The 288,358-nt window shown below is 45.5% G+C and overlaps 1 protein-coding gene across 1 annotated transcript; it reads right to left on the reverse strand.

Moving 5' to 3' along the window:
* Window positions 1-6,077: 6,077 nt before the first annotated feature.
* Window positions 6,078-237,229, reverse strand: LOC147668826 (protein mab-21-like 3). The gene is made up of 4 exons (XM_086948425.1): window positions 236,610-237,229; window positions 139,394-139,622; window positions 91,062-91,212; window positions 6,078-6,324 (listed from the first exon to the last, which is right to left on the reverse strand). Exons 1-4 carry the CDS (start codon window positions 237,130-237,132, stop codon window positions 6,085-6,087), a joined length of 1,143 nt encoding a protein of 380 aa, XP_086804551.1. The 5' UTR covers window positions 237,133-237,229; the 3' UTR covers window positions 6,078-6,084.
* Window positions 237,230-288,358: the final 51,129 nt, after the last annotated feature.

The following is a 288,358-nucleotide window of genomic DNA, read 5'->3' on the forward strand; positions in this document are numbered from 1 at the left end:
TACAGCGTTGTCTGTCCTCACTCAAGATCAAGCAGGATCACATAAGCCTTGCGCTTATTTTTCAAGCACATTGGATTCAGTAGCACAGGCACTCCCTGCATGCTTAAAGTCAGTAGCAGCAACAGCGTTAGCAATCAGACAAAGCGATTCAATTGTTTTAGGTCATCAGTTAACAGTACAAGTTCCACATTCTGTAGAGGTTCTTTTAAACAGAACCCAGACTCAACACTTAACTATAGCACGACTGACAGGTTACGAATTGACATTATTCCAGCCACACATAGAAATCAGACGCTGCAGTATCTTGAATCCAGCAACATTGTTACCTACAGTTATGGCAGATCCAGCTCCACATGATTGTATAGAGATTATTAATGCAGTAACAAAGCCCAGACGAGATTTAACAGATGTTCCATTGACAAATCCAGACCTGACACTTTATGTGGATGGTTCATGCATGAGAACAAGTACAGGAGAGTTAGTGGCCGCGTATGCCGTGACCACTGAAACTGAAGTTAAAGAGACACATCGTATTGATACACTGTCTGCTCAAGCGGCAGAGCTCATCGCTCTGACCCAAGCCTGTATTCTAGCAAAGAACAGAAATGTTAACATATACACAGATTCCCGTTATGCGTTCGGAGTCGTACACGACTTCGGCATGCTCTGGCAGGAACGAGGTTTCCTGACCTCTCATGGTACAAAAATACAGCATGGTCCACTCATTCAAGCACTGTTAGAAGCAATACATCTGCCTTCAGCCATTTCAGTTATGAAGTGTAAGGCACATACTAAAGCCACAGATTCTGTTTCCCAGGGTAATGACCTGGCAGATCAGACAGCAAAACATACAGCACTGACTCACACTCAGACAACTGACACGATAAAGACAACAGATCCGACAAATTGCATGACAGTCAGAGATCCCACACTAGATGTTATTGACATTCAGACACATGCTACTGCAGACGAAATAAAGAAATGGACCGAACTAGGAGGGATCCAGACAGATCAAGGTTGGATGACGGGAAAATCTACATGGTTTCTCCCTGACTCTATGGTTCAAGTCATGATAAATACAGCACATAGTCCTGCCCACCTGGGAGAGAAAGCCATGTTAGACAGTTTGCAAAATCTCTGGTACAATAAACACCTACGAGCAGCCGCAAAACAGAAAGTGCGTACTTGCATGATCTGTTGTCAGTTCAATCCAGGTAAAAGCGTCCCTGTAGAGCAAGGTGGATTTCATCCTCCCGATCACCCTTTTGAAGTCCTCCAGATGGATTATATCCAGATGGACCGTTGTCGAGGATTTAAATATGTTCTCGTAGTTGTCTGTGCTCTGTCCCGCTGGACCGAAGCATACCCAGTCCCCGATTACACTGCTCCGACCACTGCCAAACAGTTGGTTCGTGAATTTTTCCCACGGTACGGCTTGCCTCGTGTCGTGTACTCAGATAACGGTCAGCCATTCTCGTCTGCCCTAATGAAAGAAGTTTCCTTGTTATTGGGATACCAGTGGAAGTTCCATTGTGTCCGACATCCAGAAGCCGCAGGCCTTGTTGAAAGGCATAATCAGACATTAAAGATTCGCCTTGCCAAAATATGTCAGGAAAAGGGGGTCGACTGGATAGTCGCCCTGCCGGTGGCACTATTCTATATGAGAATGGTCGCCCATTCGAGATCAGGGCTATCTCCGTACGAAGTGGTCTTTGGCAGACCACCGAATATGTGGGGGACGCCCATTCCTAAAAAGATAACCGATGTTGATTCTAATATGTTGACAGATTACCTTGCCTCCTTGATGTCTGCACTCCAATCATGTCGTTCACAGGTTGCCGCAGCCTTCCCTGACAACACCGATGTGAAGGAGCATGACGTCCGCCCCGGAGATGTTGTGCTAGTCCGAAACTTCGACAGGAAAAGTCCGTTGGAGCCCCGCTGGAAGTCTCCGAAGACCGTTCTACTTACGACAAGGACCGCCGTCAAGTTGGAAGGCAGAAAGGGGTGGGTTCACCTAAGCCATATCAAAACATTCCCAGGACTGAAACCGGAACAAGACACACCCACCCCCACCAAAGACTGTGATCCCAAAGACTTTTCCGAACCCAAACGAGAAAAAACTCCTCAAGAACAATTTCGTATGAAGTTACGATCTAGCAAGTCAGACAGTTTAATTGTTTAAGTCCTCCCCTAGGTGAATCGGTTAAATAGTTTCTGACATGTATCCCCTAGATCGAGTTAGAGAGAGAGAGGAAAAGAAAAGAACATATTGCAAATCACTTCGTAGTCACTGCATAGTGACACTAATAATTATGTTTATTCTAAGTATATTAATAATTGTTGCTAGCGTCTTGTTACCCATATATTATCCTATTTTCAAGCGTGAACAATCTGCTTACAATGTCTCTGCTGAACACACTTTTAGTGAATTACCTCCTCATGAGCTTTCCTACAGACTTGCACTGCGCAACAATACATTCATTAGTATGTTACATCATTCTCATCAAACTAACAATGCTACAAATTGCTGGATATGTGGCCGACTCCCTCCCTACCAGAATTACAAGGGAGCTCTGCCTCTCTTTCCGTATCCGTTCTCTCACAATGGCTCCTGCGGAGCATGGTTTAAGATAATTAATTCTTTAGATCCCGACATTGCTGTTTTCGATGGGGGTTGGGTTTGGGGAAACCTGAACTTGGTCCTACTAGACGTCTGTTACCCGGATAAGGAGGGACTCCCCATTAGAATAGGAACTGACCTAGAAAATGAAGTATATGGATTAGGTAATTACACAATTAGCCTTATGATTCTTACTGTCGAATCCGAAGCCGCACCAGTTCTACCTATTATGTCAGTACTACCAGTCACTGGTGAATTATGTATCAAGAAGAAAGGTTCAGTACACTTAGGTCATAGTAAATGCACTACTGTAGTCGAATTCAGTGATGATGGAAAATCATCCTTCAAAGCTACCAGTCATTCTTACTTTGTTTGTGGTCATACCGCATACATTCGTCTACCTCCAGATTGGGATGGTACCTGTTACATTGCATTCCTTCTGCCACCTGTTTTCCTAGCTCCTTCTGATTACCATAGAAATAGCAATATAGTAAAGAATAGACCCAGAAGAGATGCCCCCCTTGTCGACTACACAGAAACGGCATGGGAACAGTACACTGATTTTAATAAAGGATTCTTTTTCTTCTTAGGTCCTGTCCAGAATAGTAAATTAATACGCAGATTAACTAGAACACTTGAAGCCGTAGTCAATGAAACTACCTCCGCCTTAGGTAACTTAACAGAAGAGCAGTCCGCTATGCGGGTTGTTGTCCTTCAGAATCGTCTTGTAATTGACGTCATCTTGGCAGATAGAGGTGGAGCCTGTAAGGTCATCGGGTCAAGCTGCTGTGTTTTCATTCCACAAAATGCACCCTCTGTATATCAAGCTATCACCCGTCTTCATAAAATTGCAAATCAGATACATCAGAATCCAGGCACCTGGACTTGGTCCGGTTGGTTCTGGACAACGTTAACAGCTTGGGGATGGAAGATCCTATCCTTCCTAGGCATTGGCCTAGTCCTAGTATTCAGTTGCTGCCTGTGCCTACAGTGTGGGCCAGCGATCTGTGGACTGTGTGCCACTTCTTGTATTGAACATTCCAGTTTACACTCAAAACGTAACCGAAAGAAAGAAGAACAAATGATGTTACAAGAACAGACTGATCGATTCATGAGGATCGATATTTCATGAAGGGTCCGTAGGGAACAAGGAGGGAATGAGGAAAATTAAATTTTGGCCATGATGTGTTCCCTAGCGCGTACCCCACCGACTCCATGTACCAGTTTAAAGTGCATGTAACTTCCCTCCTGTGCCAGCTATGAAGACGCAAATACATTTGCGTCCACCGTTAACTTGTCCTCTTTCAGATGCACCATGAATGAATTATATGGTCCGTTCCTAAGTATGCTATGCCAACGTCTTTTTGTAGTACACTTTTCACTTTTTCCTGCTCTAGCCAGAGTAGGCCCTGAATTCCTGCCATCTGAACCTCTTTTGTGGCTCCTGGCTCTGCCCAGGCTACCTCTGTACTCGTGAACTGTGTCCTACATTCAGCGCGGCCCCCCGCGCTCAGCTCAAGCCTGCTTTCTGCCAAGACTGACTATAACCTTCGAGTTATCTGTTCCGCTCCCCGAGAATACATTCCTGCCTACTAGATTCTGTAAACATCCTCTCCAGCTGCAGAGCCAAAAGGGCCGACCTGTCTTAATGCAAGTAATTCATAGCCTCCGTTGCCATGCTTCCATGGAAGGCCCCGTGCCCCCACGCTTCACATGTAGACATTCAGGCGCTTATACACGCATCCACGGTTAGCATAGAACAGCCTCTACCCTAGAGACCTTTCCGCCCAGATAGTATAGTTCCTAAACATCAGATATTAGATATGACAGAAGTACAAGTTGATCTGACATGCCAGACTTCTGTCTCTCTCCGTCAGTGTAAATGTCAAGACCCCTGCACCCCGTCAATCACACGTCATGCAGCTGCGTGCGCATCCAAGCTTCCGATTTCTGCTGACATTGCAACATTCTGTTAGCACCACCCCTTGGTGCCACCCACTTGCGTCACCTATCAGTGACGTTTCTAGCACACACCTCTAGTTCACGCCTAGTTTACGCCTCTTGATGATGTATTGGTACCACGTGTATACTGTTATCTTGTCTTCTCTCAGCTGTTACGCCTCTTACATTGAACATTATGATGTAAATCAAGTATATAAGCTATGTATTATCAATAAACGGCAGCGCGCTCATCTATCCCTTCTGACACCCTTGTGGTGGTCAGAACATGATATCCTGATTCCTTTATGAGGAATAAAACCCTTAGAAACTCTAACACCACGGACTCTGTTTTCTTTCCTTCTGATTGAGTTATTATTGATTAAGTACTTACCTGCATAGAAATTAAGAGAGTAAATTAATTATTTACGTCATTCTGACATCAGTTTTTCCACTGGATTGTGGTCAATGTTCTCTGAGCGCCAAAACATCTCCAGGTAATCACACACTTTATAAATAAATTAAATTAAAATAACATACCATATAAGGTTCCCAAAATTGAGTCTAAGATAAGACTACACATATGGGTGGGCGCCTAAAGAGAAGAGAGAATTAGGGCTGAACTTATATCTTGGATGTATGTATACCCCATTGCAACAGCGACGGGGTATACATAGCGCAAAGGTAATGATCTGTCAGCCAAATTCAAAAGCAGGCGGACCTTCGATTTAATTACGGCAGAGACTACTCCGTCTCTACTATGGTTAAACCCCTCCGATCGCCCTGCAGACCTCCACCCACCAAATTTAGTTGGACGGAATCAAAGGTCAGTTTTCAGTGTCCGTCACCACCAGGAAAAAACTAGCGGTGAGGGGCAGTGAAAACTGATAAATGCTCCTCTTGAAATGGGAGCGCTCCTATGGTGAAAGGCGCATTTTCTTTTTTATTTCCAAAAAGAAAACCTTGCTTCAGGATTTTCTTTTTGAATGTAAAAAAGAAAATAGTGTGGTGCAGGGCTCCGTAATGTTGACGGAGCCTTGCACCCAAGTGTAACAGCATTGACGGAAACTGCCATGATGACCATTCCTGCCCGTGCTTTAGAAATGATCACCAGCTTAGTGGTCACCTCCATCAGGGAGACAGAGTAATTTACTCTGTCTCCCTGGTCTTCCTAAAAGAGAGATGGGCTCCTGCTATAATATTAGTTAGTCCCTTAGTGTCAGAATTTGCGTTAACATTAATACAGAAATTGAGATTCCTAAATTCACATTGTTTACATGCCACATAATGTTAATAGAAATAAAATCACACAGTACATAGCTACATTTCCTCTGCTTTTCAATAACAATAAACACCTTTCACCAGCACCAGGATAATGCTTGGGGCATGCGCAGTATAAAATAAATTCACCGGGTGCTCGACTTAGGGGTCCACGATCCCGCTTCTGAAAATGTGCAAAAGAGGCGTGGGCGCATGTGGGATAGACAAATCTCGGATCAAAATGTGGTGGGGTTACCTGGGAATTATAATCTGAAATACTTCCTTGGAGAAGCTTTGAACTTGTTGACGTCATCCAGGAGCTCCCGAAGGCGGGGGCGGTGCTCCAGTTTGAACAGGTTGACATCTGAACCCAGGAAGTAATGGGGTAGATTTCCTTGCTGGAGGTAAAACACAAGATAATCCACCAGCCTTAAAAAGCCTTCCGTCAGATCCTCCCAATCATTTTCTGAGGGGTGCTGCTCACAAGCCCAGAACAACACGGTCTGTAGAAACAAGCACATGTACTGGTTAGTCACACAAAAGATGCTCTCAACAGCTTCACGATGAAGCGCTTATCACTGCATTCAATGGGCTTCGTGGCATTTGATCATGGTAATTGTTTAAGACGTCCCTATCTGTCAGTTGTGGCTGATGACAGTGGTGAGGTGTAAAAATTTAGGATGAGTGCCCTGTAGCGAGTGAACATAATGAGCGAGCCTGACTGCCTCTGCCCTAGAAAAACTTTGAAACAAGCATTTGCAATGCAATATGTCTTGCATTAGCGAGAGTTTAAGCTATTGGCATTGTAAATTACAATTCCTTTTATTTATCTGTTTTGATAATTAACACATAAATAAAAGGCATTGTCATTTACAATGCCAATAGCTCAAACTCTTGTAAATGCGAGACCTATTGCATTTCACAGAAGCAGCCGCCATTGTCCCCGGCTGCTTGGAAAGTTGAAGCGTGATGGAGCGAGACTGTAACACAACTTTTTGTATATCCCTCGTGGAATCAGTTTCCCATAACTATAATATGTATTAATTGAGTGAATTTGAACTAACCAATAAAGAAAAAAAACACACACAGAAAAGTACACATGGGATACTAATTTGTTGCAAATCGTAATACATTAATTATGTGAAATCGTCATACTAATATAGTGCAATAACGCTCTAATTTAACAAAGCTATGCATGTATGCTTATTATAAGTATTCATTGTGGCAAAAAACGAGGGAGAACGGTAATAAAACAACGCCTATTTGTAGCTTAAAGACTAGGTAACCACTAACAGGGTGAACTTAGAATGGGGGAGGTAAACAGAAGGGCTTTACTTCGAAATCATGTAATTGTGTTTGTTTCTATAATAGTTCCCGTTATGGCCCATGCAGCCTAAATAAAAATGGAGGTTTTGCGAGACCCTGAGAGAGTGTACTTCTACGCATGCGCGACTGTGCTCGAGAGATGTGTGAGTGGCCTTTGCCTGGGCTGCTGATGTCAAAGTCAGCGTGGCCTGAAGAGCAGAATGGTTACAAATTGGAATGTCCGAGTTGAGAGCCTGGGAAAGTTGACCGAAGTGTCGATATAAGGACAGAAATAAATATTGTAACATGAACAATTATGACCGTAGGAGACTTATGGAAGTGACTTAGCAAAAATCAGACAATGAGGAGAGGAGGTGATCTTCATCCACCCCTCGAATGGACCAATGAGAAATGAGTGTGGACCCTAAAGTTTCAAATTTTAGTTAGATAGTTAGGAAAAAAGGGTATAAAAGAGGCTGTTTGGACGAGAGAAAAACGCTTGCTTTGAATTATTTTCTCGCCTCGACATGCTGTCGGACAGATCATTTTTCTGGGTGCAAAGACTTTGAAATTTTTCCTGACTTTAACTTTTGATGGGTTGGAGTCTTGATGGGAGGTGAACATCGAGGAAGATAGAGAGGCTGTTTTTGGGAACTTTGCTGTTTAATCCTGATTTTCCTTTTGACCAAGAAGATGGGTAATATGTCTTTGAATTTTCTCATTTCTGAACTATTCTGCTAGTAAATGTAAACTAATTGAACTTATTTTATCCTTTACTTTAAGTGATTAAAAAAATGCTTAACTACATTTTCTGAATAAAGAATTACATCTTGAGTGTAGGTCATGCTAGGAGACTTAAAGAGAAATACAAATTAAATAAATGGAGGATTAAGCTGGTCGTGTGTCCATAGCTAACTTTTACTAGCTGATCCATTGACCAAAAAAGTGGGGTGCCTTAAACGCTGTTTATAATATTTAACTACCATGGTGATATCAATAAATGTATATGTATATAATGTATAGAATTTAAACTAAATAGATGATGTAGGGTACTCCGCTATCCAGCAGCTCGTCCTCTGGTTTTCGCTGATCTAGGGAGCAGTGCGATTTGTGTGAATGAGTGATTCACAGTGTTATGGGCCCCACCGACGAGTAAAGTGTGATAGCTCCTGGGGTTTCAGTGAGGGTTTGAGGGTTGTTTGCGAGCAGCGCTGGATCCAGTGCGCATGGCGTGCTGAATGTTGCTGGAAAGCATGTCGTGCCTACAGTAGGAGAAACGCATTAAAGAAAATAGTGTTTACAGACAAAATAAGACATACCATGTAACAACAGATGTAAAAGGGCCAGCCCTTATTGGAGGTTACAAATGAAGACAAGGCGGTAGGTACAAAGGAGAAACGAACAAGCCTATCAACGAATCAGAAGCCAGCATTTACGAAGGACAATGACACTAGTCCACTTAAAATATTGGTGGAGAGTTGGTGGGACTTAAAATCCATACTCGAATACAGTATGCCCAGATTCAACCTAAAAACGGCCTATGTAAACAGGCGCACTAAAATAACTATTGCGTTTTGCAGTTTAAAGGAAAACCTTGCCGCATTTTTTATTCTAAAGAAAGGAGGTAAAAAGAACAAAGGACCATTATCCCCTGCGAGTTATCAAGCTGATGTGCAAGATAACAAAGACTATTGATGTTGCTAAACTGTTTTGATCGCCTAAGAGGTAGAATTCTGAAAATATTAACTTAGGTTTTTGTTCTCGGTTGGATACCTCATTAGACGCATATACATGGAAAAGGGCAAAGTATTTACGTTAGCTGAAACATCATTTCCCATCCCAATTTTCTTTGCATTATAAATAGTGCAGATGGCACAATCAATCTTTTGATTTCCATGTCCAATGTGTGACACGTGACTCTTACAGGAACAAAAATGGCCAACCAGGAACGCCAGAGGACATTATCAGCCCCTATGCACTTGCTGCAAAATCTCGTTATAGTTTTTGAAGCAATGCAGCCCGTTTGCTAACAGTAGCTAATGCTTTAAACCACCAGCCAGATACTGACGTCAATGCTATGTTTGTGGCCCCAGCTTTGCAAGTACTTCGGTCATGCCTGTGACTAATTAGGGAGGCATATTCAGTTCAGCCACCCATGTCCCTTTGAAACAAATGTCTATTTTTATTCTTACCATTTTGACTGTATTCCACAATGTGCAGATGGTCGAGATTACTGGTTTCACTGCAACACATGGTAAATTCTGCTCCACTCGCGGAATTTGCAGAATTTTGGCAATTCCAGAATCTGCGGAGAATGCGGATTTGCCAAAAATTCTGTGATCCGCTGCATAGCAGAATTTTTTCCTTGTTCGCGCTTTCAAAATGCGTTGTCACGCGTGCGGGAGTGACTCACCATGATCCCTGCGTTGGCCAATGAGTTTTCCTATCCGTTGGTAGCCGGTCGCGCGATCTCGTCATTCTGACACGCCATCGGACATCCGCGAACAGGAAACACGCATAGTGAGAGGGCGGGACAAGTGAAACAAGATGGCCGCACCAATTGGCAACCGCATGGGCAAGTTCGCAAGATATTTCCCCCGAGCATGCAAACAGTGTCCCCGAACAGGAAAAATGCATCGCGAACTGGTGGAAAAAGCAATTTTGCATGCTCTCGGAATTCTGTGTAGCTCGTGGAGATTTTTTACAGTTTCACTGAAGTTTGCGTTACGCGACTATGCAAATTCCACCCACCCCTACAAATTGCACTCATTTTTAAACTTCTACAATTTCATAAAACATTGCAAGGAATGTGGACAAATTGTCTCCTGAAAAGACGTGGAGCTCTCCAACCCTGTCCTGCTCAAAAAGCACACGGCTGACCCTCTCCCCCATAGCGAGGAAAGAAGCGAAGATTTTCCTTTTGGTACATCAATTTGAGGTGTTTTTGGGTCTGCCATAGTACCTTGATCTCTCCCGCCAACCGCCAAGCTCCAGAAGAGACTCCAGCGGATCCAGAACGCCTCAGCCAGACTCATCCTCGACATCCCACGAAACAGCCACATCTGCGGACATCTGAGAGACCTGCATTGGCTCCCCGTCAACAAAAGAATCACCTTCCGTCTCCTCACCCACGCACACAAAGCCCTTCACGATCAAGGCCCGAGCTACCTCAACAGCCGAATCAACTTCTACGCTCCCAAACGCCACCTCCGATCAGCCAGCCACGCCCTCGCCGCCGTCCCCCGCATCCGAAGAGCGACAACAGGAGGAAGGTCCTTCTCCTACCTGGCCGCCAAGACCTGGAACTCCCTCCCGACCGACCTGCGCCTGACCCAAGACCACCTCTCCTTCAGGAAGAAGCTCAAGACCTGGCTGTTCGAGCAGTAACGGCACCCCCCCCCCCCCAAGCGCCTTGAGACCCTACGGGTAAGTAGTGCGCTCTATAAATGTCTTTGATTGATTGATTGATCTTCATCTAGGTCTAGTCGTCAAACACAGGAACACTGAATTGACCAGATCTAAGGGCATAGACAGACAGTGCCACTTTAACTGTGCAATTGTGCAGCCACAGCGTTTTGTCACATAATTATATATTTGCCGCACTTAATCCGTCACCTGATGCATAAAGTGCGAATTTTAAACAAAAAAATAATAATTTCTAGCTCAAGCGGGTCAAAAGTTACTAAAAACACACAGTGGAAGGTCCTTTGTAAAGCTTGACTTGTCACTTTTTTGTTGCTTATTACTATATGTTGGTGTTAAACTGGCACTAATGAAGTGCGACCAATGCCCAGAAAGCATTAACAAGAGTATTGCAAAATTCATAATACTATCACAAAATGGGCTGCACTATGCTGCAAAATTTGCCTTTCCTTGCCGCATAATTCACTGAATCCTGCCCCATAATTTGCCTGTTGGACTTGGCCTTTTTTGCAGGGTCATCTCTGAACTTTTTGCCTTCCTCCTGCATTTTGCCTGACCTGTTTTTTTTGGTTTTGTGACTCTGGGCACTTTACCACTGTTGATCCGTGCTAAAGTGCGTATGCTCTCCATATATGTAAATTGATGTATTAATTTGTGATTCCATGATTGGCTGATTTGGTTTACTTGTCAGACCCTAGTATAGTGCACTGAGTGTACCCAGGGCTTGTAAACCAAATGCTGCTGGTGGGCTTGCAGCACTAGTTGTGCCACCCACAGAAGCAGCCTGTAAAAGTGTGTCTAAGGCCTGTCATTATAAAGCCTGTGTGCAGTCTGGTACTGCCATGCTGACTGGGCAAGTGCACCCACATGCCAGTCTCTAAACCTTCCCTTTTCTTCATATCAGACACCCCATGGTAGGCCCAAGGTCAGGGTTTATTGTAAGTATAAGGTAGGACAAGCCCTGATGTGTGTGGCATGTCATAATAGTCAATAACAGCCCTTTTCAATTTTTCACTAATGCAAGGCTACCTGTTCTCCATAGGCCAGAATGAGCAGTTAGATTATTACATTTTATAATCCTAACTGAATCAGGGAACATGGTGAAAATTCGAGTTTAGTATCCCTGAACTCAGAAAGATAAAATACATCTTTTAGTGAAGTTGGTTTTAACATTCTGTGTTTGAAAATACCACTTTTAGAAAGTAGGTATTTTCTTGTCTAACTATCCAAGCTTGCCTCTGATAGGTTGTGTATTCCTTGTCTGGAGTTTGAGTGACAGGGCTGGGGGATTCCAGGAGACAGGGTGAGTCCGCCCAGTGGTGAATAGAGAGATCTGCATCCAGATGGGAGGGAGGAGTAGCACCTGGGTCCTGAATAGGACTGTGCCCGCCCCCCACAGTGCTGGCTCCACCCCATGTGGTGCGTCTGATGTCTCTGCCCTGCACTGTGAATGGAGAGAAAGAATAATGTCAACAAAGTGCTCCAGGGCTGTGCTTTCCCTCCACAATGCTAGCTCCACCTCATGTGGGGTGTCTGATGTTTCTGCCCTGCACTGTATAAGGAAAGAAGGAGTCATGTAAACAGAGTGCTCCAGAACTGGTTTGGACTGGGCACAGGCCGCTCTGCCCTCAGAGGACAAATGATTTTGGGGTATAAATATTGGGACCCTGATCCCAAGAAATTAGATCACTTTTGGACTACAAGAAGAAACCTTTGCTGAGGAGAGGACCCAGAAGAAACTGAGGAGAGACTATCCCTAAGCTGAAGTGCTGCTTGGGGGACTGCAAAAGAAAGGAGAAAGAACTTTATGTGGTTTACTTTCAACGTGTGAAGGATCTCCAAGGGCTTGGAAAAGAGCTTGCCTCCTGAAGTCTCAGGGACAACAAACTTCACCCCCAGCTCCCCAGTGTTCGTTGGAAGTGGCTGCTGCCATTTTGGGTCTTCTGAGGGACTCCGTGTCGCATGGAGCTAGAAGCGCAGCGCAACAAAGAGGAAGCGTGTTGCCGTCGCTGCTGCTGCCGTCGCACGTCTGAACAAGGGTGTCGCCACTGGAGCTGTCGTAATACACCGCATCGAGAGAAGCGCCTCGCAATGAAGAGGAAGCATGTCGGCGTCGCTGATGCTGCCATCGCACATCTGAACAAGGGTGTCGCCGCTGGAGCTGTCGCATTGCACTGCATCGAGAGAAGTGTCTCGCAACGAGGAAGAAGCGTGTCGCCATCACTGTGAGAAGTTGGCCCGATATGCAGCGTTCGCTATTCTAGCGACCGCTATGTATCGTTCCAACGACCCTTATGGTGATTGGTTGTAAGTCAACCTATAGACCAGCTATCCTAGTAGCGTGGATACGAGCAGTCTAAGGCTAAAGACTCGAGAGGGCGCGTTAAGCCAGCTGTTTACCACACATGTATCCCTTGAACACCCAGTGAAAGGACACCACACAAGTGTTATGAAAATAAACAGGATATTTATTAAGAATCACAACAGCCCTGTACTCTTTATGAGGACAGGGTACTAAGCACAAACCAAATCTCTTAGGCAAATACTTCAAGTGCACAATTAAAACAAGTGTCCGAGGACACGGAAAGTTTAGTGGTCTCGGGCGGACCCGATAAGGCAAGTCGGAAGCGAGGGACTCGGGACCCTAAAGTAAGGAGGCTATGCAGGCACCGAAATGCCGAAGTTACCTAGCCACGAGGGCTGCGGCTGCACAAGTCTTACAGGCGTCGGGGGTCTTCGCTGACGAGCCAGGAGCCGGAAGAAAAGGAGTTGCTGGCCGGCGACCAGTGATGAATAGTTCGTAGAGATCCAAGCCTGGATCAGAGATCGTTGACACCTGAAAGCAGAGGGGACCAAGTTCGTACTACTAGCCAGTAGTCAGAGGGTACCAGGAGGGCACCGGTTGGCCGTCACCTCGACCAGGTGAGTGGGCAACGCTGGGCTCTGCAGTCTCACGGACCAGGAGGCGTTGTCGGCGACCAGGATGGAGGTGCGAGCTGTCCCACGAAGGATGATGCTGTCGGCGTCGCTGGGCCCAGGATTGGGGCAACACGCCTTGGCAGATTTCAGGGCCACGTGGTGGGCCTAAAATGGCGTCTTGAGTGGACCAGGAGGGTCCGGGGTGCTCCTCTCAAAGATGGAAGCAAAGGCCAGTCTGGAGCAACCAGACCAGCAGCGTTGGTTGTTGGATGTCGTCACAGAAGAGCACAAGCCAGCGGCTAGTGACCGGACAACGTGCTGAGCAGCGAGCTGAAGGGCCCCACGCAGATCGTGGAGATGCTGGGAGACTGCACTTCGGTGCTGGAGCGGCTCAGGGTCGGGGCTTCTCGGACCCCAGAGCACTCACCAGAGAATTACTTCGATGGTCGTGCTGATTAAGAAAGCGTGCAGGTTTTGATGATGGCCGGTGTGAGAAGTTGGCCCGATATGCAACGTTCGCTATTCTAGCGACCGCTATGTATCGTTCCAACGACCCTTATGGTGTTTGGTTGTAAGTCAACCTATAGACCAGCTATCCTAGTAGCGTGGATACGAGCAGTCTAAGGCTAAAGACTCTAGAGGGCGTGTTAAGCCAGCTGTTTACCACACATGTACCCCTTGAACACCAAGTGAAAGGACACCACACAAGTGTTATGAAAATAAACAGGATATTTATTTAAGAATCACAACAGCCCTGTACTCTTTATGAGGACAGGGTACTAAGCACAAACCAAATCTCTTAGGAAAATACTTCAAGTGCACAATTAAAACAAGTGTCCGAGGACACGGAAAGTTTAAGGTCTCGGGCGGACCCGATAAGGCAAGTCGGAAGCGAGGGACTCGGGACCCTAGAGTAAAGAGGCTATGCAGGCACCGAAATGCCGAGTTACCTAGCCACGAGGGCTGCGGCTGCACAAGTCTTACAGGCGTCGGGGTCTTCGCTGACGAGCCAGGAGCCGGAAGAAAAGGAGTTGCTGGCCGGCGACCAGTGATGAATAGTTCGTAGAGATCCAAGCCTGGATCGGAGATTGATGATACCTGAAAGCAGAGGGGACCAAGTTCGTACTACTAGCCAGTAGTCAGAGGGTACCAGGAAGGCACCGGTTGGCCGTCACCTCGACCAGGTGAGTGGGCGACGCTAGGCTCTGCAGTCTCACGGACCAGGAGGCGTTGTCGGCGACCACGGCGGAGGTGCGAGCTGTCCCACGAAGGATGATGCTGTCAGCGTCGCTGGGCCCAGGATGGGGCAACAAGCCTTGGCAGATCTCAGGGCCACGTGGTGGGCCTAAGATGGCGTCTTGAGTGGACCAGGAGGGTCCGGGGTGCTTCTCGCAAAGATGGAAGCAAGGGCCAGTCTGGAGCAACCAGACCAGCAGCGTTGATTGTCGGATGTCGTCACAGAAGGGCACAAGCCAGCGGCTAGTGACCAGACAACGTGCTGAGCAGCGAGCAGAAGGGCCCCACGCAGATCGTGGAGATGCTGGGAGACTGCACTTCGGTGCTGGAGCGGCTCAGGGTCGGGGCTTCTCGGACCCCAGAGCACTCACCAGAGAATTACTTCGATGGTCGTGCTGGTTAAGAAAGCGTGCAGGTTTTGATGATGGCCGGTCCCTCGAGGTCTCGTCGCACCCACAGATCACAGCTGAGCTGATGACGTGGGTAGAGGTCAGAGGTGCCAGGGAAGCCGGTTCTCGTCGAGCTGGGCCGTCGGATTCCTTGAGGAAGGACTTACAGCAAACCGCAGAGTTCTTAGATGGTGCCTGCTGATGCAGGGTGACTACTCCTTAGTCACAAGGGAGAAATCTTGAGAAGAGTCTTGAGTGTCCTTTCGTAGAAAGTAGTTCTTGATTCAAAGATGATCTAATTTGGAAGGGTCCCCGCTCCGGCCTTTATTCTAAAGAAAGGGGTGGGTACATGACTAGGTCCTGCCCTAAGGGTGGGACCAGGAAGGGGGGTAGTTACACCCCTCTCCCCTGCCGGACTTTCCCCAGGCCAGGGCTGGTGCCCCTGGAACTGGTTCTAACCGGCAGATGCGTAGTGAGCACCGGGGTGCCACTCCGCAGTCACCTTCTCGCAAAAGCCCTACCTACCCAGAATACACAAACCCTGTCTGGGACGGTGTGAACACCGCCCTCGACAGGAAACCCTTTGTCCAAGCTCTCCTCGCTGGAAGGACTCCCAGCAGTAGGAGGTCAGACTCGTGTCTGTGGTGGCAGCATCCATTTTGTGGAGCTGAGGCTTTAGTTAACTTTAACTGGGGTTCACAGTTACGTACATGTCGTGTCCCTCTAGAAGGGCGGAATGCTAACCTCGTTGCCAGGGTTGGTGAGAGGGCAGCATCCCGATTTGTATGACACCTTACTCGACATGCCTTGATAACGCGATACCGGAGTTACCGATGTGGTACGCGTTATCATGGAACAGCCATTGGGTCTTGATTCCGCAAACTGCAACCGGGCTCGGCTCGGGCCAGAACACAGTTCACACGAGCCCACGCACTCTGCCTTCAGGATTGTCAAGGCCTGCCATAGGAGTGACTGATAGGAACTCGGGTGTCCATTGTATGGTTAGACATAGAGCTACTATATCTAAAGCAAAGGGTGATTACACGTCTTCGCCCCAGCTGTCATGCAGCCAGTTGTGTCAAATTTAGGAGGCCAGCCAGGGGTGGCATAATACATGCTGCAGCCCCTGGCGGCCCTGGGTACACCTATGCCCTGCGTTACGGGGTCTGATAAGGTGGCCCAGTACCAATTGGTAAATGCACCTAGGGTACATCTCGTAATTTAGAAAGAGAACAGCCAGGCTGTGGGTCTGATTGGCAGGCCCACAGCCAGAGAAAGTCGTAAACCAGTGAAACAAAAGCAAAAAATCTGGGTGATCATAGGATTGCAGACCCTACTCTCCTACATGACCCCCCCCCCAAACGTCGGAACAATAAGCTAACCTTGACCAGGTGAGTCTTCTTGTTCTAAGTGGAAATATCTGGAGAGCCCATCGGCATTGCCATGATCAGTACCAGGTCTATGTTCCACTGTAAAGTCCATCCCCTGTAGGGAAATGGACCACCTAAGCAGTTTGGGGTTTTCACCCTTCATCTGATTTAGCCACAAGAGGGGCTTATGGTCGGTCTGAATCTTGAAGTGAGTGCCAAACAAGTATGGCCTCAGCTTCTTCAGGGCCCAAACCACAGCAAAGGCCTCCCTCTCGATAGCTGACCAATTCTTCTCTCTAGGGGTCAGCCTTCTGCTTATAAAAGCAATGGGCTGGTCTTGACCATCAAAATTCAGTTGAGAAAGAACAGCTCCCACACCCAACTCAGAGGCATCTGTTTGGACAATGAATGGTTTGGAGTAGTCCGGACTCTTGAGGATAGGCGCCGTGCACATGGCCTGCTTTAGGTCATCGAATGCTTTTTGACAGCTCGCTGTCCACTGAACCTTTTTTGGCATTTTCTTACTTGTCAGTTCATTTAATGGTGTCACGATGGAACCATAGTTCCTGACAAACTTCCGGTAGTATCCAGTCAGGCCCAAGAAAGCTCGAACCTGAGTCTGGGTGGTTGGAGGAGCCCAGTCCCTGATTGACTGTATCTTGCTCTCCAGTGGCTGAACCTGGCCTCCACCTACAAGGTGGCCCAGGTATACAACCTGTGTCTGCCCTATCTGGCACTTGGTGGCCTTGATAGTGAGGCCTGCTGCTTGCAGAGCCTCTAACGCTTTCCGCAGGTGGACCAGGTGATCCTCCCAGGTGGAGCTAAAGACAGCAATATCGTCAAGATACGCCGCACAGAAGTCATCCAGCCCAGTAAGGACTTGATTCACCAACCTTTGGAAGGTGGCAGGTGCATTTTTCAGACCAAAGGGCATCACCACGAACTGATAATGCCCACCAGGGGTTGAAAATGCGGTTTTAGGCTTGGCGTCCTCAGCTAACCTGATTTGCCAATACCCAGCTGTCAGGTCAAACGTACTTAAGTAGTTGGCCGAAGCCAATCTATCGATAAGCTCGTCTGCCCTTGGTATTGGGTGGGCGTCAGTCTTAGTGACTGCATTGAGACCCCTGTAGTCTACGCAAAACCTCATCTCTCTCTTACCACCCTGGGTGTGAGGTTTCGGCACTAGAACTACGGGACTAGCCCAAGGGCTATCCGAGGGTTCAATGACTCCCAGCTCCAACATTTTCTGCACTTCACTCTTGATGCAGTCTCTAACGTGATCAGGCTGCCGGTAGATTTTACTCTTGACGGGCAAGCTGTCACCAGTGTCAACCTCATGGGTGCACCAATCGGTCTGACTGGGTGTTAGAGAGAACATATGTCTGAAAGACTGAAGAACCTGTTTACAGTCTTTCTGTTGATGTTCGGAGAGGCTGCCACAAAAGACAACACCATCGACCGATCCATTGTCAGGATTCTGAGTGAGCAGGTCGGGGAGAGGGTCACTCTCCTCTTCCTGTCCCTCATCTAGGGCCATGAGCAAACTCATGTCGTTCCTGTCGACATATGCCTTGAGCCTGTTGACATGAAGCACCCTGTGGGGGCTCTGGGGAGTTCCCAGGTCGACCAGGTAGGTGACCTCTCCCTTTTTCTCCAGGATGGTGTAGGGCCCGGACCATTTGTCCTTGAGTGCTGCTGGGGCCACTGGCTCCAACACCCACACCTTCTGTCCGGGCTGGTAAACAGTCAAGACAGCCTTTTGGTCATGACAAGCTTTTTGGAGTTCTTGGCTGGCCTTAAGGTTTTCAGATGCCTTCTCCATGTATTCAGCCATCCGCGAGCGGAGGCCAAGCACATAGTCCACTATGTTGGCTGCAGGCTTTTTGAGAGGTCTCTCCCATCCTTCCTTCACCAAACATAGGGGTCCTCTCACAGGATGCCCGTACATAAGTTCAAAAGGGCTGTAGCCAACCCCCTTCTGTGGGACCTCTCTGTAAGCGAATAAAAGGCAGGGAATCAGGACGTCCCATCTACGCCGAAGCTTTTCCGGTAGTCCATGAATCATCCCTTTCAGGGTCCTGTTGAATCTTTCAACAAGCCCATTGCATTGTGGATGATAGGGTGTAGTGAACTTGTAGTTGACACCACATTCCTTCCACATAGCAGTTAAGTAGCTCGACATAAAGTTTGCACCTCTGTCGGAGACGACCTCCTTAGGGAAGCCCACTCTGGAGAATACTCCAACTAGGGCTCTTGCCACCACAGGTGCTGTAGTGGTCCTAAGGGGAATAGCTTCAGGATACCTGGTGGCATGATCCACTACCACCAGTATAAACTTGTGCCCTGATGCTGTTGGTGGTTCCATGGGACCGACGATGTCGATCCCCACCCGTTCAAAGGGCACCCCCACCACAGGCATTGGTATAAGGGGGGCCTTTGTCGTGCCACCTGACTTACCACTGGCTTGGCAAGTGACACAGGAGCGGCAAAACTCCTTGGTATCTTCGTTCATGTGAGGCCAGTGAAAGTGCGAGACAAGCCTGTCCCACGTCTTCGTCTGGCCTAAGTGACCTGCTAAGGGAATCTCGTGGGCCAAGGTAAGTAGGAAACCACGCTGAGACAAGGGTACAACCAGCCTCCTGGTCATGCCAGGCTTGGGGTCTCTTGACTCAGTGTACAGGATTGCATCTTCCCAGTATACCTTGTGGGTACCTGTGGCGTTCCCAGCAGCCTCAGCAGCAGCCTGCTGTCTGAGGGGTTCAAGAGAAGGGCAGTCTAACTGGTCCTTCCCCAGGTCTTCCCTTGAGGGTCCCCCTGAACCCAAGAATTCAACTTGATCAAGTTCGAACTCCCTAGGCTCAGTTTCCCTCAATTCCTGTAGGTCAGCCTCCTCTGAGACTTGATCCACGACCTGGGGCAAGGGGGAAGGCGCAGCCTTAACCCTACTGCTCTTTTTCTTGGGAGGTGTCTGGTCCGTTGTTCCAGGATCCAGCACCTGTTCAGTGGGGCATTTCCTGACCTGTGACCTGGTCACAGCGAACACATGTGCTGGCAAACCTAACATTTCCATGTGAGTCCGGTGCTCCACTTCTGACCATTGTGATGACTCCAAATCATTGCCCAACAAACAATCCACTGGGAGGTCTGGACTAACTACAACCTTCTTTTGGCCAGTTACCCCTCCCCAGGAGAAAGCTACAATTGCCATACTGTGATTGGTAGTGACATTGCTTGCATTGGTCACCAGGAATTCTGTACCTGGCATGATCTGTCCAGGGTCCACAAAGTTAGGCGTCACCATGGTGACGCTGGCACAAGTGTCCCTATAGGCCTGAGCCATTTTTCCATTTATGAAAGGCGTCTGTCTGTATTTGCCCAAAGTATTGGGACTTACGTCAGGGGACATATCCACATCCCCTGTACTGACAAGGACAGCCTGAGTGAGTGTGCCAACTAAGTTGTCACGCCCCTCAGAACACAGGGTTAACCCTACTAAACCCTTGGGAGGCGCACTACCACTGCTGACTGTACTAGGGGGCACAGGTGCCTTAGGGGCTGCAGTGGCAGGAGTCTGCCCTCCTCCTTTCTTGGTGCACTCACTAAACCAGTGAGATTTACTTTTGCAGTACTGGCACCATCTTTTGGATTGGCCTTCTTTCTTCTTTTGGGGAGCCTGACCCCCACCCTCTTTGGGTTGTTGGGGACCTGTCGAAGACTTCTGGTCATTTTGTTCCCCCTTAGAATCTTTACCCTTCTGGTCTGCTTTCTTCTGACCACCTTGATTCTGGCCCTGGTTCTGTTTAACTCTCGTACGAACCCATCTGTCTGCCTTCTTTCCCAATTCTTGGGGAGAGGTCAGATCCGAGTCGACAAGATGCTGATGCAACAACTGGTTCTGACAATTGTTCAAAATTTGTTCTCTCATCATCAAATTATACAATCCTTCGTAATCAGTAACCTTACTGCCCAGCAACCAGCCCTCAAAAGCCTTAGTGGCACAATCGACAAAATCAGACCAATCTTGAGACTGCGTTTTCTGGGTATCCCTGAACAGCACCCTGTACTGCTCAGTGGTTAGGCCGAACCCTTCAACGAGTGTATTTTTCAAGACTTGGTAATTGTTCGCATCCTCTACCCTTGTGGTGAGGAGCTTGTCTCTTCCTTTTCCTTCAAAGGAGAGCCACAAGATAGCTGCCCACTGACTCTGGGGTACACCTTGCACAGTGCAGGCCCTCTCCAAAGCAGTAATCCATTTGTGGATGTCGTCCCCTTGTTTAAAGGGGGGCACTATCTTACCAAGGTGTTTCGTATCAAAACTCCTTTCCCTATTGCTAGGTATAATGCTGCCACCAGTGGGGACTGCCCCACTTAACTGTTGCTCTCTAGCAAAGGCAAGCCTCTCTTTGGCCAGGGCAAGTTCTTCCCTTTCAATCCTCAGATTAGCTGCCCTTTCTTTAGCTTCGTATACTCTCCTCTGAGGGGACGTCATCCCTCTTTGAGAAGAGTTGTGAGAGCCATTGGTTTGAAGGGATCTGCCAGAGTCTCTTGACAGAGATCTGGCTCGTCCATTCCCAATGTTAAGCTGACCTGATAGTGGCCCCAGGAGCCCCCCAGTACCACTGTCATGTTTGCTTAAGTTGGACCTGCTTAGTCTAACGACTTCTACCTGTCCCTTATCTGCCTCATCCCCAGAGGGATCCTCATCCTCATCCTCATCCTCCTCCACATCTTCGTTCTCAGTTGCGAGGTGGATGAGGTCAGGATCGTCTCTGGTTCCCTCGAGGGGAGGCATGTCTCCTTCTGGATTAGAAGGGCTAAGAAGCTTCTCAGCCTTTCTGGCATCATAAGTCTCTAGGAGACCAATCAGAAAGGAGGTGGTGGGGTTAGCCCCTTGCTTAATCTTCCTAGAGGTACATACTTGTCGTAACTCATGGAAGTTAAGCGCAGTATATCTTGAAGGGATGACCTGTGGAGGGTCAACTGACACAAGGGGAGACTCAGAGTTTCCTCCTTTGTCCGACATACTGCTTCTAGTGTGGTGTAAGTGATGCACCTACCTACACTATGGGTTTACCTACTGTTCCCTTGCTAAGAGTTGCAGCCAAGGTGTGCTAAGCCTTGAGGAGCTGCAACAGCTGGTTCAGTAGAACTCAGAGTATTCTAAGCTTTAGTTATATGTACTAACAGTACTTATGTGATCTTTCAACAAGATATTCTTAGGATACGTGTGGTAAAACAACAGCAAGCTCAAATCCCACCGCTGCCACCAATGTGAGAAGTTGGCCCGATATGCAACGTTCGCTATTCTAGCGACCGCTATGTATCGTTCCAACGACCCTTATGGTGTTTGGTTGTAAGTCAACCTATAGACCAGCTATCCTAGTAGCGTGGATACGAGCAGTCTAAGGCTAAAGACTCTAGAGGGCGTGTTAAGCCAGCTGTTTACCACACATGTACCCCTTGAACACCAAGTGAAAGGACACCACACAAGTGTTATGAAAATAAACAGGATATTTATTTAAGAATCACAACAGCCCTGTACTCTTTATGAGGACAGGGTACTAAGCACAAACCAAATCTCTTAGGAAAATACTTCAAGTGCACAATTAAAACAAGTGTCCGAGGACACGGAAAGTTTAAGGTCTCGGGCGGACCCGATAAGGCAAGTCGGAAGCGAGGGACTCGGGACCCTAGAGTAAAGAGGCTATGCAGGCACCGAAATGCCGAGTTACCTAGCCACGAGGGCTGCGGCTGCACAAGTCTTACAGGCGTCGGGGTCTTCGCTGACGAGCCAGGAGCCGGAAGAAAAGGAGTTGCTGGCCGGCGACCAGTGATGAATAGTTCGTAGAGATCCAAGCCTGGATCGGAGATTGATGATACCTGAAAGCAGAGGGGACCAAGTTCGTACTACTAGCCAGTAGTCAGAGGGTACCAGGAAGGCACCGGTTGGCCGTCACCTCGACCAGGTGAGTGGGCGACGCTAGGCTCTGCAGTCTCACGGACCAGGAGGCGTTGTCGGCGACCACGGCGGAGGTGCGAGCTGTCCCACGAAGGATGATGCTGTCGGCGTCGCTGGGCCCAGGATGGGGCAACAAGCCTTGGCAGATCTCAGGGCCACGTGGTGGGCCTAAGATGGCGTCTTGAGTGGACCAGGAGGGTCCGGGGTGCTTCTCGCAAAGATGGAAGCAAGGGCCAGTCTGGAGCAACCAGACCAGCAGCGTTGATTGTCGGATGTCGTCACAGAAGGGCACAAGCCAGCGGCTAGTGACCAGACAACGTGCTGAGCAGCGAGCAGAAGGGCCCCACGCAGATCGTGGAGATGCTGGGAGACTGCACTTCGGTGCTGGAGCGGCTCAGGGTCGGGGCTTCTCGGACCCCAGAGCACTCACCAGAGAATTACTTCGATGGTCGTGCTGGTTAAGAAAGCGTGCAGGTTTTGATGATGGCCGGTCCCTCGAGGTCTCGTCGCACCCACAGATCACAGCTGAGCTGATGACGTGGGTAGAGGTCAGAGGTGCCAGGGAAGCCGGTTCTCGTCGAGCTGGGCCGTCGGATTCCTTGAGGAAGGACTTACAGCAAACCGCAGAGTTCTTAGATGGTGCCTGCTGATGCAGGGTGACTACTCCTTAGTCACAAGGGAGAAATCTTGAGAAGAGTCTTGAGTGTCCTTTCGTAGAAAGTAGTTCTTGATTCAAAGATGATCTAATTTGGAAGGGTCCCCGCTCCGGCCTTTATTCTAAAGAAAGGGGTGGGTACATGACTAGGTCCTGCCCTAAGGGTGGGACCAGGAAGGGGGGTAGTTACACCCCTCTCCCCTGCCGGACTTTCCCCAGGCCAGGGCTGGTGCCCCTGGAACTGGTTCTAACCGGCAGATGCGTAGTGAGCACCGGGGTGCCACTCCGCAGTCACCTTCTCGCAAAAGCCCTACCTACCCAGAATACACAAACCCTGTCTGGGACGGTGTGAACACCGCCCTCGACAGGAAACCCTTTGTCCAAGCTCTCCTCGCTGGAAGGACTCCCAGCAGTAGGAGGTCAGACTCGTGTCTGTGGTGGCAGCATCCATTTTGTGGAGCTGAGGCTTTAGTTAACTTTAACAGGGGTTCACAGTTACGTACATGTCGTGTCCCTCTAGAAGGGCGGAATGCTAACCTCGTTGCCAGGGTTGGTGAGAGGGCAGCATCCCGATTTGTATGACACCTTACTCGACATGCCTTGATAACGCGATACCGGAGTTACCGATGTGGTACGCGTTATCATGGAACAGCCATTGGGTCTTGATTCCGCAAGCTGCAACCGGGCTCGGCTCGGGCCAGAACACAGTTCACACGAGCCCACGCACTCTGCCTTCAGGATTGTCAAGGCCTGCCATAGGAGTGACTGATAGGAACTCGGGTGTCCATTGTATGGTTAGACATAGAGCTACTATATCTAAAGCAAAGGGTGATTACACGTCTTCGCCCCAGCTGTCATGCAGCCAGTTGTGTCAAATTTAGGAGGCCAGCCAGGGGTGGCATAATACATGCTGCAGCCCCTGGCGGCCCTGGGTACACCTATGCCCTGCGTTACGGGGTCTGATAAGGTGGCCCAGTACCAATTGGTAAATGCACCTAGGGTACATCTCGTAATTTAGAAAGAGAACAGCCAGGCTGTGGGTCTGATTGGCAGGCCCACAGCCAGAGAAAGTCGTAAACCAGTGAAACAAAAGCAAAAAATCTGGGTGATCATAGGATTGCAGACCCTACTCTCCTACATGACCCCCCCCCCAAACGTCGGAACAATAAGCTAACCTTGACCAGGTGAGTCTTCTTGTTCTAAGTGGAAATATCTGGAGAGCCCATCGGCATTGCCATGATCAGTACCAGGTCTATGTTCCACTGTAAAGTCCATCCCCTGTAGGGAAATGGACCACCTAAGCAGTTTGGGGTTTTCACCCTTCATCTGATTTAGCCACAAGAGGGGCTTATGGTCGGTCTGAATCTTGAAGTGAGTGCCAAACAAGTATGGCCTCAGCTTCTTCAGGGCCCAAACCACAGCAAAGGCCTCCCTCTCGATAGCTGACCAATTCTTCTCTCTAGGGGTCAGCCTTCTGCTTATAAAAGCAATGGGCTGGTCTTGACCATCAAAATTCAGTTGAGAAAGAACAGCTCCCACACCCAACTCAGAGGCATCTGTTTGGACAATGAATGGTTTGGAGTAGTCCGGACTCTTGAGGATAGGCGCCGTGCACATGGCCTGCTTTAGGTCATCGAATGCTTTTTGACAGCTCGCTGTCCACTGAACCTTTTTTGGCATTTTCTTACTTGTCAGTTCATTTAATGGTGTCACGATGGAACCATAGTTCCTGACAAACTTCCGGTAGTATCCAGTCAGGCCCAAGAAAGCTCGAACCTGAGTCTGGGTGGTTGGAGGAGCCCAGTCCCTGATTGACTGTATCTTGCTCTCCAGTGGCTGAACCTGGCCTCCACCTACAAGGTGGCCCAGGTATACAACCTGTGTCTGCCCTATCTGGCACTTGGTGGCCTTGATAGTGAGGCCTGCTGCTTGCAGAGCCTCTAACGCTTTCCGCAGGTGGACCAGGTGATCCTCCCAGGTGGAGCTAAAGACAGCAATATCGTCAAGATACGCCGCACAGAAGTCATCCAGCCCAGTAAGGACTTGATTCACCAACCTTTGGAAGGTGGCAGGTGCATTTTTCAGACCAAAGGGCATCACCACAAACTGATAATGCCCACCAGGGGTTGAACTTTAACCGGGGTTCACAGTTACGTACATGTCGTGTCCCTCTAGAAGGGCGGAATGCTAACCTCGTTGCCAGGGTTGGTGAGAGGGCAGCATCCCGATTCGTATGACACCTTACTCGACATGCCTTGATAACGCGATACCGGAGTTACCGATGTGGTACGCGTTATCATGGAACAGCCATTGGGTCTTGATTCCGCAAGCTGCAACCGGGCTCGGCTCGGGCCAGAACACAGTTCACACGAGCCCACGCACTCTGCCTTCAGGATTGTCAAGGCCTGCCATAGGAGTGACTGATAGGAACTCGGGTGTCCATTGTATGGTTAGACATAGAGCTACTATATCTAAAGCAAAGGGTGATTACACGTCTTCGCCCCAGCTGTCATGCAGCCAGTTGTGTCAAATTTAGGAGGCCAGCCAGGGGTGGCATAATACATGCTGCAGCCCCTGGCGGCCCTGGGTACACCTATGCCCTGCGTTACGGGGTCTGATAAGGTGGCCCAGTACCAATTGGTAAATGCACCTAGGGTACATCTCGTAATTTAGAAAGAGAACAGCCAGGCTGTGGGTCTGATTGGCAGGCCCACAGCCAGAGAAAGTCGTAAACCAGTGAAACAAAAGCAAAAAATCTGGGTGATCATAGGATTGCAGACCCTACTCTCCTACAGCCGGTCCCTCGAGGTCTCGTCGCACCCACAGATCACAGCTGAGCTGATGTCGTGGGTAGAGGTCAGAGGTGCCAGGGAAGCCGGTTCTCGTCGAGCTGGGCCGTCGGATTCCTGAGGAAGGACTTGCAGCAAACCGCAGAGTTCTTAGATGGTGCCTGTGGATGCAGGGTGACTACTCCTTAGTCACAAGGGAGAAATCTTGGGAAGAGTCTCGAAGGTCCTTTCGTAGAAAGTAGTTCTTGATTCAAATATGATCTAATTTGGAAGGGTCCCCGCTCCGGCCTTTATCCTAAAGAAAGGGGTGGGTACATGACTAGGTCCTGCCCTAAGGGTGGGACCAGGAAGGGGGGTAGTTACACCCCTCTCCCCTGCCGGACTTTCCCCAGGCCAGGGCTGGTGCCCCTGAACTGGTTCTAACCGGCAGATGCGTAGTGAGCACCGGGGTGCCACTCCGCAGTCACCTTCTCGCAAAAGCCCTACCTACCCAGAATACACAAACCCTGTCTGGGACGGTGTGAACACCGCCCTCGACAGGAAACCCTTTGTCCAAGCGCTCCTCGCTGGAAGGACTCCCAGCAGCAGGAGGTCAGACTCGTGTCTGTGGTGGCAGCATCCATTTTGTGGAGCTGAGGCCTTAGTTAACTTTAACCGGGGTTCACAGTTACGTACATGTCGTGTCCCTCTAGAAGGGCGGAATGCTAACCTCGTCGCCAGAATTGGTGAGGGGGCAGTATCCCGATTCGTATGACACCTTACTCGACATGTCTTGATAACGCGATACCGAAGTTACCGATATGGTACGCGTTATCCTGGAACAGCCATTGGGTCTTGATTCCGCAAGCTGCAACCGGGCTCGGCTCGGGCCAGAACCCAGTTCACACGAGCCCACGCACTCTGCCTTCAGGATTGTCAAGGCCTGCCATAGGAGTGACTGATAGGAGCTCGGGTGTCCATTGTACGGTTAGATATAGGGCTACTATACCTAAAGCAAAGGGTGATTACACGACTTTGCCCCAGCTGTCATGCAGCCAGTTGTGTCAAATTTAGGAGGCCAGCCAGGGGTGGCATAATACATGCTGCAGCCCCTGGCAGCCCTGGGTACACCGATGCCCTGAGTTACAGGGTCTGATAAGGTGGCCCAGTACCAATTGGAAATGCACCTAGGGTACATGGAATCCATTTTAAAGAGAGAGCAGTAGGCCTGGGGTCCTGATTGGCAGGGTCCCAGGTCGACTATGTCCAAAACCAGCTAAAACACAGGGCAAAAAAGTTGGGGGCAACCATAGTCAGGAGGTACCTTCCTACACAACCCCCCTCCAAACGAAAGGAGATAAGGCTATCCTTGTCCAGGTAAGCCTCTATTACCTAAGTGGCCATATAAGGAAGGACCAGCTCTGGCTTGGTTTCCCCCTGTGTCATGGTCCACTAGGCAACCCCTCACCCTAAGGGTATCTGAGGGTCTCCACCATAGGGAATCTCTGTCTCTGGTGTGTCTTGGGAAAGAAGAAGGCTGATGCTGGGATGGAGTACCGAAGTGAGGCTCCTCTACCTTTGGGCTCAACTTCCTCCAATCACCATTCATCATGTGTGCCTTTCTTTCTTTAGCTGAGATGCACTGAGCTCTCAGGGTCAGCCTCTGGCTACCTAAAGCTGGAGGCTGAGTCCCTCTGTTTGGCTTACTGGAGGGACAGGTCAGGTCTGGGGTTTTTAGGCCCCATGTTTGGCTGTGCCCAACAGTGTCCAGCTGTGGGAGTTCCCTAACTACTTTTAAGGGGGATCCCTCAGGAGTCTGACTTATTTTCACTTGGCTAGGTTTACCAGCTTCAGTGATCCTAATCTGCTGATTAAGGGGTTCTTTTGGACACGGGGCCCTTTGGGGTCGACCACTGGCCTCCCTGATCTCTTCAGCCCTGGGCTGACTGAGACAGGGTAGAGAGGTGCAGGTTACCTGCTCCAGACTGGGTCCCACCTGGGAAGGTTCCACTGTCATCAGGGGCTCTGCCAGGCTAGGCCTGACTACCTCTGGGGCAGTTCCTTCAACAGGGGTAGAGTCAGTTCCCTGAGGAGGCTGGCTCTCACCTAGTGTCTGGGAGGGGGAAGACTCTACTTCCTCCTCAATGCTCTCTGTTTGAGTGGAGTGATCCATTGTTTCAGGCTTCACAACCTCACTATCTGTCTGAGTAGAGGCTGAGACCATTTCAACCTTGCCAACCTTTTCAGGAGGGCACTCAGTTTGTGTTTGGGCTGTGACTGTCACAGCCCTCCTATCCTGATCTGGAAAGTCTGTCTGAGCCTGGGCAGTGGCTACCACTGCCCTTCCAACCTTTTCAGGGAGGACTGGTGCTTGGACTGGGGCTGTAGCTATTACTGCCCCACTAACCTGTCTGGATAGGCCCTATCATTCTGGAATGAGTTTCTTGTTCCACCTCAGCCCATGCTGAGAGTTCCAGGTCATTCCCCAGTAAGCAATCTACAGGTAGGTTATCTGTCACTGCCACTCTCATGGGCCCTGTGACATTACCCCAGCTGAGCTTGACTACTGCCATGGGATGCCTTCTCTTCATTCCATGAATGTCTGTCACCTGATAAGTAAAACCAGGGGTCAGTTGAGCAGAGGGGACCAGATGGTCACTCACCATGGTGAGGCTGGCCCCTGTGTCTCTGAATGCCTCAACTTTCTGACCATTCACTAAAACTTCTTGTCTATACTTTCCCAAAATGTGGGGTCCAGTAGTGAAGTTGGCAAACCCCATGCCAGTCTCACAGACAAGAGTGTGGTCAGGGAACCTGGCTAGGCCATAGTCCTCCTGATGGCCCAAAGTAATGCCCACCACATTCTTGGGGGCACTCCCACCACCTGGGGGATTACCACTAGTGGTAACAGGAGGTTTAGGAGTATTACCTGGGGGTATTTTTCCCTTATTACCATTTTTAGGGCAACTGGCATCACTTTTGTAATGACCCACCTGTTTACAGGTATGGCAATAAGGTTTCTTCTGTTCTGAAGGAGTGTTCTGGGACCCACCACCCTTGTTGGAGTTTTGGGGCCCTTGGGAAGTCTTCTCTGTGGATTTATCCCCACCCTTCTCTTGAGGCTTGGTTGATTCCTTTTTCTGGTCACCACCCTGGTTTTTAGGCCTAACCCTGGTTCTGACCCATTTGTCTGCCCTCTTACCCAATTCCTGTGGAGAGGTCAACTCAGAGTCTACCAGGTGCTGATGTAATAGCTGGTTCTGACAATTATTTAAGATTTGCTCCCTCATAATTAGATTATACAATCCTTTAAAATCAGTAACCTTACTACCCAGTAGCCAGCCTTCAAAAGCCTTAGTGGCACAATCAACAAAGTCAGTCCAATCTTGAGACTGAGTTTTCTGGGTGTCCCTGAACAGCACCCTGTACTGCTCAGTGGTTAGGCCAAACCCTTCAACCAGTGTATTCTTCAAGACTTGGTAATTGTTAGCCTCCTCTACCCTTGTGGTGAGGAACGAACACATCTCTGATCACCTTAAAGACCTCCACTGGCTACCCGTCAATAAGAGGATCACTTTCCGACTGCTTACCCACGCACACAAATCACTCTACGACATCGGACCAGATTGCCTCAACTCTCGACTGTCCTTCTACACCCCCCCCCGCCATCTACGGTCTTCCAGCCAAGCCCTCGCCACTGTACCTCGCATCAACAAGACCACCATGGGAGGTAGATCCTTCTCATACCTGGCTGCTAAAACATGGAACTCACTTCCCGCTTACCTGCGCCTCACCCAAAACCACCTAGCGTTCAGAAAACAGCTTAAAACGTGGATATTTGACAAATAATCCTCCTCCCCTTCCTAAGCGCCTTGAAACCCTCTGGGTATGTAGTGCGCTATACAAATTTTATGACTTGACTTGACTTGACTTGACTACCTTTACCTTCAAAGGAGAGCCACAAGATAGCTGCCCACTGACTCTGGGGAACACCTTGCACAGTGCAGGCCCTCTCCAAAGCAGTAATCCATTTGTGGATGTCGTCCCCTTGTTTAAAGGGGGGCACTATCTTACCAAGGTGTTTTGTATCAAAACTCCTTTCCCTATTGCTAGGTACAATGCTGCCACCAGTGGGGACTACCCCACTTAACTGTTGCTCTCTAGCAAAGGCAAGCCTTTCTTTGGCCAGGGCAAGTTCTTCCCGTTCAATCCTCAGATTAGCTGCCCTTTCCTTAGCTTCGTACACTCTCCTCTGAGGGGACGTCATCCCTCTTTGAGAAGAGTTGTGAGAGCCATTGGTTTGAAGGGATCTGCCAGAGCCTCTTGATAGAGATCTGGCTCGTCCATTCCCAATGTTAAGCTGACCTGACAGTAGCCCTGGGGGTCCCCCAGTACCACTATCATGTTTGCTTAAGTTGGACCGGGTTAGTCTACCGACTTCTACCTGTCCCTTGTCTGCCTCATCCCAGAGGGATCCTCATCCTCATCCTCCTCCACATTCTCATTCTCGGCTGAGAGGAGGTTCAGGTCAGGGTCACCTCTGGTTCCCTCGAGGGGAGGCATGTCTCCTTCTGGATTAGAAGGGCTAAGAAGCTTCTCAGCCTTTCTGGCATCATAAGTCTCTAGGAGACCAATCAGAAAGGAGGTGGTGGGGTTAGCCCCTTGCTTAATCTTCCTAGAGGTACATACTTGTCGTAACTCATGGAAGTTAAGCGCAGTATATCTTGAAGAGATGACCTGTGGAGGGTCAACTGACACAAGGGGAGACTCAGAGTTTCCTCCTTTGTCCGACATACTGCTTCTAGTGTGGTGTAAGTGATGCACCTACCTACACTATGTGTTTACCTACTGATCCCTTGCTAAGAGTTGCAGCCAAGGTGTGCTAAGCCTTGAGGAGCTACAACAGCTGGTTCAGTAGAACTCAGAGTATTCTAAGCTTAGTTATATGTACTAACAGTACTTATGTGATCTTTCAACAAGATATTCTTAGGATACGTGTGGTAAAACAACAGCAAGCTCAAATCCCAACCGCTGCTCACCAATGTGAGAAGTTGGCCCGATATGCAGCGTTCGCTATTCTAGCGACCGCTATGTATCGTTCCAACGACCCTTATGGTGATTGGTTGTAAGTCAACCTATAGACCAGCTATCCTAGTAGCGTGGATACGAGCAGTCTAAGGCTAAAGACTCGAGAGGGCGCGTTAAGCCAGCTGTTTACCACACATGTATCCCTTGAACACCCAGTGAAAGGACACCACACAAGTGTTATGAAAATAAACAGGATATTTATTAAGAATCACAACAGCCCTGTACTCTTTATGAGGACAGGGTACTAAGCACAAACCAAATCTCTTAGGCAAATACTTCAAGTGCACAATTAAAACAAGTGTCCGAGGACACGGAAAGTTTAGTGGTCTCGGGCGGACCCGATAAGGCAAGTCGGAAGCGAGGGACTCGGGACCCTAAAGTAAGGAGGCTATGCAGGCACCGAAATGCCGAAGTTACCTAGCCACGAGGGCTGCGGCTGCACAAGTCTTACAGGCGTCGGGGGTCTTCGCTGACGAGCCAGGAGCCGGAAGAAAAGGAGTTGCTGGCCGGCGACCAGTGATGAATAGTTCGTAGAGATCCAAGCCTGGATTAGAGATCGTTGACACCTCAAAGCAGAGGGGACCAAGTTCGTACTACTAGCCAGTAGTCAGAGGGTACCAGGAGGGCACCGGTTGGCCGTCACCTCGACCAGGTGAGTGGGCGACGCTGGGCTCTGCAGTCTCACGGACCAGGAGGCGTTGTCGGCGACCAGGATGGAGGTGCGAGCTGTCCCACGAAGGATGATGCTGTCGGCGTCGCTGGGCCCAGGATTGGGGCAACACGCCTTGGCAGATTTCAGGGCCACGTGGTGGGCCTAAAATGGCGTCTTGAGTGGACCAGGAGGGTCCGGGGTGCTCCTCTCAAAGATGGAAGCAATGGCCAGTCTGGAGCAACCAGACCAGCAGTGTTGGTTGTTGGATGTCGTCACAGAAGAGCACAAGCCAGCGGCTAGTGACCGGACAACGTGCTGAGCAGCGAGCTGAAGGGCCCCACGCAGATCGTGGAGATGCTGGGAGACTGCACTTCGGTGCTGGAGCGGCTCAGGGTCGGGGCTTCTCGGACCCCAGAGCACTCACCAGAGAATTACTTCGATGGTCGTGCTGATTAAGAAAGCGTGCAGGTTTTGATGATGGCCGGTCCCTCGAGGTCTCGTCGCACCCACAGATCACAGCTGAGCTGATGTCGTGGGTAGAGGTCAGAGGTGCCAGGGAAGCCGGTTCTCGTCGAGCTGGGCCGTCGGATTCCTGAGGAAGGACTTGCAGCAAACCGCAGAGTTCTTAGATGGTGCCTGCGGATGCAGGGTGACTCCTCCTTAGTCACAAGGGAGAAATCTTGGGAAGAGTCTCGAAGGTCCTTTCGTAGAAAGTAGTTCTTGATTCAAAGATGATCTAATTTGGAAGGGTCCCCGCTCCGGCCTTTATCCTAAAGAAAGGGGTGGGTACATGACTAGGTCCTGCCCTAAGGGTGGGACCAGGAAGGGGGGTAGTTACACCCCTCTCCCCTGCCGGACTTTCCCCAGGCCAGGGCTGGCGCCCCTGGAACTGGTTCTGACCGGCAGATGCGTAGTGAGCACCGGGGTGCCACTCCGCAGTCACCTTCTCGCAAAAGCCCTACCTACCCAGAATACACAAACCCTGTCTGGGACGGTGCGAACACCGCCCTCGACAGGAAACCCTTTGTCCAAGCGCTCCTCGCTGGAAGGACTCCCAGCAGCAGGAGGTCAGACTCGTGTCTGTGGTGGCAGCATCCATTTTGTGGAGCTGAGGCCTTAGTTAACTTTAACCGGGGTTCACAGTTACGTACATGTCGTGTCCCTCTAGAAGGGCGGAATGCTAACCTCGTCGCCAGAATTGGTGAGGGGGCAGTATCCCGATTCGTATGACACCTTACTCGACATGTCTTGATAACGCGATACCGAAGTTACCGATATGGTACGCGTTATCCTGGAACAGCCATTGGGTCTTGATTCCGCAAGCTGCAACCGGGCTCGGCTCGGGCCAGAACCCAGTTCACACGAGCCCACGCACTCTGCCTTCAGGATTGTCAAGGCCTGCCATAGGAGTGACTGATAGGAGCTCGGGTGTCCATTGTACGGTTAGATATAGGGCTACTATACCTAAAGCAAAGGGTGATTACACAACTTTGCCCCAGCTGTCATGCAGCCAGTTGTGTCAAATTTAGGAGGCCAGCCAGGGGTGGCATAATACATGCTGCAGCCCCTGGCAGCCCTGGGTACACCGATGCCCTGAGTTACAGGGTCTGATAAGGTGGCCCAGTACCAATTGGAAATGCACCTAGGGTACATGGAATCCATTTTAAAGAGAGAGCAGTAGGCCTGGGGTCCTGATTGGCAGGGTCCCAGGTCGACTATGTCCAAAACCAGCTAAAACACAGGGCAAAAAAGTTGGGGGCAACCATAGTCAGGAGGTACCTTCCTACAATCACCATGGCTGCTGTCGCATCTCTGAACAAGGGCATCGCCGCTGTCACTGACGCATTGCACCGCATCGAGGAAAGAGCCTCACATCCCCGGAAAAGCACACCACCACCGGAGCAGCTGCTGTCGCATTTCTGAACAAGGATGTTGCCGGTGTAGTTGTCGCATTGTGTGGAAGCTTCTTGCAAACGTCGGAGAAAAGTGTCCCAGCTGGAGCTGTTGTCGTCTCATCGCTGTATAAGGGTGTCGCCACTGCAGTTGACGCATCAAATTGAGACTTCTCGCATTCCCGGAGAAGCGTGCCGCATCTGGAAGATCGTCACCTCTTTATTTCTTTGCACTAGAACTTTGCCGCATTTCCATCGTTGCAACATTACTTGTTGTGGGAGCGCAACGCATCGTAAGGTACATTCAAGCAAAGTGTTGCATCTTAAGAACTGAACTGAACTAAGCTAAAACTACCGTTTTTAAGTATAGTATTGTGGATTTCTGTCGTTTAATGGTCTTGTGTTACATTGCCCATCCCCTGCTGCATACATTCAGTGGCCCTGGCAAAAGATCTAGTGAAAGCTCAACAGGCACAAGGCTCATCTTTGTGTATAGAAGAGCAGATTTACCCCTTACCACGCCGTTGTGAGCGGGACGTTGCTGTTTGAACGGATACCTTCTAGAACATAGACGTCGCTATCTGGGAATGTAACCCGGTTGCCCCCTCTTTTGGGTTGACCCTGTGTTGAGATGCCTCACTGGATTTGTGACTATGCAAGCACAGACATCTAGGATGCACATATAACCCCTTGGGATTAGAAACTCCTGCCTTCTCGTTGGACAATCTCTTCTGGCGCCAAGGCCTTTTGAATGACTACATGAACAGTGGATGTGGTATATTGAACGATTCCCATCTACCTCTGTGAATAAAGGATCCTTTGCTGTTTTGTCATGAACTCCGCTTAAAGAATCCCAGCCAAGATCATCCATAAGTTTTTTTTTTGCCCACTCACATCCTCAGTTTGCCCTGATAAAGGTGTGGCTCCGTCGCGGCCAGACACCGAAACGCAAGTTGCCGTTTGAAGCTTGTCCCGTGCCTACAGCATTTGTCCTCTTGCCATCAGGAGAATCCGCGGGACTTGTGTTATCTTATCATCAGTTGGCAGTGATACCATGATGAGTGACTGTGTGCTTGTAGGGGGCAGCACAGGGCTTCAAGCCCCAGGGCGCTGCGGGGCTCGGACCGGAGGATTCGCCCCTCCCCCTTGTGACCGGGGGTTACTTCAACTGCTCGCGTCTCCCGCTCCGCGGGAGACACATCTCGCTGCTGGCTGTGGCTGTGTGCTTGTAGGGGGCAGCACAGGACTTCAAGCCCCAGTACGCTGCGGGGCTCGGACCGGAGGACTCGCCCCACCCCCTTGTAATTGGAGGAACATAAAGTCAAGCAGCCCCTCCCGCCACGTGGGACACGCGCGGGTGTGCGCCAGGCTAAGCCCGGGCAAAGGGCGGGCCATCTGTGGCCATCAGGGGCCAGCAGAGGCTGGGCTGGGCCCACCTTTGAAAAGTTCAGCTCGAACTTTGGGCAAATACGGAACCAGTCGTGGACTAGAGAAGAGGTAGCCCTTTGTACATGATTAATTGGACTGGGAGGTTATTTAAGATCTATTTTGGGGTTTTGGGTAGGGGGTGGCTCTGGTTTGTTACTTCCAGCTAGCCGGGGTGGTTTCTGATTGGCCCCTTAGTTTGACTTGTACCTCTTATATCTTGTAGAGGAAGACCAGTTGCTTCTGTTGTAAGTTACCACACTTGTAGATATTATATGCAATGGTTAGTACGGTACAAACAAGGTCATCCAAGCAGAATCTGAACACCTCACCAAATGGTCGTTTGGCAAGTAAATCAAAGGGAATCCCTCCCCCCATACTTTAAAAGCCAACCGCAATTGATAGAATGCTGCATAAAGTTATTGGTGCGGTTGCTAATGAAATTGAGCGCACTGAGAGGCGTCTCTCATTGACTCCGCAAACTGACCACATGTCTTCGTTACAAGAATCTGAGATAGAAGTTTCCCTAACCCCACCAAACACTCTGTCAGTAACTCCATCTACTGATATTCCTTGTGCCCAGTTGGTGACTATTAATGACCCAGAGATACAAATAGTGGGGGGGACGGGACAAACCATTAGGAAAAAGAAGAGCAGCAATAAGAAACCCAGTCAGAAGAGGGGAAAACCTACCCCAGTTCTGATCGAAAAGAGTAAAGTGGTCGCAGAGGAACATACAGGGCACGTACTAAGGGAATCGAGCCTACCTACACTACTGCCCAGAGCCTTTACTGTGGAGGACAGTGTGGATAAGAGCTATGCCGCCTTTTGCCAGCAAAATTTGACATCATTAGATGAACTTGCCCCCTTACGGAGGGTGAGGGATAAACCTAGGAGAGCCAATGCCTGGTTTACCAACGATCTTGGTCAGCAGAAACTCCGCTGTAAACAGGCGGAGCGTTCTGGAGGAGAGGATACAGGGAGTCGGATAGGGCAGCGTTTAAAGAGGCCTTGCAGGAATACAAAGCCCAGTTAAGGAGGGCCAAAGCACAGTTTCTGGAAGACACCTTGGCTAAGGCTTCCAATAAGTCGCAGACCCTTTTTAAGCTAGTTAATAATCTAGCTAACCCGACCTGTGCAGTACCAGCTATCCCAGCCTCTCGGGAACTGTGTGATTCCCTGGCCTCCGCGTTTGAGGAGAAAATCAAGACAATTTTGAATGGACTCCTGGTTCCCGGTCAGTCCGTGTCGACATTGCCTTGCCCCTCAGAACTCCCCCATCATCTGGGCTCTGAGCGGGACGACGACAGGGAAGAGCTTCCTCAGCTGTCCTGTTTTCCTATCCCCTCCTTGGAGGAATTCTGCGTTCTGGCCAATGGCGTCTCCTCAGGTTCACCACTTGATCCAATGCCACATAAGATCTGGAAGTCATTCCAAGCTGAGCTGTTTCCCCCGCTCCACACCATCTGCTGTCAGTCGTTGGCTACAGCGTCAGTCCCAGACAGTTGGAAGTTGGCAATAGTAACACCTTTGCTAAAAAAGGCCTCTCTGGACCCCCTATGCCCGGCCAACTATAGGCCCATTTCGCTTTTACCATTCGAGATAAAAATCACAAGAGTATTATCCAACTTCCTGGAAACCAACTCTTGTCTGGATGTAGCCCAATTTGGCTTTAGGCCGGCCCATGGCACTGAGACCGCTTTGGTCACCGTGTTGGATGATCTACGAACGCGTGTCGACAGGGGTAAGTCAGCATTTTTAGTGCTGCTCAACATGTCGGCCGCTTTCGCCACGGTGGACCATACGGTCCTACTGGGCCGCCTTCGGAGTGTGGGAGTAACTGGCCTGGCATTAAGCTGGTTAACATCTTATCTCTGCAATAGACAGCAAGCTGTGGTGTTACCACCATTTCGATCAGCCACACGTCAGGTGAACCAGGGTGTCCCCCAGGGGTCAGCGATCAGTCCGATCCTTTTTAATTTATATCTTCGACCCCTAGTAAGTCTGATAAAGTCATTCGGCATATCAGTCATCAAAAACGCAGATGACACTCAACTGATTTTTTCATTTGAGGGTAAAGAGACAGTGTCGAGGGACATCTTCCACCGTTGCATGTCGGCAACAGCAGAATGGCTGCGAGTTAACTCGCTTCAATTTAACGGGTCAAAAACTGAGGTTCTCCACTGCTCCCTAGATCGCCTCCCCCGCCCGTTGCCGGATGACTTCTGGCCAACTTCCACCTTGGGCACGGTGACTGCCGCAGAATCGGCTCGCAACTTAGGGGTTCTGTTTGAGCCTAGTCTGCAGCTTGACGTCTCTGTTAACAGGACCGCGGCCACTTGTATGGGCTTGCTTCAAGCCCTTCGAAAAATCTTGCTGTTATTTCCCTTGGGAGCCAGAGCAGAAGTGGTGCGTAGTTCCATTCTCAGTAGGTTAGACTACTGCAACGCACTGCTTCTGGGGGCTCCTAAGACTCTGATTCTTAAGTTGCAGAGGATTCAAAATATGGCAGCCAAATTGGCTCTATCTCGCCCACGTTCTGAATCTTCATCTGCAGCACTAGCTGATCTCCACTGGCCACCTGTCCAGCAGCGGATTGCCTTTAAGGCTCTATGCCTTGTTTTTAGGGCTCTGCACAGACTGGGACCAATGCTGCTCCAACACCTCTTCTCCTGGTATCAAGCTGCCAGACCTTTGAGATCCTCCTCAGCGTTCCTGGTGACGGTTCCCAGAATTAACAGAGTGAGGATGGGCGGTCGTGCCTTCAGCTACACGGCCGCCACGTTATGGAACACCCTACCTCTGGCGCTGAGGAGCAGGCAAGATCTGACTTCTTTCAAGAGGGATCTCAAGACTTACCTCTTTCCAAGAGCAATGTAGTGTATTTCATCCGATGGAATGATATGGTCTCAGCACCAGGATACCCTTTGGGTGACAGTCGCGCTTAACAAGTATCTATACATTACATTACATTACATTACGTGCCACAAATACAAGCACCCCCAACCTGGGTAGCTCAAGTTATTAGTGACATGCAGAATCCTTTTGAGCAGCACATTAATATCCAAATGAAACTAATTCTGAGCAGGTAAGGCAAGGTAGTAACCCTGGCAAAAACAAAGGGGATGGGGCGGGTAGCACATTGCCCCCACTAATAAGTGCTACAGTTGCGGAGGCTATCACCATAAATCCACCTGTTGCACTACCTAGCAATTTCTCAAAAGGGCAAACTACCACCGCTATGTGCCCTTTACTGTCCCCAAGTTCCCATTGGTTACACACTAGTCGGGCTCCTACCGGTCATACTGCGAGTTCAGGTGATGTTACTCTTAAATCCACCAAAAGGTACCTATCAATCATCCGAACTCCCACCCCCGTGCCAATCAGAAGGGCCACCCCCCAAGGTGACCATCAATCCATTACCCTGTACAAATGTACCCCCTGAAGCGGCACCATATGTAATCATACTAACAGGGGTTCCGGAGTTGAAGCCAGATCATATACAGGCCTATGATGAGCTTAAGAACAAAACCATGTTCTTGCTGAATAAGCATAGGCCGCTAACAGGGAATGAACAGGGGGAAATTCTGTTGGTCCGAAGGGTGAGCTGGTTGGGGAACAGGTCCAAAGACGTTATTGGCGACTGCGTGGTGGTAAACTTTAGGAACCACTGCGTAGTCGATCAGATATTAAGGTGGGGACTGCTTAGCCATTCCAGTAATATCAGACCTTTGCCCTTAAGTTTCTTTTATCCAAGGGGAGCCCGGTGTTCTGGCTTTGACCCTGTATTGCGTAGTAGAAGGGATAGCAACCTAGCTGGTTTCTGTCGTCCAATGCCATATGCTCCCCTTAGAAATCAGGGAATATTGAGCCTGAAGAACAGATTCGATCCCCTTATGTCTTTAGAGGAGCTGGACTGATTAAAGAGTGATAGAGCCCCCCACCCCCAAGAACTTACTTTGGGAAAAAGGTTGCTCCCTCAATACCGCCCAGACTATTATTTTACCTTATTACCCTTTACTGATTGAGTCTACATGCAAAGTCGCAAAGTCCCTGGGTGGGACTACTGTTGATTGTAGTACAGTCCCCCTGTCTTAGACCTCCTGGGTCCACCAGCTAGGCTAGCAGTGAGTGAGGAAATAACGGAGCCGGATCACATCTCCTTGCACCCCCAGCAATTAGTGAATTCACATAATCTGTCCAGGCCTAATGATGATCCGAATAGTAAAAGGATAGAAGATAATAACTCAGCCACACCATCTCCAAGAGTGACACAAATGCAGGAGGGGCTAAAATTGCTATCATGGAATATAACGGGACTATCAGCTAAATTTGATAATCAGGAGTGGAAGCAGTATATTAGCAGGTTCCAGGTAATTTGTTTGTAGGAAACCTGGGTGATAGACTGAAATCATTTTTATTTAGCGGGGTACAAGTGTTTCTCCATGCCTACTCAGAAGTCATCCTCGGGGAGAGCCATGGGAGGACTTCTCACATTTGTGGATCTGCAGCTGGAAAGAGTGTGGACCAACCTAAATTGGTCCTCACATAATATGCAGGCTCTTGGGTTACATACAAATGGGTTAAACATCATTCTGATCAATTTGTATAATGCAGTGGGAGCAAAAGGGAAGGGATCCACAATAAGCGAATTGGACACTCGTTTAAATGCCGAGACTGCCTCAAGAAAGAGATTGGTGGCCCCGCTTGTGGTCCTAGCGGGCGATTTTAACTGCCACCTGTGCCCTAACTTGAGACCTGTTAACGAGGATTGTTCTCGTTGCACGGTGGAGGATGGCCCGCACTTCCAGCACTCCTGTGAGGGGATGGAATTGGATAGGGTCCTGAAAAGCCACGCCCTAGTACACACCATTGATCTTGTGGCCATAGGAAGCGGAGGTGAGATTAACCCGACATTTAAGGGCAGAGGGTGTTACTCCTTTATTGACTATATAGTGGTCTCCAGCCTATTCAAAGACTGGATAAGAGGGGCAGATATTGAATGGAGCAAATTTAGTGATCATAATCCCCTAGCGTTGGAGTTAAAAGACCTGTCCTCTAGAAGTGTTAGAAGAGGTGTAGGGGTAGATAGTATGGAGAGGGTAACGGATCAAGGGAGATGACTTAGATAGTCTAAAGTGGACGGGGACACTTTTTATAAATATTAATGGAGAAAGGCAATGAAGAGATCAGGGTGTGCCTTGACCTTTCTGTGGAGGGCCCCACTGTTGTTAAAGCATTTGAGGAAGGGACGCACCTAATAGACGGACTATTAAAGACCACTAAGCAAGGGAGAGCAAACGCCATCCCTAGATGGTTCGATAAAGATTGCTCTCGGGCACACAAAGAGCTAAAATCCAGCCTGAAAACCATACCTTGGGACAAGTCACGTATAGCACAGTGTAGGCTCTCATACAAAAAGGCACTTAAGTGCAGGAAATACTCCCTCCAATCAGAAGTCTGGGAGGATTTAAGGGATGCAGCAGACAGAAGGGACATGACAGAGTTCTGGAAAATTATAAACAATCCATGTTTCCAGGACACTAATGCCCCAGAAATTGGCACCGCTATTTTGCCAGAACAATGGCATGACCATTATAAAAATCTATATAACTACACTGTTGAAAATAATGAGGATGATGGGACTGGCCCTCGGTGGGTTGCCACGATTGAGTTCACACTGGTTCCACAGTTGTGGGGGCCATCTAGAGCCTATCAAAAAATAAAGTGCCAGGCCCAGACAGTATCCCCCTGACCTTTTTTTAAGTAAGGTGGAGCTGTGGGCCCCCATTCTCATGAGGGTTTTAAACATGGCGGTCATATCTGGCCTTCAGCGCTCTTGGTCATCTGCAACAATAGTCCCTATTTTAAAAAAAGGGAATAGGGTCAACCCACGGTGTTACCGCCCTATATCGCTGATTGATGTAACAGCCAAAGTGTTGGGTCGAGTGGTCCTTAAACGCCTCACGGATTGGGCCGATGCACACCAAATTATTACAGATACCCAATATGGGTTCAGGGCAGGAAGATCAACAACAGATCAGTGCCTGAACCTCTATCTTTTGGTGGCAAAATATAACTTAGCAAGTAGAGAGGCTGTATACCTAGGGTTTATGGACCTCACTGCTGCTTTCGATTATGTTAATAGAGAGAAGCTGTGGGCCTTGATGACCAGATTAGGGGTTGAACAGGACTTGGTTAACATACTGAGAGCACTGCATTGGAACACCTCTGCCAGAGTGCGTTTCAACTCGGAAGGGGGTACCATGGCACCTTTTCCATGTAACAGTGGGGTTAGGCAGGGATGTATTTTAGCTCCATTTTTGTTTTCCTTATACATTAATAATTTAGACCAGGTATTAGGCAAATTAAAAGTAGATTCCCCCCGAGTAGGTTCCCGTCCTGTCCCGGTGTTGCTGTATGCAGATGATGCGGTGCTCTTAGCCCGCTCCCTAAGGGACTGCAGCGTTTGATAGACGGGTTTGTTAGTTTCATGGAAACCTTAGATTTGTCTGCAAACCTGGCTAAGTCCTATGTTATGCTGACAGGAACCAAACCCTGTAAGAAGGTTCTCTTACAAGATAGGCACTCATAAACTAGGGCAGGTACAGTCCTTTCCCTACCTAGGCTTGTTATTTGATGGGTTTTTAAATTTTAAATCTTTAGTGGAAGAGCAGTGCTCAAAACTGGTGGCCTCCACTGGAGCGATAATGAATTACGGACATAGGCTGGGAAGGTGGTCGCCCGAACAGGTTATGAACTTATATAGTTCAATCTGTTGTTCTTAAGTGGCATATGAAGTTTGGGGCTTCGTAAGCACCCAGCAGCTACAGGCAGAGGAGAACAAATACTACAGAAAGGTACTTAAAACCCCACAAAGCATTCCCGCCTATATTATACACGAAGAACTAGGAAGAGCATACATTGAGGACCTGATAAAGGTCAGACCTCTTATAGCCTGGCTGAAGATCTGGACTAACACCAAGGCAGACCGAAGTAGACAAATGATTAGAGACTGCTTAAAAAGGGACAAAGGAATGATCATTCCCTGGCTAAAATACGTAAAGTCCATAAGTATGGGCGGAAAATCCGTTCCACTCGCGGATTTTGCGGATTTTCGGTAAATTCGCAATCCGCGAGATTCGCGAATTTCCCGCAAAATCCGCAAATCCGCGAGCAGCGGATTTTATGGCTTGCTCGCACTGTTCGCGTGAGTTCGCGGCTTCCCAGTTCAACTTCTCGCCCCGCGAATAAGCGCTAAATTGCAGAAATACGATCTTAGCAAAACTGAAACTACTTACCAGGTTCAAAAGTTCAAGCTCATCATTAGTAGCCATTTCCTGTAGTGCTTCCTGAGGGGCCCCTCCAGAGTTCAGTTGCCTACTTGCAACTATTATGTGACCCTGCTCTGACCCTCAGAATAGTTACACATATGCCACAAAGATCCTGAATTACAGCTAAGGGAGACAAGCAGGAGCCAGGCTGGAAGTTCAAATCCAGTGACACATTAATCAGCCCCTAATTCATTATTGTCAGTTGGGGCAGGGCAGGCGTTGTAACTAATTTTGCAACAATGAAAGCACTTAGCAAGTGCAAAAGATCACTAATCAGGAAGCACTAAGGAAGCAGGTGCCAGCTAAAAAAATATTCTGTGAACCATTAATCAGCCCCAAATTAATTCAGGTCACTTGAGGCAGGGAAGGTGTGCTTTGCTTTGCCACAATAATGTACACTGGACAACCAGAGGGTGCTGTGATGAAACAGAGGGTGGCATGGGTGGGCCAGAGGGTGGCATGAGTAGTCAGAGAGTGGCAGTGGTGACAGAGGGTGGCAGTGATGAAGAAGAGTGTCCCAAACAGGCTGGACACGTAGAAACAACAAGTTCGCAAAACTTGCGACCCGACAGGTAAGTTTGCGTTTGCAAAATTGTACAAAAACCCTCGCGAACTGGCAGAAACCCGCGCAAACACACAAAAAAAAAAAATCCGCAAATTCGCGAACGCGAGATTCGCAAAATTCGCCCATGCTTAAAAGTCCACACTTGAGGGAATTGGTTGTAAGGATCTTTTCACCAACCCCACGGAAATTATTCCCCAAGATAAACTGAGAGTTAAAAGAATTTTCCTGGAACTGGCAGCTTCACGTAGGGCGGCTGTAGAATAATGTAAAATCACAGTTGGAGCTTATAGAATGCTGAAATCAGAGGAAGGATAGGAACCTTATCTCGCCCTCATGTATAATGCACAGGACAGATTTTTAATTACCCGGTTTAGGCTCAACCTTTTACATCATTTACTGGCTGACCCACCAGGTTTTACTTTAATGGTTGAGCAGCAGGGTACCTGCGGCTGCGACAATAGGTCACTGCAGGATACCCTTCATTTTGTACTTTTATGTCCATTTTATGTTTTGCCTAGGCGTAGTTTTTTAGTAGGAATTTTAAAAAGGGCAAAGTTCAGACAATCCAAGGAGTTCAGACTTACTGTTCTTGCAAAGGGCTAGTGATCCTTATACTCTGTTTTGTATTATGAATTTTATTAAGGTCTCTGTAAGGTTAAGGAACTCAAGAGGGCGGTGCTGAATGTATTTTGGTCAATTGTTTTTAATTATTGGCATATGAATTGTATTTTATTGATTTAACTGTTTAACATGTACTTTTATGGTATTTTTTAAATACCGAATAAAGGACTATTGATTGATTGATTGATTGAGTGAAGAGTGATGTTTTATGATTGATGAATGTTTGTATGAGTGAGATTAGTAGTATGAATGAAGTGGTGTGTAGGACATCATTGGATATTGATGATGCTTATTCATGATATACGTGTAGTATTTTTATCCTGTATTGAAATCTAGGCAGTAGCTTTTCTTACTTGGTTGTTGTACTTAAGTCCCCTGTGCTACTTGCCTAGTATTAGTTATCAGGGGTCCCCCTTTTGATTGGTTACAAGTAGAGATATGTCTGTACGATGTCAACATAATAATTTACTAGTTCATACCTTTTCAAAGGTGTCATTTTTCGAAAGTGAGAAATACAACATTGTAGTTGAACTGCTTACTATTTCCATAGATTGTTGAAAGATTACATTTTGTACTTCTTTTTAGTGCCATGCTGAGCTGATTTTTCCACTGTAAAAATGGGAGGCACTTCCTGGCAAATCATGCAGATGACTTCCCTTTTCTTGACCAATAATCCGACAAATTCGATCCTTGGCCGGGCAGTCTCCAGCAGGTGAGGGGGACCTGTTCACCACTACCTAAAATGCAAACAACTCAAAAGTAGGGTAAACACGTGAAGGGAGCATGAATGTCTGATACGGGAAATTGTCCGGTACGTGCAATGCAGCGAGCAGACAGCATGCACCTTTGATATTTCACGACAGGAAAATGTCGGCCCCCGAGGGAAGCAGGGTCTCAGACCAGTCTTACCCCGGAGATCTTTGCGCTTGCCAGAAGGACAAAGTGGGGAGTGGTCATAAGGGAGGGTCTAGGGGCGAATCGGGTGTGCCTATAAAGGTGTTAGGGAGGGAGGTTCTGGCCTCTTTCCCCAACACCTCGCACCACCCACTGGGTTAGGGAGTGTTGTTTTGAATTTAATTAGGCCCTAGTCATATTTCACTAGTGAGCAGGGTAGGAAGCAGTTAGGGATAAAATTCCCTAGCATTCCCTGGCACACAGGAGCACGATGGCCAGCACAGACAATGACGTAGTGCGCAAAGCACTACGTGTCCTGGGGCAGGCAGGCCGGGCGGATCTCCTCCGTCCCGGCGTGCTGGATGAGACGTGGGTCGGTATGGTCCGGCCTTTGAGGATCACGTCCACAGTTGTGGCAGCGGCTTGTGTTGATGAGCCTTTATCCACCAAGAAATCATCTCGGCACAGAGGGCGGGGCCAAGGTGAGGAAGCACAGTCGAAGAACAGGGGCAGGCCTGCAACTGGTAATGCTGGGAGGGAAAAGACAGGTCTGCAATGCCCAGCCATTAAGAAGGCCTAGAAGATGGTCCACAAGTCCTTGGGCATTTGGCTGGCACACGTGTCGGCAATCAGGGAGCTTTGGCTGGTATTGCGGGGGGGCCAGATTGGGGGATATTTACTCCCCATCTTTACCCCGATGGGAGGGGCTTTCTTTAGAGGAGAAGATCAGAGAGAAGAGGCAATTAATCCAGGACACAGGCCAGGTGGGCAGCCAAGTGCGAGGCCAGGAAGAGGTCAGGCCTGGGGGACACTGAGAGGGGGTAAGAGGCAGTGGGGGAGACAGGGGACTCGAACAGTTTTCAGGAGCAGGAGCCGGCAGGGGGTAGGTGGGTGTGGGTTTCTGCTGAGCAACAGCCAGGGAAGAGGGCAGGGACAGCAAGCATGGTGGTGAGGCCCGGTGGTGCTGGGGACCCCCCAGGTTGGACCAACCCGAGGCATAGGCCAGGAAGGGGGGGCGATACCGGCGGGGCACACAACAGCTCTGGGCCGCCATTCAGAAGCAGCAGGGCAGTCAGCGGCGGCCGGCCTGCCACAGAGGAAGCGCTCAAATCCTGTGGCTGGGAGAAAGTGCACCGGAAAGTGTGGGGGCATTGCGAGAGAGCAAAGAAGAATGGTGCAGGAGAAGGTGAGAGAGCCAGTGGTGACTGAGGCTGAGTTGGTGTTGGATTATCAGGAGGAGAGTGATGAGTGGGGGGAAGGCGAACTGCGTGATGAGGATGAGGGAGAGAAAGGGCCCCCTGGGGTCCCAGAGAGGGCAAACAAGAAAGTTTTTTTTCCAGCAGAGTATCATGGTCAAAGAGAAGGCAGCGCTGCAGAAAAAGCCCAGCTGCCAGTCAGTGACAAGGAGAGCCAAGGAGGACCCTCAGGTACGGGGGTGTGGTGGACATCCTGAGGGGACGGGGCTGTGGGTAACAAGGGAAAACCCTGCCGACCGGTGGGTGTTGGGGAAGGAAAAGTAAGGGATGTGGGACTAATAGGATACAGCAATAGCGCAAGTGGAGCACAAAGGATGCGGGGGCATCATGTTGGGTAGGAGCAAGTGTCCAGATGGACAAGATTGAAGGTGTGGACGAGAAGGAGGACAAGACAAGTGACAAACACCACAAAAAATCTGCCAAATCGGGTCTGGTGGCTCAGTGGACTATTGCATCCACTGCAGGGGCCTGTGTTCGACCTCATGATCATAGGTTCAAATCCTGGCGGGCATAATATAGACGCTCATAAGCCCTGTTGGGAGACCCTCATCCCGATTAGCTTGGAGGACACATATCAGGCGATATCCTCCATCAAGTCAGGGTCTCCTTTTGATCCCTGCCCCCCAATGTTGCTAAAAGCTATAATAGAGGAGGCTAATTCCGAAATAAATTCCATTATCGACTCATCCCTTCTATCAGGTGAGATTCCACCGCAATGGAAAGTTGCAGCAGTAAGACCTCTGCAGAAGAAGGCACTGCAGGATCCCACGACCCTATCTAACTTACGCCCTATTTTGCTCCTTCCAGCCCTATGTAAACTGACGGAATCCTGCGTAAACAAACAGCTAATGGCATTCCTAGAAAGAAATGATATTTTCCATCCCAACCAAGCAGGCTTTAGGGCCAATCACTCAACGGAGTCTGCTTTGCTGTCCTCGACAGAGACCATTCGAGCTGCATTGGATCAGGGCAAGAAGGCTGTCCTGATCCTGTTAGATCTTTCTGCAGCATTTGACACGGTGTCCCATACTATCCTTTTACATCGCCTGGTAAATGCTGGCATATCAGGCACCGTGTTAAAATGGTTCAGAAATTTCCTGACGCACATTCGCCAGGTCATTACGTTGGGGGAATTTTGCTCGGAGGAGAAGGCTCTGAATACAGGGGTACCGCAGGGCTCGAGTTTGAACCCCACACTTTTTAATCTGTATATGGTCCCCCTGATCAAACTGATCTCTTCTTTTGACATTAGCACGATTGTGTATGCTGATGATAGACAGCTGGTACTTGTCCTTGACAAGGACTCGACCAATGCTGAACAGACTCTGCAGGAATGCCTATCTGCGACATTGACTTGGATGACCAACAATCATCTAAAGTGTAATTCCGCTAAAACGGAAATTTTGCCATTTGGACCTAACAACTATTTCTCTCCTCAGTCCTGGTGGCCAAAGGAGGCAGAGGCCCCGCCAAACACTATAAATGCAGCACGAAATTTGGGGATCAAATTTGACGATACCCTGTCCTTCAAACAGCAAGCCAGGGAAGTGGCCGGTGCATGTTTCAACATCATTAGGGGCCTTAGAAAATTCTTTGATCTGCTCCCTCTGCAGTTGCATTGATAACTTCTAGACTGGACTACTGTAATAGCCTGTGTGCAGGATCCAATAAATCGGTCCTGCACAGACTTCAGATGGTCCAGCATGCAGCCGCCAGACTGGTACTCAGATGGCCGAGAAAATCCTCGGCCTCTGCTGCACTGGACACCCTGCACTGGCTCCCGATTCATAAGCGCATCCTGTTTAAGGTCCTAACTATTACTTATAGGGCCTTTCATCATCAGGGTCCGCTATATCTGCGCAAACACTTCACGCAATACCATCCATCTCGGGAATTCAGGTCATCCACAGCCAACCTGCTCATTGTCCCCAAATTCAAGATGGCGACAAAGGGAGGTAAATCCCTAGCAGTGATTGGCGCAAAAGCCTGGAACAAGCTACCCCACCAGCTTCGTGAGGCCACTACTCAGCAAAGCTTCAGAAAATTGCTGAAAACGTGGATTTATACACTGTCAGACACAGGATGCAAAGCACTGATATGAATTTCATCGACAGCTAAGGACAGTCCAGCTGTATTCATCTGCTGGCAGGCGGGTAGTCAAAGCGCCAAGATGCTCCCTGGAGTGGTAGTGCGCTATATAAATTTGTTCTCACTTCACTTCACTTCACTCAGCCTTTCATCCATTTGAGGTCGATAAAATAAGTACCATTGAGTTGGGTAACAATATACATCTGTTATTTCAGCTCCAAGATGCCCCGTTGCTGGGATGAATGTGCGCTTTACAAATACACCTGTTATGTTATATATGGGTTTGGCAATGCCATTAGGTTCCCATCTCTCAGATAGGACACGAAACAGGATTTGGAAGCACGAGTATGTAGATGTCTTTAAACTGTTATGCAGGGAAATGCAGGCTAAGGAGGAGTAAAAGGAGGAAGAATGGGAATTGACGAGAAGTTCGAAGGTACCCATGAACATGGAAAACTGGACCTCAGCATTCCTGATATTCACAGGTATCTACTGCGAAAAATACTTAGACAGCAATCGCTTTGTTGAAATATATGAACATAATAAGTAAGGCGCAGATGCATTTTGGGGATTTTGCATGGCTCAGCTATGATGAAGAGTTTAGGGCCCAAGTCAACCTCAACCCAGATAAGCCTTGGGGGAGGTGGATCAGGAGTTGTGGATGTGGTGGATGTCATTCACACAATCGTTGGCATCCACCCATACAGGTAGCGGTCTGCCGGTGACCTATCAGTCCTTTCAGGTGCGTCCCGCCCAACAAGGGGCGGGAGGGGTTAGTATTGGGGCAAGTACTACCAGTGGCCCGCCCAAGGCAGCAAGAGCCACAACAGGGGCCTGCTGGAATTTCAACAAAAGCTTATGTTCAAGGCACCCTTGTAATTTCAAGCACGAATGCTCCAAATGCTTGGGCAGACACCCACTCATTCAATGTATTACCCTGGTCACACCAAGCGAACAGTTGAAGTCAACAAAGGGGAGAGGACAAGCTGGACCAAAGGGCCCCTACTCCAGTTAAGATTGAGGCCATAGGCCCACGGCTCTCAGTCTACCCTGACAGGGAGGCAGCTCTGTGTTTGCAGTGAGGTTTTACAGAAGGTTTTTGAGTGGGTTATCAAGGGACTTGGGCACGTCGGTGGGCAGACAGTTTGAAATCAACCAAAGAATTACAGAGGATTAATGGCAGGCCCATTTACGGACTGGCCATTTGTGTTACCTTTGAGGGTGGTCCCTAAAAAAGACTCAGAATGATTCATCACCTATCATGGCCAGAAGGTGAATCAGTCACCGATTTCATTGCAGAGGATGACTCAAGGGTGCTGTATGCCTCAGTAGATGATGTGTTCCACTTGGTGAGGAGGTGTGGGAGGCAAGCTGAATTGGTGACGTGTGTTGTCAAGTCTACTTTCCACCTATTGCCTATCCATCGGGTGGATTTTCCGCTACTGGGAATGCAGTTTGATCTGGCCATTTACGTGGATAAGGTCTTGCCCATGGAGTGTGCAATATCCTGCGCACTTTTTGAGATGTTCAGTACATTCTTGCAGTGGGTGTCAATCAAGAAGAGTGGCCACTGTAGGTTGACATTCCTTGGCATTGAACTGGACTCTGTGCAATGGATGACACATTTGCCCAGGAAAAAGTGGATGACATGAAGGCATTCCTATCACAGGTTATGGGAGAAAAGAAGATTGAGTTGAAGGCTGTTCAGAAGTTGCAGGGCTTACTGAATGTTGCGTGCAGGGTGGTGAGAGCTGGGAGGAAATTCTGCAGGTGGCTTGGCGTGGCCATGTCAGGCGCAGTACTGCCACACCACAGGGTCAGGACCTCACTGGGGTCAGGGCAGATCTGGGAGTGTGGCAGATGTTTTTGGATGTTTTCAATGGTGTCTCATTGGATTTCGTGGAAGAGAACACAGTCTCGCAGGTGCAGATATTTTCTGATGGCACTGGCATTTCAGGCTTTGGTTTGTTCTGGGACGGGCGTTGGTGTGGGGAGAAGTGGCTGGTGTAATGGTTGAGTCAAGGGCAGAGCATTGCTTTCCTGGAGTTTTTTCCATTATTAGTGGCATTGTTGATGTGGGGCAGTGAGCTGCAAAAATGGATGGTGCTTTTCCACATAGACAATACCATGGTGGTGGAAGTGATGAACAGACAGAAGTCGAGGAAAAATGCTGGCACTCACAGTGAAGTTAGCCAATGACTGAAGTGGGCTGACCCAGTGCCCATGTTTGAAGAGGCCGGATAAAAGTCTGTATCAGAATGCATATAACATATATAAATTTACAAAAATTAAAAGGTCTTGTAAGACCTAAAAAGTGAAACAACATGTGTGCACCAGTGTAAAAAAGGAAGCAGGTGACCCCGCAGCACGTGCAGCTGAGGGGCCAGTTTTTTAGGTCGAGCCTAGCGCATGCACTGCTCTAGGAGATGACCTTTTGGAATCAGTCTGTACTTTTCAAGCACTCGTGCTTGTGGCGGAATCCACCTTGCGGGAGCAAGCAGCGGCACGCAGGGGCCATCTGTTTCCAATTTGCATGGCTGCGCTCGCTTGTTATTTCTCTACTCTCTCTCTCTCCCACCGTACTTCACTGCACCTTAGTGGGGTAGCTGCTCTCATTCTTCCGTGCCTCTTGTGTTTTCATTTTTTAAAAGGAGTACCGGCTGCTGCAAAGTGACTACTGGCCTCTCATTTCCCCTTATGCGCGATTGCACATGGTGTCTATTTTTATTTGTTTACTAATCCTGGGCTTTACAGTGCTTTGTCAAGAGTTTTCATCCTCTAGACTCCCCCGACTCCTGAATGTTCCCTGTACTATGTATTCCTGCAGCCTCTCTTTTGTGTATTATTGTATTTAGAGCGCTGTACATAGGTGAGAATTAAACCACCAAGTTCTGGCATACATGCAACTCTGACCCGATATTTTACCAGCCTCCTGCCTACTAACGGCATGCCAAAATTTGTATGTATTTGTTGTTACTGCATGAAAGTGACCACCTCCACCAAAGCAGCACAGGTTTCCATGACAGGTATACAAGAAACTAGTTGAAGATACGCACAGTAATACTTGCATAATAACAATGGGATTTATTTTGTCCGACAGATATGTTCCCACTCGTGAGTGGTAGTTTGCTAGGATATGATTTTAGGAAAAATAAAACTACAGCAGGTTTACTCCACAATGCCTCCTGTCTCTTATTACAGTCCCGTTGATGGTCTAGGATGGAGTTTGGGCCCAGAGGAATGACTGCACAGATTGGTAACGACCTGGTTATTGTTTGAAGTGCTGGTGTGCTGTCCCTGCCCCTTTAAACTGTCTGACAGTGAGACCGTCATTTTCTTTTTCCTTTCAAGGCCATGCTTTTCATGTGGGCTCTCTGGTGTTTCCCTTTCCTTTTCACAGCTACTGATATCATCAGTGGTGCAAATGTGGTGTGCAATGTCAAAACGCCCCTACGTATGGCTGCCATATTGAGCTGGGAATCGATTATCTGACCGATAACATCAGGGTTCAGCCGATCCTTTTGTGGCACCGTGTCTGGGCCAAAACGCAGTGCCACCTAACCCGCTCACTCTTAACAGACTGCCTGGCCCTAGCTAACTGGCATAATATTCCTTGGCTCCAGTATGTAAAAAAATTCCTAGGTGATCGGATCGTATTGTGTATTTCTGGCATCCACCTGCATTGATGAACATTTCTAGGAAAGATTTGAAAAAACTTTGCCTCTCTCATCTCAGGGAACTACGATTGACACAGGAAATAAGCAAACCTTCAAATGCTCATATCCTAACACTTCAGACTACCCTGGGGATCAAGCCATATTTAACTTTCTATTTAAGTACCTACAACAAATATTTATTGACTAGGTTTAGATTTAATACATTTTACCACCTAGTCACATATCCAAAGCAGCAAGGCTGGTCACACAATTTAATAAAATGTCCCTGCAATGGGATCTCGGACCAGTGAACAATTCATATAATACTGTTTTGTAGATATTACACAATCGCACTTAAGTGCTGGATTTTGCCTGTATTGCGCACTATGGGTTTGAGAACGTGTCGGCCAGCTTACTTGGCATTACAGTCCTTGGACTCTGTATATAATGCAAAATGTGTAGCTGGCTTCCTAAAACTATGTCTAAATATTCGGCGTAGTGTTTGTGTGGCTTAGCTACCTGTGTTAAAATTATACTCTTATTGTTTAGTGCTGTTCTCGGACCTCGAATACAACGCCAATTCTGTAATGAGTATACTAGAACTACGCTTAAAATATGTTGCAGAAAATCCGAGGCCCAGCTTATTGTTCTAAATGTACGTTATTTGTTAAACGAAGTTCTTTTATAATCTTTTTAAAAATGTATTTAATAAATTGTGTTTTTATTGATTAAGATGTATTTAGAAATGTAGTCTTTTTAACCAGTGTATGTACTTTTTATGGTTATGCAAAATTGTAACTGAATAAAAGTTTTTATGACTGACTGGTGTGCAATGTCAGCACACCCTGCCTTCCGCTGCCGGTGACCGGAGGCATGTGTCAGGAGGCGTCACCTGAAACAAGGGTCCCATTCTCCAGCAGCACAGGAGCAACCTCTTATCGGTTTCAACGGGCCTTCCTACCAGTTTACCTTGTTTAAAGAGAAAATGATACATTTCACCCTAGATGTAGGTGTGCTTCAAAGGCCCTTCTGGGTATGCTCCCAGCCAAAAGAATAATTTTGCCAAATGACTTTTTGTTGCTGGTCACTCGTTTTACTTACTGCAAAACAAAGTATATCAGCTTGAAATAGGCCTTTAGAAATTAAAGGGTCCATTACTTTTTAGAGGATGCAGCATAACGGCGGAGCTGCCGACTTTGGAACAAGGGAACCAGGTTCGGGTCTCTCCATCGGCTCAACATCCTGTGATACTGGGCAAATCCCTTAATCTCCCCGTGCCTATCAAAAATGAATGTAATGTAACTGGTGCTCATGTAAAGTGCTCCAATACATACGGGTCGAGTGTGCACTATATAAAAACTGCCAAAAAAAATCTCTCCTGGAAACAAATAAGGATCATTTTATAGACCTAGAAAAATGAAACAAATATGCCTCCTTATCCCGCCGTCTTATGGGGTCTGCAGGGAATCACAACGCGGTTGTTACAATGACCGCTTTGCGATTCCGCATACCATTACCCCGCAAGTCGTAACAACGACTTGCAGAGGGGTGGCGCTGCATGGTGGAATAGTATCATTTACTATTCCCACTCCAGTCTTTGCGAACAGTAGGAAAGGTGTTGAATTTTAAATCCAACACCCCCCCCCCCGCAAGTCATTGTTCCGACTTGCGGAGTAATGGTATGCGGAATCACAACGCGGTCGTTATAATGACCGCGTTGTGATTCCCTGCGGACAAAAAGGTTTGTGGTAAACATTGTTTACCAAATGAAACACATACGATTGTAACTTAAGCAGTTAAAAAAAAACATTTCATCAAAGCACTGTTTTGATTTTACATCCTTTTACTAGTCCATTCGGAGAAGAGGCCCCTCTTGTGTTACAGAATACTGCTGTATCTCAATTCAATTTCTGAGTCGGGGACGCCGCCTTTAGTTTTCCATGATTGGACTCAATATCCCAATGTGCTATAGAATTCACACACAATCATTGCCTGCCCATTTAGAACAGCCAGCCGACAAATGACATTCCGAAAATGGACTTCATTACTGACCGAGCAGGAGAAGTGTCCCTGCCAGTGCTTCGACACAATGTATAAACAAATTCTGTTATACACCTAGCACTGAGCGCACCCCTTTCCCCTCGAAGTGCATGATCTCCTTCTTCGGGTTGACCCATGAAACACAAAACAAAGGACATCCTCCTACAAGTTATGCGCGTTGTTGCTCGGGCTGGCTGAAATTTAGAGCAAGCCATTGTAGTGTAGTTCCTATTTCGTTTATAGGCTCTGCGCATTGAAATAATATACACTATAGTTGTGGCATAGGACTGAGGTCAGTGTGCCTCAATCGAGTACATTAAACTTAATTACTTGTATGTGCCAGCTAACTCAGAGGTCACTAGAAATTTCTCAAATGAACTAGAAGGGATTCATTTCTGACAGCGACATAAACATGACAACTTTGTTTCCCTTAGAATTGGAACACTTCTCAGAATCGTGGAAACAATAGATAATAGTTTCACTCAGTCAATCGCGCATGCTTAGGGGGCCATTAGGATGACGGGCGGACTTAGTCCGCCCACCATCCCATCAGATTACGGGACCGCCCACCATAAGGGCGGGGGTCCCGTGGGGTGTATTAGGAGGCACCCGCCACAGTGGCGGGCACATCATGCATTTTTAATATTGTGGCAGGCGGTGCTGAGAGCACCGCCCGCCACAATACTAACACTGCATGTGACCCATTTGCATACACAAAGGGGCAGGCACCGCGCAGTGCCTCCCGCTTTGTGTATGCAAATGCAGAGGGGTACAGGTACCCCCATGTGCACCCCCCACCTTGCCTTCACCATGGGGGCCCGCAGTGGGCCCCAAAGTGAAGACCGCCTGCCTTTCCGTGGCGGCAATCTCAAAAATCCCATACTAATATGGATGGCGGTGTCTCATAGACACTGCCACCATATTAAACCTTTTCTGCCCCGGTCGGAAGGCGAGCGGGACAGAAAAGCGGTGACAGTGTTTCCGTCCACCGCGGTCCCCCTCCATAGTAATATGGCGGGGTGGAAATGGGTGGCGTCGGGTAAGGATGTCGGGTGGATGGCCACCGCCCGCATGGCGGTGGCGTTCGCCCGACATCCTAATGGGCCCCTTAGTTTCTGTGGAGTTTCACAGAAATAGATAGACGGGCGTTTCAATAAAAATCGTTTATTGAACAGTCTTATTACTTGTGCAAGAGATATGAACTGCTACAATCGTTAGACAGAATGCGACATAGAATATGTACAGCGTTAGAAGTAAGATAAAATAATACTGCAATAGCATGGTTTGTAGCTATGACATATATTCATAAAATACATACATAAATAACACAGGCTAAAATGTGAATACTTGTCTGGTGCTTCTAGATAGTTCTGCCCCAGTGTACCTAACCTAAGTGTAGTAAGAGATATGAAGTAGGTGTTGTTTTTCTATAGTCTAGTTTAGCTATAGTTAGTATTAGTATTGCTAAGAGTCTCTCTTGGTTCTAGTCTGCTCCATACCTTAGAATGAGAGAGGTTCAAATCTCTTTCCGGGTCTCAACCTCTAACACCCCGTGAAGGAAGTCAGCTGGATTCTCTGCGAGGAGGTTGGCAGCGTCTGGTCAGTGCGTCAGTCGGGGACTCGAAGTCCTTCCGAATTTGCCATGGCAAGCCGTATCGAGCTGTGTAGCCGAGTCCTGGTTTGCCAGGGCAAGTGCAGGTACATTTATATCTTGAAGGTGTTTAGAAATGCCAGTATTGACGTAAAAGTCGGGCATAGGAACGTCATGAATGAACCCCTAATGAATAGATGTTCCTGCATAATAAATGAGTTCTTGGAGAAATCAATAATCCAAGCAGGGGAAGTCCTAAAGGTTTAAGAGTCTGGTTTTCCAAGAACTCGTTGTGGCATGGAATGGACAGATATAGGTGACCATGCCTGTATTTGGGTTGCATGGGCAATGCCTAAATAAGGGCTGGATTTCTATGCCTAAATAAGGGCATATGAGAGTTGTGCCTATATAAGGGCATGATTCAGGAAACCTATGTATGGGTATCTAAATCAACACACAACACCAGAACACATATAATAATGAAATGTGACCAGTACCATTATTGAATGGAACGTTTAAGAACATATTAATGGCATTGTTGTCACGATTAGGGTCCACAGGCAGCACTACTTCTAGCTACAGCATGGCTGTTCACCAGTAGCAGGTGAAATAACAGTAGATGGTGTAGCACCCAGGATAATGTGCTGCATGGCTAAAAACCTATAAGATCCCAAAGGCAAGACCTATTGGCTATGCCAATGCTTGTTTCTTCATGGGGTGGGAATCTGGACAGGAGGTGACAGAAACATCACACTCATCCTTCCAAGACTGCTTTCCCTAACAGAAAGTGTATTTATCAAAGTAAGCTGACACAGCGACTAAGGAAATAGGAGCAGGAGCGATACCAGCTCAAGAAATGCAAACATCTCTGCACGACTCCCTCCAGCACCCAGGCATTGGAAAAGATGTGTCTGTCCAGGGATTTGGAAAGATGGCAGGGTAAGCACGTCCCCTGGCATACGTCTCACTTATCTTTACTTGCACTGGTTCCTCTCTTCTGAGCTTGCATGAACTTTATTACAGTCAACAGTATTTATATGTCTGCCTCAGCATCATTATATGGTTGCCCACAATATGCTAGGAAATGCTTCCATTAAGCCAGGGCCAGCATTATGACAAGATGGCACCATAGTGACATGGATGGTCAGAATATGTCAAGAATTACCTGCCTGGACCACCAATATGCCATGGGTGGGCACCAACTTGACAACCACGATAAGACAAAAATGTCTTCCATTCTTTCAGGACCAGCATTGTGCCAGAGAGAGAGAGAGAGAGATGGTTATTCCATGGAAGGAGACGGTATGCCAGAAATGACCACTATTATGTAAGAGGCTGAAACCATTATAACATCGATGCCTGTAGTACCAATAATTAAGTGAATAATTAATCAGGGCATATATTGCGGTGAAATTCTACAAATATATACAGTCCCAGATTTCACCAGTGTTTAAAATCCTGCCATGGATAACATATGGTTTGCAAGAGATACTACTCTTATACAAGGGCCAGCATTTTATCAAGTATAGTCAATTGGTAGAATGTCCCAGATTGACACATGACACCAAGAACTACAAACACTGTACCAGGGCCAGCATGTTATTAGGGGGAGACATTATGCCATGGATGCTCACAATCTGTGTCATTCCATGGGTGAATGCCCATGGCTTGCACTAGTTACAAGTAAGGTTCTTGGGTAGTTGGTGCAGCATGATAGGAGGGTCTAGGAAATTCTTTATTTTAATTATTTTTTTTAATTTTAAAATTTTTATGCAAAGGACACAGAAACCAAAAAGAAAAACACATTTCATCAGCATATTACATACTTTCAATGTACATACATTCTAGTTACGGGTGGAGAAAAAGAAGCAATTAAAAAGTAAGAAATATTACAAAATAAAATGCCATATATTTTTCAAAATCAATCTGGATTCATACCGTGCCAAATAGCGTTGCATTTCCGCATTGACTTTGAGCCCCTAGCCTTAGCCAGAGCCTTTTCCTTTTCCAAAACCTCATAAGAACGCGCTACCATTCTGCTGCATTATATGGTCTTGGGGAAATCCATGCTCTAGCTATAGCCAATCTAGCAGTGACTATAACTATAGACATTAATACACACCTCGCCCGATTAAGATCAATCTTATAGCCCAACAATATCTCTTTGCTATAAAGGTCATATCTACTCTAAGACGATTTTTCGAGACCAACATGACCTCACACCAGAAAGCCACTAACTGGGGGCATGTGGCAAACGTGAACAATATTAGCCCCATGCTCTCCGCATTTAGGGCAGTTTGTCCTATTGCTGGAGTACCGAATAGTTGTTTGTCCCCATCTTACTATCTTATTGGGCATGTAGTACAGCATGCCTATTGTTGTAAATTGCTGAAGCCTCAGATTAATAGACCAGACGGCATCTTTTAATGATGATAATGCATCATCTAATATTATACCGCTTATTTCCTCCGCGAAAATTACACTCCATTTTGCAGCTAAATGTATAGATGGATCCAATTTATTTGGCTAAAAAGCCGATACACCGTACATATTAACTTCTTCTGAGGAGAGTCATGTATAAGTACCAATAATTGCGGAGTCTCTACTGATTTAAGACCTAGCGATCTCACAAAATAATCCCTAACTTGCATTTATTTATAATAATGTTGCTGTGGTATCAAAAAAGTATCCTGTAAATCTTGAAAAGTACTAAAGCCGTAACAATCATAGAGGTCTTCCAATTTATCCACTCCAAGACTAGCCCATTGTTTTGCAACCCTATCATGAAAAACATCTAGGAGAAGTGGAAACTTAGTGAAATAAATCGGTAGAGAATACATAGTAGCAATTTCTCGCCAAATAGTAGCTAACCGCCTGTGAGTCTTAAAACGTACTCTCCTCAAGTAATTTGGATCATGTATCCCATAAAGAAAACAGTGCAGAGCAGGCATATTGACATATAAATATCGAAAAACATAAATATTGCAGCAGAAATATCGTGGGGAAGAAATATCGACAACAGAAATATTGTGGACAAGAATATCGACTGACAGGTAAGTAATATCGATTACAAAAATATCGACGTATTAAATATTGTTCACAAAAATATAGTTGACAAAAATATTGAATTATTAATAATTTTATGTATTTTAGTGTTTTTAATGAGAATAGTTTGTCATTTGATTATATGTTTGAAAATGTTAGTAGTTATTCATTTATTTTAAGTTACATTTTGTGTTTTTAGTTCCGTAGTGGATTGTGGGTTTATGGGGAATAGGGTGGGAAGTAATTTAATTATATAGATTTATTTTTAATTTATAGTAGTTAATATTTTTTTTAATATGAGTTTTGCATTTTTAGTTCTGTAGCGGGTTGTGGGTTTATAGGGGAATGGGGTGAGAAGTAATTTAATTATATTAAATATATTGAATAATTAATGTAGTAATTGATTAATTAATAATAGTTTAATAATAGTTTAATAATTAGTTGTTAATTAATTTCAATTATAATTAATTAAGTTAATTGTTTAATTGTAGGTGTGTGTTGTGGTGTTTATATGTGTACATGGTGTGAATGGTGTTGAGTAATACATTTTTCTTGAATATTTATTAAATATTTATAAATTAATTTCCATTAGTTCATTAGTAATTATTAATTGTACTTGTGTAATTAATTTTAGGTGTGATTGTGGTGTTTATATGTGTAAATGGTGTGAAGGGTGGTAAATAATTAATTAATGTATTAATTAATTATTAAATATTTATAAATTAATTTCGAATTAATTAGTAATTATTTAATGTAATTGTGTAATTATTTTAGGTGTGTATTGTGGATATTGTAGTGTTAATTAATGTGTAATTAATGATTTTTTATTATCTTTCTTAATAATAATATATGTGATTTTATATATTAATTATGTTAATATTGGAAATAAACATGTTGAACTTTTTAATTTTTATTGTTGTGGGATCCAGCACTTTCCCTACTGTTGCACTCACTGGAGTGGGAATAGCAATTTTTACCCCTACGCAATTCAGCACTTTCCCTACTGTTACACACACTGGAGTGGGAATAGTAATTTTTACCCCTTCGCTATCCAACACTTCTCCTACTGTTGCACTCACTGGAGTGGGAATAGTAATTTTTACCCCCTCGCTATCCAGCGCTTTCCCTACTGTTGCACTCACTGGAGTGGGAATAGTATACCCCTATGCTATTCATCGCTTTCCCTACTGTTGCACTCACTGGAGTGGGAATAGTAATTTCTACCTCTACACTATCCAGCTTTTTCCCTACTGTTGCACCCACTAGAGTCGGAATAGTAATTTTTACCCCTACGCTATCCAACACTTTCCCTACTGTTGCACTCACTGGAGTGGGAATAGTAATTTTTACCCCCTCGCTATCCAATGTTTCACCTAATATTGTGTTTATTTTGTTTGTTAAATGTATGTTTTTTTATAGTTTAATGTGTTAATTAAATATAGAATATTGTATTTGATTCTAAAATATTTATTTATCCGTATATTTTATTTATATATAATTTAGAAAGATTATAAATTAAATAAAGATAATAGTTAATAAAATATATGTATATGTACACATTGTGTTTATATTTATTAAATTAAGATTATTAGTTATAATTAGTTAAAATATATTTTACATTTAATTTATTTTGATAATATAAATATTATTTAATTAATTTTATTTAAGTTATGTAATTTTTGTAAGTTCATATTTTTTCTTCAATATGTTTTACATTGATGTGTCGATATTATTGTACTTACCTGTTTATGTATAGGAAGTCGATATTTTTTGTTATCGATATTTTCACATCGATATTTTTTTCATCAATATTTTTAACATAGATATTTAAACATAGAACCAAAGAAACCTACAGTTGTCTTGGCTTAGCAAAAGCTTATGATTATAATCTTGGTAACTGTTAGAGAAAAGGCTACAAAGTCTGCGGTTAAAGGAGGCCCAATAGTTAAGTCTGAAATCAGGAAGTGTAAGACCAACTTGATTGAATGGATATTTAAAAAATTTGATTGCCCGACGAGCGTGCTTATAGCCCAATATGAAATTGCTCATTGCCCCATCAAGTTTCTTAAAAAACAAATTAGAAACTTTCAAAGGAATAGACCGGAATAAGTATAAAAACTTAGGAAGGATTGTCATCTTTACAATGTTACATCATCCGATTATACTAATAGGTAATTTGTGCTAATTCTTAAATATTTTAATAACATCAGCTAGTAAAACATCATAGTTTAATTTAATTATATTTTCAATCTTAGGGGTGATACAGTCACCCAAATAAATAGCTTTTAGACACGTTCCCATTATAGGACCGTCTGGCTTAAAGTTCAGTAAAACCTGGGTTTTATTAGTGTTCAATTTGTACCCCGAAAAGGAACCACATTTCTCTGCCTCTTGTATAATTAGTTCTAAGGATTGACCTGAGTCCATGGAAAAGATTAAAATACGATATGAATAAGCTTTAACTTTTAGTTCATTAGGCCCTGGAGATAATGGTGAAAGACCTTGATTCATCCATAAAACTCGGATAAAAGGTTCAAGATATAGGGCCAACAATAATGGAGAAAGGGGACATCCCTGATGTGTACCCCTGTTTATCCGGAAAGACCTAGACTGTAAACCATCACAGCTTAGTTTAGCCTGAGGCAGATGATAAAGCACTTTTACCCATATCAAAAACCAGTCAGGAGCTCCAAATGAAGTAAGAGTAGACCAAAGACATCCTGTGCAACTTGGTCGAAAGCTTTCTCTGCATCCAACAGTATCATGCCTAGGTTAACATTAAAGAAAGAATACCCTATGCACACACATCTTATATCGAAAACAACGTATACAGATAAATATACACAGAGTAGCAAATAAGGCTGCAGAAATTCAGGGATCTCCTGTACAATATTAGTTCATATGGGTTCTTTAATTCCCTCTCACAAGAAAGCAGCCAGCCGACACGTGTTTCATCGCTTCTGCGAATCCTCAGGGCTCCAATCGGCTGTGTCTAAGAAAAAAAGGTTGCTCCGCCGGTGATTCTTCCGACCCGGTAGGGCCCGTGAGCAGTTCAACAGAAAGCAAGGAAGTAGTGACGGCACCCTTTATGGTGGAAATTCCTGTATCGAATGAATAAACCCAGGAGCTATAAATGCGGAGAGAAAGTTGAGCGGATAACCCAACGGACTCACGTGCGAACTTTGTGATGTAAGATAGGAGAGGTGCTGAGCATGTGACTCAGAAGTCCCTCTTTCGTGAAAGCGCCGTGCGCTGAGTAGAAGTTGCTCCCTCCTGGGTCGCCGTGTTCCTCGTTGTGGACCAACATTAGTTTGCTCAGCCAGATCAAGTGCCATAATTGCAGTATTGATATGAAATGACGTATCTCTTCCTACTATAAAACCATGTTGTTGACCAGAAACCAGTTTCTGCATCAGTGGAGAAAGACGGTTAGCTAAAATTTTTGCAAACTATTTAGCATCAGCCTTAAAAAGTGATATCGGGCGGTAAGATCCGCAATCAGCTTGTGGCTTTTTTTTCTTTTAAAAAAAACAATGCTAATAATATCCCAGGAAGGTGGTACAGTGCCCAGTTCACCTATTTCTACAATAACCTTAATGAAGAGTGGGGTTATGGTGTTTTTAAAAGCTTTATAAAATTCAACAGGAATCAGATCTTCACCTGAAGCTTTACCCAAAGGAAGTGATGACAAGGCCATCCAGATATCATCTGCTGATATCTCTGAATCAAGTTGGGTAAAATCCTCAACTAAAAGTGAGAGAATTCATGCACTGACTAGATTTATAGAGACCTCCTCTATTACTATTTGATCTGAGGGAGAATAGAGATCTTCATAAAAAGATGCAAATTGCTCTAAAATCGTGTGAGTTTCAGTGTATAGCACATTATCCGCACCTTTTGTCAGCAATTTTATAGGTTAATACCCTACCTACTTGCTCACTGTATTCATATTGTTCCGAGCGACATTTGTTGTAAGTAGTGGCCACTCTCTCCTTAATTATCCCCAATACTGATTCTTTCACTTCTATTAGTTTAATATAAACCTGTAATATATCTTCGTCTTGTCCCTTCACAGACAATGCATGGGAAAGTTCTAAAGTAGTCGATATCATGCAGGCTGCTTTAATAGAAGCCTACTTGCTTTTGTTTTTAGCCAGTATAAATAGTTGTGTAATGCCCCTTATGAATGCCTTCATTGAGTCCCAAACCATGCGGGGTGAAGCAGTATGAATTTTAAATTGCAAAAATTCTGGCAACAATTTCCCCATATGTAAAATATACTCATCATCCGATAGCAAGTACAGTAGAAAACAAAAAGGGCGTCCTGCCTTGGAAGCGGATAACAATTGGATAGATGGCAAAATAGGATTATGATCTGAAGTAATCCGAGTGGAAAACTGCATCTTGGCTGTACAGAATACTGCATTGCTAACCCAGGCCATATCTATCCTTGAATATTGTCCATGTCGACAAGAATAATTTGTAAACCCCAGGGAGTCTGGATAAAAAACCTTCTATACATTCTAAATATCATACAGACGTGCAAGCTCCAAGATTGCAGCCCGTACTTTTGGCATTCTTAAAGTAGAACGTTGAGTAGTTAAATGCATAGTTTGATTCATAACACTTTTAACTATCAGCGCCCTCTGAAATTTCAACAAGCTTAACATCAGTGCATTAAAAGCCTCAGAATCATCTATATTGGGCCCATAAACCACAAATAAAACATATTTAATTCCATGAGTCTCCAGTTGAACAATAGCCCATCTCCCCTACGATCAGTTAAAATGCGGCCAATTTTGTATACCAGGATCTTATTAGCCAATTTAGCCACACCCCTTATTGAGACTGTCTGAGATGAATAAACAAGAGTGTTATATGCAAGTTGATTAAGCAGTGCTCGATCTTTGTACGCTGGATGAGTTTCTGTTAAAAAGATTATATGGGGATGATACATCTGTAACTCTTCTCATATGAATATACGCTTATGTGCAGCATTTAAACCTGTACATTCCAATATAAACATTTAATCATCCCCATGGTATAACAACTGGAATAGCTCACCTAGATCAACTTTCCCTAAAGTATCACCAATCAAAAACACTCCCCCAAATGGAAAAGAAATCTAATTCATGACTCCTTTGCTTTTACCCTGCACCAGCACTCCCTCCACCACCCCTCTTTTGTTACCCACCCCATCTCTAAAGAAAGGAATCACCCACCACATTGCTGTCAACATAAAGACAGCTTTGGAGGAAGGTCACATATAGTGTGCCCCCAAATTGTCTTAGCAAAAATTCACACAAAAGTCCAGAAGAAATATCTGACAACTGGGAGAAAAAGAAGAAAAATAGCAAGAAAGAAAATAAGAGTAAACAAAGACAACATACAAGGAAGATACAGGGAAGATAGAAGAATTAAGAATTATAACTTATCACTTCAAATTTTTTCTCAGTCCCCTGTCCCCAAGAGTCCAGAACTTCCTGTGCCTCCTGTTCCGTAAATACTAGTTTGGAGTGACCATCCTTGATAATTTTTAGATGACCCGGTTCCTGAAGATAAACCTATGCTCCTCCAGCTTTCAAAGGATCGATAAACTGGCATAATTTCCATCACCTGTCCATTGTAACCTTGCAAAAAATCAGACCTAACAAATATTGAAAATTAATCCAGCATATAGGGGGAAGTAGGCCAAGCCTTGATAGACACTGGTTACCTTAATAAAAAATGTCCAAAGTAAATAAGGATAAGCCTAGGAAAATGGCCAGGAGCTTTATTAGAAATCATCGGTAGCCTGTGAGCACGTTGAACTTGGCTGTCCGAATCCAAATCAGCTAAATCTGAGAACGTTTTTTGAAAAAGATTTACAATGTATGCCCGGCAGTCCGTGCCCTCCAGTCTTTCTGGAACACCAAACATTCGGAGAATATTACGTTGTTGGATGTTCTCTAGATCTTCAATCTTCTGTTGCACAGACCTAAGCCGAAAATCATGTAATATTGATTTTTGATTGTCACGGCATCTTCTTTATGGATAAATTCCTCGTTTAAACTTTTACCTTCAACCGCCACAGACACACTGATCAATTTCCGACTATTGCCTCCCTCTGATGACCTAGTCACCCAACCAAGAAACCTGGGACCTTGTCTTGAGCAACTGTAATGTAAACTGTACATATGTATCCCTCTATCCCTTATGTACCCAGCACCCAGCCCCTTCCCAATCGATTGCATACTCTTATGACTTCATGCTTTTTGTACAACGCTATGATTCTGTAAAGCACTCTGATACCCTAACGGGTCAAGTTTGCGCCCTATAAAATACAAAAATAAAATCAAATAAATGTGCCTCTGTAAGTTTGGCTGTCCTGGTTAAATAGTCTTCTGTGTCAGCTACTTTGTGCTGCAGCTCGGTAATATCAGATGTGAGAGAGGCTATCTGGCTTTTAACCTCAGAAAGAGATTGTTTGATCACCGAGCTATCAGCCCTGCCTTGAGCGTAATAATCTTGAGTCTCAGTCCCTTGTACTTGTAATGCCTACAGGATTTCTGTCAGTGATGCCTGGTCAGATATCTGGCCAGATTTTGGCTGTACATCCATTCGATCATCATCTGCTATAACTATAGTAGCAGCTGAGGGGGCCGAAAGATGAAAAGGCGGAGGTAGTATCCGAACATTAGTACCCCTGCCACTAGTACTGTGGTCACCTTGTTCGAAAGGTAAGCTTCCTTGTGCAGCAGCCAACGAGTCTTGAGAAGTGTGTTTAGATTGGAGAGCCATACCTGAGCGAGAGCCGGAAAGACTCTTGAGGGTCGATTACAATGGTGGGCGGATCGCATTGGCAAAAAGGACCACCCGCGATAGGTGCGGCGGTCCCGCTACACAAATTAGGATGCGCCCGCCACACTTGCAGGTGTATCCTGTATTTTTACATTGCGGCGGGTGGTGCAGCAAGCAGCAACTCCTGCAATGTAAAAATACATGTTATGCATTTGAATGTACAACGTGACAGGCACCGTGCAGTGCCTGCCACATTGTACATGCAAATGCAGGGGGTAACATATGTACCCCCCATGCGCTGCCCTCCACCCCTCCTCCGCCCATTCCCAATCCCACGCCATCCTAATTTGGCAGTGGGAATATTCAGGTTGATGGCGGGCAGATCGCCACCGCTGGCCCGGCTGTCCTCACCGCCGGACCAGCAGTGGCGATCCACTCGCCATCGTAATCTGCCCCAAAATTCCTGCGGACAAAACCTTTTCCTCTGCTGTCAGGCCTGCGGCTGCAGTACCTTTATTTAATTATGTAACCAGTGAGCGTGGTCTCAAGCGCCCGTCAGCTTAGTTGCTTAATGTCGTGAAATACATTTCTTTTTGGGGGGAAGTCCTTCTTTTTATGACTATTTATGACCTGCTCCAAGAGTAAGTGCTACCCTTGACATGTTGCCCTCACTCCCGCCCCTCCCGTTGTTCTTGTTTACTACCTCCTTTGTCCCTATTTTCTATTTTAATCTACTTGCTTTCAGAGTATTTATATGTGTTTAACAGCCTCCCTCCCACCCCCATCAAGCTGCTCTATTTGTCTGCCATAGTGGGTGCTACACCACAGGCTTCCGGCTGGCTCTTTCTCGCTGTAAAGTTTAAAAGCAAAAACAACAAGTGATGGACCGAATGTGGATCAATGTCACACATTCCCCCAGTCAAAAGATCTGGGCCCAAATCCATCGTTTTTTTGCACTCCACACCACCCTGGGTTAGACAATGGCGATATGCAAATCAGCTCTGACCCTGTTGCCCCATGGGAACAGTCCAGTCCGAACTACAAAAGCCATGTCCTTCCCAGAACGGAATCAAGCATCCGAGGACCGGACCGGTTTCGAGGTAACACCTCTCATCAGCCCGGCTAGCTTGACTCCAAGTGGTGTGGAGTGCCTGGGACCCACGTCTGGGCATCCCCAGCGCACTTAGGGCGGCAATTGCAAAAACAACAAGTGATGGACCGAATGTGGATCAATGTCACACATTCCCCCAGTCAAAAGATCTGGGCCCAAATCCATCGTTTTTTTGCACTCCACACCACCCTGGGTTAGACAATGGCGATATGCAAATCAGCTCTGACCCTGTTGCCCCATGGGAACAGTCCAGTCCGAACTACAAAAGCCATGTCCTTCCCAGAACGGAATCAAGCATCCGAGGACCGGACCGGTTTCGAGGTAACACCTCTCATCAGCCCGGCTAGCTTGACTCCAAGTGGTGTGGAGTGCCTGGGACCCACGTCTGGGCATCCCCAGCGCACTTAGGGCGGCAATTGCAAAAACAACAAGTGATGGACCGAATGTGGATCAATGTCACACATTCCCCCAGTCAAAAGATCTGGGCCCAAATCCATCGTTTTTTTGCACTCCACACCACCCTGGGTTAGACAATGGCGATATGCAAATCAGCTCTGACCCTGTTGCCCCATGGGAACAGTCCAGTCCGAACTACAAAAGCCATGTCCTTCCCAGAACGGAATCAAGCATCCGAGGACCGGACCGGTTTCGAGGTAACACCTCTCATCAGCCCGGCTAGCTTGACTCCAAGTGGTGTGGAGTGCCTGGGACCCACGTCTGGGCATCCCCAGCGCACTTAGGGCGGCAATTGCAAAAACAACAAGTGATGGACAGAATGTGGATCAATGTCACACATTCCCCCAGTCAAAAGATCTGGGCCCAAATCCATCGTTTTTTTGCACTCCACACCACCCTGGGTTAGACAATGGCGATATGCAAATCAGCTCTGACCCTGTTGCCCCATGGGAACAGTCCAGTCCGAACTACAAAAGTCATGTCCTTCCCAGAACGGAATCAAGCATCCGAGGACCGGACCGGTTTCGAGGTAACACCTCTCATCAGCCCGGCTAGCTTGACTCCAAGTGGTGTGGAGTGCCTGGGACCCACGTCTGGGCATCCCCAGCGCACTTAGGGTGGCAATTGCAAAAACAACAAGTGATGGACCGAATGTGGATCAATGTCACACATTCCCCCAGTCAAAAGATCTGGGCCCAAATCCATCGTTTTTTTGCACTCCACACCACCCTGGGTTAGACAATGGCGATATGCAAATCAGCTCTGACCCTGTTGCCCCATGGGAACAGTCCAGTCCGAACTACAAAAGCCATGTCCTTCCCAGAACGGAATCAAGCATCCGAGGACCGGACCGGTTTCGAGGTAACACCTCTCATCAGCCGGGCTAGCTTGACTCCAAGTGGTGTGGAGTGCCTGGGACCCACGTCTGGGCATCCCCAAGGTACACAATTGTTTTACCAGAGCACAGTTTCCCTGCTGAGACATGGATATGGAGGGACTGGAGGCTGTGATGAGGCAGGGGTGGTGGAGCCAGCTCGTTTCCTCATTCCTTCCCATGACCCTCCCCAGAAGTAAACTTTTCCATTCTCCAAACTTTTAGTGAATGCGTGGTTTAAAGTGAAGTGTTTTCTTTGTTTCGACCAGGGGCATACTTTGCATGCAGTGTTTTAAGGGACATGCTTCTGTCTATATTGCATGCATTTTTACGAACCTTTTTCATTTAAAAACACAATAAAAATCATTACTGTTAGCTGTTAGTTTATTTATTTAAAAGAAGCTCCTGGCAGTTGAACACATTGTTATACATTTAAGAACATAAAATAAATCCCCCCATCTTATCAGAAAGGTGCCCACCCTCCTCCATGAATTATCAGCAGACCCTCCTCTAACACCAGCCCCTTCTCTCCGGCCTCTGTTTCGAGCCAGGGCTCCACTGTCAAAATCTACCATTCATTTATCTATAATGGCTGCTAAGCGTTTGGGAACCTACATTTGCATTTATTTGCACAACATGTTGTCTGGTTTCGGTAACTCTTCTTTTTTTAGGTCTCGCCTATTCAGCACGCATGCGTTGCATAGGAAAGAAACCTGTAGCCATCAATTCAGGCAAAAAATGCTTTGAATGGCAATGCTTGCACGTTTGCCGATTCCCTTGTGGGAGCGAGCGACACCACATGGTAGCAATTATCATGCTCGCTTCATCAAGGGAAAAGCTGCGCGTCTCAGCTCTCGGCTGCACTCCCCCATTTGTTTTATAATCGTGATCGCTTTCGCGATCACTTCCACTGCCACTTGTTTTGCTTTTGGCAGGTTTGCACCCAGATCGGGAAAGCGCTTGTTTTTCTGTTAGTCCCAAACCAAAACTTTTTTAAGGATGTTTGTGGGGTCCAATTTCTGTTTTGGAAATGTGTAAAATTATCGCATTTTCGAACTGAACGCGCCTATTTATCGCCATATGCACGATGGGCCAGGCATTTTACAACCACAGGATCTGTCCTGGACTAAGCTGTGGGCACAGCCAGGCCATGCAGCTTGTTCTATCACTGCATTTGATAGAACAAGTTGCACAGCCGCAGTTTTCGTGATACCTCGTGGGTTTTGGATATTGGGCAATTGCCTGCAGAATTCTGAAATTTCAGATCATACACGACTACCTTTGTCTAAATTTCCAGGTATGAAGCAAGCGTGTATAAATATCCTAAAGGAAGAATGAAAGACTGTTCCAAGGAGATGGCGATAACAGTTAAACTAATTCACAAAGACATCAACAGGGCAGGTTGTGGATTAAAGACTCGTGCATCTTAATAGCAACAGAGTCGAGCTTCAATCTAGGCTGGTCACTGGGCCTGCCTAAGTCCTTGCAGTGAAGATGGCCAGCCAAGACACTTGTAACTGAATGCATCAAACACATCTGCGCCGTTAGGGCTACCCAGCTGCAAAGGGAGTCCATGAGTTAATAATGCATGTGTCCGGGATGAGGACTGAGAGGTGTACTAGAGGTAGGACGGCCCAAACTGTTGGCATCCGGGCACATGGACAGTATTTGAAGAGAGAGGTCTTACAGGGGGACAGAGGCCCCACATACTACAGTGGCGTTGATATTGCGGAATCCGGGAATTTTTACCATAAATGTAATAAGTGCAGTTCTTATACACTTTTGTTCTAAGATACATTAACACGACTAACCATTATCATTCCCACAAACGATACCTCCTTTAGCTGCAGACATGGTACATTACTTCATCATATTCTCTCACAGTGGAGGTCTGTCAGTTAGAGGTAAGCAAAATGTTAATATTGCCTCTTACCCCAGAAGAATCGCGTGAGACCCTTCTGGACCACGTGGCTTCAGGTTGAACCAATGTCAATTATTCTGTGAAATTGAGGATTCCACGAGACAGACACTGAAGGCGCTCCTTTTATGCTATAGTCAGATCCATCTTAGAAGGAAGCTTCACTGAAAGACTAACACCCACAAACTCTGGGAAAGTTTAGCAGGGTTTCATCTAGTCCGTTAAACCAGAGTGCGGAGGGAGGAGAGGCATTTCCGCATTCAGATACCTGAGTGTCGTTTTTTCTTGTCCCCACGCTCAGGAAAGCTACGAGGAGAAGTCCAAAGATGGCAAACAAATGTTGAGGGTTGGGAGGTTGCTTTTTTAATACACACACAGGTTCACTTTCCAGACTGAACTCGCAGCTGGGGCTACAAAGTATTTCTTTGTTCCTCCTAAACACAAATGTGTTAAGTATTATTTCACTGTGTGTAGCCAGTGATGACTGGAAGCCAGTCAGCTGCAACATGTTATATTATTGAAAATGTGTTCAAGAGAAACTTTCTTACAAGTCAACGGAGGTGTTTGATAACCACATGACACATTGCTGAACTTGAGAGGTGGTGAGAATTTATACTGCTTCCAATTTTATTGTAGGTCACTATAGTATTGAGTATGTGACAGAGAAATAGTTTGGTTACCTAAAACTATATGTATTGTATTGTATTGTATTGTATTGTAATTGCATTTATATAGCGCTTACTACCCCTGACGAGGCGTTGAAGCGCTTTTTCGGGCAAGTAGTACGTTACTCCAGGACCCACAGAGGATTAGTGTTGAATTAATATAGTGAAACATGCAAGTACATTTTAAGTGGTGGATAATTTAGTCAGTTATTTGGATTTGGAATGATAGCAGAAGGATAGAGGAGGAAAAAGGTTTGTATTTATATAGCACTTGTTGACGCACGCTATTCAGGAAGCCCAAAAAAGATTAGTGGTGAATTAATATGGTGACATATGAAGTAATTTCAGTGGTGGATTTTTAGTCAGTTATTTGGAGTGAGAAGGATAACAGAGGGATAAAAGGGGAAGAAAGGTTTGCATTCATATAGCACTTGTTACCCCTGATGGGTGTTGAAGCGCTTTACTGGCGAGTAGCACACCACTCTGGAACCCATAAAGGATTAGTGTTGAAAATTAGTATAGTAAAATATAAAGTAATTTGAGCAGTGGATATGTTATTCAGTTATTTGGGTAGAGAAGAGTAGGTGGCAGGATAGAAGAGGGAAAGATGTTTGTATTTATATAGCGTTTGCCACCCCTGATGGGGTTTTGAAGTGCAAGTAGCCTTGCAAAGATGAAATCCACACATAATAAATATTTGATCAAGCTAACACTAAGGTGTAGAACAAGCGCAGTACATGATAAAACTAGTACACCATTCTTTGTCATAAATTAGATTAAAAAAAACATATATTAAAAGCAATATGTGTATTATACTAGCACGTCAGGTTGGAGCCACTCATATCGGGCTCTCTATTTTTCTACCAAAGCATAAAGGCGAGATTCAAAACTTATTATTGAGTTTTATATAGCGCGTGGTTACCCTTGGGCATCCCAGCGCTCATCCAGAGTACACACCGTAGCACTTTGACAGTGTTGTCCTTGGATTTTAGTGTATGGTCGTTGAAGCAAAATAATAGCGCCTCTGACGTTGCTCTTATGCCCTCTGTGTTAACAATAGGCTTTATGTATTTTCCCCAGCATCCCGCAGGGCCGTGCACAAGGTATGTGTATTACACGGTATGATTTTTTAAACTAAATTATAGATATGATACTGTCATTAAATCCTAGAAATATGGCATTTAGATTCCGATAATAAATATATTGTATAATTTGTTACATGAATAAATAATTTCAATTTTTCATATATTGATGTTCTTATGTGTCCATTGTGAATTTTAACGTTTAGAGTTGCCGTGGTTTTCTAGTACATGCTATAAGTTTGAACCTTTGACATCCAGACACCATTGAAAGTCTTAGGAAGATTTTAAAAAAACCTAAAGTGCAAGAATGCAATCTTATCCTGAGTCTTGCATGTTAAAATCGAGATAATGCCTTAAGGGAGCATAAGTTTTGATGGGTTACTTCTTATGCTTCTATCTTGCTGCAACCTCGGTATCCCTGAGCAGGCTTGAAACGTTTGCGCCTTTTTCCACCAGTACCTTCCAAACCTTTCTAAACATGCCTGGTAATGCCACTGTGGGGAGGGAGTTTATTAAATACCAGCAACTTTGCAACTGATCTCTCTGAAAATGCAGTTAAAGCTTTGTTAATGAGTGGTCTTAAGGTGTTCTTCCTGCCTCCTTTGAATCTATGAAATAAATGATTCTGTTAATGTCAGGCAAAGCAGGCAGAGGGGTAAAGCCTTCAACAGTACAAATGGGTAAACTGACTTAAATGTTGACTTTTTCAGATACGGTTGGACACGATTGAACTTAAATTTTGGATGATTGTACAAGGTGAAGTTAAAGAACTGCTTAAAAGAATAATCATTGCTTTTATGACACCCAACTAAGGACCTACCGCTTTATCCCTCCTCCCCCAATATACTGTAGAAAACAGTTTCAGTGCTTCCATAGTTCTAGAAGATCTATTTCTTAATTTATTGACGTTTCTTTTCTTATTTAGATTTTTCTCTAGTGTAAGCCCAGATCCCCAGATATGTGTATTCCTGGACTTCTTCTACCTTAATGTTATCTATTTTCCAGATAATCTTGGATCTCTTTCGACCAAAGGACATTATCTTAGTTGTATTGATATTAATTAAAAGGTTATACTCCTCATTGTGTGATTGCATTCTATCCGGTTGCCATTGTATGCTTCTCTGAGTGGTCGCCAAATAAACAGATCATCAGCATAAGCTAACACAGACAGATGGTGGCTGCACGCATCACAAACAAGCATTGGCCACGCAGACGTAAAAGTAAAGCTGCGCGGCCGCGAAATGAAATAAAATTAAAAAAATACGAGTGGTGATGCGAGTGGTGCGCAAGCGCGTCACCACAAGTGCTACCTTGCCGGCCACCAGTTTGCTATTAAGCGCACGCACGCGCGCTATTGTGCGCGTAATAGTAAGTTGGTCGCCAGGAAAGTAGCACTACTCAAAGCAGCTACTAAATGTCTCGGCCAGACCAGCGCATGCGCTAGATCAGGCCGAGACCTTAAAAGGAGACTTTAGTCGCCCCCCCACCCACCCCCAGCTTTGAGCGTTATCTAGTCTATGCACAAATAAGTCAGCCAGGCCCGACAGGTCCAGATTTAACCGGAGCAGGTCTGAAATAAACCCTTGCTTCAGCTCATTATGAGTAATGGTTTTCTCAAGGATCACTGAAATAATATCTACTACCAAAATATCGAGTTCCCAAAATATCGATGACAAAATATCGAGGGACATAATATCGACTTTCTATCTTCACTAAGGTAAGTACAAAAATATCGACTTTAAAATATCGAGTGTTAAAAATATAGACTGTCAAAATATCGATTTTTTTATGTCTTTAAAATAAGTTAAAACTATTATAATATTACATATATTTAATATAAACATTGTTAAAATTATTAAATAAATGTAACATTATTACATAATTAATGTAAATTTAAAAATTAATAATAATAATACATATATATATAAATACATGTTATTAATAAAACATATAGAATATATTTACAGTGGCATAGTAAAAGGTTTAAATTTAATGTAACCACTCCACTGGGTGCTACATTACAGAGATCGTTGGATAGCGTAGGGGTAAAAATTACTATTCCCACTCCAGTGGGTGCTACAGTAGAGCAAGCGTACGCCTGTACCCCAAAAACCCAAAACTGACCCTGAACCCTAAAAATATCCCTGTACCCCAAAAACCCAAAACTGACCCGGAACCCTAAAAATACCCCTTTACCAAAAAACCCAAAACTGACCCTGAACCCTAAAAATACCCCTTTACCCAAAAACACAAAACTGACCCTGAACCCTAAAAATACCCCTTTACCCAAAAACTGAAAACTGACCCTGAACCCTAAAAATACCCCTTTACCCAAAAACTGAAAACTGACCCTGAACCCTAAATATACCCCTTTACCCAAAAACTGAAAACTGACCCTGTACCCTAAAAATACCCCTTTACCCAAAAACTGAAAACTGACCCTGAACCCTAAAAATACCCCTTTACCCAAAAACTGAAAACTGACCCTGAACCCTAAATATACCCCTTTACCCAAAAACTGAAAACTGACCCTGAACCCTATAAACACACAACCCGCTACAGAAAATAAATTTTTAAAAAATTAATTATTTATCAATTATTTATTTTGAATTAATTACCAATTATATTTTAAATATTTACCAATTATTATTTAATTAACAATTACATTAAATTTACATAATTAATTAATTATAATTAAATTACTTCCCACCCTATTCCCCTATAAACACACAACCCGCTACAGAAAATAAATTACTAAAAACTTAATTATTTATCAATTAATCATTTTTAATTAATTAACTATTATGTTTTAATTAATTACCAATTATTATTTAAGTAACAATTACATTAAATTTACATAATTAATTATTTATAATTAAATTACTTCCCACCCTATTCCCCTATAAACCCACAACCCGCTACAGATTTATATTACTCAAATATAATTAAATATTAATAACTTACCTTATTTTCCATATTTTTGTTGTCTATATTTTTTCTAGTCTATATTATGTCTAGTCTATATTTTTGATTCGATATTTTGGCTATTCTAGTCGATATTAGTCGATATTTTTGTTGTCTATATTTTGTCTAGTCTATATTTTGTCCAGTCTATATTTTATACTCGATATTTTGTCCAATCGATATTTTGGACTCGATATTATGTCTGTTTACCTTTCTCAGCTGTGACATTCCCATCAGCCTCTGACCCAAGTGTTACTATTGAGTTCTGTTATCTGCTTTAAGAGACCAAGGGGAATACTCCACTTGTGAAGCTTCCTGCAAAGTCGAGTTCTGATTTACTCCATTGCAAGCTTTTGAACAATCATTAAACCAAGCAAATATAGTTTTTCTGACCACAGGCTTTCTTACAGATCATTGTTAAGGCTATAAAATTGTCTGCTGTATGGGCGAAAGCATGACTGATGGAAAGTTAATCTATATGATTATTTAACCCATGCTTGCGGATGAGTTAGAGGTTTCGCAAATAGTTTCTCATTTGCATCCAATAGGGCTTTAAGGTGGTTACTCCTGGGGGAATTTCTTTCAGTCCTCTCTTGTAAATAGGGAGCAACATTTAACCTTCCCATGAAAGAAATACTAGGCTCGTCTGTATAACTGTGTTAAAGATCCAATTTAAAATGAGGCCCCAGTTGTCTGGATTGCGCTTTATTAAGATGACTGAGAGCCTGTTGGGGCCAGATGCCCATGAGGTTTCACAGATATTAATTCATTTTAAAACTGCTACTTGACTGGTCCTAACTAAGTTGTTACCTATCTTCGGTGCCAAACTCAAATGACCTCACAAGGACAAACTACCCTTGTATGTATGTATAACCATTTGCACCTAGATGGCATCAGAGAGACCACATTTATGAGGTAGCCTGGAACAGGATCCTTGAGTGACCCATTATATTTGCTACAAACTCATTTTCATTCTATCCTGTTCTTTTTTTTGTTTTTTTTGTTATTCTAGCTTAGTACATTTATTTTGAGTTGAACATTTTTATTGAATTTTATCACGAAATACATAGTAACACAGAAATAATAAACCAATTAATTATTAATAATATTAAATACATATGTTGGTGATAAATATGAACGAATAAATAACAATAAATAAGGAATCATATTTTATATAAATAGTTAAATGAATAAATAAGTGAGTAGATGAAAAAGAATTTGATATCATACATATTATAATATATAAAATATGAATACATCTAAATATAAAAAAGAGAATAACTTTGTACAAGATAAGTAGAATAATATCAGAGCACAAAAATGTATAAAAGAGGAGAAAATTGATATGAAAAGTGAAAGAAAGAAGAAAAGAAGAGAAAAAAAAGATAAACTGTAAAGAAGAGAACGAGAGAACAGTGAGAGATAGTAGAACCAGAGTAAGGAAGGGAAGATGGGAATAGGGGAAATGAAATGATGAAGGATAAAGGAGAGGGAAGAGGAAAAGAAATACACAAAATATAAAATAATGAATTAGTTAATTCAAGTGTTTGCATTAGGAGAGAGAGTGGAGTTGGCATCATTGTTAATTTCAGTTTTTAGAAAAGAAGACCAAGTCTGGAGAAATACATCAACTTGATCTTGAAGGTTATAAATTGTGCGCTCATGTAGGGCTGTTTGCGTCATCGCCACCAGCCGTTCTTCCTGAGAGGGCGAGAAGGAGACTTCCAATGAAGCAAAATACAGACTTTAGCTGTACATTTTATCCTGTTCCAATGGGATGTAAGTGACTTACCTGAAGGTTAAACATGGTCTCATGTTAGGGAGCATGCTTCTCACCTCCTTGATGGTCTTTTGGCTACAAGATGTATGTAAAGCTAGTGGCTACTTTAGGACAGGAGTAAGCTGAGATAGCTTAGAAACACACCATCTGCCTCAAGGGTTTTAAACACAGATGTTCGGATTGCTTGCTCTGCTGATAAGGTGTGGGTGATTGTTGGTACATGCATATATCCTCTATGTATCATTACTACAATACAAGTATTATAATCTATAGCATTATCTTAATTAATGTGTGATTCATTCTGCCCCCCCCCCCCCCCCTCATCATTCCTTACTGGGACCAACGTATTCATTTTGCGCTGGATTTAAAGGCATGCACAGCACACCTTGCTTCTATAAAAGCCTTTTTTAGAGTCTGCAGATAGTAACTTGGGTAGTTGTACATTCCTGTTGTTGAACGATTTCGGTGACCAAGCCTTTCTCGTGAAAGTCTCTTTATAGCTAAGCATGATAGAAGAGTGCACCTCATGTTGATTGAGCTTCAATATTTGCTAGGTTTTGCTTTTTCAGTTTTGGGTCCTCTGCCATTAACACAACAGTGTATTTTGACAGACTGCTTAGGCACCTGGGGGCAGATTTACAACTTCTGGCGCATCTCTGCAAATCAGCAGGGATGCGCCAGAACAGATGCGTCACGTAAGCCCCCCTTGCGCCACCACGGATGCGTCGCATTGACAATGCGGCGCACCATGGTGCAAGGAGGGGCAGATGCATGATGCATCTTGTGGTGTACGGGTGGCGCATTCTTGGAGTCGCGTCGCAAGCGCGATGCAACTCCTACAATGCACAGGGGCCGCCCATACTTAACGTGGCGTAAGGATTTGACACAGCAGCATCGTAAAACTGACTCAGTGAAATCTTGTAGATTTCACTGCATCAGTTTTACTGGTCTTTCCTGCGAGGGTACGACCACCCTGCGACAGAACGCACATGTGAAACCTGACCCAGGTTTCATGTGGTGCAGGGCTTTACAACGTGGCGCATCTGCCTAGATGCGTCACATTGTAAATAAGTTGCAACGTGGCGCATGGTTTACGCCACCGCTACATCACAAAAGTGACACAACACTGGTGTAAAAGTGTCGCAAGGGGCTTGTAAATCTGCCCCCTGATGTCTAGTACGCATGAATCAATCCACTATTTATATTATGATTGCGCCCAGCTGGCCAAAAGCAGAAACTGTGTCAAGTAGCCCTTCCACCATCATTCTGGAAATATCATTCATTTGCTTAATCGTGTAGTTTTGTTTTATAAGCAAAATTGACTTTTTGTTGCCATGTGGTGAGCCAGTATCTTCAGTCTTCATTTTAGTTGTTTGAACAAGCAAGAAACGTACTGTCTTCATAATTTGTTTTCTAGTCCAGTTTGATAGGGCTGCTGGGTAAAAACTAGTCCATATTCAAAAGCTCATGGCTCAACCGCTCAGCAGCCTGGAATTCGGCGTATGTTGCAAGCCTGAAAGTTTTGTTATTCTTAGGATGAAGAATCTACGGGCCATATTATCAAGAAAGGGCGATACATTATCACTGCTTTTATTGCCAGGAAATTGACGCTAAAGCGGGGATAATGGGCTTGATAATATGCGCTTGTGAATTCCCATAGCAGCCCAGGTTCTGGTGTTAACCTGGGCTTCTATGGGAATTCACTTGGGCAAATTATCAAGCCCATTATCGCCGCTTTAGCGGCAGTTTTCTGCCGATAAAAGCGGCGATAATGTATCACCCTTTCTTGATAATATGGCCCCACATTCCTGTTGAAGTCTCTTCAACCAGAGCTAGTAACCCTGAACAAACAGTGAGGTTAGGCATTGGTAATTCTGCTTGCGACAGATTTGTTGCACTCCATAGCCGGGATCTGGGGAATTGGGTCTGGGGTGTTTGATCAGTGAAAGTAATCTCTGATCATGTGTGACATCAGTCTTGAAGTGCATATTTGATATGTTTTCTGTATTTGTTTTTGGTCTTAAGCATGGAGCACCTCAAATGCTGGCACCAAGTGAAGAAGCTGAAAGAAGAGAACATAATTAAAAACAAGCATTGGCATTGCCAATAAGTCTTGCCTTTGGGACCTTCTAAGTGTTTAGTTATCCAGCACAATATCCTTGGTGCGACAACATCAACTGTTGCATGGCTAAACACTTATAAGGTCCCAAAGGCGAGACCTATTGGCTATGCCAATGCTTGTTCTTATTTGAACTTGCTGTTGGAGGTAGGGTATCTTTTAATCATTTTGCGGCGTGCCGGATGCCTCACTTCCGCCTTCCACACCACCCAGAGTCCTGGCTATAGAAAGTTGACTATATTTAACAAAGAAGGGAGGTAGAGTACAAAATAGGATTCCTACTCCACGGGCACTGATAAATAAACAAGGAGAATCCTACTACCAGTGTGTATCAAAGGGAAAAAGGGGACACTCAGTGTTGTGTAAAATACCCCTCACACACCAACAGGCCCCTTGGTGTCATGCTTCATCATCGGGGTCTTCGCACCCCGCTAAAAGGATGCGGCACGCTGCGACCTGCGACTACGCGGGAGCGTTGACGAGTTGGACTATGTGTGGTGTGTGTTGAGTGTAAGTGAAAAGGGATTGATGTGAGTGGGAGGTGTGGTGAAAAATTTAAAAAGTACCTGGCTAGTGGGTAAAGTGAAAAAAACTTTATTTCGTACCCCTGGCTGGTGCTGTTAAAAGGTGTGCAAAAGAACAAGGTTTTTTGTCTTAATTAGGGACAAAACCTCTGGTGTGCGTCGACATGTTTCGGTACTGGTGTACCTTCTTCAGGACGGGGCACAACTTCCCAACCCTACTCACGTTTTTCTAAGAAAAATTGGGGTTATCTTAATTTTTCTAAAAAGTGATAACACTCTTAAAGACGGCTACAATGTGCCTACAGCGGTTCTTTGGATCATGTAATCACATGTCCTGAAAAAAAGAAAAAACCATTAGGTTTGGTTACCATATAGGAATGGCTCAGACAGGTGCAGTCACCTGGAGCCCCAAACAGTTAATTAAACCTGTAAAGGAAAAAGACATACAACACACACAACATATAAGACACATTTAGGGTTTTTTTGTACTTATTTTCTTTGGACATACTCATGGTCTTTGTTGTCTATTGCCTCATGAGCAAATCCTGGGCATCAAGGTAGGTAGGTGGATCCACAATCTATGAGGGTAGAGAAGTGGATTCAGTGTTGTAGCTTTTACTCACTGTTTAACTCCACCATACACCTGGACAGGCTGGGGTTGCACTTTGTTTGAAAAAATACTCACGAAATCCGCCTATATTGGCCTCCTTCTACCACCCTGTGCTGCTCCGCCGTGAATGAAATACGGATGAGCTAGGCGGTATATAAAGGAGGATTGGGTGTGTTTTCATTTGTTGATTAGCGGAAATGGCAAGCGACCTTGTAAGGAAAACATCCATGTTGCCGCCTCCTCTGAACATGTGATCTAGCCACATGTAACATGTATCCCTCTGTCATTCGTTCATTGCCGGGTTTTTGGATGTCTAAATATGGACCTTCCGCTCGTCAGCCACTCACGGGCTCTTGCTGTGGCTCGCGCTGATAGAGAACCCTTCAATGCAGCTGCCGCTCGGCTGTCTCTCATGCGCGCATGCGCACAAGTAATTTCGCCGCGCCTTCTCAGCGCATGCGCGATACTGTTTGTAGGCAGCGCATGCGCGATAGTGTTTGTCGGCAGCGCTGATCACTGGGGATGCCTGGTTTTTCGGTTTCCAATATTTTATCATCATTCAGGATGCGTCAGGGTGCCGATTACCAGTCAGTTTTCTTCAAAAAACGGGGCATAGGTTAAACATGAAGTGTCCATGTCCTTTTCAATGTTTAGTTTTTTTCAAGGATTTGGTACACTATATTAGTTGTCTGGGGAGAAATGTCATTTAGATATATTCAATTTGGTGGCATCTTTTCTCTGATATCCATACTAAAGAAATTTAGTTGGTGGTACTTTTTCATATCGAGAAGGATCAAGTCAATTGGCTCCATGATTTATCGCTTTTTGGCCACTGATATGGGTTCACAGGCTCACATTTACACCGGAGATTGTTGTTGACCCTTTTATATCTCGAGGGTGATCAGGTGATTTGGCTCCATGGTATATCGTCATTTAGACCTGTGATATGGGTTCCCAGGCGGAACACCCAACGTTGTTCCTTCTGGAACAAGCCCGTTTCTGAGGGTAGTCGTTCGATGATAGTCCAGCGTAAATCATTGATGCAATGCTGGTGTGACAGAAAATGTGATGCCATCTTGGTTGTCGTTTTCTTGCAGCGTATATTGCTTTTATGTTCCCCTATCCTTATTTTGACGGGTCGGGTGGTCATGCCCACATATTCCAGTCCACATGGGCAAGTTATCATGTAGACCACGTTTTTTGTGTTGCAGTTGGAAAATTGGCGTTGTTCCCATGATGTGCCATTTCTGAAGGTAAGGGTTCTGCTTTTCTGGGTTTGGTGACAGCAACTGCAATCCCCACATGGGTAGTGACCTTGGATACCAGTCATATTTTGTCTTGCAGTCTGGTTTTCCCGTGGTCTAGTGTGTACCACAATGTCCTTTATGTTCTTGCCCCTCCGATGTGCATGCATCGGTTTCTCAAAATTCAGGTCTCCACAGTTCAATATTCCCCAGTGCTTATTGATGACCTTTGATACCTGGTTCGATATGGAAGAGTAAGTTGTCACACAAATAGGCCTCTTGTTTGTTCCTTTCTCTTGTGGGTTTTCTTCTATGAGTGCCTCCCTGTGATTGTTTTTTGCGCGTTTCATCGCTTTGTCGATGGTCCTAGTGGGATACTGCCTTTGTATAAGTTTGGTTCTTAGGTCTTTTGCTTGTCGATTGAATTCGCTCAATTCTGTGCAGTTCCTCCGTAGTCTTAAAAATTGACCATACGGCAGATTTTCCCTTAGATGTCTGGGATGAAAACTGTCGTAGCGTAACAGACAATTCCTGGAGGTGGGTTTAAAGTGGGTAGTGCTTTTTAGCCTTCCATCCTCACTGTAAATATTCAGATCCAGAAAAACCATCGATGTATTTGAAACGGTGCTGGTGAATTTCAGGTACTCGTTCTGGTTGTTCAGCCAGGTCACAAAATTCCTGGCGCTATTGACGTCACCGTTCCATATGATGAAAATGTCATCTATGTACCGTTTCCAGGTGCCAATCTGGGAACGGTAAGGGTTGCTTTCATGTAGAATTTTGTGTTCCTCCAGATGGTGGACGTATAGTCCTGCTAGGCTTGGAGCAAAAGTACTACCCATGCTCGTTCCGTGGGTTTGTAGGTATAGTGTCTCTTTGTACTTGAAGAAGTTGTCTTTCAAGGCCATGGTGATGCACTCTAAGACCAGGTTTCTCGGTGTCTGATACTTCCATGCATGACTGAAGAGTACTTCTTCAATGATCTCTAGTGTCTCTTCATGGGGCAGGCTCGTGTACAAGCTCTCCACGTCGAGGCTTACTAAGAGCTGTGTGGTTGGATCAAATATTTTATCTTCCAGGAGTTGTAGGACCGATTTGGTGTCTTTCAGGTACGTATTTGTTGCTTGTACCATTGGTCTGAGGAAAGCGTCAGAGAATTTTGACAAAGGTTCCAGAATAGACCCAATCCCAGAAACAATTGGTCTTCCTGGTGGATTGTCGATGTTCTTATGTATCTTAGGGATACAGTAGAAGTATGGTATCTTAGGGGTGGGTTGTTGTAGGAAATCCGCTTCCTTTTTGCTGAGCCAGTCATGGGCTAGGCCTTCCTCCACCATACCACCGATCCGTGTTCGAAGTGTTTCTGTTGGGTCACTCTCCAACACTCTATAGTTCCGTTCATCAGACAAAAGACGTTGGCACTCTTTGTCGTATGTCTCAAGGGTTTGTAACACTATTGCTCCCCCTTTGTCTGCTGGTTTAATGACGAGCTCGCTGTTGGCCGTCAGTTCTCGAAGGGCTTTCTGTTCCTCTCCACTTGTATTGTAGAAGACGTTTCTCCCTTGTGTGTTCAGCTTGTTGACCTCTGTGACCACTGCCTTTTCAAAGGTTAGAATTTCTACGGGGATATTAGAGTCGGGTGGGGTGAAGGTTGATTTTAACCTCAGACCCGTGTCTGTCTTCTCTTCTGGCATAGGTTTATCTTTAAAAAAAGCCTGCAGTTTTAGTTTTCTGAAGAAGTCTTGTAGCTCCACATTGAGTTTGAAAACGTCCGGTTTCTGAGTGGGTACGTACCCCAAGCCTTTGTTTAGGATATTCTTCTGCGTCACTGTTAATGTGATGGGTGTGAGGTTCACCACTAAGTCCCTCTCTTGCTGGTTGATGGCTGATTGGGAAGTGATCCCGTCATGCTCCGAGTTGTTCGGGCATTGGGCTGTTCCTGGTCCTCCCACGCCACATTGTTGCCTTTCCGGTTCTTCCCGCGTGTGTTCTGGCGTGCCCCTAAAAAAGGTTGTTGTTGCCCACCATAGGGTTGTTGTTGTCCGTAATAACCATCACTGTATTCCTGGTTCCACATTGGTCCGAACTGGAAGGGGTTGAATTGTGGTGGACCCATAAATTGTTGGAAATGGTTTGGTGGTTGGTATCCCCGCCATCCTCTTTGTCTAGGGAACTGTTGACGCCTCTGTCTCCATCCTCCTCTGCGTTGTCTGTTTCCTTTGTTTCCGCTCGAATTGGAACCTGACGAGCCAGTATCCGAAGTGTCGCTATCCGCGTCACTGTAGCTGTTTTTCGAGACATAATCCGCTTTCGTGTACGGATATGCACTTTCGGGAGTGAACTTTGCCACATCTTTAGTCAGTTTGTTGGTTTTGCTCTGTTTCAGATTGAACTCGAAGTCGGTCATCTGTTGATTCAGTTCCTCGAGTCTGGTTTTCAGCTCTTCCGGTGAGATATATGTTTGCAATTGGACCTCAATTCTATTTATTTCAATTTTGAGTTCCTGTGTGATCCTGGCAGCTGTCTTAATTATAAGGACTAACCAGTCTCTTGAGCAGTGCCATGAGATTAATGACCACTCTTTCTTGAAAATCATATCATGCTGGAAAATTAGTGGTTCGTTTTTCACAATCAGGCCAGGTGGTGCCATTTTGTTACGGAGGTACTGGGTCATAAACAGCTCATGTAAGGCTGCTTTTATTTGGTTACGTCTGAGGTTCAACAATTCATTCCAATCGTTTGTTTGTGGGCCTGTGTCCTGATTGCATAGGCCCTCAAAAAGGTTGCTGTCTGCTAGAATTTTGTCAATTTCGTCCTCTGCAAAAGTGAGACCATGTTCATCTTCCATTATGAGGGGGCCGCTGGCTTCTTTTATTATACCTAAGTGTGTGTCTTTTCAATGTGTGTGATATAGTATGTCTGTAGGGAAAAACTCCCGCAGCTGTGCGCTGCCTAGAGACTATATTTAACAAAGAAGGGAGGTAGAGTACAAAATAGGATTCCTACTCCACGGGCACTGATAAATAAACAAGAAGAATCCTACTACCAGTGTGTATCAAAGGGAAAAAGGGGACACTCAGTGTTGTGTAAAATACCCCTCACACACCAACAGGCCCCTTGGTGTCATGCTTCATCATCGGGGTCTTCGCACCCCGCTAAAGGGATGCGGCACGCTGCGACCTGCGACTACGCGGGAGCGTTGACGCGTTGGACTATGTGTGGTGTGTGTTGAGTGTAAGTGAAAAGGGATTGATGTGAGTGGGAGGTGTGGTGAAAAATTTAAAAAGTACCTGGCTAGTGGGTAAAGTGAAAAAAACTTTATTTCGTACCCCTGGCTGGTGCTGTTAAAAGGTGTGCAAAAGAACGAGGTTTTTTGTCTTAATTAGGGACAAAACCTCTGGTGTGCGTCGACATGTTTCGGTACTGGTGTACCTTCTTCAGGACGGGGCACAACTTCCCAACCCTACTCACGTTTTTCTAAGAAAAATTGGGGTTATCTTAATTTTTCTAAAAAGTGATAACACTCTTAAAGACGGCTACAATGTGCCTACAGCGGTTCTTTGGATCATGTAATCACATGACCTGAAAAAAAGAAAAAACCATTAGGTTTGGTTACCATATAGGAATGGCTCAGACAGGTGCAGTCACCTGGAGCCCCAAACAGTTAATTAAACCTGTAAAGGAAAAAGACATACAACACACACAACATATAAGACACATTTAGGGGTTTTTTGTACTTATTTTCTTTGGACATACTCATGGTCTTTGTTGTCTATTGCCTCATGAGCAAATCCTGGGCATCAAGGTAGGTAGGTGGATCCACAATCTATGAGGGTAGAGAAGTGGATTCAGTGTTGTAGCTTTTACTCACTGTTTAACTCCACCATACACCTGGACAGGCTGGGGTTGCACTTTGTTTGAAAAAATACTCACGAAATCCGCCTATATTGGCCTCCTTCTACCACCCTGTGCTGCTCCGCCGTGAATGAAATACGGATGAGCTAGGCGGTATATAAAGGAGGATTGGGTGTGTAGAAAGTTGACTTCATTCCCACACATCGGTGACCTGTTGATTCAGGGGCAAATGCAGTAAAAAAAGGGGGGTGGTGATGGACGGAGCATCCGAATCGGTATACACTTGTTACAACGCAAATTTTACAACTACCTACCATTACAACACAACTTTTACAACGCATACCATTACAACGCATTGCGCTGGGGGGCGCTCTAGGATAGGGAATAAGTATAATTTACTATCCAACACCTTCCCTAGTGTCCACGGGGACTGGAGTTGGAATAGTAAATTATACTTACCACTATCCAGCACCTCTAAGCGCTATGCGTTGTAATGGTATGCGTTGTAATGGTCGCGTTGTAATGGTAGGTAGTTGTAATGGTATGCGTTATAACGTCATACATCCATCTGAATCAATCAAACACTCTCACCCAGTCGAAAGATCTGGGTTTATTCCATCACCGTTCTTTAGCCCACTCTGCCACCCCAGTTCAGACATGGCTATATGCAAATCAGTCTGACCCTGTGCCTCATGGGAACAGTCCAGCCCGAACTGCCAAGCCATGCCTTCCCTGGACTGGAAACAAGCTTCCGAGGACCGGTTTCTGGCATTCCAGCTGCCTTCAGCCCGGCTTGCTTGAATCCAGTGGCAAAGTGAGCAAGGGACTCACGTCTGAGCATACCCTGCCACACTTATGGCGGCCAAAAGTGGTACAAAAGGGGGTGGTGATGGACGGAGCATCTGAATCAATCAAACACTCACACCCAGTCAAAAGATCTGGGTTTAATCCATCACCGTTCTTTAGCCCACTCTGCCACCCCCGTCCAAGGGGAAATGCATGCATTGTGGACAGTAGCACGTTATTTAAAGCACAACGCGTGAAGTATGACCTGCATAAAAGACAGAAAACACTGCACTTTAACCCATGGATTTCCCAAAATATTGGAGAATGTTAATACCAGATAGAATAAACTAATGCAGTGAGTGCGTTGCTAATGTAATGCATCCAATCTTTTCAACGAGGGCCAAGCGACTATAAAATAATTGAAAAAAATAATTAGCAACTACAGTTAAATATTTATTTTCTGTGAAAAAGGCTGCTTCAACCATCGAGAGGAAGGTAATCTGGATTATGAAAAATAAATGACAGGTGTTACCTTCATCAACAGCTTGGCATGTAAAACCATGAAGGTCGATATCCAAAAACAAAAAGCTTTGAATGTAACCTTACAATGTCCCAGAGGCTGCGCATAAGCAGAGGTAGTATGGTAGCTACTAATAGTAAAAAAAAGAAACATTTAAAGCATTCAAATATGCCACATTTCCTTCAGATGGTTTTTATTTATTAGAAAAAAGTTAGTATAGTAAAGTGAAAGTTGCACACATAGAAGGAATTCCTTTTCAGGACATGTACCGGACAGACTGAGTATACAAACAATGCTCCTATGTTGTTCCACATCTTGAGAAGACCTTAGTCTGAGAATTGGTGTGGCTTATTAACCTCTGTGCTATTTTAGGATGAGTCAAAATTCTTCCACTAGACAAAACTACGGGGCATATTATCAAGAACGGTGTTAAAAATGATTGCAGGTTTAGCGGCGGGAAACTGCCTCTAAAGCAGCGATAATGGGCTTGACAATACGCCGTAGAGAATTCCAATAGAAGCCCAGGTTCTGGTGTGAACCTGGGCTTCTATGGGAATTCTCAACGGCATATTATCATGCCCATTATCGCCACATTAGTGGCAGTTTTCTGTTGCTAAAGCTGCGATAATTTTATCGCCGTGCTTGATAACATGCCCCTCCCACCCTCTCCCTCTCTCCAGGAAGAACATTAATCCATGGAGTGATCTTGACATTTTTATTGCTGCCTCAAAATTGCTGGAGGCAAAGAATACAGCAGCAGTTGATTTTAAAATCATAATGTATGGCGCCCAAAGTCAGTGCCTGGTGCGGTCGCACCGGTCGCACCGCCCGAGAGCCGACCATGCATGTAACTATTATTGAAGCATTCTGCTTGTGAAGGTGTGGGTTGTCTTGCCTGAATTGTGGGCTATAGTGCATGATGTGTTATGGCAACTGTGTAATGTTTATTCTATGCCAGAGCTCTTTCAACCGGAACTTGAAATAAGAGCTACTTCAAATGCTTGTAAAGAATACGCATTTTTCTGGCTGTCTTTGCTGGAAATTTCCTACATTATTTCATGCCTTCGGGATGTTATTCAGTTGTTGATCTGCAGTTACCAAGCAGCTTGTGTGGTTGATGTGAATTCACATAACAATGAAAAACGTGGCACTTGTCAGGAGCATAAACTTAGCAATCTGAAAACACTGTGCTGCAATAGGAGAACTGATCTGGTCTTTATTATCTTCCGTACGACTAGAACCGTGTAAAATTACGTTCAATGATGCTGGCATATTTTACGCACCGTATTAGGTTTGACCAGTGACACAATGCGAACAATTTCTTACCAGCCTATCCACCATTTTGTCCACACCCGGCCACCAAAAGCTCTCTCTAATAAGACGTTTCATTGACGACATGCCAATGTGACTCTGGTGAGCGAGAAGAAGAATCTTCTCTTGTAAGGATTGGGGTGGAATTAATTTACCAGCCTTGAAAAGTAAACCAGAAAACTCTTCAATTTCCGATGAAACCTGGGAAAAGGGAGCTATATCCGGAGAAACACCCCTAAGGAGTGGCCAACCATTCCTGACAAAATCAAACAGCTGTTGGCAAATCACATCCTTGCCAAGTTCAAGGAACCATTCCTCCTCCGACAATGAAATGAACTCCTTGGACACACAATCTCCAACAGAAGCGACAACATCAATGTCATTAACCAAGTTTGAAGAGTCCTCACAAGGAAACCTTGAAAGAAAATCAGCAGTCACGTTACATTTACCAGGCACATATACAATATCAAAATCATACTCTTGAAGGCGTGAAGTCAAACGAGCTATACGCGCAGTGGAGTTCCATCCACCACCAGGGGATAAGATACCAACTAAGGGTTTATGGTCGGTGCGTAAAACAAAACGATTTCCCCAAACATAATTCCTGAAGTGCTCCACCGCCCAAATACAAGCCAGAAGTTCCTTTTCAATTACGGAGTACCTTCTCTCCGTGGGAGACAAAGTCCTTGAGGAGAAGGCAACGCACCATTCGTCCTTCCCTGATGACTGACTTAACACACTACCAATACCATAAAGGCTGGCATCAACAGTAATGATGCACTTCTTGTTGACACAAAAGGACTTTAAAGTAGGAGCATTTACTATCTCCTCTTTGATCTGTTTAAAAGCTTGTTCCTGCTTCTCCGACCAAACGAATTTGGCTGAACTTCTTGTAAGTTCTCTGAGAGGCTCCATTTTATTTGCAAAATTTTTAATAAATTTGCTATAATATTCGCAGAGACCTGCAAAAGATAGTAACTTTTCCTTGTTGTCTGGAGAAGGAGCCTTGACAATGGCATCCACGAGACTTTTTTTAGGTACAACTCCATCCCCTGAAAGTGAATGGCCCAAATAATCTACTGTCTTACAAAAAAACTTGCACTTACTAGCTTTGATGGTCAAGCCAAACTCCTCCAACCTGGAACAAACCTCCCTAAGGTGACCATCATGTTCAGAGATATTTTTTGAAAAGATGAGGATGTCATCTTGAAAGCATTTGACGTAGACACTCAAATCCCTGAATATGTGATACATTGCTCTCTGGAAAACAGAAGCGGCTGACGCTAGGCCAAAAGGCATTCTTTTAAATTGAAACAAACCATGGGGAGTGATGAAAGCGGTGAAGTGTTTTGAGTCTTCTGTGAGCTCAATCTGGTGGTATGCAGACCTAAGGTCTAATGTGGAGAACACACAGGCACCATCAAGCATACACAGCATTTCATTTATGTTAGGTAACGGGTGACAATCTGTAACCAAACATTTATTTAGCGCCCTCAGGTCTACACATAGCCTAATTGTTTTGTCAGGTTTAATCGCCAAAACAATAGGCGAAACCCATTCAGAGGATTCAACCTCCTCTATGACACCATCTTTGACCATGTTATCAAGCATGACTCTGAGCTCCTCTCTGATACTGATGGGAACCCCTCTCAATTTCTGTTTTAGGGGCACCGTATTAGGTTTGACCTTAATTCTGTGCGTAAAACCACTCAATTTCCCTAGTTTCTCAGAAAATACGTTAGGAAAGGAGATGGATAACTCTTTTGACATGGACGCTAGGTCATAGTCGCCATCAGTTATAGCCAGGACACAGACTGGATCTTTCAACCTAGGATTTAACGAGATCCCCAACTTAGCTTGATCCCGCCAACCTAGAACATTCACACCTTTAGACGCAACATACATCTTAATAATGGCTGAATTGTTTTTTACAATAATAGGAACTTCTTTAAAACCTATAAACTTGATCTTGGAAGTATCAAAATTGTATGCATCAATATCAGGTTCACATAAGGAATTCACATCAATTAGATTACCAAATGACTCTGTACAGTAATCACGAGTGATTATAGTCCACGGTGAACAGGAATCCACCATGAGCTCCAGAGTTTTTCCTAATATATTCACTGAACTCTTTGGAGAAGGCAGAGTATCTGCTAGTGTCATGTCGAACGAAGACTGTATAGAAATTACAATGCCAGACTCTCTAACCAGCTGATCATTACCCTCTCTCTCCGCAACATAAGATACATTACTATTTGTTCGTTTGTAAGTACTATAAGAAGGTTTCTTGTAATCATTAACTGGTTTAGTTGAAGTTTTGCAATATTTAGAAAAATGACCAGTGCGATTACACTTATTACATTGTCTATTCAGAGCAGGACATTGTGGAAAGGAAGCTATATGATCCGGGCTTCCACATCTAAAGCAATAAAATTGTTTGCTTTTGCCCTCGTATTTGTTAGAATTTTGGGTTTTAACATTCACAGTGCTAACATCACCAGTGGAAGTAGAGGGAGTAGGTTGAACAGAGACCTTGTCTAAGGATTTGATCCATTTGTCAGACTGTTCTAATGCTTTGGCTGTACTTATGGCAGTCTCCAAACTGGGATCTCCTAAGATCCATAACTGCTCTTGTACTTTTTTGCTTTTAACATGCACCACAATTTGATCTCTAATCATTTCGTCGGTCATCAAACCAAAATTGCAATGAAGAGAAAGTGCACGCAAAGCAGTTAAAAAGTCATCGAAACACTCACTCTCATCTTGTACCCTTGTATAAAATTTAAACCTGTTCAAGGCTACACTGGTTACTGGTTTAAACCTTCCCTCTATTCTGTGTACAGCTTCATCATAGACATTTGAATCACCACCAGATCTCACTGGAGGTAAAGTCCTAAAGACAAGTTGTCCTTCTGAGCCAAGACAATGTAAGAAAATGTTTTTTTTCCTTTCCGCCGACATCCTTTCACCATCCATAGCCTTAAGGTAAGTAAAAAATTCTTCCTTCCACCTAGTCCAAGGGATGGGCGGGTCTCCTTTGGTTTGTAAGAACTTTGAAGGTGGGTCGAATTGCATACTGGCTGTAGCAAGGTGCTCACTCTCTTTTTTTTAAAAAAAAATTGAACAGTTTCTCACAAGTAGCAATGTACATCAAAAATAACAGGTAGTATATTTCAAGTCTTTTGTTTTTTTTTAAAAAGAACGTAATTCTGGTAAAAGTATATGAAGGATAATGAAATTATGTCTAATTCAGTCTTTCCGCGTATAAATATACTTTGTTTTACCTTCCGGCGTGCAAAACTTGCCTGACATCGGCTTTTCAGCGTCTCCGGTGATCGTGTATCACGTTGTCATGGATACACAAAATGGCGCTTGAGCGCGTAACGTGATGACAACAGGAGCGAGCTAGTGGCGTGATGACGCAGCGCGTGAGCGAGACGCAACGTGTAAGAACACGTCAAGGAAAGTCTCGAGCGCTCAGCAAGATTCCCTCGCGCACAGCAGGAAAAGGAGTAAAAGAGTTTAAAATTGAATTATTGGGGTTTTATACATCACCCAAACGTCGGAGAAGAATCGCTGAAACCGTCAGGATAAGCACAAGACACGAAGGTAGATGCGGTAAGGTGCGGTAAACTTCTTGTCGTTTTCTTTACCGTTGGAAAAGCGGAAAACTTTGAAAATGTGTAGAACAGCGCCGATGGGTCGTATTTCTTCGTAGATACAACGTAGGAGAATAGTTCATATTAGTTTTAAGGATATTTTCCAGGTTGATTCTTTTTTCTTATTTTTAAAACTGGTACAAAAATAGAAATTTTCTGCTCCTGTGCTTCTGGGATGGTGGCAGAAATAGCGGTTTCCCTCGTCGCCAATAAAATGATCCAAATATGCATAAGTTGATTTTCCAAGAAAAGGGTTTATTGATCATACAGAGTTGAAGCACAGCACATCTAAACAGGTACCAATAGAGATCTAATGAATCGGTTGGTCTGGAATCTGGAACCCAGGATGTAAAATGCAGGCACGCATCATACATTCCAGGCAGCAGATTCAGACAGGGAAAACAAGGCAGAATGAATGTAAAACAAAATGCAACAGCATATTTATTTAATCAATGGCTTTTTTCAACAGCATATTATTTTTATTTCCCACTAATAATTTACCACAAACTTTGATGTCTTTAATGGCTAATGCAATGTAATGGGTAATAACACTTATAAGGTCCCAAGGGCGAGACCTAATGGCTATGCCAATGCTTGTTCTAATAGCAATTGAATGCGGCTGTCGAGCTATCAGCACATTCTCAAAGTGAGATTGTGGCAATCGTACACCAGTTCACTGGGAACATCATACGGCAAGTGGGACATGGGAGAGAGAGGGACCATGATCACGGCTGATGCTCCTGACTGAGGTTAGTGTCTTCGGATAAAAATGTACACAAAGGAGATAAGACTACAGCTGACTCACCTTCAGATGATAGGACACCAACACCTTCCCATACTTGGTCTTCCAAAGATCCTCTCGGACCTTCTTCAGGATTCGAAGACTGTCACGTCGGCGTCCTCCATCTTCATCAATATTTTCAAGCAGCACTCGTTCAATTCGAGAGAAAGAATATCTGACCAATGCAAGCAAAGCACATCAAGTTATTGAAACAAAAACAGAGCAGTCCCTGGACAGATTACTTATGCTATACAATGAGAGGGTTCAGACCTTTTAATACATCCTGAGAGGTTAAGGTCTCATTCAATTTTTTCAAACCATCAACATTTTAATATTTTAGATATAACTCTTGCCTATCCAGCAACCCATTTAGAAAGGAGAGCCGCCCCTTAGCCCACTATGACATGGTGAAGACCCCAGTAAAACTCATTTCACTTAGCCATCCCTCACTGTTGGCTTCACTATCATTCTTCCACCCATCTCCATCTAACGTTCCATCTACATCCTGCAACTGCTTAATGAATCACTTTTTAGGTCTCACCTAAGCAGTGCACATGCTCTGCCTAGGAGGGGACTTTTTGGAATCAATCAGCATTTTGGCCAAAAACGTGGCCGTTTTGCATTGCTTTCTATTACAACGCGAGCACGTTTGACGTTTCCCTTGCTGGGGTGAGCTTTGGCGACATCTGTTTGTAATTATCTTGCAAACAGATTGTGCCCCTGCCCGCTCCCAAAAGGGAAACGCTGTGTCTGTCTGGTCCCTGTTACCATGCAGAGACTGCTTTTTTTATAATCTGCAGCACGTACGGCTTCCACCACCACCACCACGTCCACCACCATGTCCACAACATGCACCGCCACTACCACGTCTACCACCACATCCACCACCATGTCCACCACCACGTCCACCTCTACCACCAGGTCGACCACCACAATGTCCACCACCACCACATTAAAAGCTGGTTCACAAAAATAATCTGTTCCCAGGGTTTGGATTTATGTGCTCTATGTTACTCAAACTTTAAAAATTGCACTGGGTAAAGCTGCTACTTAATCCGAACCCCAACATATCTTTCATCACAAATTAAGCAGTAGGAAAGCAGCATCAGCTAAAACACTATTAAAGTTTAGTGCATATGTTCTTTGTTACGTACATTTAAAAAATAAATACAGAGTGTGAAGCTGCTGCCTGATGAAAATACTCACACTATCTTTGTTGCAAATTAAGCACCAGGAAGGCAGCGGTAGGTACGTATCTCAGAAAACAACTGTAGCTTCATGTTTGCAGCTACACCCAAACAAAATTAGTAGCGTTAAATAAAGCAGAATCAATTTGTACAAATACTCTATACATTTTTCAGAAAATAGCTTGCACGTTGCTTTTGTAATGCTGTTAATATAATGTAATGGATGGCGGGAAATGATCTACGGCGGGGCAAAATGGCGGCTGTGTGAGAGACCACTGTGCTGTGTGCTCCGACCGGTGCTTTAAACTAAAGAATGCAGATTAAGTAACGCTAATGGACCACTGTGCTACTCATCGATGACTCCTAGCTATGATTCCAAGAGCTCCTATGCCCGATAATATTACAGCAATATAGACTTACTAGCAGCCCGTCCCGACGTTGTTCGGGTATGAATTGCTGCCTGCCAGTAGTATATTGTTTTGTAGGATTTCGTTTTGATAGCATTTCGTAACTGTGACAGGCCTGTGAAACGCTCCGATTTACAGTGCACTGCTGATGCACTTAAGAGTGCGCATTCAGTAGTGTGTGAACTCGAGTTTCCCTACTTTATTTTTCCTTGCAATATTATATAGCGCGAACTCGACAACATGGCATGAGCACCGTACACATTCATTTGTGGTAGGCACGGGGAAACAAAGCTATTTGCCTGGAATCACAGGATGTTGAGCTGATGCCTAGATTCGAACGTAGCTCCCCAGCTCTAAAGTTTGCAATTCTAGAACTTGTGGCGGGAGGTGTGTCTAAATGTGTATGTCGGTGCTGGCCATCAATGAGAGAGACCTTTGCATTTTTCAAATGGGTGGTGAAAAAATATGAGTATGTTGCTGGAGATGTGGGCCGCCGTGCCACCAATGTACTTACCGGGGGAGGGTAAACACCCATTATTCCGCAACGTTCTTTCCGCATACCATCACTCCGCATACTTTCATTACGAAAGTACCATGACTCCGCAATGCCATTATAACGCATGGCATTACATTTTATATGCTTTTACCACGCATACATTTACAACGATATTCGTTGTAAATGCATGAATGATAAAAGCATGTTTTTTAAAAATATTTGGATAAGGTAAGTATGGGTATAGGGGTATATGTTTTGGGGTACTGAGGTATATGTTTTGGGGTGTGTGGGTATTTTAAGGGTTCAGATATAGTATTGGGTTATGGGGTACAGGGGTAGTTTTAGGGTTTAGGGATAGGTATGGGTTTTGGGGTACAGGGGTATTTTTAGGGTTCAGGGCTAGGTTTGGGTTTTGGGGTATAGAGGTATTTTAAGGGTTCAGGGGTAGGTTTAGGTTTTGGGGACAGGGTTATTTTTAGGGTTCAGGGCTAGGTTTGGGTTTCGGGGTACAGGGGTATTTTTAGGGTTATGGGGTACAGGGGTATTTTAAGGGTTCAGGGCGAGGTTTGGGTTTTGGGGTACAGGGGTATTTTAGGGTTCAGGGGTCGGTTTGGGTTTTGGGATACAGTGGTATTTTTAGGGTTCAGGCCTAGGTTTGGGTTTTGGGGTAAAGGGGTATTTTTAGGGTTCAGGGGTAGGTTTCGGTTTTGAGGTACAGGGGTATTTATAGGGTTCAGGGCTAGGTTTGGGTTTTGGGGTATAGAGGTATTTTTAGGGTTCAGGGCTAGGTTTGGGTTTTGGGGTACAGGGGTATTTTTAGGGTTCAGGGGTAGGTTTGGGTTTTGGGGTACAGGGGTATTTTAAGGGTTCAGGGCTAGGTTTGGGTTTTGGGGTACAGGGGTATTTTAGGGTTCAAGGGTAGGTTTGGGTTTTGGGGTACAGGGTTATTTTTAGGGTTCAGGCCTAGGTTTGGGTTTTGGGGTACAGGGATATTTTAAGGGTTCAGGGGTAGGTTTCGGTTTTGAGGTACAGGGGTATTAATAGGGTTCAGGGCTAGGTTTGGGTTTTGGGGTACTGGGTTATTTTTAGGGTTTAGGGATAGGTATGGGTTTTGGGGTACAGGGTATATTTATAGGGTTAAGATGGGTTAGTGTTTAAGGGTGTTGGGGTATTTTAAGGAGTAAGGGTGGGTTATGATTATGGGGTGCAGGGGTATTTAAAGGGAGCAGGGTGGGATTAGCACACAATATGAGACATGGCATGAAGGGTGGAACGTACCACACGCCGCCAGCATTTGTCACGCCCCCAGCACACGCCCACAGCACAACACAGACACGCCCACAAGGGACTACTTTGCTGGCATAGCTTATGTCCTTCTGCTGCAACTGTCCTTTCCAACGCTGTATTGGTGTTGTGAATGGTGCTGTGGTTCCTGAGATTACCCGCCTCAAAGGTTTGGGCTCTCTCTTTATTATATTAGTATGGATAAGGATTAATTAGGAAAAACCAGTGAGGTGAAAAACGGCGGCGATGGTGACGGAGCTCCCTCTTGATGGGAAGAAGCCGGCTAGGGATCACCTAAGAATATTAACCTACTTGATCGGCCTCATTGTGCTGCGATTATTGTGGAGACTGAGATCCAAGGGCCCATCGCTACATGCTGAAACCCAAAGTGTAACAAAGGAAGAAATATACCTGACGGCGTCTTGCGAGGGGAGGATCGGCAGACTCAACATTATGGCCCCAAAAAATGCAGCAGTACTGGCCGCCAAGACCAGAGCAGCGCGGCAGGCTCAACGGGAAATCGGCGAGCTGACAGGGAAACAGGGCAGCGGCACAGGCATCATTGCAGAGGCAGAGGCAGAGGCAGCCCCAAGCTCTAAAACCCCCAAGCACGGAGGCTCTACAACAAGGAAAGGAAGCGTGGCCGGCCCGTCGGTGGTTGACCTGCTCCGGAAAGCCCCAACGAAACTCCTTCCGGATCGTGGGGGGAAGAGTCAGGTATGAGAGCCTGTTCTGCAAAGCTCTGTTCTATCGCGGACTGACGAACGATGCGCTGCTACAATTAGCGCCTTGGATGCATTAGGAATCTCCGATACCCCAGAGGGGGGTGAAGGAATCAATTCAAAGGCCAGCAATGAGAGCAATGAGATACCGGAGGTGAATCTGGACATTACCCACGAGGTACAACGAGAAGGTATGTCCCCCTCACTCTCTCTCCCAATGACTGCCATAAATGTGCTTGCTACTTTAGATGGGGTAATTGATAGTAATATTGGAGCTAGCACTGACACTGAAGATGCAGACGGGAGAGAATTTCCCCGAAAGCAATCCAATATGTTGAATGGATCTGCTCCCGGAACTGGGGGGATAAAAAGACACCAGGTGCAGGGGGACCTCATATCGCCCCAAATTGGTTCTGTTGAAGGTAATACAGTGATAGGCACTACTAAGATTATGGCTATGATAACAAACCCTAACCCGGATAGAGCGGAAGCCATAGGAGCCATAGGAGAGATGGATAAGGACCCTAGTGATTTGTATTCATTTTCTGACGAAATTGAATGGTCAGAAGAAATTGAAGCTGAATCTGACCTAACTACTGAGAGTGATGATGGTATAAAACTAAATGATCCTAAGGGGGCTGAAAAACTGTTCTGAAAAGGAAAAAAAGCCATCACGTAGAAGGAGATCTTGCTTGGGATTATACTCTAACAACTCAGTTTGTTACTACATCTGGCTCTTTGAGTGCCCCACAGAATCCAACCCACTCAACACAAGCAGCTCCAATTATACCTACACTAGATACTGTATTGGACATTGTGCTTCAAGCTATTGCTGCGCACCGCGAGGAGACTTCTCAAGATGGGCGTAAAGCCCAAGTAGCTCTGCGTAAGGTGTAGGGGGTGGTACACAAATTAACAAGAACTGGTAACATGTTAAACGACCAAATAACTGATGTTGAGTCTCAAATTGTTACCAACGAGGCAGAGGCAGAGATTGCTGCAACCCATGAAGAAGTTGAATCCCATGAGACTGAACTTGCTGATGTAAGGTGGAAGCTGGAAGATTGCGAAAACCGCCTGCGAAGAAACAACTTATGCGTCTAAGGCATTCCAGAGGCGGCAGAGGGAGATGACCCTCGCTCATATGTGATACAGCTTTTTCGTGAATCCTTGCGTGAGCTATCCAGCTGGAATTGGGACATGGAAATTCAGAGTGCACATCGTGTTCCCCTTACTCTGAAACATCCACTAAAGCCGGGGGGATATCCACGAGCTATTCTTGTTTATTTTGGAAACTTTCTTCTTAGACAAGCAATATTTGAGAAAGCCAGACCTGAAGCTAGACATACCAGAGGCCCGATCTCCTACTTCGTGCGCCCAGACTTTTGCCACGTAACTGTCGAAAGGAGGTGGAGGCTCCGTCAGCTGATCAAACCCTTTCAAGAGAAGAAGGCACAGGCCAAGGCACTGGATTTAATGCACTGATCACTTTGTTCACCAACAGTCACATTCCTCACATTTATTGAAACCTTTGGCATCACAGAATGAAGTAATTCTGATGTATCGTGTTTGCTTTTTTACAAATATAAAGACTTTCTTTCTAGGTCCTTGTTTTCAGAGAGGTTATTTCAATGTGTATTGAGCTTACCTAGCCTTTTTCAAAGTAATTCTCATTACCCAACAGAACCACCTTTGTATTTAACCCCTTCCATGCTCATGACGGAACAGTTCCGTCATGAGCGTCGGTTGGCCTGTGCTCATGACGGAACCGTTCCGTCATTGTTCCATAAGCCCAATGGAACGTTCAGCACAGCACAGGAATTTGAGCCGCGCTGAAGCGGTTAATATAGAATATATACAGCATATAGCTGCCTGGACACAGGAATTCTTGAGTGTAACCGATACAGCACTTCGAGAGGCATGGTCTGGGATTGTTTTAAAGCTGCTCTAAGGGGAGAGACTATCAGCTTTGTCATCAGGCGCAAGAAAATACAAGATAGTCTTAACCTTCAACATATGCATGAATTGGCTAAATTGGAAGAAGAACATGTCACCTTAATAATGCGAGGGGAAGATGGTGGAAACACTCATGCTAGTTCTCAAAACTGAGCTTAATAGTGGGTTCACTCAAAAAGCAGCAGGAACCTTTCAGACAAAACAGAATGAAATCTACGAAAATGGAGAGAGGGTGGGAAAACAGCTGGCACTACATACCCGCCAGAAGCAATCCTATAATGCGATTACTTCTATTGATTTTGAGGGTCAGAGATATACAACACCTGTCGGTATTGCTGAGATTTTCCGGCATTATCAAACATTATATCAAAACGAGGATGAAATTGAATCAAGTGATATTAAAGAATTTCTAAGAGCATGGTTAATTGAGACGGGCCGGGTAGGACCATGGATGACATTACTAGAGAAGACCTAGAAAAATAAATTACGATCACTGAACTGCAATTAGCTCTCTCAGGCCTGGCCTCTGGGAAGGCCGCTGGCCCAGACAAAATTTCACTAGAATTATATAAAATCCTCGAAGGGCAAATATCTCCATACTTGTTAGATCTATTTTTAGGGATTCCATGGAGCGGTATTCCACCCGAGTCATGGAAGCAAACCAACATAGTAATTTTTCGCAAAAAAGGAAAACCTTCCTTATACCACCCAATCTCATTGATTAACTCCGACTCAAAGTTGTACGCTAAGATTCTCGCCAACCAGCTCGGTAGGGTCATCGAACATCTGGTCTCCCCATGGCAGCATGGCTTTATTCCCGGAAAGGGTACTACAGATCACACTCATAGGGCCATTTCTCTTTTTGACATCATGAGTGTGACGGGGGGCCAGATGTCGATGATCCTACTCGATGCTGAGAAGACTTTCGATCGAGTTTCTTGGAAATTCTTATGGGAGGTGCTTGAACTGAATTATTTTGGACCCGGGTTTGCCAAATCAATCAAGGCAATGTATTCAGACCCTAGGGCTAGATTTTGAGTAATGGGTACAGAATCGGGGTTAATCAATATACAAAGAGGCACAAGGCAGGGCTGTCCATGCTCGCCGATATTGTTTGCCATGTATAGCAATCCACTAATCTTAAAATTAATTGCATCATGTATAATAGAACCCATCATGGTGGGTATCTATGAAACTAAGATACTGGCATACGCCGATGACGTGGCGGTTTTAACACCTAACCCTGCTGAGGCAATCGAGGAAATCGAGCGGATCACCCAGGCCTTTGGTAACTATTCGGGGTATTCACTTAACCGAGATAAAACAGTGGTTATATGTACGGAAAATATTGCCTATGAGAATCCAAAGAAAGTAGATAACGCTATTTATCTGGGAGTTTGTATCTTTCCTAGGGTAGAAATTATTAATAGACTTAATTACGAACCCCCAATGAAGGCTATAAAAAAAAAACTTATCAGGGTGAATAGACTTCCCTTATCAATTATTGGCAGGGGGAATTTAAAAAAAATGAATATTCTTCCCAGGATATTATATTTACTTCGAGCCATTCCCCTGATAGTTGAAGATAACATTATTAAAACTATAGAGTCACATATGTCTAAATTCATCTGGCAATACGGGAAAATCAGGAGGGCTTTGGCATATCTATCTTTACCTCAGCACAGGGGCGGTTTGGCGATTCCTAATATAACACTATATTTCTGGGCAGCTCTTCTCCAGCAAATTACACCGCTGATTAACCCTTTCCATGCTCATGACGAGCTGAGCTCGTCATGAGCCACGGCGCTCCGGTGCCCATGACGAGCTCAGCTCGTCATGAGCCGTGGAACGCTCGCATGCAGGGATAATTTCCCTACTGTGCTGAGCGTTCCATGGGAACGGGTGTGGTCATGACGAGCTGAGCTCGCATGAGCATGCGGGCGCCGTGTGCGCCCCCCTACCCCCCAGCACAGCGGGAAAATAACCCCCGCAGGGAAGGGGTTAATTGGAAAGTACCGACTGAAAATATACAGGATAGTGAGATACCGTCAATATATGAATTAGCAATCAGGAATAAAGCAAAAGGGCTTTTGTTAAGACAATTAGAGCCATCCTACTTTAAGAAAGTGAAATTTAAGATCATTCATAATGCATGGAAAATATGGAAAAAGTCCTCCAAACATCTAACAACCCCAAAATTTAATAAATATACCCCATTATGGCATTCTTCTGTATTACCAATACAAACTAATGATAATACTGCCAGAAAATGGGAACGTTTGGGGATCGCTACAGTGGGGGATTTTCTCTGTCACGAATCAGATACCGGGTTCTTGAAACCTTCATCTAATTTAAAGGCACAACTATATAAAACTATTTATAATTTATACTACACGCCAGCTAAGTTATACACTTGGGGTAAAAGAATAAATGATGAATGCCCAAGATGCGGAATAGGCCCTGCAAATCTAATACATATGTTCTTTGAGTGTGCTAAATTAGATCCCTTTAAAAAAATGCTATCTGATTACTGGGATGAAGTGTTTGCTCATATAGTACTGGTATCACCTACATTTTATATATTGGGCTATGATAATACTCTTAGTCACAGCAGGGATGAGGTAACATGTTTATTCCTGGACACGGCGGTTTACAGAATAATATTGGCAGCTCGGTGGAAGGAGGTTGATCCTCCCAATTTTCAAATGTGGTTAACTCGCTTTTTAGGAATCTACAATCTAGGAAAAACTATTTATGAAGCCAGAGGTAAAAAATCTAGAATACGTGGTTGCCAAATTTGGCAGCCAATCGCTGTCCCTCACCACCCCTTGTTGTAAATATTTTTGTCCACCCTAAGCCTGGAAGGGTATTCTCAGATGTGAGACCCTTGCTCATTGCACCATCAGGATTCAAGCAAACCGGGCCGAAGACGGCTGTAATGCCAGAAACCGGTCCCCGGGAGCTTGTTTTCTTCCCAGTGTAAGAATTGGCTTTTGTAGTTTGGTTTGCCCTGTTCCCATCATGCACTGGGACAGGAACAGACTAATTTGCATAAAGCCAGGTTCTGAAACTGGGATGGTGCAGTGAGCTAAAAAACGGTGTTGGATCTAGCCCTGATCTCTTGACTGGGTGAGAGCTTTCTGCTTAATTCAGAGACTCTGTCCCTCACCACCCCTTGTTGTAAATATTTTTGTCCACCCTAAGCGTGGAAGGGCATTCTCAGATGTGAGACCCTTGCTCATTGCACCATCAGGATTCAAGCAAACCGGGCCGAAGACGGCTGTAATGCCAGAAACCGGTCCCCGGGAGCTTGTTTCCTTCCCAGTGTAAGAATTGGCTTTTCTAGTTTGGTTTGCCCTGTTCCCATCATGCACTGGGACAGGAACAGACTAATTTGCATACAGCCAGGTTCTGAAACTGGGATGGTGCAGTGAGCTAAAAAACGGTGTTGGATCTAGCCCTGATCTCTTGACTGGGTGAGAGCTTTCTGCTTAATTCAGAGACTCTGTCCCTCACCACCCCTTGTTGTAAATATTTTTGTCCACCCTAAGCGTGGAAGGGTATTCTCAGATGTGAGACCCTTGCTCATTGCACCATCAGGATTCAAGCAAACCGGGCCGAAGACGGCTGTAATGCCAGAAACCGGTCCCCGGGAGCTTGTTTCCTTCCCAGTGTAAGAATTGGCTTTTGTAGTTTGGTTTGCCCTGTTCCCATCATGCACTGGGACAGGAACAGACTAATTTGCATACAGCCAGGTTCTGAAACTGGGATGGTGCAGTGAGCTAAAAAACGGTGTTGGATCTAGCCCTGATCTCTTGACTGGGTGAGAGCTTTCTGCTTAATTCAGAGACTCTGTCCCTCACCACCCCTTGTTGTAAATATTTTTGTCCACCCTAAGCGTGGAAGGGTATTCTCAGATGTGAGACCCTTGCTCATTGCACCATCAGGATTCAAGCAAACCGGGCCGAAGACGGCTGTAATGCCAGAAACCGGTCCCCGGGAGCTTGTTTCCTTCCCAGTGTAAGAATTGGCTTTTGTAGTTTGGTTTGCCCTGTTCCCATCATGCACTGGGACAGGAACAGACTAATTTGCATACAGCCAGGTTCTGAAACTGGGATGGTGCAGTGAGCTAAAAAACGGTGTTGGATCTAGCCCTGATCTCTTGACTGGGTGAGAGCTTTCTGCTTAATTCAGAGACTCTGTCCCTCACCACCCCTTGTTGTAAATATTTTTGTCCACCCTAAGCGTGGAAGGGTATTCTCAGATGTGAGACCCTTGCTCATTGCACCATCAGGATTCAAGCAAACCGGGCCGAAGACGGCTGTAATGCCAGAAACCGGTCCCCGGGAGCTTGTTTCCTTCCCAGTGTAAGAATTGGCTTTTGTAGTTTGGTTTGCCCTGTTCCCATCATGCACTGGGACAGGAACAGACTAATTTGCATACAGCCAGGTTCTGAAACTGGGATGGTGCAGTGAGCTAAAAAACGGTGTTGGATCTAGCCCTGATCTCTTGACTGGGTGAGAGCTTTCTGCTTAATTCAGAGACTCTGTCCCTCACCACCCCTTGTTGTAAATATTTTTGTCCACCCTAAGTGTGGAAGGGTATTCTCAGATGTGAGACCCTTGCTCATTGCACCATCAGGATTCAAGCAAACCGGGCCGAAGACGGCTGTAATGCCAGAAACCGGTCCCCGGGAGCTTGTTTCCTTCCCAGTGTAAGAATTGGCTTTTGTAGTTTGGTTTGCCCTGTTCCCATCATGCACTGGGACAGGAACAGACTAATTTGCATACAGCCAGGTTCTGAAACTGGGATGGTGCAGTGAGCTAAAAAACGGTGTTGGATCTAGCCCTGATCTCTTGACTGGGTGAGAGCTTTCTGCTTAATTCAGAGACTCTGTCCCTCACCACCCCTTGTTGTAAATATTTTTGTCCACCCTAAGCGTGGAAGGGTATTCTCAGATGTGAGACCCTTGCTCATTGCACCATCAGGATTCAAGCAAACCGGGCCGAAGACGGCTGTAATGCCAGAAACCGGTCCCCGGGAGCTTGTTTCCTTCCCAGTGTAAGAATTGGCTTTTCTAGTTTGGTTTGCCCTGTTCCCATCATGCACTGGGACAGGAACAGACTAATTTGCATACAGCCAGGTTCTGAAACTGGGATGGTGCAGTGAGCTAAAAAACGGTGTTGGATCTAGCCCTGATCTCTTGACTGGGTGAGAGCTTTCTGCTTAATTCAGAGACTCTGTCCCTCACCACCCCTTGTTGTAAATATTTTTGTCCACCCTAAGCGTGGAAGGGTATTCTCAGATGTGAGACCCTTGCTCATTGCACCATCAGGATTCAAGCAAACCGGGCCGAAGACGGCTGTAATGCCAGAAACCGGTCCCCGGGAGCTTGTTTCCTTCCCAGTGTAAGAATTGGCTTTTGTAGTTTGGTTTGCCCTGTTCCCATCATGCACTGGGCCAGGAACAGACTAATTTGCATACAGCCAGGTTCTGAAACTGGGATGGTGCAGTGAGCTAAAAAACGGTGTTGGATCTAGCCCTGATCTCTTGACTGGGTGAGAGTTTTCTGCTTAATTCAGAGACTCTGTCCCTCACCACCCCTTGTTGTAAATATTTTTGTCCACCCTAAGCGTGGAAGGGTATTCTCAGATGTGAGACCCTTGCTCATTGCACCATCAGGATTCAAGCAAACCGGGCCGAAGACGGCTGTAATGCCAGAAACCGGTCCCCGGGAGCTTGTTTTCTTCCCAGTGTAAGAATTGGCTTTTGTAGTTTGGTTTGCCCTGTTCCCATCATGCACTGGGACAGGAACAGACTAATTTGCATACAGCCAGGTTCTGAAACTGGGATGGTGCAGTGAGCTAAAAAACAGTGTTGGATCTAGCCCTGATCTCTTGACTGGGTGAGAGCTTTCTGCTTAATTCAGAGACTCTGTCCCTCACCACTCCTTGTTGTAAATATTTTTGTCCACCCTAAGCGTGGAAGGGTATTCTCAGATGTGAGACCCTTGCTCATTGCACCATCAGGATTCAAGCAAACCGGGCCGAAGACGGCTGTAATGCCAGAAACCGGTCCCCGGGAGCTTGTTTCCTTCCCAGTGTAAGAATTGGCTTTTGTAGTTTGGTTTGCCCTGTTCCCATCATGCACTGGGACAGGAACAGACTAATTTGCATACAGCCAGGTTCTGAAACTGGGATGGTGCAGTGAGCTAAAAAACGGTGTTGGATCTAGCCCTGATCTCTTGACTGGGTGAGAGCTTTCTGCTTAATTCAGAGACTCTGTCCCTCACCACCCCTTGTTGTAAATATTTTTGTCCACCCTAAGCGTGGAAGGGTATTCTCAGATGTGAGACCCTTGCTCATTGCACCATCAGGATTCAAGCAAACCGGGCCGAAGACGGCTGTAATGCCAGAAACCGGTCCCCGGGAGCTTGTTTCCTTCCCAGTGTAAGAATTGGCTTTTGTAGTTTGGTTTGCCCTGTTCCCATCATGCACTGGGACAGGAACAGACTAATTTGCATACAGCCAGGTTCTGAAACTGGGATGGTGCAGTGAGCTAAAAAACGGTGTTGGATCTAGCCCTAATCTCTTGACTGGGTGAGAGCTTTCTGCTTAATTCAGAGACTCTGTCCCTCACCACCCCTTGTTGTAAATACAAGATGCGGAATAGGCCCTGCAAATCTAATACATATGTTCTTTGAGTGTGCTAAATTAGATCCCTTTAAAAAAATGCTATCTGATTACTGGGATGAAGTGTTTGCTCATATAGTACTGGTATCACCTACACTTTATATATTGGGCTATGATAATACTCTTAGTCACAGCAGGGATGAGGTAACATGTTTATTCCTGGACACGGCGGTTTACAGAATAATATTGGCAGCTCGGTGGAAGGAGGTTGACCCTCCCAATTTTCAAATGTGGTTAACTCGCTTTTTAGGAATCTACAAACTAGGAAAAGCTATTTATGAAGCCAGAGGTAAAAAATCTAGAATACGTGGTTGCCAAATTTGGCAGCCAATCGCGGATTGGAGTAACGACCTAAGGAATGCTCTGTGAAGATGGTTCTGTTTTTTTTTTCTTCTCTTCTTTTCTTTTAATTCTATCTTCTCTTTTGTTTATAGATGTTACGCTTTTACAGTGTATATTGGGGAAAATTTAGGTTTTATCGTTTTAGATAAATATTATGAATGAGCTGTGATCTTTTCTATAATAATTATTCTGGATGTATCTAGATGTCTTTATGTATTTTTGTATATCTGAAATGGCTTAATAAAAAAAAAAAGAAAATAGCTTGCACGTTGCTTTTGTAATGCTGTTAATATAATGTAATGGATCAATGTATATTTTGTGAAAAAAGGCAGCCTGAAAGTCTGCTGAAGTGTTAGTTTCTGTGAAATTTCCTACACTTGAGGAAGGAAACCAGGCCAGGCTAATTAAGCGTAAACAAGCCAAGCGAGAAAGATTGTAATCTATTCATCTGCAGCATCTGTAGGGTGCAAATCAATGACGGCAGGATGCTAAAGTTGTTAAGGCAACCTATCCACATGGGCCATCCTAAAAGTGGACAAGGCGGTCACCGAGAAGCCCGCTTTCCAATCATGTGCCATTGTTTAACATAAACGATGACGCGCGCCAATTGTTAAGAGGGGCGGCCCTTTAAATGAGTTTGGACACTGTATCGAGAGCAGCGTATGCACTCTACTAATACCAGACGAGACCTAAAAAGGTTACTTATGGAGAGTACATTGAGTGCACAGAAGGGAGATACGTGTACAGTGTATAAAACACAAAACAAAAAAGAGCACACGAGGTGAAAAGAGTAAGCACAATGTAAACAATGCAAAAAGCCACATATAAAGTATAAAGGGCATGCCTCAAACGTGAAAAGCCAATATAGTGAACATTTCCTTTGGTTTTTCTTTGATATAGTGAACAGAGGCACAATTTGAGAATGAAGTGTAAAAGGCAAACATAACATTTAAAAGACTCATATGTGGGTAAAGAAGGCTGGTGTGGCCTAAAAAGGACACGCACAGAAAACACGCTGTGTCAAGCTGCTGCTTAATAACAAGCATTGGCATAGCCAATAGGTCTTGCCTTTGGGACCTTGTAAGTGTTTTGTTATCCAGCACAATATCCTTGGTGCAACTACAGCAACTGTTGCATGGCTAAACACTTATAAGGTCCCAAAGGCGAAAGCTATTGGCTATGCCAATGCTTGTTTTTTGAGTAATTGCTGTTTGAACTATTTATGAAGCACTTTAGATCATAGAGAAACACATTTTTTTCCCTGTTAGCCTTTTTCCATATGTTGGTGGTATAGCTTATAGTCTCTCCTCTTATTCCTGCTTTAAAGCTATCCCACACAACTCCCCTTGATGCACTATACCTATTAGCGTCAAAAAAGGACTGGGACCAGATTTTCATATGTGTGATATAGTCGGCATCCGCTAATAGTTTTTTATCAAACGACCAAGGTCTAGGAACCTTGTATGGTTTATTGATGGCCATATTTAAAACTAGGGGATTGTGATCAGACATAATTTTCGGAAGCTTATTTATTTGTACACTCCTAAGTAGGGTAGACGAGATCATGAAATAATCCAGTTTCGAGTATTTATTAAAAGGATGTGAAAAATAGGTAAACCCGGGATCTCCGGTCAGTAAATTTCCCCAAACATCATCTAAGCCGTGTGACTGCATCATTGACGTGATTGCTCTAAACACCCTTGGCTTCCTACCTATGTATGCGCTGCCATCCGTAAAATTTGCAGAGATGTTAAAATCGCCGCATACTACTATCGGGGTAAGCCAATCACTTAATTCATTTTCAATTTGGCTAAAGATTTCTGGCTCGTCTGTATTGGATCCGTATATTGTGCAGATAGTGAAACCTAAGTTCATTTCGCAAATTGCCCATCTTCCTAATGAATCCGCTTTGCACCTTTTGGCCCCCCCTAGCCCCACTTTACCAATTATGGCCACACCTCTTATCATAGAGGTCTGGGATGTACATGACAATAATTCATAGTTTTTAAAATTCAACCAATGTTTTTTGCTCCAGGGTAAGTGGGTCTCTTGTAAACATATTAAATCTAAGTTGATCATATTTAGATATTGTTCAAGCTTCCCCCTCTTTTTCCAATCATTTAATCCTCCTATGTTGAGGGATCCAATCCTTAGTTTAGACATACCTAATTTTTAAATATTTCCATAGCATCAACTTGTCCAGATAACTGATATATACACAATATACATAATAACAGCATGTCCTTTGTTTCAATTTTACCCTTTCATTCGGAATCACTTTAACAGTACGAACTCTCTTCAGTTTTCCATTTTCTCCCCCCACATCCGCCACCCACCCCACTTTCCCCCCCTCCCTTCCACACCCTCTAGCCCCCCCCCCTCCTGCCACCCCTTGAGGCAACCTGGGTTTTGACTCACCCAGCTGTTGGTGGCCGTGTGTTCCGCGCGCCTGGACCTGCCACCTGGCCTGATACTTTTTGGGCCTAGTGAGTGTCAACCTTCATAGCGCGAGTCAATAGTTCGTCGGCACTAGATGCCTTATTTTATTTAGTTACCATTATCTTGTTTCATTCTTGCTTCAACCTCCTTGAGATAGGCCTCTGCCTGGATTTCACTTGTGAAACTCCTTTTTGAGCCTTTGTAGATTATTTTTAACCGCGCCGGGTTTTGCAGATAGACCGTTGCTCCTAGCTTTTCGAAAGGGGAAAAAAGCTGTCGCATTCGCCATCGTCTTTCTACTGTTGCATGTGCAAAGTCTGGTCTCACAAAAAACTTAAAGCCCCTATATTCTCTTTGAGCCGTTGGTCTGGCCAAGTCATATATAGTGTCACGTACCAGAAAGTTTCCAAAGTTGACTAAAAGAGCTCTAGGATATTTTGAAGATTTCTCTAACCGTTTTGGTTGTATTAGTGGAAAGCGATGTGCTCGGCATACTTCTTTATCCATTTCCCAGGAGTTAAGTTCTGGGAAAGAAGATTTTAGTAGATTGATCATGTAGTTCCTTGGATCGCTCCCTTCCGAGCCCTCGGGAATCCCAAGAAAGCGAAGATTATTCCTCCTTGTTCTATTTTCTTGGTCCTCAGCTTTCATCATCAAGTCCTTAATTATTCCCTCGTGCTCCTTTGCTTGGAGTTGTAGTCTAGCGACATCTGATTCCAGGTTTTCTGCACGAGCTTCTACCGAGCACATTCTATCTGAGATTTCCTGGCATGTATTGCCAACTTTGTTGATAGCTCCTTCCAATTTTTGAATGGCGACATGATTTCTTTGGCTATCTTCCTTTACATCTTTATGAAAATTTTTGATTGAATCAAAGACTTCGCTAAGTGTAGGTTCTCTATGCTTCGGCTGTTCATCATCATCCAGGTTGTCGATGATATTCTTGTTTTTTCCCGAATCAGCATTTGTTTTGCGATAGGGGCTTTTGCGTGAGAGTTTGGTTCTCACTATTATTTGTTCTGGATTGCTCCCAGGATCTGTCGTTTCATCGTGAATTATATTTGGATGCCTTCTATGTTTATTTTTCTTTTTCCCCATTTTCTTTGGAGGTGTATAATCGTATAGTAGGGCATTCTTAGATCCAGTGTTTGCCGGTGAAGGTGCTTTTTTGTCCAGTTCCTCCTGTTTGTGATTGTCACCAAGGTCAGTCTCTTCACTGGATTTGCTGGATTCACTGGAGATTGATATTCCTGTCTCATAGATCTCTGATTCAGAGCTATCGGAGACTTCTGCAGAGACGTATTCCTCCGTCACACGGTTTATTTTTGAGACTTCTTCTGAAGTACTGCCTTTCACCAATAGATTAGTTTTTAAGTCTGAGTCTATGTTGGGGCGAGATCCGCTTTCTTCTCTCAAATTTTCATGTTCTAGATGTTCTACTAGGACTGCTGAGACTAAAACCTCAGATGCCGCAATGATGGTCTTATTTTGTAATCCTTGTAGATCCATTGTATATGGTGCATTTTCATTAAGTGGGCTATTCTGGTGTCTCTCTTTAATTGCTGGGCTGAATATGTTTGAGATTCTAGGTTGGGAACCTGTTGAGTGCCCAGTTATGTTGGCCGTGGCTTTTAAATTTTTGATCGTCTGTAATCTTTTGGCCTTTTTCTCCAGTAGGTCAAGATTCTCTCTGCTTGTCAATTCTTTTTCTTTTTCTGCTTCTTTTACTCTCTGTTTCTCCCTGACTTTCTTTTTTGATTTCTCGGCTTCCTTGTGCAGTTTCTGTTCAATCTGTCCGGTCTCATTGTTTCTATCTTTTCCATCAGTCTTGATAGCTCTTGTTTTGCCATCATCGTTATCCTCGTCGTTATTTTCCATCGCTTTGTAACCCCTAGTTTCGGGTCGTCTCTGTGTTTCTTTTTTCTTCTGAGATCCTTGTGAATTATAACTCTCTTTGGTATTTCCTCGGTCATCTGAGTTTTCTGCCCTTTCTTGACTTTCTTGTATTTCTTCTTTTTCATGATCTTGATCACCCTCACCCTCTACTCCTTGAGCCTGGGCCTTTGCTTTTGGTTTTGTCTCGGTTATCTTATCGTTCTTTATACCAGTTTGATTCTGTTTTAAAGTTTGATTTAGATCTTGAGTATCAAGTTCGCTGGTTTTGTCACTGGTTTTATCCTTATTTTTGTTTTTATCTTTTTCTTTGATCTTCTCGATGTCTTTCTCCATAGTTGTTTTGAAAGTCTGCATAGTAATTTCCGTGATATTTACTGCGAGCAGTACTGGGTTACCTCTAGCCTTGAATCCTCCACCTCTGAACCTTGAAGTTGGTTTGAGTAAGCTTGAGAATCCAGCACACGCTCTATTTCTCCTGAGGATCTTAATATCCAGATCTGTATTCTTCCCCAATTGCAAGTCTGAACAGATCTGCTGAAAGTTGTTTCTAGCCACCAGAGAGCCCATCCGTGGCCTACCTCCCTTTACTCCCGGTGTGCTGTTGCTGTTGTATCGTATTGTATATAAATTTGAATCTCTGTTATCCCTTTTTTTTAATTATTATTTTATTTATTTATTTTTTTCCCCGGGGGTGATTTTGGGGTGATAACTTATTATATTTGTTTCCCCCTTTAATCTCCTTGCTTTTCCGTTATATTTCCATTTTTTGACAAATATTCATCCACCTTTTGTATTATGTCGTGCTGTGCTCTTAGCTGTGCTGTACTCTTCACTCAATGCTCTCTTTTCTTTTATTATTCTCGACCCCCCCTGGGCTTTTCCGTGCATTCCGTGCTGACAACTAACAGCTAACAGCGTCAGCGTCGTCACCCTTGACAACAACGTGGTCTCTTGCCTTCTTAAGACCTGCAGTCGTGTCTGCAGATGATAGATGATGGCAGGCAATGAAGGCGATGAAGCTGTTGAGCAGCAGCGAACTTGAGGCGGTGAGCGGAGCGGAGCGGAGCGAGGGAGTGAGGGAGTGAGGGAGGGAGGTAATGGAAACAGAGATCGAGAAGCGATGAGGAGACGAGGAGGAGACAAGCACCGCTATCGATCAAGAAAGGAGAGAGCAGGTCAGCGCTGAACAGTAAGATACACTCGAGTCCAAGAGTCCTTTTCTCTTTTTTTCCTCCCAGTGTTTCACAGTGTACTTTTACACACCGCTAATTGATTCCTTTTTGATGTAGCCATGTACTCGTTTCACGCTTCCATAGTGCGCCTATTGTGAGCAGGCAGCACCACAAGCGTCTTGGCACTAAGAAGGGAAACCCGGGGATGCAGGTAGCTGAAGCCGACAGCTGAAAGCCGATAGTTGAAGAAGACCGGTAGCAAGGTTTAGCCGCTCTAGCTGCACTCCGTGTGAACGCGTGTAATTGCGTCTTCTGTCTTATTTCTTATTCTTTTTTTTCCCGCATACTTAGCAAACCTGACTTCTGGTACTCCGGAGCAAAGTTAGTTTATTCCATTTTCAAGTTCATCTAGCCTCAGTTATCCACTGCGGTTATCCACTGCAGTTACAGCCAGCGCGAAAAAGTACCGAAAAGCAAAGTTGAAATCCCCGTGCACCTAAGGCGCCTCAGCAATGGTAACTTTGCTTGCCTTGCCTTATGATGGTCCCTCGCTGGCATACACAATCACAGAGCGTGGCCATCGACAGGAGAGCTTTGAGGTCTCGGAGGTCTGAGACAGTTGAAGGCAAAAATAGATGCAAGACTGAGGCTGAAGAGTTGAAGGGTTGCAGGGCTGAAGGTGACACTCAGAGCGTTACGTTAAGCAATTTCCATGCTCAGGCTCAGGAGCAGGCTCTGCAGCGACCTCTCACACGGGCGCCATCTTCAGAAGCATTGATGGGAAAACTAAGTCAGGCAGAGACACAACATAGACAAGATATAATTACGGGTGCTCAATCTGTCGAGAGTCTACATAGAGTGAACTCCCTAAAAGCTGAGATCCAGAAACAACTAGCAAGAAAGGCGGCAGCAAATTATCAGGCACAGAGATCACGCCTTTACGAAACTGGGGAGCAAGCAGGTAGAGCTCTTGCCCTGCGAATTAGGCAGGTGGCTAGTAAGAACATTGTGACACAAATTGAATATCAGGGCCAAATACACGATAAACCTGGTGAAATTCTGGAGGGGTTTAGGAAATTTTATCAAGAATTATATCAGGAGGAAGTAGCTGGAGATGCACCAAATTTATGCTGGTTAGACATGGGTAGTAAGTTAAAACCAGGCCAGATCGAACTATTGGAACAAGATATTACAATGTCAGAGGTATTGGAGGCACTGAAAGAACTTGCAAGCGGAAAGGCGGCGGGCCCAGATGCTATACCAGTAGAGCTTTATAAAAGTCTAAGGGAGGAAACAACACCAATACTCTTAGATCTATTCAATGGTGTAATGAATACCGGAATAATACCTGAGTCCTGGCAAGAAACTAATATAGTAATCTTCCACAAAAAAGGGAAACCTAAGACTAACCCGGGCTCGTACAGACCAATATCATTGATTAACGGCGATAACAAGTTATATGCCAAAATCATATAACTTGAACATAGGAATGTGCTGTACCAACGATTACCGACGACGAGGCAAGATGGTGGCTGCCTAACTGCAGCTGAAGCAGTGCCGGGATGGAGCTGCTGACTGAATAGCGCTAACGGACCCCAGGTGGCAACAAGGCAACCAGGATCTCTCAGCAGTGCAGCCTCTCACCGTTAAGATTACCGCGGACCTGTTGAGCTGCTGTCTTTGCGTGGGAGGGGATGCTAGCCGCACTGTCGTGCCGCGGCTCGGCTTTCCAGGTGCTACGCGAGCTGACGAGCGCCCTGCTGGCTCTGTCCCTCGGCTCTCTCAGCGCAGCCGGTGCGAGACGCCGCGGCTTCCCGGGAGGGAGGAGCTCGACTCGGAGAGTCCAGTTGTGTTCCAAGCGAGGCTTGGGACGCTTGGGACGCTTCGAGCGTTTGAAGCAGTCCGTGCCTGAAGGGCTGCTTTCACATCGGAGGCTCGGTACAGTTTACACGGCAGGCTCAACAGGCTCAACAGGCATGGCCCCAAAAATCAATGCGGGCTCGAAGACAAAAAAGAAGAATCTTCCTCGTGAAGCCGGCGTAAGCAAGGTGACTGGAGACCACACGCCGGAGGGAGAATGCTTAAAGGGAAAGCACCCAGCAACACGGACCCGTCAAGCAGCTGTCTCTATAGCGGAGATGCTAAGAAAAACTGGTAAGGAAGCAGCAAGTGGGGGCCTTGATTCTCCGGGGGAAAAAACTGATGCTACATTAGAAATGCCAGAAGTATCACAAATAAATGTAACAATAAGCTGTGAGAGCACTACATCAGTAAGAGACAAAAGAGTTGTGAATGAAGCTGTGACTCCCGAGAGTATCAAGGAGAGTTTCAAGGAAGGGGGAGCCCAATGTAACACCAGCAGGGACCAAGTAATGCCTAATGAAGCCTTACTGTCTACACTACAGGAACAGCCACAGATCATAAACCTGACAGCTAATGATAAGGAGGAGGGGCCGTCAGACAGGGGGGTGCTGTTGGAGATAGGGGCAGCTGGTACGGATATGGTACGGATATGGCACAAAATGAGGCTTTTTTCTCTGCTTCTGATGGTCTGGAGTGGTCGGAGGAGGAGGAGGACGAGGAGGGTGACTGCAGTTCCCTGGGGGATTCAGACAGTGATCATGAACCAGAACACCCCGCAACAGCAAGGAAGACTGTAGTAGATTTAAATAAAGGCCAGAAAGATCCAGAAAGATCCAAGGTGCGAACTTAGCTGGGATAACTCGACTTCGGGCACTGCACAGGACAGTCCGAGCAGGGAAAGAACACAGATATCTCTATTAGAGACAATCCATCAAGAGATACTAGCTCATAGAGAGGAAACACGCCAAGAAAGTCGCAAGTCGCAGGCAGCTATGAGGAAAATGAGGGGAGTTGTCAGGAAATTATCCAAGGCCTGCTCTAATACTGGAGATAGAGTTTCGAATTTGGAGGACAGGATCGTCTCTACAGAAGCAGAGGTCGAGGTTGCTGTGGCGAAAGTTAACGCTCAGAGTTCCCAGGTCGTTGATATACAGTGGAAGCTTGAGGCGATGGAAAACAGGCTACGTAGAAACAACCTTAGGGTCCTGGGGATTCCGGAGGGATCAGAGGGGTCGGATATAAGGCTATTCATGTTAAAACTCCTCGAGAAGGCCTTCCCCGAGCTAAAGGAGTGGGACTGGTCAAGAGAACTACAGAGAGTACATCGCACCCCCTTCAGAGTAAAAAGGGGCATGAAAACAGAGGATAAACCCAGGGCAATCCTGATATTCCTGGGAAACTTTAATCTACGACAAGCGATCTCTGAGCTGGCAAAACCAAACACCAAACGTGATGGCGAGGGGTTCTCGTTCTTTGTAAGACCTGACTTCTGCCATACGACGGTAGAAAGGCGTTGGCGCTTAAGGAACATGATCAAACCTTTCCAGGACAAAAAGATGCAAGCATTTTTAATAAACCCGGCGCAACTTAAAGTTATTAATGAGGGGAAAACAGTGTTTTTTTCCTCTGAGATTAAGGCAAAGGAATACTTAGACTCTGTTAGAAACTAACAGCAGAATGTACTATGATTGAAACGATGATGGAAACATGAAATATGATACAATTTACTCCACTCCAGATCCTATATCTTCAAGACATTTGGTTGACCAGTTGGTTATCTGTGCTGTATGCTTTTTGCTGGGAGGTTTTGGATGTCACAGATAGATGCTTTGGTGTTATGTTACGTTAATAAGCACACACTTAGAGCGCTGTTGTTTTTTTTTTTTTTTTCACAATTGTCGGTAAATCATAGCAGACTTTCATCCAAGCACTGCACTCCATCACACGCTCAGCTAGCTCTGAGCGCCTCACAGAGTAGGGAAGTTGGGGGGTGGAGGGTATGGGGGGGGGTTAGGGACGGAGGAGGGGGGCGGGAGATGGGTGGGAGGCTGTTGGGAGGGAGGAGGGCAGAGGGAAGGGTGTGTGGGGGGGTGAAAACCACGGGAAAAAAAAGGAAACATTGCAATATGGAAATGAATCTAAATGAGCAAACAAGGTCAAGAGAAATTTTCGGCTTACTTTTCAATATAGGTAACTGTGTCCAAATTGATGATGAACATTAGAATTTGTACACTGAATGTGGCAGGTCTGAATGATTGGAAAAAAAGACAGCGACTACAATACTTGGTCAAATACCATAGAATAGATATCTTATGCCTCCAGGAAACCCACATTCCGTGGGCTAAGAGGAGCTTATTATTTTTAAGGGGTTTTGAGTTAGTCGCTTGTTCAAGCCAATCGTCAATGGTCAGAGGAGTCGCCATTTTAGCAAAATCCACCTTGGGTAAGACCAAAAAAGTTAGAACTGATAGTAATGGGAGATGGGCAATTGTCGAAATGGAGCTAGGCTTCTCAATTTGTACAATCTATGGGTCAAATGATGATGACCCTGAAATCTTTGACTATTTAGAAACAGAGTTGGCCGGCTGGTCCACTCCCTTGGTAGTTACAGGTGATCTCAATATTTCCATAGATTGGGGCAATCATACATCATACAAAGGTCGAAAACCTCGAGTTTTCAGGTCACTTAAAGCTCTCACTAGGTCACACGGGCTGTTAGATGTATGGCAAACAAAAGAACCCCAGAATCCAGGTTATACATATTTTTCATATCCAGTGCAGAAATATTCAAAATTGGATTATATTCTGATATCCAATTCAGAAATAGAGAAGGTTGAGATCAGCAAACTGCCAAGAGTGCTTTCTGACCACAACCCACTATTACTTACATACAATGTGGGAAGAGGCATGAGAACTAAAACCTCATGGTCTTTTGAAAGGCGATTGTTAGCAGATAATAGATTTGTTGAACACATGAATAAGTGGGCGGAAGAATATTTTGCAGCTAATAGGTATAGTGCATCACGAAATGGGGTCTGGGAGGCTTTCAAAGCTGCTCTGAGAGGCGAGACGATTAGCTGCTCCTCAAGACTCAGGAAGGAGGATAGGTTGGAGGTAGAGAAACTCATGGGTAAACTCTCCACTGCGGAAATACAACATATCACAGATATCTCCACTGGAGGAGATGGTAAGGAAAGCCATAACGTTCTATTGACTATCAAAGCTAATATACAGAGGGAAGTAACACAAAGGGCAGTAAGGGATTTTCAATCATCTAGAGTAAAGAGGTATGAAACGGGAGAGCAAGCGGGTAGAGCCCTCGCACTTCGGCTAAGACAGGAAAAATCAAAGAATCATATTGCACGTATTGTTGAAAATGGTAACACATTCACAGAAACTAAGGATGTTTTAAAAGTTTTTCATAATTTCTATAAAGCACTGTACGATGCGGAAAATGGTGGGAATAGGTTAGTCCAAGGTTACCCAGATAACGGTCCGTGTTTGAACGAGGAAACTAGAACAGACTTGGACAAAGATATATCTTATATAGAAGTGCTGTCTGCCCTGAGAGAACTAGCTTCAGGCAAAGCCGCTGGCCCCGATGGGATACCGCTGGAAATGTATAAAACCTTAGAGCATGTTATTGTCCCAATGTTAGTGGATCTATTTAATGGTATTCTGTATACTGGTGTAGTGCCCGACTCATGGAGGGAAACGAATATTGTAATCTTCCACAAAAAAGGTAAGCCAGCTGAGAAGCCAGGCTCTTATCGACCGATTTCCTTGATCAATGCCGACACTAAGCTCTATTCAAAGATCTGGGCTAGGCGACTAGGCAGGATTATTGGTGACCTCGTCTCCCCGTGGCAGCACGGGTTTGTCCCGGGTAGGGGGACAACCGATCATACCTGCAGAGCTATAGGTCTGTTTGATGCTCAGAATGCCACGGGGGGGGAGTTGGCCATGATCCTGCTGGACGCCGAGAAGGCGTTCGATCGTGTGGATTGGGGCTTTCTCTGGGGGATATTGGCTGGGAGAGGATTTGGGGAAAAAGTCATCAGGGCACTCAGAGCCATGTATATGAATCCGACTGCGAGAGTAATTGCTATGGGGGAAAAATCAGATATATTCTCTATAAAGAGAGGGACTCGACAGGGCTGTCCCTGTTCCCCCATTCTGTTCTCTCTATATATCGATCCCTTTATACAGAAAATACTAGAAAATCCAAATATTCCCCCGGTAATCTGTAATGGCTTCACAAACAAACTGTTAGCTTATGCTGATGATTTAGCCGTAATTACAACGGACCCCCAACAGACTTTACCTATTTTGGTTGAAATGGCAAAGACTTTTGGGCTGAGTTCTGGATACCTTCTAAATGAATCTAAGACTCAAATAATATGCTCAAATAATATTGTAAAGTCAGACACCCGATTTGTAGATTCCGCGGTCTATCTAGGGGTAAAAATTAATGCATCGGTAGGAAAAATAGTAGAAGAAAATTATCTCCCTTTAATTAAAACCATAGAGGCAGAACTAAGAAGAATTGACGTTTTACATCTTTCTCTGGTTGGTAGAGTAAACGCGCTAAAGATGGTAATGTTTCCAAAAGTCCTATACTTATTTAGGGCGATACCACTTTTTGTAGAAGATAAAATAATGAATAAATTGGAATCAGTTTTTATAAGATTCATATGGCAGTACGGCAAGATCAGACGTTCTACCAACCTGATGTCATTACCAAGGGAAAGAGGTGGAATGACACTTCCTAACCTCAGGCTATACCACTGGTCGTGCCTCTTAATACAAATGCATACATTACTCCAGACAAATAACATTTCTGTTGTGGGGAACTCCGGCCTTGGGACTCAAGGCCCTCCCCCACTGTATGAATTATTGTTAGGGAAGAATGCTACAGGACTTCTACTCCGCGAAGTAGAGCGTAGGTTCTATAAAAAAGTGCGTCTTAAGATTTTATTAGGGGCATGGTCTTTGTGGAAATCCATTTTGAAACATTTTAAAGTCCCTAAACTTAATTCATACCTTCTCCTGGCCAACTCTTGCCTCTTTCCACATTTAAGGTCAGACAGAAGTCTCCAGGAATGGAAGAGAATGGGGATTAAAAGAGTCGAAGACTTAATGGAGGGTGATAAGATCAGAGGGTTTGAGGACATGCAAAAACTGTTCAACATCCCAAGTACGCAGTGGCTCCTATATGAACAAATAGCCCGAAAGCTGCGTGGCCTTAGACCTAAATTAAAGCCCAAAACGGATATTACGGTACTGGAGGTTTTGGATAGAGGATGTAGAAAGATTAAAACACTTTATAATCTATTAATAAATGAGATTCAGGATGATATAGAGAAAACAGAGAGTGGCTGGGCCGTTAAGCTGAATAACCCAGATGTAGATATGGATCTATCCATAGAATTGAATTAAAAGCTCTTTCGATCTTCAAATCTAAGGGCTCAGCATTTTAAGACATTATTTAAGCTGTATCATACCCCGTCAAAACTATTTCAGTGGGGCGTCAGGCAGGACGACTGCTGCCCTAGATGCGGCTCACACCAAGCTGATATAAATCACATGTTCGTTTCTTGTGTGAGGTTAGATCCTCTTAAAGAGGAGATTTCCAAATTCTGGGAGGGGCTGCTAGGTCATAAGATCGACCTATCCCCGACATTGGTACTGATTGGTAATGACTCAAGATTGGGTCTTGGAAAAGATGAGGAAGCCTTTGTCTTCCTGTCAGTGGCGGTTATGCGAATCTTGATTACGGCAAATTGGAAAGATGAAAACGCCCCCTGCTTTCAGATGTGGCTATCAAGACTTCTCTGTATCCATAATATTGAGTCCTGTCTGTATGAGTTTAAAGGAGTTAAAAAACGAGAGATGGGAAGACGAATATGGGCGCCCTTACTGAAATGGAGGGAAGACAGAAATGCTACGTGAATAGTTGTTGGTCAAAGCCTTTTCCTTTTATTGCTATATCTATATGTAACTATCATAACTGTTTTTTTTCTAAATTATTATTATGAATGGAATGTTTATCTATTTGTAATATCTCATGTATTTTTGCAGTCTTTTGTACAGATTTGATTCTAATGCTCTATTTTGTACCATTTAAAGTATTTCTTATGTTTATTGCAATGAACCTTTAATAAAAAAAAAAAAAAAAAAAAAAAACAAGTTATATGCCAAAATCATGGCCACCCGCATGGGAAGGATCATTGCGTCCTTGGTTTCCCCCTGGCAGCATGGGTTTATCCCAGGAAGAGGAACCACAAACCATATCAGGAGAGCTATTACACTATTTGACATCGGTGCTGCTAGGGGGGAGGAGGTTGCAATGATCCTCCTCGATGCGGAGAAGGCATTTGATCGCGTCAGATGGAGTTTCCTATGGAAGGTTATGGAGGCAAGGGGATTTGGCCCTAGATTTTGTCAAGCCATCCAGGCTATGTACTCATCGCCTATCGCAAGAATTCAATTAATGGGGGAAAGATCAGATAGGATCAACATAACAAGGGGTACAAGACAGGGCTGCCCATGCTCTCCAATCCTGTTCGCGCTTTACATAGACCCTTTAATTACACAATTAATGAACAGTGCGCTTATTAAACCAGTAATATCTAATGGGTTTCATACCAAACTTCTCGCCTATGCGGATGATCTAGCAGTCATTACAAAAGATCCAGAGCTAGCTATGAGGGAGGTAGTTAACATAACCAGTCAGTTTGGAGATGTGTTGGGCTACCGACTAAATGTGGATAAAACACAGGTACTCTGTTCTAGAAAAATTGCCAAGGTGGATGGAAGGTATGTAGAATCTGTAGTTTACCTGGGTATAACAATAAATGCAGAACCAGGTAAAATAATTGACGATAATTACACCCCTCTTCTCAAATCTATGGAAACAGATCTAAAAAGAATGGACTCATTAAAGTTGTCACTGATTGGGAGGGCCAATGTCATAAAAATGAGTATGTTTCCCAAGGTGCTTTATAAATTAAGGTCAATCCCATTCAAAATTGACGAGAAAATTATTAAGAAGATTGAGTCCATTTTCATGAAATTTTTATGGCAATATGGCAAAATACGGCGGTCAAATAGATATATGGCATTACCACAAGATAGAGGTGGGTTGGGATTGCCAGATATTAAAAGCTATCATTTTGCATGCCTCCTTGTAGACACGGCTATCCTACTCTATCCGGGGGGCCCAACTCTCAGGCAGGCGGAGATACCATCAATTTATCAGCTATTGGTGGGAAGTGAAGCCGTAGGGCTTCTATTAAGGAGAACCCAGAGGAGATATTACATGGAAATTGGATATAAGACGTTGGAAGGTATATGGTCCATGTGGAAATCTGTTAAAAAAGTTCTAGATATACCCACTATGCATTATCGCACACCACTTTGGAACTCAACACTCTTTCCAAGTCTTAGTAGCGATGGAACGTGGCGACATTGGGAGAGTCATGGCATTGTGGAGCTGGGGCAAATAATGATCAGAGATCAATGCAGAACGCTAGAAGAACTCACATACCATTATTCACTACAAGGCTATCAAGAGTTCAAATACCTACAGATAGTAAATAGAATTAAAGCAATTAGGCCATACATCACTCAGCTTGGGAAATTCGAACTAATTGAGTATTTGAAGTCAGGTGGTCATAGAATTAGAGATATTTATAAAATATTTAACGACGTATCAATCGACGATATTGGGAAAATTGAAACTACATGGTCCAAAAAATTGGGAGATCCCGAAGTAGACCTTGATAAAGCGTTAGCTATGGATAAGAAGTTTCTGCGTTCCTCGATTCTCAGGGCCCAACATTTCAAAACTCTATTTAATTTATACTATACGCCCGAAAAATTATTCTCCTGGGGGAAAGCGACAGATAGCAACTGCCCCAGATGTGGTAATGGTACAGCAGATCTTATACACATGTTCTATGGCTGTGAAAAATTAAAAACTATTAAAACCGAGATAACATGCTTTTTAGAGGGGCTACTCGACGTTAAAATTAATCTATCCCCAACTCTGATAATAATTGGTTGTGATGTGAAACTAGATATGAGTATGGAGGCTGAAGCTTTAGTTTTCATTTCCGTAGCAGTCCTCAGGATTTTAATCAGCGCAGCCTGGAAGGATACAGAAGCCCCAACTTTCCAAATGTGGTTGTGCAGAATGCTGGGTATACATAATATTGAGGAAGCATTATATGAGGTAAAAGGAGTAAAGCTAAGGGATATAGGCAAGCGACTTTGGGCCCCAGTGGCCACTTGGAGGACAGCAAAACTACAAGCGAATGATTTACTGGCTGTTTAGATATTTAACATGTCAACTGACTCTCTACTGTATAGTACTCTTTACGCCTTTTTCGTTTGATTTAATAATGTAATGCTTCTAACTATGTATTTACGTATGTTTCTATGAATATGTATTTACCGGTATGAACTCTCAATAAAAATATTTAAAAAAAAAAAAGACAAAAAAAGAGAAACACATTTTTTATAGAATGTATGAGGATATATTTTTGTTTTTATAGTAGCGTTGATTTGTATAGATCGTGTAGTGTTTGAAATTATCTTGGAACTTTTTACTATTTTAGTGCTCGTTATCTTTAAATTTTAAAACTGAATTATATATTGATTTTTTTATGGTTTTAACGCAATGTGCTGGGTATACATTTATTATAATGGGTCCTTGTTATACTGCAAAATTCAAGTGTTTATGCTTTATGGGGTTTGACCCTAAACACATTTGTTTTGGCAAGGCAGACGTCATCAATATCAGCGCTTCATCAATTATGGCACTCCTACAAGGCCTAATCCCAAATTCAATTTTCCCCATAGTCGTTTAGTACAGAGAAGTAAGTGATAGTGAATCTGCGAAATAAGAAAGTCTCTGACACTGAGAATACAGCGGACAACACTAGAGACCAGAAAGGCGATAAGACGCGTACGGTCTTTTAACAAAGATGATTTAACTTCTGACAAAATGTTCCAGTGGGAAATTCATGCTAATTATTCCAGAAAGAGCAGCAACTTGATAGTAAGTAAATCATGAAACCAGGCATTAAATACCCCTGCTTGGTAACGAAGAGGAGTATAAACCACCAAATATAATTTCCAAATTTAAGGAGACGGGGAATATTGCATAACTGTAGAAAACGAGCTTGTAAAAATAAAAAGCATATCAACTTTGTGGGGTGCTCCATCTTGCAGTAAGGGAACAATACCTTCAACTGCAGAAAAGGTAATCTAAACTACAGCCAGTCTCTTCTAAAGCATAGGCAGGGTGAAGAGAGAGGGGCTAACTCAACTGGGCATTTGTTGGATCAAGACACCCGGCATGCAAGGCATCAGCTGTGCAGTTACCATGCAGTCCCCATGGGCACAGGCCACGCCCTACAAATCCGCCAATGTCAATCAGCAGATCGAAGAAGGCGCAAGGGTTGACATCCAAGATAGCGCCAACTACCAGGACTATGTGAAACCAGAGGGAGAGGCCTAGCTGTCTAAACAGAGATATTCATCAAAAGTGGTACATAGTAAAAGGGTCTACCCCAACCCAAGTATAAGCCCACCTACTTTCAGGTGGGCGACACCGTGGGACTCAGCAGCTGTCGATTCTCCACTCTAGCTCTTTTTAAAAACACCCAATCCCGCCCGAAGGCGCGTGCACTGCCTCATGCCTATGTCGTACAGATCGCCGGATGCTATGGGCACTGTCAGGTTTCGCTATAGTCGTAGCCACACCTGATGTAGACCAAGGCACTTAAATGCAGAATAATTATATCTTATAGCATTTAGTTCTCTCGAAAATGAATTGACCAGAGGTGTTTTTTTGTGGTGTATGGAAAGTGGAGGTGTGTGTGCGTCCAGCTGCCAGCAGTGAAGCTGATGCTGTGAAGGAGTACGGCGTTTGTGGAGGAGATCTAGCTTTACCTGTCCCGTGAACGCACATTTCTAATATTGAAAGAATTACCTATTGGACAGCTCTGGGTGTCCACATTCTTCCAGGAAGTGACAAGAATGATGGTAACAGTAGGGAAGCAATGCTTTTTTGTTCCGGGTCAGTAGAGGCAGAAGAGGCAGTGAAAGAGACACGCAAGAAAGCAAGTTGTCGGCTATCAGCTTGCTATAACGGGCATGCGCGCGCTCTTGTGCACATTCTAGCAAGCTGATTGCCAGCAAAAGCATTTCTCGGAGCACTACTAATGGTCTCGGCCGAGACCTGCGAATGCGCTGTAACAGGCCGAGACCTAAAAACGCATGCGCCTCTATTATTACAAATTAACAGTGGGAAAAGTGCTGGAGCTAAGCAACTAATAAAATTCATATTATATGCTCTGTGTTATGAAAACTAACAAAATAAATACACAGTGTAAAGCTATTTTGTAATTAAAGAACCCACAATTCTTTTTTTTTTTTTTTTTTTAATAATAATCTTTACTTGGATATAAAATAACATCCTTAAAAGACGCGCCAACAGCAATACATATTGTACAAGCAAAACTAACATCAAACGGTCAACTTTAAATAGATACAGAATTCCACAATTCCTTTGTTGCAAATTAACCTTTGTGAGAACGGATGTAGCAACATGTTGACAGCTAGACACAAAAAAATAAATACTAGCGTTAAATAAAAGCAGAAACTATTTGCCTAATTAGGCTCAAAACGTAGCATGTTTTTAAATTTGCTTTCACGATGCGTTTGTAGCTGTGTTAATAAAGCGTAATGAATTAACATATGTTTGGGGAAAAAGCAGAATGAAAGTCTGATGTAGTGTGCGTCTCTGTGTACATTACGACACATCAGAAAGGAAACCAGGACTGGCTAATTAAGCGTAAACAAGCCGAGCATGAAAGATTGTAAACTATTTGTCTGCAGCATCCTTGGGATGCAAATCAACCACAACAGGATGCTAAAGTTGTGCTCGCTGGTAGGCAGGAAAACAAAAAAAACATGCTGTGGTTAGACGTGCATTGTGAGGGAAGTTGCCTTTAAAACTCAAATAAACACGAGTGCTGATTGTCTCATCTTTTTTGCCTTTAAACAACATGCCCTCCACAATTGTATGGTTTTTGTGCTCTTTCTTAGACAGGGTAACACAAAACATATTTTATGGAAAGCTAACGCATATAAGAGCCCGGCACCTCTTTCGTCTCAAATTAAGCTCTGGGAAAGGGGCTATAAGCAGTACCATGAAAGCGGCTGAATCTAAGCCACAACAAGGAACTGCTGCTGGCTGGGTACACATGCATTGTGAGGGAAGTTGCATGTAAAAGTAAAATAAACGTGAGTGCTGATTGTCTCTGCGTTTTGCCTTTAAACAACATGCCCTCCCCAATTTTACAGTTCTTTGCTGTTTCTTAGGCAGGCTAACACAAAAATGGCGCCTAATAAGAGCCCCAAAACACACAAGGTGATGGACGGAATGTTGGACATTGGCAAAACATTCACCCCCAGTCACAGATCTGGGTTTAATCCATCGTTATTTTGCTCACCAAGCCACCCCAGTTCAGACATGGCCATATGCAAATCACTCTTGACCCTGTGCTTCATGGGAGCAGTCCAGTCCGAACTGCCAAGCAATGCCTTCCCTGGACCAGAATTAAGCATCCTAGGACCGGTTTCTGGCTATCAGCCGTCATCAGCCATCATACCTTGACTCCAGTGGCGTAGTGAGCACGGGACCCACGTCTGGGCATACCCTTCCCACATAGGGTGAACAGCAAATCACACAAGGTGATGGACGGAATGTTGCACATTGGCAAAACTTTCACCCCAGTCACAGATCTGGGTTTAATCCATCGTTATTTTGCTCACCAGGCCACCCCAGTTCAGACATGGCCATATGCAAATCAGTCTTGACCCTGTGCTTCATGGGAGCAGTCCAGTCCGAACTGCCAAGCAATGTCTTCCCTGGACCAGAATCAAGCATCCTAGGACCGGTTTCAGGCATTCCAGCCGTCTTCAGCCAGGATAGCTTGACTCCAGTGGCTTAGTGAGCAAGGGACCCACGTCTGAGCATACCCTTCCCACATAGGGCGGACAGCAAAACACACAAGGTGATGGACGGAATGTTGCACATTGTTTTGCTAATAAGAGCCCCAGCACCTCTTTCGTCTCAAATTAAGCACTGGGAAAGTGGCTGTCACCAGCACTGTGAAAGCGGATTAGGCTAAGCCACACCAAACAGGGAACTGCAGCTGCCTGGGCACATGTGCATTGTGAGGGAAGTTGCCTTTCAAAAGTAAAATAAACGTGAGTGCTAATTAATAATAATAATAATAAAGGGGTTTATAAAGTGCCTGGTGACGCCTCCCGGCGTATCCCTGCGCTGTGGAGAAGGGTCAGAGTACAGGAAGAGGGAGAGGGGCTAAAGGGCAAATAGGTAAGTCTTTAACAGTTTTCTGAATGTGGATTCATTGTTCGCTAGCCTAATATTGGTGGTAAGGGAGTTTCATTTGTTGGCAGCCAATGAACGGAAAGAGCGACCTCCCATTCTAGATTTTTTTATACGGGGGATCTTGAGAAGGCCCGTTCCCATGGAGCGAAGGGTTCTGTTAGGCTCGTAAGGAACGGCTAGGTCAGACAAGTAGGACGGTGCTTTATAAGAGATGATTCTATAGCACATGAGGAGTGCTTTAAATAGAATTCTCTTCCTAATAGGCAACCAGTGTAGGGTTGCCAGGGTGGGTTTAGAAGCAGCTCTTCTAAGTAGTCTCAGCACTAGCCGTGCTGCTGAGTTTTGTAACACCTGCAGTCTCCTGACGTTCTTTTCCGAAGTTCCAAGAAGAAGCACGTTGCCATAGTCCATTCGAGAGGTTACTAGGGCCTGAGTCATGGTATGCCTGGCCTCCAAGAGGAGGAGGTCCAGGGTGCGGTTGAGAGTTTTCATGACCCCAAAGCACTTCCCTACAATTTTATTTACATGGCTGTCAAATGAAAGTTTGGTATCCACCCAGATACCTAGGTTCTTCGCTTCCCTACCAGGAGTGGGTAGAGGCCCCAGACTGGGTGGCCACCAGTCTTTGGTCCAGCTAGTGTCCTTACCTCCTATTATTAACACCTCAGTTTTAGAGCCGTTAAGTTTGAGGCAGTGTTGGGTCATCCAATCTGCAAGATCGCTCATACAGGTTTTGAAGTTGTCAGCAGCCAAGGAGGGATCTTGGGACAAGGAGATCAGCAGTTGGGTATCGTCGGCGTAAGAGACTAGCTCTACGCCGTACGATTGGACCACCCCTGCCAGCGGTGCCATATAGAGGTTGAACAGGGTGGGACTCAGGGCAGAGCCCTGAGGTACCCCCTGTTCTAAGGCTATGCTGTCCGAGAGAAAATTGCCTCTCTGAACCTGAAAGCACTGGTTGGTTAGAAAGGCTTTCAGCCAACCCAATGCCTCCCTGGTGACCCCAGCTTTGTTTAGACACTGTAGCAAGATGGAGTGTGCTACAGTGTCAAACGCGGCACTGAGGTCCAGCATAATGAGTGCCATGGTCTTACCCTCATCTGCTCCTACCCGTAAAGTTTCGGTCGCTCTCAAGAGCGCTGTCTCTGTAGAGTAGCCCGACCTAAAACCAGACTGAGAGCTATGTAGAGCATTGTGAGATTCGAGGTGGGCCATGAGTTGAGTGTTGGCTATTTTCTCTGCAACTTTAGCTAGGTAGGGTAGCAGAGATATAGGCCGTAGGTTCTCTAGGGTGTCCTGGCTCACATTGGGTTTTTTCTTTATAGGAAGTACGATTGCTTTCTTCCAGTCTTCAGGTAGACAGGCTGTGGAAAAGGAAACTTGGAGCACGTGTCTAAGGTACGGCTCCAAGACAGCTAGACTAGCTACTAATACTTTGGGAGGAGCAGGATCCCGAGGGGAGCCAGATTTAATGCTTTGGCAGGTTTTCATGAAGATTTCCGAGGGAGGGACAGTAAAATTACGTAGGCATGATTCTGTGGGAGCGGCATCTTCCCTCTCAACAAAGTCGTGGCCTGATTTTATGTTACCAGAGAAGTTGGCATAGATGTCAGTGATCTTGCCGGCAAAATACTTAGCGATTTTGTTGCAAGTATCCACCGAGTCATTATGGGATGTATTGTTCGAGGTTATTACAGAGATTTCTTTGAAGATCTTAAAGAGCTCTTTCGAGGAACTCTCTGCTTCCACGATGCGATTGTTATAGTGGGATGCTTTGGAGACTCGAATCTTTTTATTATAGTCTTTTTGTGCTTTTTTGTAAAGGGTTTTGATTTTTGGGCAAAAATTAGTACGCCATACGCGCTCAAGTTTTTTGCATGCAGATTTAGCTGAACGTAGTTCCTGGGTAAACCACGGGTTAGTTTTCCTGGTCCTCTTAGTGTTGGCTAGCGTGCGAATCGAGGCAGTGCTATCTAAAGCAGTTATGATGCATTTCTGTAGCTGATTATAGGCTGTCTCACAGTTAGACCCTACTGGAGGTCCAGCATTATCAAGTGACTTTATAAAGGTGTCAAGGGAATTTTTTTTCCATTTCCTACATTGATAGCGTTGAGCACTATCAGTGTTGAGTTCGGTTTCAGCTCTCTGTATTTGCATCGGAATCACGAAGTGATCAGACCAGGGTACCGGTAGTGGAGACAGAGGGTGCACTCCAGTCCAGTTCCCAAATATGGGGTCCAACAAATGTCCTAGTTGGTGAGATGGGTCCTGGTTCTTAAGCTCTAGCTGTAAGTAGAGCAGTTCAGACTTTATGTCCGAGGCCTCATTATCAAGGGGATCATCAAAGTGGACATTCATGTCTCCCAGCACTAGCAATCTGGTTTTTCGTAGTGCCAAATGAGTTGCAGCCTCCATAAGGCTAGATGTAAAATCGTGAAGCCTTCCTGGGGGTCGATATACAAGGACACCCGAAAGGGAGTATTTCGGCCCTATTATGATGGTGAAGGAACCGGCTTCACTATGATCTATCGTGAGAGGAGATAAGGAGCATTCTAAGGGTGCTTTGGTTGCAATAGCAATTCCCCCACCTCTGCCATCCTTCCTATCGAGTCTGGAGAGGGAATATCCGGGTGGCATGGCCTCTATTATATCAGGGTCAGAGTCAACTTTTTGACTTTAAACACATGCCCTTCCCATTAATACGGTTTCTGTTCTCTTTCTTAGGCAGGCTAACACAAAAAACATTTTATAGAATGCTGCCACCCAATAAGAGACCCGGCACCGAAATGTACAAGAAGGGTCAGTATGGAGTGTAAATAGCATGCTCTGATGGAAGAGTTTGGTGTAAAATATATCAAATGCAACAAACAAAAAACAAAATTTCAAAATCACTACTATTCAAAGAATTGCAAATAATTACAAAGTTGTCCACTGTTACAACGTTTCCTATAGTTTTTTTAGACACGTGAGCAAACATTATCTCTGGCTTTTGTGAAAAATAAATCACACGCAACAAACCCCCCCAAAAAATCGTAACCACTGCTATTCCATTATATGACACTACAGGAATTATTAACTTAAACAAGGGAGCTGGTCACACATGCATTTTTCACAAAATTATCTTTTAAGCTATTATCAACACGAGCATTGAAAATTATCGTAAGCACTGCTATTCAAAGAATTGCAGCTAACTACAAACACGTGCACTGTTACAAAGTTGCCTATTGGCAAGTGTGCAAAAATTGTCTCTGGCTTTTGTGAAAAATAAATCGCACGCAACAAACAAAATAAGCACTGCTATTGCGTAAAATGACATTAGAGGTAAGATTAACTTAAAGAAGTGAGCTCGGCACACATGCTTTTGGTGCAAAGTTGCCTTTCATAATATTATCAACGCAAGTAGTGAATGTCTCTAACAACGTAATTTCTGCTAGTACCACTACACTGCATACATGATTCACGTAAGCAAGCAAACACCAAAAATAGTTCACTTCAAAAACACTTCAGCCCACTAATATCATGCATACAGTATTTAGGCGGTGCAGTCTGGGCGTTCTCCCACAAAAAGGGAGGAACAGAAACACGTATCAATCTGTCAACAGAAAGACAATATTAAAAACAAGCGGACACACCAATAAAAGATCAAGAGATGGAGTTTCACCACACAAACTAATTACTAGATATCTCGGAGAGACAGCGCATGCGCGTTGTCTAAACAAGACCATATGTGCGAAGTATTTAGCAACACCAAAAAAATAAAACATAACACAATACACATTCAATAACCAATTTCTAAAAACTAAGAAATAGTTAATAAGACAAATGAAAAAATTCCAATAAGGGGACCAGACTTAAGAATGTTTAAAGTTATGAGGCAAAACGTTCCAAGAAAAAGTATTGTTTTAATCTGAAACCACTGTCAACCTTTGGGCAGGACCTAGGCTCAAGATCAGGTCGACAGTGATGGAAAAGAAGTCAGACACCCCAAATGATTCATGCTGATCAAACCTATAAAAGTCAAAATCCACCAGAGCGGTAAGGCTAAATGCTGCATCCGGTGCAGTCCCCTCAATGTCATAAAGCTGTTGGACAAGGTCACACTGAAGTCATTGGTTTTGAAGAGAAACGCTCCAAGCAGGAAAATTCAAATTTCGCAGCTGCCAAAGTACTCTCGTCAGTCGGATACTTTTTGAATCTTTGCCAGTGAATATATCGACCTTCAAACGTAGACCTAGATTTACTAAGTACTTATGTTGCCTTTACGCCACACAAAGCTAACGCAAGCCCTTAAGCCAGATTTACTGAGCCATGCGAAGCCACATTGTGTGGCTCTACATGGCTTAGTAAATCCAGAGTAACGCAAGACACCGCAAGTCACTGTCTTGCAGTACTGTGCATTGGGAAGGTATTCAATAACATTTTTTGTTTCCTATACAGAACTTATGAAATGCTTATTAGATAGAGCATCAACATAGGTTGGCCTACGCAGGGGCGTTATCTTACCAATTTGTGTTGTAAAATAAGAGCTCTTTTTCTATTTTCTTTTCCTGAGAATGCCACGGACCCTTTGGGCCAGATAGGCGTAACCATGACAACAACACTTACCAATACGGTGATGGGGCAATAAGTTCCCCACGCTCACCGGCCTTGTATTAATATCATATAATCCCCTGTTCAGAATAAAATTAATTCTGCTGATTATCCTGATTTTTAAATTCATTCACTATATGGGCCCCCACTTAACTTTAGAAGTGCCTCCCTGTCTCCAGGTGTAGGCCCGCTCTCCATCAAACCGAAGTTTGGGAGAGCGAGGACTGCCGATGATGAAGCACGATACCTGGTGGTGTATGAGGACAGTCCTTCACTTTTTGTGAGATGCTACCACTCATTTCACTTAGTATTTTCTAGGTTTTTGTCACAAAATTTGGAGCAGCTTCTGTTGTGATTTCATGTTAGATTGGAGGCTAGCTGACTCCAAGCACCCTTTGCCTCTCTTTCCCTCCCCTGGTATTTGCTAGGGTAAGTGTGCTACATGGTTTGTACAGCTGATGGCCATGGGAATTAGTTAAGGGGCCTTCACATACATTTCTCTTAAAATAAGAGAAATAGGCAGAACAGCTAAAGTAACTAGGGTACTTTGAATACTGGTAATTAAGGAGGAAGACAAAAAGGTCAAATTTCAGAATTGGCCAGAGAAAACAATTAAGAATTGGGGCAATGCTTTCACTATATTGGCAGCAGTGGTGTCTGAAAAATTCCCAGAGCAGGCCCCCGCCATGTGGCAGTACTCTTGCGTGATACATGAAGAGGCCTTAACAACAGGGGGTATCAGGTGGTACAATTATGATCGAGATTTCAGAAAGAGAATGGCCATGTGTCCAGATTAGAACTGGGATCAAAAGGAGATCCAGCTCTAGGTGGAGCACATGGGGAAGTTCACAGCAGACGTCAAGGGAACTTCAAAATATAGGAAGGGACACGGAAGCGTCAGCGGTCAGAAACATCCTACTAGGCATCATTTCCATCAGTCCTTTCGGGGAGGCTGAGGGGGCGGCCCCCAAGGAAGGGGGGGCAAATGTTTCACCTCGAATTCTTGTAGAATGTACAACGCAGGTTTCTGCTCTTGGGGAAAGGTCTGTACGTTTGGGCACATTTGCAGCAAGTGTGGGGCAGGTCACCCAGCAGCGACCTGCGGCAATAAGGAAACAGCCAACAAGCCAGACAAGAAACAAAACGAGTAGTGCAGTCCTCCCCAGAGTCCCCCCTCCATTGCCAGTCCACCGCTGCGACACTAGCCCAGGTCACATACCACCTCCAGCAGCTTTTCCCATTCAGGTGTCACCAGGTAAGGGCCCATCACCAATTTGCATAGACACCCTTCTCCCCTTGCTCAGAGCATACCCAACACGAAAGATGGCAGAATCCTAGCAGAGGGCTTCATAGATGGCTTTAAGATCCCATACCTAGGGCCACAGATGTGCAGGGATGCAGACAACTTGAGGTCTGCCAGGGAGCTTCCGCAGGTGGTACATGAGAAGATCCTGAAGGAGAAGGTCTTGGGGAGGATAGCAGGGACTTTTGACTCCCCTCCACTAGATAATTTCCTGGTATCCCCGCTAGGGGTGGTCCCCAAAAAATAACCATCCACCACTTGTCCTACCAAGAAGGCGATTCGGTCATCCACTGGTTGGAGGAAGGAACATGCTCAGTGTCGTACTGTTCTTTTGACATGGCGGTGGCATGGTCAGGAGAGCAGGGAAGGGGGCATGGCTGACGAAGGCAGATATAGAATCAGCCTTCTGCCTGCTCCCAGTACACCCCGAGAGTCATCACCTACTGGGTTTTAAATGGCAGAACAAATTCTATTTCGACAAATGCATGCCAATGGGCTGCACAGTCTCCTGCGCGTACTTTAAGGCGTTTAGCAGTTTCTTGCAGTGGGCACTCACCTGGTCGTACAACACTGTCGGAGTTACGTACTACCTGGACGACTTTCTCTTCATAGGGAAGGCGGGGACACAGGAATGCAGCACAGCACTACTTCACTTTCAGGAACTGGCAGGATGCTTGAGGGTGCCATTGGTGCCGGGGAAAACTGTGGGTCCAGCGCAGGTACTCACTTTTCTGGGCATTGAGATGGACACGGTCAAGGGCGTGTCCAGGCTCCCGGCCAAGAAGGTACAGGCACTGCGGCTGGATATCCAGGCTCTCCTAGGCAAAGACAAAGCGCCGCTTTGTGTCATTCAGAGCCTCTTAGGGAAGCTGAACTTTGCAGCCCATGTTGTGCCAGCGGGCAGAGTCTTCGCAAGGAGACTAACAAGGGCCACAGCTAACGTGCGCAAAAAACATCACCTGGTGAGATTAACGAGGGGCTTAAAAAAGAGGACCTACTCATTTGGCATGGGTTTCTACTGCAATTTAATTGGGTGGTCATCTGGAGGGCCCCCTGGGCGAGCAGTCTGGAAATTAGCCTATTTATTCACTGATGCTTTAGGCAGGGAGGGCTTTGGCGCAATAATGGACTGCGAGTGGTGCGCGCAAAAATGGCCCAACGCTTGGCAGGAAAAGAAGGTGACTGTGAACATAACGGTGCTGGAGCTCTTCCCCATTGTCATCGCTCTTCATCTATGGCCAGAGGCGCTGCGAGACAGTAGGGTGGTGTTCTGGTCCGAGAACATGGCAGTGGTCCAGGCCATCAATGGGCAGACAGCAAGCTGCCCGCTGGTGTTGTGTCTGTTGAGGGAGTTAATCAGGGTCTGCCTACACTGTAATGTAGAATTTAGGGCTGAACACATTGAGGGGGTCAAGAATGTGGCCGCTGACGCTCTCTCTCGTTTTCAGTGGCTCCGTTTCCGGGAGGCCTGGCCGCAAGCGAGAGCGACGATGACCCCCTTCCCTGCACGACTCTGGCACCTGCTACAATGGAAAAAGAACTAAGAGCGTTGGGCGAACGGTCTCTCACACCTGGGACCAGAAAGAAATACAGGAATCAGCTTGCCACGTTCCATAGGATTACACTGACTCTAGGCCAGGCAGAGCACCCTTTGGAGCAACGGGCGCAGGGTTTTATACTCTGGGCCACGAAGCAGTCAAAGAGTATTTCATGGGTGCGGGGCCATCTGGCAGCCCTAACTCATGACGCCAGGTTACGTGGGGAACCGCTAATTCCTTTTTGATCAGGGAAGCTTTGAAGGGGTGGGCCAGAGAAGAGGTAAGAGGCCCAGATACCAGGGCGCCCATCGAATTTCACACACTACAGGCCATACTGGACGTTGTGGAGCAAGTTACCCTCTCGCAGTTTGAGTCCAGGCTTTTTGCAGCAGCTTTCTGCCGCGCATTCTTTGGGGCTTTCAGAAGCAGTGAACTGGTGGTTAGGGCTAAAACCGACGTGTCAAGGGATGCATTATGCAGTCAGGATGTGAATGTGTCCGACAGATAAGTGATTCACCTCAGAAGGTTAAAAACTGACAAAACGGTGAAGGAGAGGAACATAGTCCTAATGCCATTGGGGGATTCTAGATACTGCCCGGTGGCCAGAGTCAAAGATTACGTGGCGGTCCGCCCCGATTTCCCGGGTTAATTACTCATTCATGCGGACCAGGTCCCCCTCTCTAAATTCCAAATGGATAAGGTCATGGGCGGCTGCATCAGGCGGGCTGGCCTGACCCACTCAGACAAGAAATACTCAAGCCACTCTTTTAGGATTGGGGCGGCCACTGCGGCATTTAAGGCTGGCATGGGGCAGGAAGGCATCAAGAAAGTAGGGCACTGGGAATCCGGCTGTTTTAAGCGCTACATCCGTCCTTGAGAGGGTCACCCATCTCCTGGTGAACTGGAGCCCCGCCCCCCCATTAGGTTAAAGGGGACTTTTGTAAATAATTTGTGTGCAGTGTAATTCGTTTTCTGTTTATGCAGAGAATATATATGAGCGTGCAGTGAAGCTGATCAATATAACTTGTGGTGCAATTTTCAAGCAGAAATGATTATTAAAGTTTGTTGTGTAAAAATGGCATTCATTTATTTCACCAGGTTTCAAGGTGGGGGTGATCGGCCACTCCTTTGTCGCCAGACTGGCCCAGTGGGCCTCGCAAAGGAAGTGGATGCAAAAGTTCCCACACACCAAGTTGGGAGTGGTGGGGTTTCCCCGGCATGAGGTGGACCAGCCTATTGAACAAGTTAGAGAAGTGCTTTGGGGATTAGGGATCTTTTCCCAACATTCTGATCATCCACTTGCGAGGTAACGATCTCACCTCCATGGGCAGGGGGGCTCTCCTACAGGCACTGAAGACAGACTTGGGGGAGATCAGCAAAAGGCATGGGCCAAAGCGAGCTTTTCTGGTCAGCAATAGTACCATGCCGGTCTTGGCAAGGGGCCACGTCCAACGAAGCAGTTGAGCATTTGCGCAAAAGGGTTAACAGCGCAATGCGCAAGTTTGCAGACCAGAGAGGTTTTGGGTTCATTGGGCATGAGCTGATACATTTGAAGATGAGAGGCTATTTTGATGCCGACAAGGTGCACCTGTCACAGGTTGGTATGGACATGATGCTCTTGGACATCCAAGAGACACTGGAAGGAGCCGGTTGCAAGTGAGTTTAGGGCTGTTGGTGGTGGGGGGGGCTCAGTAGGCGACGGGGCCCACCTCCAGAGCTGTCGCAGAGTTACAGGGCGATCTGGAAGCAGTTGGGGTACTGAAGGATACCTCTGCAAGAGCACAAGAAGGGTGCCAGAGCCAAATCCCAGGAGACTCAGGGGAGGGTCCTGGAACAATGACGTTGGCGCCCCGTTAGTTCTTTGGGCGGTTGTGGGCATGAACAACCGGGGGCTTGCCTTGCTACGCCCCGCCCTGAAAGGGGCGCGAGTAATAAGGGACCAATGTGTCACATGATCCAGTAAGGGGATCACCTTACAAGGGGAGCACTGATTGGGTTTCCACAGTGCTTGGCTCATCAGGCGGGCAGGGTAGCATAGGTCAGTACGGCTACCTGCCCTTGGATTGCCCGTAAGATAACCAACCATAATTTGCATACTGTTCTATGTAATAAACCTGCAGCCATAATTTTCTCCAAACAAAAGTTGTGTGGTGTATTTATGTATGCATGCCTTTTCTTATTGTCTTACTTTGGTGCGGGTGGGGATCCTCATGCGCCGAAAATGGAACTAAAGACATGGCATAAAGTGTTCCTGTGGGAAATAGCTTTGAAGGCCCTGTGTACTTATTGTTTGCATGTTCATGGTGTATATATATCTGACCTGCTCAGAGCCTGGGGCACCAAATGATATATATTTCCTCCCGTCCCCGAGGGGCCTCCAGCATCCTGTGGACAGGAGGGCCCCCACGCCGCCGGCATTGCTCTGACTGGAAAACAACAAGGTTACAGAGGCAGTTTCTCAGTTTTACTGGCCCTCTGTTTTATAATATCAATTTTCGCTTTATAATATCATATTCGAGATGCTGGTGCTGAGCTTTGGCTCTCTCTCCCTTACTCGGTGCACCCTCCGCCGCCATTGTTCCCGCCTACTCGTGTTCCTCGGGAGCTTGAGATGACACGAGGCTACTTCACCCCGACCCTCACTCGTTTGTGATGTCACTCCTTGGATCGGGAGATCAGTGTCTGATGTGTTGTGTCGTGATGTGCAACCTTTCTTTTAAAGTACTTAGGGGCCACAACACACTTCAGCTGACGCTGCAGCAAAGGTGCAGTTCAGACACAGTTCTAACTGATCAACTGGTCACTCCAGGAAAAAAATACTTTTGCAGCTTTAACCTGTCCCAGTAACCACACAGGAGGTCAGCCAAGTGAATATTGGAGGCCACTTCTTAGTTCTGAGTGCAAGCGAAAGCAGGTCCAGCCCTTCAGGTCTCCACATAGGTTACTGACTTAGCTGTAGTGTTTTACTGTTCTGCCATAGGTCCAGAACATGATATCAGGAGCCAGGGGTGAGGTGCTAACTTTGTTTAAATCACTAGTCAGTGAGTTGGAGTGACCGATGAACGCTTCCAGACTAATTGGAAAGAAGTTCTCATGGGCATACATGCCCAGTTTTACGAGACATCCTGTTTGCCTCATTGCAAACTATCCCACAGTCTACAATTCCCAAAATCCAAGATGGAAGAAACTTTCTGACCCTGAAGAATGCTTGAGGCACTCCTAGGGGTGTGTCTAAGGTATGAGCAGTTCCCTTCCTCTCAGCCACTCTAAACTGGTTCAGGTGCCAGATCGTCTCTCCAATGAGACTAAAGGCAGGAAGCTAAAGTATATTTTGGTACCAAGAGACCCCACCTCTCCAGGCTTTCCTTATCACTAAACTATTAAGAGATAGATCTCCCCTTGGTCCCTTTCAATTGAGTAATGTTCCTGGACCCTCATTAACTATCTTCTAGTCCTTCTTGGACATACCGAAGTGATTGTATCCAGTCTGAGAGCTGTATTTCACACCCCTTCAAATACCACACTGACAGGTCTGCTGCGGAAAATCTAATGCTAATTAGTCAGCTGACACTTCAGGGGTATAAAATCATTTTTTTTAAAGTTACCCTTTCTGTATAGTTATCAAAAATCTTACTTCACCACAGAATTGGATTTTAATAAATATTAACCGTATATGATTAATTTCTGTAGCGTATCCCAAACCCAATGTAGCAAAAGTTGTATCTTGGCTGCACTTTAGTTATTCTCATAAGAACAGATACCTCCATATATGGCAAAAAATAGCTTTTGCGGCTTTGTCTCTAGAAAAATGCCAATAGGAAATTCTCATATATTCATCTTATAAGTACTAGTTCCCCATACCTTGAGGATTACACGACCTACTTAGGGGTGACTAATGTAATATTTTTAATTAATGTCCCTTTCTGTCAAAAAGGGTTATTTTGATAAGTTCACGTGCAGGTTTAAAATGTACAGTATTCAGGCTACACATGTAGATCTGAGGCAACGTGGCACAATAGGTCCTGCGGTCCCCAGGTGACATTTAACTGTCTGTGCCATTGGTGTAATTACTTGAACGTCTCCTCTGCTTCAGACATCCAATGCCTCGAATATTCTTGAATATTATACAGACCTGGATGTCCGGTGCCTACCTGGAGTTAAACGCATCCAAGACAGAATTCCCATTATTTGCCCAGAAAAACAAACAAGAAACAGTGCAAACCTGGCTCAACCGCATGAACCTTGACGGCTTTGAACCCGAGATTTCACTCAATGCCACGTCACTTGGATTCACCATTAAAAACAGAGGAGGCCTGGTACCAGCTCTCTCGTCTAAAGAACGTGACACTGTTTATTTTCATTCAGCACTTTCAGAACTGCTGCTCAATCCCTTGCGCTCTCACATCTGGATGGTAGCAAAGCCCTACTCCATGGCAGCCCAGACGGCACATTGGCTCTCCTTAAGGACATCCAACAGGACACAGCCCCTTTCATCCAAGGCCTGAAGATATATGTCATCCTCGCCTATATACTGATGGTACTTCACTGGCTATCTTTTCCGCCCACCCCGTTGGTTTTTCACTGATTGATTTTACGGATTTGTAGAGCGCTTGAATACCCTGAGGTGTCTAGGTGCTAAAAACCAGCTGCATCATTTACAGAGCTGTTACAACAAACACTCCCACCACTCTTGCAGAAAAGTCCACTTTCTATGCTGGCTCTCACCACATCTGCAGCCAGGACACCATCGGACACCATCGGACTCCAGAGTAAGAAGTGTAGAAAAGAAGAAGCAAGACAGCACACTTTATCCAGAGGCACTCATCAGAACTACCACAAGGCTGCCACAATTAAGGAAACGGTTGAAGACACACCTCTTTAAAGAACACTACAACATAATGTATTAACAATGCACAATCTGGCTACCTCTCTCATCATTGCTGACTTTATGTTTGGCTATGATCCTGTACTGCGCTCCGCTGCCTTTTGAGTAGGCCCATGCTACATAAATACCACAATCATACAAACATTTTCTAGGCTGGTGAACACCATCGTCCCTGAATACTCCATGTATGAACTGGGCTTGCCTATTTGCTATGTGAGAGTCATAAATGAGGTCTGCGCACCCATCACTCTCAAAAGTAACCAGCTGTCACTGATTAGGAGAGAGAGGTTTTAGGAAAGTGCCCTTTTATTTTGGTCACCCCCACAACTCAAGTGCTGATGGTTATGACTCTGAAAGTGCACTGGAGCCTGCTAACCAAGGCCCAGTGCCAGTGTACTCTCTCTAAAGAATGATGAATGGTAATTGGTAACCCCAATTGGTAAAGACTTTACCCCCCTTATAAGTCCCTGGTAAGTGGTACCAGTGGTACCCAGGGCATGGGATTTAAAGGAGTCATCAAAAGCGGAATCATTGATTGCGCCACCCAGAGTGCCCAGGTAATGAGATGCCAGCATCCTAAGCATTGTAGACTGCATGAGCAGTGTAAAACTGTTCAAACTTGACTTTGCGCTCACCATGAGTGGCAAGGTCACAGCATTATTTTTATTGTATGTCAGTCACCCAGCAGATAGGCCTCCTCCATTATATTAAAGGTGTAGACATATAAAGTGCAATCATATATGCCCCTGTAGTGACCTCCTTCCATTAGGGACTACTATAGAAATTCAAGGAACTATAGGATAACGTGGGCTGGCACGTTGGCATCCCAAGGTTACCAGCTCTATAATGGTCCCACTGAAATAGGTCATGCTTGGTATCAAACAGCTTGTCTCAATGAAGGGATTTGTCCCTCAAGTCAGATTTAATGCGGCATGCACCCAGGTGGCTACCTTTGAGATTGCCCAGTTGGTTTCCCCAGCTTTTCCTGTGCCTTGGCTGGCAGCCTTCAGCTGCTGCTACCCAAACAAAAATCGACCCCCCTGGCAGGAGATGTGAATACTCCCAGGAGTCAGAAACACAGGCCTGCCTGGATAGGAGGTGTCACCTCTCTGCCCAATTGGATGGCTAGTGAAGTGGCCCATCAAGGCAGTGAGATTTAAAGGTCACACCACCTCTGATATGCAAGTAGGCTATAACCCAGAGGAGGACAAAGTCAACCCCCTACCCCAGGCACACTTACAGCCGGGCAGATGGGAAATTAAGTAGTCAGGACTGGAAACGTACAGCCCTAAATGGCAAACCACGCCGCTAGGGTGGGCTCCCTGGTCTGTGCAGCCGAGGATTAGTTCTACTATTTTCAGAAGTGGCAGAATAGAAGCTTCTGGGCAGAATATGTAAACACTCCTACGGACGTGGTCACCTCAGGGGTAGATTCGCCGCTGGGGCAAGTTGACCATTGACCACTGGACTCCACATCCCTAACACCCATAAATCTAGGATTTAAGTGGCACCTTTGACACCAAAACCTCAAATCTGGTGAGCCTGTTACAAAGCTTAACCCCTTCCATGTTCATGACAAGCTCAGCTCGTCATGCAGCACAGTGCTAGTGTGGTCCAGCACAGTAGAAAAATAACTCAAGCATCCAAGAGGTTAAAGAGACATGTGACTGCTACTTCAGGACCTGCACAAAATATAGGTGCAATAACCTGCACCAGCGACAACCATCCTGCGTCCGCACCCTCAAGTCATCCTGGACCAGAGACCAGATCCAAATGAAAGGGGACCCACTCTGCAATCAAAAGGCAGCTCCAGAACTCCCTTGGACTAGAGGTACTAAACCGCTGCAGCCCACAGGCAACTCGCACTCCCGGAGCCAAAGAATCATGGGCCAGTAGGTCCACAGAGGGACTGACAAAAAGTCCAGTGCATTGTGGGACATGTAGTCCTAACACCCAGCAAGTTTGAGGTGGCTACCATTTCCCCCAGACTTCAGGATGTCAAAATAATTGACAGCTGTGTTTGCTACTACCAAGGCCTGTTGGTGGCCAGTCCAGATACTGCCTAATTTGTTCGACGCTGTGCCTCGCGGGAACTTGACAGCATCCTCAACCTGTCGCCCCAGTGGCCCCGTTGTTGAGATTTTGCATCCCCTTCCTCATTAGCACCATCAAAGAGAAAGTCCAGCACCCACTGAACTCCTCTTCCGCACAACAGGCAGCCACAACAACCTGCACACAGGCCATACAATCCAGGTAAATAATCTACAGACTGTCCAGGTCTGGTCCTAGGATCAGCCTCACCCTAATTTTCTGTGGGTTCCCATGAACTTGACCTGAAAGGCCGTTTGCCACTAATCCATTTCTCTACTGACCGCAACGGTAAAGCTTTGAAAGAGTAAAGTGCACTGATTTATTTTTCCTTTAAAAATCCATCACTTTGGTTATACTCATACAATTGTCTTTATTTTGTTATCTAAAATTATATTAAAATCTGCTTTTGTTTTATAAATTGGTGTAAGATTTCTTTTGAGTTGTGTCAATTACGTATCATCCCTGTTGGTACTCTGACATGCTTAGCACATGAGATAGGGATTTATTAGCGTGAATCCAAAGAACCTATTGGGGGTATCTGAAGGTATTACATAGCAAAGCCCCTGCAGCCTCACTGCAATAATACCCCACTTTTCTACAGCGGTGCACACTTCACACAAAGCTTCCTCCATGATAAGAAGGCTGGGGTGGTTTGGCCTGGAGCGCCTACTTCTGTAGAAGGTGTTTGAGAGAGAACACCGGGGTCAGGCGGACAACAGACATACCTGAAGTCCTACCCGACGTGCCTAAACCCCACCATTAACCTGTTATTCCCAATATTACGCAACCTGCATGTTTGAATGATGAATGTTGCTTTTCCATCCAACTGCATGTGTGTCTTGTGCATTAAGCACCAACAAAGCCAATTCACTGGTAAGTTGTTAATGTGAGGGGGTGAGTGGAGGGAGGTGGACACTAGAGACCTATCTTTCTATGCATTGGGGGACCTTGCATTCCCTTCCTCCTCATGGAACTAGAACAATGGAGAACCACAGTCACGTCACAGGCCCCCATAAAGACGAGATCCGTTTTCAAGTTTTTCTTCTTCCAGTGCATCTCTTACCTCCAGTACAGGCTGTGCTTGGCCACCAGGTCCACACCAATGTGCTGGATCCTATGTATCTTCTCTGCAGACGGCCAGGACAGTCCAGGACGCGGCCATGGGATGTTCCATGGACTGAAGGGATTCTTGATGACTGGCACCAGGTCCACGCTGATCTCCTTTCCGTAGTAGGTCACTGTGAGTCTAAGGGCGGGTGTCCCCTGCTGCAGTGGCCGGACTGTCACTGAACCTACACATCAGAAACATACGACCGGGGGGGGATACAATCGTTCAAATATTTCAGATGCCATCAAGGGTCTACAAATACACCTACGCTTCACAAACTCCTCCTGCTACCGTAGATTTATACTTATGTACATATACTTACCATCATGATATGTATATTTAACTTCAAGGTATGCAGAGGTGGAGTTATATATAGTAATTCTATGCTAACCTACGTAAACTTACTGTCATGATATGTGTCTATCTATATCCTGGCGCCCCCACCATGCACAGTTTTCTCATCAATCATTTCATTGTAAATGTTGCAGTGATATTATCAATGATGTCATAGAAGATGTCATGCGTGATGTGATATGTGCGGTAATTAGCAGTGCAGGGCGAAGGCGGGAGTTATAGTTACCTTTAGGCACAAGTTATAGTTATTTGAGATAATTATAATTGGTGAATTTCTGTCCATTTTTTTGTTTAAAACGTTACATTGTTAATGAACATTTCACCTAACTATAACGTTTCTTTAACCTTTGTTTTTTTCAAGTTAGTTTCTAGGACTGTTTAAACAAATTCCCAAATTTTGCAGGAAAATCTAAGAAGAAACAGTTTTTGCCCCAGGTGGGGACCATACCACCAGGTCTAGGGGGGTCAGAGTATCCCTACCTTGCCCCATTTTTTTTGTGTATTTATTTAGTAATCGAGACATAACCCCGAGCCCTAAGGTGGCTACTACCACTTCCTTATTTATTTTTTTTTTTTTAAGTTTTATTGTTTTCTTGCAAGGGAATACAGCAAAGCATATTAATAAGCACAAAAAACACAGTGTCTTCAAAAAAGTAGAACAAATTATATAATACATTTTTAACAGAGTACTGAATGGAAGAACAAATATAAAAAACATAAAATTAGATCCACTCGGCAATTGGTGCCCAAATTTTTTCTCCCATGATTCTTTTTTTAACCCCCTTAAGCTTATAGATAGCAGATTCCATATTATACATAAATAATAATTTTTCACGCCACATGAAAAACGTGGGGGGATCCTGACTAATCCATTCTTTAGTAATACAGGATCTGACTGCGGCCATGCATAGAAAAAGGAAATAAGAAATTGGTCTAGGCCTAGTAACAGTGTGATCTATACCAAGTAATACTAATTCATTCGTTAACTTTATGTTACATTTCAAAATAATAGATAAAAAAGTTTTGATTTGTTGAAACAGCAATGATAATTTAGAACAAAGAAAAAACATATGTAATTCATCGGCTGCATACAATCCACATCGATTGCAGTTTGTGCCTACCGTCGTGCTCCATTTAACTACTTTGCTCGGAGTATAGTAAAGATTATGGATACACATGAAATGTTGGGATTTCATCATCCCAGTTATGAGACACTGTGCAGCCATTTTAATTGACAATAAGATATCGACATCAAGTATACCTAGACTGTTAGCCCATTTAATCTGACATTGGCCTAAATCATCCCCGTATTCCTGCATTAGGCTTAAATATATAACGCCTATCCAAGGTTTTTTTTGTAAAAGCTCTAGTAAAGGATTTTTAACTGATGGAATTGAAGGATGACTCTGTAGGAAGCTACGAAGTTGTAAATATTTTTAAAAAATCATTTCTTCCCACAGAAAAATTAGTCATTAAATCCTGAAACGAAATCATTTGCCCGTTATAAAATAAATCACCCAGGTGCTTTATTCCTTTCTGCTGCCACCTATACATAATTAAATCATAAAAATTTTTTGGAAGTAGCTCCATTGATGTAAGAGGAGTGTAGAAATTTAATTTCTCTAGTTTAATAGGTTTTCGAATTTTCTGCCAGACTCCAAAAGCTGATTTCAGCGTCTTATATTTGGTTTTTTTGTGATAGCTGGGTTCTACTATTCTCAAAAAGCTACCCTTAACTTTCTCGCCCAAGATCATTTGGTAAATTGATGGGGTCTGACATTCTACAAGTTCAATTCTATCACCCAAAATTAAGGGGCCAATGTATTGTAAAACTGCAGAAAAGTAATAAACAAGAAAATAAGGTACGTTCCATCCGCCGCATTCCTTGCTAAGAATCATTTTCTTAGCAGCTTTTCTGTGACGTTTATAGCCCCAAAGAAAACGAAATGCGGTTCTTTCTAAATTTTTAAAGGAATGTAATTGAAAATCCAGAGGAATTGTGCGAAATAGGTATAGGACCTTCGGTAAAACCAACATTTTTAAAATGTTAAGTCGACCAAAGAGGGATAACCGTAAATGATCAAGACGCTGTAATGAGGTGTTGATTTGGGTTATAATAGGGTTTAAGTTGCGCTCTGGTATCTTTTCTATAGGTAGCGAAATTTTAATTCCTAAATATGTGACTTCTGAAGTGGTAGAAATATTTGCTGGTGGGTTCTCTCCTGAGCACAAAACTTGAGTCTTTTCCAAATTGAGTTTATAACCCGAAAAGAACTCGAACTGTTTAGCAATCTGGTCAATGATAGGTAAGGCTGTTTGGACATCTGCAGTAGTAATCACGATATCATCGGCATAAGCGAGGACTCGATAGTTAATATTAGCTAAATGTATGGGTTTGATATTGGCTTCCGAAAAAAAACGATTGATTAGGGGGTCAATATAAAAAGCAAAAAGTAGGGGAGAACAGGGACATCCCTGTTGGGTACCCCTGGAAATTGATAAAGGTGATGATAATTGTCCATTGATTCGAATATAAGCTTTGGGGGTGATATACAAAGTTTTCAAGGCTTTAATGATCCCCTGTCCTAAGCCCTTCCTGAGCAGAATTTCCCAGAGATAATCCCAAGCAACCCGGTCGAAAGCTTTTTCAGCGACTAAAAATACGATTCCAATATTAGACCGAGTTGCTTGGGACCAATCCAAAAAGGAAATCACACGTCAAATGTGATCGGCGGCGTCTCTAGCTGGGATAAACCCATGTTGGTACTTAGAAACTAAAGGGGAAATAATATTGGAAAGTCTAACCGCTAAGATTTTAGAACAAATTTTGCTATCAGAATTTATAAGTGAAATAGGGCGAAAAGATGAGTGTAATAACGGAGGTTTGCCTTTTTTAAGAAACACCGTAATAATAGAATCATGCCATGATTGGAGGGAGTTACCTTGCTGTGCATTTAAACATAAATCCAATAATTCTACTTTTAACACATTCCTAAAAAATGTATAAAATTCTAACGGAATGGCATCGGGTCCTGCAGCTTTTCCTGAGGCTAGCGAAATTAGAGAGAGTTCAATCTCCTCCCAGGTAAATGGTAGATCTAGTTTCTCCTTCTCTTCAGTAGATAGGGTAGTATTCAATACTGGGTCAACAAACTGATTAATCTAGTCTAAACAATCAGGGCGATCATCATCCGCATACAGTTTGGAATAAAAATCACTAAAGACTCTCAGAATATCTTCCATTTTGCTAACAGTCGTCCCTAAATGGTTGTCTATTTTGTTAATACTAGCAAAAGCTGCTTTCTGTCTCGCCCTCTTTGCCAATATTTTGCCCGAACTTTCCCCAACTTCATATAACTCTGTCCTGAATGCGGACACTTGTTGCGCAAATTTCGTAGCAAAACGTTGGTAAATCGTAGTTTTTAGAGCTGCTAGTTTCTTTATAATAGTCTCCGTAGGTAATCCTTGCTTATATGCTTGCATAAGTTGGACCTCTAAAGATCTAAGATTTTTAATTTCAGAAGTTTCCTGGACTCGGGCTTCCTTTTGTTTGCTTAATGAGTAACTAAGTGTTTCACCCCGAACCCCACATTTAAAAGCATCCCAAACTATTTCTGGTGATGCAGTGCCTTTATTATTAAGAAAGAATTCCGGAATCCAAGCGTTCATGCGGTCCACATAGGCAGAATCATACAGTAGTTTACGATCAAAAGACCATAAGCGGGTAGTATTAACGATATTCAGTGCAAACTTGAGTATTAAAGGATTATGGTCTGAAATAACTTTCGGAAGGACCTCATATTCTACTTGCGCTAAATCATTGTATAATCCCTTAAATACAAAAAAATAGTCTAACCTAAAAAATCTTTGGTGCGGTGCAGAAAAAAAAGTGTGCCCAAACATACCTCCTCTTTTCTCATGGCCTACATCAGTTAGTCTGTACTCTTCGATGATCCCCTTAAGTGCTGTAAATACCTTCTTCTTCCTGCCCTTGTATGGAGTACTACTGTGAATATCAAATGTTTCTTCCAAATGTAGGTTAAAATCTCCACAAAAAATAATATTGGGTGACCATTGTGCCAGCTCTACACTTAGAAAATCAAGTGCACTAGAGTCATCCAATATAGATCCATACATGGAGCATATAGTAACAATTAGTCCTCCAACTTTAAGTTCAGCAATCACCCATCGTCCAGATAAATCCTCTTTAACTCTTTTAACTTCCCCCATTCCACGCCTCTTAAGTATTGCGACCCCTCGTGTTGTGGAACTCTGGCGAGAGCACCCTACCACTTCCAACCCAAGATCTCTTAAAGTCCCTCTGTTAGACCAGGCAATATGGGTCTCTTGAATGCAAACTTCATCCACCCGCATAGTTATTAGCATCTGGGCCATTATACCTCTTTTTCTTTTATCGTTCAAACCACATACATCGATAGAATATATCGATAATTTAGCCATTATAAAGTATTTTTAAATGGACTTGACTAGACACAAACATATGAGCAACAACTGCCGAAATTCGATATCTACCAAAAATGAATCTTAGACAAAAAACAAATACGTCTTCCAACTGTATAACCTTGCACCACAAAAGAAGGACTTCTTCCCACCCACCAACCCCTTTGTTCCCCCCCACCCCTCCCTTCCCCCACCACCCCCCCACCAGAAGCGTAAGGGCTATAGCCCTCATTGATGGTATGTGAGTATCAGCTGTGAGTTCCAGCCGGGTCTGACCCTCCTGACAAAATAGCAAAAGAAAATAGAGTACATCTGGAACTAGATAAAACAGCAAGATAAAAGAAAAAAGGAAAGCAGTTAAATAACAAAGCACACTGCTAAGGGGTCAGCCCATTCAAACTAACTGTAGTGTTAAACATGACCTTTTTCCTATAACACTTATTACATAGTCTCTAAGTATTGTTGCGCTTTCATCTTCGAGACAAAAAATTAGGTTCTTCCCTTATGCACAACTTTGAGTTTAGCAGGGTTGAGTAAGAAGGTTTGACCCCCCTTAGCTTGCATTGGTGCCATAAGCTGTTTTAGTCTCCAACGTTGTTGAACAGTTGCAGCACAGAAATCTGGTCTAACAAAGAATTCGTGCCCCAAGCCTTTTCTGGGTTTAGAAGGTCTTGCCAAATCATATAAGATCTCACGGAGAAGATAGTTCTGCACACAAATGAGAATAGCTCTTGGATGTTTGTTCCTCCCTTCCTGATCTGATTTTTGATTAAATGGGAACCGATGAGCTCTTATAATTTCCTTATCCCAGTCCCATCCAGTGAGATCCTGAAAAGCATACGAAAACAAATCTATTACAAAACGTCGAGCGTCCTTCCCTTCTGATTTCTCCCCAACTCCCAAGATACGTAGATTATTGCGCCGAGCACGATTCTCTAAATCCGTTAGCTTCCAGTCCACATCTTGCCTAGTACTGTCCAAGTCTTTGATAGAGCTCTTTTGTAGCGTTAACTCATCCTCTACTGACGATATACGAGTCTCAGTCTCTTGCACTCTCAAGTTAGTATCCGTACTAGACTCGGCCAATCGTCGAACAACATTTTGGAGTTTACGTACTGCTCCCTGAGTCCGAAGGCCCTCTGCCTTGGCTTCTTCTCTGTGAGTTAGAATCATACGATACATTGAGGCCTGTAACTTATATATGGACTTTAAGGTGATCTCCTCAGTTTCCTCTAATAACTCAGAAGTTTCAGAATTTTCGTGATCTGATTCATTATTTACACCAGCCCCATCCCATTGAGGTTGATTCATAGCTGTTATATTCTCCTTAGATTTTTTCTCTATGACCTTGCGGACCGTATTTGAAGCTCCTTCATTAATTAGAAAGTCAGAGTCAAGCATATCTTCCTCTGTGATTTGATTGCACTCCTCCGCCCAATCTTTTACCTGAGAGTGTTCCTCATTTAGAAGCTCCTCCTCAAGATCACCTTCTGATGCAACTGATAAGTCAGACATTGAAAAAATTGACCCCCAGACTCTACAGACTCTGCATCATGTTGTTTTTGTGGTAAGTCATTCGGTCTAGGTGAAACTCTAACTCCCTCTACAGCAAGGCAAAGCTCAGATACTGCATCAGTTTTAGCTGATTGGCTTGAATTGGTTTTTTCGGGGTTAGAGTGCACTGTAGCCTTAGATGGAGTCGGTTCAATTATAGTACTTTTATTAGGGTTAATTGTAGGCTGTTTCTTAAATAACTCAGGTATTGTGGGCTCTTTAGAAACTCCATTTGTTTGTAAATTGCGATTTTCTGGGTCTACTGTTGTAATAGTATTTGCAGCATTCGCAGCATTTGTGGAGTTAACTAGATTAGTGGTATTTTTTTTTTTGTTACTCTGCCTTTGGGAGCCATGTTAAATGGATAACGATATATCCCATATAATGTATCAAAGAGTAAGAGTAGGAAAAGTTTTTTTTTTCAGTCACTTAAATCACTTCTAAGAGTTCGATACTTTCTGGCTTGCTGGCTGCTAAGCGAGAGTTTTCAAACACCACAATGTAGCATATTCAAAAAAAAAATATGTTTTCCACTCACCAAAGATGTCTTTTGTTAAGCGTTGCAGCAGAAAGAAAGAAAAAAACTGCTACAGTTGCTGACTGCAAGAGATTTTAAAATACAGCCGTTTGTTTGAGCACCGCCGATAACGCCTTTACTCGCGTCCTTCACAGTATGTCCGAAGCACCGGCAGTACCCTTCTAGATGAAACAAAAACTAAATTGCAACAGTGTAGCCAGGAGCCAGGAGCCGCAAATTCCCGGGAAGTAATCCAAGCAAAAGCACACCGCCAGCATAGACGCCCAAGCTGCGTCCTCCACACACCTCACAGCAGCTCGCCTCGCAGCAGCTGACTCGAAAATGCGATAGGTCACGGTTGGAGCGCCGCAGACGCTCTGAAGCACCTGGGCCCCGCCAACCAGCAGGCAAGAGTCAGCATGGCCCTGCAGCTCGGACCAACGGCTCCCATATAGCGCGATAAAATGGAGAACAAATCGATCTTTTCTCCACGGCGCCTGTGTAAAACCCACGTAGCCTCTAGCTCTCAGCTCGCAGATGGTGATCGGAAGCAAGCACCACGCTCACGCCAGGCTGGGTCGGATCCCCAGACAGAACACGAGCAGCTCCTCACGCGGCTGCAGTAGCGGCCGCCATCTTGCTTCCAAACTACTTTCAGATACCACTTCCTTATTGATGTGGAGGCAGCCAAACAGATCTCTGTCGGATCATAATCGATTTACACAAAATCACAAAAAGCACACTTTCTGGACCAAGATCTAGCTTCCTTCCAAATTTTATGTAAATCCGATCAGGGGTTTGGGATGTGTATGAAGTTTTAATGGAAATATGAATAGGAAAAATACATTTTCGAACCCCCATTTTTCTCTGCCCCCTCCAGAGCATGAGCTTTATTCTGATTGGCTGCCAACACTTCAAACTAGAAAGTGTTGGCAGCCATCTTGTGACTCAGTAGAACCGAGTCACAAGAAAAAGGTTAAAAAAAAGGTTAACAATGATGAAAAGGGGGCAGTGTAGAAATTGGCATCGGGAGGGGGGCCTCTCGGTCGCTTGCCCGTTTTTTTTTTAAAGAAATGTGCAGGCCCAATAAATATTGAGAGAAGGGGGCCACTCAGCCACCCTTCTAACTATAGAAAAAGTCGGTATCTCACTGGAGGCCCCGCCCCTTCCCTGCACCACTGTGCAAACGCATCTCCTGGCGTGTTCTGGGTTAGGGGAATAAGTCCCCTAGAATCGTAAGGGTCCTTAGGGGCCAACTAGCCCATCAGGTACCTCCAGTAAGCACCACACAGTGGGATTGCTGAGAGGTGGCCCGAGGCTAATCCCCTTTTACACCACTCTGCAATCGCACCTCTTAGCGTACTGCTGGTGCGACGATGAGGTCCTCTTGTGTCCTGAGGACCGCTGGAGTAAAGTGTACTTCATCCCCCGAGCATCAGTGTGCCAGGAGGTGCGTTTGCAAGGTGTTGTAAATGGGGGCCGTGGCCTCGGACCACTAACAGCAATCCAGCTGTGCTGGGCTTACTAGTGATAACAGGAGGGCTAGCTGGCCCCCAGGGACCCTCAGGAGGAAGGAAACTTCATCCTCCATCCAAGAGCGCAACAGGAGGTGCATTCACAGAGTGGTGGAGAAAGGGGGCATGGCCTGTGTCCACCTCTCAGCAATCCCACTATCTGGGGCTTACGGGAGGTGTCAGATAGAATAGTTGGAGAATAAGGACCCCAGCATCAAAGGGGACTTTAATCCCATCCAAGAGTGCACCAGGGAGCGCGTTTGCAGACTGGTGGGCAAAGGGGGCATGGCCTGAAATGAGATCTTACCAATGTTGCTGTGTGGGACTTACTGGAGGAAATAGGATGGGTAGTTGGCCCCCAAGGAAGTCCTTGGGGGCACCTATCCCTCCTGTTACATCTTGTAAGTCCCACACAGTGGGACTGCTAAGAAGTCTTCAGATGCCATGCCCCCCCTTTCTCTACCACTCTGCAAATACGCCTCCTGGTACACTATGGGCTGGGGGATGAAGTGCACTTTACTCCTGAGGGACTTTGGGGGCCAAGAAGTCATCATGGTACCTCCTGTAAGTCTTACGCAGTGGAATTCCTAAGTGCTGGTCGGAGGCCCAGTCCCCTTTCTCTACTTCTCTGCAAACGTGACTACTACGTTATAGTTAAAAGTTAGAATTTAAAAAACCTTAGAAATTCACTGAAAAAAACAGGGGTTTCCGGGATGTCATATTTAGTTGGACATTTCACTTGTAGAAAACCAAAGACATTCTGCCGTTATAGTTAGTTCAGCTATCTATAACTCACGCCCCCATAATGCACTGCTGGTGACGTCACATATTACATCCCTCATGACATGGTCAATGGCATCACTGATGACATCTCAAATGACATCACTGATGACATCATCCACATGATACTCTGATGCACCTCCTCACACCCTAATATACCCGTTGATACAGACTACCATTCACGAAGCAATAGACACACCGATACCAGTTAGTACATACCCGGTCACTGATACCTAGGTCTGAACACACATCCACTCACTTACCCATACAGTCACTCATACATGCAGTCACTCATCAATAGAGCCACTATTATATGTACTCATACACTCATACAGACACTCTGACGCCGCCACCCATGGAGTTACCCACACACCTATTCAGCCATGCACAGAATTATTCACACTCCTATTTACTCACCTATACAGTTATGCCCTCACCACCTCACTTATTCATACAGATACTAACACATACTTGGTCTTATACAATCACTGGCATAAACACACACTCATCCATACAGCCACACTCTCTCTCACATATAGTCACTTATATACCATAAAACTCACATATACTGCCTTTCACATATGTAGCTACTCACATATGTATCACTGAAACATTCATTCACTCACCAACACAGCCATACACACACTCACCCACCCATGCAGCCCCTCACAGTTGCACTCTTGAACCTATACACCCAGTAAATCACCCACACACACACACATCCATGCAGGGAGTCACACACCCCTCCCACCCACACAGACACTCAGGCACCCATGCAGGTACTCAGAAAACCAATAAATAACCCATATAGACACTCATGTAGCTACTCACCAACCAATGTAGACGCTTTCACACCAACTGACAAACTGATACAGACAGTCACACAGATTAGTCACTAACCCATGCATTCAGTAAGAGACGTTTAATCACTCACTTATACAGTCAGTCACACACTTACTAAATCATCCTTTCAGACACTCATACACCCACACATTCTTCAATACACCTGGGCACATACATATATATATATATATATATATATCTCCAAAGTTCGTCCACCAACCACACTCCAAAGTAGGAAAATTAGACGAGGCAAACCCAGATAGATGGTGCAATTATTTTATTTCGTTAAGCCCAACACTACCATCGCCACAATGCGTTTCAGCCCGCGTAGGACCTTGATCACATGACATGTGTGTGGGGTCACCTCCCTTTTAAGGTGCCAGTGCAATAAGTACTTCCCCCTTTCTCCTATGCCTCATTTATAGAAGAGCAAAAAAAGAATTGCGAGGTGCGCGCACGTTGCTCGCACCCTCGAGGCAGAAGAGAGCCCAAAACAAAAGTGGAGAACGTGAAAAGGGGGCAGGGTAGAGACTCCCTGGCCCCCTAGGCCCTCTCAGGGGTTCCTTGAAGGACCCCGAAGGGCAAAAAAAACATTTTAAAAAAAAATCACGAGGTGCGCGCACGTTGCGCGCACGCCAGAAAAAACAAAAACAAATAAAATACAGTTAAATAACAAGTTTGAGTGTTTAGATGTTGGTTGGTTCTAAAAAGAGCTGTTGTGTTCATTGAGTGTTTTTTGTGCCTACAAGTAAGTACCCATGCAAAGTCTAAAATTCAAGAGGAAGACTGTTTCTCTTATCTGTGAAATGTACACCGTCTCCTCTATAAATGCGTTGCATGTTGTAACGCAAGTTGTTGTGGTATATAGAACCCATACCATAGTCTCTGAGGAAAGCAGAAACAGACTTATAAACATGTTTCCTTGCTTTCTCAATCTGTGGACAATATTGGTTGGACCAGTTCCATTTTTGCCTTTGGCATATATTAGAATATACAAAGGCAGTTTGAGGAAAAAGTGACATCAATTGCCCAAAGGTGTTCTTTAAAAGCATTTCCAGACCTACCCCAGTCAAAGTGCCTAGGTCATTGCCACCACAGTGCACAATTATGAGGTCAGGGTGTGGGAGATGCAAAAATGATTTTACCAATGACATCAATTGGTGACATATCAATCCTCCCTGGCCAATCCACATAATGTCCACATTTGGTAAATCAAGGTTGAGAAAGCATCTATTTGCTGCATACCTTTCACTCCAGAAAATATAGCGGTATCCTACAATCTACACTATAGGCATCTTGAAGGGAGATCTGGTTGTACTCAGATGGGCTGTGGAAATGAAATGGCAGTTTTAAAAGTAGGTGTTTAGAAAAAAATGTGGATGAGATTCAGTGACCTTGAAAAAAAAATGATTGGTGGTTTCTGAAAATTCAACATTGAAAACCAGGGAGCATGCTACTGTTTTTTTTTTTTAAGGAGAAATGCTAATGGTTGAGAGAAAGTGATTGAAAGGAACATTGACTTTTCAATACAGCAGTGAATCCTGTGCAAACACCCTTGCTGGTTTGCTTTGCAGATGAACTTTTCACCTGTGTGTTCAGTTAGGTGTTCTATGGAGTGTTACCATGGTAACAGGCAGAGAGAGCAGTGGGGTAAGGTTGTATATTATGTGAGATTGAAAGTGTTTCAATGTAGAACCAATTACAATGTTAGTTTGGTTTTGAATTTGTGTGGGAAGATATTTGAATGGTTATCTACAAGAATATGAGTGTAAAATGAGAGGGAAGCTATGCCATTGTGTGGTTGCAGTGACTGGTGCACAATTAAGAGATTCTGCTTAAGAAAATCTGGTGTGTTATTGACACTGTTCTAAAACTACAAAAGCATTTTTAAAGGTGAGTTGTTAATTTGTAAGGGGATCTATGTTGTGCAGTTTAAGTTAAATTGAAAACTGTATTGTAATGTGGAAGCAGGAGTTTATTTGTATAGAGTCTGATTTTGAATTTGTCTGCTTTGGGAAAAACATTGTACATGAAGTGGTCTAGCTACTTATACACTTGTATATCAGGGTTAGAATTCTCAGATAGTCTCCTTGCAGTCTAGTAAACATTCTGAGTGTGCTGCACAAATGCCATAGAAAATCTTTCAGTAGCAGATAGTAATCGTTTTACTGAATTGCAAGGAATACTGTCACGTGTCTAAGATCACAGTGTGAGTCAGAATTCATTTCACAAAATTGTGGCAGAATAATTTGCTTAGTTGATGCGTTTAAAAATATGGCAATACATGTATTCATGGAGTGAGTCAGGCCTTAGGACATTTACTGGTATGAAGTCCAAAGCAGCATGTGTGTCAGGCCTCTTAATTCCCTAATAGTCTCCATGCTGTGTAATAAAGATCCTGGGTGTGCTGTAGATATTGCACACCAACTCTCTCTGTAGCATGTAGAAATCATTTCAGTGAATTCTCATTTCTACATTCTCAGTCCCACCTTGAGCCCCTACACTGCCTAAATACCATTGCACTGTTCTAAAATCTGAAACAGCACTCCTAGCAAGACTCTCTTTCAGTGTAGTAATCATTTTACTGAATTGCAAGGCATACTGTCATTTGTCTTATATGATGAATGTATACGTGCAGAACTATAAGGAAGTGTTGTAACATGACACTATAAGCTCTTTAGCTACAGCGTGCTCAGCTACTTCCGAAGGACACAGATGCAGCATATGAACATAAATATGTTGGAAGTCTGTCCTTCCCTCTCCACTGCTGCTTCAACTGCACGCATGTGGTGGGTGATAAAGGCACCGTTGCACCATGGTGTAAGAATATCTGTCTCATGTTGAGTTTCTTTTTGTGCAGGAAGACACACCTTCCTGCACAAAAACAATCAGTAAAGGCATTTTTCTCCTACAATGTATACTGCTCATTGTTGCGTATATATGCATGAAAAATACAAGGAGAAATGAAAATCCATAAGACCTCGCTTTTCGAATGACCAAAGCTGCACAAATCCCTCCCACAAACTCCCCAAGTGCCTGGAAACCCTCACAGGTGAGTAGTGCGCTCTATACATCCCTGATTGATTGATTGATATGCCACCACAGCGTGTGTTTGAGTGTTATCAACAGGCCCTGCCATTTGTTTGGCTGTCTGTAGCTCTTAAGGGTAGTGAAAAAAGCAGTGGTACCTTCTTTAATATACACAGAATTTCTGAGATTGGTTTGGTTTGGCTTCACCTCTAAGAGCTACTTTCAAGGCACTGGTGCACTACCAGTAGCTCCCAAGCTACTAGTTGGAGACCCCTGGTATGGATAGGGAGTGGGGAATTGTAGTCTTGAAGCACAAATGTGAAGGTCATTACACCACTACATGCATAATGCATAGCACTTTAAAGCACTCCATTCCCTAAAGCCTGCCTCACTATATGAGTACATGCTTACTGAGTGAATGATTACATTAATATAAGTAAAGACACTGGATGAATTCTTAATTGGTTCACTTTTACTTTACAGAATGAATACTACATGGTACAAAAAGAGTAATTTTCAAATTGCAACAGCAGTCACACTATGTTAGCTGGAGTATATAGATACTGACTGGGGAATTGTGGGCCTGAAGCACAAATGTGAAGATGGTTACACAACTACATGCATAATGCATAGGAGTTTAAGGCACTGCATACCCTAAAGCCTGGCCTACTGCAAGAGTATATATACTTATGTAACTGCAAACACATCAACCAACCAAATCAATCTCTCTCAATTTTCCAAATGGACACTGATTCTTTGTGTTATTCTACACAAATAACAGTATCCCTTGCAGTATATAAAGAAAGATTAAAAATATTAGATAAATAAATGTATTAAAACTCGTAGTAATGGAATTAAATAAATTAATACCCGGAAATAAATTAGAATACTCAAAGTTTAATAGAGAGTATCTCATGCACGGGATGTAGGAAAAATAGGGGTTTAGGGTAATGACGAATATTAAAAATAGTTTTTAAAAAAAAGGGAAGTTACTAGAAAAATAAGTCGAAAAAAAAGGGGAATGAATGTTAATACTCGTATTAAAAAAAAGTAACCCTTAGAAATGCTTTAATAAGAAAAACGAGCTCAAATAAAGCATTATAGAAATGATACGAAAGGTAAAAAGTATGGAAAGAGGCACGTTTACATAAACACATGACGCACTAAAACAGTGCAAATGAGAACACCTGTTAACTGAAAATTGTAACTTAAAAGTGGGAGGAGCAATAAATTGATCCCATAGACTCTTAAGTAACCAAAAAATATATAAAACACACCCGTGGGATAATTAGTTTCATTTCAGAGAATTAATACGGGCAAAGAAACTACGAGCAAGGTAATGATTCAGCACTGCAGAAGCATCTAGACAATATCTTTCATTTCCTCAGAGGGAACATATTGTTAATGTATATTTAAAAATACATAAAACATTATGTCCCCTACAGAAGAGTTAGATGAATTTCGACGGAGGAAGGAAAGAATATCGAAGAGAGGTAAATTATCTTAATGGGTATATGCTTTATATATTTAAAAAAGAAAGCAAAAATATTTAAATGATTATAGAATGTGGTATGATTACGTTTAAATGGAATATAATAACGAGTTCAGTAAAAAAACATTACAAGAAATATAGGTTATTTAAGGAATTACTACGTGCAAATTAATGATTAGGAGCGATGTCATAATCTTCAATTTATCTTTCATTTCCACAGAGGGATCATATTGTTAATGTACATTTCAATTTATATTTAACTTTATGATCCTTCAACTGGAGTTGGATGACTTACAAGCCCTCTGGGCCCTCAATAAAATTTAATAATTTTGCTCCTGGTTGTAGGAGAGTAGGGTCTGCTTCCAATGGTCACCCCCACTTTTTGCTGTGATTCTCTGGCTTTTTGACTTTAGTGTGGCTGTGGGCCTGCTAATCAGACCCACAGCCCAGCTGTTCTCTCTCTAAATTGATACCATGTACTTTAGGTACATACCTGATTGGGATTTGGGTCACCTCTGTGAACCCCTGTATAGTGTACCATAGGTACCCAGGGCATATGTGTATCCAAGGCCTACCAGGGGCTGCAGCATGTATTATGCCACCCCAGGCTGGCCATCTAAACTGACACCACAGGTTGATCACTCAGCTTGGGTAGGTGGTTTAATCACCCCTTACTGAGATGTAGTATACCTATATACCCATATATATATAGACACATAAGCACCTATAAGTCACTCCTATGGTAGTCCTCGACAATCCTGGAGGCAGAGTGCTTGGTGTTATGTGAGAGGGTGCTCTGGCATTGTGGAAAATAAATACAAACTTAGTGAACATTATCGGCGCCATCTTGCCCCTTTCCAAGCCCATTCGTGCGCGTAAGCGGCAGCCATTTTGAGCACCATGGCCTCCCTGCCCCTCGCTGATAGCCAGCGCGTCTCTCTCTCTCTCTTAACCTCGCAAGCATTCCCCCGCACGCTGACGACCCCCGCTCTCTCATGCCCTGGGTCATAAACCCCTCTTCAGCGCAGCTTCACCACGGAACCCCATCCTGTTCCCAGCGCAACACCTCCCCTCATTCCTTTCATGGCCTCAGATCCTTTTGATGCAAACCCCCTTTTTCTGTGTCCCCGTTTGTCTTCCTTGTTCCCAGGCCGCCACCTGGCTCTGCGGATACTGTTTATTACCCCGTACAGTAGGAAGCTTCCCCTCCCCATCAAAAGACCCCCGAACCGATCAAAGCCCCCACCCCATGAGATCCGATCAACCCCATGCATTCCGTGAATCGGCGGAATGCCCTGCTGTGCGACAACCATCACCTGTTGTGACCGGGGTGGGGAATCCAACTGTAAATATATGTGGGAACGGGCCTAAAGGGGAGATTCCGAGGATGTTCTTTCAACTATTAACGTATTGCGAGAATGTGTTATGTGCAATAAAGGTCATAAACCCTAGTATAAGAGGCCAGGCCTCAGAGATGTGGTTAGAGCACCTCGTGACGATACTTGCTGTCTGAATTGATGTGTTCTCCTCCGGAGAGAATAAAATCCTCGTTTCCTGCCTTCCAGTCTCCAGCGCCTGCTTCTTCATTGATTAACATTGGTGGGTCATAGAGGCGATATCGCCGGGCAACAAAAAGGGTCTTTAGTTACTGGTTGTCTTTGGAACCCTTTTTAACAATTGGCGTCCCAAGCGTGGGGCCCATCAGCGACTCGCGGATCCAGTGGGAGAGGTCCTGACGACAGAGTGAACGACTGCAACGATCGGAAGGTACCCTGTCCGATAGACCCTCGTCTGACAGCCGATCATCCGAACTTCACTGGTTCCGAACAGACCTCTCCCGAGTGATCTGCGGTCCTGACTGGGAACCATCAGGAGTGCCACGAGAAGTACGAAGAGAAGAGGACGATCGGGCGCTGGATTCGGAAGACAAGAAACTGTCCATGCGGTCCGGGTAAGGTCGTGTAAACACGACGATTTGCGAAAGTGATAGATAATTGAAAGTGATTGATAATTGTTGAGAAAATACTAGTATTACTTTTTGTTAATTTATTGGAGATTCACTGCCTACAAACGGAGAAACAACAGGCTCTCCCTTTATAAACAGTGAAGGATAGGTACGCACCCGTCGGACCTATCTTTCTCCCCCGCTGAACAATTGCCCCTTCCCCCCATTGATTAACTGTTATAGATTGTTTTCTGGAGATTCTCTGTCTGCAAACAGGGAAAGAATAGGTCCCCTCTTTGCAGATAGTGAAAAGGTAGGTGACGCGAACCTTTGCGAGCCTACTTATTCTTCCCATTGACCATATTGATTTTTTATTTTTGACCTAACGTTGATTGCTCGAGATTGGTTCATGAGGTATTCACTACGTGCAAACAACGTAGAATAGAAATATTCTATCTAGTCTTTGCACGCAGTGATAAGATAGGTAGTGCTGACTATTATCCCATTGCGATCCGTCATGCCTGTCTTCTCCCCACTGGTTAGTAGCCTGTTTTACCCGGACCGCTTATTAGAGATGAACCATCCGGCTCCGCTGGAAGGCACCCCTAATAAGGACATGTTCATGAAGCATGGATTAATCGCTATAGCCTATAGTGAGCTATGGCATAAATATACGAAAAAGGATCGAGAAAGTCAGTGGCCACTGAGAGGATCCTTTGATCTTGACAAAATAGAAACGGTAGAAATAGCCCTTCGTAGGAATGAAACAACACCTATTATGCTCGATAGTCTCGGCATGTGGCGCAAAGAAGCCACACGACGAAGGGAAGGCGACGAATTTAGAAAAGATGAAGGGACACGACGGACAACCCTCCGAACGTCTAGTAGGCAAAGGGAAGGGCCAGCGATGGCACAGTCCCGAGGAGTAGACATGAAAAGAGAACGGTGTAAAGGGGTGTGCCGACAAGTCAACCCCGGAACACAACGACCCGAAGGTAATCCCCCGGCACCATGCACAGGACGAACAGATGTAAAACAAAATCAATGTGCTTTCTGTAAATGTCTTGGACACTGGAAAGCTCAATGCCCGACTCTGCAGAGCATAGGTAAGAACGGAGGGTCGACAGAAAGAACAGGCCGACATAAAGGGAAAAGGCACGAGATAAAAACCAATCAGACTAGTGCAGACAAGACAGACAGAACCACCCCGTTTGATTATGCTCGATGGCACAGATTTCGTCAGACCAATTTTAACGACATGTTAGAGTTCTGGGACTGATTGTTCTCTGTTGCTCCCCCACTCTGAAAACCAAACACAACTGCAGGCCAGTGTGAACAACCCCCCGTTAGAGAAAAAGACTCAAGGAAGCCAAGCGTCTATTATATAACTTAGGATTTAATTACGGTAAAGAAAACACACAACCAACAGTAAATAGAATAACTAGTAGAACTCTCTCTAAAACAAAACTTTACTAATAGGAAAAATACAGAACATATTATGCTCACTCCGGAAGTCCTCGAAATGTAACAGTTCGATGGTCCCGCCCATCCGAAACACATAGCACGTGTGGGGCGGGGCCTGCCAGCAACCATGGGCCAAAAAGAGATCGCTGGCGAGAAGGTACTGGAGACTCCACAAAGCAGGCAATGAAATGGTCTTTCCATACTGCCCTTCCAGGGATGGCGTCCCCCGGGCCGCGAGTAGGGAGGGGGCGGCTGCAAATGACCCCCTCCCTCGTATCTCCTGGTCCGGCCATCACGAATTCCTCCATCGAACGGATGCAGGGTGGGCAGGGAGGGAGAGGCGACGCGGACGAGCCTCTCCCACCTCCACAGGTAGGAGGCTTCCCTGCCCTGGCCCGGCGCCGAAGTCCTCCAGCCGGGCGACGGCCATATACCTACGCTGCACAGGACATATCATACCCGCCTGGTATATTTTCGCAGCACAAGACATACAACGCCCGACTGGTATATTTGCGGAGCACCGGATGTACAGTGGTCCCCCAAGAGTCGGAATCAGGGGCGTAGGGTGGTCATCATGTGCGCCCCTGATTCAAAGGGACGGCGAAGGATGCGCCGGGAGAGGGAGGCGGCACAGACAAGCCTCCCTCACCTCCCCAGATGAAGGCTCCACTGCTGCACCCTGGCGCCCCGAACCAAAATGTCCTGCTCCAGCAGATGCTCTGTCCTTCGCCATCACAGGAAGTTTCTTCCACTCCTGATGGATACGACAAAGGGTGGCTGCCGCAGGATCTCGAAATGGCGTCTGGGCCCTCGACAGGCGGGTCTAGGCCACTGGAGAAACTTTGTCCGAAATTACAACTCGGGCGCTTGCTCACCTGGGCGCAAGCCCCCACCATCGACAAACATCCCCTCGACTTTGAAGATTCTACCAAAGTCCCAAGAGCCCTCAGCCCCTTCAGGCTCCCGGTGAGGAACAGCTGCATTGATCTCAACTGAAATAACCACGGCACAGCAACAAGATGGCGGTGCTCTCGTGTCTGCATCAGCTTCCGTCTGAACCACCCAGGAACATTATGGGCTAACGAACTCGAACAAGTTCCGGCCAAACATCAACACGACCCGGTAAGAAAGACTCTACCCCCCTCCCTCTCTTGATTGACGGTCCACACCACCAGCCTCTCTGTTAGCATAGTTTTCTTTTGAACTGCCGAAAGGAACTCTGGTCCAACCGCCAATCGTCGGGGACATTTTTTCCTCTGATGCTACTTCCGGACTAAACCGGCCTCGCCCAAAATGGCGCCGGTATCAATGGAAACTAACGGATGCCTCGTGGTGTTCCTTAACTAATGAAACTTGATGTACTAAGATATATATACGAACCGTTGTGCACTCGATGAGAAAGGGAGGAGGGTTCACTTGGCGAACATTTGAGAAGGGTTCCGTAAAAATGTTGATTTCAATGAACGATTTATTTTTGATATTTAGTGTAACTGGTACATAACGTCGCTTATGATGCACACCCACGGTTTACATCTAGGAAATGTGATTCTGATGAGCTTGACTGTGTTTCCATTTATGAACTGAAATGCCCCTGATTCCCTCGTCACGCAATGAAATGTTTTTAGTTACTTGCAAATAATTAATTAGGCCCTTTTTAATATGTTCTTGTGCCACAAAATAACCCCCTACTGCATGTGCTTCCATCGTCGACATGTCCGGCCAAAATATGATTGCACTCTTCACATTTTACGTACTGAATACTTATGCAAATAAAGGTCTTCAAAACTATGAATAGGCATCACATACTTTTGTAAATGTGGGAATCAGTGGGAGGGTTTTTCTGTGCGCAACCGTTCTGCTCTTTTTTTAAGGTTATCTGAGAAATGGTTGTTCGGCTCTGGATTGATGATCGAATCAAAGGTATGATACGTTGCCTCCAAAATATGCGACTAAGCTCAGGAACTAATGTATGAAGAAGGACCTCGACTTCTGAGAATGGGTAAAGTAAAGCGGTGTGATTGATAAAATGCTATAAAGTTATGATGGTCGAAGGTACTCGGGCACAGGGTTGAACGAAGAACTGATATGCCTTAGAACATCACAGCTTTAGGGAATGATTTAAGGACCCCGATGGCCGGATACATCTACAAAGCCGGGCACCTCACGCTAGGCACCTCTGATCTTTTTAGCGTTTCCCTACACACGATCCTTAATGCCATCCTCGAACCTCCCCATGAACCACCTATCACGTTGCCCGCCCCCTTAAACTTCAGAGACCAAGACCCTAAGGATTATATCCCGCAGAGATAAGTACGAGTATGCGGTAAGTAAAGGACTTTCGTGCCCTTACATTTGATGTGTTCGAATGTTGTCCCCCCACCTCCCCCTTTTTCCTCCTTTTTCCCTCTGCAGGTTACATTAGAATCCCGATTAGAGTATCGTAAGGGATCTGGAACCACGTCACGCCCGATGCATGAAAACGGACTAGCGCTGCAAAACGGCACAACAAGGACGCTCTACCCAATGCATGACCTTTTTACCTGATCTAATGCTCTCCCGTCCCAAAACTGCATGCTTCCTACATCCTAACACAGACCCGAAACGTCTAAACGTTAGGTAACGCACTGAATAGCCCAAACAATACACGGTCATCCTCCATGTCACACGTGTACTGTTTGGCCTATTGTCTGTCTCTCTCTCTCTCTCTCTCTCTCTCTCTCTTACTCTCTCTCTCTCTCTCTCTCCCTCTCTCTCTCTCTCGCTCACTCTTCCACCCCTCCACACTTTCCCTTTTCCTAACGACTGGCACCTAATTGACGAACCTGGGGCATCTCCTGATTGGCCCCAAATACCACGAGTATTTGCACTAAAATTTGTCCTACATAAAAATTGTATCGGTACCACGTTACTACCTCTCCTTTTCTACTAAAATATGGATGAAATTTAAATTTACCGAAAGGAAAGGGACAGGTAAGACGACTAAGGTTCCCTAAATTTGACCCACTCCCAGGGAACCATTTGTCAGTGGCTTCTATGGTAAAATATGTCTGTGGTAATGCGACCATCCCCATTCCAAATTGTCCTCATACCCCAAGCTGTAAGATATGATCGAGACACCCCCATCTTCCCAAAATGCCCCCAGTTTGGTATCAGCTGCCCTGAACGAGAACTTGAAAAACGCCCCTTGCTCCAATTCGCTATGTCCCTAATTGTTTTACATAAGATCCCACCTCCCCCGAGGATAAGTTTAATAATTATTTCAAGCCCCCCCCCCAAGTTTTTCGTAGTAACCAGGTTGCGAGAATTTATATAGAAAGTTAGAAAGATGTGTGCAAAGTTAAAATTAGATCGAAAACCGAAAGAACTTGTTGCAGTAAATCTTATTGAAAAGAGGATGTTTAGCTAAAAGATTTTTTTACGCATTTGATGTAATGAAGAGTTGTTTAGCCTATGTTCCTCCCTCAGAAGGATGCCTATCAGACTATGGTGAATAGCACGTTGCACTTTTTCGTAAAATACAAGGCCCTGAAGACCAGCCTAGCCTTGCAAGACTCGTACTAGGGAAATGGGTCTCTGCCAGAAGAACTGACATCTACTATAATAGACGTATGCAATGAATGAGTACCCGACCTCGTACCTATTACAAATGAACGTAATAATCATCAAAGCGCCAAAGAATTAGCCAACGAAAGGAGGTTGTAAGGAATCCGGCAAACCCATCATCACTTGTTTATACGTTAGCCGCAAAAAAAAAAATCTCAAATGTAGCGAGTGCTTACCCCAGTTGCTTGGTGTTGGGAGAGAAATAGATTTATGTAATTACCTTCTTCTGCAAAATCTCTAAAGACTGTCTTTTCAACACTCATTTAAGGGTATCACTGTCGGAGGAGAAAGAGACCGGATGTGGGAGCACGCGGCCTGACTGCGGATTGTGGAACATCAGCGACGGAGGCCGAGGCGAGACCACAGCAGTAAGGAGTCGCAGGATGGGGCACTGTTTCAAACAAAGCTAAGGAAAGGGCTGACCTGAAGCCCCTGCTCTATGATCAACGTGTGCCAAAAAGTCCCCGCTCTCTGAACATGGTTACGGACCCGCCTGTCGCAAACCCTCCGTCCCCCTGATCTGTTCCCGACTTGGCCTTGCTCCATCCCCTCCTCCTCCGACCTACCATAAGGACTGTTCACACCCGCACCTTTCCACCCGAACTCCCAAGTTCCTCCAAATCCTACTGAGCTACCCAGAGAAGAGTACTCCCTGCGTCAGAAGGGAGGGAGCTCCGACTAAGTAGACCACGAACTATGTTAAATCCCAGAACGGTGACCTAGAACTCCACCAAGGGTCGCCCCCGAAGAAAAGATAAACAAAGTCTGTCGTTCTTCCCGCTACCAAGCACCTCGAAGATGATGGAAGCAACAGGAAATGCCCACCACAGACTCAAGAAACGAACAGATCTCACAATTCTGGAACAATTGCATTTTCCATTGCAAATCTATGCTCTGCATTACGGAAGAAGATGCACCTGCTCCAAAACCGTAACGCATTTCTCCTACGAGGTCTGACGAAAACCAAACAAAATGCACCCCTACCCGCAGACCCCCAACGACTCAATCCACATGAACATTTCTGTTGATAGGTAATCCAGGTGCTCAACAGTGCCGACAGAAGACGACAAAAGACAACGAGAACTCTGATATTTTTACTGTATCTCCTTTCTCTCCCAATCATCATTGGACTAACTATGTTCCCGCCGAATACAAAAAGGACTTACTTATATGATAACTTACCAGCTCCTATTCCAAATGACTATAAGTATCTATGATCTGTACCCAACACCCTCGCTACGTACTTCTAGTCTGATATTGCATTACAATGACTTTTTCTGCAACCAACTTAACGATGAACCCGCCTACTAGATGATGAGATTTTTTTAATATGATGTTTATAATGTGATGTTTATGTACAGTTCTTTTGCCTAAGTCCCCTCTCCCTTACTTATGATCGCTGCATATAGGTGTAGATAGGAAATAGGCCAGCAAGATGTCTTGGAAATGTTAAAGGGAGGACTGTGGAAAATAAATACAAACTTAGTGAACATTATCGGCGCCATCTTGCCCCTTTCCAAGCCCATTCGTGCGCGTAAGCGGCAGCCATTTTGAGCACCATGGCCTCCCTGCCCCTCGCTGATAGCCAGCGCGTCTCTCTCTCTCTCTTAACCTCGCAAGCATTCCCCCGCACGCTGACGACCCCCGCTCTCTCATGCCCTGGGTCATAAACCCCTCTTCAGCGCAGCTTCACCACGGAACCCCATCCTGTTCCCAGCGCAACACCTCCCCTCATTCCTTTCATGGCCTCAGATCCTTTTGATGCAAACCCCCTTTTTCTGTGTCCCCGTTTGTCTTCCTTGTTCCCAGGCCGCCACCTGGCTCTGCGGATACTGTTTATTACCCCGTACAGTAGGAAGCTTCCCCTCCCCATCAAAAGACCCCCGAACCGATCAAAGCCCCCACCCCATGAGATCCGATCAACCCCATGCATTCCGTGAATCGGCGGAATGCCCTGCTGTGCGACAACCATCACCTGTTGTGACCGGGGTGGGGAATCCAACTGTAAATATATGTGGGAACGGGCCTAAAGGGGAGATTCCGAGGATGTTCTTTCAACTATTAACGTATTGCGAGAATGTGTTATGTGCAATAAAGGTCATAAACCCTAGTATAAGAGGCCAGGCCTCAGAGATGTGGTTAGAGCACCTTGTGACGATACTTGCTGTCTGAATTGATGTGTTCTCCTCCGGAGAGAATAAAATCCTCGTTTCCTGCCTTCCAGTCTCCAGCGCCTGCTTCTTCATTGATTAACATTGGTGGGTCATAGAGGCGATATCGCCGGGCAACAAAAAGGGTCTTTAGTTACTGGTTGTCTTTGGAACCCTTTTTAACAGCATGAGCTGAGCCCCTCTGCAGCTTTTGGAACCAACTCCTTATAGCTGTTCTATGATATAGCCATACCATATACTCTTAAGTGCATTATAATCCTTGCGGTTAATGCTAACTTTGGTTTGGCTTTATCAAAACATGTTGTGTAAGGTGTCAAATACTTTGGAATACTACCCCCCGCCAATTCTGGTGGCGGGGGTAGCATTCCACCCTTCTAGAGGGAGAAGACATGTTGGTTACTGTTTTACCCGGTTAAAGTTAAAGAGAGCCTCAGCATCACAAAATGGATGCTGCTGCCACAGACACGAGTCTGACCTCCTGCTGCTGGACGAAACTCCAGCAGGGGAGGCCTGGACAATAGGTTTCCTGCCTTGGGAGGTGCTAGCACCTCCCCAGACAGGCTTTTAGTGGATTGAGGCAGGGAGGGCTGCAAAACGAGACACTGCCTGGGGCCGGAAGGTGCTCCATGCATAGCCCAGTTCAAACCAGTTGCTGGGGCACTCCAGCCCCGCTCTGGCATGAAACTGGACAAAGGGAAAGGGGTGTAACCACCCCATTCCCAGGTCCACCCATACGAGGGACCTACCAGGTAATCCACCCCCTAAGTTTGGTATAAATATAGGAACTGTGTCTAGAGACATTAGATTATCCTGGAATGAAAGTCTGAAATTAAACTCTTGGACCTTCGACATTCTATACCGACTAGAAGACTGAAGACATCTCCCTTGTGGTCAAGGAGTGACTACCCTGTTCAAACAGGCACCACTAGTAACTTGCTTGTCTGCTTTGTCGACACTCCTGATGGATTCTGAAGACTCAGTGATGCAGGACCTGGACTCTCATACTTCTCTGACTCCGACCCACAAGCACAGTAAAGCTGAGACCCGTGGCGGACACAAGAGACGTGGGATCAGACACCCTGGACATCCTGCATTTTGCTAAATGCATCCACTCCTGAAGTAACTTGCAGTTGTGCATTGGGGTACGAGGAGCTCCAGACCCAAGTGCCATTTGCACTGAAGCTCAGCCCTCCCCACTCCACGAGTGCCACGTGGGGCCTGCTCTTGCATTTCAGCTTGACGCGTCTTTCCGGTGGCTAGCCCGTTAGCTAGTGAGCCCCCTGAAGATGAACCTTTAAAATCATCTTACTTTCCTGGTTGCTCCAGGCTTGCTCTAGCTTTTCTGCAAAGGAGAAGCTCCCCAGACCTTGCTGGTCTGACTTGAAGCCAATCTTCACTTCCTGCGTGGGTTGCGGTTACCAAGGCTTGTTGGGCCCAATCCAGAAACCGATACTGCAGTCAACTAGATCCTTCATGGAACAGCTCGAATCCAACTCCTGGTTGTCGTCGACACCTCCTGGTCCTCGTGGCTGCAGAGACAAGCTTCACCTTTTCACCTGAGATCATCGCGACATCACCTGGTTCCTTCCTGGTCACAGACTAGTGACCAAGACTCTGTCCCCTCTGCTTTCAGGTTCTTCAGTTCTGCAATCCACCCTTGGATCCACCCGGACGCTCTTCCTTCGGCCGCCTGCAGCACTTTTTTTGCAGGTCTCCATTGAAAGCATTGACGAAACCCGACATGAAAAGACACCTATGCACCCGGCTTCCCTGGGTGAGTTAACTTGAGTACTCGGGTGATCCCGTGGGTATTGACTCTTCAAGTGTCCTAGTTAAAAGGGGTTTTACCGTAGTCCACCCGGAAGTGTCCTTAATCAGAAACTTTGTGACTTCTTCGTTCTCCATTATAAGTCAATGGGAACCCGTGCCTGTGTTTAGACACTGCAGGCGCCGCCCATGGGTCTCTTCCTTCCTAACCTTTGGTTGTGTAGTGTAGCCCCAGCGATTCCCTAGGCACTATTCCTGAAGTTGTTCTTATACCACTTACTTAGTATATGGTTTGTGAGGCCCCTAGGGCAAAACTGTATGTGTGCAACTTATCGTATGCTAATTGAGTAACTTGTGATGTACTTCGATCTCTGACCTCATAAAGAGTGCAGAGGGGTTGTTTTAATAATAAATACATATTTATTTTATATATACCTTGTGTGGTGTCCTTTCATTTGGCATTCAACTGATTATAATTGGTAAAACAGCTTGCTTCACATGCTCTCTGAAGTTTTAGCCTAAGACTGCTGGTCCACACTACCACTAGGATAGCTTGTCTATAAGGTTGACTTTACAACCACCATCAATAAGGGTCGTTTAGACTGGTGCAAGGTGCCCACTAGAATAGTGGACATCATATGCCAGGCTAACTACTCACACTGGTATTTAGCCCCCCGAGGTCTAATTATAAGGGCCCCCCATAAAATTGAATAATTTTGCCCCCGGTATTTACCCCCCCAGTGTCTAATTATAAAAAAAGCTCTGTTTTATTTTATTATTTTTACAGCAGAGTCCGCGCACCCTACATGCACCTGCCGATAAACAAAAATGTGGGCACTATGGGTCCTTCTGGGACCCCCTAAGCAGGTCTAGAGGGTAAAATTATGCCTACCCTGCCCACTTTCTCTGTTTTCCACACATATTCCACTGACTTCCTCAGCCCCGCTTCTAACGAGGCACAAAATGGCTGCCAACAGTCCCTGGTTTCGAATGTTTACAACCGCTTGACAGCCAATTAGCATTGAGCGTGTCATCGGGACGGTGCGCTTATGCTACGATGACAATCTTCACATCCTCTGCGGATCCACCGCGCCCATAGATATATAAATGACTTTAACCGTACCATATAAGCAAAAGGCACAAGTCGGAACTGAGGACTACGTCTCTGCCAAATTTGGTGTAAGTCCGTTCTGCTGTTCGGGCCGTAGCCGTGGCTAAAGGTTCTATGGGAAATTGCCTCAGGAAAACACATTTTAGGACCGCCCTTATTTCTCCGCCCTGCTTGAAGAATTACCCCCAAACTTTCAGGGAAGGAGTGGAACTGAGCTGGCCAAAAGTTTGGACAATTTCGAGAAGATTCATCAATGGGCGCCAAAGTTATTGGCAATAGAATGTTGCGGATTTCCTATGGGTAATCGGTCCCAACTATAACTACCTACTGGCGACCACCAGTGGGTAATATAAAACCTACTTCAACTTTTCAGAAACACACAGTCACTGGATGATGTCATCAGTGATGTCATCAGTGATGTCATTTGAGATGTCATCCGTGATGTCATCAGTGATGTCACTCACCATGTCATGAGTGATGTAATATGTGCCGTCATCAGCAGTGCATTGCGGAGGCGTGAGTTATTGTTAGCTGAACTAACTATATCGGCTGAACTTCTCTGGATTTATAGAAGTGAAATATCCAACTAACTATAATGACCCTCAAACCTGTGTTTTTTTCAGTGAATATATTCATATTTATATATATATTCACTGAAAAAACAATAGGTTTCAGACAAGTTATAGTTAGGAATTAATATTTAAAAAACCTTAGAAATTCACTGAAAAAAACATTGGTTTTAGGGGTGTTATACTTAGTTGGACATTTCACTCGTACAAAACCATTGAAATTCCCACGTGATAGTTAGTTGTACTAACTATAAGTCGCGTACCCACAATCCACTGCTGATGATGTCACATATTACATCATTCATGACATGGTCAGTGACATCACTGATGACATCACTGATGACATCTCAAATGACATCACTGATTACATCATCCATGTGACAATCTAATACATCTCATCATACACTAGTATAACCTTTCAACACTCATTATAAAATATGGAGTACCATATTTGAAACCATTGACACACCAATACTAGTTTCTAAAAACCCACTCAGTGATTCCTCCATCTACACACACATCTAAACACTTACCTATATATTCACTCATACATGCTAACAAAGATCAATAGAACACTATTAAATATACTTATACACCTACATCGACATCGACATTACACACTAGCACACATCCTATTCACTTATGCAGTCATGGTACTCACTTATGCAAACAAATGATCATACTTACATTTACTAAGCTACACACTTTCACAAACACCACTTTAATTATTTATATAGTTAGAAAGTCATACTTAGTGTATTATAAAATCACTATTACAAGTATACAGTTATCCATATAGTCACTCATACAATCACTGAGTCTTAGGTATACTTATTTATACTTATTCATATACAACAACTGTCACATACACTGCCTTTTATATTTCTAGTTTGTTGAACATGTAACATTGAGAAATATATTTACTCATCACCACACCCATAAAGAGATTTACTCACCCAAACAACTGTTTCCACATACAGTCTTAACCCATATACCTACTAAATCAACTATTTACACATCTTTGGACAGTCACACACCTCCCACCCAACCACACACACATTCATTCACGATCCCATACAAATACTCACTTCACTAATTAATAACTAATAGAGACTTTCACATAGCTAGTAACCCACTTATGTAGTAGTTTACACAACAAGAGATAGAGTGATACAGGTATTCACACAGTTTAATCACTATCCCATATATTTAGTGAGACACTTTAAATTAGTTAATTAGACTATCGCATTGCTACTAAATCCTCCATTCAGACACTTATACTTCCACTCACTCTTCAAGGCAGATTGCTATATATATATATATATATATATATATATATATATATATATATTCACTGAAAAAACCATAGGTTTCACACCAGTTTTGGGGGTCGATTAGGATCGCGGACGGAAACGTGTTCCGTCCGCCGAGGAAGGTGGCAAGATACTCTGGACCTGTCCGCGGAAAAACCGCAATAGCGATTAGGATCAAATGTGATAGAAACGCCGATCGCGGCGGACGGAGCACAACAATCTCCGTCCGCGGCGGTCGAAGTACACCTGAGGCCGCGGCAGGCGGACGGAAACTAAAAAACACCGACCGCCGCGTACGCACATGTCCAGGAGAACAACAACCTCCCCCGCGATACCTGCGTAGTGTCCGTGTCCGCAATTAGGATAACTCCGCAAGTACCCCGGTAGCCACCGCGATCCACGTCCGCGGCGGTACCAATGCTAGGAGAAACCGTGCACCACAGCGGAAGTCCAACATCCCTACAGTCAAACCAATGGCATACATAGCGACAGAATTCATCACCAAACACAGGAAAATGAACGACCACCCACCTGACACATCTAAACCAAACACAAGACACAATGACCCACCCCCAAGAACTGCATTAACCACACCTGCCAACACACCCACCTATCACCTGACTGCCAATCAACATTCACACAGGGCCAACACTCAGACTATAAATTAACTCCCACCCACTCCAGAAATCCTCTGTATCACAGCATAGCTGCTAGCAGGAGACACCACTCAGCCAACAGCATCAAATAGATATCATACACATAACCCACACCCAAACACACCCTGTACACAAAGACCCACCACACCATACCCAAACACCACACACCAGCACCTCCTAATTCACACAAACACACACCCTGAGCACCATGGCATCCAAGAAAAATCCGAAATTCACCGACACCGAACTCAGGGTCATGGTCGATGAGATTATTCGTGTTGAACCCCACATCTTTGGATCCCTAGTGCAGCAGACCAGCATAGCTAGGAAGAACAGCCTGTGGGACCGGATCGTCACCAGGGTCAATGCCTCCGGGACCGTCCCGAGGACGAAGCAGGAAATCCAGAGGCGGTGGCACGACCTCAAGACCCGGGTGAAGTCCATCAGAGTCAAGAACTTCCTCCGGGCCAACCACACAGGCGGTGGAACCCCCCCGGAGCCCCTACCGTACACCGAGTGGGAGGAGAAGGTGCTGACCATCCTGCACCCTGAGACCCTTGATGGACTTGATGAGGGAGAAGAGGCTGGTAAGTACCAACCAAGCACCACAAACACAACAACACGGTGTGCCTCACACAACTCTGAAGACACATCTCCCAGACCCCAAGCCATGCATGCAGTCCACATACTCACCAACGTCTAAACCACTCCTACAGGCCCCCATGTCCATAGAGAGGGTGGTGGTGGTGGGTGGGGTGTGTGAGGGGACGGAACTACAACTCCCAACAGGCCCCCATGTCCTAAGAGAGGGTGGTGGTGGTGGGTGGGGTGTGTGAGGGGTCACTAGTCCAACTCCCAACAGGCCCCCATGTCCCTAGAGAGGGTGGTGGTGGTGGGTGGGGTGTGTGAGGGGACGGAACTACAACTCCCAACAGGCCCCCATGTCCTAAGAGAGGGTGGTGGTGGTGGGTGGGGTGTGTGAGGGGACGGAACTACAACTCCCAACAGGCCCCCATGTCCTAAGAGAGGGTGGTGGTGGTGGGTGGGGTGTGTGAGGGGACGGAACTACAACTCCCCACAGGCCCCCATGTCCATAGAGAGGGTGGTGGTGGTGGGTGGGGTGTGTGAGGGGTCACTAGTCCAACTCCCAACAGGCCCCCATGTCCTAAGAGAGGGTGGTGGTGGTGGGTGGGGTGTGTGAGGGGACGGAACTACAACTCCCCAGAGGCCCCCATGTCCATAGAGAGGGTGGTGGTGGTCGGTGGGGTGTGTGAGGGGACGGAACTACAACTCCCCACAGGCCCCCATGTCCATAGAGAGGGTGGTGGTGGTGGGTGGGGTGTGTGAGGGGACGGAACTGTGAGAAGTTGGCCTGGTATATAATGCTCACTAATTCTAGTGATCACTTTGTACCATGCCAAGCAACCCTTATGATGATGGTTGTAATTCAACCTTGTAGACCAGTTATCCTAGTGGTAACGTGGACAAAGCAGTCTTAGGCTAAACTCTGAAAGGCATGTGAAGCCAGCTGTTATACCATACACAACCCCCTTGAATACCAAATGAAAGGGACACCACACAGATATATATTGAAAATATATATTGATTTATTAACTATTAAAATCCCCTGGACTCTTTATGAGCACAGAAGCACAAGCGTTAAATCACAAGACAGTTTAAAATACACAAAAGTTGCACAATATGGATGAGCCCTAGGGGCCACCTAAACCATATACTAAGAAAGTGGTATAAGAGATACCTAGGGAAAGTGAAGAGGCCTAGGGCCTTGGGAATCGCTGGAGCTATTCGAGACTGGAGTTAACTAAGTCGGGAAAGGCCCACGGGACTCGGGTGCAGTGTTCAAAGTGCACGCACTTCTCAATACAAAGTCTATGGTGCGTAAAAAGCACAAAGTTAGAAAGTTAGGAACCTTCCGAGTGACCTACGGAGCTGAAACTTAAAACACAGGCCCTTGGGATGTGTACCAGTGCAGGAGCACCGGCGGAGCTGAGTTACCTCACCCACAGGAAGCGGGTGCACAGGGTCGAAGTTGTGTCGGGTTTCGTCACGCTGGTCGATGGTGCTTGGAGCTGAAGATGCTGCAGGCGGCTCGATGAGAAGAGTTCCGGTGGATCCAAGGGTGGATCTGAAGATGTGAAGACCTGAAAGCAGAGGGGACAATGTTCAAAGTCACTAGCCAGTGACTACCGTGGAACCAGATTGGAACCAGGCGATGTCGGGTGCAAACAGGCATTGTCGGGTAGCTTCTTTCTGCCGCCACGTGGATACCCGGGGTCGAGGACGTCCAGGAGTCGGTCACGAGCTGTCCCACGTAGGCTTCTCGCTGTTGGCGGTGTCGGCGACCTGATCGGAGCAAACAGGCCTTGGCAAATGCAAGCCACGCAGAAGTTGAAAGATGCTGTTCACTCGGACCAGCAAGGTCAGAGCGGGTGCTCCTTTTCACAGGAGCTTGGGTAGGTCTGGAGCAACCAGACCTGCTGTGTAAATCTTCGGGTTCGTCGCCAAGATGGCCGCTGGCCGCGTGGCTAGTGGCCGGGATGGCGCGTCGAGTGGCACAATGCAAAAGGGCCCCACGCAGATCGTGGAGATGCTGGAGGGCTGATCTTCGGTGCAAGGGCTGCTCGGTGGTGGGGGTTCTCAGTCCCCAAAGCACAACATCGAGGATGCCTCAGAAGCTGCGCAGTCAGCTTTTCGAGTGTCTTTCAAGAGGTCCGGTCCCACGTCACTCGGTGCCTCCACGGGTCCCTTCTTCGCAGGGACTGTGGATCGGGCTCTGAGAGGTCTGGGAGTCTGGTTCTTGTCGGGCTCTGGGCTCGGTCTCCGGCGGGAGGCGGCGGCAAAGCAGACGTCGAGTTGCTGGTTGGTACCTGTGTTCACAGGGTGGCCACTCCTAGGCCACAAGGGAGATTCTCTTCAGTCTTCTGTGCAGCAGAATGTCGAAGTCCAGTCTTCTTCTTGTTTAGAGTTGATTTCAGGATGATCTCCTGTGCAATGGCACTGCTCCCCCTCTTATTCCCAAACTGGGGGTGGATCACCTACTAGGTCCCTCCTCTGGGAGGAACCAGGAAGGGGGGCGGTTACACCCCCTTTCCTTTGTCCAGCTCCGCGCCAGGACGGGGCTGGAAGGCCCCAGAACCGGTTTGGACTGGCCTATGCACGGGGACACCTTGTGTGCCCCGGGCATGTCTCAATCTATTCAGCCCTGTCCTACCCAATACACAAAATCCTGTCTGGGGTGGTGCTCGCACCTCCCAAGGCAGGAAACCCTTTGTCCAGGCCACCATCTGCCGAGTTTCGGTCAGCAGCAGGAGGCCAGACTTGTGTCTGTGGTGGCAGCGTCCATTTTGTGAAGCTGAGGCTCTGTTTAACTTTAACCGGGGTTAAGGCTACACACATGTCGTGTCCCTCTAGAAGGGTGGAATGCTATCCCCGTCGCCAGAATTGGCGAGGGGATAGTATTCCAATTCGTATGACACCTTACTCGACATGTTTTGATAAAGCCAAACCAAAGATAGCATTTAACCGCGAGGATTATAATGCACTTAAGAGTATATGGTATGGCAATATCCCGGAACAGCTTAGGGAGTTGTTCCCGACAGCTGCAGACAGGCTCAGCTCATGCTAGAGCACCATCTCACATATTTCCAAGCACTCTGCCTCCAGGATTGGTGAGGCCTTCCATAGGAGTGGCTGATAGGAACATATGTGTCCAGTTTAGGGTTAGGCACAGACATACTGTACCTAAGTAAGAGGTGGTTACACCGACTTACCCCAGCTGAGTGATCAGCCAGTTGTGTCAAATATGGAGGCCAGGCCAGGGGTGGCACAATGCGTGCTGCAGCCCCTGGTAGGCCTTGGATACACCTATGCCCTGGGCACCTAGGGTGCACTATTACAGGGGCTCACAAGGAGAACCAGTTCCAATTCGTAATGCACCTAGAGTGCATTGGCAGTAATTTAGAGAGAGAACAGCAGGCTGTGGGTCTGATTAGCAGGCCCACAGCCACATTAAGTCAGAAACCAGTGAAGCAAAAAGCAAAAATTTGGGGTGACCATAGGATAGCAGACCCTACTCTCCTACATAACCCCCCCCAAACGCAGGGACATTAGACTAACCTTGACCAGTTGTGTCTTCATGTTCTAAGTGGAAGTACCTGGAGAGACCATCTGCGTTGCCATGGTCAGTCCCTGGGCGGTGCTCCACTGTAAAGTCCATCCCCTGTAGGGAAATGGACCACCTGAGTAGTTTGGGGTTTTCACCCTTCATCTGATTAAGCCATAGGAGGGGCTTATGGTCGGTCTGAATCTTGAAGTGAGTGCCAAATAAGTATGGTCTCAACTTCTTCAGGGCCCACACCACAGCAAAGGCCTCCCTCTCTATAGCTGACCAACGTTTCTCTCTGGGGGTCAGCCTTCTGCTAATGAAAGCAATGGGCTGGTCCTGGCCATCTACATTAAGCTGTGAAAGCACTGCTCCCACTCCCAACTCAGAAGCATCTGTTTGGACAATGAACTCTCTTGAGTAGTCAGGACTCTTCAGGATAGGTGCAGAGCACATGGCCTTCTTCAGGTCATCAAATGCCTTTTGACAGATTTCTGTCCACTGAACCTTTTTGGGCATCTTCTTGGATGTCAGATCATTAAGAGGAGTCACAATGGACCCATAGTTCTTAACAAACTTCCTGTAGTACCCAGTCAGGCCCAAGAAAGCTCTGACCTGAGTCTGGGTAGTTGGAGGGGACCAGTCCTTGATGGTCTGGATCTTACTCTCCAGTGGTTGAACTTGGCCTCCACCTACAAGGTGGCCCAGGTATACAACCTTGCTCTGCCCTATCTGGCACTTTGTTGCCTTGATAGTGAGGCCTGCCTTCTGCAGAGCCTCAAGCACTTCCTTCAGGTGGATCAGGTGATCCTCCCAGGTGGAGCTAAAGACAGCAATATCGTCCAGATAAGCTGCACAAAAGTCATCCAACCCAGTGAGGACTTGGTTCACCAACCTTTGGAAGGTGGCAGGTGCATTTTTCAAACCAAAGGGCATCACCACAAACTGATAATGCCCACTAGGGGTAGAAAATGCTGTCTTGGCTTTAGACTCCTCAGCTAACCTGATTTGCCAGTAGCCAGCTGTCAAGTCAAATGTGCTCAAATATTTGGCAGAAGCCAACTTGTCAATGAGCTCATCTGCCCTTGGAATAGGGTGTGCATCTGTCCTGGTGACAGCATTGAGTCCTCTGTAATCCACACAGAACCTCATCTCTCTCTTGCCATCTTTGGTGTGAGGTTTGGGGACCAGAACCACTGGGCTAGCCCAGGGGCTCTCTGAAGGCTCAATGACACCTAACTCCAGCATCTTTTGCACCTCAGTCTTTATACAGTCCCTGACGTGGTCAGGTTGCCTGTAAATTTTGCTCTTTACAGGAAGACTGTCACCAGTGTCCACCACATGTGTACACCAGTTAGTCTGACTGGGTGTCAAGGAGAACATATGCCTGTATGCCTGTAGAACTTGTCTGCAGTCATGTTGCTGATGTTCAGTGAGGCTGCCACCTAAGGCCACACCATCAACTGAGCCATCCTCAGGGTTCTGAGTGAGCAGGTCTGGGAGAGGGTCACTCTCTTCCTCCTGTCCCCCATCTGTAGCCATGAGCAAGCCCATGTCTGCCCTGCTGACATATGCCTTCAATCTGTTCACATGGAGCACCCTGTGGGGGCTCCTGGGAGTTCCTAGGTCCACCAAGTAGGTGACCTCTCCCTTCTTTTCCAGAATTGTATGGGGTCCAGACCATTTGTCTTGGAGTGCTGCTGGGGCCACTGGCTCCAACACCCATACCTTCTGTCCAGGCTGAAATTCAACAAGGACAGCCTTTTGGTCATGCCAAGCTTTTTGTAATTCTTGGCTAGCCTCAAGGTTTTTGGATGCCTTTTCCATGTACTCTGCCATCCTGGAGCGGAGACCAAGTACATAGTCCACTATGTCCTGTTTAGGCTTTTTGAGAGGTAACTCCCATCCTTCCTTCACAAGACACAGGGGTCCTCTTACAGGGTGCCCAAACAACAATTCAAAGGGGCTGAAGCCAACCCCCTTTTGAGGGACCTCTCTGTAAGCGAACAAAAGGCAGGGCAGAAGGATGTCCCATCTTCGCCTGAGCTTTTCAGGTAATCCTTTAATCATGCCCTTTAGGGTCTTGTTAAATCTCTCAACAAGCCCATTGCATTGTGGGTGATAAGGAGTGGTGAACTTGTAGTTTACACCACATTCCTTCCACATAGCTGTCAAATATCCAGACATGAAGTTGGCACCTCTATCTGATATTACCTCCTTAGGAAACCCCACTCTGGAGAAAACTCCAAGTAAGGCCCTGGCCACAACAGGAGCTGTTGTGGTCCTAAGGGGAATTGCCTCTGGGTACCTGGTGGCATGATCCACTACCACCAGTATGAATCTGTGCCCAGATGCTGTAGGGGGATCCATTGGACCAACAATATCAATCCCCACTCTCTCAAAGGGAACCCCCACCACAGGTAGTGGTATCAGGGGGGCCTTTGTTGTTCCACCTGCTTTACCACTGGCTTGGCAGGTTTCACAGGAGCGACAAAACTCCTTGGTGTCTTCAGACATGTGAGGCCAGTGAAAGTGAGGGACAAGCCTGTCCCAAGTCTTGTTCTGGCCTAGGTGTCCTGCTAAAGGAATATCATGGGCCAAGGTGAGTAGGAAGCCCCTAAATTGCAGAGGTATAACCAACCTCCTGGTAGCACCAGGCTTGGGGTCTCTAGCCTCTGAATAAAGGAGTCCATCGTCCCAATATACTTTATGGGCACCTTGAGCATTCCCAGCAGCCTCAGCAGCAGCCTGCTGTCTGAGGGGTTCAAGAGAAGGACAGGTTAACTGAGCCTGCCCCAAGTCTGCCCTAGAAGGTCCCCCTGTCCCCAGAAACTCAACCTGATCAGGCTCAAGTTCTTCAGGGACAGTTCCTTCAGGGGTCTCCAGATCAGTTTCCTGTGAAGCCTGATCCTCACTTGTAGGCAGTTGGGAAGGCGCAGCCTTAACCCTCCTGTTCTTCTTCTTGGGAGGTACTTGGTCCATTGTTCCAGGATCCAAGACCTGAGGTTCAGAGAGGCACTTTTTGGCCTGTGACCTGGTCACAGCAAGGACATGTGATGATATCCCTAACATCTCTGCATGAGTCCTGTACTCAACTTCTGACCATAGAGAGTTCTCCAGGTCATTGCCCAACAAACATTCTACTGGGAGATCAGCACTAACCACAACTTTCTTTAGGCCAGTTACCCCTCCCCAGGAAAAGTTAACAAGTGCCACACTATGTGTAGTAGTGACATTGCTGGCATTGGTCACCAGGTAATCATCGCCTGGCATGTATTGTCCAGGGTCCACAAAGTTAGGTGTCACCATAGTGACACTGGCACATGTGTCCCTGTAAGCTTGAGCCACTTTGTTGTTAATCAAAGGTGTCTGTCTGTATTTGCCCAGGTTACTGGGACTTATGTCAGGGGTCAAATCTATGTCCCCTTCACAAACCAGAACAGCCTGTGTAAGGGTTCTGACTAGGTCAGAATCTCCTTCAGTTCCCAAAGTGATTCCCACTAATCCCTTGGTTTGAGGACCAGCACTGCTAACTGTACTAGTGGGTGCAGGTGCCTTAGGGGCTGCAGTGCTGGGGGCTCCACCCTTTTTACACTCACTTGTCCAGTGAGAGGTGTTCTTACAAGTTTTACACCAGGGTTTCTTCTGACCTTCTTTCTTCTTCTTCTTGGAAGTTTGGGACCCACCCTCTGTCTCAGTTTGGGGCCCTGTTGAAGACTTCTGGTCTTTAGCTTTCTGCTCCCCACCCTTCTGGTCTGTTTTCTTCTGGTCACCACCCTGGTTCTGGTTCTGGTTCTTTTGCTTAACTCTGGTTCTTACCCATTTATCTGCCCTCTTTCCCAATTCTTGGGGAGAGGTCAAATCTGAGTCAACCAAATGTTGATGCAACTGCTGGTTCTGACAATTATTTAAAATTTGTTCTCTCATCAGCAAATTATACAATCCTTCATAGTCTGTAACCTTGCTTCCCAGCAACCATCCCTCCAGAGCCTTAGTGGCACACTCAACAAATTCAGACCAGTCCTGAGTCTGTGTCTTCTGGGTATCTCTGAACATTAACCTGTACTGTTCAGTGGTTAAGCCTAACCCATCAATCAGAGCACTCTTCAGGACCAGGTAGTTTCTAGAATCCCCATCACTAACTGTGAGGAGTCTGTCTCGGCCTCTACCTTCAAAGGAGAGCCACAAGATTGCTGCCCACTGCTCCTGAGGGATCTGCTGTACTCTGCAGGCTCTCTCCATTGCAGTAATCCATTTATGGATATCATCCCCAGCTTTGTAGGGGGGCACAATCTTACTCAGGTTTCTATTATCAAAAGACCTGTCTTTATCCTTGTGGATATTGCTGCCACCAGTGGGTTCTATTACCCCACTCTCTCTAGGCTGTCTTGCTCTAGCAAGTTTCTCCTTAGCCAGGGCAACCTCTAACTCTTGCCTCTGGATCCTAAGCTCAGCCTCTCTCATCTTGGCCTCATGTTCCCTTCTCTGAGGGCTAGTCATCTCCTTTCTGGAGTGACCATGAGAGCCTCTAGAGACATGGGAGGTATTGGATTCACCTGAGTGATGCCTCCTCCTCCTCTGGCCCTGGTTAAGTCCACCTGGGGGTCTGAATGGGTTGTTACCTGATTCATTCCCAAGTTGACTTAAGTTAGCCTGGTTCAGTCTACTGACCAGCACCTGACTATCTCTGTCATCATCTGACTCACTGCTTTCCACCTCCTCCTCCTCTTCTTCCTCTTCATCTACCTGAGGAGCTCCAGTGGTGGAGGCTTCCTCATCTACCAGGATGATAGGGGCAGGGGGGTCTACAGTGTCATCCTCTGAAGGATGGCCTCCTTCAGCATCCCCTGTGGGGTTTGCCTTAGAGGGCTTTAGAGTCTCAGACTGGTCTAAGAGCTCTCTTAGGTGGTCTGTAGTAGGGGAAGGCCCTGTCTTCAGACCCCTTAAGACACAAAGCTGTCTTAATTCCTTAAAGGAAAAAATAGCAAATTTGGATGGTGCCCTTGGAGGGTCACTCTCAACAGGAGTAAGTCCACTGGACCCCTCTGTTCCAGACATTGCTCTAGTGTGGGTGGATGTGTTGCAATCTACCTACACTGGTGTTTACCTACTAAACCTATCTAGTAGTTGTAGCTAGGGTGTGCTACTCCCTTTGCTCTACAACAACTAAGTTCAGTAGAACTTAAGTATACTAGTCTTGTTTTATATGTACCTAGCAGGTACCTGTATGATCTTTCAAATGATAATCTCAAAGATTGCAATGGTAAAACAACAGCAAGCTCAGATCCCACCGCTGCCACCAATGTGAGAAGTTGGCCTGGTATATAATGCTCACTAATTCTAGTGATCACTTTGTACCATGCCAAGCAACCCTTATGATGATGGTTGTAATTCAACCTTGTAGACCAGTTATCCTAGTGGTAACGTGGACAAAGCAGTCTTAGGCTAAACTCTGAAAGGCATGTGAAGCCAGCTGTTATACCATACACAACCCCCTTGAATACCAAATGAAAGGGACACCACACAGATATATATTGAAAATATATATTGATTTATTAACTATTAAAATCCCCTGGACTCTTTATGAGCACAGAAGCACAAGCGTTAAATCACAAGACAGTTTAAAATACACAAAAGTTGCACAATATGGATGAGCCCTAGGGGCCACCTAAACCATATACTAAGAAAGTGGTATAAGAGATACCTAGGGAAAGTGAAGAGGCCTAGGGCCTTGGGAATCGCTGGAGCTATTCGAGACTGGAGTTAACTAAGTCGGGAAAGGCCCACGGGACTCGGGTGCAGTGTTCAAAGTGCACGCACTTCTCAATACAAAGTCTATGGTGCGTAAAAAGCACAAAGTTAGAAAGTTAGGAACCTTCCGAGTGACCTACGGAGCTGAAACTTAAAACACAGGCCCTTGGGATGTGTACCAGTGCAGGAGCACCGGCGGAGCTGAGTTACCTCACCCACAGGAAGCGGGTGCACAGGGTCGAAGTTGTGTCGGGTTTCGTCACGCTGGTCGATGGTGCTTGGAGCTGAAGATGCTGCAGGCGGCTCGATGAGAAGAGTTCCGGTGGATCCAAGGGTGGATCTGAAGATGTGAAGACCTGAAAGCAGAGGGGACAATGTTCAAAGTCACTAGCCAGTGACTACCGTGGAACCAGATTGGAACCAGGCGATGTCGGGTGCAAACAGGCGTTGTCGGGTAGCTTCTTTCTGCCGCCACGTGGATACCCGGGGTCGAGGACGTCCAGGAGTCGGTCACGAGCTGTCCCACGTAGGCTTCTCGCTGTTGGCGGTGTCGGCGACCTGATCGGAGCAAACAGGCCTTGGCAAATGCAAGCCACGCAGAAGTTGAAAGATGCTGTTCACTCGGACCAGCAAGGTCAGAGCGGGTGCTCCTTTTCACAGGAGCTTGGGTAGGTCTGGAGCAACCAGACCTGCTGTGTAAATCTTTGGGTTCGTCGCCAAGATGGCCGCTGGCCACGTGGCTAGTGGCCGGGATGGCGCGTCGAGTGGCACAATGCAAAAGGGCCCCACGCAGATCGTGGAGATGCTGGAGGGCTGATCTTCGGTGCAAGGGCTGCTCGGTGGTGGGGGTTCTCAGTCCCCAAAGCACAACGTCGAGGATGCCTCAGAAGCTGCGCAGTCAGCTTTTCGAGTGTCTTTCAAGAGGTCCGGTCCCACGTCACTCGGTGCCTCCACAGGTCCCTTCTTCGCAGGGACTGTGGATCGGGCTCTGAGAGGTCTGGGAGTCTGGTTCTTGTCGGGCTCTGGGCTCGGTCTCCGGCGGGAGGCGGCGGCAAAGCAGACGTCGAGTTGCTGGTTGGTACCTGTGTTCACAGGGTGGCCACTCCTAGGCCACAAGGGAGATTCTCTTCAGTCTTCTGTGCAGCAGAATGTCGAAGTCCAGTCTTCTTCTTGTTTAGAGTTGATTTCAGGATGATCTCCTGTGCAATGGCACTGCTCCCCCTCTTATTCCCAAACTGGGGGTGGATCACCTACTAGGTCCCTCCTCTGGGAGGAACCAGGAAGGGGGGCGGTTACACCCCCTTTCCTTGGTCCAGCTCCGCGCCAGGACGGGGCTGGAAGGCCCCAGAACCGGTTTGGACTGGCCTATGCACGGGGACACCTTGTGTGCCCCGGGCATGTCTCAATCTATTCAGCCCTGTCCTACCCAATACACAAAATCCTGTCTGGGGTGGTGCTCGCACCTCCCAAGGCAGGAAACCCTTTGTCCAGGCCACCATCTGCCGAGTTTCGGTCAGCAGCAGGAGGCCAGACTTGTGTCTGTGGTGGCAGCGTCCATTTTGTGAAGCTGAGGCTCTGTTTAACTTTAACCGGGGTTAAGGCTACACACATGTCGTGTCCCTCTAGAAGGGTGGAATGCTATCCCCGTCGCCAGAATTGGCGAGGGGATAGTATTCCAATTCGTATGACACCTTACTCGACATGTTTTGATAAAGCCAAACCAAAGATAGCATTTAACCGCGAGGATTATAATGCACTTAAGAGTATATGGTATGGCAATATCCCGGAACAGCTTAGGGAGTTGTTCCCGACAGCTGCAGACAGGCTCAGCTCATGCTAGAGCACCATCTCACATATTTCCAAGCACTCTGCCTCCAGGATTGGTGAGGCCTTCCATAGGAGTGGCTGATAGGAACATATGTGTCCAGTTTAGGGTTAGGCACAGACATACTGTACCTAAGTAAGAGGTGGTTACACCGACTTACCCCAGCTGAGTGATCAGCCAGTTGTGTCAAATATGGAGGCCAGGCCAGGGGTGGCACAATGCGTGCTGCAGCCCCTGGTAGGCCTTGGATACACCTATGCCCTGGGCACCTAGGGTGCACTATTACAGGGGCTCACAAGGAGAACCAGTTCCAATTCGTAATGCACCTAGAGTGCATTGGCAGTAATTTAGAGAGAGAACAGCAGGCTGTGGGTCTGATTAGCAGGCCCACAGCCACATTAAGTCAGAAACCAGTGAAGCAAAAAGCAAAAATTTGGGGTGACCATAGGATAGCAGACCCTACTCTCCTACAGGAACTACAACTCACAACAGGCCCCCATGTCCATAGAGAGGGTGGTGGTGGTGGGTGGGGTGTGTGCCATTGCCGACTGAATGTCAAATATAAATAAATGTACACGTTTTGGCAACATGACTCATCCTCACATTTTTGTTTTGCAGGGGATCCCAATCTGACAGCTGCAATTAACACCAGGCCTCCAGCATCCCCACACTCTGAACTTTCAGGGGACGATTGGGCAGCCACCTCCGGGGCTGAGGATGGTGCCGGCTCAAGCAGCCAGCCAGGGACATCTGGCTCGCAGGTCACACCTGCACCAACAACAACTACGGCCTCTGGCATCACCACAACACCGGCTACTGTGACCTGCACAGCTACCTCCAGCACCACCTCCACCACCACTACTACCACCACTTCTGCCCCTGCCACCCTGCCCAACCCACCGGCCAACGCTGGGGCTGCGCCATCCCAGCCACGCAGGGAGAGAGTGAGGCAAACCACAAATGCAAGGCCAGATCCTGCAGGCAGGAGCACAGCAGAAAGAAGGCATGACGAAACTACACCCAATGCCGTGCAACAGTGTCTAGAAGCACTAGTCAGGGTGGAGGAGAACTATCTACGTGGCCAGGCACATGCAGACCGGGCCCACCAGGACTTTGTTGACAACACAGCGATGTTGGGGTCCATCGAGAGGCGGCTTGGCCAACTCGTGGACATTTTTAGCACAAGGATATCCGCCAACACCACCCACCACACACCCCCTCAAACAACGCCACCGCCAACAACACCGGCACCGCCACCTGCGCCCCTGGCGGCGGATGTGCCACCTGATCAGCCAGCGCCCCCAGCTGACTCCGTCCCGACACAAAGACGGAGGGGCCGTCCGAGGCTGGAAGTGGGCGAGAGCAGTGTCGAAGCTCCTGCCACACGCTCCAAGAGGAGCCGACAATGACTCATTGAGTACCTGAGCCTGCCATTCACCCTGCCAACTATCCGGTCCCACCTGGCACAGGCCTGCTGCACTAGGCACACACCACCCTATGTGGTGTCTGCACGGACATCTCATCTGCCATGACCTTGGACTCTCACTACCCCACCCCTTCACTCATTTGTAAATATGCACCTACACCTATGCACAATCTGTAAATAAATAACACTTACTCACTCAATGATGTGTTGCCTCCATGTTTATTCACATGATTGCATCAGAAACAGACGTAACCAGGTTCAGGGATCCAAGTGGTACAGAATCATGCCGCAAGGGAGTTACCTAGGGAAACATGGAAAACGCAAACACACGTTAGGAAACACCATCACACTCATCCCAACGCACTGCAGTGCAACTTTCAACAAACCACACACATCACTACAGGAATGGATGACACTACACACATCATGGAGAAGTGCATGTACTCATAAATGAAGAGACACACACACATGCATACATCACATAAATGATGCCCAACACAATGACACAAGAGCAGCAAACCTACACAGGGCATACACAAGCAGCACAAGTGTGGCACACTCACAATCAAGGGAAGTAGCGTTCAATGAGCTGGCGCCTCTGGTCCACACCTTCCTCCTCACCACTATCCTCATCAGTCGACATGGGTGGGTCGGGAGGGCGAGGAACTTGCTGTTCATCTGGGTCCAAGATCAGTTCAATGTTATTGCGCACAGCCAGGTTGTAGAGCATGCAGCAGGCAATCACAATCTTGCATACTTTGCCTGGTGCGTAAGGCAGGGCCCCTCCAGTCTTATCCAGGCACCGAAACCTAGACTTAAGCAGGCCAAATGTTCGTTCCACCACTCGACGTGTCCTACCATGGGCATCATTGTATCGCATTTCTCCTGCTGTAGTGGGATTGCGTATTGGACTTAGAAGCCAAGGCCTGTTTGGGTAAGCCGAGTCGCCTGTGTTTGTGGAAATTAGAGAGAGAGAGAGACATCACTACCTGAACATGTGGCCACACAAAGCCACACAGATATCACTCCTGTCACCACAGCATACTCACCAACAAGCCAGGCTTGTGCCGGACGCAGATTTGCCATCAGACGCCCACATCATGCTGCTCCGCATGATGTGGGCGTCATGTGCAGAGCCAGGAAATCTTGCACACACATGTGAGATTATGTTGTCGGCCTGGCACACCACCTGCACGTTTGGGGAGTGGAAGTGCTTCCGATTCCGAAACACCTGCTCACGTGCCCGTGGTGGAATGATCGCAATATGCGTGCCATCAATGGAACCCACAACGTGTGGTATGCGACCCAGTGCATAGAAGTCTGCTTTGACCGCTGCCAACTCTGCCGCCTGTGGAAAATGTATGTAGTAATTCTTGTACAGCATCATGGCTGTCAGTACATCCCGAAGTACCGTGCTGAACATGGCCTGTGACATTCCCCCGGCATGTCCAACAGTGTACTGAAATGTGCCTGTAGCAAATAAATGGAGTGCCGCCATCACCTTTTGGGTGGGTGAAATGGAGCCTGGATAGGTTCTTCGCGGCTGCAGGTGAGGAGACAATTGGTTCACAAGCTCAAGCACTCAACGTCGATCAAGCCTGAATTTCCAGATCACCTCCTCGTCCACCATATCCTCCAGCACAGTGTATGGGCGATGGACATTTTGAGCCCTCCTGTGTGGGAGTAAATGGAATGGAAGTCAAATCACATACAACGCATGTCTGTGCAACTCACTCACATGTCATCGCACTCTATCCAACATGTAATAGGCAGTGTTCAATTAGCATATGTGTGACATCTCTGATTGTCACTACAACATGGATTGACGTAGCAATGTGCACCCACTAGCTACATGATGTGTTGCGACATGTGCAATGCACTTTGTCTCACCTCAACATCACTGCCAACAAGACATGTGACATGACCCAAAAATGATGGACATTTGTGGCACAACGATGGACATGGTATGGACACACATGGGATAGAGCATGAAGTGTGGAGTCACGCAATCACGCACACAACCGTCATCATGCAGCTGCAGACAATGAAACAAGGTGCAACGTCAGCTGACATGCTATCATTGACGCCGCCATGGCGGTGCACTGCTTCCGCTGTTTACGTCTGGCCATACGCGGCCCGCGTTCAACATTCCCATTGTCTGCATGTGCACAGACCGTCACGCTCACACACCGGCAAGTGCATGTGCTAGACACCGGGACGGATGCATCATTTGCAACAAAGTTCCAACAGTGGCGCCTCCATGGCGGTTGCAAACAAAACAGGTGATGGAAAGAAAGTGGATCAATGTCACACATTCACCCCAGTCCAAAGATCTGGGCCCAAATCCATCGTTTTTTTGCACTCCACACCACCCTGGGTTAGACAATGGCGATATGCAAATCAGCTCTGACCCTGTGCCCCATGGGAACAGTCCAGTCCGAACTACAAAAGCCATGTCCTTCCCAGAACGGAATCAAGCATCCGAGGACCGGACCGGTTTCGAGGCAACACCTCTCATCAGCCCAGCTAGCTTGACTCCAGTGGTGTGGAGTACCTGGGACCCACGAAAGATATGGCTGTTGTAGTTCGGACTGGACTGTTCCCATGGGGCACAGGGTCAGAGCTGATTTGCATAAAGCCATTATCTGACCCAGGGTGGTGTGGAGTGCAAAAAACGATGGATTTAGGCCCAGATCCTTGTACTGGGGTGAATGTAAGACATTGATCTACATTCTGTCCATCAAATTGTTTTTTGTAATTTTAACCCTGAGTGTACTGGGGTAGTTCAGACGTGGGTCCCAGAGCCTCCACACCACTGGAGTCAAGCTAGCCGGGCTGATGAGAGGTGTTACCTCGAAACCGGTCCGGTCCTCGGATGCTTGATTCCGGTCTGGGAAAGATATGGCTGTTGTAGTTCGGACTGGACTGTTCCCATGGGGCACAGGGTCAGAGCTGATTTGCATAAAGCCATTATCTGACCCAGGGTGGTGTGGAGTGCAAAAAACGATGGATTTAGGCCCAGATCCTTGTACTGGGGTGAATGTAAGACATTGATCTACATTCTGTCCATCAAATTGTTTTTTGTAATTTTCTCCCTGAGTGTACTGGGGTAGCTCAGACGTGGGTCCCAGAGCCTCCACACCACTGGAGTCAAGCTAGCCGGGCTGATGAGAGGTGTTACCTCGAAACCGGTCCGGTCCTCGGATGCTTGATTCCGGTCTGGGAAAGATATGGCTGTTGTAGTTCGGACTGGACTGTTCCCATGGGGCACAGGGTCAGAGCTGATTTGCATAAAGCCATTATCTGACCCAGGGTGGTGTGGAGTGCAAAAAACGATGGATTTAGGCCCAGATCCTTGTACTGGGGTGAATGTAAGACATTGATCTACATTCTGTCCATCAAATTGTTTTTTGTAATTTTCTCCCTGAGTGTACTGGGGTAGCTCAGACGTGGGTCCCAGAGCCTCCACACCACTGGAGTCAAGCTAGCCGGGCTGATGAGAGGTGTTACCTCGAAACCGGTCCGGTCCTCGGATGCTTGATTCCGGTCTGGGAAAGATATGGCTGTTGTAGTTCGGACTGGACTGTTCCCATGGGGCACAGGGTCAGAGCTGATTTGCATAAAGCCATTATCTGACCCAGGGTGGTGTGGAGTGCAAAAAACGATGGATTTAGGCCCAGATCCTTGTACTGGGGTGAATGTAAGACATTGATCTACATTCTGTCCATCAAATTGTTTTTTGTAATTTTCTCCCTGAGTGTACTGGGGTAGCTCAGACGTGGGTCCCAGAGCCTCCACACCACTGGAGTCAAGCTAGCCGGGCTGATGAGAGGTGTTACCTCGAAACCGGTCCGGTCCTCGGATGCTTGATTCCGGTCTGGGAAAGATATGGCTGTTGTAGTTCGGACTGGACTGTTCCCATGGGGCACAGGGTCAGAGCTGATTTGCATAAAGCCATTATCTGACCCAGGGTGGTGTGGAGTGCAAAAAACGATGGGATTTAGGCCCAGATCCTTGTACTGGGGTGAATGTAAGACATTGATCTACATTCTGTCCATCAAATTGTTTTTTGTAATTTTCTCCCTGAGTGTACTGGGGTAGCTCAGACGTGGGTCCCAGAGCCTCCACACCACTGGAGTCAAGCTAGCCGGGCTGATGAGAGGTGTTACCTCGAAACCGGTCCGGTCCTCGGATGCTTGATTCCGGTCTGGGAAAGATATGGCTGTTGTAGTTCGGACTGGACTGTTCCCATGGGGCACAGGGTCAGAGCTGATTTGCATAAAGCCATTATCTGACCCAGGGTGGTGTGGAGTGCAAAAAACGATGGATTTAGGCCCAGATCCTTGTACTGGGGTGAATGTAAGACATTGATCTACATTCTGTCCATCAAATTGTTTTTTGTAATTTTCTCCCTGAGTGTACTGGGGTAGCTCAGACGTGGGTCCCAGAGCCTCCACACCACTGGAGTCAAGCTAGCCGGGCTGATGAGAGGTGTTACCTCGAAACCGGTCCGGTCCTCGGATGCTTGATTCCGGTCTGGGAAAGATATGGCTGTTGTAGTTCGGACTGGACTGTTCCCATGGGGCACAGGGTCAGAGCTGATTTGCATAAAGCCATTATCTGACCCAGGGTGGTGTGGAGTGCAAAAAACGATGGATTTAGGCCCAGATCCTTGTACTGGGGTGAATGTAAGACATTGATCTACATTCTGTCCATCAAATTGTTTTTTGTAATTGCCTCCATGGCGGGGCACGTATTCGGCGGGGGAGGTGGAGGCCAAAACATCCATAAGCTGATGTCCATGCACATGGCAGTTCATGACCCCCCTTACAGTGACATTGCATCAGCCAGCCTACACCGGCCGGCCCAGCCCTGCCCATGACCGCCGTTCCGGCCATGCCAACTACCGCCGTTTCAGGCCCCCTCCACTACCGCCGTGCCAGGCCCTGCCCATGACCGCCGTTCAGGCCATGCCAACTACCGCCGTTTCAGGCCCCCTCCACTACCGCCGTGCCAGGCCCTGCCCATGACCGCCGTTCAGGCCATGCCAACTACCGCCGTTTCAGGCCCCCTCCACTACCGCCGTGCCAGGCCCAGCCCATGACCGCCGTGCCGGCGGTAGTGGAGGGGGCCTGAAACGGCGGTAGTTGGCATGGCCGGAACGGCGGTCATGGGCAGGGCTGGGCCGGCCGGTGTAGGCTGGCTGATGCAATGTCACTGTAAGGGGGGTCATGAACTGCCATGTGCATTGACATCAGCTTATGGATGTTTTGGCCTCCACCTCCCCCGCCGAATACGTGCCCCGCCATGGTGGCGCCACTGTTACAACTTTGTTGCAAATGATGCATCCGTCCCGGTGTCTAGCACATGCACTTGCCGGTGTGTGAGCGTGACGGTTTGTGCACGTGCAGCCAATGGGAGGTGTGGACATGGGCCACGGTTGGCCAATAGCAAGTACCGTATGCTGTTCACCGCAACACCAGGGCCAATCATTGGCCCAATTCCAAACACGCTTTCACGGCTGACCAATGGCTGGCGCCGTATGCCGCTGACATGGCCACAGGGCCCTATATATGTGTGATGTGCAAAAGCATACCTTCTACGATGACCACCGACTGCTGCCTGTGACCATCACCTCCACCTGCTGCTGCGGAGCTGACCACCGACTGCTGCCTGTGACCATCACCTCCACCTGCTGCTGCGGAGCTGACCACCGACTGCCGCTCTAGTGCCATACTCCGTGACCTTGGCATGTCGAGAGTCAAAGAGATCCGGTCTCGTCCCTTCACCACCGCGGAGCTTGATGTCCTCGTGGACGCTGTGCTCCGCAACTACGGACGCCTGTACGGCGCACCCGGACAGGTGGTAAGTGCAGTGGGGGATAAGTTGTTGTGCATGAGGTGTCATATGACACCTGGGCTCTGGAAACTTGGCGGTGTGATTTGTGACCAACAAAAGAATCGATATGTGCATGGCTGCAGAGAGAAATGTGTTGCTCCTATCTGTGTCACTGGCCAACTGTCCACTGACTTCCGCCCTTTTGTCTCCCATCATGGTAGGTGAAGCTGCACCTTCGCAAGGACGTGTGGAGGAGCATTGCACGTGAAGTACGAGCAGCGGGGGTGTCCAATAGATGACATACACACTGCCACAAACGCTGGGACGACATTTCCAGACTGAGCAAGAATGTAGCGGAAGTGACACTAGGGATGATTCCAAGGACGGCACGTCTGGCCCGACGCTCAATGACCCCTCTCATGCACCGTATCATAGCTGTGACGCATCCTGACCTGTCCGAGCGGTTGCGTGTGGATGAACAGCAACGTGGCGGTAAGCATACTGTCAGTGTATGTTGCTTGTGAGTGCAATGCATGTATAGTTGCCTACACACATGATGGACTTCCGTCGATCGTGAGGCTCGTTCCAATGGCATGTTGGTGACATTGCCGCAGTAAAATATCACTTCCCAATGCGGCATGTTGAGACGCCACCCGCTAAGCGGTTCAGTTTTCATGCACATGCTGTAGTGCTCCATCACCCCTTGGCAACACTTGTGTGCAGATGTAGTTCCTCATGCCCAGTGTGCATGCTGTACATGTATTACGGCCAACGCCACTTAATTCCTGTGAGGATGACTGGTTGGGGTGGGCCGTGTGCAGGTTGGGGGATCGATGGACATTGTCATCACTGGCTTTAGGGATTCCGGAGCAGTACTGTACGTGAGTGTGCCCATGACTTACACCAATTTCCTGTGCATTTCAGCTTTGGCAGAGGGCACTCAGCCACAGACGGCGGAGATGACAGAAGGCAATGCATCCGGATCAGACGGCGCGCACACGCAGACTGACACCGAAGGGGCCAGCACCGGAGAGGGGGACAGGACCGTCCCGGAGGACTCGCATGTGGAGACAACATTGTCATCATCTTCCGACAGTGTTGGTGAGTCAGCACTGTTGTCACAGACTGGGAGTGGGCAATCAACACCTTCGGTCGGGACACAGCACACAGGGCCCACCCTGCCGCCAACTGCACCATGTACTGTTCGTGCACGCAGGAGTAGGGGGAGCTGAGTGGCGTTCGGTGTCGGCACCGCTGCCCCAGCCTCGGTGAGCCAAAATGCACTTTGTGCAGAGGCAGTTGATCTGCTGCGTCAGCTGTGTGTGGGGCAGACCAATATGATAAATGCTTTCCAAGACCACGATAGGAAGTTGGGGCAGGTGGTGGCATTCATGGAAGGTATGCATGGTGATCTGGCTGGTGTACACAGACACTGCAGTCATTGGCTAACAGTGTGTCGTCTGCCATTGTACAGTCGCATGGACTGGGTGGTACTTCTGTTCCACCATCTACAACTCTGGATGTGTCAGGGGGGAGCGAATTTTCTGAGCAGGACTCTAATACAGGTTATTGCACTAGAAGCAGCGTCAGCCAGCACGTCAAGGCACGGAGGCCTCAGACCCCATCCCCTAGGTCAGGTAAATCTGTTCACAAGGACAACATCAGATATAGTGGAGTACACACACGTGAAGCAAAAGAGGGATTGGGTGTAATGGCTACACATGCTGCACAGCCATCCCACACACAAGGTACTACCAAGCCAAGACTCACTCCCACTTCCATTGACACTACCTTGTACGAGGACATTGAGAAGACGAAAAAATCACTTGAGGGCTCGCATACTCCCAGTGCCAGGGAGACTAGAAAGGAAGGAGCCACTCCCAAGGGCAGGGAAACTAGGAAGGAAGGAGCCACTCCCAAGGGCAGGGAAACCAGGAAGGAAGGAGCCACTCCCAAGGGCAGGGACACTAGGCAGGAAGGAGCCACTCCCAAGGGCAGGGACACTAGGCAGGAAGGAGCCACTCCCAAGGGCAGGGACACTAGGCAGGAAGGAGCCACTCCCAAGGGCAGGGACACTAGGAATGAAGGAGCCACTCCCAAGGGCAGGGACACTAGGCAGGAAGGAGCCACTCCCAAGGGCAGGGAAACTAGGAAGGAAGGAGCCACTCCCAAGGGCAGGGAAACTAGGCAGGAAGGAGCCACTCCCAAGGGCAGGGAAACTAGGAAGGAAGGAGCCACTCCCAAGGGCAGGGACAAGGACAGTCACAAGAGAAACGCACCTAAGAAGAGCACGGACACTCCCAGGGGCCGGGACACACACGGGGAGAAGGTGTGTCCTGGGGATATGTACACCACACATGACAAGTCTGCTGCCTGGAACAGGGCACCATCCAGGGAACAGGGAAAGTCCGCAGACAACAGTACTCCTACGGAAATTGAACATCCAAGGCCCAAGGCATCTCCCATGGACAGTGGCGCTGTCAGGGACAGGCATATATCACCCATTGTTGCACTGAGGCAGCTGTTTTCTGGGAAACGGAATACAGATGTCTCCGCAGTGGAGTCACCCCTTACCTCCACTCCCATCAGGGCCCGTCAGGGACGGATGCAGGTGGACCCTGTAGTAGCATCCCCCATGACACATGTTGCAGAGGCCACAAGGCAGCCACACAGCAAACGACAAGCAGGCTCCAGCACGTCCCCAGAGAGCATTCCCCCCCCAGCAGATGCACCTCCCATGGTGGGTGAAATGTCTTCTCAGTCCGGCCCACTTGTAAGTCCTGTCCTGTCCAGGGTGCAGGCACATGTCCAAAAGAAATGTAGACACACAGCATTGACACATGCACAATCCGATGTCGGACAATTGCAACTATCCCCCGCTCCCAGAGCCACCCTGCCTCCTGGACCATACAGCCCTGTGGCTCATCATTTCAGTGGTCCCAGTGGCGCTGGTGCAGTTGACTCGCATGTGTCTGTTAGTGGCAGGGTATCAGTCGAGACATATCCTGTATCAGGTGCTGGCAGTGTATCTGGGTCTATGGGCCATGTGTCAGTCACTCGGTCTGTGGCTGTGTCTAACACTCCTGTATCAGGTGCTGGCAGTGTATCTGGGTCTATGGGCCATGTGTCAGTCACTCGGTCTGTGGCTGTGTCTCACACTCCTGTATCAGGTGCTGGCAGTGTATCTGGGTCTATGGGCCATGTGTCAGTCACTCGGGCTGTGGCTGTGTCTCACACTCCTGTATCAGGTGCTGGCAGTGTATCTGGGTCTATGGGCCATGTGTCAGTCACTCGGGCTGTGGCTGTGTCTCACACTCCTGTATCAGGTGCTGGCAGTGTATCTGGGTCTATGGGCCATGTGTCAGTCACTCGGGCTGTGGCTGTGTCTCACACTCATGTATCAGGTGCTGGCAGTGTATCTGGGTCTGTGGCTCACGTGTCAGTCACTACATCTGTGGCTGTGTGTCACACTCCGGTTTCTGGTGCTGGCAGTCTGTCCGATGCGGGTACTTCACGCAATCCACCTGATAGTGTGCTGTAAGTTGCTGTAGTGTGCCCTCAGATGTACTGCCTCTGATGTACCTGCTCAGGTGTCCACACTGCCCTGTTGCTGTTCTCATACTGATGTACTGCCTCTGATGTACCTGCTCTGGTGTCCATACTGCCCTGTTGCTGCCCTGTTGCTGTTCTCATACTGATGTACTGCCTCTGATGTACCTGCTCTGGTGTCCACACTGCCCTGTTGCTGCCCTGTTGCTATTCTCATACTGATGTACTGCCTCTGATGTACCTGCTCTGGTGTCCACACTGCCCTGTTGCTATTCTCATACTGATGTACTGCCTCTGATGTACCTGCTCTGGTGTCCACACTGCCCTGTTGCTGCCCTGTTGCTGTTCTCATACTGATGTACTGCCTCTGATGTACCTGCTCTGGTGTCCACACTGCCCTGTTGCTGTTCTCATACTGATGTACTGCCTCTGATGTACCTGCTCTGGTGTCCACACTGCCCTGTTGCTATTCTCATACTGATGTACTGCCTCTGATGTACCTGCTCTGGTGTCCACACTGCCCTGTTGCTATTCTCATACTGATGTACTGCCTCTGATGTACCTGCTCTGGTGTCCACACTGCCCTGTTGCTGCCCTGTTGCTATTCTCATACTGATGTACTGCCTCTGATGTACCTGCTCTGGTGTCCACACTGCCCTGTTGCTATTCTCATACTGATGTACTGCCTCTGATGTACCTGCTCTGGTGTCCACACTGCCCTGTTTCTATTCTCATACTGATGTACTGCCTCTGATGTACCTGCTCTGGTGTCCACACTGCCCTGTTGCTATTCTCATACTGATGTACTGCCTCTGATGTACCTGCTCTGGTGTCCACACTGCCCTGTTGCTGTTCTCATACTGATGTACTGCCTCTGATGTACCTGCTCTGGTGTCCACACTGCCCTGTTGCTGCCCTGTTGCTATTCTCATACTGATGTACTGCCTCTGATGTACCTGCTCTGGTGTCCACACTGCCCTGTTGCTGTTCTCATACTGATGTACTGCCTCTGATGTACCTGCTCTGGTGTCCACACTGCCCTGTTGCTATTCTCATACTGATGTACTGGCTCTGATGTACCTGCTCTGGTGTCCACACTGCCCTGTTGCTATTCTCATACTGATGTACTGCCTCTGATGTACCTGCTCTGGTGTCCACACTGCCCTGTTGCTGCCCTGTTGCTATTCTCATACTGATGTACTGTCTCTGATGTACCTGCTCTGGTGTCCACACTGCCCTGTTGCTATTCTCATACTGATGTACTGCCTCTGATGTACCTGCTCTGGTGTCCACACTGCCTTGTTGCTATTCTCATACTGATGTACTGCCTCTGATGTACCTGCTCTGGTGTCCACACTGCCCTGTTGCTGCCCTGTTGCTATTCTCATACTGATGTACTGCCTCTGATGTACCTGCTCTGGTGTCCACACTGCCCTGTTGCTATTCTCATACTGATGTACTGCCTCTGATGTACCTGCTCTGGTGTCCACACTTCCCTGTTGCTATTCTCATACTGATGTACTGCCTCTGATGTACCTGCTCTGGTGTCCACACTGCCCTGTTGCTATTCTCATACTGATGTACAGCCTCTGATGTACCTGCTCTAGTGTCCACACTGCCCTGTTGCTATTCTCATACTGATGTACTGCCTCTGATGTACCTGCTCTGGTGTCCACACTGCCCTGTTGCTGTTCTCATACTGAAGTACCGCCTCTGATGTACCTGCTCTGGTGTCCACACTGCCCTGTTGCTGCCCTGTTGCTATTCTCATACTGATGTACTGCCTCTGATGTACCTGCTCTGGTGTCCACACTGCCCTGTTGCTGTTCTGATACTGCATTGTGCCCTCTCATGTGCTGCCTCTGATGGACCTTTTCAGTGCAATGGACTGTTGGTGCACTTAGCCCCTCTCATGTACTGCCTCTGATGGACCTGTGCCTTGCCATGGACTGTTGGTGCACTTAGCCCCTCTCATGTACTGCCTCTGATGGACCTGTGCCTTGCCATGGACAGTTGGTGCACTTAGCCCCTCTCATGTACTGCCTCTGATGTACCTGCTCTGGAGTCCACTATGCCCTGTTGCTGTTCTGATACTGCATTGTGCCCTCTCATGTGCTGCCTCTGATGGACCTTTTCAGTGCAATGGACTGTTGGTGCACTTAGCCCCTCTCATGTACTGCCTCTGATGGACCTGCTCTGGAGTCCACTATGCCCTGTTGCTGTTCTGATACTGCATTGTGCCCTCTCATGTGCTGCCTCTGATGGACCTTTTCAGTGCAATGGACTGTTGGTGCACTTAGCCCCTCTCATGTACTGCCTCTGATGTACCTGCTCTGGAGTCCACTATGCCCTGTTGCTGTTCTGATACTGCATTGTGCCCTCTCATGTGCTGCCTCTGATGGACCTTTTCAGTGCAATGGACTGTTGGTGCACTTAGCCCCTCTCATGTACTGCCTCTGATGGACCTGTGCCTTGCCATGGACTGTTGGTGCACTTAGCCCCTCTCATGTACTGCCTCTGATGGACCTGTGCCTTGCCATGGACTGTTGGTGCACTTAGCCCCTCTCATGTACTGCCTCTGATGGACCTGTGCCTTGCCATGGACTGTTGGTGCACTTAGCCCCTCTCATGTACTGCCTCTGATGGACCTTTTCAGTGCAATGGACTGTTGGTGCACTTAGCCCCTCTCATGTACTGCCTCTGATGTACCTGCTCTGGTGTCCACACTGCCCTGTTGCTGCCCTGTTGCTCTTCTCATACTGATGTACTGCCTCTGATGTTACTGGTCTGGTGTCCACACTGCCCATGCTCGATCCTAGACTGTGATGTTACTCCAATTCAGCGTAAATAAAATTGTGATTCATGTGTCGTAGGTTGTCGGAGTCATTCTTGCGTGTGTGATGCTGGTGTGGATTTGTATTTTCTTGAGGGCGGTGGGTTCAGATACATGTCACTCTCCCCTACCTGGGTCACGACCCTTGGAGGCGTTGCCGTACACAAGAATATGTCGATTTCGGGACATGTCACTCCCCCCTCCCTACGTCACGGCCCTTGCAGGTACTCCTCTCCAGACAGCGAATGGTTTGTAGCCTACCTGCGTCGTCCTCGATGTTGGGCCAAGACTAGGACGTAGTGGATCGCGAAGAGTATCGGGTAAGCGTGTAGTGCAGGGTCCATGTCGGCGAGCGGCTCGTGGTGGGTATGGTCGCTGTGGAGCATCCGCTGTGTTCAGGCAGGTTGTTTTTCCGCGGCGCTTTTATGTGTATTTTCCGCCATCTTGATTTGAAGGACGGTCCTAGACGTCAGTCCGTACGGCGGAGTCTCTGGATAGGTTACGTCCGCCGCGTGGTTGGGTGTGATGGTGCGGCGGACCGTGTTCTACCGCCGCGGACGGATTTTGGCCCGTATTTCGTATCCTGATTTGGCGGCCGGAGTGTCCGCGACGGGCGCACGGAAAATAGGCATGTTCCGCATACTCTGGGTCTGCGGAGGCACTTCCGTCCGCCATCCTAATGAGCCCCATAGTTAGGTGGAAATTTTACTCGCATAAAACCATTGAAATTCCCACGTTATAGTTAGTTGGACTCACTATAACTTGCGCGTGCAATGCACTGCTGATGACGTCACATATTACATCACTCTTGACATGGTCAGTGACATCACTCATGACATCATATATATATAATACTTATTTAAATGTCGAAGCAAACCACATTCACTGGATGATGTCATCAGTGATGTCATCAGTGATGTCACTGACCATGTCATGAATGATGTAATATGTGACATCATCAGCAGTGGATTGCGGGCACGCGAGTTATAGTTAGTACAACTAATTATAACAAGGGAGTTTCAATGGTTTTGTATGAGTGAAATGTCCAACTAACTATAACACCCCTAAAACCTATGGTTATTTCATTGAATTTCCAAGGTTTTTTAAATGGTAAATCCTAACTATAACTTGTCTGAAACCTATGGTTTTTTCAGTGAATTTCAAAGGTTTTTTTAAATGATAATTCCTAACTATGACCTGCCTGAAACCTATGTTTTTTCAGTGAATTTTGAAGGTTTTTTTAAATGACAATTCCTACATATACTGTTGACCACGTTCCCATATTTTCAACAAGTAACCAAATCTGCAATGCCACCTAAAAAATCAGGCAATAGTTCCACTAACAAATTAACTTCAACATTTAAGTACTGGAAGAACGTCGAATATGTACTGCGTGAATTACATTCAAATCACACCCATGTTTAAAGAGCAATATGTGATACAGTTTCTAATTATACACTTCCCACACCCAACAAAATCAAAATACCCAGCGCCACGATCACCACAACCATCCCCACAAACCCCTCCCCCCTACTACCTCAGAGGCAGTGCAAAACAGTACTACGTACCTTTCCAAAATAATATATCAATAGTACACGAGCTCAATCTACAGAGATGTGGCAACCAAGTATGTATAAGGGAAAGAACTCAAACATCAACAATAATGTATACAACGCTAAGACTACTCGTGAAATACTATACGCAATTCACTATAGAAATCAAAAACTTTTCATTGTGAACATATACCATTGATAAGTGTAGTGTACTGAATTGTGGACGCAACCATATTATCTCAGACACTGGGGAGTATTTTGCTAATGTAGCTGTGTTCACCCCTCCCCCCTTTGAAACAGAAACGGAGTTGACTACTCCAACGTACACAACGTCAACGTTACAACAGCTATAACACTCAACTCAATGTACAACAAACATTAATAATCGCAGAAATTTGTCATGTCCACCATATTTTATGTATGCAACTATGAATGAATATAGAGTCAGTGATACCCTGTACCTTCCATGTTGGCCATGTTTTGGAACTTTACAGATATAATGACAAATTTGCTTTTAAGACCCGGTTGACATCAGAACTACAAAACGGACACCCGAATCACTTGATTTCTCATATAGCTAACAACGGAACCACACCCATAGCTCCGGAATCATGGTTCAGAGCCTCGCGCTGCACTGGCATACGTCAGGCCAGCCCACTCTACTTACGCTACCAGGAAAAAACAAAAACGCAACATTACCCATATTTCCATTGTACTGATTTCTTAGTTCCAGGTCTAGTTGTCAGAACGGCACACACACACACTCCCTCATGGCTGGTATACACCCACACCACAACCATCCAGTGCATCCGTCACTACACACGTGACCCTACCAATAAAAAAGATGGAGCGCACGTGCTCTACGCCATTTTAGAGTTGCTCCCATCCCAAGCGCTGTGATGGCCCATCCTAGTGGTTCAATTGCCTCATGTAGGCCCGATCCACCGAGTAGGGGGTCCCACCACTACGTGTGTGGCATCTTTGGTCACTGAGTTAGTGGTATCAGAAGCAGTGAGCGAGTGAAGAACCTGCAATGATGATGGGAGCACGAGTATGTTGTTAGCCATCAAGACTCGGCACCATAGATGAGACTTCTTAGTGGCAGATCGGGACTACATAATGCAGAAGGTGTCCTGTCCACGAAAAGGTGAGCAGTGAGGCCTGGGTCCGCATCGGAGGGAGTCGAAGGGCTGTAGCAGACGGAATATAAAAAAGCAACGCAGCGATTTAGACGAACCCAGTCCTATATAATGTATCAAATTACATGTAAACAATTTTTTCCAATATCAGGAACGTTTTTACAATCGCTCAAACGTCCGGAATATGAACTATACAAATAGTTCTTTTAACAATTACCAAGCATAACATCTTTCTTTTACAATCTCTTAGATGTAGAGCTTCAGGTTGCATTATGTCCAGCATGTGGTGAAAAACACACTGGTGACAGAAAGTTGAGCTGCAAATATTCTTTTCAGTCACTCTCTCACTTCCTCTCTCCCTTGATAAAAAAATTACACACTATGTTAACTTCCTTTTTATCTTACAGGTTGTGTTTCACAAATTGGCGCCCTCCCCCCAACACCTCTAAAGCTCAATGTTAGAGGATTCTGCGATGATGCGTGGCCATCGTAACAACGTTTGAGAAGGCTGCTACGCCACGTGGTGCAGCCTCTTTGAATCACACCAATGGCACAAGGTGAGCAAAAAAGCTTGTTTCCGAAACAATGACAAGTCATCTGTGAACGGAGCGAGTGGGTAGTGTGCAGCAGATTCACTGCGTAGGAATGTACAATTACCTACGAGCACTGACAATAAATAGATTACAACAGTCTGAGAGGCAAATCTACAAGGCCCTTATGCCACTTTTGTATGTACTATACTATGACTAACTCTATATACTATATTTCAGATCACTAAACTGGAGGGTGCACTATAAACCAGCACGAACTTGGACACACAACCAAGGCAAAAGGTGAGCTACGAGTATAAGAGTATTTTCTCCACTATTAACTGCTTCATCTATAACTTTCACTCTCACAGTTTTAAAGTTGTTTTCTCTCTCTTTCTCTCTCTCTCTCACATCATTTTTCTTTTAAAGTTATGGACACTGCTGTCTACTCTGACTTGTAGAACCAAAGCTGAGTTCAAGTTGTGAACTCTGTTGGTCACAGTGTTTACACAAGGTAAGCAGAGCGACCTAGATATGCAATGCCTCCGATTAAATGCTTTACAAATGAAAGTCCTTACTAAGAAGCCCCTTGCACCACTTTTGCATCACTTTCAACATAAGAAAAGTAACACAAAACTGGTGCAAGAGTCTTGTAAATACGCCCTAAAGAATATTGTCCTGCATAATGACTTGATCTCTCACCTAATTCTGTCTCATCTCTGAATCATCTCTGACCTGTTGATCTGTAATGTAAATCTGACGCAGTAGGCTCTTCCATACAGACACCGCTTGAATGCAAGCCTATAAAGACAAGTGAAATGTATCAGGCACACTGCACATGTTAAAAGAAGGAAATATTTTCAACTGTTAATTTGACTTGTAATGTGAGACCTCATTTAGTCACATCGATCTAATTTTAAACACTAATTTTCTTTTTTGTTTTGCAGATTACCTACCGTACTTCCATTGGAGTCCATATCACATTTTGTTTATTATGTTGTTTTGTTAAAGTTATGTTTCTAGTTATTTATTGTATTGTTATCTTTAAGTTACGTTTCCAGTTATTTATTTTTTAATAAAAGTTAATAAAAAAATTTAAGTATATATGTCTTTTTTTGTGGGGGTAGCGGTCCCCAATAGAAATGATATTTATAATTTGAAGTATAATTCTGAGGCTATCTCTTTACTAGATCTTTACCAGAGTCTATACCTACGACTAACAGTTCCTATGGAAAAGTTTAAAAACTCCAGCACAGTAACTTTTGTCCATTACCAACATAGTGTGGGGAACCTCTAACCTCTGTGCTCATGTAAGTGCTCCATGAACTGTTACTATTGTAACAAGCAGAAAGCCGTTTGGGGGTAGAGTTGAAAGGTACTGGCTGTATAAAAACCGTTATATTAACCCTGGATCCTCTTCAAGACCAAAAAGGAAAGCAAAGTAAAACAAAACACTGTGTACTTTTGTGTCCAAGGCCCCCCCTACAAAATTAGAAGTGTGTGCCTCAATGACCCCCCTCAAGCCCCGGGAACCACCACCCCCAGAAATTTGTGTATTGTGAGAGACAGACTGCGTGACCCTATGCCTAGAGCCCTGGAGACCGCAATGCCCGACAGCCGGCTCATGCATTGTCCCGGGGACGCTCTGTGCGTTTGGTCTGGGTCGGAGGTACGTCCCAGTCTTCAATGTTAAAGGAAAAAAAACATATATATCTGGGTGGAACCTAACGACACATCTCATCGTGAGATCTGATTGGCTGTCAGCACTTCATCCAAGAAGTCTTGGCAGCCATCTTGGGACCAATATACATGATAGCACCTCGTTAAAAAACATTGCAGTTAATAGAAGGTTTTAAGACTTTTGTTACATTATAAATCATTTGTTGATGCTACCATACTCATTTTAGGAATTGTGGTGTGTTCTAAGGTGATTTTACCATGTGAAAAAGCCTTCTGCTGGGGTATCATGAATCATGTTTGAGAAAAAACTATTTTCTCATGCTTTTCCCACAGAGGTTTGGAATGTGATCTATAAGCCAAACTGAGAGCATATTTTCTATAAATTCACATTATCTTTCTCAGTCATGTGAGATTGAAGTCTGACATTCTTAATAAAACAGTAAATCATGTATATCCAACAAGGGCAGAGACTTGATTCCTTTGTGTTCTACTGCAGCTTCCCAGAGTGTTCTGAAGAACAACTAGAGTGCTAACAGCCTTACTTATGACAAAAGTATGGCACACCTGTAGCCATCCTGATTGGAATAAAGTGGTAACTCCTAAAACATTTCATTTAAAAAGGAACAAAATGAGGGGTTCATTTTGCCATACAAAGTATGATTAGTGCTGCAGAAAGAAAAAATGTGGGCACATTTTGAGTGACATCTCAAATCCTCTTCTATTTCATTCAAAACAATTCTGACATGCAGACTGAAACATGTACTTTCAATACCAGCAGCAGACTTCCCTGGTGAGCAGTAGCTTTACTACAGTGATCTAATGAGCTACTAGAGTGCTAACATTCAGAATTTATGGCAAATGTGTGACATGTCTGAATGCCTTCCTGATGGAACCAAAGTAAAACACTGGAAGTATTTCCTACTAAGGAGACTTTAGTAAATGAGGAAATTAGGAAACTTCATAACAAATAAGTCTCCCAAGATGGCACCAGAGACAAAAGAGCCAACATGTAGCACAAATATCACCCAGATGTAGCCCAAGTGTAGCCCAATGACAGAATGTCCCAGAGTGTTCTAAAGAACAACAAGAGGGCTAACAATCTTACTTATGACAAAAGTATGGAACACCTGAAGCCATCTTGATTGGAATAAAGTGGTAACACTTAAAAAATTTAGGGGCAGATGTATCATCCGTTTTTTTTGTCGCAAATGCTGCAATTCGCAAAAAAGCAGCGTTTGCGACAAAAAATCAGCAAATACGATGTTTGAAGAAAATCCCATAGCTAAATTAAGGAATTGCAAAATATGTGATTCCTTAATTTTGCGCAAGCATTTAAGGAATCGCAAAAAGCAATTCCTTAAATGCTATGAAAGAAGCAATCAAGTTTTGCGATTTCACATTAAGAAAACGCAAATTACCACCAACTTGTAGTTGGTGGTAATTTGCGATTCCTTTTACAAATGCACTTTCATTTAAAAAGGAACAAAATGAGGGATTCATTTTGCCATGGAAAGTATGATTAGTGCTGCAGAAAGAAAAACTGTGGGCACATTATGAGTGACATCTCAAATCCTCTTCATTAAAAAATTCTAACATGAAGACTGAAATATGCCCTTTGAATACCAGCAGCAGACTTCCCTGGTGAGCAGTAGCTTTACTAGAGTGATCTAATGAGCAACTAGAGTGATAACATTCAGAATTTATGGCAAATGTGCGACACATCTGAATGCCCTCTTGATGGAACCAAAGTAAACAAGCAGTGAAAATGCGATAGGTCTCGCCATAGTTTAAGTTGAAGCAATTCTGTTTGCAATTAGGTGGCTTTTTAGCTTTGCTTTTATTAGTGTTTTTCAAACTTTCATGTACATAACATGCATATGTATGCATATATGTATATGTACATGTATGCATGTAGAGAGAGAGTAGTAGAGAGTAGTAGAGAGATAGTAGTAGAGAGTGAGCAGAGTAGTAGCAAGTGAGTAGTAGAGAGTGAATAGTAGAGAGTGAGTAGTAGAGAGAGAGTAGTAGAGAGTGAGTAGTAGAGAGTGAGTAGTAGAGAATACGCAGTCAGTGTCAGTTAGAGGCAACAGTGTCAGTCAGTCAGTGTCAGTCAGTGCAGTCAATCAGTGTCAGTCAGTGTCAGTCAGTCAGTGTCAGTCAATCAGTGTCAGTCAGTGTCAGTCAGTCAAAATGTTTTGCTTTCTCGTGTTCTCAAATGCGTTTTCGCAAGATATTTCCCCCGGAGCACTCAAACATCAATTGGGAACAGTAAAAAAGCATCGCGAGCAAGCAATTCCGCGTGTTCGTAGAATTTCTACGAGTTCGCTGAGGATTTTTACCATTTTGCGGAGATTTGCGTAACGCGATTTCGCAAATTTCGCCCACCCCTAGTCTGGAATCACACTGTGAGTCTGTGTCTACTCCTACAATCATCCTGACAGAAGTATGTCCTTATCTAATCCCTCTGCTGAAACATAAGTCCTTATAAACTTATCCTGCTGACAACTACTATCACTCTAGGAACCCAGTCACTGTCTATGCACTTACAGAATGACTCAGGCATTGAGACAAGCAGCAGTACAGTCCAATGTGCACAATGTATGCGGTCCCTAACTCCTTGCAGACTACTGAGTCAGTCCTGCAAAAGTCCAGGTAATAGTCATGCTTGTCTGGAATCAAACTTTGAGTCTGTGTCCACTCCTACAAACATCCTGACATAAGCATGTCCTTATCTAATCATTCTGATGAAACATAAGCACTTATAAACGTATCCTGCTGTCACCTACTAGCACTCTAGGAACTTAGCCACTATCTATGCACTTGCAGGATGACTCAGGCATTGAGAAAGCAGTGGTGCAAACAAATGTGCACAATGTATGCAGTACCTTAACTTCTGGAGACTACTGAGTCAGTCCTGCAAAAGTCCAGGTAATAGTCATGCTTCTATGGAATCACACTGTGAGTCCATGTCCACTCCCTCTATCATTCTGACAGAAGCATGTCCTTATCTAATCACTCTACTGAAACATACGCCCTTATAAACTCATCCTGCTGTCAACTACTAGCAGTCTAGGAACCCAGTCACTGTCTATGCACTTGCAGAATGACTCAGGCATTGAGACAAGCAGTGGTACAGTCAAATGTGCACAAAATATGCAGTCCCTTAACCCCTTTCAGACTACTCTATCAGTCCTGCAAAAGTACAGGTAATAGTCATGCTTACCTGGAATCACACTTTGAGTCTGTGTCCACTCCTACTATCATCCTGACAGAAGTATGTCCTTATCTAATCACTCTTCTGAAACCTAAGTCCTTATAAACTTATCCTGCTGTCAACAAGTAACACTCTAGGAACCTATTCACTGTCTATGCACTTGCAAAATGACTCAGGCATTGAGAGAAGCAGTGTTACAGTCAAATGTGTACAATGTATTCGGTCCCTAACCCCTTGCAGACTACTGAGTCAGTCCTGCAAAAGTACATGTAATCGTCTAGCTTGTCTGGAATCACACTTTGAGTCTGTGTCCACTCCTACAATCATCCTGACAGAAGCATGTCCTTATCTAATCATTCTGATGAAACATAAGCACTTATAAACGTATCCTGCTGTCACCTACTAGCACTCTAGGAACTCAGCCACTATCTATGCACTTGCAGAATGACTCAGGCATTGAGCAAGCAGTGGTGCAATCAAATGTGCACAATGTATGCAGTACCTTAACTTCTTGAGACTACTGAGTCAGTCCTGCAAAAGTCCAGGTAATAGTCATGCTTGTCTGGAATCACACTGTGAGTCTGTGTCCACTCCTACAATCATCCTGACAGACGTAGGTCCTTATCTAATCACTCTGCTGAAACATAAGTCCTTATAAACTTATTGTGCTGTCACCTACTAGCAATCTAGGAACCTATTCACTGTCTATGCACTTGCAGAATGACTCAGTCATTGAGAGAAGCAGTGGTACGGTGAAATGTGCACAATGTATGAAGTCTCTTAAGCCCTTGCAGACTACTGAGTCAGTCCTGCAAAGTCCAGATAATAGTAATGGTGTCTGGAGTCACACTTTGAGTCTGTGTCCACTCCTACAATCATCCTGACAGAAGCATGTCCTTATCTAATCATTCTGCTGAAACCTAAGTGCTTATAAACGTATCCTGCTGTCAATTACTAGCACTCTAGGAACCCAGGCACTGTCTATGCACTTGAAGAATGATTCAGGCATTGCGACAAGCAGTGGTACAATCAAATGTGCACAATGTATGCGGTCTCTTAACCCCTTGCAGACTACTGAGTCAGTCCTGCAAAAGTCCAGGTAATAGCCATGCTTGTCTGGAATCACACTGCGAGTCTGTGTCCACTCCTACAATCATTCTGATAGAAGCATGTCCTTATCTAATCTCTCTGCTGAAACATAAGTGCTTATAAACTTATCCTGGTGTCAATTAATAGCACTCTAGGAACCCAGTCACTGTCTATGCACTTGCAGAATGACTCAGGCATTGAGAGAAGCAGTGGTACAGTGAAATGTGCACCATGTATGTGGTATACCTGAACCCCTTGCAGACTATGAAGTCAGTCCTGCAAAAGTCCAGGTAATTGTAATGTGTGTCTAGAATCACACTGTGAGTCTGGGTCCACTCCTACAATCATCCTGACAGTAGCATGTTCTTATCTAAACACTCTGCTGAAACATAAGCGCATATAAACTTATTGTGCTGTCAACTACCAGCACTCTAGGTACCCCGTCACCATCTATGCACTTGCAGAATGACTCAGGCATTGAGATAAGCCGTGGTACAGTCAAATGTGCACAATGTGTGCGGTCCCTTAACTCCTTGGAGACTACTGAGTCAGTCCTTCAAAGGTCCTGGTAATAGTAATGCTTGTCTGGAATCACACTGTGAGTTTGTGTCCACTCCTACAATCATCTTGACAGAAGTATGTCCTTATCTAATCACTCTGCTGGAACATAAGTCCTTATAAACTTATCCTGCTGTCAACTAGTAGCACTCTAGGAACCCAGTCACTGTCTAAGCACTTGCAGAATGACTCAGGCATTGAGACAAGCAGTGGTACAATGAAATGTGCACAATGTATGCAGTACCTGAACCCCTTGCAGACTATGAGGTCAGTCCTGCAAAAGTCCAGGTAATAGTAATGTGTGTCTAGAATCACACTGTGGGTCTGTGTCCACTCCTACAATCATCCTGACAGTAGCATGTTCTTATCTAATCACTCTGCTGAACATAAGAGCTTATAAACTTATTGTGCTGGCAACTACCAGCACTCTAGGAACCCAGACACTGTCTATGCACTTGCAGAATGACTCAGGCATTGAGACAAGCAGTGGTACAGTCAAATGTGTACAATGTATGCGGTCCCTTAGCCCCTTGCAGACTACTGAGTCAGTCCTCCTGCAAAAGTCCAGGTAATAGTCATGCTTGTCTGGAATCACACTGCGAGTCTGTGTCCACTCCTACAATCATCCTGACAGGAGCATGTCCTTATATAATCACTCTGCTGAAACATAAGCGCATATAAACGTATCCTGTTGTCAACTACTACCACTCAAGGAACATAATCACTGTCTCTGCACTTGCAGAATGACTCAGGCATTGAGACAAGCAGTGGTTCAGTCAAATGTGCCCAATTTATGTGGTCCCTTAACTTCTTGCAGACTACTGAGTCAGTCCTGCAAAAGTCCAGGTAGTAGTCATGCTTGTCTGGAATCATACTGTGAGTCGGTGTCCACTCCTACAATCATCCTAACCGAAGCATGTCCTTATCCAAACACTTTGCTGAAACATAAGTGCTTATAAACGTATTCTGCTGTCAATTACTAGCACTCTAGGAACCCAGTCACTGTCTATTCACTTACAGAATGACTCTGGCATTGAGATAAGCCGTGGTACAGTCAAATGTGCACAATGTATGCGGTCCCTTAACCCCTTGGAGACTACTGAGTCAGTCCTGCAAAAGTCCTGGTAATAGTAATGCTTGTCTGGAATCACACTGTGAGTTTGTGTCCACTCCTACAATCATCTTGACAGAAGTATGTCCTTATCTAATCACTCTGCTGGAACATAAGTCCTTATTAACTTATCCTGCTGTCAACTACTAGCACTCTATGAATGTATTCACTGTCTATGCACTTGCAGAATGAATCAGGCATTGAGACAAGCAGTTTTACAGTCAAATGTGCACAATGTATGCAGTCCCTTAAACCCTTGCAGACTTCTGAGTCAGTCCTGCAAAAGTCCAGGTAATAGACATGCTTGTCTGGAATCACACTGTCTGTCTGTGTCCACTCATATAATCATCCTGACAGAAGCATGTCCTTATTTAATCACTCTGCTGAAACATAAGTGCTCATAAACTTATCCTGCAGTCAACTATTAGCACTCTAGGAACCCAGTCACTGTCTATACATTTGCAGAATGACTCAGGCATTGAGACACTACCTAAGCACTTATAAATTAACTGAGCACTCTGTTTGCAGCACTGTCATCATTCTACCTACTAGTGATGTTCTTATAGAATGACACAGGCACCAACACAGGTACTTGTACAATATTCCATGCACAATCCCTACAAACCTCTAAGTACTATTGGTAAACTCCACTAAATACTGAAGTAGTACTCATGCAGCCAAGGATACCTCCTGTCAGTCTCATGCAGTTTGTCAATCAGCCATCCAGCACTATGTTCTTATTGTATCATTCTGCCAATACCTAAGCACTTATGAAGCAGCTGTACAAGCCCCCTGCGCCACCCGTATTTCACTTTTTGTAACATAGTGATGGCGATGGGGAGTTCTCAATATTTACAAGGAGAGGAGAAGCCACCCTGCGTGGCGTTTCCTCTCTTTGAAAATGCGACCCATTCCAACGCAGCACTTTGCGTTGAAGGGGCGTTCCATGGGTGTTCCTGTGTCTATTCCCTCACAACACCAATGGCATAACACATCTCAAGACTTACGAGAAAGTGTAAATCTGTAGTTAGGTGTGAATGGTGTGCCACCCTAGAGGTGGTGTAGCGAGGAACAACAAGGAGAAATGTTTTAATTTCTCCTCGTTTTTTCCTCTTTCAATGCGGGCTGAATTCCACAGCATACATTGAATGAGTGATGGGAACAGCAGGTGATGGATTGTTCCGTAGCCTATCAGAGCAAGCTCTTGCATAATTGCGAGGATGGTAGGTTTTCAAATGGTGAAACAATGCTTGCTGTCCCAAATGAGTACTTCTTGCCTACTTCTTGCTCGGATCTCCTCTTGACAGTGTGGTGTCACAGATTTTGCAGGTACCCTTTGCCGCATTTACCTTTTTCTGTCCTTCTGGAAAGGGGAAAAATGTCCAGATTACTGCCTCTTTTCTTTTTCCCTGTGACTCCTCAGCTATAAATTCCTCCTCTGAAGAATGTTCTGAAGTGGATTCCAGAAATGCAGCCATATTAAAATTGACAGGTGCTCCCGACAAGAGATGGTTCTTCTGAGAAAGTCAAAGAAGAATGATTAAAATGGGTGGGGTCTTTCAACAGTTGGAATTGGAAGTGTTATGACCCAATCAAATCTCTTATTTTAAAGTTACATGGCGTATGCTTAGGGTGCGCTTACGGTGCGTGAATGGACGACGTTTGCCGCCATTTGCGTAATTGCTTTTAAAAGCAACATACGCTTACTAAAAGTTAATAAATATTATTTTAATAATTATCCTAGATAATGTCTTCCCTCAATATTTACATTAAATACATCTTTTTAAACATTAAGAAACTTTCGCTGTATGCGTACAGTGCGCCGTACAAACGTACATGACGTCAGTGGGAAGCGTTGATGAGACGCGGAACGTGAAAACGTATTCGTAACGTATGCGCGGTTGAGCACACAGTACAATTACCCGTACAAAGGATGGTGCAATAACTGTATGCGTAGCATACGAGTACTGAAAAAAAATACGAAAAAGAAAATATATAGAATGTAATTTTAATATATTGAAAAAAAAATAATAAAAAAAATTTAATTTTGTTTTGTATTATTTTATATTAAAAATGTGTAATGTAACTTAAAAAATAACATAACTAAAATAATTATTATAAAATGATTGGAAATTACTATAAAAATAAATAAATATAATAATACATTTAAAAATTATCATTGACAAAACCTTTGAAATTCACTGAAAAAGCCATAGGTTTCAGCCACGTTATAGTTAGGAATTAGCATTTAAAAACCTTAGAAATTCACTGAAAAAACCACAGGTTACAGCCATGTTATAGTAAGGAATTAGCATTTAAAAAACCTTAGAAATTCACTGAAAAAACCATAGGTTTCAGTCACGTTATAGTTAGGAATTAGCATTTAAACAACCTAAGAAATTCACTGAAAAAAACCATAGGTTTTACACATGTTATAGTTAGCTGGACATTTCACTCATACAAAACCTTTGAAATTCCCCCATTATAGTTAGTTCAGCTAACTATAACTCGCGCGCCCGCAATGCACTGCCGATGACGTCACATATTACATCACTCATGACATGGTCATTGACATCACTCATGACATCACTGATGACATCATCCCTGTGAAAGAGCGGCAGACCTCCTCTCAGTGTAACATAACCTTTGATACACACATTCAAAAGTAGAAACTAAAATTTTCAAAAAAATGGAGATACCAATACCAGTTACAACAACCTATTCAGTAGTTCCGCCGTCTACATACACCTCCACTCATTCAACAAAAGTTCTATATAGTCACTCATACATGTACTCACTCATTATATGTACTCATACACCTATACATCCTGATACACACCAACACTCATCCATAAAGTTACTCACACACATACTCACACATGCAAATAAACTATCAAACATCCATTTATTTGCATATACAGCTATACACACACCACTACACTTACTTTTACAAAAATGTACACATACTTACTCTCTTAAACAATCACTCATAGAAACACGAACTTATTTATACAGGAACTCTTCTAATCTCTCACTCTCACATATAATCAATTATATACATCAATACTCACATATACTAGATTAAAACATATGTAGTTACTTATATACTATTGAGACAGCCATTCACTCACTAACACACCCATACACACACTCATCCACCCACACAGTCCTGCACACATGCTGTCTTCAAAACACATACAAACAGTGAGTCAATCATTCATGCATCTATGCGCTAAATAATACCCCCACCAACCCATGCAGCCACTTATACACAAAGTGAGACACTGATACAGATATTTACATATTTAAACATTACTCACTAATAGATGTATTCACTAAGATACACTTAATAAGTCAGTTATACAATCAATTTTTCAAAAAAAACATCCACTTAGACAGTTATTTACCCATTTATTCTTCCAACGACCTTTAGATATACATATAAAAAAATATTTATTTTTCAGAAAGACACACATTCACTGGATGATGTCATCAGTGATGTCATTTGAGTTGTCATCAGTGATGTCATGAGTGATTTCACTGACCATGTCATGAGTGATGTAATATGTGACGTGATCAGCAGTGCATTGCGGGTGTGCGAGTTATAGTTAGCTGAACTAACGATAACAGGGGAATTTCAATGGTTTTGTATGAGTGAAATGTCCAGCTAACTATAACATGTGAAAAACCTATGGTTTTTTCAGTGAATTTCTAAGGTTTTTTAAATGCTAATTCCTAACTATAACGTGGCTGAAACCTATGTTTTTTTTCAGTGAATTTCTAGGGTTTTTTAAATGCTAATTCCTAACTATAACGTGGCTTTAACCTATGGTTTTTTCAGTGAATTTCTAAGGTTTTTTAAATGATAATTCCTAACTATAATGTGACTGAAACCTATGGTTTTTTCAGTGAATATATATCTTTGCTGCTTTCGAGGTTCGGATTTAACGGGCTTCTCCGTGCCCGTCCAGAGGCCGCCCTGAAGGGTTGGAGGCTCCCTCTGCGGGGACTTTTTCTTTGGATTGAATAAGGGAGCATGACCCACACGCTACAGCAATACCTACACAGGATATGCAACTTAGCGAAATTTGCCAGCAGTGTTGGAAGGGATTCTGTTGGGGCGTCACTACCCTAACGATCGTGCCTGAGGAAAGCCAAGTATTCAAGGTACCATAACAACATCACTAGTATAAGAAGAGAACATATCCGTGACTGTTCCAAATGGGATACCATGAATTTGATGCACCGCAATTTAAAAGGAAGAAAAAAGAAAAACTTTTGATTTAAACAAAGCACTGTCTTTTGGAATAAAAACGATCTCACTTACACATGATGGTGCATTGTGGTGATTGTAGGCACTGAACAGCCACGTGTCCTAAACATTTAAATGCCAGCACGGAAGCACTTTGCCATAGCTTCCTGTCCGTGAACAAGGCTGATGAAGACTCCGAAACATGTTGGGCTAGGGAAGCATGTATGCGGCATTGCCTAAGAATATAAAGCTTTCCTCAAGTAACGGGCCTCTGTCTTTGCTGCTTTCGAGGTTCGGAATTAACGGGCTTCTCCGTGCCCGTCCAGAGGCCGCCCTGAAGGGTTGGAGGCTCCCTCTGCGGGGACTTTTTCTTTGTATATATATATATATATATATATATATATATATATATATATATATATATATATATATATATATATATATATATATATATATATATATATATATATATATATATTCACTGAAAAAACCATAGGTTATAGACCATATATAGTTAGGAATTTGCATTTACAAAACCTTGAAAATTCACTGAAAAAACCATAGGTTATAGACCATATATAGTTAGGGATTAGCATTTACAAAACCTTATTTTACTCGCACAAAACCATTGAAATTCCATATATAGTTAGTTGCACTAACTATATATCGCGCACCCGCAATCCATTGCTAATGATGTCACATATTACATCATTCATGACATGGTCAGTGACATCACTGATGACATCACTGATGACATCTCAAATGACATCACTGATGACATCACTGACATCTCATTTGACATTACTGATCACATCATGATGATATCATTTATGTGATAATACAATGAACATCTTCAGACTCTAATATAACCTTAGATACAATCAGTATAAACAGACACTCACAGACTGTCACTTATCCATGGAGTTACTCACACACCTACTCAGTCATGCAAAAGATTAATCACACCTCCATTTCCTCAACTATACAGTTATACACACCTTACTTATTCAAACATATACTAACACATATTTACTCTCTTATACAATCCCTGATACAAGTTCACAATGATCGATACAGCCACTCTCACATTCACTAGCTCTTATGTTCAGTTATTTATATATGTCAACTCTCACATGGACTGTGTTTTACATATGTACTTACTTTGACATGTAGCACTGAGATATCCATTCACTCACCAATACACTCATGCAGTCAGTCGACCGCCCATACAGCTGTTTCCACATGCACTTTTGAACCCATACATTTAGTTAATCAACTGCTCACACATCTATGCACAGAGTCATACACCTCCCAGCCACCCACACACATACTCAGTCTCCCATACAAATACTTGGGCAACCATTCAATAACCCATATAGTTACTCATATAGCTACTGATTTAAACATGCAGCAGTTTACAGAACAACATATATAATGATTGCCAAATTAAGACAGTTTAGTCACTAACCCATGCACTCAGTGAGACACATTTAATCACTCACTCATACAGTCAGTCATGCACCTACTAAATCCTTCATCCAGACACTTATACATCCACTCATTCTTCAATATGTAAGACATATTTTAACTTTACAGAAACATACAGTCACTGGGTGTTGTCATCAGTGATGTCATCAGTGAAGTCATTTGAGATGTCATCAGTGATGTCATCAGTGATGTCATTTGAGATGTCATCAGTGATGTCATCAGTGATGTCACTGACCATGTCATGAATGATGTAATATGTGACATCATTAGCAATGGATTGCGGGTGCGCGATATATAGTTAGTGCAACTAACTATATATGGAATTTCAATGGTTTTGTGCGAGTAAAATAAGGTTTTGTAAATGCTAATCCCTAACTATATATGGTCTATAACCTATGGTTTTTTCAGTGAATTTTAAAGGTTTTGTAAATGCAAATTCCTAACTATATATGGTCTATAACCTATGGTTTTTTCAGTGAATTTCATTGGTTTTTTAAAAGCTAATATCTATAGCTGTAAAATATATTCTTTATTACGTGACGTATCACGTAGCCCGTGAGACGCCTCATGATGCATCGCATAACCGTGACGTATCGTCTCTGCAGCGCAAACCAAACCCGTAACGTAAGCGCGCCAGAGCACGCTTAAAGATATATATATATTTTTTTTACCTTAATTAGACAAAATCCACACGTGCACATATCACAAACGTTCCAAAAAAAAACAATATGTCGGACTCCCATTACGCTGCCAGTTAGCTGCCCGGTTAACGTACCGGAAAGCACCTCTACCGCGAAAAATCGCAATATTTTTTTCTTTTGCCCCGCGGGCAACTTTAATAGCCCCCTCATCAATCCTAGGGGTTCACCTTACCCCTTTCCTTCATTTACACCTTTTTTTTTTCCACCTCTTGTCTCTCGATCTCCAGACTGTTTACAATGTTAACAGCCAATCAGCTACTCCTCAGACTCCCGTTACGCTGCCGGTTAGCTGCCCGGTTAGCTGCCCGGTTCGCGTACCGGGACGCGTCTCTACGGCGAAAAAATTTGATTTTTTTTAAAAAAAAATTTTTGCCCCGCGTGGCTCTATAATATCCCCCTCATCAATCCTAGGGGGTCAGAAGGGGTCTACCTTGCCCCCTTTCCTTCATTTCCCCCTTTGTTTTGGCCTCCTCTTGTCTCTCGATCCTACCGAGAGACAAGATGGCGGCCGCTCCGGACTGTTTACAATGTTGACAGCCAATCAGCTACTCCTCAGACTCCCGTTACGCTGCCGGTTAGCTGCCCGGTTAGCTGCCCGGTTCGCGTACCGGGACGCGTCTCTACGGCGAAAAAATCGGAATTTTTTAAAAAAAAATGTTTTGCCCCGCGTGGCTCTATACTATCCCCCTCATCAATCCTAGGGGGTCAGAAGGGGTCTACCTTGCCCCCTTTCCTTTATTTCCCCCTTTGTTTTGGCCTCCTCTTGTCTCTCGATCCTACCGAGAGACAAGATGGCGGCCGCTCCGGACTGTTTAGAATGTTGACAGACACCAGAGAGCCAATCAGCTTCGCATCGCAAAGTTCCGATACGCGAAAAGTACGCGAACCGGAGCGCTGCCCGGAGCGCTGTTACAGATATATATCTTGTTTAAAACGTTAATTTCTCAAAATTCACTGAAGCACATATATTGAGACCTAGCAAAGGCACATCGGGCTAACAGTCCCTACAATTTTGCCAAGTTTCGTGCAAATCCATTCAGCCGTTCGGGCTAAAAGTGAGTCCAACCGCCCTATGGAAAAATGAATGGGAAAAACGTGTTTTGGGACCCCCCTTTTTTCTCGGCCCCCCCTTGAAGAACCCCCCCCAAATTTTCAGGGGCTGCTCAGAAACAAAATGTGCCATTTTCCTGAAAATTTCAGCCAATTCCGTCCACAAACGCCAAAGTTATTAGACATAGAATTTTCAGAAATCCCATAGGGAAAAAATCCTAACTATATATACCTACTGGCTATCGCCAGTAGGTAATATATATATATATATATATACAATTGAAAACACACTTATGTGGCACTGCTAAAGTTTAATTCCAATTATATGCCCAAATCTAGTTCTCTACCTATACATCTGCGCTTTATATACTGAAACTAAGTATTGTTTTTAAAAATTAATTATCACTTAACACATTGGTGTTTATATGTTAGGATTTAGTCAGTTGCGGTATTTTGTTGCAACTTTTTCCTATCACTGGGTCATTGCGGACTATAGGCCAATGTCTATAGATTATATTTCTCAGTTGTTTATGATAGGCATTGTACCATGTGATAAGGCGTGGAGTCCCTGTATTTTGTTCTGACTTGGGTTTTTCAGTTTTAGCGGAGAACAATAGGTCTTTCCTCTCCCTAAGGTCACATTTTTGTTCCGCTGTTTTTAATGTGTGTTCAGGATAGCCTCTGAGTTTTAACCTACTGAACAGATTTGCCTTAGAATTCCTGTAGCCTATGGTTGTGCTACAATTCCTTTTCATTCTAAGGCATTCTGCATAGGGGATGTTTTCAATTAAGTTTGGGGGATGGAAACTGGAAGCATGCAGGATTGTGTTTCCTGCGGTGGGTTTACGATAGGTATTGGATTGTATTCTACCATCTACCACTGATAGTTCTAGATCTAAGAAATGTATCTTATTTTTACTAGTTTCGCTGGTAAACTTCAAGTTTAAGCTGTTTTGATTAAGTTTTTCAGCGAACTCTCTTACACTTTCTTCACTTCCTTTCCAAATTACAAAGATGTCATCTATGTATCGACTATAAAGTGTTACATTTTGTGTCATTTCTTCAGTGTGTTTTACCCTGAGTACTTGCTCCTCCCACCAGCCCATATGCAAATTAGCATAGCTGGGGGCGAAGCAAGTACCCATGGCAGTCCCCTGTGTTTGTCTGTACAGCAGTTTATTGAAGGTAAAAGTATTGTTCTCCAAACACCACTCCGTCATTTGGAGCAACATCTGTGAATGTTGGTACAGATCAATGCTTCTACTTCCCAAGTAATGCTTGATGGCATTTAGACCATCTCGGTGTCTTATACTTGTATAGAGGCTTTGAACATCCAAAGTCATAAAAACAAAGTCTGATTCCCATTTTATATCGTAGATTTTTTTCAGAAAATCTCCACTGTCTCTTGTGTATGATGGTAGAGTTTTTACAAAGGGTTGTAGAAAGGAGTCCACAAATCGACTTGTATTTTCAAATAAGCCACCTATGGCGGAAATTATGGGTCTTCCAGGAGGGCAGGTTGAATTTTTGTGCACTTTAGGAATTAGGTATAGGTTTGGGATAACTGGATAGTTGTTCTTCAAAAATTCAAATTCATTCTTTGAAATAGTTCCAGCACTTTTCCAGTCATACAGACTTCTATGGTATCTCTCTTGGATGTTAAGGATATCAGTCTCACTAATCCTTTGGTAACACTCTCTGTCGGATAATTGTGATAACGCTTCTGTATTATAGATATCCAGAGGCCAAAGGACTACGTTCCCTCCTTTATCTGACCAGCGCACAACTACATCGCTCCTTCCTTTGATTTTAGTCATAACCTTTTCATATGCTGATCTTTCATTTGTATGTGTCTTGTAAAAATCATTACTGCTTGTCCACGACAAAGATTTTAGATCACTTATGACTTTTTCAGAAAAAATGTCAATGCAGTCTTTGGGCATGATGGGACAGAACGTGGATCTCGGTTTAAATTGCGTTCTTGATGTGCCTGCAATATAAACTCCAGCATATTCTGCCGCATCTTGGGTGCTCATCATGTCACTGGCTTCATCAGTGTCCAGATCCACCATTTCCCAGATAAAAGGCATATCATCAATTTGCCAGCTTGTGTCTCCCATTGGTTCTTTTTCACTGTTATTTATCTCTTTACAATTAAAGAAATGTTTTTTCAGTTTCAGTTTTCGTGTGAACTGATGCAAGTCTATCCGAGTTTGAGTGTAGTTAAAATTGGTACGTTTACAGAAGGATAATCCTAATGATAAAGTTTTTTCTTCTTCGCTTGTTAAGGCCATGTTGGTTAGATTTATGACTGTGTTTCTGTCTTTTTCTTCTGTTTGTGTGGCCGTTAGCGTTTGTAGTTCCTTCTGTAGTTCTGTTTCTTTGTATTGTCTTTTTGCTGTCTTGCATTTTCCCCATCTCCTGTTTTTTCATTTCCTGCTTTTTGTGATGATGCTTTGTCTTTGCTGGAGTTCTGTCGACCCCGCCGTGGTCTTAGGGTTCTCAGTCTCTCCTCTCGTAAAAAAACAAACTCATATGCGGGTGTGGGTACTGCTTCATCTTCGGCCATCGATCCCGATGTGCCCGGTTCTGATTCCGCTCCAGAACTTACTTCGGACTCCTCAGGTGTTCTGTTGTCCTCTACATTTGAGGTTGGTTGCTTTCTTTGTCTGATGCCATCATATTTCTTCGCAAACGTATAGATGCGCCCTTTCATGTAATCTGCGCGGTCCCTTTGGAACTTCTCAGCTTTTCTTTCTTTTATCGTTTGCTCATATTTGCTCACACGTGTTTTAATATCAGTCATCTGTTTGGATATGTACTCTTGATCTTCCTGTTTTTCAAGTTCATGTGCAACATTGGCTAATTGCGCCAAAAGTTTTTCTCTGTCCGTTGTCGCATATTTTACTAATATTTCCAACATATTTTTTGATGACTGTGCGTTGTTATTAGCCCATTCTTCCAACATTTTTGGGTCAGGGTTGTCATATGTTGGTGCAAGAAGAATTCTCAGGCCTCTCGGTACTCTATTTACTTCTAAGTACCTTCGCAATGAAGTACACTCCCACCACTTTGAGATTTCTTGTTTCCGGAGTTTTTCGTAGTCTCTCAGCAGTCTTTTGGTATCGGATTCCTTGGTTGATGGTTTATTTTTGCCACTTCCCTTTCCAGTGTTTGTATCTTCATCAATATCCTCAAAGATATCACGCGCAGCTTCTCAGCGCTCCCGTTCCCATTCCTCCGCCATCTTGCACTTGTATTTTCAGAATATTCGGTCGTTTCTGACACCCACTGTCCCCTTGGGTCTTGCTTGCAAGCTCCTCTTTGGACTACCTCTCCCAGATGCCACCTGGTCGGATACGCAATGCGCTAGCTCCCAGCACTCGCAGGCTTACCTGGATTCTCCGATGCCCTCCGGCACACAAAGGATCCCGCTCGCCATGTCCGTGCCGAGTGCCCTCGCGGTCTCTATCCGATGCGTCTGGCTTGGGGGGCACTTCTCCTTCCTCTTCCCGAAGAACATCCAAACTCTGTCTGCCCGACTGAGAAGTGCTCCAAATCGAGGTGGGTCAGCGTGCGGGATTCAGGCTCGTCCCGTAATATTCTCTCCAATCCTGTCGATCTGTGCTAGAAAACAGGCGCTGACTCCGCGGGGTCTTGTTTCAGAAACAAGTTTATTTTCTTTTAGTGCTCAGATTGACGGCTTTCGACGGTCACAACCGTCTTGCTCACAACACAGAATAACATTACGTCAGTGTTTTTAAACATGTCAAGTGCTCATTGGATCATGTGATGGTTTACCTGTAGTCATGACAACCAGTTTACCGAGGTCACTGGAAATTTACAGCGTTATATTTTGCTTTGCCACAATCATTTTGTTTTTCGCTTTGCTTATTGTTTACGCTGCACATTTTTACATCAACTTAAAATAAAAGACAATTAAATCTCATTGTCGATTACTAGCACATAATTAATTTTCACATTGCTGACATTTGCTTTTGCACAAATATATATCGTTAATATATTTTTACCCGTTTTATGTACAATTTAAGTTATTGAAAACGTAATAGGTTTAAACAATTCATTACTGCATTACATATATTGTGTCAGTAAAGATTGTACACTGGTTGTATAGGGTCTAATGCCCGTTTTAACCAGCTTAGTAGTAGTTTTACTTTGGGAACCCTTGTTTGATAGGTTCTCATGAATAAAGCCCAAGTGGGCAATGAATCATCCAAATGCAGTCTTAACCCAACTAAGTTAATTTCTCCTTTGTACATTGTGTTTCTTTATCTCTTTGCTTGCCAGCAATGATAAACCATTTTACATTCGGAAACCACCAAAAAATTGTGAACATGTATTTGTGTTTCTTATGATACATGACATGTATCTAATAAGTCACATTCATTTTTACGATTCTGTTACGGGGGAAAGGTTTGGGGAACACTTAGAAGCTTCTGTGAAAACAATTAACTTTTTATACTTATAAATGTACGCTTAGCGCTTCGTCTGCATTTAAACCTTGTGGGGCCTTACTGTCTAGGAGAATAATGTATCTCGATTCTAGTCTTCGGAGGGCTAGTTGTCTATTTCCCCCTCTAATGTTTTTCTTCACATGGTCTATGACGAAGTATTTGATATTTTCTGCTTTGCCCTCATGTTCCGAATTGATGTGCCTTGCCACTGGATACGTTGGGTCATTATTTTTTATGGCACTGAGATGCTGTAGCACTCTTACGTGGGCAGGATGTATTGTGCTTCCTACGTATCTTTTTTTGCAACTCCATTGCAAAACATAGACTGCAAAGTCTGTCTTGCATGTGTAGTTTGCTCGTATCTCTAGTGGTTTTTTCCTATATGGAACATCTACCGTAGTAACATTAGTTCCATATTGACAGGCTTTGCATTTCGTACACTTATAAAAGCCATTCTTAGTTTTTAACCATGGTGACTCTTTTTTCTTTAACATTGGGGCATTGTCTACCAGTTCTTCCCTCATACTTTTAGATTTCCTAAAAGTCAGTTGCGGTATTTTGTTGCAACTTTTTCCTATCACTGGGTCATTGCGGACTATAGGCCAATGTCTATAGATTATATTTCTCAGTTGTTTATGATAGGCATTGTACCCTGTGATAAGGCGTGGAGTCCCTGTATTTTGTTCTGACTTGGGTTTTTCAGTTTTAGCGGAGAACAATAGGTCTTTCCTCTCCCTAAGGTCACATTTTTGTTCCGCTGTTTTTAATGTGTGTTCAGGATAGCCTCTGAGTTTTAACCTACTGAACAGATTTGCCTTAGAATTCCTGTAGCCTATGGTTGTGCTACAATTCCTTTTCATTCTAAGGCATTCTGCATAGGGGATGTTTTCAATTAAGTTTGGGGGATGGAAACTGGAAGCATGCAGGATTGTGTTTCCTGCGGTGGGTTTACGATAGGTATTGGATTGTATTCTACCATCTACCACTGATAGTTCTAGATCTAAGAAATGTATCTTATTTTTACTAGTTTCGCTGGTAAACTTCAAGTTTAAGCTGTTTTGATTAAGTTTTTCAGCGAACTCTCTTGCACTTTCTTCACTTCCTTTCCAAATTACAAAGATGTCATCTATGTAACGACTATAAAGTGTTACATTGTGTGTCATTTCTTCAGTGTGTTTTACCCTGAGTACTTGCTCCTCCCACCAGCCCATATGCAAATGATATGATCTGGTTGCCTTATCTTTGAAGTGCTCGCCCACTTGGGCATTATTATATCAGCAGAAACTTGCAGACTGCATCTATACATACGCATACTGTATGGCCAGTGGTTATTTTACACAAGAATTGATGTGTTTGAATCTCCGTAAAATCATTTGAGGAGTATCATATAAACTTTATTTATTTAGAAATATATATTTTAAATAATGTATATATTTTTGTATATATGAAGGTGTACATTAATGAAATCTATTTATGATGATTTTTAACTTTGCACATACCACTGAAGATCGTTTTATATGTTTTGCAGTCTGGTTTTTGTATGGTGCATTGCATAGTCTGTTTTTTAGCTCTATGAATGTGATGACACAGCTGCTTGTAATTTACTGAATTATGAGTACTGCAATATATATAAATATATATGTATATATATATATATTACCTACTGGCGTGTCGCCAGTAGGTATATATAGTTAGGATTATTTGTCTATGGAACTTTTGAAAATTCTATGTCTAATAACTTTGGCGTTTGTGGACGGAATCGGCTGAAATTTTCAGGAAAATGGCACATTTTGTTTCTGAGCAGCCCCCGTAAATTTGGGGGGGTTTCGTCAAGGGGGGGCCGAGAAAAAAGGGGGGTCCCAAAACGCGTTTTTCCCATGTTAATTTCCATAGGGCCTTTGGCCTCACTTTTAGCTCGAACGGCTGAATGGATTTGCACGAAACTTGGCAAAATTGTAGGGACTGTTAGCCCGATGTGCCTTTGCTAGGTCTCAATATATGTGCTCCAGTGGATTTTGAGAAATTAACGTTCAAAACAAGATATATATCTGTAACAGCGCTCCGGGCTGCGCTCCGGTCCGCTTACTTTTCGCGAAACGGAACTTTGCGATGCGAAGCTGATTGGCTCCCCGGTGTCTGTCAACATTCTAAACAGTCCGGAGCGGCCGCCATCTTATCTCTCGGTAGGATCGAGAGAGAAAAAGAGGTGAAAAACGAAGGGGGAATTTAATGAAAGGGGGCAAGGTATACCCCTCTTGACCCCTTAGGAATGTTGTTGGGGTTTTTAAAGGGTCCCGTGGGGAAAATAAAAAAAAATTATTTTTCACGGTAGAAGCGCTTCCCGGGCCGCGAACTGGGCCGCAAACTGGTAGCGAAACGGGAATTCGCCATTTTGTGCTTCGTTTTAATTAAATTACTAGGTATAAGGGGGTGCGGGAGACCATTTTGTGCTTCGTTTTAATTAAATTACTAGGTATAAGGGGGTGCGGGAGACGTATCCTAATCCCTTATGTTTTCTGAGGGTGGCTGAGGAGGCTCATATATGTTGATACATGTCTTCCAGCGGCTGTGCGTGAGCTTTTTTTTTTTTTTTGCTGCGTGACGTCTGTTAACGTTCGATTCGAAGGAAATCAGGAAGTGTTGACCACCAATTTGTCAGTGCGATAAAATATTTTGTTATAAATGAATCCTTATTGATAAACATTGTTTGCGCCATCTTGCCTTTTTTCCAATGCCACAATTTTGTCGTGCACGGCAGCCATTTTAGATGCCAGGCCGGTCCCAGGCTATCACCTAGCTCTGCGGATGTAGTTTATGGCCCTAGCTGTAGAGAATCCAGACATGCCAACCCTCCCGATTCAGGCGTGAGACTACTGATTTCAGTGCTAGTCTCCCGCCTCCCGATTCCTGCAAGCAAAAACCCGGGGGCATATTACCAACAACTAGCGATAATTTATGTCTCTAACTTGTTTAGAGACAAAAATTATCGCCGCACATCGGCGATTTTTATCGCAGATAAACCTTGCTATTAGCAAGGTTTATCGCAAATGCGATAAAAAACGGCCGCAATGCATGAATATCGCTGAAAAGTCAGTGATATTCATGCATTATCCAGCAAATGTTCTTAGCCATGTTATCCACCTCCAATTGGATAACATGGCTAAGAACTGCTCGCAAATGCGATAAAAAACGGCCGCAATGCATGAATATCGCTGAAAAGACAGCGAGATTCATGCATTATCCAGCAAATGCTCTTAGCTATGTTATCTACCTCCCATTGGATAACATGGTTAAGAACTGCTCGCAAATGCGATAAAAAACGGCCGCAATGCATGAATATCGCTGAAAAGTCAGCGATATTCATGCATTATCCAGCAAATGCTCTTAGCCATGTTATCCACCTCCAATTGGATAACATGGCTAAGAACTGCTCAGGGCAGGTGTTAGCTTGTGGAGATATTCGCGCTTAGCGCGAATATCTCCAAAATTTGGTAATAGGAGATAGCGATGTAAGGGACTGTTTCCAGTCGCTAACATCTTGGCACGCCCACTTTGCATGTCATTAGTGATAGATATCACTGACATGCAAAGCGGGGCCCAAGATGGTCGCTATCTCCTTTTAGCTGTCACTAACTGGTGTTAGCGACAGCTTGGTAATAGGGAGATAATTTTATCTCCGCTTTCTTGGCTTTTAAAGCCAAAAAAGCGGAATTAAACCCCCTTGATAATATGCCCCACGATTCCTCGGGGGTTTCAGCTGACAGGGCTTGGTATTGTGTTACGTGCTAATTCTTCCAGGAAACGTCAGAGGGTCGATGCAGGGGTTCTAGAAGGGGTGATAAACCATTTAAGCCTCATGAACAAGCGCATGGTCTTTTAAAGATCTGTGAAGTACTCGGGGCGGCGGTGTGTGTGTGCCCTCTTTCAGGAGCGGGCGGGGGGGGGGGCACTGCCAGCAACTTGCCAGGCCAGGCAGTGTTCAACACTTGCATCACCCTTTCTCTGCCTGCTATTGCGCTCCATGCTTCGGAAAGGTAAGAAAAAGAACGTGCATTTGAGTTTGAAATGTCCGATCCTGTAGCAGTACACTTGCAAAGCCCACACATGACAATAACCCGATTCAAGGCCCCATTCTCCCGATTTTTTAATAATATATAGTACTCCAAAAAAGTAGGTTTATAAAACTTTATTAACTTTTAAATATAACGAACGTAACAAAAACTGTAAATATATTTAAACATTTTTTGACAAAAAAAAAACAACAATGGTCCGAAGCTGTCTTTTGTGCGAATAGTCCCAAGGCAGCACAACGTGCTGAGTTGTGGACGGCACCCAGGTGAAGAACCATCCCTTCTTTAAACCCCATGGTGACCAACTAAGTGCAGGTTTTACATAAAGTAGTGTTTACCTAGAGTGGTGCTGTGTAGGACACTCTGAATGGAAATTAACCAGAACTATAACGATAACAACAACAACAACAATAATATAACTTTTATGCTTAAATTACGCAAACATTTAGCTAATCTGCTAAAGGGGGGAGTCGCCATTTCTTTTGATAATTTATTCACCCATCCGTAGCCTCTCTATTCTCCATTACAATGTGTTTCTTGCTGAAATTAACCAGAACTATAACCATAACAACAACAACAACAATAATATAACTTTAATGTCCAAATTACGCAAAGATTTAGCTAATCTGCTAAAGGGGGGAGTAGCCATTTCTTTTGATAATTTATTTATCCATCCGTAGCCTCTCTAATCTCCATTACAATGTGTTTCTTGCTGTCGCTAGCTGATGAAAAAACTAAAGTGATAACTTCCTCATCCTTATTTTGTCTTTCTTTGTTCCTTAAGATGTTATCTGTGTCAACCTCTTCCGAGAATGCTGATGCGTTAGGGATTTTCTTGTGTTTCTTAATAGCATTGGTGTCTGCGCACTTCTTTGTCAATTCTGTTTATATGATAACTGCTTCATAAACAGACGATATCTTTGTTTAGTCATTAGTGTTAAGTGTGTCTGAAACTACAGTGCCGTTCTGTTTTTCTTTCTTCAGGCTCTACAGAGTTTTGTGTGTTGTTCTTTTGAGCGACAATTATTCCAGAGGTTTCAGGTTCACTTGTTTTGTCCTGCAGTGAGTTAACAGCTTTAGAGACTTCATGTTTATTTGCTATGTCCTGCTGTGCGTCAACTGCTTCAGAGACGTCAGCCTCATTTGTTATGTTTGACTAGATCCTGGACCTGCCCGGCCGCGCCCAAAATGGCTCCGGTGTAAATGGGACTCGTAACTGCTTGTTGTGTACTGGTTGCCCAACCTTGATATCACGAGATACGTATGCAGTTGTGAAGCACATGGCGGAGGCTCGTCTGCTGTAGTGGGGTGCCCCTTTATCGTTTCAGTTGCCATTCCGCCCGCTTTTGCTACACTGTGCCTTTTCCGCCATTCAGCTGTTTACCGCCCGCTCTTACGGCTACAGCGTCTCGCTCACCATGTAGTTGAGTTGCTCCCACTCTTGCGGTGCAGCGATAGGCGGCTGCCACAGGACTCTTAAAATGGCGGCCGGCTCTTCGGATTTGGGCCTGGTCCAGTAAAATGGCCCTGGGACACTTTGGAACTCGGACGCTTGTCTGCCAGGGCTTGGGTCCCATTCTCGAAAGCGTCCCCTCAGCCTTGAAGATTCTACAAAAGTCTTGGGGGACCTCGACTCCCGCAGGCTTCCAGTGGGGAGCGGCTGCCATGATTGCTTGCGGAATGGCCACGACGGAGCTACGAGATGGTGGTGCTCTCATGGTGACGCCAGCTTCAGTCTGAAACATCCAGAAACAAGGTGGGGCTTTCATCGTTTGGGAAAAAAATGTTTTAATCCAATGAAAAGTGTTATTTTTAGGTCACATGACCTAGTCTTACATCATTAGGAAAACAAAAGTAAAATGAACCAATGAAAAGTTTTATTAACAAGTCACATGACCTGTTATGCTTACGTTACGCGCTGCGCGGCGCGCTCTGGATCGTTTCCGGGAAGCTGCGCCTTGCGCACCGGAGCACTTCCGGGTGCGCTAACGCGGCGCGTCATATGACGCATTACGCGACAACGCAGGTCCAGAATATAGTCAAAATGTCTCCACCAACCAGCGGTCGGAATACAACCGCTTTCAGCAGTCCAAAAAGTTCGGTTAAATCTTAAGAGCGGGAGCAACTCAACTACATGGTGAGCGAGACGCTGTAGTCGCAAGAGCGGGCGGTAAACAGCTGAATGGCGGAAGAGGCACAGAGTACCAAAAGCGGGCGGAATGGCAACTAAAACGGTAAAGGGGTGCCCCACTACAGCGTGTCTTCAGGTCAAACGGATTGTGGGACAAGGTCCAGAATGGAAGAGTCATCAAAAGGCAAAAAATTCCGCCGGACCCCGGGAGCCGGCCGCCTATGTCGGGGGCGATCTCAGGCCACACCAGGGCAACACGACTTGGGGAGGGGGCAGGAGCCAAGCGCCCCCTCTCAGTCCGCGCCATCTCACCGTCCCTCGGGGGCCTCCGTCAAGCGGTTTAGGGAGGCACCGTATCACATTGTTTTCCAATGCAGTCAGGTCCACAAACGGACCCCACTTACTTTGAATAGTGAAGCTGCAGCAGGTGCAAATAAGGTTTAAACAGTGTAACAAGCGCTGCTTAGAACTCTGAAGTATGGCACTCAACATCCAGGACTTATGCCATTTGTGTAAGGCAGTGACATCGAAGCAACTCAGGGACCAAAAGCATGAACGAACACTCACGTATGAAAATCTTATTTGGGGAAGGGGCAGGATCCAAACGCCCCCTCCCAGTTCGCGCCACTACACCGTATGTAGAAAATCTGAAGCCATCGTTCTACAAACTCTCAACGCTTGCTATCAGTGCATGAGTTTCATGCTCGATCGATTGAGCTAGCCGGATCGGGCAACAAAAAGTATAAAATAGTTATGTAAATAGTTATTTAATAAAATGTTTTACCCTGTTTCTTTGCTGGTGTGTTGTCTATATTTATAATATTTGCATAGGGTTTGTCGTTATTTTGGGCGGGGTGGGTGGCGGAGTCGAGCTGTCTTGCAGCCCTCATGGTGTGGAGCTCAGTTCATTTCACTATTTTCGTATTTCTCATGAAGGGTTGTTCCTAATGTTTGTATTTTACCGAGGTCAAAAAGAGATCGAATTAGTGGTCTACTGATTTTGCTCGATTACTTTTATTTTTTTACACGATTTTTCACTATCTGCAAAGACTAAACAGAGTATTGCGACTTTGTGCTTGTTTGTAAATAGAGAATGATCCAAAGAGAACCAATTCTAAAACAGTAAATGCTTGGATAACAATCAATCAAATGGAGAGACAAGCAGGTACGACGGATTACAACGGGGGTAAAGGATCTGCGTTAACTACCGTTCACTATCTGCAAAGAGAGAGTACTACTAAGAGAAAAGAGGGGAGGGGGGGGCAGCGTTCAAAGCACATCAGCGTGCATAAACACGAAAACGTTTTTACCTATCACGTACTTGACATTTGACAGCTTTTGATATTTGCTATTAAAAAACCATTGAAATTCACAGAAAAAACCATAGGTTATAGTCCATATATAGTTAGGAATTTGCATTTACAAAACCTTGAAAATTCAATGAAAAAACCATTGGTTATAGAACATATATAGTTAGGAATTTGCATTTACAAAACCTTATTTTACTCGCATAAAACCATTGAAATTCCATATATAGTTAGATGCGCTAACTATATATCGCGCACCCGCAATCCACTGCTGATGATGTCACATATTACATCATTCATGACATGGTCAGTGACATCACTGATGACATCACTGATGACAACTCAAATGACATCACTGACAACATCACAGATGACATCATTCATGTGTTAATACGATGAACCTCTACAGACTCTGATATAACCTTAGATACACTCAGTGAAAACAGACACTCACAGATTGTCACTCATCCATGGAGTTACTCATACACCTAGACAGTCATGCAAAGAATCAATCACACCTCCATTTCCTCAACTATACAGTTATACACACCTTACGTATTGAAACATATTCTAACACATATTTACTCTCTTATACAATCACTGATACAAGTTTTCAATGATCCATGCAGCCACTCACACATTCACTGGCTCTTAAACACAGTAATTTATATATGTCAACTCTCGCATGTACTGTGTTTTACATATGTACTTACTTTGACATGTAGCATTGAGATATCCAATCACTCACCAATACACTCATGCACACAGTCAACCACCCATACAGCTGTTTCCACATGCAGTTTTGAACCCATAAATCTAGTGAATCAGCTGTTCACACATCTATGCACAGAGTCACACACCTCCCAGCCACTCACACACATACTCAGTCTCCCATACAAATACTTGGGCAACCAATCAATAACCCATATAGTTACTCATATAGCTACTGATCAACACATGCAGCAGTTTACAGAACAACAGATATAATGATGCACAAATTAATACAGTTTAATCACTAACCCATGCACTCAGTGAGACACATTTAATCACTCCCTCATACAATCAGTCATGCACCTACTAAATCCTTCATCCAGACATTTATACATCCACTCATTCTTCAATATGTAAGACATATTTTAACTTTACAGAAACATACAGTCACTGGATGTTGTCATCAGTGATGTCATTTGAGTTGTCATCAGTGATGTCATCAGTGATTTCACTGACCATGTCATGAATGATGTAATATGTGACATCATCAGCAGTGGATTGCGGGTGCGCGATATATAGTTAGCGCATCTAACTATATATGGAATTTCAATGGTTTTATGCGAGTAAAATAAGGTTTTGTAAATGCAAATTCCTAACTATATATGTTCTATAACCAATGGTTTTTTCATTGAATTTTCAAGGTTTTGTAAATGCAAATTCCTAACTATATATGGACTATAACCTATGGTTTTTTCTGTGAATATATATATATACATATATTCTCTCCAATCCTGTCGATCTGTGCTAGAAAACAGGCGCTGACTCCGTGGGGTCTTGTTTCAGAAACAAGTTTATTTTCTTTTAGTGCTCAGATTGACGCGTTTCGACGGTCACAATGGTCTTGCTCACAACACAGAATAACATTACGTCAGTGTTTTTAAACATGTCAAGTGCTCATTGGATCATGTGATGGTTTACCTGTAGTCATGACAACCAGTTTACCGAGGTCACTGGAAATTTACAGCGTTATATTTTGCTTTGCCACAATCATTTTGTTTTTCGCTTTGCTTATTGTTTACGCTGCACATTTTTACATCAACTTAAAATAAAAGACAATTAAATCTCATTGTCGATTACTAGCACATAATTAATTTTCACATTGCTGACATTTGCTTTTGCACAAATATATATCGTTAATATATTTTTACCCGTTTTATGTACAATTTAAGTTATTGAAAACGTAATAGGTTTAAACAATTCATTACCGCATTACATATATTGTGTCAGTAAAGATTGTACACTAGTTGTATAGGGTCTAGTGCCCGTTTTAACCAGCTTAGTAGTAGTTTTACTTTGGGAACCCTTGTTTGATAGGTTCTCATGAATAAAGCCCAAGTGGGCAATGAATCATCCAAATGCAGTATTAACCCAACTAAGTTAATTTCTCCTTTGTACATTGTGTTTCTTTATCTCTTTGCTTGCCAGCAATGATAAACCATTTTACTTTCGGAAACCACCAAAAAATTGTGAACATGTATTTGTGTTTCTTATGATACATGACGTGTATCTAATAAGTCACATTCATTTTTACGATTCTCTTACGGGGGAAAGGTTTGGGGAACACTTAGAAGCTTCTGTGAAAACAATTAACTTTTTATACTTATAAATGTACGCTTAGCGCTTCGTCTGCATTTAAACCTTGTGGGGCCTTACTGTCTAGCAGAATAATGTATCTCGATTCTAGTCTTCGGAGGGCTAGTTGTCTATTTCCCCCTCTAATGTTTTTCTTCACATGGTCTATGACTAAGTATTTGATATTTTCTGCTTTGCCCTCATGTTCCGAATTGATGTGCCTTGCCACTGGATACGTTGGGTCATTAATTTTTTATGGCCCTGAGATGCTGTAGCACTCTTACGTGGGCAGGATGTATTGTGCTTCCTACGTATCTTTTTTTGCAACTCCATTGCAAAACATAGACTGCAAAGTCTGTCTTGCATGTGTAGTTTGCTCGTATCTCTAGTGGTTTTTTCCTATATGGAACATCTACCGTAGTAACATTAGTTCCATATTGACAGGCTTTGCATTTCGTACACTTATAAAAGCCATTCTTAGTGTTTAACCATGGTGACTCTTTTTTCTTTAACATTGGGGCATTGTCTACCAGTTCTTCCCTCATACTTTTAGATTTCCTAAAAGTCAGTTGCGGTATTTTGTTGCAACTTTTTCCTATCACTGGGTCATTGCGGACTATAGGCCAATGTCTATAGATTATATTTCTCAGTTGTTTATGATAGGCATTGTACCCTGTGATAAGGCGTGGAGTCCCTGTATTTTGTTCTGACTTGGGTTTTTCAGTTTTAGCGGAGAACAATAGGTCTTTCCTCTCCCTAAGGTCACATTTTTGTTCCGCTGTTTTTAATGTGTGTTCAGGATAGCCTCTGAGTTTTAACCTACTGAACAGATTTGCCTTAGAATTCCTGTAGCCTATGGTTGTGCTACAATTCCTTTTCATTCTAAGGCATTCTGCATAGGGGATGTTTTCAATTAGGTTTAGGGGATGGAAACTGGAAGCATGCAGGATTGTGTTTCCTGCGGTGGGTTTACGATAGGTATTGGATTGTATTCTACCATCTACCACTGATAGTTCTAGATCTAAGAAATGTATCTTATTTTTACTAGTTTCGCTGGTAAACTTCAAGTTTAAGCTGTTTTGATTACGTTTTTCAGCGAACTCTCTTGCACTTTCTTCACTTCCTTTCCAAATTACAAAGATGTCATCTATGTAACGACTATAAAGTGTTACATTGTGTGTCATTTCTTCAGTGTGTTTTACCCTGAGTACTTGCTCCTCCCACCAGCCCATATGCAAATTAGCATAGCTGGGGGCGAAGTAAGTACCCATGGCAGTCCCCTGTGTTTGTCTGTACAGCAGTTTATTGAAGGTAAAAGTATTGTTCTCCAAACACCACTCCGTCATTTGGAGCAACATCTGTGAATGTTGGTACAGATCAATGCTTCTACTTCCCAAGTAATGCTTGATGGCATTTAGACCATCTCGGTGTCTTATACTTGTATAGAGGCTTTGAACATCCAAAGTCATAAAAACAAAGTCTGATTCCCATTTTATATCGTAGATTTTTTTCAGAAAATCTCCACTGTCTCTTGTGTATGATGGTAGAGTTTTTACAAAGGGTTGTAGAAAGGAGTCCACAAATCGACTTGTATTTTCAAATAAGCCACCTATGGCGGAAATTATGGGTCTTCCAGGAGGGCAGGTTGAATTTTTGTGCACTTTAGGAATTAGGTATAGGTTTGGGATAACTGGATAGTTGTTCTTCAAAAATTCAAATTCATTCTTTGAAATAGTTCCAGCACTTTTCCAGTCATACAGACTTCTATGGTATCTCTCTTGGATGTTAAGGATATCAGTCTCACTAATCCTTTGGTAACACTCTCTGTCGGATAATTGTGATAACGCTTCTGTATTATAGATATCCAGAGGCCAAAGGACTACGTTCCCTCCTTTATCTGACCAGCGCACAACTACATCGCTCCTTCCTTTGATTTTAGTCATAACCTTTTCATATGCTGATCTTTCATTTGTATGTGTCTTGTAAAAATCATTACTGCTTGTCCACGACAAAGATTTTAGATCACTTATGACTTTTTCAGAAAAGATGTCAATGCAGTCTTTGGGCATGATGGGACAGAACGTGGATCTCGGTTTAAATTGCGTTCTTGATGTGCCTGCAATATAAACTCCAGCATATTCTGCCGCATCTTGGGTGCTCATCATGTCACTGGCTTCATCAGTGTCCAGATCCACCATTTCCCAGATAAAAGGCATATCATCAATTTGCCAGCTTGTGTCTCCCGTTGGTTCTTTTTCACTGTTATTTATCTCTTTACAATTAAAGAAATGTTTTTTCAGTTTCAGTTTTCGTGTGAACTGATGCAAGTCTATCCGAGTTTGAGTGTAGTTAAAATTGGTACGTTTACAGAAGGATAATCCTAATGATAAAGTTTTTTCTTCTTCGCTTGTTAAGGCCATGTTGGTTAGATTTATGACTGTGTTTCTGTCTTTTTCTTCTGTTTGTGTGGCCGTTAGCGTTTGTAGTTCCTTCTGTAGTTCTGTTTCTTTGTATTGTCTTTTTGCTGTCTTGCATTTTCCCCACCTCCTGTTTTTTCATTTCCTGCTTTTTGTGATGATGCTTTGTCTTTGCTGGAGTTCTGTCGACCCCGCCGTGGTCTTAGGGTTCTCAGTCTCTCCTCTCGTAAAAAAACAAACTCATATGCGGGTGTGGGTACTGCTTCATCTTCGGCCATCGATCCCGATGTGCCCGGTTCTGATTCCGCTCCAGAACTTACTTCGGACTCCTCAGGTGTTCTGTTGTCCTCTACATTTGAGGTTGGTTGCTTTCTTTGTCTGATGCCATCATATTTCTTCGCAAACGTATAGATGCGCCCTTTCATGTAATCTGCGCGGTCCCTTTGGAACTTCTCAGCTTTTCTTTCTTTTATCGTTTGCTCATATTTGCTCACACGTGTTTTAATATCAGTCATCTGTTTGGATATGTACTCTTGATCTTCCTGTTTTTCAAGTTCATGTGCAACATTGGCTAATTGCGCCAAAAGTTTTTCTCTGTCCGTTGTCGCATATTTTACTAATATTTCCAACATATTTTTTGATGACTGTGCGTTGTTATTAGCCCATTCTTCCAACATTTTTGGGTCAGGGTTGTCATATGTTGGTGCAAGAAGAATTCTCAGGCCTCTCGGTACTCTATTTCCTTCTAAGTACCTTCGCAATGAAGTACACTCCCACCACTTTGAGATTTCTTGTTTCCGGAGTTTTTCGTAGTCTCTCAGCAGTCTTTTGGTATCGGATTCCTTGGTTGATGGTTTATTTTTGCCACTTCCTTTTCCAGTGTTTGTATCTTTATCAATATCCTCAAAGATATCACGCGCAGCTTCTAAGCGCTCCCGTTCCCATTCCTCCGCCATCTTGCACTTGTATTTTCAGAATATTCGGTCGTTTCTGACACCCACTGTCCCCTTGGGTCTTGCTTGCAAGCTCCTCTTTGGACTACCTCTCCCAGATGCCACCTGGTCGGATACGCAATGCGCTAGCTCCCAGCACTCGCAGGCTTACCTGGATTCTCCGATGCCCTCCGGCACACAAAGGATCCCGCTCGCCATGTCCGTGCCGAGTGCCCTCGCGGTCTCTATCCGATGCGTCTGGCTTGGGGGGCACTTCTCCTTCCTCTTCCCGAAGAACATCCAAACTCTGTCTGCCCGACTGAGAAGTGCTCCAAATCGAGGTGGGTCAGCGTGCGGGATTCAGGCTCGTCCCGTAATATTCTCTCCAATCCTGTCGATCTGTGCTAGAAAACAGGCGCTGACTCCGCGGGGTCTTGTTTCAGAAACAAGTTTATTTTCTTTTAGTGCTCAGATTGACGGGTTTCGACGGTCACAACCGTCTTGCTCACAACACAGAATAACATTACGTCAGTGTTTTTAAACATGTCAAGTGCTCATTGGATCATGTGATGGTTTACCTGTAGTCATGACAACCAGTTTACCGAGGTCACTGGAAATTTACAGCGTTATATTTTGCTTTGCCACAATCATTTTGTTTTTCGCTTTGCTTATTGTTTACGCTGCACATTTTTACATCAACTTAAAATAAAAGACAATTAAATCTCATTGTCGATTACTAGCACATAATTAATTTTCACATTGCTGACATTTGCTTTTGCACAAATATATATCGTTAATATATTTTTACCCGTTTTATGTACAATTTAAGTTATTGAAAACGTAATAGGTTTAAACAATTCATTACCGCATTACATATATTGTGTCAGTAAAGATTGTACACTGGTTGTATAGGGTCTAGTGCCCGTTTTAACCAGCTTAGTAGTAGTTTTACTTTGGGAACCCTTGTTTGATAGGTTCTCATGAATAAAGCCCAAGTGGGCAATGAATCATCCAAATGCAGTATTAACCCAACTAAGTTAATTTCTCCTTTGTACATTGTGTTTCTTTATCTCTTTGCTTGCCAGCAATGATAAACCATTTTACATTCGGAAACCACCAAAAAATTGTGAACATGTATTTGTGTTTCTTATGATACATGACATGTATCTAATAAGTCACATTCATTTTTACGATTCTGTTACGGGGGAAAGGTTTGGGGAACACTTAGAAGCTTCTGTGAAAACAATTACCTTTTTATACTTATAAATGTACGCTTAGCGCTTCGTCTGCATTTAAACCTTGTGGGCCCTTACTGTCTAGGAGAATAATGTATCTCGATTCTAGTCTTCGGAGGGCTAGTTGTCTATTTCCCCCTCTAATGTTTTTCTTCACATGGTCTATGACTAAGTATTTGATATTTTCTGCTTTGCCCTCATGTTCCGAATTGATGTGCCTTGCCACTGGATACGTTGGGTCATTAATTTTTTATGGCCCTGAGATGCTGTAGCACTCTTACGTGGGCAGGATGTATTGTGCTTCCTACGTATCTTTTTTTGCAACTCCATTGCAAAACATAGACTGCAAAGTCTGTCTTGCATGTGTAGTTTGCTCGTATCTCTAGTGGTTTTTTCCTATATGGAACATCTACCGTAGTAACATTAGTTCCATATTGACAGGCTTTGCATTTCGTACACTTATAAAAGCCATTCTTAGTGTTTAACCATGGTGACTCTTTTTTCTTTAACATTGGGGCATTGTCTACCAGTTCTTCCCTCATACTTTTAGATTTCCTAAAAGTCAGTTGCGGTATTTTGTTGCAATTTTTTCCTATCACTGGGTCATTGCGGACTATAGGCCAATGTCTATAGATTATATTTCTCAGTTGTTTATGATAGGCATTGTACCCTGTGATAAGGCGTGGAGTCCCTGTATTTTGTTCTGACTTGGGTTTTTCAGTTTTAGCGGAGAACAATAGGTCTTTCCTCTCCCTAAGGTCACATTTTTGTTCCGCTGTTTTTAATGTGTGTTCAGGATAGCCTCTGAGTTTTAACCTACTGAACAGATTTGCCTTAGAATTCCTGTAGCCTATGGTTGTGCTACAATTCCTTTTCATTCTAAGGCATTCTGCATAGGGGATGTTTTCAATTAGGTTTAGGGGATGGAAACTGGAAGCATGCAGGATTGTGTTTCCTGCGGTGGGTTTACGATAGGTATTGGATTGTATTCTACCATCTACCACTGATAGTTCTAGATCTAAGAAATGTATCTTATTTTTACTAGTTTCGCTGGTAAACTTCAAGTTTAAGCTGTTTTGATTACGTTTTTCAGCGAACTCTCTTGCACTTTCTTCACTTCCTTTCCAAATTACAAAGATGTCATCTATGTAACGACTATAAAGTGTTACATTGTGTGTCATTTCTTCAGTGTGTTTTACCCTGAGTACTTGCTCCTCCCACCAGCCCATATGCAAATTAGCATAGCTGGGGGCGAAGCAAGTACCCATGGCAGTCCCCTGTGTTTGTCTGTACAGCAGTTTATTGAAGGTAAAAGTATTGTTCTCCAAACACCACTCCGTCATTTGGAGCAACATCTGTGAATGTTGGTACAGATCAATGCTTCTACTTCCCAAGTAATGCTTGATGGCATTTAGACCATCTCGGTGTCTTATACTTGTATAGAGGCTTTGAACATCCAAAGTCATAAAAACAAAGTCTGATTCCCATTTTATATCGTAGATTTTTTTCAGAAAATCTCCACTGTCTCTTGTGTATGATGGTAGAGTTTTTACAAAGGGTTGTAGAAAGGAGTCCACAAATCGACTTGTATTTTCAAATAAGCCACCTATGGCGGAAATTATGGGTCTTCCAGGAGGGCAGGTTGAATTTTTGTGCACTTTAGGAATTAGGTATAGGTTTGGGATAACTGGATAGTTGTTCTTCAAAAATTCAAATTCATTCTTTGAAATAGTTCCAGCACTTTTCCAGTCATACAGACTTCTATGGTATCTCTCTTGGATGTTAAGGATATCAGTCTCACTAATCCTTTGGTAACACTCTCTGTCGGATAATTGTGATAACGCTTCTGTATTATAGATATCCAGAGGCCAAAGGACTACGTTCCCTCCTTTATCTGACCAGCGCACAACTACATCGCTCCTTCCTTTGATTTTAGTCATAACCTTTTCATATGCTGATCTTTCATTTGTATGTGTCTTGTAAAAATCATTACTGCTTTTCCACGACAAGGATTTTAGATCACTTATGACTTTTTCAGAAAAGATGTCAATGCAGTCTTTGGGCATGATGGGACAGAACGTGGATCTCGGTTTAAATTGCGTTCTTGATGTGCCTGCAATATAAACTCCAGCATATTCTGCCGCATCTTGGGTGCTCATCATGTCACTGGCTTCATCAGTGTCCAGATCCACCATTTCCCTGATAAAAGGCATATCATCAATTTGCCAGCTTGTGTCTCCCGTTGGTTCTTTTTCACTGTTATTTATCTCTTTACAATTAAAGAAATGTTTTTTCAGTTTCAGTTTTCGTGTGAACTGATGCAAGTCTATCCGAGTTTGAGTGTAGTTAAAATTGGTACGTTTACAGAAGGATAATCCTAATGATAAAGTTTTTTCTTCTTCGCTTGTTAAGGCCATGTTGGTTAGATTTATGACTGTGTTTCTGTCTTTTTCTTCTGTTTGTGTGGCCATTAGCGTTTGTAGTTCCTTCTGTAGTTCTGTTTCTTTGTATTGTCTTTTTGCTGTCTTGCATTTTCCCCATCTCCTGTTTTTTCGTTTCCTGCTTTTTGTGATGATGCTTTGTCTTTGCTGGAGTTCTGTCGACCCCGCCGTGGTCTTAGGGTTCTCAGTCTCTCCTCTCGTAAAAAAACAAACTCATATGCGGGTGTGGGTACTGCTTCATCTTCGGCCATCGATCCCGATGTGCCCGGTTCTGATTCCGCTCCAGAACTTACTTCGGACTCCTCAGGTGTTCTGTTGTCCTCTACATTTGAGGTTGGTTGCTTTCTTTGTCTGATGCCATCATATTTCTTCGCAAACGTATAGATGCGCCCTTTCATGTAATCTGCGCGGTCCCTTTGGAACTTCTCAGCTTTTCTTTCTTTTATCGTTTGCTCATATTTGCTCACACGTGTTTTAATATCAGTCATCTGTTTGGATATGTACTCTTGATCTTCCTGTTTTTCAAGTTCATGTGCAACATTGGCTAATTGCGCCAAAAGTTTTTCTCTGTCCGTTGTCGCATATTTTACTAATATTTCCAACATATTTTTTGATGACTGTGCGTTGTTATTAGCCCATTCTTCCAACATTTTTGGGTCAGGGTTGTCATATGTTGGTGCAAGAAGAATTCTCAGGCCTCTCTGTACTCTATTTACTTCTAAGTACCTTCGCAATGAAGTACACTCCCACCACTTTGAGATTTCTTGTTTCCGGAGTTTTTCGTAGTCTCTCAGCAGTGTTTTGGTATCGGATTCCTTGGTTGATGGTTTATTTTTGCCACTTCCCTTTCCAGTGTTTGTATCTTTATCAATATCCTCAAAGATATCACGCGCCGCTTCTATGCGCTCCCGTTCCCATTCCTCCGCCATCTTGCACCTGTATTTTCAGAATATTCGGTCGTTTCTGACAGTTATTTCAAGTAACTAAAACTTGCACTCGAAGGTAACAATAACTTGCGATCCCGCCGTGCATAGTTTTCTCTGCAATAATTTTCTTACAAATGTTGCAGTGATATTATCAATGATGCCATAGACGAAGTCATTAATTATGTAATGTCTGGGATAATTAGCAGTGCTTAGCAAGGGCACAAGTTATAGTTACCTTAGGGCGTGAGAGCCCCCCCTCTACAGACAAGCATCCATGGCCCCAGTGATGGGGAGAAAAGGGTGACCAGGGGGCTGGGGGATGGGTGCTGCAGGCCTAGTGAGGCTTGGGGAGGGAGGCCGCACAGCCACCCTCCCCTTTATTTAAGTAAGTGGCCCTGGGGGTGTGGGGTCCTGTGCAGCCCCCTTTCCAGTTCAATTAAAAAAGCAGCCCTGGGTATGGGGTCCGTAGGGCCAGGCGCTATGGCCAGGTTTGCGATCAGCAACATTAAGTTGCCGATCGTGAACGTGGAAAATAAACCTTCCTGCGAGATTCTCAGCACGGGAGGTCTGGTTTCTCGTTGCGAGTGGTCGCGTATGCTCACTACCGGTCACGATGAGAAACTACCAGTCCGTGTTGAGAAAGCTGCCGCTCGAGTAAAAATCTCCTCGAGCGGCAGAAAACTACAGCTCACACTGGGCAAGATGCCGTTTTCAATGATTGCACAGTGTCGGATGCTTGTCTGCACTCTGCAATCATTGAAAACGGCATCTTGCACAGTGCGAACAGGGTACTACGCAGTTTGCATAGAGCTACGCGTAGTTCCCATAGTGCGAAGTGCACTTCGCGTAGGTACGTGTAGCGCTACTTCGCGAACTACTCCCAGCCCTAATAATTACAACTGCATAATAACTCTTGTGGTTAATGAACTTGAGGGAGAGATTTTCCAGTCCTTCTAATATAGCACATAGAGCTATGCACAGGCATCAAAGTGCTACATCCAAAATGCAAGGCATAGGTTTAGTACCATATTCTTTCCCCTCAATATTTAATATTTCATTATTCTAAGCTTTCTTAAAGGTGTTTCTTTGCGTAGCAATACAATTTTATTCATATTACACCACAATCATTGTGTTACTTTTATGGTCGGATCTATTAACACGTTGTGCCTGGTTGACATCACAAAATTGAGGCAAACCTGGTGGTGGCCATCAAAGCTTAACCCTCCCCCGGTACCAGCCAGAAAGTAACACAAAGTTGCAGTATGCTCAACTTTACGTCAAGGTGGCGTACGATGCGTGGGTGGTGTATGGATGTTCGCATGCGCTCACCAATGTGTTTTGATACTAATCCCTTTCTACCAACTTTGGTAGACACACAATGGAGTTACACTTCCTTAAAGCAGGCGTAAACTTGGGGTAAAATGTATTTTCTACAAAATGTCTAACTTCGCATGTGCGCTGTGCAGTGTATCACATGTGGAAAAGTGGTAAACTTTGTCAAAACAAAGATTTTTGAGCTGGGAGGGTACCCTGCTAATCCAAGGCCTCTGCTTGAAATCACTCAAACATCTTTGCACTATGGTGCAAGGGTGCGTGTCTGGGCGCAAAGCAGTTGCACGCCAGCACTTGAGGAGAGAGCACCGTTGGCATGTCTGAGAGCGAGGCTAGGAGGCGATCCTGACAGCCCAGTGCAGAAACTGTTGTTGCTGAGCATCACAAGCACATAAGCTCACCTGCCCTCTGGTTTCTCCAGACCGAGCACTATTAACAAACCCACGGAGGTAAATTGGGTGTGGGCTGAGAGCCCTTCTGAAGGAACAGCCCCAATCCTTGTCAGGGAGAAGGAAAAAAGTCAGTAAAAGAACCTGTGTTTAAGCCGCTGGTTGCCTGGCAGAGGCCTTTAAAGTATGTGTGCAACTCTTTAACGGTAATAAAGTGAAAACACAAGAAGTTTGAAAAATAGTAAGCATGGCAATATCGCACCTATGATGATAGGTGTCTAAGAAGCCTTACACATTCCTTTAAATCTTAAGCGCCTACCTGCCCGGGAGCTGCTGACGTCACGGACCAGCGCTTTGAAGCGCTCCATCACTTCTCCGGGGATCAGCATGTTCACACGGATAAAGAAATAGCCAAGAAACCATTGTCGCTGGTGGACGGGAGTGAGCCAGTCCTGCAGGCTCGCGGCCCCCGCTCCACCCCCCGACACGTCGTTGCTGACCAGCACCGGCTGATATGAAGCATCGGGGGGCTGCTCACTCAACCCCCACAGGGAGGACGCCGAGGCCACGGAGAGGGCCGGGAGCCCGCTCAGCTCCACCATCAAGTCGAACTCGTCCGGCTTAGACACCTTCAGCGCCTCGATGTAGCTCCCGGATCTCAGGGCGCTGGAGGAGAACCTGTGATCCTGGGCATGCACCTCCTTCAAAATGGGCCCCACCGCCGCCAGCACCCCCCTCAGGGCCCGGGAGGTGTCCTCCCTGCGGATCAGGACTCGCTCCTTCAGGAAGGTCTCCAGAGCCCCGGGGGCCAGGGGGCCCCACCACCCGTGCAGCGCGCTCATGTCCAGGACGGGCACGGGTGCCAAGAGGCGCCTCTTCTCGGCACCTTCATGTGTGTGTGAGCCGAGAGCGGGCACCAGTTCATATCACCCGCGCATCGCCCGCCCACGCCCACGGACGGGCGGCAGCCAATCAGCAGAGGAAACTCGAGGACCGATGCCACGTCTGAGGCTGGCACCGTGCCCACCCACGGGGTGCGGCTCAAGAATGTCCCCCAGGCGCCCAATGCGCACAGAGCCGGGCTGCTGCAGCGCCCGGACACCCACAGCTCTCCAGCTGCTGTTGGCACCGCTGGGCAGTGTCTGGAGTCCTATCGAGCCTCACCCCCAGCATTTCACAGATCTTTAAATTACACCTCTGTATTCGAACGTCATACATTCAGCACCCATGACTTTGCAAAGTGTACGTTACAACGACCGCGTTGTTACCACGCCTGCCATTACATCGCAAGTCGTAGCAACGACTTGCTGTATACAACCTTTAGCACGCATCTTTTAGCACGCACTACCATTACCACGCATCTGTTACAACGCATACCATTACAACGCATAGCGCTTTGAGGCGATCTGACTTAGGGAATGGCTAGTGAATAGGTTAATTTACTATCCAATTACCTTCCCTAGTGTCCACGGGGACTGGTGTTGGAATAGTAAATTAAACTATTCACTATCCATCACCCAAAGCACTATGCGTTGTAAAGGTATCGCGTTGTAAAAAATGCGTGGTAATGGTATGCGTGGTAAAAGTGTGCGTGCTAACATCATACATCCACGACTTGCTGTAGGGGGCGCGCTGGACTTAGGAATGGCATTAATTACTCTTCCTATTCCAGTTTGTGAAACGGCAGGATTTAAAATCCAACACTTTCCCTGGTCTTGCACGCCCCCTACAGCAAGTCGTTGTTACGACTTGCGATGTAAAGGCATGCGTGGTAACAACACGGTCATTGTAACAACTGCGTTGTAAAGCCATGCGTTGTGGAAACAGCGCTGTGAACGCTGTTTCTCCTTTATCCATCTGCGAGTAATGCCAACTCAACATTCAAAAACAGTGTTCACTGCCAACTCGCACGACACTGCATGTATCCCCCTGTAAAATGAAAAATTGTACATTTTTACAACTATAGATATATATATACAATTCTAGTCCTTCAGTGACCCTTCTTGGCGCTTTGAAAGCTTGTCTCAATTGGGTCTTCTTGAACTGGCAATGGTCCCCAGGAGTGTCCATGACATGTGTTGTTAAGGTGGGAGCATCAACAGTGAGGGTTTCTTCACTTGGTCTTTCACCAACCGAGGAGCTATATCTTTGAAATATGAAGAGTCTCGCGTAATGGAATTCCCAGGACGTTGGGCAATCACCTTATGTCCTTTAATGGTTGTTACCAGGAATGACTCACTGTGAAATGAAGCATCAGATTTACACTTTTGCGACTAACGGACAATCCCTCAATCACCTGGAGTGAATACAAAGTCCCTGACATGCTGTCATCCTTCTGCATAGTCATTTATTTTCTTTCTACGAACCAAGCCTTTGACACGTGTGATTTCCTCCTTGTTCAAACTTTGTTGGTCCGTGATGTTTAGTCCTCATGGCTCTCCTAAACATTAAGGGGCCCATTAGGATGGCGGGCGGATTGCCTCCGCCAGGGTAGCGGTGGCCACCGCCACCCTGGCGGAGGCAATCCTCCCGCCATCCTTCCCTGCATTCCCCCCGCCATATTACGATGGCGGAGGGGACTGCAGCGGTGACAAACACCGCCCGCATCTTTTCCGCCCCGGTCGCCTTGCGGCCGGGGCGGAAAACCAGTAACATTGTGGCGGTGTCTGTTAGACACCGCCAGCCATATTACAATGGGCTGGTCTCAATGCCTTTCCGCCACGAAAAGGCATGCGGTGTTCACTCTGGGGGCCCCCTGTGGGCCCCCAGAGTGAAGTACAGGTGGGGGTGCACATGGGGGGGTACCTATGGTACCCCCCTTCATTTGCATATACAAAGCGGCAGGCACCGCGCGGTGCCTGCCGCTTTGTATATGCAAATTCTGACAAGCATTTCTAGCATTGTGGCGGGCGGTGCTGAGCGCTCCGCCCGCCACAATGCTAGAAATGCAGGATGTGCCCGCCACAGTGGCGGGCACATGCTAATGCCACCCCCGGGACCCCCGCCCTTATGGCGGGCGGTCCCATTCCCCGCTAGGATGACGGGCGGACAAAGTCCGCCCGTCATCCTAATAGGCCCCATAGGTTGCAGGGCTTTCACATGTGGTCGACTGACAGGTCGAACAGTAAGCTCGCAGAGTGGAATTTAAAACAGTCTGTAGGTTGAGCTTTTCTAAGGCAGCGCCCTGAGCAGCTTTGTTGTACTTCTGAATCGTTCAACAAGGTCATTGGCCTGGGGCAAGAAGAGGTGTGCTCTTCTGATGCTTCACATTCAAATGAATTAGAGAATCTTGCAATTCTCAGCTATTGAAAGGGGGACCATTGTCAGTTTTAAAAATCAGACAAACACCCCATGTTACAAAGAGGTTGTCCAATCTCTCATTGACTCTCTCCTGCGTGATACACAAGATCTTCAATCAACGGAAAACAGGAGTATTCATCAGCAATCACCATCAGCTGATGTCCATTCTTAAGAGGAACAAAGAAGTCAACAGCAATTCTATCCCGTACATGCTTCGACAACTCTGACATGTTCAAGGTGTGTTGAGTTGTTTTCGATGACAGTTCCTCAGATGATAGGCCTTCAATTCTTTCTGAACTCTTTCATCGAGATCAGGGAAGGAAACTCGGTTTCAGAGAGCTCGTCTGATGGCAACAATTCCACACTATCCTTCAGGGGCCACTTCAAATATCTGTTGTCTCAGACTCCCCGGAATGACGATGCCCCAACCTCTCAGAATAATGCCTTCTTGAGTTACAGACAGTTATTCTTTGACATTCTTGAATTTCTGGTGCTCACTGTCACTGTCAAGAGGTCAAGTGTACACCTATATGCAGCAGAAATCCCTAACACTTATATACAATGTATACACCTATGTATAACAGAAATCAGTGATACTAAAAAGTCAATGAATACATGTGATAACTGTAGGAAAGTAGGATCTGCTTCTTATGGTTACCCCCACTTTTTGCTGATGTTTCGGTGTTTTTCGACTTTAGTCTGGCTGAGGCCCTGCTATCCAGCACCCCAGCCTAGCTGCTTCCTCTCTAAGATGATCGCATGTACTTTAGGTGCACTCCAGTTTGGCTACTGGGGTACCCGTGACAGTCCCTAGTATATGGTATACTATGTACCCAGGGCATAGTGTTAAAGATTAGACTGCAAACGTCAACATCATCGGCGCCATCTTGCCCCTTTCGAGCCCATTCGTGCGCGTAAGCGGCAGCCATTTTGAGCACCATGGCCTCCCTGCCCCTCGCTGATAGCCAGCGCGTCTCACTCTCTCTCTCCTAACCTCGCAAGCATCCCCCGCACGCTGACAACCCCCGCTCTCTCATGCCTTGGGTCATAAATCCCTCTTCAGCGCAGCTTCACCACAGAATCCCATCCTGTTCCCAGCGCGACACTTCCCCTCATTCCTTTCATGGTCTCAGATCCTTTTGATGCAAACCCCCTTTCCCTGTGTCCCCGTTTGTCTTCCTTGTTCCCAGGCCGCCACCTGGCCCTGCGGATACTGTTTATTACCCCGTACAGTAGGAAGCTTCCCCTCCCCATCAAAAGACCCTCGAGCCGATCAAAGCCCCCACCCTATGAGATCCGATCAACTCCACGCATTCCGTGAATCGGAGGAATGCCCTGCTGCGCGACAATCATCACCTGTTGTGACCGGGGTGGGGAATTCAACTGTAAATGTATGTGGGAACGGGCCTGAAGGGGAGATTCCGAGGATGTTCTTTCAAATATCAAAGTGTTGCGAGAATGTGTTACGTGCAATAAAGGTCATAAACCCTAGTATAAGAGGCCAGGCCTCAGAGATGTGGTTAGAGCACCTCGTGACGATACTTGCTGTCTGAATTGATGTGTTCTCCTCCGGAGAGAATAAAATCCTCGTTTCCTGCCTTCCAGTCTCCAGCGCCTGCTTCTTCATTGATTAATATTGGTGGGTCATAGAGGCGACACCGCCGGGCAACATAAAGGGGTCTTTGGTTACTGGTTGTCTTTGAACCCCTTTTAACAATTGGCGTCCCAAGCGTGGGGCCCATCAGCGACTCGTGGATCCAGTGGGAGAGGTCCTGACGACAGAGTGAACGACTGCAACGATCGGAAGGTACCCTGTCCGATAGACCCTCGTCTGACAGCCGATCATCCGAACTTCACTGGTTCCGAACAGACCTCTCTCGAGTGATCTGCGGTCCTGACTGGGAACCATCAGGAGTGCCGCAAGGAGTACGAAGAGAAGAGGACGATCGGGCGCTGGATTCGGAAGACAAGAAACTGTCCATGCGGTCCGGGTAAGGTCGTGTAAACACGACGAATTGCGAAAGTGATTGATAATTGATGAGAAAATACTAGTATTACTTTTTGTTAATTTATTTGGAGATTCACTGTCTGCAAACGGAGAAACAACAGGCTCTCCCTTTATAAACAGTGAAGGATAGGTACGCATCCATCGGACCTATCTTTCTCCCCCACTGAACAATTGCCCCTCCCCCATTGATTAACTGTTATAGATTGTTTTCTGGAGATTCTCTGTCTGCAAACAGGGAAGAATAGGTCCCCTCTTTGCAGACAGTGAAAGGGTAGGTGACGCGGACCTTTGCGAGCCTACTTATTCTCCCCATTGACCATATTGATTTTTTATTTTTGACCTAACATTGATTGCTCAAGATTGGTTCATGAGGTATTCACTGCCTGCAAACAACGTAGAATAGAAATATTCTGTCTAGTCTTTGCACGCAGTGATAAGATAGGTAGTGCTGACTATTATCCCCATTGCGATCCGTCATGCCTGTCTTCTCCCCACTGGTTAGTAGCCTGTTTAGCCCGGACCGCTTATTAGAGATGAACCATCCGGCTCCGCTGGAAGGCACCCCTAATAAGGACATGTTCATGAAGCATGGATTAATCGCTATAGCCTATAGCCAGCTGTGGCATAAATATACGAAAAAGGATCGAGAAAGTCAGTGGCCACTGATAGGATCCTTCGAAGACAATAAAATAAACGCACTAGAAACAGCCCTTGGTAAAAACAAGACGACGCCCACTATGCTTGACAGCTTCGGCATGTGGCGAAAAGAAGCCGAACAACGTAAAAAGAGAACTGAGAGTAGGTTGGGAAAAGAGCTGCGGAAAGCAGCCCACCTAGCGGCCCAGAAACTAGAGAAAGAGATAAAAGAAAGAGAGGATACCAAACAGAAACTAGAAATAGAAACGTCAAGCCAGTGTCTGGTTAGAACACCCTCCACGCTCTACCCTGAATTACACTCGAAACAGCGAACCAACGATGATCTGCTGCTAGGTCCTCCGATCATCCACATGCCCCCTCCATATGCCCCTTCCCAACCCTTAGCACAGCACCCACTACCCCCAGGTACAAGCGAGAGTAGCACCACGGCTTCAGCCCCCATGGCCTCTGTGCCGGCTGAACTCCTTGTATTAGATGCTACGCAAACGACAACGTTGGGCGACCCAGAGGCCCGAAGGGTTGGTCCTGCAAGAACATACAGACTAAGCAAAAATGAGCGAGCAGGGGTCGACAAGATAGCAAAGATACTGGTAGAGAAGAGGGAAGATGAAGAGTCCGTCACGGATGTGTTTAATCCTTATACAGGGAGTCACAGACGACACTTTACTGTACAACTGTGTTACCACGTCTTAAACGCATACGAGGACCGATACCAAGAAAAAGGTCCCCAGAGCCTAACGACTCTGTACCGGAAGGTCGATATCGGGGATGAGAGTGAGAGTGATGTGACGGACCTCCTTACGCGTACGCTTGAGGTTTTCCGCCACCTCACTGAACAAAAGCCGAAAATCGAATCCACAACATCCGTAGCAACCGAACCACAAACTGAACGATCTAACACCATGATGCCGATACGAGAGGCTGCCCCTTACTGGGTTCCCCCACGAGGTGAAGGGACTCACGATGACGCAAACAACAAAGATGCAAAGGGAAGGGTAGTGTACAATTGGGTCTACCAACCGTGGGACCGGCAAGAGATTCTGACCTTCCGGAAATCTCTGCCTGACCTACGTAAAAACCCCACTGCCTTCTATACTGAGTCGGGTACAGCCCTAGGATCGACGATTATGACTCTGGCTGACATCGACTTGTTTTTCGGGTTATGTCTACCAGCTGATGTGTGGAAGCAAATCCGGAAAGTCGACCACTCTGAGCTGTTTGGACATAACTGGTCACAACTCGATGGCATAGACAGACAACGAGAACCCGGACAAAAGCCTTTGAAAGCCATTTTAGACCTCCCGGATAAAATCGTACAGAAATTAAAAACCCTGCTCCCAGAAAAGAAAGTGGACTGGTCGATAGTAACGGCCTGTCGCCAGAAACCTCAGGAGGATGTATCGGAATACTTCTCCCGGTTTGAAACGGTGTTCTCCGATTACAGCGGCCAGGACCTGACCACTGCAACCGGACACCATCTGTTTGTCCAGAATTACGTTAAGGGTTTATCACCGGAGGTCTCGCAGAAACTGCAGGCCAGCGAAAGTAGTTGGGCAGCCTCCAAACCTACGGCTATCCTCCAGATGGCCCAATATTATGAACATCAGAAAAACGAAAACGATAGAACAACAGAGAGAAAGAAGAAAGACTTAAAGGAGAGGGTGATGATGGCTCAACTGCAAGGGGTGACTATGGGACGAGACCAATACCGGGGAAACCATCAGATGAACGTCCCTAAAACTGCACCTCCCAAGGACCGTACTTCGACTCCCCACATTGGACGTACAGACATTAGAGAGGACCAGTGTGCTTTCTGTAAAGGAACGGGCCACTGGAAATCTCAGTGCCCAGTTCTTTTGGAACTCATCAGAAATAGAGATCCTAGGGATACAGCAAGTGGACCAAGAAATAGGGGACCACAGCGAGGGCCCCCAAACGACGCAACTAATGATAGATCAGGTAGGCCAAACACATTTGACCGACCCCGACAGAGCCAATGCCAGCAATCTGACTACGATGATGTTCATGACTTTGCATAGGACTGCCTAGGGCAAGGGAGGGATCCAGTCGAGCTCCATGTTGACCAGCAAGGCCCTTATGTCACTGCTAAGGTCTTGGGTACAAAGTCACCATTCCTGGTAGACACTGGCGCAACACGTAGTGCATTATCTAAACGACTGATTCCAAGGGCACCCTTGTCTGGCTCACTAATAACATCGACAGGTTTCGATGGAACGCCCTCCACTAACCCTTTGTCCGCCCCGATCCTCTTTGACTTAGAAAACAACACCACTGACACCACGTTTTTGCTTTCCTCCAATAGCCCTGACGCAATTATGGGACTCGACTTATTGAAACACTTCCGAGCAACGATTAGATGTTCCCAAGATGGAGTCCGAGTTTTCCTTTACGACAATCCCATTCTGCTTAGACATTACCCCCCCCAGACACATGTTTTCCATCACCGACGCTGACACTTCCCTGCTTGACACTCTGCCTCCGTATCTGTGGGCCAAAACGGATTCGGATGTAGGGCGCATGATGATCGACCCAGTGCACATTACTGTTCGACCAGATGCAACACTCCCAAAACTTCCACAATATCGGATATCGCCCGAGGGCGAGAAGGCATTGGTAGAAATCATCCAATCACTGATAGACGCAGGAGTGGTAGAGGAAGTGGTTAGCAACGTTTGCAACAGCCCAATCTTGCCCATCATTAAGAAACAGGGAGAAGGAAATGAGAAAGCATACCGCTTCATCATTGACCTTCGAGAGATCAACAAAGTGGTGGTACCCCAGTACCCTGTGGTCTCGGACATTACCACCATCCTGACTTTGATTCCCTCCACTGCCACCACCTTCACTGTCATTGACCTCAAAAACGCATTCTTTTCCATCCCCATCCACCCAGACAGCCGATATCTCTTCGGTTTCACCCTAAAGGCCCGCTCATATAGGTTCTGCCGAGCACCCCAGGGCTACACAGAAAGCCCTAGCATCTACAGCCAGGCCCTCAAGAGACAACTGGATCAAGTCCAGTTACCCGATGGAGTGGTGTTAGTGCAATATGTCGATGACATCCTCTTGGCAGCCGACACCACTCCACTAGCTGTCACAGCCACCATTCAACTCCTGCACTTCCTTGCAGAAAATGGCCACAAGGTCTCTAAGAAGAAGTTGCAATTCTGCCAACCCCAGGTCACTTACCTAGGCCACCTTTTGTCCAAAGACGGAAGGAAACTGACTCCTGACCGGATCCAAACCATTCTCGACACCCCCATCCCTAGGACCCAGAAACAGGTCCGCTCCCTACTAGGCCTCACCTCCTTCTGCCGACAGTGGTTACCCAACTTTAGCCTCGTAGTAAAACCACTGTTTTCACTGCTAGCTAAGGATATCCCTTTCCCACTCCCTTGGACCCCTGAGTGTCAGGCTTCCTTCATGCAACTACGAGATGCCCTTTGCTCGGCCCCTGTGTTGGGTACCCCCGATTACACAAAGCCCTTCTCCCTTTACACTCACGAAAGGGAGGGGTGCGCTTTATCTGTCCTGACCCAGTCCATCGGCTCAAAGCAACGACCATGCGCTTACTTCTCAGCCACCCTTGATCCTGTAGCCAGAGCCCTGCCTGCTTGCCTTCGAGCTGTGGCTGCTGCTGCGATCTCTATCCGACAGAGTGAGGGGATCGTGCTCTCGAATTCCCTCACAGTACTGGTACCCCAAGCAGTTGACACCCTCCTAAACCAAACCAAAACGCAACACCTGACGAGTGCACGACTGACTGGATACGAACTGACTCTGCTCGCACCCCACATCACTCTGAAGAGATGCACCACACTGAACCCAGCAACCCTGCTGCCCTTACCAGAAAACGATCCCAATGCGCACCCTGTACACGACTGTGTGACCCTCACAGACGAACAGACCAGAAGTAGGGTTGACCTCAGAGACACGGCCTTTCCCGACCCCGACGGAGAGCTGTGGGTGGACGGTTCTTGCATCAAACTCCCCGATGGCACCACTTCAGCTGCCTATGCAGTCACCACGGCTCGAACTGTAGTCGAGACAGCCCGCATAACGCAACGATCTGCCCAGGCAGCGGAACTGATTGCCCTGACACGAGCCTGTATTCTAGCAGCAGGAACCACAGCAAACATTTACACCGACAGCCAGTATGCCTTCGGGGTGGTTCACCATTTTGGGCTCCTTTGGAGGGAGAGGGGATTCTTGACCTCACACGGCACCCCCATTTTGCACGGGGATCTAGTCTCCGCCTTGATCGAAGCCGTCCTTCTCCCCAAAAAGCTTGCAGTCATCAAATGCCAGGCACACAAAAAGGTGACAGACATTATTGGACAGGGAAATGCACTAGCCGACATCACTGCCCGAACGACAGCTGAAAATAGGACGACAACACGCATGTACGTGACCAGGTCACAAGCAGAAAAATGGTCTGACGCTAGGGACACTATTAGAGACATTCAAATGGCTAGCACACAACACGAACTGACTGAATGGACACGGGTGGGATTGAAAGATGACGAAGGCTGCTGGCGGACAAAAGACACAAACAAATGGTTGCTACCTGACTCGTATCTGATTCCCATACTGACTATGGCACACTCCCCTGCCCACATAGGATCAGCCCCCATGATTGAACTTGTCTCCAGAGTTTGGCACAATGATAAGATCACAGAGTCCGCCAAGCGTCTGGTCCAACAATGCTTGATATGCCTGCAACACAACCCCGGGAAAGGAGCTGTAGTACCCCGGGGAGGGTTTGGGGTCCCAAATCACCCATTTGAAGTCCTGCAGATGGACTACATCCAACTAGACAGCTGTCAAGGCCTGAAATATGTACTTGTTGTGGTATGCGCATTTAGCAAATGGGTGGAAGCATACCCAACCCGTGACAACACTGCTATGGCCACAGCAAAAGTACTGTTAAAGGAGTTTTTCCCCCGTTACGGCCTTTGTCAAATTTTGTGGAGCGACAATGGCCCCCACTTCGTAGCCGAAGTTATCCAACTCATTTTGAAGGGGTTGGGTGTAAAACAAAAGTTCCACGCAGTCTTCCACCCCCAATCTGCTGGACTAGTTGAACGACATAACGCCACACTGAAACTAAAATTGGCCAAAATAGTGGCTACCACAGGACTGAAATGGCCAGACGCACTCCCCCTGGCATTGCTCTCAATGCGTTCCACCCCTACCAAACACCACTTGACACCATACGAGGTTGTATTCGGCCGGCCTATGAATGTCTGGTCTGCACCGAAACCAACTTCCATTCATGACGTCCCGGACGTCCTAATGTCTGATTACTTATGCCAGTTGACTAAAACACTGTCTGTTATCCATCAACAGGTGCTGCATGCCATCCCTGACACTTCCAGGGGTCCCGGACACACCATCCAGCCTGGGGATTTCGTCCTGATCCGGAACTTCCAGCGTGCCAAGAGTCTGGAACCCCGGTGGACGGGCCCCTGGCAAGTCCTCATCACCACCCGAACAGCACTTCGAGTGGAGGGAAAACGCAACTGGCTGCATGCACACCACTGTAAGAAGGTCTCCTCGACCCTGACCTCGACCGAAAACATCGACAACCAAGAAGAGCTCCTGAACAAGGACCGACCGTCACTAACCTGCTATCCTGATACCGAAACACTTGAACTTTCAAAATTCTCTGATCCCACTGTGCCATCGAGAGAAGGGTATTTCCTGCGTCGAAAGGAGGGAGCTTCGGCTAAGTAGACCACGGACTGAGTTAAATCTCAGAACGGTGACCTAAACACTACCAAGGGTTACCCGGAGAGAAGCAAAACAAAGTCTGTGGTTCTGCCCGCTACCGAGCACCTTGAAGATGATGGAAGCGCCAGATAAGAAGATGATGGAAGCGCCAAATAAGAAGATGATGGAGGCAACAGGAAATACCCACCACAGAAACCCAAAAGCAGACAGACTCCACAGCTCAAAGACAATTGCACTCTTCATCACCATCCTTTTCTGCTTTCTCCTCATGACCACACTCTGGATTGTGGAAGAAAATGCACCTGCTCACGAAACATTCCTGACCACTGCTCAGCCTACCACCATGAAGGAACATTATCTGATTTCGCTCTCTCCCCAACTCAGAGAGAGGCGAAAGGAATTTTGTAATAACTCTTTCGTACAACTACTTCACCAGCACAACCTTGCCACCAATGCCACCAACTGTTGGATCTGTGGGTTGCTACCCCACGCCACTGGACACTCGATACCATTCATCCCTTCACCTTTCTCAGTTCACGGCTCCTGTCTTGCTTGGCTGATGCTTCTGCAAGAAAGCTTTAAGGACAATGCCACCTCCAGCAAAACCGTAACGCATTTCTACCACGGGGTCTGGCGGAACAGAACAAAGACACACTTCTGCCCGCAGACCACCAACAACACAATCCACTTGGACATCCCTGCTAAAGAACAAATTGAAATGCAAGTGTTCAATAATCCAACCAGAACCACCTTCTCCTACCTGCGAAAACGAACGGCTGCCACTCTGACTGTGGCCCTGTCAGTCATCAACGTCACCGGCCACATGTGCATGGAAGGGCTTGGGACTCAGCTGGTAGGCCACAGTGCTTGCCGGTTTTCCAGAACTCTGGACTCCACCGACCCACCTTCCTTTGTGGCATCTCCAAACACGTATTTCGTCTGCGGCACGAAGGCTTACACCTGGCTCCCCAAAGGCTGGGGGGGCACTTGTTTCATTTCCTTCATCCTTCCTCCGACTTATGTGGCACCAGCAAATCATCACAGACAAAAACGAGCCAAGGACATTGAACAAACCGACTCAACAGGAGCGCAGTTCCTCGATGCTATGAAGGGACTTGTCCCCCTCTGGGGCCCGATGGCAAACAGCCGTGCCATCCGACATCTGACTCAAGCAGTTGAGACAACAATGAACATCACGGCTGGTATCCTTGCTAACAACACCGCTGAACTTCAAGCAGTCCGCTTGGTGGCCCTCCAGAACCGCCTTGTCCTAGATGTGGTTCTTGCGGATCGTGGTGGAGCATGCCGCATTATTGGGTCCAGCTGCTGTACGTACATACCGGACAACTCACCCTCAGTGTACAAAGCCATCGAACATCTTCATAGACTCTCTTCAGAAGTCCACCAAGAACAAGAAGAATGGTCGCTTGGTGGTTGGTTCTGGAGCACCGTTAAGAACTGGGGCTGGAGACTATTCACCATTATCCTGATTCCTGTAGTTGTAATATGCGGTTTATGCTTAGGAATTCAATGTCTGCCACCTCTGTGTACATTATGCGTAAATTGTATTTGCCCTAAGACTGTGGACTTTGGAAACGAACATATGAGAGCAATATATGATGCCGAGGTTAGGAATTTGATGAAGATTGACATTGAGTAAGCAAGTTGGCTAAGATATGTTGAAAAGGGAGGACTGTTAAAGATTAGACTGCAAACGTCAACATCATCGGCGCCATCTTGCCCCTTTCGAGCCCATTCGTGCGCGTAAGCGGCAGCCATTTTGAGCACCATGGCCTCCCTGCCCCTCGCTGATAGCCAGCGCGTCTCACTCTCTCTCTCCTAACCTCGCAAGCATCCCCCGCACGCTGACAACCCCCGCTCTCTCATGCCTTGGGTCATAAATCCCTCTTCAGCGCAGCTTCACCACAGAATCCCATCCTGTTCCCAGCGCGACACTTCCCCTCATTCCTTTCATGGTCTCAGATCCTTTTGATGCAAACCCCCTTTCCCTGTGTCCCCGTTTGTCTTCCTTGTTCCCAGGCCGCCACCTGGCCCTGCGGCTACTGTTTATTACCCCGTACAGTAGGAAGCTTCCCCTCCCCATCAAAAGACCCTCGAGCCGATCAAAGCCCCCACCCTATGAGATCCGATCAACTCCACGCATTCCGTGAATCGGCGGAATGCCCTGCTGCGCGACAATCATCACCTGTTGTGACCGGGGTGGGGAATTCAACTGTAAATGTATGTGGGAACGGGCCTGAAGGGGAGATTCCGAGGATGTTCTTTCAAATATCAAAGTGTTGCGAGAATGTGTTACGTGCAATAAAGGTCATAAACCCTAGTATAAGAGGCCAGGCCTCAGAGATGTGGTTAGAGCACCTCGTGACGATACTTGCTGTCTGAATTGATGTGTTCTCCTCCGGAGAGAATAAAATCCTCGTTTCCTGCCTTCCAGTCTCCAGCGCCTGCTTCTTCATTGATTAATATTGGTGGGTCATAGAGGCGACACCGCCGGGCAACATAAAGGGGTCTTTGGTTACTGGTTGTCTTTGAACCCCTTTTAACAATAGGTACCCCAGAGGCATACCAGGGTCTGCAGCATGTATTATGCCACCCCTGGGAAGCCTTCCAAAATGACACAACAGGTCTGCTACTGCAGCCTGTGTAAGGTGGTGTATGCACCCCTTACTTAGATATAGGTTTCCTACACCTGCCTAATCACTACACATATGAACCTATCAGTCACCCCTATGACAGGCCTTATCAATCCTGAAGGCAGGGTTCTGGGTTTTGTGTGAGAGGGTGCCCATGCATGAGCAGAGCCCCTCTGCAGCCTTCAGAATCTCTCTTCTGGGAAGGTTAGTAATGCAGCCTAAACCATATACTCTTAAGTGCATTATAACCTCCCGGTAAATGCTAACTTTAAAACGGCTGCATAGAACCATGTTGTGTTTGGTGTCAAACACCTTGGAACCATAACTCCACACCAGTAACTGGGGTGGGAGGTATGATTCCTCCATGGCAGAACCACTAGTGTGGGGCACCGGGCTTCCCGGTACCAGATTTCCATAACCCTGGCATCACAAAATGGATGCTGCAACCACAGACACGAGTCTGGCCTCCTGCAGCTCAACGAAGCTCTGGCAGGGGAGGTCTGGACAATAGGTTTCCTGTCACAGGGAGGTGTCACCACCTCCCAGAAAGGCTTTAGTGTATCGGGGCTGGGTGGATGCACTCCAATAGTGCTTTGAAGTCTGCACTGGGGGCACATTTGGTGTCCCTGCGCATAGCCCAGTTCAAACCGCTTGCAGGGGCTACCAGTCCCTGCTCTGGCATGAAACTGGACAAAGGAAATGGTGTAGCCACCCCTCTTTCGATTTACCTGGAGGAAACTCTGATACTGAATCCTGGAACTTCGACGATCTGCACAAAGATAGATGACTGAAGAATCTCCCTCGGGGAAAAAGAGTTACTCCCCTGCGTGGCAGGCACCAAAGATGCATCTGACCAGTTTGCATCTCCGAAGCTCGCGCTGGACTCCAAAGAAATTGCAACACAGGAGGTGGGTTCCCAGACTTCCCAGAGGCTGACCCGAGCTCCCAGTAAAGCTGAGACCTGAAGCCCTCGTGGGGACCGTGGAACCGGAACCCCTGGACATGTGCACATTTGCAAGTGCATATGCTTCTTGGCGATCCTTGAGGCTGTGCTTTGGGCTACTTGTAGCCCAGATCCTAAGCAGCATTTCCACTGAAGATTGCCGGCCTACACTCCACAAATGTTCCGTGAACCGGCCCTTTGTGTTTTCTCTCGAGGTATCTTCACAATCCCTGGTCCGTCAACCTGTGGGTCCCTGAGAAGACAACTTTAACTTTCCATGGGCTTCCCTTGTTGCTCCAGATGTGCCCTGACTCTCCATCGCTTGGTGATTCCCCTGGACCTTGGCGGTTCTCCTCGAAGCATCTTTTCTCCTTCTGCGTGGGTTGCTGTTGCCAAGGCTTGTTGTGTTTAATCCGAGCACCAACGCCGCAGCACTCGACATCCTTTGTGGGACAGATTGAATCCAGCTCCTGGTTGTCGTCAACGCCTCCTGGTCCTTGTGGTTGCAGAGTCAAGCTTCACTTCTTCGTACCTGAAGCACCCTACATCGGTAGGCATTTTCTATCGTGCCCCTGGTCACTTGCAATGACCCAGACTCTGCTCCTACTGCTTTCAGGTTCTTCACATCTTCGATCCAGGCTTGGATTACACCGGAGGTAAGGCGAGTACTCCAGTGCTCCTGTGGGTGTTGGCCCTAGAACCCCTTAAGTCTAAAGTGCTTTGATCAAAGTCCTCTCCTAAGTGTCCTTAAACTTTAAAATTCCAACAGCGTCTTTCCCCATAGAAGCTAATGGAGCTTGTGACTGTGTTCTCACACTGCACACGTCCCCTATGGGTCCCCTGTGTCACTCCTTTGGGTGGTTCCTTGGGGTCCCGGTGATTCTACAGGTTCTAGGCCTTGTGTCTAGTCAAGTCATGGTTCTTATACCACTTTCTTAATATATGATTTGGTCTCCTCATGGGGTCCATTGTATATTGTGCTATTTACTCAAGTTCTATAGTGTTTATATTGTGTACCCGGCTCTGTAATATTATAAAGAGATTACTAGAGAGTGTTCAGTAATAAATATATATATATTATACATATGCATACCTTGTGTGGTTCTCCTTTCATTTAGGCATTCAAGAGGTTATGATCTGGTAAAACAAGCTGCTTTACACTCAAGACTTAGCAGGAAGGCTGTTCCCCATAGCTACCACTAGGATAGCTTTCAATAAAGGTTGTCTTAACCTATCATCAATACGGGTTGTTTGGATTGGTGCAAGGTGCCCACCATAACTAGTGGACAGCATATGTCAGGCCAACTTCTCACATTGGTGTGCAGCGGTTGGATTCAAGCTTGCTATTGCTTGACCAGATAATCTCAATGAGTGTCTAACTGAAAACCTCTATAGGTACATAGGTACATATAAATCAAGATTAGAATACAGTAAGTTCTACTGATTTAGAGTTGGGTGTCAAAAGTCTAGCACACCCTTTCTCCAACTCAAGAGGGAGTTTAGTAGACCCACTAGAGTAGGTAGGAGCAGACACCACACCACACCCCACCACACTAGTATGTCTTCAAAGGCTGAAGCCAGTGGCTCCAGATTAACTAAGTATGACCATATCCTATTTCCAGAATTGAGGAACGTGTGCATCTAGGAAATTGAAGACAGGGAAAAACCCTAAGGCCCAATGCCTCATAGAGGTATTGGTTTTAGATGATCTCAGAAAGACCCCCTGGGTCTGATGACACAGGCAGGTTGGGTGGGGCAGCAGAAGAGGAAAGGCAAGGAGGTGAAAACCTCCAGGAGCTAGGCCTTGATGCTAACCAGGAAGAACATGATGATTCTAACCTGGACAATCCAACTCTCCCGGTGGAGGAAGGAGAGAACCCCCTGACGCCTCTATTCACCCCTCCAGGAAGTTAGCAGTGTACCCAGAAGGTCTAGATCTCCTTCTCAGGAATCTAATCATTCTGGTTCATCTGTAGGGACCTCTGTCTCTCAAAGGACCTCAGCCCCCTACAGTAGAGAGTCCTCCCATGTTAGAAATTGCAAACGGCTTGCATTTGAGGAAGAAAAACTCAGAATCAGGAAGGAGCAGTTGGCTTCAGACAGGGACTCCCTGGAGCTCCAGCGAGCTTCTATTAAGTTGGGGCAAGAGCACCATGGTGGCAGCATCAGTGTCCCTAGAGGTAGAGAACATACTCATGACCATAGGAACCTGAACAAGATTGCCCCTCCCTACCAGAGTGGGATGATATCCACAAATGAATAACTGCACTTGAGAGGGCCTGTAAAGTACAGAGGGTCCCTCAGGAGCAGTGGCTGCAATCGGGTAGCTCTCCTTTGCAGACAAAGGCAGCGACAAGGTCCTCACTGTAAGAGAAGAGGATGCTGATAATTATACTGTCTTGAAGAGTGCTCTGATTGATGGGTTTGGCTTAACCACTGAGCAATACAGGATAAAGTTCAGAGACTCCCAAAAGGCACAGATTCAAGACAGGGTTGACTTTGTAGAGTGTGCTACTAAGGCTCTGGAAGGCTGGTTACTTGGCAGTAAGGTGTGTGATTTTAAAGGATTGTACAATTTGATTATGAGGGAGCAGATCCTGAATATTTGTCAATATCAGCTGTTGCATCAGTACATGGTGGACTCTGATCTGACCTCAGAAGGCAGACAAATGGGTCAGAACCAGGGTGAGGCAGAAGGCTCAGAACCAAGGTGACTCCAAGAAGCAAGATTCTAAGAACGCTGTTAAGGGTGGGTAAAAGGGTAAAGACCAGAAGTCTTCTCAAGGTCCCCAAAAATCTGCATCTGGTGGGGAATCCCAATTTAACAAAGGAAAAGGCCAAAAGAAACTGTGGTATAAAATCTGCACACAGAAAACCCATTGGACTAGTGATTGTACTAAGCCCAAAGACTCAGCTCCAGCCACCATTGCCCCTAAGGCAACTGTTCCCCCTAGTTCAGCTCCAAGTGGTGGCACTCAGAATAAGGGTGTAGCAGGGTTAACCCTGGGTTCTGGGGGGCGCTAGAGGGCGCCGAGCAAGATGGCCGCACACATGTGAGTCTCTGCCGGGACCGTCACTTATTTGCTTTAAAATCCTGCACATCCTGCTGTTAATTCCCCCCAACTTGATGGCGACACACGGCTGCAGTGCCTGGGAAGCGGGTGCGGTGTTCTCCCTTCGCTGAGGGGGGCGCGTGAACTGCGTTGCCGGTGGTGCCGAGCTCCGCCTGCATCGAGGCCAGAGGCGCGCGACCCAGTGACTTGTGCCCAGCAAACGGATTGGAGCTTGACGGCCGCTCCCCCTGCCTGGGAGAACGGCCTGGAGGACAGAGACCCACGCTGCGGGCGGCGGCGGCGCTACAAGGACGAAAGGAGAGTGCTCGGTGCTCGTGAGGCCCGGAGCCCAGCCCTGCTGGTGGTGGTGAGTGGGGCGAGGGCCTAGGCGAGCCCGGGGCTACGGAGGCGGCGCCGGGCCGCACTGGGCCGCGCTGGGCCGCGCTGTACAAGCTGCAGCTGGCGGGGACGAGGGACGGGGATAGAGCACGGTGGAGAGGAGCTGGGGGAGCGCTGCCGCCCGCGGATGTTGGAAGGGCTTTTGCTGCTGTAGGGCCTTGAGGGGGGACCCGGTGGCAATTTGGGACGGTGCTCCTGGCCTACTTCCCTGAACACACTGCTGATCCCTGCACTGTGGCTGCTGAGGCAGGGGACGGCCAGGTGATTTGAGACATAGCGCCCACTCTTCTGAATCGTCTTGGGGATCGCCTTGGGCAGAACTGCGGGGGCGACCAGCCTGCCCCACGGACTGCTGAGACTGGGCTGTGTCAAACATCAAGAAGACGCCATGGGCAGGCCGGAGGGCAATCAGCCCAAACTCACCTTTGAGGCTAAAAAGACGGTGCTATCCTCCTCGCAGGCGCCACCGGACACAGAGACTGCGGGGGCGGTCGGAGGTACCCCGAACCTGGAGGCCACATTGGTGGCGATGCAGAAAACACTACAGTCCATTGAAGGCACCATGGAGGCGGTCAATCACAGGTTCGACCATATGGCGACGCAGTTCGACCGGCAAAACGAAAGAATGGGTGAGGTGGAACAGAGGGTGTCTGCTACGGAGGATGGGCTGGCTACGGTGACAACTAAGGTATTCAATATGGAGAGGGTTCTGGCGGTGATTCAGGCGAAGAACGAGGAGTTGGAAGGGAGGTCCAGGTGCAATAATATTCACGTCACGGGCCTGCTGGAGTCCACGAATGTAGGTCAGATGGAAGACTTCTTGGAACGCATGCTGGTGGACATTTTTGGCTCAGACCAGCTTTCGCGGGTCTTCATCGTGGAGCGGGCACACCGCACTCTGGTGAAGAGACCGGTGCCTGGGGCTCAACCGCGTCCTATCATTGCTCGCATACTTAATTATAAGGACCGAGATGTCATACTTCGTCTTGCCCGGGAGAAGGGCACTATTGAATACCAAGGGAATAAACTTGAGTTTTACCCAGACTTCACTGTGGCAGTGCAGACAGCGCGCAAGGAGTTCGCCCCGGTGAAACAACTGCTTCGCGCCGAGAACATTCCATACGCCATGTTGTATCCGGCTCGTCTTCGGATAGGGCCCCTGTCGGACAACAAAATCTTTGCCACCCCTAAGGCTGCTATGAACTATGCAAAAAAACAGAAAAGACTCAAACATGCAGCAGAAGGGGGAGGGGGACCTACTGGACGATGTGGCTTAGGCGCCTAACTCCTTGCTAGTCACCCATTGTTGGAGTGTTTTCCCTGTGAAATGTGTTGCCGCTTGGCGCTGCGTGGCTCGTTACCCCGCTGAGTTGCTTTACCCTGCCTTTACTTGCGGAACGCTGGTTAAATGGACTTGTTCTCTGTGGTCATTATTCTGGTATACTATGGTTCATCTGTTGGGCAACTTGCGGTTGGGTTGTTTATAGCATGGGGCTAGTATGCTCACGTTGACACTTTGGTTGTGCATAGTTGCGACTGAACATATGGAGGTGAGAGCATTGCATTTAGTTGTCTGACTGCACTTTGATCTTGGCGTAATGATGGTTCTATTGAGGTGCAGTTGGGGGAGCCCCTTACTTTACTGCTGAGCCTAGGCGACTTTGACTTGCAGCAATCCATGTTGCTATGGGGTTGGGGGGGAGGAGCGGGATGTTCTCATCGATTGCACGGTCCGCTCTTTCGTCAGTTACCTGGCGAGAGCTGTGCGCCACTGCGTCCCCACGAATGGGAGATCCCCACACACTTATGTATGCACTGTTGGGGTTGTTGGGGGAGGGGGATGGGGTCAGCTTTGGCAGGTTGGGGATGCTGAAGTGGGTGGAGGGGGGTTGGGGGGTTCTGGATTTCCTGGGTATGGTCGCAGTGTTTCCTTGTGTATGATGGGAGGTGTGGGAGGCTTGTACAGGGGTTGGGAGGATACTGGTCATTGTGTTGCCTGGTAAGTGCGGCACTTCTTGCTGACACTCGAGGACTGAATGGCTATGTGCGCTGTGTCTGTCGTTGGCTTTTGGGGTGGTGTTGCTGCCTTTGGGACATAGTTTGGATCTGGATGAATGGACAGGGGGGGTGAAATTACATGTATTGCTTGGAATGTGAGAGGGTTGAACCACCCACAAAAGACTAGGCAAATGCTGGCATTTCTTAATAGGCATGGTGCACACGTTGCCTTCCTTCAGGAGACACATCTTTGGGGTAGGGCGGCAGAAACTGTGGGTAGCAGATGGGCGGGAGTCAGACTGGTGTCAAACTACTCATCTTATGCACGCGGTGTGATGATTCTGATTTTAAAAAATGTACCGTTTGTTATACTGCATGAGGAAATTGATAAGGATGGTCGATATATTATAGTACATGGTAAATTATGCGGAACCCCGATCACCTCATTAATGTATATGGACCAAATGTTGATGACCCTGATTTTTATGTTGCACTCTGGAACAAGATCTACATGCTGCCACAGTCGGCCGTGCTCTGCGGTGGGGATTTTAATGTCATTCTGGATGGGGAGATGGACAGGAAACAAGACAAGCCCTGTGTGCGCTAGAAAGCGGCTGCTGAAGTCAGTGAGGGTATGAGAGGACTTGGGCTGGTGGATGCGTGGCGTCTGAGGCACCCGGATAGGAGAGAGGGTACTTGCTATACATCAGCGCATGATACGTGGTCGAGACTGGACTATTGGTTGGTGACTCGGGATGTCAGCGGATGGGTGATGGATGTTGGCCACTTGCCCCGCACGCTCTCCGATCACGCGCCGGTCTGCTTGGAAATGCGGATGCCAACGTGTGCGCCTGCTCCGTTCACTTGGCGCCTGTCGCCGGGAACCTTGACTGATCAGGTGTTGCGTGAACGGCTCAGAACTATCATTGAAGAGTTCTTTGATAAGAATGTTGGGACTGTTGACAGTATGTGTACGGTGTGGGAGGCCTTCAAAGTGACTATACGTGGGGCGTGCATCGGCCTTCAATCTGGAGTGCTAACATCGCTGAGAGACTCCATGACTAGGTTGGAAGGGGAGATATTGGCGCTTGAGCGCCGGTTGGAGGAATGCCCCGAGGAAACTTTGCTAGCAGACATTAGATCGAAGGTTACCGAGTACAACGAACTAGCTGATCAGGAGGTGAAGTTCCTGTCCAAACATGCCAGGGCGTGCTATTATGGTGAAGGGGGTAGACCGGGGAAAGGACTGGCGGATCGCATAAGGGAGCCATGGGCCAGGCACTGTACGGTGCAAGAAATAGAGGACGGGGAGGAGGTTGTGACTAACACAACTGAAATCCTAGGCTGCTTTACGAAATATTATGAAAGGATGTATGAGTATCGGGAGACGGCGACAGAGGAGGAAATAGCTCAGTACTTTGAGGACATAGCTTTGGTCTGGCTCTCAAGGGGTCACCAGGAATTCCTTATGCATCATATAACGGAGGAGGAGTTTAGGGAAGCGATAGCTGCTCTTCCTAATGGTAAAGCTGCTGGTACAGATGGTTTGCCGTCAGAATTCTATAAAGAATATGTGGATCTTTTACTTCCGCACTTGGCGATGGTGCTGGAGGAAGCGGTAGACCAGGGCCAGTTTCCGACTACAATGAGAGAGGCGCTCCTTGTTGCGTTGCCAAAACCGGGTAAACCTCCCAACAAGTGCGAATCGTATCGACCCCTGTCCCTCATGAATACTGATGTTAAGATCTTAGCCAAGGTGCTGGCAGCTAGACTGCGGCTACTCCTCCCGGTCATGGTATTGCCGGACCAGTCAGGATTTATACCGCTCCGGTCTACCACCCACAATTTGAGGGCACTCTTTGCTGTGCTACATCTGCTCAAACCGGAGTTGGCTGCAGTGGCTGTCATGCTTGACGCCGCGAAGGCCTTCGACTCAGTTGCATGGCGGTATATGATAGCAATCCTGCATCGGATGGGGGTTCCTTTCCTTTTTACATCGTTAATAACCCTTCTCTATACTAACCCCATAGCACGAGTGAGGGTCAACGGTCAGGTCTCGAACTCGTTCCCGGTACAGAGGGGAACTCGACAGGGTTGTCCTCTTTCGCCTTTGCTATTCGCCATTGTGATGGAGCCCCTGGCTTGTGTCTTGAGGCAGAGATATGCTGACGCAGCTCTGAAATTCCCCCTCCGGTCGCTGGCAGTGTCCATGTATGCCGACGACATGGTCCTTTACGTGCGCGAGCCTGCTCGCCATCTTGAACCTATACTTCGAGAGTTCATACGGTTTGGCCGTCACTCGGTTCTGACCATCAACTGGGAAAAGTCTGTTATGCTCCCTCTCACCGACGCTACTCTTCCCTTTCCATTAGAATTCCCACTGGAATGGGCGACGGAATCGGTGCGCTACCTCGGAGTCTGGATTCATCGAGATAGCCAAGAAATTATCAGGGCCAACTATGGCGTGGCTGTCTCCAAGCTGGAGGACCAGGTGGCACGCTGGACTCGGCTCCCCCTCACCCTTGCTGATCGTGTGTCTCTGATCAAAATGGTTGTGCTTCCGAAATTTTTGTATCTTTTTGTTAATATTCCTCTCCCACTGAAGTCGCACTTCTTTGCCAGACTGTGGTCCTTGTTGACCACCTTAACCTGGGCTGGTAAGAAACCACGAGTGACGTGGGATGTGCTGACTAAACCATACGATCTGGGAGGCTTCGCTGTGCCAGATATGAAGTTATATTACTTATGCGCCCCAGCGCATTTCGCCGCCTACTGGTTGTCGGCTCCTCCGTACACCCCGCACGTGGCGCTTGAAGCCAGTGCTGTTCTGCCGAACCCGCTGAGGGCTATGGTGGTTAATACTCACTCAGTGTTTGATAAGGGTGAGGTAGACACAGTGCGCTCCACTGCTAACGCGTGGCGAGAGCTTGGCAGGAGAGCGAACAGGTTGCCGTTATATGCTCCTAGTATGCCGCTATTATATCACTCGGAGATCTCGGTGTCGAGCGAAATCGGTGGTCTGCAGGTCCTACAGGGCGCTGGACTACACACTATGGGAGATCTTTTCCCGGGGGCCACGTTCCTCTTGTTGCAGAATGTGACGGAGCGATCCACGAATGTGGTCATGTCTACATTCATTTATGTCAGACTCCGGGCGGGCGGCCGTACACTCCTTATATCCTACGTATTCCGAGGAACCCTTGGCGATAGGGGCCTTGCAGTTACTCTACACCACGACGGATAGAGACAAATTGCTCTCTAGATTGTACCGGGCTGCACAGGAGGATGAGGGGGGGGGGTGCTGTGCTGGCTAGGGCCAGATGGGATAGATGCCTGCCAGAACCATTGAATGATGATGAATGGACTGAATGCTGCTCCATGACTGGGGGGTATGTGGCCAACGGCAACTTTCACCTTCTACATTTTAAATTTCTACATCAATGGTATTATACGCCAGTGCAGCTAGTTAGGTATGGTCTTCGCGAGTCTGCTCAATGTGTTCGGTGTGGAGAGGATGATGCGGATTTTGTGCATCTGGCTTGGGGATGTACACGAGTGTATGCCTTCTGGGTGGCGGTGACTGAGGCATTGACTAAGATGACGGCCGCTGCGGTCGCGTTGGATATACGCCTGTGCTTGCTGGGACTCGCCTCTCGAGTGCCGGCTAAGGAGCGGCGTTTGATTGTCTTGGCATTACTACTGGCTAAACGGAGAGTGGCTATGGTGTGGGGAGGAAGGCGGGCACCTGAAGTTCAACTGTGGCTGAGAGATATGGCCTATTGCAGGGATCAGTTGACTTGCTATGCTGAGAGTCTGCCGGCGAAATCGCGCCCGCGCGACATTTGGGCTCCATATACCGCATATATTTTTTTTTATTTTTATTATTTTAGGTTTTTATAGAGCGCGTAGTCACCCTCGAGTATCCCAGCGCTGAAACCTCGGACTCCTAAGGGGGGGGGCAAGGGAAGCTTCGAGTAAATCAGGGGAAAAGGAGGGTTTTGAGGGACTTCCTAAATCGTAGGAGGTTTGGTTCCGCTCTGAGGTTCGGGGGAAGAGCGTTCCATTTTCTGGCCGTATTTACCGAAAATCTGCGACCGCCAAAGCGGGTTTTCTTCACCCTGGGGACAACGATGAGGTTTCCCTGTTCAGACCGGAGCGCTCTCGGTGGTCTGTATGGGGTGATCCAAGTGCTCAGAATGGGGGGACCAGCGTTGTGCAGGGTCTTGTGTGCCAGGCAGAGGGCCTTGAATGCGACTCTTTCCCTCACGGGGAGCCAGTGAAGTTTTCTCAACGCCGGTTTGGCCGAAGTTCTTGATGGGGTGTTTGTAAGTAGGCGAGCTGCGGCATTTTGGGTTTTTTGTAAAATCTGAAAGGTGGCTTCCGGCGCTCCGAGGTAAATAGCGTTGCTGTAATCTAGCCTTGCTAGCACTAGACCTTGAATTAGCAGGAGACGAGACTGGAATGGTAGTAGGGGAAGCACCTTTCTGCATGATCTAAGAAGGCCATAGCAGATGCCGGCTGTTTTCCTAGCCTGAGTCCTAAAGGTGAGATCTGTCTCCAGCCACACTCCTAGACTCTTAACCTCTGTTTTAGGGGAGGGGGGGTCACCCATACAGGCGGGCCAGATGTTAGGGGGGAGACTCGAGGTTTTGTGGCCGAGGAGCAGGATCTCTGTTTTTGACCCGTTGAGCTTTAGGTCAGAGTCGCTCATCCATTGATGGACGGTGGAGAGGCAGTCTCGCAGGTTGGAGGGCTTTAGCTTGGGGTGTGAGAGGGTCACCACCAGCTGAGTGTCGTCAGCGTAGCTGACGATCGTGACTCCGAATGGGGCGACCAGCTCCTCCAGTGGGGCCATATACACGTTGAAAAGCGTGGGGCTCAGTGAGGAGCCCTGAGGCACTCCACACCGGAGGGGGATTGAGGGGGAGCGGCTTTCTCCTTCCCAGACTTGGAAGGAGCGTTGGGAAAGGAAGGATGTGAGCCATCTCAGCGCACTGTCTTGTACGCCTGTGTTGTCTAGGCGCTGGGCTAGGACCTGATGGCTGACAGTGTCGAATGCCGCGCTGAGGTCCAGGAGGACCACTGCCACTGATACTCCTGTGTCAATGATTTCCCTCGCTTTTTCTACGGCCGCCAGGAGGGCGGTGTCTGTGCCCTGCCCTGGTCTGAAGCCTGTTTGGGAGTTTTTTAAGAGAAGGTTTGCCTCCAAAAAGTGGGACAGCTTTTTATTTGCAAGCTTCTCCGCAACCTTCCCTATCCAGGGGAGGAGCGAGATGGGTCTATAGTTGGACAAGTCCGTGGGGTCTAGCGACGGCTTCTTCAGTAGACCTTTGACCACGGCCTCCTTCCAGCTTTGTGGGACTTCTCCTTGGGCAAACGAGGTGTTAATGAGGGCCGTGAGTCTAGCTGTAATGGTCCGAGCGATGTTTTTTGTGAACCGTACGGGCACTGAGTCGCTGGGAGCGCCACTTTTCGTGGCTGCTAGAGTGGTTGCCACTTCTTCTTCCGTGAATGGTCCGAATGAAGCTAAACGAGGGGGTTCGGATTTGTCCGTGGGATTTCTTGACGTGAAGGCACGATCCTTGGCTGTTCCAGGGGTGGCCTGATTGGTGGTAGGTAAGGAGGAAAGGATTTTCTTAATTTTATTATCAAAGAAATTAGCCAGGTTGACGCATTTCTCCTCGGCTGCTTTGGGATCCAAGGATATCTGCGGGGGGGTTGGGACATGGAGGAGCTCTTTAAGGATGGAAAAAGTCTCTTTGGCAGAGCACGAGGAATTCTTTATTCTTTCCTCAAAGAAGGAGCTTTTTGCGCTGTGGAGGGCTTGTTTGTATGCCTTCATGGCTGTTTGATAGGCGTTTTTGTTCGTCGCCGATTTATTTTTTCTCCAAGTCCGCTCCGTCTTTTTGCACTCCTTCCTAAGGATGTTCAGGGGCGGAGTGTACCAAGGAGCATGGTTAATCCTTTTTACATGCTTGAGAGAGCATGTTAATGGGATGAGGCTGTCTAGGGGGTTGGTGAGCCAGCTGTTAAATTCTCTGTCGGCGGTGTTAGGGTCCGTAGAGAGGGGGCCGTCAGATTCCCTGAGCTTCACTTCCCATTCTTCTGGACTTAGCTTGTGCCAACGTCTGGTTAGTATCCTGGTTTTCTGTTTAGGAGCCACGGCGGGCTGATAGGACCAGTGCATGGGGACCAGAAAGTGGTCAGTCCATGGAAGGGGGGTAGGGTCTTGGGTTTGGAGACTTTTAATGTTGGTGAAAACTGGGTCTAGGAGATGTCCTTTCTCGTGAGTGGGTTTCGCGTTCAGGAGCAGGAGGTCAGCTGACATGAGGTCTGCAAGGAGATTAGCGGCCGTGTTGTCTGCCGGGTCTAGAAAGTGTAGGTTCAAGTCCCCTAGAAGGAGAAAGTTAGGCGTTTCTATTGTTTTTAAAAGGATGTGATCCATCAGCGTGCTTGGGAAATCACCTGTCGCGCCTGGTGGTCGGTATACCAGCAGACCTGATAGTGAGGTGGTGGGGGAGATCTGGAGGGTGAAGTTACAGTTTTCACAGTCCTTGACCGTGCCGTCGTTGATCCTGCAGCTGAAATTGCTTTTATAGAGAATGGCGAGCCCGCCACCTCTTTCGACTGGTCTGTCAAGGCAGCAGATTTGATAGCCGGGGGGGGTTGCTTTGACCAAGTCCGAGCCGTTGCTGGAGGTCAGCCATGTTTCGGTCAGAAATAGGGCGTCTAGCGAGAGGGTTTGAGTGAGGAGGTTAATCTTGTGCGAGTGTTTTGCTAGCGACCTGCAATTCAGAAGGCCCAGTTGAAGCATATGGCTAGTTTCCGTAGCTTCGGGGGTGTCGCAAAGAGGACATCCTGTGAACGGGGTGTCATCCTTGAGGATGAAATCGCACTGAGGGTTTTTCTTTGTGTTCCAAAGACGGAGGGTATCCGGGGAGTAGGATAGGTGGGGCAGTGATTTGGGCATAGTGTCTGGTCCTAGGGCCGGCTGGGCCCGGACGGGCCCAGATGGGCTTGCCTTTGGCGCGCCTTCGGCGCGCTGACGGCGCGCCCGCTGCGCGTCCGGTAATTGCACATTTTTTTATGGGTGGAAAAGGGGCGGATGGGCGTGGCCTCGGAGTAGGCGTGGCCTGTCTACCTCGCCGTCAATGGCGGCAGAATTGTTTGTATGCCGGTTCCTACGTTGCAGCGAAGGGGTCGCTGTTCGGCGCTTCTATCGCCTGTTTTCCGTGATGGCAGGGGGTGAGTGAATTTTTAAAATACAAGGAATGCGCAAGGTGAAGCAAGAAAATACAATTTTAAAAAAGCAAGAGGTCTCCCGGCTTCCGCCTCAGGAGATTACAAGGTCTGAATTCGTAGCGCTGAAGGCAGCGTATTTATACTGTGGAGGGCGGGTGGGCGTGGCCTCGGAGTAGGCGTGGCCTGTCTACCTCGCCGTCAATGGCGGCAGAATTGTTTGTATGCCGGTTCCTACGTTGCAGCGAAGGGGTCGCTGTTTGGCGCTTCTATCGCCTGTTTTCCGTGATGGCAGGGGGTGAGTGAATTTTTAAAATACAAGGAATGCGCAAGGTGAAGCAAGAAAATACAATTTTAAAAAAGCAAGAGGTCTCCCGGCTTCCGCCTCAGGAGATTACAAGGTCTGAATTCGTAGCGCTGAAGGCAGCGTATTTATACTGTGGAGGGCGGGTGGGCGTGGCCTCGGAGTAGGCGTGGCCTGTCTACCTCGCCGTCAATGGCGGCAGAATTGTTTGTATGCCGGTTCCTACGTTGCAGCGAAGGGGTCGCTGTTCGGCGCTTCTATCGCCTGTTTTCCGTGATGGCAGGGGGTGAGTGAATTTTTAAAATACAAGGAATGCGCAAGGTGAAGCAAGAAAATACAATTTTAAAAAAGCAAGAGGTCTCCCGGCTTCCGCCTCAGGAGATTACAAGGTCTGAATTCGTAGCGCTGAAGGCAGCGTATTTATACTGTGGAGGGCGGGTGGGCGTGGCCTCGGAGTAGGCGTGGCCTGTCTACCTCGCCGTCAATGGCGGCAGAATTGTTTGTATGCCGGTTCCTACGTTGCAGCGAAGGGGTCGCTATCCCTGGCTGATGATGACAGTTCCGGTGGTGATAGCGGGGGTCTGCTGCCGGGTGGGGGAATTTCTGAGTGATTACCTGAATGTATGGTTGCGCTATGACTGTGCCTGATGTGGGATGTTCTTCTCTCTCGGTGTGGGTGATCCTTTGGGGAGGGGCTGTCTTGATGTGTAGGCGTTACTATGATCGCCCAGTGGCTGGCGGCACATGCAGGGTTTTGGATTTGGGGGTTGCATAGCCTGATCGACTACTTGCTGGACTTTACGCACCTTCTGTATTGCTTTAACATTCTACATTACTACTGTGGACTCTTACTGTGACCAGGAACCGGGTTTGTTTGGGCTGGGGGGTTGGGGGTTGGTGTTGCTGGTTATAAAACTCATAAAATAAGACCGATATATGATGAGCGGGATAAGACTGCGGAAGATGGGATTAGCATGGAATATTGACTTTCGATGTCCTCTGCATATTTTGGGTGTACTCGCCTGATGCCATTGGATGTGTGCTTCAAATTGCTTGCTGTTGAATTGGTAGCAGCCGGCCCTTCACAGGGTTGTAGGCACACTGCTGTGTATATGCACAACTTTGCAATAAAGGTCTTACAAAAAAAAAAAAGAAAACCCTGGGTTCTGAGGTGGACTCTGGCCTAGTCAGAGTTCCAACTCAGGCTGTGCTGATCTGTAATGGAGGCATGGATATGTCCTCCTTTTTCATTCCCAGTAATGTGGGCAAAAACCGACATCAGCCTTTGATTAATGGAAAAGAGGCTTTGGCATTCAGGGACACATGAGCAAGTGTTACAATGGTGACACAAGATCGTGTGGCTCCTGAGCAGGTCATACTTGGTGAGCTTTAACAAGTGACCAATGCTAGCAATGTCAGGACTGACCATGCCCTGGCAGTTGTTAATTTCACCTGGGATGGGGTATCTGACCTTAGGAAGGTTGTGGTAAGTGCAGACCTCCCTGTTGAATGCTTGCTTGGCAATCATTTAGAGACCTTAGCTTGGGCTGAAGTGAAGCTCAGGACCCACGCAGAAATTAGAGGAATCCCTACACATGTGTTTGCTGTGACCAGGTCACAGGCCAAAATGTCTAAAACTGAATAGGCCCTGGATTCTGGAAGGATGGACCAGATGCCTCCCAAGAGGAGGAGCAGTAGGGTTAAGGCAGTGCCCCCCTCCCCCCGACTCAGAGTACAGATCAGTCTCTTGAGGGAGATGATCTTAGTCCTGAAGAAGGAACTGTCCCAGATGAGCTTGAGCCTGATCAGGTTTAGTTCTTAGGGACAGGGGTCCTTCCAGGGCAGATCTGAGCCAGGAGCAGCTAGCTGCCCTTCTCTTGAACCCCTCAGACAGCAAGCTGCTGCTGAGGCTGTTGGGAATGCTAGTGGCATCCATAAGATTTATTGGGAAGATGGACTCCTGTACTCAGAGAATAGAGACCCCAAGCCTGGTGCAGCCAGGAGGTTGGTTATACCTTTGAAATTCAGGGGCTTCCTATTGACATTAGCCCGTGATATTCCCTTAGCAGGACACCTGAGCCAAAAAAAGACTTGGGACGCGATTGTCTCTCACTTTCATTGACCACATATGTCTGAGGACACCAAAGAGTTTTGTCGCTCCTCGGTCACCTGTCAAGCCAGAGGTAAGGCAGGTGGTACTACAAAGGCCCCCCCTGATACCACTTCCTGTGGTGGGGGTTCCCTTTGAGAGGGTGGGGTTTAATATAATTGGTCCTAGTGATCCTCACACAGCCTCTGGGCATGGATTTATCCTGGTGGAGGACCATGCCACTAGGCACCCAGAAGCCATTCCACTTAGGACCACCACAGCTCCTGTGGTGGCAAGGGCCCTCTTGGGAGTGTTCTCAAGGGTGGGGTTTCCTAAGAAGGTAGTTTCAGACAGAGGTACTAACTTCATTTCTAGTTACTTGACTGTAATGTGGAAGGAGTGTGGAGTGAATTACAAATTCACCACACCCTATCACCCACAATGCAATGGTTTAGTTGAGAGATTCAGCAAAACCTTGAAGGGCATGATTAAAGGTCTCTCAGAAAAGCTTAGGCAAAGATGGGGCATCCTTTTGCCCTGCCTTTTATTTGCCTACAGGGAGGTTCCTCAAAAAGGGGTTGGTTACAGCCCTTTTGAACTTTTGTTTGGACATCCTGTTAGGGGTCTATTGTGTCTGGTGAAGGAGGGATAGGGAGTTACCTCTCAAAACCCCTAAACAGGACATAGTGGACTATGTACTTGGTCTCCGCTCGAGGATGGCAGAGTAAAACCTTAAGGCTAGCCAGGAATTGCAAAAGACCTGGCATAACCAAAAGGGTGTGCTGACTGCTTACCAGCCAAGGCAGAAGGTGTGGGTGTTGGAGCCTGTGGCCCCAGCAGCTCTCCAGGACAAGTGGAATGGCCCCCATACAATTGTTCAACAGAAGGGAGAGGTTACCTATTTGGTAGAACTTGAAACTCCCAGGAGCCCCCATAGGGTGCTTCATGTCAACAGACTGAAACCATATGTTGAGAGGGCAGACAAGGGCTTGCTCATGGCTACAGATGAGGGACAGGAGGAAGAGAGTGATCCACTCCCTGACCTACTCTCACAGAACCCTGATGATGGGCCAGTGAACGGTGTAGCCTTGGCAGGCAGCCTCACTGCCCAGCAGCAAGCAGTACAGATATATGTTCTCTGACTTCAAGTCAGACTACCTGGTGCACTCATGAAGTGGACACGGGACAGTCTGCCTGTTAAAAATATGATTTTAAGGCAATCTGACAATGTCAGGGACTGTATCAGGACTGTAGTCCAGAAGATGTTGGATTTGGGAGTTATTGAACCATCAGATGGCCCTTGGGCTAGTCCAGTAGTCTTAGTGCCTAAACCTCACACCCAGGGTGGTAAGGGAGAGATGAGGTTTTGTGTGGACAAGAGAATGCCTAAGCACGTTCAGTGGACAGTTAGCTGTCAAAAGACATTTGATGACCTGAAGCAGGCCATGTGCACTGCACAAATTCTGAAAAGTCCTAACTACTCCAAGGTATTCATTGTCCAAACAGATGCATCTGAGTTGGGGGTAGGGACTGTGCTATCACATGTGAATTATGGCGGTCATGACCAGCCAGTAGCTTTTAATAGCAGAAGGCTGATTTCCAGAGAGAAACGTTGGTCAGCTATTGAGAGGGAGGCCTTTGATGTGGTTTGGGCTCTGAAGAAGTTGAGGCCATACTTGTTTGGCACTCACTTCACTGTTCAGACAAACCATAAGCCCCTCTTATGGCTAAAACAGATGAAGGATAAAAACCCCAAACTTTGAAGGTGGTCCATTTCCCTACAGGGGTTGGACTATACAGTGGAACATAGACCTGGGAGTAACCATGCCAATGCAGATGGACTCTCCAGATATTTCCACTTAGAACATGACGATTCAACCGGTTAAGGTTAGTTTAATGTCCCTGCGTTTGGGGGTGGGGGGAGGCTGTGTAGGAGAGTTGGATCTGCTCTTATGGTTATTCCCACTTTTTTCTGGTGTTTCACAGTTTTTCGACTTTAGTCTGGCTGGGGCCCTGCTATCCAGGACCCCAGCCTAACTCTGTGATGACAAAGATTTGTTTTTTTTTAGTGCTAGTGCAAAGAGTTAACTGGGCTGTGAAGTGTGTGTTTTAATCATAATTGTCTTTACACAGCCCTCAATACCCCTAAGGATGTGTTCAAATAAAAATTGCATTATATACGCTCTGGTATTACTAAAATCTACATTTTGGAAGCACCATTTTATCATAAAACTATTTGCACATTTTGTACCTGTCTATCTTATTCTGTGTGTAATGCAAGTAGAAAATAATGACGCATATTCATAATGCTTTCTATCAAAGGCTGTATCCGCCTAGTACTAAAAATAGGCAAGTCACTATTCTCCACTGCACCTACCAAGATTGAATTCTGTGGCTCTCTGGTTACAAACAGACCCTGCAGTGGTTTAACTAATAGAGGTTTCATAATGTACTCCACTGCATTTCCCACTTAGTATCAACTATTTTTTACATGTAGTTTTCACTTAAGCTGCCTATTACTTTATATGTAGCTACCTGATGGTGAAAGACCTAAAAAACATACAGAATATTTTGGGGCTGGTTTTTGTGAGGCTTGAACCACCAGAGAATCACTTTTTTATATGCTCCAGCGGTGCAGGCGTCTCAACCATTACCTTACCCTGCATCAAGGAGGCATTCCATGGAAGTTGTGGGGGTGTTGCCACACAACACCTATGGATTTTGATGCTGCCCCAGATTTACAAAATCACGTAATCCTGAGGCAGCGCCAAAATCTCACGCCTCCCCAGGGGAGGCGTAACGAGGAGGAATCTTTTCATTTCTCCTCCTTTCTTTCTCTCTCCATGTGTGCTGTATTCTGCAGCACTCATAGGAAGAGGAAAACACCTCTCAGAATTGTTCTTGTGAAGGAGAGTGCCCCTTAACGCCTATGTTGGTGGTAGGCAGCAATTTCTGCGCCAACGCAAGGGGAAAGGACAGGAATGCACTATATTTCATAAATATGGTGCTTTCCTGCCCTTTCACATTGGCGCAGGACTGCACCAATTCCTCACTAATGAGCCCCTTTGTTTTTAGCCACACCTTTGACCACTGACCTTTGGTTTGATAAACACTGTTTAATATTATTTCCCCATCGTAAAAATGGTTTGCTGTGGGAATTGGGGGCGTTTATGGTTGTCGATAGTTGCCAATGATGAGGAGTACCAGGTCTAGAAACTTTTGTCAGGAGGGGTACTTATGCGTAAAAAACTTTGACAAGGGTGTCTTGGCATCAAAAAGTTTGAAGACCTCTGTGATAGAGGGGCAGAGACTGAAGGAAGAGTTTGCACCTGCCTATCGAGAGCCTGTTCTGATGTCGGCAATAAAAGGAATGAGTACAATGATTTTACCACTGCTGCCCGGGAGGAAGAGATGGTTGCTGGTGTCCATTGATGCAATAAAGCCGAATCATGTGGTCCCTCTTATACAGCAGACCAGGGCAGCGTCCGAAGCCACCACCTACGGTGCACCTGTAAAGTATGTCAAAGAGGATGTCCCAGGCTGAACCCCATAAAGACCAACCAAGGCTCACGCACAGATTAGCAGCCTCTTAAATGGATGATAATAAAGCAATATTGGCCTCTGCACTAACTCCAGAATTGAAAAATGAGCTTATCAAATATTTACTGTGGTTTAGCATTGGTAACTCAAGAGATTCAGAATCAGACTTTTCACAGACTGTTCCTTTGAATTAAAAAATGGCTGGAGAATTAAATAAAAATGAGAAGAAACCGTACCAGAGACTCCGTTACGGAGTATGGTATAGAGCTAGATATAAAGACTGTTTTGCACGTATGTTTGGATTTTTACCAATGCTGATTTTGCTTCTGATTTTGCTGATTATTGTCGTTTTTTGTGCAGATGGTGCATGGTGAATACATTCCAAAACTCAAAAACTCAGATATAGACGTTCAAAAATTAAATTACATCTTGGAGAAAATTCACAGATTCACTAGAAGTGTCTCCATAAGCTATAGTAGGTACCTCGCTGCACCTCGCTGCAACAATGGGGCATATTTACAAGGAGTTAACGTGGCTTAACGCTGCCTTGTAAATTATGCCCCTATTCATGCAGCACTTAGCACTTAGGTTCTGTGCTTTATACGTCTGGCAGTCCTACAAACAAGCACTGGTAGAGTCCCTTTAAAGGCTGGCAGCCCTACAGAGAAGTGCATTTCATGTCCTGAGAATTACTGCAGTCCATGAGTAGCATCACCTTTCTGACACTCAGCGGATTTATCCGGGGACCTTATTACTGACGTGCTGCTGCGTTTTCGAAATTTTTTGATAGGACTATGGATGACTTATGCTACACCATGTGACTTTGTTTGTAAACAATGCTTTGCTGTCTGAAAAAAAGAAAAGACTAAAAAATAGCCTTGAGAAAGCCCTGGCTCTATTCGCCAAACAGGGCGAAACACGTGTTGGCTGTTCTATCCTTTGCTGTATGAATCAACTGCATAACGGATAAATGTAAAATGAGCATTAAAGGATGGAATCCTGAGTGAACACTAATAAAAAGAAATTTGCTCACATCTTTCAGCTGGTACTGTAGTATCTAAAGAAAATGTACCTGTTGATGGGATTGAATACAAAAGTTGGGAATGGAGGAACATTCCCTTACAACCCTTGTATACTTTGTACTGTAAAGGCTGGAGAGGTCCAGAGCCTTAAGCCAACTTTCCTCCAAGTAAAAACGGATTTGGGATTCATATCCAGTCTTGGGATTCCTGGACCTTACCGTTCCCTTTCACCTCACTCTTCCATCTAGGAACACACAGCGAAAGCTCTCTGAGAGCAAACCTGTTTGTTTCTGTCTTGTGCTCTATCATGAAAGACAGGGAAGAGTGAGAGCAGTGCTTAATTTGTAAAAAAAGATGTGCAGGTGCTGAAAATTTCGCCAAGGGCGCCACAGCTCACTTCTTTATCCGGTGAGCCCCACGTTCAACACTCTCACTGCCTCAGTCTCGATCTTCTAACCTTGATCTGTTGTCCACAGCAAGTGGGAAGTCCACACTTACTTTAGTTTATTCTGTAGTGTAGTTCCTATATTCCCAATAGGCTCTGCGCATTGGAATAATATACCCTGCAGCTTAGACGTAGGACTGAGGTCTACTAGATCTCTGCCGAATATATTAGACTTAATTGTGAGTGCCAGCTAGCTCAGAGGTCACTAGAAACGTTCTCGAATAAACAAGAAGGGATCAGTCTATGACAACCATATAACATGACATCTTTGTTTCCCCAGAATGAAACGTATCTCTAGAGTCGCGGAAACAAGAGATGGCTATTTCACTCAGTCAAATGTGCATGCTTCGTTTCACCAGAGTTGCTTAGAAATAGAGAGAGGGGCATTTTCAATAAAAGTATTTATTGAACAGTCTTATTTCTTTCGCATAAGAAATGCACCGCTACAATTGAAATGCTAGTTAAGAAGTACAATGCATATAATATGAATAGTATTATAAAATAGTACTGTAAAAGCAATATATGGTTTCTGAGCCATATACATAAAATACATAGAATGCATAAAATACATACAATGATAAAATAGTGGCTAAATGTACTCAACTGGTACTTCTAACATACGCCTACCCCGGTGTACCTAACCTAAGCCTAGTACGAGGGAGGAATAAGTGAGGAGTAGTTTAGATTTTAGTATTTCTCTGCCAAGAATCTGTTCAAGAATTCTCTAAGGGTCTAATCAGCTCTGTACCTTGGTTTTAGAATGATAGAGGGCTGGTATCTCTCTCTCTGGACTCGATCTCCCAGCAACCCGCAAGGGTAGCCTGGAAACACTGGAGCTGGATTTCTCGGCAGGAGAAAAGACAGCGTCTTTTCAGTGCGTCAGTTGGAGGGTCAGCTTCCTTCAGCACTTGCAGCAGCAGGGTGTCGGGTAAGTAGTTAGTCGATCTGCTCCGGAACCACCTAGTGTTTGACTGGGCAAATGTAGGCATATTTATACCCCTGAAGGTGCCGAGTCTGACGTAAGATTGGACATAATATCGTCACTAGTGCCTTAGTTCCTTGAAAACTCCCAGATTTCTTGGATAAATTAGTATTCAAGCAGGGGGAGGTTCCTGACTGCTGAAGGCTGGTTTTACCACAAAATCAATGTGGATTCTCGGAGTTTAGTGGAAGTAGCCATGCCGTATTAGGGCTGCGCAGGCTATAACTAAATAAGGCAATGATTCTTTATGCCTATATAAGGACTGGATGGTTTACACCTATATATGGACATGAATCGGGAAAAATTACACAAGGGTCCTAGATTCTCACAAAACACCCACTCCACGAATGTTAAGTTCAATAAGTCATAAGCACTGAACATATTGCAAAGCAAAAGTGTTTACAATCCCACCCCAAAATACAACATGCATTTGTGAATAGGTTTGTTCGCATGAAAGGAGTATACATCATGTAAAAATCGTAGGCATCATGAAATCAAATATAAACTATGAGCATATATCTTCATATCATATAACGAAAGTACAGTCATTAATCAATACCTGAGATCAATCCCATAGCATAATTGTTTAACTATCCTGGTACTCGAGGTTGAAGCCAAATATTGTTATTTAGGAAGTTTAAACACCAAATCTTGTTGTCTTAGAATAGTTTTACTTTAAGCAGATTACTCTGTGCTAAAGTTCTATTTTGAAAAATGAAGGCCGAATTGCAGAGTTCCGGGAACACTGTGTGAAATAATCAAAAATTATTCTCAGGAGTATCAGTAGAGTCGGGAGAAAACATCATATTGTCAAGGCTCGCAAAGAAACCGTCGACCGTAGTAGGTGAAAGTGGAACCACTTCAGTTAGCAGATCAAAAGTGCAGAAGTGGGGAACATCGCCATCAGCGTTTGATGCATTAGCAATGTCCGTAGTGGATGGTACCTGTATGCCTATAGTTTCTCGTATCTCACCCTCAGTTAGACTTGCCGGTGAGACTTCAATGAATGCCGTCATCAGAATTGGCAGCCGTTGGGGGCAACACGATGCATGAGCCGTTACAGGACCTAGCAAAGCGTCGACATCCGATGGCAGTACTGATGGGAGTGTAAGACAAATGTCCAACACGTTTTCCTGTCCGCAAAGCAGGCATCGAAGAACAGGTAAGATGCAATCTTGCCAGATTGGTCTGAACGATAGAAACCAGGTCGTCTTCAGATATCTTAAACGAGCCAAGCCAAGAAAATGTGAAATCCTTTCACGATATCTCATTGCAAGGAGGCTTTGTTCCATGGTATTTTCGGTGTTGCTGGTGACCGGACTTGCCATATCGGAGCAGTAGGAATAAAAATAGAATTCCTGCTACTAGTCCCAAGATGAGAGGCAGGCCGCCGAACACAGAGTGCACGAAATTAGGAAAAATGCCAAGGACTGCTTCAAACGGTGTTAACAGTCCTGAAAAAATTATCTTAAATACATGTGCGATGCTGTTGGTATTAGACATGTTTAAGATTTGGCTTAACATTTCTGTGAAATGCACTGGGCAGTTTGTTGATAATAATGCATGTATCTCTGCTAAAGACCTTGCTACTTGCAGATCATACGTTTCTCTAGTCGCGGTCAGTGGCACATTTCTTTGTAAAAGAATGGCTTTTATTCTGCTTAAAGCATCAATTCATATAGAAGAGATATTCAGTGAAGGCCATATAGCTGGCTCCCTTTTTGTATCTGTTTTTGTATACAATACTTGCATATAAGTGACCGTGGATGACACAGTTACGAGATAACTTTTTCCTGGCAACATGCCACAACAGCTGTGATCTTTCAACATAATGTAACTGCCATTGGATAGCTGCCTGAAAACCGGTATTATCGTAGGAGAGGGTGAAGCGTGCAGGTGGCATGAAAGGTTATTTGCAGAACCATCACAAGTACCTTGCAAATTTACTTCATCGCACAGAAGTGTACCACTTAGTGATTTTTTGCAATTATTGCCACTAAGGAAAACTTCATGTCCCCTATTCTGACATTTGTGTGTATATGGTAAAACCCAGGTCGACTTAATGTATTCTTTACCCATCCTTTTATACAGGCCCGCTGGTATATGCTCTAGACAATACTGAAACTGGAATGTCGTGACTGGAATTGAAATGGAGCCATGAATTATCCACTCAATCACAGGTTTTTCGGAAACTGTCAATTGTATTCTATCTAGTTTTTCAATGCTCAGCACTGTATAGCCTGCTCCTTTTTGTGCCAAAGAGATTTGGTTATCTGTAAGGTTAAATACAGCAAACAATGACGTTGTATTGATTAGATGCCATGGCACATAGCCAGAACGCAGATTTTGCAACATCCAGCCTAACAGCATGCTAGAACGCAATTGAGACTGACCATGTTGTAATTTTAGTAAGTCTTGTTCTATGTCTATAGGAGACGACACGATGCTGTCCATAGAATATATTCTGGAGGCCAGAGTCGTTAACACATTGTCCACTACAGCAAGTGCTTTCTCCAAATGAATACAATCAATTTCTCATATTTTTCTGCAGTTTCAATTTGCGTCACTTTCCAAGCTTCGTTGTAAGCCGCATATATACCGGTGTATATGAAATGTGTTTGCCTTGGCTTGCGAGGTCCTATTAGGAAATCTCGCAAATCATTGCTTTCTTTAAGTAAAGACAAGTGTTGTTTTATTTCTGGAAGTGTAGATTTTTGAAGCCATTCAATTCAAAGCTGCCCTACACTGTAAGTAGTTACCATCCTTGGATGTTGTCTCTGGGAATATCTTGGATCTGGCCTATTTCATCTGAATCCTTGTGATTTGTTCAGGAATCTTTCATGACAGTTATTAGTGTCTGTTTGCCAGATTAACCATTTTTTCCAGTTAGGATCAGTTCTGTTCTGTTTCAATATATAAGTTACGTCTACCTCCTCATCCGAATCGTTATTACTATCAGGTGCAGGCTTTGGTAAAGACGGTTTATTTAAATCTTTTATCTTAACTAAGCCAAGACAAGAGGTTTGCTGAACAGTGTCATTCAAAAACAAAATAGTGCTTCTAAACCTTGTACCTGCCAATCTTTCGAGCCCCAGACAGTTTTTGTCTCTATGTTGTCTTTCCAATAGTCAAATCCTAAAATAGACAGTTGAGCATAACATTTTGCAGAATACATTTGTTTAGTATTGGTCAACATTGTTTTCATTCCTGTGTTATTTATATTTTTAAAATAAAACATTTCTGGATTTGTAACATTAAATCCTGTGAAGTATGGAAATTTTCCAAAGAATTTTCTCAAACTGCCTTTTTGCGGGGTTGGACAATGTTCCCATTGATTGTAATAAAACACATTTCTAGGGCTTGCAGATTTATGCAAACAATGATGACCACAATGATTAAAACAATGCATTTGTTCATAATCTGATGACCCTGCTAAGTAGTCATGTTCTGTAAACTTAGCTGATATTTCTAAATTGTTCATCATGTTGTTAATAGTCTCAAAGTCCCAATCATCAGGAAATTCACTGGGTGCGACAAAGTCACTCAAAGAAACCTTAAATTGGTGTAGAAGCTTCAGAAGCTGAACCGGACCATAGATGTCATAATCAGTTCTGTCCCATGCTATACCACCAGATATAGGAACGGCTGTGATGTTCACTGCTGACAGTCCTCTTTTTTCACGATGAGATGATTTGTAAGGTTTCTGGACCAAGTTGATTTTCATACTTGCTGTGTCCATAGTACTGTATTTACCATCAATCATCCTTCCCAAGCTCAATACTAGCACGAGCCAGAGCAGGAGGAAAAGTACACCCAATCCAATCCAAAATTCCACCCATGGTGAAACCAGATATGTTTTTTCTAGTAGATAAAGGAGTTCTATTACTTTTTCCTTGAGTTTTTTGTTTGCTGGCCCATTTTCAGGTTCACTGGGATCCTCAGAAAAGTTATCGAAGTTGATAAAGTAGCCAGAAGCAGTTCTGTCAATTGTTGGGATTGCATCAGGATTACTTGAAATCACTGGAGCTGTCTCTTTCCTTGTCATATTTTTATACTCAGACAGTACATCATTGTAGACAGGTGTTTCTTGACGAACTGTTATTTGGGTTTCCAGAGTTACAAGTTCCATGGCTTTGTTACATAGTCCTTCTTTTCGTACTGCATGTTTATCAAAGGTGATTAGTCTTTCAGTCTGAACCTCTTGGATTGTAGCAAGGTTTGGTTGTCTGCTACTTCTCGAGAGTCCACTGGGCCTACTACTTATTATTGGCCACATGATAGTGGTTTGACCAGGTCGATAGATACAACTCTGTTCTCCCTTTTACCAGCAAGGGCAGTAGTACTACTGATCTTGTTCCTTGGATGGCTAAGACAGGTACTACTTTTTTGTAAGAAGGCCCAAATTCCTTCTTCTCCCTGACCAGATCCCCAATCTTTGGAATCCAGACAGGCCTTGCTGGGGCAGGTGGTTTTTCTTCAGTGGGTGTTTGCTTCTGTATTGTATTACTCAGACTTCTTCTTGTTTCATTTAAGTCCTGTAAAACAGTCAAACGATCTTTGACATCAAAGCGTTTTTGTTTCACCACTGAAGTCTGACTATCGAGGTCTTCGATTATCATTCTAGTTCCAAACATTAATTTTTACGGAGTGACTCCACCCAGAGAATTTCTTGGCAGATTATTAAGACTACGTTGGACACTTGTTAGATGTTTGACCCACCCATCACCCGAACCTAATACCTTAGCTGTTATGGATTGTTTTGTGTCACGGTTTTTTCTTTCCACTACCGCATTACCCTCAGGATGGAAGGGACTAAAATACCGCAATGCAACGCCCAAGCTAGCCATGGCCTCCTTGTACGCTCGAGAGCTAAACGCAGGACCCTGGTCAGAATGTAGCGTGCCAATTGCGTATGTGCCGATAAAGACTCGCAAATCCTTCATAACAGTTTTGGCGCAGCCAAGCATTGTGGCCACATCCAAAAAAATCTTGTGCAGGAGTCCACTGTGACCATGATATATTTATAGTTCCAATCCCTTTGTAAGGGACCGCAGTGGTCCAGGTAAACACACGCTAGCGGTTTATCTAAAATCAGGAGGGGCGTCTGTACAGGACGTTTCACTGTTGACACTTTTATTTTCTGGCAGATTTCACATTCTAGAACATAGTTTCTAGTTTGTTTCCTCATGCGTGGCCACCAATATCTTTGTTTTAATAACGATACTGTGGCGGAAATACCTACGTGTGAAGATGCCAGTCCCTCATGTGCTGCTAAGATCAGTCCTAACCTATGTTCCATGTTTGGAATTGCCCTATCCCCCACTCCAGGGATTCGAGCAAAAGGAACATTATTCGCATCAGTTATATTATTATTATTATTATTATTTAGTCACTTGTAGAGCGCGAACAGCTACCCCCAACGGGGGTGTCCCGGCGCTGACAGCGTGTGTAGTCCTAGAGGGTCCAACAGAGAGTTCCAACAGGCTAGATCTGGGAGTAAAACCAGGTTTTGAGTTTCCTGCGAAAAGCAACCTCAGATGAAAGGAATCTGAGTTCGACTGGAAGGGCATTCCACCATCTGGAAGTGGCTACAACAAATGCTCTACCACCTGTGCGAGATAGACGAAAACGTGGGCAGAACATAAGTCCGAGATGGTTGGATCTAAGATCCCTTGTAGCTAGAGATCGCCTGATTCGGAGCCTTAGGTATGCCGGGCCACAGCCATTGAGAGCTCTGAAAGCAAGGACCAAGGCCTTGAACTGGATGCGGAATCTCACAGGTAGCCAATGGAGTTTGGCCAGGTGGGGTGAGATCGAGTGGCGGTACGGGATGTTGCAGATCAGCTGGGCCGCTGAATTCTGCACTAGTTGCAGTTGATTAATGAGATATGTAGGGGCGCCAACATATAGACTGTTAGAATAGTCCAGATGAGATGTGATTAGAGTGTGTACTACTGCTCTGCGGGACTCAAGAGGTAAAAAAGGAATGATTTTTTAAATTTATATATGAGTACTTTACTGGAAAGCTTTTCAGGAGTGTCTTACCACTGTCTTTAACTGAAGCAGTGACAGCTTGCATTATTTCGCTGTCTATTTTTTGTTTTTGACCGAGTAATCGCAGCTACGGAAGCTGTTTGCATAGCTGCCTTCGCGGCTTCATCCGCCAATGAATTCCCTGCAACGTGAACGCCATCACGCTGATGACTCAGTGTATGAATCACGTGAGTCTTTTGTAGTTCTTTCTATAAAAGAACTACTTGTTCCCAAAGCTTTTTATGCTTAATTGTGCCACCTTTCGCGTCTTTGAAACCATTTTGAACCCAGTTCTGTAGATACTCATTGTAAGATTGAACGCAGTAATATGAATCGCACACTATTAGTGTGGAGAATTCGCGATCTGTATTTTCAAGTGCAATCTTGAAAGCCTGTAGTTCAGCTCGCTGAGCTGTACAGTCTCTGAGTGATTGAGTTTTAGTGACCATAGGTCTGAATTTACCTTCGCGCCAACGACCTTTAACGATCGCGCACGCAGCACTATAAGCTTGTTTACTCCCAATTGCGGGCTGTGCTGATCCGTCTGTATAGATTATACATCCATAATGTTCTAGAGGCAGAATTTCGGTCGGCATTGGACATTCGTATTCGTATTGTAGGAATTCTTGTGTCTTTAAAATAAGGTCAAAGACGTATTCAACGGCTATGGCAGCAAGAGAATTAATCCACTGTATCCATCTTGGATGTAAAGATTTAGCATTAGGAATGCTAGCCTTTGTTACTGCCTCTAAAGCAGGAACATGTGTAACGATCAATATGCGTTTACCCTGCGCCAGAGTTCTTTCTTTTGCTACTGCAGTTTGAACCGCTGCCAGAATTTTTCTGTTGAAGTGAACTTCATTTTTGCTTGTGTGTACAAGTGTGATTTGAATGCAATTGGTACCTTTTCTCCTTCATTAAAGGTCAGGTATGTGAATCCGCATCTCCCTGGGATGACACGGATCACGAGATTTCGCACATTATTGCTTGTATCTAATTTTGTTTTAGTCAACATGTCTGTTTGTACTGAACGTAAAATTTATGTATGTGTTTGAGTCCAATTAGTTGGCTTGAAATCAGGTTTGATTAATTCGTAGAGAAGTTTAACCCCTTCTGCGTAGTTTATAACATATGTTCTTCCAAAATTCAAGAAACCTAGAATTGACTGTAGGTTTTTCAGCGTTTTTGGAGGTTGGAGCAGCGCACATTTGTCTAGAAAGTTTGCTGACAGGCTCTTGCCTTCACTTGACAACTCGTATCCTAAGAATAGGACTTTGAGGTGGGCAATTCGTGATTTCTTAAAATTGAATTTATACCCTTCAGATGCAAACCCAAGTATTATGGTGTTCACTCTTTTCAAGTGTACGTCCAAATCGTCATCTGTAAGATAGATGTCATCGACATAAGATAATGCCTCATCATTGTACATTTGTAGTATTTCTGCTACTCTGACTGAAAATGACCCTGGACTATTCCGGAATCGCTGGGGAGACGGCAAAATTGCCGCTGTGACCCCAAGATTGAGAAAGCGGTCAAATGCCTGCTTTCCGGTGCAATGTTTTGACAGAAAAACCCATTTGAAATGTCTAATGTGGTTTTATATTTTTTGTGCACAATGTTATTCATCAGTGCTGCACTATGTGAATTTTGTACTGCAAAAGTTTTGCAATAGGAGTTTAAATGTCTGTAATCCAAAACTAGACAATATGTATTGTCTGGCTTGGAGACGGGAAACAAAGGATTGTTCATAGATGAGGTGCATGTTTCAATCACCCCTTGATATTCAAGTTGATCTAAGATCCCCCTGACTTGTTCTTTAGCTTCTTGCTTGACTGGATTCTGCCTCTGTGCAGTGGTTGATTTTTTAACTGGATTTTGTGGTGAGGAGAGTCCTCATCCCATCCTACATGATTTTTATATAATGCTGGAGTTTGGGCCCATTTCCTGGCATATGTATATTTTTTATGAATTGGAATGTGATTTGAGAAGGCTGGCATAATTATCTCTTCACCGTGTGGGCACTCCCTAACAACTGCAGGTGGCCAGTCTTTTTCAGCTAGAAGTATGTCATAACCCTTGGAAAGCTTATCCCAGAATATAGCTTTTATTTTTCTAGTTGTGTCCCCCTCCATCCGGAGAGTTACTTCATATAACTTGTGGGGTACACTAACCCTGGTGTCTGCAGTTTCAACTTGAATGTTTTCATTCAAGTCCACTGTCTCCAGATGATCCTTCAGGATCTTGCGAACTATGGTTACTTCTGCTGCGCTGTCTAGCATTGTCTTGGCCCACTCCCCATTCTTGAGTTGTGTCCTCTGGATCCTTGGCATGTCTGACTTTTATGCTTGCTACCTTCTTCTTTGAAAATTGAGCTTTTTTAATTTGGTGAAAGGGTTCTTTGTCTTTGGAATTGACGCGTTCTTCTTTGTGTTCTGACAGTCCTCTTCTTTCCGATTTCTGAGGGGAAGTCTGAAAAGATCGAGAGGGACGTGTGTCATTATCTTGATATCTATCAGGTTTACTTAAAGTATCCCTATTTCTAAGGTTGTATCTTTTTTCAGAGGGTTCCCTTTGGGGAGACCTACCTCCTTGTTGAGGAGATCTTCCTCTGGACTGAGAGTATTTCTCTTTAGGAGGTGTCTGTTTTGTGTTCTCCCACTTCTTTTTAGGAGTAGTGAGATTATTTTTAACAAACGTTTTTTCAGGATTCTCTGTTAGTTGTGGTTTTAGTGGGTTCCCACCCAAACTATCTCTACCTAGTTCTTCATAGGATTTTTCAATAATTCTGGCAAGCTCATAAGGTTGCTCAGTAACATCTGTTTCTTTGAATTTCTGGCGGATTGCCACTGATTCTGCTTCTCCTCTAATGTTGGCTAATAGTATAGCCGAGACCTGTTTGAAATCTTTCAGTAATTTGATACCTAGATTTAAGGACGGTTCTAGACCGTATTCATTTTGAATCTGTCTTAGAACCTCTGGTATTACCGCCATAGATGGAACACCATGTGTTTTAGTGTAGTTTGAAGCAAAGACTGTACCCCAAGTGTCACAATTCTCTACGTGTGGTGCAATCCACATAGGTAAACAGATTGTCAGAATCCTATGTTTCTCATGAGGTGTACTATCAGGAAATACTGCCTCTATTTGAGTAATTTTTCTTGCTAACCAGAATGGAATCTGTTCTCGTTTTGCTGGTAGTTTACCAATTACTGACTGTATAGTCTGTGGTGTAATTTTGTTTGTGTTCCCCTGGTGAGGGGTGTGCTGTGGAATTCTTACAGCTGGTTGGACTCTTAATGTCCGCATGGCATATTGAACCAATTGTCTATGTATCTTAATTCATTTTTTTAGCTGAGCTAATAATTCTACATCTGACATTCTTTCAATGTCTGAATGAGGTGTATAGCTGGCTAGTACCGGCCATGTAGTTCCAGGTCTACCTAGTGGACCGAGCCTGGTAATGTGATTTTGATGTTCTAGGGCGCCTTTAAACCAGAGCTGATGCTCTTGGTAAGTTAAAGGAATTTCAATGTCCTCGAAAGGAATGTATTCCTCTGGAGGTTCCTCTGTCTTGTAGTAGTGGAACTCTCGTGTTCATGCATTTGCTGCTGGAAAATGAATCCATGAATAGAATACCTCTGTCTGCCGATATTCATGTGCCTCTATGACAAAGATTACTCTGCCGCCTTTTGATGACACTCCATTATTTATGAGTCTGTAAGTTATACTTTTTCTTACATTTACCGGGCGCAGTATAGCATCCCTGTCATTTTCTATGATAGCTAGTGAAAAGAACAATATTGCTAGCCCACCTCCTTATTTAGTCTCACTATGAGTTTAAGAGACAACAAACAAATAACGACGTCTCTTTGTTTGTATGGGTAATTTTATTTAACCCTTTTGTTCATTATTTTTAGTAAGATTTAGCTATTTAGTAGGCGAGAAGAACACTCTATACACCTATATACAAATACAAAACATTAAGACATATTTACAAGTACTAACAAATATCACGTAAACAATAAATCAAACAGTCATCAACAAACTTCTCGTATGAGAAATGAATAACAATTCTGTATACGCAAATAATTAATCTTTGCGAGGTAATCAGAAACCGCTATTGAACCCAAAAGGTTGAAAAAAAAAAATTTCGACAGACATCAGAAATTGATCCACAGTTAATTTTAACCATAGAAGCTGCACCCGTCAAGTGCAAATCTTTTAAGCTCTCTATCTGTCATTTGCCTTGCCAACGCGTTTCGAATCTGTCAAGAATTACAGATTCTCCTCAGGGCTCTCTCAATGTTTTCAATCTAAACAAAAAATATAAAACGAAGTTTGTTTCAGTGTTTAAAACTTATTTACAAAAAAGCATTTTACAAAAAACCCCTTAGGAATGGCTGGACTGTGCTGGACTAGTTACCTCTATGGAGACTGCGGAGGGCTCTCGTGGTTCAATTTGTACACGAGGGAATGAACGCCGCAGAAATCAGTGAAAATGGAAGACTTATTCTGAAACAATAAATAAATCAAAGACTTACAAAGCCATCTCGAGCGGTGCCAAGCGACTGCAACAGACCTAATGCTACACGCTCATACCTTCTTCGAGTGTGGCATTGGATGCGGTATTAAGTTCTCCGTGTGCTCTTTTTATCCTTTCTGTGCGACCTGTAAAGTATGAAGGTCGCGCTCAGTATTGACATGAATTATGGTTAAAACACGTTCGTGGAGTATTGCGGGAAAACGTGAAGCCACCTACCCAGGTTTCTGGTAGTAAACACGGGGCGTCGGCCGCCATGCCGTGTGTTCGTTGTCTTAATCTAACTTAGTCAGTGGCGGGGTCGTATTCCTCACCGTTGTATCAAGGAAACGCCTCACTCGCGCTGAAAGACAAAACGGGGCCCTTTAGTCCCTGACCCTGTACAGTGTAAGAGCGCCGCAGTCTCACGCATTGGGAGTATCGCATACGCTCACCTTTCTTCAACCGGAGCAAACCAGGAAATGAAAACGCAGGAACAGCCTAGTGGCTGTCCAGGGCTCCTACATCACTGCAAGCCTCCAGCTAAGCATTATGGATATTGTAGTTTCCAAAATTGTGGGTACATGAATTCATTACAATCTCGAAATTTCAGAAAGTGAATTCAAACCAGTTTGGGTACTGTTGAACTTAAGTATCAAGTAAGCCTCTTTTTTTAAAAGGATCTGATCTATATTGATCCCCGTTTTTGGTTGATTAATGCTGAATAGCACGGTCCAAGTAAAATCATTTTCCCCGTGTTGTTTTTCGGAGAAATGTTGGACGAGGGGCGCAGTTAACACTTTCTTTTTAATGCGCGACCTATGTTGTGTCATGCGTGCGTTGACCTGCTGATTGGTCTGACCAATATACATTTTGTGGCAGGAGCAGATTATGGCATAGACGACATTTTTTGTCTTACAATTGGTGAAACTGGTATGGGACCAGGACATGTTAGAATGTTGAAAAGTGGTGCCTTCAATGGTTGAATCGCAAGCGATGCAGTTTCCACACCTATGGTGTCCCTCAATGGGTTTAAGACCCCATTTTGACAACAGGTCACTTTTAGGTTTGGCCAATCTAACGTCCGCACGGACTAGTTGTTGGCCAATATTCTGATTTCTTCTAAAAGCGAATATTGGACGGGGAATAGGTGTCTCTAATTGTTCCAATAAATGCCAATGTTTCAACACCATTTGGCGTATGTTATGAGTTTCGGCACAGAATGTCGTCACGCAGACCAGATTCTCAAGGTCACGTTTAACTTTTGTTTCAAGAAGGCACTCCCTCGGTGTGCAACGTGCTCTTTTAAAAGAATGCTTTAGAAGCTTTTTGGGGTACCGCCGTTGCGTTAGTTCTTCACAAAATTTTGATCCATGTTGCTCAAATTGTGCCAACTCTGAACAATTTCTCCTGATTCGCAGGAGTTGTCCATATGGCAAGTTTGCTCTCAGGTTTCTGGGATGTGAACTCCCATAGTGGAGTATGGTATTCCTGTCCGTTGCTTTCTTAAAGAGTGAGGACTTCAAGGAACCGTCAATATCTCTCACTTCCACATCAAGGAATGTCATTTTGACATTACTTGAGTCAATTGAGAATTTTATGTCCTTGTGCCTATTATTGAGCCACTGGTGGAAGTCACCCAACTCGGCGCGGCTCCCCTCCCACAGGAGCCACACGTCGTCGATGTATCGATACCAGTGCACAATGTGATGTGCAAAAGGGTTGTCTGCCTCAACATATTTTTTCTCATATTCGGCCATATATAGTACGGCCATTTCTGGGGCATAAGGGCACCCCATAGCGGTGCCCTTGACTTGCATGAAGTAATCGTCATTGAAGCGAAAATAATTTCTTCTGAGGGTTATTTCGGCCAATCGAACAATGAAGGACGTTGGGACTCTATGTGGTCTTTCCCTTGAATCTAGATAGAGTTCCAAGACCTCCAGTGCTTCATCTTGTGGTATCTGGGTATAAAGGGACGTCACATCCATGGTTACCATGAATTGTGATGTATGATCGAATGGGGTCCCTTCAACCTTAACCAGGAAATCAGTCGTGTCTCTTAAATAGGACTTCACATTTGTCACAAAGGGTTTCAGAAAGAAGTCTATATATTTCGACAGGGGCTCGAGACATGAATCACAACCAGACACAATAGGTCGCCCTGGTGGATTTGATACATTTTTATGATTCTTTGGTAAGAAATATGCCACAGGAGTTCTTGGACATTTCTTTACCAAAAAATCAATCTCTTTGGGGCCTAGGAAACCACTTTCTCTGCCTGTTTGAACAACATCTGTGATTAAAGACTGGATCTGTTGTAGTGGGTCCTCCTGCAGTTTTCTGTACCATTCTTGGTTATTTACCTGCAACGCCCCTTCCGCAAGATATTGTTCTCGGGGCCATAACACCACTGCTCCACCCTTGTCGGCCTGTTTGATGATCAAAGAGTGATCTTCTTTCAAGCTTTTCAGGGCCAATCGTTGTCCCTTCGAGATGTTTTGTTTCACGAATTTATGTTTACTCTCTAGTTTGGTAATAGAGGATAGCAAAATTTGTTCAAATGCGTGAACCTGTTTAGGAATATTCTGATGGGGTACAAAAGTGGACTTATTCCTAAGGCCTGTCGTTTCCATACTCACACCGGGGGGTTGGTTGGCAAAAAAGACTTTAAGTCGGATTTTACGGCAAAATTCAATTGCCTCTAGTTTTATTTTAGTGAAATCTGTTTGTTTGGATGGAACAAATTTAAGTCCTAGATTAAGGACAGATTCTTCATCCTTTGTCAAAGTCCTAGCTGATAAATTCAATATGGTGGAGGAGCCCGCTACGTTTTGTAATAGTTTCTCCTGGTTCGCATCTCCCATGCTGGTTTGAACCTCACCTTTTGTTGTTGGCCTTTCTCTAAAAAAGGAGTTTGTTTCTTATTAGTGTTCCCTCTCGCTTCTGACCCAGAAGACCCTGAAGATGACGTCTCAGATAATGTTTTAAATCTGTTTCTGGATCGCCCTTGAAAATTTGTCAATGCCCCTCGAGATTCAATTTGAGAATAATAGTCTTCTTTGAGGAATGGGTAAGCTCTTTCCAGTGTAAAGGATTTGGAGTCCCTTTCAAACTGAGCTGTTTTGTTATTGATGGTATTATCCTTGAAAGTTTGTATTTCTTTATCTAATTTATCTAATAGTGCTTTAGAGTCTGGAATCACTTGGCTTTCTGCAATGGCTTTAGTCAGTTCATCGATTTCTTCTAATTCTTTAACACACAATCTCTGAGCTGTCTCAATGGTATGGACCATGAGGTCCCTGCTACACTTAGTGTTTATGCAGCTGAAGCCCTTCTTGTAGTCCGCATCCTCCGTAAAAATCACCGGTACACTCTTGACCTGAAGCCCCCAAGGGATGGTCCCACCCCTTAGGTGCTTCAGAAGAAAATATCCGTGAAGTTCAGTACGAATGTGTTTTTTTCGGAGCCTGGTCAGTTTATCCGTTTCATTCTGCTGTTGAGCAGTAGAACTTAGAGAAACCTCAGCAAAGGGGGAATTAGCCAACAAGTTTTGAATATGGCTTTCCGAAAATGATAAAGTGTCCTTCTCGCCCATTGTTTTGGAGGGACAAGATGTCGCTCCCGGTTTTCAGTTCGCAGAACTTCTCCTGTGAAGAAATCTTGTTGCCCTTTTAACTCTCGCGGGTATGCACCCGCTCTATAGTTAGTACAACCACGGAGTTTGGTCCTGGGACAGGGGGCAGCTGGACCCAATTTACTAGTGAAAAGAACAATATTGCTAGCCCACCTCCTTATTTAGTCTCACTATGAGTTTAAGAGACAACAAACAAATAACGACGTCTCTTTGTTTGTATGGGTAATTTTATTTAACCCTTTTGTTCATTATTTTTAGTAAGATTTAGCTATTTAGTAGGCGAGAAGAACACTCTATACAACTATATACAAATACAAAACATTAAGACATATTTACAAGTACTAACAAATATCACGTAAACAATAAATCAAACAGTCATCAACAAACTTCTCGTATGAGAAATGGATAACAATTCTGTATACGCAAATAATTAATCTTTGCGAGGTAATCAGAAACCGCTATTGAACCCAAAAGGTTGAAAAAAAAAAAATTCGACAGACATCAGAAATTGATCCACAGTTAATTTTAACCATAGAAGCTGCACCCGTCAAGTGCAAATCTTTTAAGCTCTCTATCTGTCGTTTGCCTTGCCAACGCGTTTCGAATCTGTCAAGAATTACAGATTCTCCTCAGGGCTCTCTCAATGTTTTCAATCTAAACAAAAAATATAAAACGAAGTTTGTTTCAGTGTTTAAAACTTATTTACAAAAAAGCATTTTACAAAAAACCCCTTAGGAATGGCTGGACTGTGCTGGACTAGTTACCTCTATGGAGACTGCGGAGGGCTCTCGTGGTTCAATTTGTACACGAGGGAATGAACGCCGCAGAAATCAGTGAAAATGGAAGACTTATTCTGAAACAATAAATAAATCAAAGACTTACAAAGCCATCTCGAGCGGTGCCAAGCGACTGCAACAGACCTAATGCTACACGCTCATACCTTCTTCGAGTGTGGCATTGGATGCGGTATTAAGTTCTCCGTATGCTCGTGTTATCCTTTCAGTGCGACCTGTAAAGTATGAAGGTCGCGCTCAGTATTGACATGAATTATGGTTAAAACATGTTCGTGGAGTATTGCGGGAAAACGTGAAGCCACCTACCCAGGTTTCTGGTAGTAAACACGGGGCGTCGGCCGCCATGCCGTGTGTTCGTTGTCTTATTCTAACTTAGTCAGTGGCGGGGTCGTGTTCCTCACCGTTGTATCAAGGAAACGCCTCACTCGCGCTGAAAGACAAAACGGGGCCCTTTAGTCCCTGACCCTGTACAGTGTAAGAGCGCCGCAGTCTCACGCATTGGGAGTATCGCATACGCTTACCTTTCTTCAACCGGAGCAAACCAGGAATTGAAAACGCAGGAACAGCCTAGTGGCTGTCCAGGGCTCCTACATCACTGCGAGCCTCCAGCTAAGCATTATGGATATTGTAGTTTCCAAAATTGTGGGTACATGAATTCATTACAATCTCGAAATTTCAGAAAGTGAATTCAAACCAGT

The sequence above is a fragment of the Lissotriton vulgaris genome, unplaced genomic scaffold (assembly GCF_964263255.1).
Source record: "Lissotriton vulgaris unplaced genomic scaffold, aLisVul1.2 SCAFFOLD_2281, whole genome shotgun sequence".
Lineage (NCBI taxonomy): Eukaryota > Metazoa > Chordata > Amphibia > Caudata > Salamandridae > Lissotriton > Lissotriton vulgaris.

Coding starts and splice junctions, on each gene's coding strand:
- LOC147668826 (XM_086948425.1), bottom strand. CDS start 237,132: ATGAGCGCGCTGCACGGGTGGTGGGGCCCCCTGGCCCCCGGGGCTCTG. Junction 139,623..236,609: donor CGTCAGCAGCTCCCGGGCAG/GTAGGCGCTTAA, acceptor TCTGATGTGTAG/GTTCAGTGACAGTCCGGCCA. Junction 6,325..91,061: donor TGGTGTCCTATCATCTGAAG/GTGAGTCAGCTG, acceptor TTGTTTCTACAG/ACCGTGTTGTTCTGGGCTTG.